This window comes from Hemicordylus capensis, chromosome 1, assembly GCF_027244095.1.
Source record: "Hemicordylus capensis ecotype Gifberg chromosome 1, rHemCap1.1.pri, whole genome shotgun sequence".
NCBI classification, from domain to species: domain Eukaryota; kingdom Metazoa; phylum Chordata; class Lepidosauria; order Squamata; family Cordylidae; genus Hemicordylus; species Hemicordylus capensis.
Genome location: NC_069657.1, coordinates 21294641 through 21557692, shown reverse-complemented (window position 1 = coordinate 21557692; position 263052 = coordinate 21294641). Strand labels below are relative to the sequence as shown.

Genomic DNA, 263052 nt, shown 5'->3' with positions numbered 1-263052 from the left:
AGTGAATATTTAGTAGTACAGTGGAAAGAAGCTTTAAAAAAAATCAAAGCACTTACTGCATATGTGACAATAGAATTCATCATTTGGGGCACCAGAAAGTGTCTCTCTTTAATAAGTAGAACATGTATTAAAATGTGATGTGAGCTGGACTTTGCTCTTTGATTTAGACTCTTAGCTTCTCCAAATTTCTTTAGCCAAAGGATGTCTGAAATCCCCAACAAGAATTCAGGAGCATCTCAGATGCTTCTCAGGTACCTGGCAGCTACTTTCTGGTTTTCTTTACCAGGTGCTCTGAGTAATTTTGCACTGACAAAAAAAGGGGCGGGGGGAGAAAACACCAGAATATCCCATCAGCAACCAAAGTGAACAAGGTGGGAAAGACTTCCTCACAAAGGAGGCCTGTTCTTATGAGCAAAAGCTAGGTAGGCACAGCAGCAAGCTCCATGCGTGCTCCCCAGAACTGATCATGTGTCAGCAAAAGTTGAAGCCAGAGGAGTGGGAAGTGATGGTGTGCTAGTCGAGATCTGGGTAGGACGGTGCAAGCCAATCAGCATCATTGACCTGGCATTGTATTGGGGGTGGAGGGAAAAGCATGTCCCGCATTGTCCTTCCCAGATTGCGACTAGCATATGATCACTTTCCCTTTCTCATATCGTGATTTTTGCCGACATGTGGCCAGCTCTCAGGAGTGTGCATGGGGCATGGAGCCTGGCTGGACTCCTGCTGCCCCTGTTTGGTTGTGATGACGGGCCTAGGGTGTTTTCCATTGGGAGATGCTCTTCCATGCCTATGCTGGAATATACCTCCTACATGGCTAAATGGCCATGGATGGCTAAAAGAAAAGCTCATGGTTATCCAGAAGTGGCTTCCTGGCCACTTCTAATAAAGAATGGGATATGAACTGGTATGCAGGCTCCTGTGCTTAAGGACGGGTAGGAGGCTGAGAGATCAGCTTCCTTAGGGTGTGTTGCTGGAACACCCATCTGGCCTTCTGAGATGACACCCAGCTTCTGACCTGACATATGATTCCCATGCTATCTGAACCCCTCTTTTTCAAAGGGCCATGTGGGTTGAGGAAGAGTAAGCCATCTAGAAATCTCAGAAGTGCCAGCTTTTGGAAGCTTTTGGCTTGGGAAGTGCTGACATTTACTGGGCATACACAAGTTCACTGACGAAAGAGTCTGGCTGTGCTTGTCAATAGGAATGCAGCTCACAGAGCCTCATGGTGTGTCCATGTGGGGAGGCATGGGGCTGCTTAGTTTTCTTCTTTCTCTTTTATCTGGCACTCTTGTCTCCAAAGCGCCAGAACCCGTCCCATGCTTCCCCTCTGCCACTCAGCTTTTGTCCCTTGTTGCTTATCCAATGAGGGCATCACCAATCTCCCAAGTCAAATACATATTTAAGAATACATTTGGTCCTGCTTTTGCCTCGCTTAGATCAACTTCAGAAGTAAAGAAAACCCACCTGGCTCAGATTGCATGATCAATTTGCTAGTAAGAGCTGGATCGGGACCTGTGTCACTGCTCAGCTCTGAATATGTGGACTTTGGTTAAAAGGATTGCATGAGTATAGGAATCATTTTTACATAGTTTTCTGCATTCAAGATGGTGTGGAAGATCCTCTATATATTTTACATGTCTAGCTCTCATAAGATACAAAAAGATGTTGGGCTTTATTGTTTTACAGCCTAGTTTTGCTTCATTTCAGTAGCAATAGCTTTGAGTTTGAGAATTGTCCTGCAAAATAGTTCCCTTTCCCCTCCCCAAAAATGAGGTCCTTTGAAAGAAAGTGAAGATGGAAAACTTTGAGAAACACAAACCTTTCATTCAATTTGCATATCTACATATGTCACATTATTTTATCTGTGTAAAGCAGTGTTGTCTTTCTGATAAACCTGAAGGTGGTTTCTATATTATTATTTTTCTGAATGAAAATGCTTGGAAGAAACTAAAAATGAGAAAATAAGAAGTTTGACCATATTTTTGTAGTATACTTGCTGTGTGGGGTGTATGGTGCGGAGTGGGTAAAGGTTTTATGGAATAATATATTGTTGGATTCTGCTCCTTTATAGTACTTTCAGCTTTTTGTAAATTACCACCTGTATATAACCTTCAACGACTGTGTGTCCTGTAGATGTATTTAGTCAATTACAAGCCTAAGATTTGATGAGCTGGTATATTAAAATTTTCTTTTAAAAAAATTAAGTGTTACTTGTTTTACACACAGAAACCATTATTTATGGGTATTTTTTTTAAAACAGTGTCCTTTTCTTCTTCTTAAAGAGCATCCAAAGATGTTTGTGACAGAAAATGCAATTCATACAGTAGGATATCTAAAGGTTCTGTTCAGATCAACAAGCTGCTGCACTGGAAAACAAAACATTGGACCCACATAATTGGAGATGAAGTTAAGGTTCTGCCGCATTCTGCGTAGCATAAGTAGGTCAGAACAGAGCAGTATGCCTACACAAATGCTGTTTCAGTGTTCAGCAACCACACCGCTGAGCAGCCAAACACAAGAGGAGGTTGGGAGGGCAGCGTTCACTGTGTAACCCTCAGGGACATACCTGTTAAGCCAAAAGGTACTTCTGGAGGGAGGAGAGAGCAGAGAAAAATTGCTTGCCCCTCCCCTTCCATGCACCTGTGGTAATTTAGCAACATGCTGGCCAGCGGTGTTGCTAGCTATTTAAAATACTGTTTGCCCAGAGGATAGAATGGGGAGACTCACTAAAATACTGGTGTTACCTTCTCAGTTTCTTTGGAGAAGTCAGTGACAACAGGAGTGGGGCCCCTTTGAGGACATGAAGCCTGCAAAATTTCAGATAAATAGATGCAAGGATCCCCCCCTTTAATGGTTTTGGAGGAGAAAAGTCATAATTTCATTATTCAACAGTAGAATGAGTATAAATCAAATAAATAATATAAGGAACTGGTAGCCCCTTCTGAGGGCATTATTCAGAGACACAGCAACTTGCAGGAGGCATTTTTGTTGAGTAAACAGAACTTGATATATTCTTTTGATGTCCCTCCCTATTGGAAAGGAACTGAGAGGCTGAGCAAAATCTGGCTAGCTTGAGGTGTCAATTTCAGAGGACTCTTTCTCCCCCTACACATATTTCATATAATACGGCTCTTCTCGTGATTACTAGTTGGAAAATCCTCCGACCCTAGTTCAGGAGCCGTGCGTGCTCACCATTGGCTACCATGAGTATTCTGCAATCAAGGGAGGAGGAGGAGGGGGAAATGCTCAGCTGCCAACGGAGTATGGAGGCAGGAGGCGTGGGGCGTGTTTTCTCTCCACCTTCACTCTGGAGCTAGGTACAAGTTCTGGGCTTGCCCCTGCTGCCCACTGCTGTAAGCAGCTCACAGATGAGCATCTCCGCCCACCCACCCCACTCCTATTTTGCCAGTAGAATTCTCAAGACGATCGATGGGCAGCATGCATGGCTCCCACACGAGGATAGGAGGCTTCTACTCTAGTCCTGTAATCCTCATGAGAACAGTCCTATGGAGGATCACCTCATTCCCTCCCATTTGTCGATTTCAACAAGTTCCAGTGTTTGCCATTTCAACAACAGTGGAAATGCCTCCAAATGACAGGATGTCGTTGAATTTCTCCAATTCAGAAATTGCTGGTTTGTTTCAGAGAGGTTTGGAGATCTAGCTATTTGATTCGGATTTAGCTATTCTATTTGGCCTGAATCTCAGCCAAATCAAATAGCAACTCAAAGCTTCACGCAGCTCTGCTGCCTAGTTTGGCCAGTTCACCTGTATCCCATTCCTATTCATGGGTGATAGTGTGAAAAGATACTGTGTAAATAACTAATGACTGGAGCAGAGGAAGAGGCAGAACAGTGTGTCATCAGTGGACTATGTCCAGTCTAGTTTTTCACTGATGTAATGCTGTTGTACTAGCAGGAGGATATGGCCCAAGAATGTAGTAGTGTGCATGGAACCAGCAACAGCCAGTTAGAAGGTGGGGGGTTACCTTGAAGGACCGGGGAGGGTGCTGTTCCCATCCCTCCGTCGCCGCATTTTCTCCACCAGCATTGTGATTTCAAATAGTCCTGCAGGTCGGCGGCGTACCGCCTTGCTGCCTCAGTGCATGTTCGACCAGAAGTTCCCCCTGAAGTACCCAGTGCACATTCACTTTGGGACTGAACTGTCAGGAGCATGACAACTATGGACCATTCCCAAGTGGTCTCAGGGCCAATACATGTTGCTAGTCACACACTCAATTTGGTATTTTGCTCTCATCACAGAGGTGTTCCGTGGGTGGGGACGCCAATGATTTCCCCATTGTCATAGATGGACAAACACCTGTTGAAGGTTCAGTTTGCAGCCACTAGTCACCTCTGCAGGGGGGAAAGGCGTATTAGGATGATCTGCCCAAGGAGGCTATTGGATCCAATAGGATTCCAATAAACCTTGAAGGGATTTATTGTTGGCTTTGCTGGTGATCTTGTTGATAACCTGGTGGAAAATTGGAATAATGAGCTAGCTTACTAGGATGATAGACTCGATTGCTCCCAAGCTCCTCACTGACCCGCTTCCAAATTAGCTCCATGGTATACAGAAGAACTACAGGAGCTGAAGAGACTAGGGAGATGACTAGAGTGCAAGTGGGGAAGGAAGTGGAGAAGGCAAGTGGAGAATCAAGAGTTTACTTAAAACCACAATACTAGAAGCCCAGTTAGATTGTATACCCAAAAGGAGGAAGGGTACCACTAAGCCCAGGAGGATGTAACGGGTAAAGTCAAGGAAGCCATAAAAGGGAAGATGACTTCCTTCTGAAATTGGAAGGCCTCTCTAAATGAATAGAACAGAAAGGAACACAAACTCTGGCAAAAGAAATGCAAGGTGACAATAAGGGAGGCAAAAAGAGAGTTTGAGGAACATTTAGCTAAAAGCATCAAGGGGGATAACAAAAACTTCTTTAAATACATCAGATGCAGGAAACCTGCCAGAAAGGCGGTTGGACCATTAGACAATGAGGGAGTGAAAGAGATTATTAAGGAGGATATGGAGGTTGCAGAGAAGCTCAGTGAGTTCTTTGCGTCCATCATCACGGTAGAGGATACTGAGCATATACCTGTTCCGAGCCAGGCCTTTCAGGGATGGAGGCTAAAGAACTGAGTCAGATAAAAGTGACAAGAGAAGATGTTCTAAACTGTCTGGAAAAACTGAAAACTAACAAATCCATCCAAGAGTCCTCAAAGAACTCAAATGAGAAATTGCCAACCTCCTTGCTAAAATATATAACTAATCCCTGCAATCAGGCTCTGTACTGGAGGACTGGAAAGTAGCTAATGTAACACCAGTTTTCAAAAAGGGATCCAGGGGTGATCCAGGAAATTGCAGGCCTTTTAGCTTAACATTCATTCCAGGCAAATTGATGGAAAGCATCCTCAAGGATAAAATTGTAAAGCATATAGAACAACAGGCCCTGCTGGGAGAGAATCAGCATGGCTTCTGAAAAGGTAAATCTTGCCTCATGAACCTTTTGGAGTTCTTTGAGAGTGTCAACAAGTGTGTGGATCAAGGTGATCCAGTTGACATAGTATACCTGGACTTCCAAAAAGCTTTTGAGAAAGTTCCTCATCAAAGACTCCTGAGAAAACCTAGTAGTCATGGGATAAGAAGACAAGTACATGTGTGGATTGCTAACTGGTTAAAAGACAAGAAATAGGGCAGGTATAAATGGAGAGTTTTCACAATGGAGAGAAGTAAGAAGTGGGGTCCCCCAGGGATCTGTACTGGGACTGGTGCTTTTTAATTTATTCATAAATGATCTAGAAGCAGGAATAAGCAGCAATGGGGGCACATTTGCAGATGATACCAAACTCTTTCGGGTAGTGAAATCCAAGATGGATTGTGAGGAGCTCCAAAAGGATCTCTCCAAACTGGGGGAGTGGGCAACAAAATGACAAATGAGGTTCAATGTTAGCCAGTGTAAAGTGATGCACATTGGGATGAAAAGCCCCAACTTCAAGTATATGCTGATGGAATCTGAGCTGTCGGTGACTGACCAGGAGAGGGATCTTGGGGTCGTGGTGGACAGCTTGTTGAAAGTGTTGACTCAATGTGCGGTAGTTGCGAAAAAGGCCAATTCCATACTAGGGATCATTAGGAAGGGGATTGAAAATAAAACTGCAAATATTATAATGCCCTTATACAAAACTATGGTGTGGCCACACCGGGAGTACTGCATACAATTCTGGTCACCACATCTAAAAAAGGACTTTGCAGAACTGGAAAAGGTGCAGAAGAGGGAATCCAAGATGATCAGGGGCCAGGAGCACCATTCTTATGAAGCAAGGCTACACCTGGGGCTATTTAGTTTAGAAGAAAAGATGACTGCGGGGAGACATGATAGAGGTCCATAAAATCATGCATGGCATGGAGAAAGTGGATAGAGAGAAATTCTTCTCCCTCTCCCACAACACTAGAACCAGGGGTCATCCCATGAAATTGATTGCCAGGACATTTAGGACCAACTAACGGAGGTACTTTTTCACACAATGCATAATCAACTTGTGGAATTCTCTGCCACAAGATGTGGTAACATCCAACAACCTGAATGGCTTTAAGAGGGGTTTGGATAACTTCATGGGGAAGAGGTCTATCAGTGGCTACTAGTTGGAGGGGTATAGGCTGCCTTCAGCCTCAAAGGCAGAATGCCTCTAAGTACCAGTTGCAGGGGAGTAACAGCAGGAGAGAGGGCATGCCCTCAACTCCTGCCTGTGGCTTCCAGCGGCATCTGGTGGGCCACTGTGCGAAACAGGATGCCGGACTAGATGGGCCTTGGGCCTGATCCTGCAGGGCTTTTCTTATATTCTTATAACTTGGCTCGAAGCCAATAGATTACATCACAGAGCACAATTAAAGACCTATGCTCTGGCAATCTGTGTAACAAAGAAGTGATTCTTTCCTGTGTGTATTGCATCTGCAGGTTCGCATCCAGTGGAATTGTCAAGGATGGTGAGGGAACTTATACAAGCCCCTTCCGCTCCGGCTTTGGGACCATCAGCCGATTGTTGGTGCAGAGTCTTTAGTGGGGGTATCCAGTAACTCCTCTTGTGCAGTTATATTGGATCAGTTTCGGTTTGTGACGCATGAGGACATGAACAAGCTGCTTGGAACTATGTGTGGAACTATGTGTGGAAATATGTGCTTGGAACTATGTGTCCTAACACCTGTTCTCTTGAACCTTGTCCAACATGGTTTATATTATCAAGCAGGGAGATTGTTGTAGAGGGCCTGATTTAGATCATAAATGCTTCTCTGAGGGAAGATAGGATGCCTCCTTGTTTAAAGGAGGCAATTATTAGAATAATAATTCTAAAGAGAATATTCTCTTTTACAGAAGCCTACACTGGATCCCTCAGAGTTGGGCAATTATAGGCCTGTCTCCAATCTCCCATGGTTGGCCAAGGTGATTGAGAAGGTGGTGGCCTCTCAACTACAGGCAGTCTTGGATGAAACAGATTAACTACACCCATTTCGAACTGGCTTTTGGGCAGGTTATGAGGTGGAGACTGCCTTGGTCGGCCTGATGGATGATCTCCAAAGGGGAATTGACAGAGGTAGGGATGTGTAAACTGGTTCAACCCCAAATCAGTCTGACATCGAACCGGTTTGGTTTGATGGTTCAGGGGCGAACCGAACCCCCACTGGTTTGGTCTGGACCTGAACCGACACCTGCCCCAAAGTTCGGGGGGTTCGCAATCTTTAATTTAAAAAATAAAATAAAATGTAAGGATCGCGAACCCCCCATACTGAACTGGAAGGGGAGATTCAAGGGGGTGCCAGACCGAACTGGCCCGGTGGGGTTCGAGGCCAGTCTGGCCTTGAGCCAAACTGGGCCAGCCAGTTCTGTGCACATCCCTAGACAGAGGGAGTGTGGCATTTATTTATTTATTTATTACATTACATTACATTACATTACACTTCTATACCGCCTCATCTAAAGGCTCTGGGTGGTGCACTTCAGCTTCAACTTTGCTACAACAAGCAGCATTTAAAACAAACAGGTTTAAAAAATATATAAACAAATCTAAAACAGTTCAGAGTCATTTAAAACCAATTAAAAATACTTTAAAACAATTTTAAAACCTTGGAAGGTCAGGCCAAACAAGAAAAGCTTTAGGACTCTCTTGAAGGCCAACAATGAGCCCAGATTATGAATATCTGCCAGGAGTGCATTCCATAGGCCAGAAGCAGCTACAGAGAAGGCCCGGCTCCAAGTTGCCACCAGACACGCAGGTGGTAACTGGAGATGGACCTCTTTGGATGACCTCAACATGCGATGGGGATCATACAGAAGAAGGCACTCTCTAAGGCAGGTCTGCTCAACTTAGGCCCCGCAGCTGTTTTTGAACCGCAACTCCCATAATCCCCAGCTACAGTAGCCCATAGCCAGGGATTATGGGAATTGTAGGCCAACATCTGCAGGAGGGCTGGAGTTGAGCAGCCCTGCTCTAAGGTAAACTGGACCTAAGCCGTTTAGGGCAGGGTTTCTCAACGTGTGGGTCCCCAGATGTTATTGGACTTCAACTCCCATAATCCCCAGCCCCAGTGGCCTTTGGTTGGGAATTATGGGAGTTGAAGTCCAATTACATCTGGGGACCCACACGTTGAGAAACCCTGGTTTAGGGCTTTAAAGGTAATAACCAGCACTTCGTATTTTGCCTGGAAACATATTGGCAACCAATGCAACTGTTTGAGAACTGGCATAATATGGTCTCTCAGGGTTATCCTAGAGACCAGTCTGGTAGCTGCATTTTGAACTAACTGAAGTTTCCGAACTACGTACAAAGGTAGCTCCACGTAGATTTTGATACCATTGACCATGGTATCCTTATGGATCACTTGCGGGGACGGGGTGTAGGGGCACTGCTTTGCAGTGGTTCCGCTCATACTTCTCAGGCAGATTTCAGAAGGTGTTATTTGGAGACTGCTGCTCTACAAAGTGAGATATTCTGTACAGGGCCCCTCAGGGCTCCATTTTGTCTCCAATGCTTTTTAACATCTACATGAAACTGCTGGGAGAGATCATCAGGAAATTAGGTGCAGGGTGTTATCAGTACACTGATGACACCCAAATCTACTTCTCCATGTCAGCTTCATCAGGCAATAGCATAGCTCCCCTAAATGTCTGCCTTGAGACAGTAATGGACTGGATGAGGCACAACAAACTGAGACTGAATCCAAACAAGTCGGAAGTGCTCACTGTAGGAAGCTGCAGTTTGGGAAATGGGATAGATCTGCCGGTTCTGGATCTCTCCCGGAAGGAACAGGTCCGCAGTTTGGGAGTACTTCTGGACCCAACCCTCTCCCTGATACCTCAGGTGGAGGCAGTGGCCAGGAGTGTTTTTTATCAGCTTCAACTGGTTCGCCAAGTGCACCCTTTCCTGGAAGTGAAAGACCTTAAGACAACCTCCAGGCTTGACTACTGCAATATACTCTACATAGGGCTGCCTTTGTATGTAGTCCAGAAGCTGTAATTGGTGCAGAATGCTGCTACTAGATTGGTCTCTGGGATGTCCTGTAGAGACCATGAACAGAGCTGCTTGTACGTGAGGTCTTCAAGAAAACAACTTTCAATGGCATTTAATGATGACTAATTTTAGCCAGATTAGCACCAAAAGACAGCTGACACATCTTTACAACTTGCAAGAATTGTGGATCGTGCCCACTTGAGACCCACAAGTGGATGGCCATCTGATGGAATCTCCATTAAAAATTAGGAGAGGCAAATTCTTAATCATTTTTGCAGACACATTGAGAGACTCTGCCCCTTTCATTATAAGTGACATGGGCCTATTTTTAAAACCTTTCTGAATTAGCACATTATGTGAGATTGTGGTGGAGTACAAGGAGGTCTATTAATTCTGACAGATAGGCTAGCATATGAAAGGAAGCCCAGTTTTAACCTTCTCTTTTTAAATAATGGATTGCAGCAGTCTAGTTTTTGTTCCTTAATGGATGATCTGGTAATTTAGTTTATGAATATGGAAAACATCAACCAGTTATTTTCCATATTTGAATACTATGCATGAATTTGTTAACCTTTAAATATAAATTGTAGTCATGGAGAGAGAGAAAACATGCTCAGCTAAATAAAGTTTATATATTTATTGTGAGGCTAAATGCTGTTTTGCTACTCCCCTGAATATCATCTTACAGGACCTAAGAGCAGGAGAAGCCAGAGGGATGTGGTTGCATATGAATGGGGGACTCCATGTGTGAGCACTGGAAGATATTCCCCTCAGGGGATGGAGCTGCTCTAGGAAGGGCAGAAGGTTCCAAGTTCCCTTCCTGGCATCTTCAAGATAGGGCTGAGAGAGACTCCTGCCTGCAACCTTGGAGAAGCTGCTGCCAGTCTGTGATGATGCTAGATACACCAATGGTCTGACTCAGTATATGGCAGTTTCCTATGTTCCTATGTGAGGAGCACACCCCATGCCCCTCCCAGAAAAGTAGTCTTATTTAAAAAAAATAAATATTGAATTTTACTTTGTTTTGTTTTGTTGTGAATTGCTTGCTCTGGTTTTAATTGCTTAATGTATGGGCATTTTATCTTAGTTGTGTACCACCTTGAGACACTGATTCCAGGCAGTGTAAAAATATTAAGGATGTGCAAATTGATTCAGACTCGAATCAATTTGACTCAAATCTGGCTGATTTGAATGTTTTGACTTTGATTCAAATCATGCCGAAAAGGGATTATTCGATTCAAAGTCAAATTGAATCAGCCAGATTTGGATCGAATCTGTCCAAATCGATTTGAGTTTTACTGTGGTGCCCAGAAATTACCTTTATTGTGCAGAGCCCACAGTGGGGGTGGGGGGTGGGCAGCGACCTGACACGCCATCTTCATGTGCCTGCTGGCCTCTTCTTTGACGAAGATGTGTGGAGGCACCTTTGAACTGCTCCTGGAAGGAGCTGTAACTACTGCACAGCTGACAGTGTCGGGGAGAGGTGGCAATCTGACCCACCATCCTTCCCCACGGCTGGCCTGGCATGCCACTCAGCTCACACTAACACCGAGCTAAGCCTCCTGCAAAGGGCTTCTGAGCAGGCATGGGGAGGCCGTTCAGAGGGATAGCCTGGTGTTCTTTTAGCTGTGTTTTCTGCAAAAACACTGGCGTTGTAGCTAAAAGAACAGCTAAAAGGCCGTCCCTTTAAATGTTCTCCCCACACCTGCATAGAGGCCATTTAAAGGAGGCTTAGCTTGGTATGAGTCAGTTTGAGCCGAGTGGCCAGCCAGGCCAGCCGCAGGGAGGGATGGCAGGTTGGATTACTGGCTCCCCCCAACACTGCCAGCTCTGCAGATTTTACCGCTCCCACTAGGAATGGTTCAAAGGTGCCTCTGTGGCTCTCCATCAAAAAAGCAGCTGGAAGCTGCAAAGGCAAGGTGGGTTGGGCGGCCACCTCCCCCGCCCCGCCCCCTGCTGTGGACTCTGCACAATAATTTCGGGGCACCCTGGCATCTCTTTGTGTTTTTTAAGGCTGAAATGAGAATCCCCTCCACCCCACAGTACAGGTCGAATCGATTCAGATTATATTCAAATCTAATCAAGTCCGAATCGAATTAACCAGTTTTCAGGCATACTAGATTCATGTTCAAATCAAAACAGCAGATTTGGATTCAAACTCAAAACGAATTGCAATTTTTGATTTGTGCACATCCCTAAAAAATAGGTTGGATAAATGAATGAATGAATGAATGAAGAGTGGTGAGGAAGGGACAGAATAGGGCAGGGATTAGTAACGTATGGCACGGGTGCCAAAAATGAGAGGTGAAATGATTTTGAGTGGCACTCACACAGATAGTACAATCGCCAGCCCACAGTTTTCATGGGCTGCATGTTGCAAGTTGGGTGCAGGGGGAAGAGGAGCAATCCTCCTCAGTGGGAGTGGGTTAGAATCTAAATGTTATCTATTACTTATTAATTAATTATTATTAATTATTATTAATCAAATTAATAATAATTAATAATATAAAATAACTATTACTGGCACATGAAACCTTAAATTGAAGGGGATAAATGAAGACTTGGCATACCAAGTTGCTGACCCCTGGATTGATGGGCAGTGATGGGCAGCAGGAGGATGAAAGGAGGTTGTCAGGACAGTGTTCTTGTTTGGTATAGTGGCTGACACACTGTGCAAAGGGTACATCAGCCCAGGAACACTGTGTGCAGGGAAGTAGCACTCCTGTGGAAACTGTGCAACTGACATCACAAAAGAGTAAGCCCATTATTTCTAATGGGCTTACCCTTGTGTAACATCACTTGCACAATCACCATGTTTTTGCAGTAGTGCTAATGCAATACCCCTGACATACTCTTTTATGTTGCCTCTATATTTTGTTGCTTTCACAACATATTTTTAAAGGTTTTTGTTTTTAGGAATCCTCTGTTTTTTGGTGTGGCATTTTCTCCCCCCTTTTAAATTTACATAGCCTGTGTCTGGTGTAACTGTTAACACCAACTGTCACTGACTGTCCTCCACTGCCAGTGGTTTTCCTTTCTCCCTTCTCTCCCTGCTTCTCTTCTTTCTCTCACCTTCCTCCCCCCAAACTTCTGTTATTATTGGCTGTGCCCTGCTGATTAATGGGGAGAAGAACATCCTTTCGGAAGCTTTGTTCAAGCATTCTGCAGTTGCAAAGCTTTTTCAAGGGAGGCTTTTGGTTCTGTGGTGAGGTCTAGAATCGTCTCAAAAGCTAACATTTTTGGGCATGCCTTGTGGTCCCCTCCAACACCCCAAATGCCTCCCATCTCTTAACGGGAGGTTGTGGAGGCTCTGTACCTATCCATATGCTCTGTTAGCAGTGAGCAATTACTACTAATATGAATATTTAGATATCGCTCTTCAACCAAAGTTCACAAAGCGGTTTACATAGAAAAATAAATAATATATAAATAAGATGGTTCCCTGTTCCCAAAGGGCTCACAATCTAAAAAGAAACATGGCAGATACCAGCAACAGCCACTGGAGGGATGCTGTGCTGGGTTTGGACAGGGCTAGTTGCTCTCCCCCTGCTAAATATAAGAGAATCACCACTTTAAAAGGTGCCTCTTTACTCAGTTAGCTGGGGTAAATATATTAATCCATAGATAACTGAACTAACATCCAGTTCATGACCAATACATCTGTCAAATGGGTGGCCAATGTAGGTGAAACCAGGCTTGAGTTGACATCTCTGAGCATGTGAAAAGTGCCTTTTACTCACTGTGGGTAATTGCAGCCTGTTTCCACAGAACTAAGGAGCAGGACTCCTGGGCATGAGCCCCTTACCACCTCACATTTAAGAGAAGGCCTGATGGATAAGGCCCAAGGCCCATCCAGTCCAGCATCCTGTTTCACACAGTGGCCCACCAGTGAATGCCTCTGAGAAGCCCACAGGCAAGAGGTGAGGGCATACCCTCTCTCCTGCTGTTGTCCCCCTGCAACAGGTATTCAAAACCTCTGAGGCTGGAAGTGGCCTATAGCCACCAGACTAGTAGTGATTGATACCTGTCCTGCATGAATTTGTCTGAGCCCCTTTTAAAGCCATCCAAGCTAGTGGCCATCACCACATCCCGTGGCAGAGAATTCCATAGTTTAATTATGCGCTGTGTGAAAAAGTACCTCCTTTTCTTGGTCCTAAATCTCTCTCTCTCTCTCTCTCTGCTTGTTTACACATTCATTTGAATCTAGGTTTAATGTGGGTTACTAACACTGAAGTGCAAGATTCCCACCTGGGCATGGGTTCACACAGTCACTTCAAAGTTGGCAATCCACATTAAACCTAGATTCAAATGATTGTGTGAACAAGGCGCCTCTCTCTGTCTCCCCCCTCTCCGACAGTGCTGGGAGAGCTTTTTTTTTTTAAACCTTAAAAACATAGCTTGTGGCTGTACACTTGTTGCACCACTAAATCTGAAGTTGGTACACCTATGATATTATTTTAGGCATGTCTTGGACAACACTCTGTACAGATTTTGCTGATCCACTAACAAATCTGAGGACTATGTATAGCTCTGTCAACTACAGCTTTTACCTAGTTTCCCCACTGACTGTGGTCATCTCCCATACACCAAATTTGTGCCTCCTCCGCTACTGGCAGTACAGCCAAATAACTTTTGTTGACTCAAGGATGAACTTCTGTCAACTTTGGAAACATGAAGTTCTCTGAATGGCACATTCTGTTCTTCAGGGCGATGGCACATCAAGCTGCCCAGCATTGGATTAACCACATTGCTGACTAAAATATGAAGTAGGATTCCAGTGCATAGTGGCATCCAATTTATGGCATACTATTCTGGGAGTGCCCCACTTCAAGGTTCGTGCCCTTGCACCCAACCCCCTTAAGAGTTTCTTGAAGCCCAGAACATGATAAGAGAGTCCTTTGTATATAACAAGCCAATGCTTGACTGCAGGAGACTTTAAAGCAGGGGTTCCAAACAGGCCCCGAGATGAATGGCTGGAGGCCATTGTGGCTGAGGATGGTGGGAGTTGTCCAATAACATCTGGGGACCTAAAGTTGAGAACCCATACTTTAAAATACTGGCAGGCTGCCAAGTCAAACCATGGTCTGTATAGCTCAGCATGGCCTACGCCGAATTGGTATGGCTTCTCCAAGATTTCAGGCAGGAGTCTCTCCCAGCCCTATCTGGAGATGCCAGGGATTGCATCTAGGCCCTTCTGCATGCAAAACAGATGCTCTACCCCTAGGATGCGGCTTGTGAGTTTCATTATGGGCTCCCCTGTCTTTCCCTTCTAGGAATGTGCACAGAACCACGGAGGCATGGTCCGGCACTGGGGGGAGTGTGTCTTTAGGGGGGAGGATAGTACTCCCCCCCCGCTCTTCCCCCTCCGGCGCTGGACTTTCTTAAAATGTTCTTGGGACGGCAGAGTTCCTCCCTGCCGCCCCTGCCGCCGTTGTTGTCTTTAAAGTTAGCAAGCCAAAAAAGCTGGAGCCACGCATGCGCCCTTCACGGCGTGAGCGCACTCGTTGTCACCGCTGGTGCGCGCACACACCACAAAGGACACATGCGTGGCTCCAGCTTTTTCGGCTTGCTAACTTTAAAGACAACGCCGGGGGCAGGGGTGGCAGGGAGGAACTCTGCAGCCCCAAGAACGTTTTAAGAAAGTCCAGAGCCAGAGGGGGAAGAGCAGCGGTGGTGGTGGGAGGTAAGTACTATCCCCCACCTTAAGGACACACTCCCCCCCCCCAGCCGAACCACCGGACCGTCCGGATTCCGGACCGGTCCAGAGGCCTTTTGTATGGCCCCGGACTGGTCCGTGCACAGTCCTATTCCCTTCTTAATGCAAGCATAGGCCAAACTCCCAGGAAGCACACATTTCTGGTTCTGCGTGGTCTATGCATGTATCAAAATGTCTTCTTTTATCTGGAAACACATGAGAGCTGTTTGGATCCATGCCAGTGATATTTTGATCATTTCCCCTCTTTCTATAAGTGAAACGTTATAATCATAGAAATTATAATTTCCAGCCCAAAAGCAGCTTGTGCTGCTGATGTAGCAAGTCACTTTTCAAGGCTTCCTTTTGAATCACTCTGAGAGGAAGACAGGGAGGCATTAGTTCTGTGTGCAGGATCGGAGAGGGAGGTAAGGCTGAGACACAACTCTCTTTGTCCTCTTTCGAATTCATCTTGAATCTCACCAGTGAATAAGCCACTTTATTTAACTCAGTCTGACTAAAAATAGACACCAGTTCCTTAGACTTTATTTGATCTGTAGGCTTCTCCTGACACATTTCCTCTGTTTTACTGCCTGGCTTTCTCATGCTAGCATTAATGTGAACTCCATTAATAAGGGTACAAAGAAAGAGCTCTTCTTTTGGCTTTACACAATCAGAATCGCCACCCGATTTGCTCATTCGAACAGTTTCCAAACTTTTCTTCTTCCAATGAACACTTTGCACATGGACTTGTCTGCTACAAAACACCTGGTTGTTGCAGAAGATTCTGGGGGATATGCATGAGTATCAGTTCATGCATGTGACAATTTATTTATTTATTTGTTTGTTTATTTATTTGATTTCTATACCACCCTTCCAAAAATAGCTCAGGGTGGTTTACACAGAGAAATAATAAATAAACAAGATGGATCCCTGCCCGCAAAGAGCTCACAATCTAAAATAAACATAAGATAGATGCCAGCAACAGTCACTGGAGGTACTGTGCTGGGGGTGGATAGGGCCAGTTACTCTCCCCCTGCTAAATAAAGAGAATCACCACGTTAAAAGGTTCCTCTTTGCCAAGTTAGCAGAGAGAGTGGACTAGTGCGTGAACTGGCACGTGAATCAGTTCATTAGCACATGGCTAGTGTTTCACAGTAGTTTTCAAAGAAAAATAAATAATAAGATGCTCCCTTGTCCCCAAAGGGATCATGACCCAAAATGAAACACAAGGTAACACCAGCATCAGTCACTGCGGGAATGTTGTGCTGGGGTTGGATAGGGCCAGTTGCTCTCCCCACAATAAATAGAAGAGATCTGCCACTTTAAAATGTGACTTTTTACTCAGTTAGCAGGGGTAACTGCTAAGTGAGTAAAGATAGCTAACTGCAACCTTCTCATTGCCGCCACCACCTCCACTAAATGAAGGAAGCAAGCTGTACAGAGGCATAATTAGGGAAAACAGCACCCAGGGCCAGCACTGAAATTGCGCCCCCCCAAGAGATTGCGCCCCCCCCCGGCGGTGAGCCCTGAACACTCCAGCCGCCACCGCTGCCGGCCTCCTCCCGCCCCGTCCCCCCTGCTGCCCTTCGCTGGTGGGCAGCAGGCAAGGGCCCCGGAGCAGCCCACAAGCCCAGCCCGCGCTCTTTACCTTCCATCTCTTTGGTCTCGCTGCAATTCATGGCCACACAGACAGACCGAGCAGCAGCCAACCGCACCAGCCGCCAAGCTCGCGTCTCCCTACGGGGGTCGCCCATGCCTGGCAGCCGCGAGTGTCTGCCTTCCCTCTCACCCGCCGCTCCGAGCCGGGCGCCCCGAGCAGCCGCTCATCCGCCGCCGCGACCAGGGGTCCTCCTTCCACCCCCCGGCAGTGGCGGGCAGCGGCTACGACTGGAGCGATGCCGAGGCCTGCCGTCCGGCCCGGCGTCACTTCTCAACTGCGCCGCATGCCTGAATTGAACTGCGCAGGCGTGCGGCGTGCGGCGCAGTTGAGAAGCGACACCGGGCCGGATGGCAGGCCTCGGTGTTGCTCCAGTCGTAGCTGCCGCCTGCCGCTGCCTGCCGCTGCCGGGGGGTGGAAGGAGGACCCCTGGTCGTGGCAGCAGATGAGCGGCTGCATGGGGCGCCTGGCTCGGAGTGGTGGGCGAGAGGGAAGGCAGACACTCGCAGCTGCCGGGCATGGACGACCCCCGTAGGGAGACGCGAGCTCGGCGGCTCATGCGGTTGGCTGCTGCTCAGTTGGTCTGTGTGGCGGCGGCAGCACAAAAAAAAATTCGGGAAAGTAAGGGGATTGGCGGGGGCACTTTTTGGCGCCCCCTACCAAGTGGCGCCCAGGGCACGTGCCCTGCCTGCCCCCCCATCGTTACACCCCTGCCTGCTGGGCCCACCTATCTGTGGTCTTGTATAACGTGGCTATGCAACCCGCCACTGAAGCAGAACCTCCTCTCTGGCTTCCCCACTGGATGGATGGTCAGCTGGATGCTGGCAGGGGAAGGAAAGAGAGGAAGAGAAGTTGCTCATGAGAGCAAAGTGTTCTGAGCAAACAAAATGTTTCAGCTTCTCCCCAGAACTTCAGAGACCACAACACATGCAAAAAGGTTGGTTTCCAAAATAGTCTCTGTTTCTCCTAATGCTAAATAATAATGAAGAAGAAGAAGAAGAAGAAGAAGAAGAAGAAGAAGAAGAAGAAGAAGAAGAAGAAGAAGAAGAAGAAGAAGAAGAAGAAGAAGAAGAAATTGAAAGGCTGTGGCAGAAGATCAAAATAATCCCAATAGTAATTGGCGTCCTAGGTGCAATTCCAAAACACTTTGAAGAGCACCGCAGCACCATAGGGGACACAGAAATCACCATCAGCCAATTACAAAAAGCAACTTCACTGGGAACAGCCTATATTTTACAATGATATCTATAATAATAACAACAATATTGATAATAAAATTCAGCCATCCCAGGTCCTTGGGAAGGACTCGATGTTTGGATAAAGCAAACCAGTCAATAACTCCTGTCTGACTGTGTAAACAATATATAATTTTTTTTAAAAAAAAATCATTTGGTCCCCCAAATAGTCACATGTCCTCTAGAAAAGTCCCTAGTTGGCAACCCTCCTCCCCAGGCACTCTATTGCCCTGGCTAAAGCTATGGAGATTTCCCCTTCAATATTATTCACAATATCAAAACATCAGCACCTCCATGTTGCTTTCAGTAGTCACCTGGAGATTGATGCTGGTTCCTGAAGACTCCCGGCCAATCCTGGAAGACTGCCAATTCTACCTTTCAAATATCTTATGAAACATAGCTTATAAAACTACTTTAAAAGTGCCAGGTTTTCTTCCAGGACAGCTATGCTACTGGGTGTGGGGATGAGGAAGCAATGGTTCCCGGTCAGACTGTCAAATCCAGCCTCGGGTCTTGAGTTCTATCAACCAAGTACTGCTTCTAAAAAAGAAAGATGGCACCCCATTTTGCCCCAAAGCAATTTTTCTTAACCGAGTAGTGTTTTTCAGCTGTTTCCTACCTTAGAGAGTCTATTTATGTTGGTAAAAAGTAGAAATATTCCCTCAGGCTCACAGGGCAATTCACATATAACCCTTTTGTAAGCATGTATTTATGTACTTGTTTGGATGTAAATACTTTGCCTCGGAGCAGGTCACTGCCTCCGCTTGTGTAACATTTGGTTCTGTGGAGTTTCTTTTTCTTTTTAAGGATTCTATTTTGGTTTTTTATTGTCATGAGTGTTTGGAAAAATCGAAACTTGAGTACTGAAATGAAGTAGGGCTCACGTAGGCTCAGCTGCTTAACAATGGACAGGTGGCTGCTTCTACCTGACAGTGACCTCTTCATTTTTCTTCATTTTACCTCAGAACTGCTAGGCCTCAGTATCCCTATTCAGCTTTTACCATCCTTGAACCTTGTACCTCATAAGGGGGAAGGGCTGCTGAGTTCCTTGGAAGGGCCAGAGGGCCCAGGACTTTGAGGAGTAGCACGGCAGGCAGACATTCAACAGGTGTAACCTTGCCCAGCATATGAAAGCAGCACCTGTTGATATTCTCATCTCATTTAGAAGTTATTTCCGTTCCTTTCCACACTGTTTCCTAGCAGTTTGCTCTATTTGCCATGTTTGTCAAATAAAGTTAATACTTGTTTTACACCGAAGTGCTCGTGTCTGTCTCTTTATCACGCCTAGCAATGAGTAATAAAGTATGCAGTATTTTCACTTTCCTTGAACTGAAACACTTATATTAAGTGTGGCGCATAATGTGGGGTCCTCCATTTTAAAAAAATGAGCAAATTTAATTAAAACAAAACCAAAAATTCTTCGGTTCACAGGGATAGTTATGGGTGTGGCAGCTCCAAACTCCAGAAAGCGAGGAAATTTGATGACCTATGAGGGTATGAGAATTGATGTCTAGCCTGAGATATTGTACTTCAAAATTATGACCATGGAAACATAATTTGGCTAAGTCCTCCATTCATTCTCTTTTATTAATTGTGCTGATTGTAGTTGTGGCCTGCTTGGGTCACAGCACTCACCATATGTTCAGAGGCACATGTTACCAAATTTTTCTAAAGCATTGCTGTAACACTAATCTCCTTAACTTTAGCTGTTTCTACCAGGGCTACTCAAATAATAGACTGAACCATGGAGGAGCTAGCCAAATTGTGTTTCTATGGTTACAATTTTGTAGGGCAGACTGGACATCAGGTCTCATGCCTACCGCAGTAACTACCACCATAAACCAAAGGTTTTTTGCTTTAATACACCTTTTGGGTTGCTGCTATTTCTCTGTATCCTGATCCCTGTGTTGGGGCAATACAGAACTCACATCTAGTCTACGAATGAAGGAAACTGAGTGATCGTGTAGGGGAGAATTTGAATCAACCCCTTATTTATCAGAGAAACCCAGTTTGCTGAGAACAGAGCTCAAGCAGGAGGTCTGGAGGCAATTGCTTTAGGTCTAAAATAGGGGTGTGCATTTTAGAATTTTCTTGTTTCGATTTGTATCCGAATCGAAATACCCCCGTTTTGTTTTGTACCCAAATTTTCTGAATCCAAATCAGCCCTGTTTTGTTTTGTAGCCGAATATTCCGAATCCGAATCCGAATCAATTTGGATTTTTAAAAAGGGTCCCAGGGCAAAAAGAGTGGGTGGTGGTGGTAGTGTCCAATGGGTAGAAGCTACCACCCAAATTTCAAAGGAATTAGGCAAAGGGCTGATATTTGGGAATTTTTAAAGTTTACACATCTTTAAGAATTTTCCCATAGGGAATAATGGGGATTCCAGCAAATGTATCGCTTCAAATCAAGGGGAAAGGGATGACCCAGAGCGGAGTGTGGTGGGTGGTAGTGCCCAATGTGGGCAAGGAAACTTCCAGAATTATCTCAAAAGAATTAGGAACATAGGAAACTGCCATATACTGAGTCAGACCATTGGTCTATCTAGCTCAGTATTGTCTTCACAGACTGGCAGCGGCTTCCCCAAGGTTGCAGGGAGGAATCTCTCTCAGCCCTATCTTGGAGAAGCCAGAGAGGGAACTTGAAACCTTCTGCTCTTTCTAGAGCGGCTTCATCCCCTGAGGGGAATATCTTGCAGTGCTAACACATCAAGTCTCCCATTCATATGCAACCAGGGCAGATCCTGCTTAGCTATGGGAGACAAGTCATGCTCATCCACAAGACCAGTTCTCCTCTCCATTGGGCAAAGGGCTGATCTTTTGTGAATTGTTGAAGTTTACATGTGTTTTAAGATTTCTCCCATAGGGAATAATGGAGGTTTCAGCAGCCCCATAATTCCACTTGGGGGGCACTGGGGTTTCCCAGAGGGAGGGGTTGTGTAGTGCACATAGGGTGCCAACCACCTCCATACCCACAAGCCCTTGGGGTACTGGGTTTTGTGTTTCTGAGGTGTTCATTGTAGATTCTCTGGTAGGATATGAGATTTTCAGTGAAAAACAAGAATCCACTCTCATATGCTACCAGAGAATCTACACTCAGAACACCACAGAAACAACAGAACCCAGCACCCCATGGGTTAGCAACCCTTCCCCTGGCCAATGTGGGGTCAGTAAAGAGTGGCAAGAAGCAAAAGAGCCAATGGGGAATAAGGAGGGAATTGTCAGCCGGTCAGCCCATGATTTAGGTCACTGATCAGAAGGCTAGAAGGGTGGGAAATTCAAAGAGATGTCCAACACAAAATGGAGACTGACTCAGAGATCACCACAAAATGGAGGTCCGAAACAACAAAACGTTTTGTAGCCGAAACAGGGACGTTTTGTTTTGTATACAAAACTGTTGGATCTGGAAAATGGGTGTTTTGTTTTGTCTACAAAACACCCAAAACAGGCTGTTTTGGGTACAAAACGTTTTGTATCCGAAACGTTTCGCACATCCCTAGTCTAAAACAAGTAAAGGTTTATTTGAAGAAGTTACAAACTTGGATAGAAAAGCTGGCATGCTGTGCTAGCTAGCTTAGGAAGAAATAACAGAAATAACAAAGATGGAGGGAGGGTCCCAAGAGTGGCAGTCTACCAATCAGAAGGAACTTAGAGCATTCATTCATTTATTCATTCAATCATTTTCAAATGTGTAGACCACCCCAAACTTCCATCTCTGGGTGCTTCACAACAACATAAAACAGATTAAATATGAAAACTTCAGGTTGCATACCTGTAACTGGGGTTCTTCTGGTGGTCATCAGTTCATGACGGTACACTCAGGGGCGTAGCCACTATTGGGCAACCAGTTTCAAGGAACCCGGGCTGACGCCCCTCAGGGGCCACGCCTCGTGGCCCCGACACACCCCCTGCATCTGATGTCAGATGTGCGGGGGGAGGGGCTGGTTTAACTTCTGAGCTGGACTGCATGGCCCCGTTTGGGAGTTAAATGGCCAGCGCTGGATTCGCAGTGCGGCCAGGAGGTCTTCCGTATACCAAGGGGCCAGTTTTGAAGCAGGTTGGAGAGGACGCTTAGGAGCAATCCTGTCTACTTCCCTGGTAAGTTTGCTGTTCTGATTCTCCATCAGGGAGTTATTCACACATGGCTTTATGCTGCGGGGTATCCAAGGAGGCAGTTTCATTCGGAGGATTAGATGGACCATCCACATAACCGTCAGCTCCTCCCTGCATTCCCTGCCATCTTTCTCCTGTGTGCGTTCCCACTGCTTGCTCCTGGTGTTCTGTCCAACTAATCACATCTCAGGAGGAGGCGAGAGACGCCTCCCTTCATTATTACATCATTACTTAGCATGCAGTGGGGTGTGGGGTGGGGTGGGGTGTGGACTTGATCCTGAAGGGATGGAGAGCAACAAGGCCGCCCCCCTCCCCAAGCAATTGATCCTCTGCAAAGGGGTCTTCCTTGGATGCATTTAGGAAACACACGCTCCCCATCCAACCTGGGAAACTGACACCAAATGTCAAGTCCCCTCTGTCCCCTGCCAAGTCAGTTACAAAACAATGCCCCCTCCTCCCTGTGTTGACTTTCTCTGCAAGAGAGAAGTTGGGAATGGCAATGGCCAAGAGTCTGCCGCTTGTTGCAAAGCCTGTCTGCTTGACTGGCCTCCCCCAAACTGCCTGCAGTTAGTGCCTGCTGCTGGGAAACCCACTGAGGACGTAGGGTGGCCGTGGCAGCAGCAGCTGAGATGGGTGCGGGTGAGGGCAGGAGGACCCTCATAGATCCAAGGGAGTGGGTGGGGGGAAGAAGGCTTCAGGAAGCATGCACCAGCCAGCTGAGAGGCAAAAGAGCTCTGAAGGGGAGTGCCTCCCTTGTCATTCTGACCACCCCCTCTTGCTCTTCGAAGCTCACTATAGTCTCCATTCTGCATATCTAAAGCCTATGTAAATAGCATAGGGACATTCGGGTTTTTTCCAAAAGCCGCTGAAACTAGGGGATCTTTTAAAGCCGGACATACTTTGGGGTAAGCCAGAATGAGCAGCCTTGATTTGGGGGGAAAACAGAGTCCTGTCTGTACTAGTCCCTGATAGTCCGCTGGGACTTGGGGGTAAATGCAGCTAATATGTGGACTGGCCCATTCACTTTCAGAGGAGGTTTGAACTAAAAGCCCTGTGTGTAAAGCCTCCTGGGCATTAAAAGGCTCACCAGCAGAGCCAACACTAAATCCTTCCACAGCTTCTTGGAATCCCATTGGATCCAATAACCCATTGGATCCAATAAGCTTCTCAGGCGACCAACAGGGGGGCAGTTCTATACAGTCCTTAACTCCTAATGGCCCTAGTGGACAATAGGAATTGAGGGTCCTGAGACTGATGCCTATGGAGTCACATCTCCAACAGACAGAATGGCCTGCACCACTTCCAACCACAGCAGATAGGAGATGCCAGTTATGAATGCTTTGCTACAATGTTCTGCTAAGTTTTTTTTTAAGAAAGGAGGAAAAAAACTAGGGATGTGCGAAACGTTTCGGATACAAAACGTTTTGTACCCAAAACAGCCTGTTTTGGGTGTTTTGTAGACAAAACAAACCACCCATTTTCCAGATCCAACAGTTTTGTATACAAAACAAAACGTCCCTGTTTCGGCTACAAAACATTTTGTTGTTCTGGACCTCCATTTTGTGGTGATCTCTGAGTCAGTCTCCATTTTGTGTTGGACATCTCTTTAAATTTCCCAGCCTTCGAGCCTTCTGATCAATGACCTAAATCATGGGCTGACCTGCTGACAATTCCCTCCTTGTTCTGCATTGGCTCTTTTGCTTCTTGCCACTCTTTACTGACCCCACATTGGCCAGGGGAAGGGTTGCTAACCTATGGGGTGCTGGGTTCTGTTGTTTCTGTGGTGTTCTGAGTGTAGATTCTCTGGTAGCATATGAGAGTGGATTCTTGTTTTTCACTGAAAATCTCATATGCTACCAGAGAATCTACAATGAACACCTCGGAAACAACAAAACCCAGTACCCCACAGGCTTGTGGGTGTGGGGGTGGTTGTCATCCTATGTGCACTACACAACCCCTCCCTCTGGGCAACCCCAGTGCCCCCCAAGTGGAATTATGGGGCTGCTGAAACCTCCATTATTCCCCATGGGAGAATCTTAAAGACATGTAAACTTCAACAAATCACAAAAGATCAGCCCTTTGCCCAATTCCTTTGAAATAATTCTGGAAGTTTCCTTGCCCCCATTGGGCACTACCACCCACCACACTCTGCTCTGGGTCATCCCTTTCCCCTTGATTTGAAGCGATACATTTGCTGGAATCCCCATTTTTCCCTATGGGAAAATTCTTAAAGATGTGTAAACTTAAAAAGAATTCACACAAAAAATCAACCCTTTGCCTAATTCCTTTGAAATTTGGGTGGTAGCATCTACCCATTGGACACTACCACCACCACCCACTCTTTTTGCCCTGGGACCTTTTTAAAAATCCAAATCAATTCGGATTCGGAAAATTTGGCTACAAAACAAAACAGGGCTGATTCGGATTCAGGAAATTTCGGTACAAAACAAAACGGGGATGTTTTGATTCGGCTACAAATCGAAACAAGAAAATTACAAAATGCACACCCCTTAAAAAAACCTCCATGAAAAAATCTCCACGAGGTTCCATCTCAGCTCTTTACTTGCTATGATGGTTTTCTGTTTGCAAGGAGTTTCTAACCTTGTGTGGGGTGGGGGGCGCTGTCTGCAGTCTAAAGTAGACCACTGTCTACCATTTTGCTCTGTGCGTTGACCAGACTTAAGTCCCGTTCAGTCTGTAACTGACACCACAGTGGTCTCCAGCAGCCACTAGAGATGACTGCTAGCAAATCTAGAAAGGCAGGAGCATACAGTGAGAACAAAGTAAAGTGCAAGAGATGGGTTTTTAAAAACCAGGTTCAGATCAGGAACGCTTGAGAGCTCAGATTCCGAGATTTTAAGTGCACGTCAATCAATTTGCAACGCCTTTAGGGCTGGTTCTACAATACAGGGAGAAGAGGCGGATGCCTGGGGCTTTATAGTTCAAGTGACATCACTATGCTAGATGCAGGGCATGAGTACTGTATCTTCTTGTGTTTCAGCCTGGCTGGTTCCCTTTGCCATCTGAGTGCACCCCTGGCATAACAGGAGTTTCCAGGGTACACGTGGAGTTTTGTCAGTATAACCTTTTCATTTTCCAGGATCAAATGAGGAGCTAATGGCAAAGCTGATTCAGAGGCAACAAAAATCACAAATGATCCATATGCAGAGTTAGATAAATAATAAGTCCTAGCTAAGCTTGCAGTACTAAATTCCCCATCCCCTGCAGGCAGATTGAGCAGAAATTCAGAGGCCAGTGAAGGAGTCTCCTTAGGAGACAAGGATGTCGCGGACGAGTGGTGGTGGCAACCCAGTGAGCAGGGGCATGGCGACCATTGAGCAAGGGGGGGACAATTGTCCCTAGGCTCCAAGGGTCTGGCCTCGCCCCAAGGCTCCCCCTCGGTCAGTGCATCCCCTTGCCCCCTCCAGTATTATAATACAACATGTATGGAAGTGGAAGCAGTGGAGAGCCAGGTGAGGCTAGGATCTCCCTCTCATGCTCTGAGTAGATCAGGGGTGTAGCTATAATCCAAAGAACCTGGGCCCCCAGCCCCCCCAGGTCCACCCCTCCCTATCTTCTCCATTATCTCCCTCATTCTAAGGGGCCGCCGGGGAGAGGGGCGAACACGAGCCCCCTCTCCCCTAGCTACGGCCCTGGACTGCAGGTGCTTTCACTGCTGCACTTCCTTTCTGGAAGAGGTCATGGAGGAGGGAGGTGGCTGGTGAGATTCGGGGCTCTGAGCAGTTCATTAGGGTCCTGGGCACCATGCCCCCTCCCCCGCCATGGCTTCCCTGCCACTACAACTGTCCTCATGCAAAAACTTGTTTTTAGACAGAGAGTTCCTACTATTGAGCACAAGCATCGCAGAAGAGAAAACTATTAAAATTGCATGGAGGAGGTGCTAAACAATGGAGCGTCTCAAACCATCCTGCAGCCATTTGACACAGCCATTTTCATTAACACACATGAGCAGGATGAGGTCCTCTGGGAGCCTGAGAGTGCACAGAACGTGCTTTGGCATTTCCTTTGCCAGCTGGATTCCGTGTGAACTTTGTAAACTATGTGAAGATGGTCATCAATGTTTCAAAAAGGTCTCATTAACTAGTGAGCAAGGAATGGGGTCTGGCCGCTGAAGTATAGGTCGGGATGTTTGCTGTCTTGTTTTTGCCAAATTTGAATCTCAGGTGGATACAATATTTCTTTAGCTTAATGACTGTAAAACAGTGTTCTTCTTTGTAAGCATGGCTCCCTGACTAATGTTAATTGGGCCAGGTTGTAGGAAGCTTCAGCTTCAAATGAATACTCTGCACAGCCCCCCTGGCATTACCATGCAGTGTTGTGCTTTGCCCAGCGCTGGGGTGTGTCTGCTCCTTTAAGAGGAGGCAGGGACTATGAGCCCCTACACATGTTGGGAATCCTCTCTGGATAGAGATACCCTTCTATTACAGCAGAGTTCATTGAGGCACAACACAGCGGAGTCTGCCCAGGCATGTGTGTCTGCTGAGAGCAAAAGAAACTTTGAGCCAGTTCATAGTTTCAAATCAATATGAGGAGTCTTTATTGGAGAACTCCATTCTAGATTCCATGGAGCCAGCCTGGTGTAGTGGTTAGAGTGCTGAACTAGGACAGGGGAGACCCGAGTTCAAATCCCCATTCAGCCTTGATACTTGCTGGGTGACTCTGGGCCAGTCACTTCTCTCTCAGCCTAACCTACTTCACATGGTTGTTGTGAGGAGAAACTTAAGTATGTCGTACACCGCTCTGGGCTCCTTGGAGGAAGAGTGGGATATAAAATATTATTATTATTATTATTATTATTATTATTATTATTATTATTATTAGATGGGAAAGTGGAGAGATATGATGTATGCGGAGGGATGGTTTCTGCATCTCTGCACACATGGTGCAGGGAGAGAGGAGCGTGTGTGTTGCAAAGGAGAAGAGAAGGGAAGAGGAAGAGGCAGGCAGGCAGGAAGTCCCTGAGAGTAGCAATCTACATATCAAAGGGATAGTATCAGAGCAGTAGAGAAGAGATGACCAATGTCTTGACCCCTCTAGCCCTCTGACTCACTAATCTGTCCCCCTCTGTCATTGAGACATAAGGCAGCACAGAGTCCTTCACTTCCAACAGCACCATCATGGAAGGTGTAGACAGAGTGCTAGTAGGTGTAGTCCTTGCCAGAACTTTCCCCATAGAGTTCTTAAGAGAGGACGCAGTTTATCTTAAAGGGCCCTCCCAGCACTGAGGAAAGGGCAGTACTGTGTGGAGTGACTCCCACACTGAAGGGCAGTGAAATCCCAAACAGATTGTGAGGAGCTCCAAAAGGATCTCTTCAAACTGGACGAGTGGGTGACAAAGAGGCAAATGCGGTTCAATGTAAGCAAGTATAAAGTGATGCATATTGGGTTTGGGAGTCGGAAACCCAGCTTCACCTATACACAGATGGGGCCTGAGCTATCAGTGACTGACCAGGAGAGGGATCTTGGGGTCATGGTGGACAGCTCGTTGAAAGTGTCGACTCAATGTGCGGCAGCTGTGAAAAAGGCCAATTCCATGCTAGGGATCATTAGGAAGGGGATTGAAAATAAAACTGCTAATATTCTAATGCCCTTATACAAAACTATGGTGCGACCACACTTGGAGTACTGCGTACAATTCTGATCACCACATCTAAAGGACATTGTAGAACTGGAAAAGGGGCAGAAGAGGGCAACCAAGATGATCAGGGCCCTAGAGCACCTTCCTTATGAGGCAAGACTACAACACCTGGGGCTTTTTAGTTTGGACAAGAGGCGACTAAAGGGTGACATGGCAGAAGTGTATAAAATTATGCACAAAGTAGAGAGAGTGGACAGAGGTAGATTTTTCTCCCTCTCTCATAACAATAGAACTAGGGGTCATCCTATGAAACTGAAGGCCGAGAAATGTTGGGCCAACAAAAGGAAGTACTTTTTCACAAAGAGCATAATTAATCTATGGAATTCTCTGCCATGGGATGTGGTGATGGCCACCAGCTTGGGTTGGGTGGCTTTAAAAGGGCCTTGGACAAATCCATGGAAAACAGGTCTATCAGTGGCTACTAGTCTGGTGGTTATAGGCCTCCTCCAGCCTGTGCTTCTCTCAGGGGCATTCTCTGTTCACTGGTGGGCCACTGTGTGAAACAAGATGCTGGACTAGATAGGCCTGGGCCTGAATCAGCAGGGCTGTTCTTATGTTCTTATGAAGGTTTCTTTTTTTCTTCTTTTTTTGCCAAAGTGGCTCCAGCTTGAAAAATAGTGAAGATCACTGCTCTAAAATATTTTTGGCCATGTACCCTTTTCTAAATAATCTCTAGGTCAGGGATTCTCAACGTGTGGGTCCCCAGATGTAATTGGTCTTCAACTCCCATAATTCCCAACCAAAGGCCACTGGGGCTGGGGATTATGGGAGTTGAAGCCCAATAACTTCTGGGGGCCCACACGTTGAGAAACCCTGCTCTAGGTAACTCATTCTGCTCTCAACCCAGTCAATAAAAATCTCCTTCTCTCTCAGCTGAGGTACCAGATCACTCCATTTCCCATTTATTACTCCTAGTTCAGCCCTATGCCTGTGTGATAGTGACTCACCCCCTTCTTTTTCATTTTAGCCTCTGTAGTTTTTTGAAACCAGTCCCTGTCTTCCATTCCGATGAAAGTATTCCCCACTCCTTCATCAAAACAGTTCTTAGAGATGTTCAATACCATTGATCCAGCACAGACGTTTGTTGCCACCCTGTCTCTGCCTATTCACTTAGGGTTTCGTGGCCCCACCTCCTTTTCCTTTAACAACAGCTTGATCCGCAGGTGATAATGCCTATCTGTCATGCTGTAATAAGCTTCATCTGCTGATTTTTAAAAATTGAACTGCTGTTATGGCAACCTCAGGATCACAATGCCTTATTAAACATTTTTCAATCAAATGTTGATATTTGCTGATATGATGCATAATGCTAACGGGGCCAGAAGGCAGCGGTGCTGCCACTGCTATGTTCACAGAACCATCAGCACTGCTGACCTGACCAGCTGCTGTGTAAGCTGCATCCCCGTGGTTTCTCCATTGTGGCTAATGGGAGAAGAAACCACATGGATACAGTTTGTGCCGCCACCAGTGACAGCAGCACGACTGCTTGTGGGCACACTGCAATGGCTATGTCAATGGCCACCTTTGGATGTAATGTGGAACTGTGGGTCCAAGGGACCCATGGTCCTGCACCCCCCTTTCCACTCTCCTCCATCTGCATTGGGACATACTGGAGAGTGTCCTCTTTGGCGGGGCTGTGTGGGCTTCCTTCTTTCATGAAGGACAGCCCGCACAGCCAATAGCAGCTGGAGCTTCCTCCTCCAATAGCAGCTGGAGCTTCCTCCTTGGGGAAAAGGCTAACTGCGGTGCCAGAGTTCGGACATAACGCTGGCACCACAATACTGGAGGTGGAGGGGATGGAATCTTATGCAAACTAAAGATACAATTCTCTGTTTGTAGAAGGAAACCGTGGGTTTTGCTTTAACTGTGATTGGTCACATTCGGATGTGCATTTTGCGAAACTGGAGGTGAAGGGATCTCTGGTTTTGTGTTACATGCGAACATAGCCCCTGTCTTCTGACTCTGTTCGGATTGAGCATCACATACGAGAGCTGCCACACATGGGATTAATGATGGGTACGTCTAAGAGAATCTTAATATATATATAACTCTTAGGCATACCCATTGCTAATCCCATGCATGGCAGCTCTCGCAAAAGTTGGAGCAGCTGTCAGATAGTGATGGGGATGGGCGGGTGGGAAGAAAATGGTGGCGGCAGTCAGCCAGCTGGCAGGAAAACAAAATGGTGGCTAACGGCGGTGGCGAATGGCCGCTGGCTGGCTGGCTGGCTGCCGGGGGAAGAGGGTGCTGAGAAGACAATGGCAGCAGTGGCAGCTGGCAGGTAGGGGAAGAAGTGGTTGGTTGGCTGGCAAGCAGGCAGGCAGGCAGGCAGGCAGGCAGGTGAGGGAAGCATGGGGGGACGGTGGCGGAGACTTTCTGGCTGGCTGGCTGGTGGGCGGGTGGGCAGGCGGGGGGGAAGTGGAGGCAGAAGACAACGGTGACGGGGGGCAGCGGCGGCAGTGAACTAGAGGTGCAGATGCTCTGCACCCAGTTCAGCTAGTTATATATATAGATACTAATCTTGATGGTGATGGGCTACCTCCAGATGCAGAGGCAGGATGCTGCTGAATACCAGTTGCAGGGGAGCAACAGCAGAAGATAGAGCAAGCCTTCAACTCTTCATGAAAGCATGCCCTCTCTCCTGCTGTTGCTCCCCTGCAACTGGTAGGTCTGTGGGCTTCCCAGGGGCATCTGGTGGGTCACCATGGGAAACAGGATGCTGGACTAGATAGACCTTGGACCTGGCCCAGGAGGGCTATTTTATTTATTTATTTTTCTATTTTTTTTAATATAACATATTTGTATACCGCCCAATACACAAGTCTCTGGGCGGTTTACAACAAAACTAAAAAAACAAGTAAAAAGGTAAAAGCATTACAATAATTTAAAATGTAAAACAACATTAAAACTATTAAAAATAATCAAACTATTAAAACAGTATCTAATTAAAAGCATCTAATTTTATGATTAGATTTAACAGTATCTAGTTTTATGTTCTTATGAACCCTTTACCCCTGAGCTGTACTCCAAAAAGAAAAAAGAAAGTGCACACACACAGACACACATGTGTGTGCATTGCTGCAATTTAGTTTTAAAACTGCAATTTTTTACACACTTTGAACACACACGGGCCAATAGTGTGATTAATCCCACATCTCATTTGGTCCAGAGGCCATCAAGTTTCAGAGCAGAGGTCAAAAGAGGATCAGGGATTTCCAGATCTGTGATTTTCTTCAGCCACTACTTATTTCCTTCCTTCCTTCCACATTAGAGTTTTTCCCTCTATGGCCCAAGAAAGGACATGAAAAGAATTTAGCATCGCCGTCAGCACAGAATCCAAATGTTTTAGCATTTTGCTTCACTGACACACCTTTCCCACCTCCACTTTTTCAAATCCAAACTAAGGAGCAGCAGTGTGTATGCCTGGCATTTGAGAAACGTTTAAAATTAATAAACTACAGAGCAGTCCTTGTAATGACTAGATAATGTGACATGGAACGTTGCCACTTTGCAAATTAGGGAGAGTCATTAAAGGTAGTGTAGGAATAAGGTTCACAATGGCAGTATTATTACCTGCAATTCTTGCAAAACAGTGCAGGGTTGAATAAGAGGTAGCTGGCAAATTAATATGAATGTATAATGCTTTCTAACGCTTACTAATGTGTAGGTTTCCAGTTCCAGTGCAAAATGGTTAACATAAAGGTGCTGGAATAAAATAACAAATTGATTACTTTTTTGTAATTCAGCTGCGGAAGTCGGGGGTGGCGGGAAGAACACTGAAATATTTCAAATGCTTCTCATTCAAATCAGTGCTGTCAGAATCAGGAATGATTTACATGTTATCTTGTTTTGAAAGTGCACAGCTAAGATGTTTTAGGTGTAGACCTGTGAGGAAAAAATAAGGTATGAAAAGACAAATTTAGGAACATAGAAAGCTGCCTTTTGACTGTTAGTCCATTGGTCCATCTGACTCAATATATTGGCCTGACAATCATTTGGATTTTGGTTTAATGTGGGTTACTGACACTAGCATGATTGTGTGAACCCACTCCAAGGCAAGAATCTCAGATTCCTCTTGGGTCATCAAATACATTGGCATGGGTTCACACAATCAGGATAATGTTAGTAACCCACATTAAACCTAGACTTGAATGATTGTGTGAACCAGACCATATTCTCACTGACTGGTAGTGGCTCTCCGAGGTTACAGGCAGGTGTTTCCCCCAGCCCTACCTGGAGATGCCAGGGACTGAATCTTGGACCTTGGGCAAGCTAAGCACATGCTTTACTGTTGAGCTATAGCCCCATGCCCAGCTTGTAACCACGTGTCTTATTACACAAATGTACTCATCCGAGAGTCAGGATTGGCTCTGCCTGCCTGTAAAGTTTGGCATTATTTGTGATTTATATGTGATTTGTGATGTGTGAGAAAAGACCCTAACGTTATTGATATTTATGTTCACATACCACTTTTCTCAAATAAGACCCTTTCCAATTCTGCATTCATTGTTATGAAGGCAGGAATGGTGTAGTTCACAACATTTTAATTGATATGACGAATACAATGGAGAAATTGTCCCGGAGAAGTTGCCTCCTGTTCCATTCAGTTTCACTAGTTACTCTGATAGATGGGGTGTTAGACCTTGTTGCTTCCTTTTCTATTAGGACAAGAATGGACTAACAACAAAATGTTGCAGTATATCCCTGGTGTGCTTGTGTTACCTGAGCTTGTGCATGAGCATGGTGAAAGTTTTAGCCATCTTTCCCCCTCAGAAGCAGAAGGGGTTGTGACTGGTTTGAGAGACTATTCTTCAAGCTGAGAAATTACTTTTTGTTCAAGTCTTCCTTCCCTACAGCTCACCGCTGAGTTCCATTGGTTCTGCCCACCTGGTTGTCTGTTAACTTCCCACTGAGTTCATGAACATTCTGCTCCATTAAGCGAAATTGGGACAATCGGGTGGGCGTTTTGTTCCCTTGGGGTTTTTTTGCCTTCAGATTCTTGTGAAATTGACATATCTGCAGATTACCCGAAGTCTGCCAGTACCTCTCTCTCACCCGAAAGTACCTCCGGTTATGGGTTCATAAGGAACATAACATTTCCAGCTCTTTTGGAAATATAAATATAAGGCTATGCCATGTCTTATGTTTCCCATTTCCTCATGTTAGGAAGCATAGGAACATAGGAAGCTGCCATATACTGAGTCAGACCATTGGCCTATCTAGCTCAGCATTGTCTACACAGACTGGCAGTGGCTTCTCCAAGGTTGCAGGCAGGAATCTCTCTCTGCCCTATCTTGGAGATGCTGCCAGGGAGGGAACTTGGAACCTTCTGCTCTTCCCAGAATGGCTCCACCCCTCTGAGGGGAATATCTTAGAGTGCTCACACATCAAGTCTCCCATTCATATGCAACTAGGGTGTACCCTGCTTAGCTAAGGGGACAAGTCATGCTTGTTACCACAAGACCAGCTCTCCTCCTCCATATAGAAATGTTACAGGGCATTTCTATATGGTAAGCTTGCTTATGAGAAAAAAGGACCCCACTTGCCTTTAGTGAGGGGCCACCTTTGGTGGAAGGTTCCAAGTTCAATCTCTGGCAACTACAGGTAAAGAAGAAAGTTCTGCAGACTTGTATTCTTGTAATATCTGCTTATGAAGAAAAATACAGTTCATGTTGAAAAATACAGCAGAAATGTAGGGGCTGCTGTTCAGTGGTTTCAGAAAGGAAGGAGCTATAGTTCAATGTGCATTTTGCTTTGTATGCAGAAGATTCTTGGTTTGATCCTTTACATCTCAAGGAGCATTTCCAGGCAGGGCTTTTAGCTTGGAATGGAGGGTGTGCGTTCACACACTGGCCGAAGTCTGTGTGAGATATTGGGGAGCACTTCACATCCGATTCGGGGTTTTTTTTGCTGCGCATTAGAGCCTAGCCTGATTTATGTCCAGGTTAAAAAAAAAATCCACTTTTTGCATTGGGTTTTTTTGGACAGATTTGAACTGGTGGTAAAGCCTCTCAATAAACCCGTGGTAGGTAGGACTGGGAAAAGTCTGTGTCTGAAACCCTGGATAATACAGACTTAGAGGCTGAGGCAGAGAGGCTCCACTGGTTACATAGGATAGGAAGCTGCCTTCTGCTGAGTCAAACCATTTGCCCATCAAGCTCAGTATGGTCTACACTGACTGGCAGCAGCTCTCCAGGGCTTCAGCTGGGTATTTTTCAGTCCTACCTGGAGATGCTAGGGATTGAATCTGGGATTTTCTGCAAGTGATATGGTCCAATTTCAGAGCAAATTACAATGATAAATAAAATAAGAAATCCACACCACATATGACATTGCATAATATTCATAGCGCCATCTGCTGGCAATCTGTGAATAAGCTGTTTATTTTCAAGCTCCTGTTATTCTAACTTGAAAAAGCGCAGCTTATTCACAGATCGACAGAATCAGTTCTGATGCTAAGAATATTACACCACAATCTTGTACACAGAGTGGACTTCTCATTTTATTTGTTGTCAAAATTTGCACTGAAGTTGGAATATATCACTGTCTAGAACAGGCCCTAGTATAGAAAGCAGTATCCGTTATCTTCTTTTCCCCAGTCCCACCAAACACATGCAACGATCACTAAATGAAACCTCCATATTCAGAAATATGATTTGATTACCTTTGATTACCAGAAATGGTGGACAGGGTTTCCAACCAATTTGAAGGACCCGTGTTTTTATGCCTTTAAAAGCAACATGGGGAGGAGGCATTAGCGGAGTGGGCATGCAGGAGGTTCCAGATTGAATGCCCAACATCTCCAGATAGGGCTGGGACCTTGCAGAGCCACTGCCAGTCTGTGTAGGTACTACTTCCTAGAAAACATCTGTTGCCTTGCCTGCCTATGTGCCCTCCTTGTCTAACTTTGAAAAACTGGGTCAGGGACTGGGACACTAAGAGGGGTGTAATCCTTCCCCCATAACATGAATTCATGTTAGACTGGCCCCGCCAAGCTGTTTTTACCAGCAGAAGGGAGAAAAAACCAATAGTTACTTCTATTGTTGGGGGATATGAAGGAAGGAAATGATTAACCCACCTGGTCAGTGGTAGAGTGTCTGTTGTGCATTCAAAGATCCCAGGTTCAATCCCTAGGATCGCCAGGTCTCCTGGGAAGGACTCCCGTGCATAACCCTTGAGAGATGCTACCTGTAGACAATACTGAACTAGATGGACCAATGGTCCAACTCAGTATAAAGCAGAGGAACAGAGGAAACTGCCTTACACCAAATGTGTAAGACCATTGGTCCATCTATTTAAGTGCTGTATACACAGAATGGCAGCAACTAGTCTCCAAGGTTTCAGGTAGGAGTCTTTCCCAGCTCTACCTGGAGATGCCAGGGATTGCATTTGGGGTCTTCTGCATGCAAGATGATGCTCTACCACTGAGCTACAGCTCCATCCCCTGAGGGAAATGTCTTATAGCACTCACATGTAGTCACCCATCCAAATGCAAACCACAGCAGACCCAGGTTAGCAAAGGAGACAACTGAGGGTCAACAAGAACAATTCTCTCCCCCCCCCCCTTTTCCTATGGTCCTGTTCCAAACTGGGCTTTTCTGGCTGCTTTTAGAGGAAGTAAAAGATGTTGCGAGATCCAATCACAGATCTTCTGCATCACATGCAATTTGGCCCTGATTTCCCAGGGACAGGGACCAGAAAATGACAGCTCCTAGGAAACAAGGACAGTTTTAACATAAATCAAACACCCTATTGATTTATGCCCATAAGGAGTCAGCAGATCAATAAAGTTCTTCCAGTTGTCTGAGCTCTAAGCAATAGATTTGCGAGCTCATGAATCCCATCTTTCAATCTGACTTCTTCCTAGATCTCTCTTGCCTAAACCGTTAAACCATCCACTTTGAAATATCTGCTTTTCCAAATGACGCTTAAAAATATCACCTTGCATTTTGTCGTGGGCATTTTCATAGGGGTTTCGGTATCAGTTTTTCCTTCTTTTTCACAGTTTGGATAATTATACACTGTGCTGAGCAAAGTCATCTGAGATGTGTTGATGGCACATAAATAGCTGTTTGTTTCTAAAGGGGTGTTTGCAAGAAAAAGAAAAGAGAGAATGAACGGATCACAAAGGAAAGTGGGGGAAGCCAATAATAGCTATAGGATGGCTGGACCTCAAGTGGTGCTGACCTTTCAATCAGACTCAGTGGAAATCTTTAGTACAGAGATGCTTCTGTGCAGGGTACAGGGCGCCTGCTGCAATTTCCCGGCGGTGGTCTATAAGCTGTCTCTGCAAATACATTGGAGACTCTTGTGATCTAAAAGTGAGTGGCATTTTTCAAACCTGTTGAGACTTCTTGCAATGCTCCACAATCTGCTGCTCATTAAATCAGTGAGTTTCAAACTTTTTACCCTTGGAGAATCCTTTCCACATGGACATGTCTGCCAACAAACCCTATCATGATTCAGAGAATTCTGTTTTAGGTTTATGAGGAGACACTGTCCAGTCCTGCTAGGTTTCCCCATGGCCTCTTGTAAACTAAGAGGGCACCGGAGAATGCACAGGACTCACCTGCAGCTTTGCATCACGGGGAACCTTGTCCTTCATTACTGAGGGATGTTCTCTCAGTGGCTGGAATCCAGAGCAACGACAGGCTTGCCAGGGGTGTCATTAGGGGTGGGTGACCAATGGGGCATGGCCCCCAATGAACTGCTCAGAGCCATGAAACTCATCAGCCACTTCCCTCCTCCATGACCTCTTCCAGAAAGGAAATGCAGCAGTGAAGGCAGGGGCATAACTAGAGGAAAGGAGGCCCATGTTCACTCCTCTCCCTGGCAGCCCCTCAGAGTGAGGGAGACAATTAAGAAAATAGGGAGGGGTGGAGCTGGGGGACCTTCAGGAGCTGGGGGGGGGGGGCTCAATTATAGCTACACCCCTGAGTGAAGGCACCTGCACAGAGCATGGGAGAGAGCTCCAGGCCTCACCTTTTTACCTTCACCTTTTTACGTGCTGCCTTCACCTTTTTTACGTGCTGCCTTCACCTTTTTACATGCTGTTTTGTAATGTGAGAGACTTTTAAAAACCTATGTAACCTATGTGATTATTCTTGGTGGGGGGTGGTATGATTGAGTTTAATTATTCAAAGCGAGGCTGAACCATCTTATTTATGTATTTTTCTATGTAAACCGCTTTGAGAACTTTGCTTGAAGAGCAGTATATAAATATCCGTAGTAGTAGTAGTGGTTGTGGTGTTGTAGGCCCATACCACGGATCTTTGAAGTACCTAGCAATGCCTCTGGAAGTTTTTCACATCCACCTTTTAGTTCACATCTCCTCCAAAACGGAGGGCATGTGTTCACAAACCGGCCAAATTTACCCCGAACTATCGGGGAGCACTTCACACACAATTTGGGGTTTTCATTGTGTGTTCATTGCATGAAACTGAAGGTCAGGAAATTTAGGACCAACAAGAAGAAGTACTTTTTCACACAGCACACAATTAATCTATGGAATTATCTGCCACGGGATGTGGTAATGGCCACCAGCTTGGATGGCTTTAAAAGGGGGCTTAGACAGATTCATGTCAGACAGGTCTATCAATGGCTACTAGTCTGGTAGCTGTGGGGCCACCTCCAGCCTCTGTGGTACGATGCCTCTCCATACCAGTTGCAAGGGAGCAACCGCAGGAGAGAGGGCATGCACATACCTCTTGCCTGTGGGCTCCCCAGAGGCATCTGGTGGGCCACTGTGCGAGACAGGATGCTGGACTAGATGGGCCTTGTGCCTGATCCAGCAGGGCTGTTATGTTCTTACGTTAGACTGTAGCCCAATTTATATCCGGGGTTAAAAAAAAATCCACTTTTTGTATCGGCTTTTTGGGGCAATTTTGAACTCACAGCCTAGCCTCTCAGTCAAGCCTGCTGTCTGGGAAAGCACCTGGTGTTCCACTGCTCTGGATGTCAGCCCAAGCGAGGGGCCAAGGCTGTCTGACAAAGCAGCTGGTTCTCTCCTTACGAAGGGCAAACAGACAAATGGGTCTAAGGATGAATGGTGGATGTTGTAAATAATCTTAGTCAGTTTATTCAGAGGGCCTCATCCTGGAAAACAGGAAGAAGAAGTAATAAGTAGCCATTTTAACAGAAATATCTAGGACCCAAGTTGTTTAGAATACCACTTCCAGGGAAGCAACAGCAGGAGGGGGGCATGCCTCCATTGGCTGCTGGTGGGCTTCCCAGAGGCATCCGGCGAGCCACTGTGAGAAACCAGATGCTTGGCTAGATAGGCCTTGGGCCTGATCCATCAAGGCTCTCCTAGTGTTCTAGGGCTTTAAAGGTCAAAACCAAGAGAACTTGAACTGGACCCAGAAACAACAGCACATGCAGTTCTTTTACACTGGGCTTGGGGTGAAATAATCCACCTGGGTGACCCCGGATATCCACCTGCCTATCAGATTTTGCCCTAGCTGCAATTTCCAAATACTTTGTAAGTACAACAAGTATATGACATTCCTCAATGTCAAACTGGCTCAGCCAGATGTGGAGCTTCTTACTCACCTTCCCTCCCTCCCTTCACTGCCTTCAGCAATTGAGAACATTGGCTAGGGACATAGGAACTGCCTTATACCAAGTCCAATCTCGTTCAGTAATGTACACTGACTAGTAGGGGTTCTCCAGGGTTTCAGGCAGGAGTCTCTCCGAGCCTTATCTGGGGATGCTGGGAATGAACCTGGGAACTTCTGCATGGCCTCATCCCCTCCTCTTACAGCGCTCACATGTATTCTCCTGTAGAATCCAAGGGAAAGAGTGGTGGTATGCAAGGACAAGGCAGTGGAGTAGAATCAGGAATATTAATCGTTTAATGAAATACATATTAGTAACTGGCCCAGGCACTGACCATCTGCGCCTCTAGTTCTCCCCCTCCTTCCCCCTCCCTCTCAGCTCTCCCCCTGTTCTCAGCTCCTTGGCTGCCACCGCTTTCTTTCCCCCGTGCTGCCACCACTGGTTTTCCCCCCGCCCCAGCCGCCACTGTTTTCTTCCACGCCAACTGCCATTTTCTCCCCCCACCGCTGCTTTCTTTCCCCTGCCGCCGCCATTTTCTTTATCTTCTGCTGCTTTCCTCTCCCCCTCCCGGCAGCTCACTCATGAATTCTCATGAGAGCTGCCACACATGTGATTAGCGATGGGTACATCTTAGAGAATTATACATATAGATGTACAGAGAGGCAAAGTGCAGACTGCTTTTCAGTGCTAATGCTGCTGGCTGTTTGTTAGCCCTGCCTCGACTCCAGGACTGGAATAGAAGCCCCATTCAAAAGCTGGCTTGGATCAAGGAATGGATTAACCAAAAACACCACATCTCCCATCTGAATGCAAATCAAAGCAGATTCTGCGTAGCAATCGGGACAGTTCATGCTCGCTACCATGAGGCCAGCTCCCCTGCCCTTTGGGTTCCTTTAAAAGAACCTCCAAGGCACTAAGAACTTGATAACCCATTACAAAAATATGTTTGTGTACTTAATTACCTAAATAAAGTAAATAAGTAACATTAGTATAAATAAGTAAATAAGTAACATTAGTATAAATAAGTGCAATTACATGAAGTAATTCTTAAAGTAGTATTTAAATCATACACAGAGGGGCAGTTCAGATGACCTTCCCCCATGCAATTAGGCAATGGTGCCCCAGTGCAACAGGGGAGGGGAGGGGATGTTTGAACTCATGTGCTCACGTCCCTTTTCCCCAGCGGTGTGGAACTGATCAGAAAGAACATAAGAACAGCCCTGCTGGATCAGGCCCAGGGTTCATTTGAACCAGCCCAGGGTTCTGCCACTATTATAACAACCTCTTATGATTACCAGGTTCGAATGCTGAGGGTGCATCATACCAAGGAGTAGCTAATCAAGAGCTATCTTGGCTATACCACTTCCCCCAACTTTATCTCTGCTACTCAGCTCTGCAAAAGTGCCTGGATTTCTGTGAAGCCGCAGAGATTTCAAAGAAAAGCATGGAATGGGAATATTTAATCAGTGGGAAAATATCTTATCTCATGAAGTTTTTCTTGTTTTGAGCTAGGCTAGCAGGATTATCACAGGTGGCCCAGCAGCTATGAATAGCTTTGGTTATTAGACAAATTGGTGGTGGAGGAACAGGAAGTACAAGTGACTCACGCTTCCAGATCACCACACTAATGGCCAAAGCTGAATCTTTGCATCTCTCCCTGTAGTCTGATCTGTAGGCTATTTGTACGGGGGCAGAGTTTTTAGGATCAGGCAGGTGTAAAAAATGCTTTTAAGTGCCCTTTCATCCCGCAACTCATTTCATGGCAATGACAGTAAAAATACTCTAACATTATTTCTCTTAGATTTTTTTCCTGCAAAAAATCTCAAGTTTTCTATCCAGAATTGCCATTGCTTCTCAATAGAGGGGGACAACCTGGAGGAGGGCAAAGAAATGTCTCCCCCAGCAAGCTGTGACCAATAGTGACATAGGCATCACAACACCCTGACCAACAGTTCTACAAGCTAGCACATGCGCGAGCAGTCAGATTGTTACCATTGGTAGTTTGGATAATGATAGACTGTGCTGAGCAGAGTCATCTGAGATGTGTTGATGGCACAGAAATAGCTGTTTGTTTCTAAAGTGGTGTTGGCAAGAAAAAGAAAGCGAATGAAAGGATCACGGTTAGCGACAGTTGAGAGTGACGGTTAGTGACAGTTGAGAGTGACGGTTAGTGACAGTTGAGAGTGATACTTGAAGGATAAAGGTTGACAGAGGCTGGTGAGGCTGATAAAAGAATGGTGCTGGTTATAGTATGGTTTATTAGTTAGAAAGGGCTATGCATTTATTTATTAACCAACTGCTTATTTCTGGTGTCAGGCATCCTGAATAAACCCTTTATTCATTTCAAGCACTTGTGTGTTCTGGTTGGGCTGTATTCTGAGCTTAGTGTATCCCACCCCATGTTCTTTCCTTGACAGATCCTTTCTAGGAAGGTCCTGCTGATCTCTGATTCTGTAGGTGGTGTGGTGGTGCCTATCGATTTTGGCGGGGTAGGTTTTGGGGTGTCTAGAGCCAGTGGCTAGGATGGGTTAGTGGATAAGGTCTTAATTTGGCTTACTAGTTGACTTCTACAGGTGAGCTTTGAGGTCTACAGGTGTATCAACAGGGCTACTAGTCTTGACATGATGGCTATAAGCTATCTCCCAATTCAGAGGCAGGATGCCTCTGAATACCAGTTGCAAGAGCAAGAGAGGGGACATGGCTTCTTCTCTTGCTTGTAAGCTTCCCAGAAGCATCTGGCGGGTCACTGTGGGAAGCAGAGTGCTGGACTAGATAGGCCTTGGGGCCTGATCCAACAAGGCTCTTCTTATGTTCTTATGATTTTATGTGTGGGACTCAAGGAGCTTTATTCCTTTCCCTCCTGGATTGCTTCCCCAAAAGCGGCTATTTCTCTCCCAAGGGCAATAACCATGGAGGCTCTGATCCAGATCAGAACTATAATGGGGTTAACTATAATGATCATGACTATAATAGTGTTATTTTTAATTAATTAATTAATATAGAAAACAATAAAATAAAGCCCCTTCTCCCATGCTGTGGTCCCAGTCCAGACTCCCTCCCCCGCCCCGCCCCGCCCCACCCCATGGCTGCTACTGTATTTCTCCATTTTTAACATAATAGGGCAGTTCACAGGGCCATAAATGAGGAGGAGTTGAGACCTACCTATTATCAGGATCGGGGCATGCTCCTGTTTTGCAATCATGTTAGATTTAAAAAGTAGGAAGCGGGGAGCTTGATCAACAATCAGGATGGTTTTTCTGCCAACCTTGTTCAAAAGCTGGGGATGGACTCTGGGAAGGGTGTGAATCCCCTGAAGAAGATCAAGGTTGTTTTTATTTAACACATGGTCACAAAATGGAAGTATGCCCAGCTTCTGAAACTCGGTGGGACTCATCTCCTACCTAATTTATGATTCTGTGAACTGTCTTACTGGGAAATTTGGTCCCAAGGTAGCCCTTGGCCTCATTATTTGATTATCATTAGTATTGGCCTTTTTTTAACACCACTTCAAGTAAGTGATGCCACAATCCTCATTGTGGCTGGAGATTATAGGAGTTGAAATCTAACACCAGCAGGAGGGGACCCAAGTTTGAGAACCCATGCCCTCCAATTTTTAGTTTCACAGGTGTACTAAGTTGTTTTATGAAACATATACTGATAAACACTCCAATCAAAAGGGTGTGTGTGTGTGTGTGTGGTGTGTGTGTGTGTGTGTGTGTGTATATATATATATATATATATATATATATATATATATATATATATATAATCATAGAGCTGAAGTTGGCTTCAAACAAGCCCTTTCAACATTTGCTAACCACTGGCATGACAGTAAACAATCATTTTGCCTTCCCAGATTATTGACACAGCTGCTGTCCTTTATGGTTCAGCCTTTGCAACTGCAATTTCAATATGAAAAGAGTGTCCTTTAGCTCTTTTTGTTCTAAATCCTCAGCAGTAGCTCCCACTTAGATCACAGGATCACAGTGCTGGGCGCTATACCAGGGGGCCATCCTGCTCAATCCTTAGTTTAGTTCAGTCTCTGAAGAAGACTGGGGGAGCAGAACTGGTCTTGAGGTAAAAGTAAAGTGTGCCGCCAAGCTGATTTTGACTCCTGGTGCTCACAGAGCCCTGTGGTTTTCTTTTGGAAGAATACAGGAGGGGTTTACCATTGCCTCCTCCCGCGCAGTATGAGATGACGCCTTTCAACATCTTCCTATATCGCTGCTGCCCTATATAGTATCAGCAGGTATTCGAACTGGCAACCTTCTGCTTGTTAGTCAAGCATTTCCGCACTGTGCCAGTTAAGGTGTCAGTCTGGTAGAAAGCATGCAGTGGCATGCAGTGGCAATGGTGCAGTTTGCCACCACTGGGCAAACGGTCAGTTTGGGAACAAAATTGACCCGTGCTGCGTTGGGCAGCGCGGGCTGGAGTGACTCTCCCTGTCTTTAAAGGCAGGGAGAGCCGCTCCTGGCCTCACTGCCAATGCAGCGGGGCCAATCTCCCTCCCAAATGGAGCCATGCAGCGCCTTTTGGGAGGGAGATCGGCCCGCGCTGCGTTGGCGGCATGGCCGGAACGGCTCTCCCTGCCTTTAAAGGCAGGGAGAGTCACTCCAGCCCACGCTGCCCAACGCAGCATGGGCTAATCTACCTTCCAAATGGGGCCGCATGCCCCTGTCTGAGAGGGAGACCACGCCCCCACGTCTGACGTCAGATGTGGGGGCGTGGCTAGCCAGGAGTGTCTGACATCAGACATGGGGCGGGGTCAAAGGTTGCGGCAGGCGAACACGGGCTGCCACCAGCCTCACTCCATGACTGCAAGCATGAATTGTCCCCTTTGCTAAGCAGGGTCCACCTTGGTTTGCATTTGGTTAGGTGGCAACATGTGAGTGCTGTAAGATATGCCCTTAGGGAATGGACCCATAGCTCAGTGGGAGAGCATCTGCATGCTTGAATTCAGAAGGCCTCCGTTTCACTCTCTGGCATCTCCAGATTCCTGCCTGCAACCTTGGAAAATCACTGACAGCCAGTGTAGACAATACTGAGCTAGATGGACCCATGGTCTGACTCACTATAAGGCAGCTTCCTATATTCCTAAACAAAAAAAAGAAAAAGTAGGTCACTCTGGCTGCATTCATACTTCCCTTCTTCTCCTCCACTTGGTTGTTGTGTATTTAGAAATGGGCAGTGCTTCTGCACAACCTATTCTAGATGGATTGTTAAATGGTTCAGAGCCCTTTCTTGAGGTCTCATTATTTATTTATTTATTTGATTTATATACTGCCCTTCCGAAATGGCTCAGGGCGGTTTACAATTAAAACAGAAAACATTAAAAACAATTAAAACAGAGATACAAATATAAATACCAATTTAAAACAACTTAAAAAACAATTAAACTTTCAAAACAATTAAAACCTGAAAACCAGGTATTAAAACAATTAAAACTGATTAAAAACCCTGAAAGGCCAGGCTCTCCTGAAGGACAGCAAAGAATCAAGATTACGAATTTCCGCTGGGAGTGCATTCCACAATCCAGGAGCAGCTACAGAAAAGGCCCGCCTCTGAGTCGTCATCAAACGAACCGGTGACAACTGGAGACGGACCTCCCCAGATGACCTTAACGTGCGGTGGGGATCATGTAAAAGAAGGCGCTCTCTAAGATATCTTGGACCCAAGCCGTTCAGGGCTTTAAAGGTAATAACCAGCACTTTGTATTTTGCCCGGAAACATATTGGCAGCCAGTGTAACTGTTTTAAAACAGGCATCATATGGTCTCTCCGGGTTGCCCCAGAGACCAATCTGGCTGCCGCATTCTGAACTAACTGAAGTTTCCGGACTACGTACAAAAGCAGCCCCACGTAGAGCACATTGCAATAGTCAAGCCGGGAGGTTACCAGCTGATGCACCACTGTTTTGAGGTCATCTTCTTCAAGGAATGGGCGCAGCTGTCGAATCAGCTGGAGCTGATAGAAAGCACTCCTGGCCATGGCCTCCACCTGAGACACCAGGGTGAGGCCTGGGTCCAGGAGTACTTCCAAGCTACGCACCTGCTCCTTCTGGGGGAGTGTAACCCCATCCAGCACAGGAAGATCTAACTCACCCCTCAGATTCTGAACCCCCACAATGAGCACCTCCGTCTTGCTTGGATTCAGCTTCAATTTGTTCTCCCTCATCCAGCCCATTACTGCCTGTAGGCAGGCATTTAGAGAATGAGTGCCATTTCCTGGGGATGAAAAGGAGAAGTAGATTTGGGTGTCATCAGCATACTGATAACACCCAGCACCAAACCTCCTGATGACCTCACCCAGCGGTTTCATGTAGATGTTAAAGAGCATTGGTGACAGAATGGAGCCCTGAGGGACTCCATATAACAGCTCCCGTTTTGAGGAGCAACTGTCACCAAGCTCCACCATCTGGAATCTGCCCGAGAGATAGGAACGGAACCACTGCAAAGCAGTGCCCCCTATCCCCAACTCCCCCAGGCGATCCAGAAGGATACCATCGTCAATGGTATCGAACGCTGCTGAGAGATCCAGAAGAACCAGCAGAGTCACACTCCCTCTGTCGATTCCCCAGTAAAGGTCATCCATCAGGCTGACCAAGGCTGTCTCAACTCCATAGCCCGTTCTAAAGCCAGTTTGAAATGGGTCTAGATAATCAGTTTCCTCCAAGACTGCCTGGAGCTGGTCAGCCACCACCCTCTCAATCACCTTGCCCAACCAAGGGAGATTGGAGATTGGCCTGTAGCTGTCCATCGCTAAGGGGTCCAGGGAAGGCTTCTTTAAGAGTGGTCTAACCATTGCCTCCTTCAGGCAGGGGGGAACCCTACCCTCCCTCAGCGATGCATTTATGATATTAATTAGGCCATCTCCAACAATCTCCCTGCTAGATAGAAGCAGCCAAGTCGGGCAAGGATCCAGAGAACAGGTGGTAGGCCGGACCGCACCAAGCAGCTTGTCCACATCCTCAGGAGTCACAGATTGAAACTGATCCAATCTAATACTGCAAGAAGAATTGCTGGACACCTCCTCCATAGACCTTGCAGAAATAGTGGAGTCCAAGTCAGCCCAAATACAGGAGATCTTATTTGCAAAGAACCCATTAAAGGCAACACAGCAGAGCAACCCCGGGGACTGATTGGAAGTAGAAGGAGGAGAAACCAAACTCCTCACAACCCGGGATAGCTCTGCTGAGCGTGAACCTGCAGCTGCAATGCGCGCAGACCAGAATCTCTTTTTCGCTGCGCACACTGCCACCGCATAAGCCTTCAAATGGGTCACATGCTGAATCCTGTCAGATTCGAACCGAGTTCTCCTCCACTTGCGCTCTAGTCGCCTACCCAACCGCTTCAGCCCCCGCAGCTCCTCAGTATACCAAGGGGCCCTTTTTGCAGCAGGTCGGAAGGGACGCTTAGGAGCAATCGTGTCTACTGCCCTGTTGAGTTCCCTGTTCCAGGTTCCCACCGGGGCATCAACAGAATCACCGGCCGCACCAACATCAAAATCCTCCAAGGCCTTTTGAAATCCCACTGGGTCCAGCAGCCTTTTCAGACGGACCATCCTAATATGTCCACCACCCCTGCAGGGGTGGATTGCAGCTGTGAGACCAACCTTAACCAGGTAGTGGTCTGTCCATGACAATGGGGAAACCACTGAAATCCCCACCCACGGAACACCCCCCTGATCCGAACAAAAGACCAAATCGAGTGCATGGCTGGCAACGTGAGTCGGTTCAGAAACTAGTTGAGATAGGCCCATAGTTGTCATGGCTGCTATGAACTCCTGAGCCGCACCAGACAAGCCAGCTCCAAAGTGGATATTGAAGTCCCCCAGCACCAAAAGTCTAGGAGACTCCAACACCAACTCCGCGACCAGCTCCATCAGCTCAATTAGGGAGTCAGTTGGGCAGCAGGGTGGACAGTACACCAACAGAATCCCCAATCTATCCCTAGTTCCCAGCCTCAAAAATATGCACTCAATATAAGTCAGCTGTCTCACAGGGGCCCTGGTAAGGGAAATGGTATTTTTATGGACCACAGCCACTCCACCACCACCCGCCCACTTCCCCTGGCCTGTTCCACGACAGAGTAACCTGGTGGGAGAAGCTGAGCCCACACTGGACCACTCGCCTCCCCCAACCCGGTCTCCATTATACATGCCAGGTCAGCTCCCTCATCCACGATCAGATCGTGGACAATTTCGGTCTTATTCTGAACTGACCTGGCATTGCAAAGGAGCAAGGCCAGATTCTGTGGGTCGTTGGAGCTGCTCCCCAAGGCCGAAGAGTTGACAGAACAGTTGGAAGTGGAAACAGTTATTAAATTACTGACTTCCCTTCCCCTGTAACGGCCAGCTGCTCTGCCAGCGCCAATTCTTCTATTCCCCACCACTACAGTAATAGCTGCCCCTGAACTGCTAGGCATACCCCCAGCACCATCCCCCCCAAGACAGCCCATGTCAGAGCACATGTCTGCAAGAGGCCTGGCCCAACCCAACCCCCCAGCCCTCAGTCCCACCCCCGAAGGCCCGGCCCCAAAGGCAGGCCCCCTTTGGCGGCCGGCTTTGGCGGCCGCCTACAGGCGGCCTGACGGCCACGCCAACAGCTACGCCTATGGCGAGCCTCCTTGCTTTTAAGCCTGCAAGCCCCAGAAGCCACTCCTCACACAAGCAGCTCCCAGGATAGGCGGCAGGTGGTAGAACTTAAGCAATCTTCAGCAAGCTGGGAGGCTGGCAACCAGCCAGCTGGAACTTGGCAGCCAACAAGCAGGCTACACTCCGTCTGAGCTGGAATGTCCACAGGAGGCAAAGGGGCTAGATAGTAGGTCCCAGCAAGGTAGATGGAATAGCCCTGCTCCCCTGTTACCTTCCCACTTGAAGGGGAAGGGTTCTGGGAAGCCTGAAGATAGAGGTGGCTAAGGTTAGCCTGTCCAGAGTCTTCAGAACAGTGAGCAGGGCGAACAGCTGGGGAGCAGGCAGAGAAGAAGGTGTCTGAACCTCCCTCCCTGCTTGCCAGAATTTCTATTCCCCAAAGTTCTGGGGCCGCAAGAGAGGCAGCCCTCCCATGAGGCAAGGTGAGGCACTCATCTCAGGCAGAGGTATAGGGAGGTGTTCAACGGGCAGCAAGTGGCACCACCCACCATCCTCTGCCACTGCCTTTCCTTGCCCCCCTAGGGGATGTTGCTCATTTCCCCCTCCTTGCCCAACTGGGGAGCATCTTTTCTTCCCCCTCTCCACCAACGTAAGCTAGGAATGTTCCTGCCACCACTGCTTGGCTTGATGGCTTCGTTTGTCATTGCTGCTGCCTCAGCAGCATGGACTGAAAATGCTGAGCACCAAGTGCAGCTGCGGGGCGGGGTGGTGTGTGTCATATCATTTTAATTTGATGTGATTAAGAATTTAATTAACTTTAATTGGTTTTTAAAATCATAATTGTTTGAATCATTTTTATCCTGTTTTTACATTTGTTGTATTTTAACTTGTGTACATCAGCTAGGGATGAATATGTCAGGTGGTAAAGAAATATGATAGATGGATAGATAGAATAATAAAATAGAAATACAATTTATTTATTTGTTTGTTTGTTATTTGTTATTTCTCTGTGTAAACTGCCCTGAGCCATTTTTGGAAGGGCAGTATAGAAATAAAATAAAATAAAATAAAATAAAATAAATTTTGTCCTTTGCTTCAGGCACAGGGGCATAACTATAATAGGGCAAGGGGAGACAGTTGTCTGGGGGCCCACTGCCTTGGGGTGCCCCCCAGAGGTAAGTCACATGACTGACTCCCCCAGCCACGCACCCGCCTGGGCTTCCTTCAGTGGTATTCATCCTCCAAAATTGATGTGAGTGTTAAGACCTGGAGCTACCAGAACAGCATGTCTTGTTATCTTCCCTGTATTTCAAGGGAGGGCCACGTTTGCCAAAAAGCCTTCAGTGTGAGTGCCATTTCCCACGATGATAACTTTCACGCAGTGCTGTGCTTTCACCCGCACGAGGGGGCAAGATCTGTATGAGAAATGGAGCCCTGTTCAGCCCCAGCAGCAGCATCGGCCTCCGGAAGTCCCTTGCACCCGACCTACAGCTGATCGTCAGGTCCCGGAAGGAGCAGCAGTCCGGCTTTCCTTGTGCTCTGGAGAGCCTCCCCATGGCTGCGGACTTGCGGGGAGAGTCCCTGCTAATGGAGCAAAGGCACCTTTATAAAGCAGTGATTCTCTTTATTTAGCAGGGGGAGAGCAACTGGCCCTATCCATTGCTAGCACAACATCCCTATTATCCCAAGACTTTTAGGCTGGCTACGGGCCTGAGGGTGAATGGTAGCCACCACTGGTTCACGAACCTTATATCATGAAAAACACTGTTATAAAACCTTCGAGGAACAAGACTTAGAAGGGTTACAACAGCAGTCAATAGAACACCTGAAGCTTGTGCGGGGTGTGTATATGTGTGACATTCTCCATTTCCCAGTCCTCCATCACTCTCCATAACTATTTTCTCTATAGTGATCTTTGTGTATTTAATTGTATCTTATTGCCAGCTGCCTTGGATGACTGTTTTTAAGCAGAAAATTAGACGCCTCGCTCAGCTTGCTACATTGGCTCAGATGATCCACGCAGGTAAGGATGAACACAGGTTCCTTCATTTTTATCGAGGGAAAAGATTGCCACTGAGAAGAATAAATCAGGCTGTTTCACGTGTGCTGTGATGTGTCTCCTCAGTTGATTACTCTCTTAGAACGGGGGCTTCAAGGGCTTATAACTCGAGACATGCTCAACAGATCCCCCCCCCTCAAAAACAACAGAAGTGCATACTGCTCTATATACCTGAATGTTTGGATAGATTTAAAAGGCCAATAATGATGATGATGATGATGATGATGATGATGATGATGATGTTTTGTTTTGAATTTAGGAGTGCTCCTGTACTCAGATTTGCTTGTAGGTGTTCAGCGAGTGGCTGCGGCCAATTTTTGGCTGACACATCAGCTGCGCCTTTTCTTGGAGAAGGTTGATTCAGCTACTGTCTAGGATCCAGCCTCCATAACTGGGGGTGTAAGGTCTTGGTCTCAGCTGGCCCTGAAGCTAAACACCTACTGCCACCAGTTTAGGATTTTTCATTTTTAGCCTACCTTCCAGTAGGCTTATGAGATCACCCAACATTCTGTTTATATGTCCGTCCGTGTGCGTGTACTCAACCATCAACTTGGCACTGCCCAGACCAGTGTTTCTCAACCGCCGGTCCGCTTGCCGGTCCGTGAGCTGTTGGGTACTGGTCCGTGAGCTGTTGGGTACATCACATGTAGAGGGGTGGGCTCTGGGATCCACAGAGCCCGGGCAAACTCTATGGAGCTCATTAGTAGTGTGCATGGTTTTGGTTCGGCGCAATGGAAAAGCCCTCCGAACCGGTCTGGAATTCCAGCGGTCCGGAGGTTCGGATGGGTGGGGGACTGTCACTTTAAGCGGGGGTGGGGTGGTGGTAGTACTTACCCCCCCCGCGCCGCTCTTCCCCCTCCAGCACTGGTGATTTTAAAAATCTTCTTGGGGTGGCAGAGTTCCTTCCTGCCGCCCCTGCCCCCGCCATTGTCCTGCTAAGCTTGGAACGAAAAAGAGCTATTGGCGCACATGTGCCCTTCACGGCACGCGTGCTTGTCCTTTCCACTGGCGCGCGCATCGCAAAGGACACATGCGTGCCGATAGCTCTTCTTCGTTCCAAGCTTAGCAGGACAACGATGGGGGCAGGGGCGACAGGGAGGAACTCTGCCGCCCCAAGAAGATTTTTAAAATCACCAGCGCCGGAGGAGGAAGAGCGACGGTGGGGGGGGAGTACTACCACCACCCCGCTTAAAGTGACAGTCCCCTCAGTGCCGGACCACGCTTCTGTGGTTCCGTGCACATCTCTAGAGCTCATTTCTAGGCAGGCAGCCCTCGCTGCTTGATAATGTTCATTTAGCTTCCTTGAATGAACATTATCCAGCAACGAGGGAGCCTGGAAATGAGCTCTGGAGAGTTCCTGGTGGTGATCCCTACTGGCCCAAAATTGTTTGGGGGGGTCTGGGGTTGGGGGGCCTGGGTTTGGGGTGGGTAGTTTCTCGGACCAACTGCTGGTCCAAGAAACACTGGCCTAGACCAATATGAACCAAACCAGGTACAGTTGTAGGGACACAAAGGGATACCTCAATGACATCGTTTGTGATTATGTCATCTACCCCAATCCAAGATGGCCAAAATGTGAACATTTGAGAACTGCCTAACCAATTTGAACCAAATTTGCTATAGGTGTAGGGACACATGGGGATGGCTCAATGATGTAGTTTGTAATGATGTCATCCACCCTGATTCAAGATGATGATGATGATGATGATTGATGATGAATAATTCGATTTCTATACTGCCCTTCCAAAAATGGCTCAGGGCGGTTTACACAGAGAAATAATAAATAAATAAGATGGCTCCCTGTCTCCAAAGGGCTCATATTCTAAAAAAAACCAAACACAAGATGCACACCAGCAACAGTCACTAGAGGTACTGTGCTGTGGGTGGATAGGGCCAGTTACTCTCCCCCTGCTAAATAAAGAGAATCACCACGGCAAAAGGTGCCTCTTTGCCCAGTTAGCAGGGTAAGATGGCGGATACATGAATGTTTGAGGCGGAAGTGGGAACCAATTTAGACCAAATTTGGTACAGTTGTGAGGACACATAGGCACACCTCAAATGCATAGTTTATGATGATGTCATGCACCCCAATACAAGATGGCAGATGCATGACTGTTTGAGTCACAAGTGGGCTAACTTGTGAACTGCCTAACCAATTTGGAACAAATTTAGTCCAGTTGCAGGGATAGTGAAAAGAAAGTAGGCGATTTAGTTCTTACTAAGACAACTTATTTTGAATGATTCCACTCCCAGTCTCTCTCAAAAAAACCCCACAAACTCACTAGTGTGGTAAATCAATAGGGCAAGCAGGTGTGGGGTGGGAGCAAAACAACCCACAGAGACTATTGTAGAATAGAAAAGGTTTATTGGAATAAAATAATTTAAAATCCAAAAAACAGTTCAGGAACAAATAGGGGGAAATTCAGTTAAGCAAGAGTACAATTTAAAACTATAGAACTATAGAAGCTTGCTAGCCTTTTAAACTAAGGCCTAGGAGGTTTGAATAGGCCCAGCTCCAGTGCTTGTCTGGGCGGGCAATCCATCCACCCAGGGAAGGCGGAATGATCATCTGTGGGTAGGTAAGCTCTTTAGGGCTTCCTCCCCACAAACCTGGTAGCCCTTTCTCACTGCTCATGAGAAAAGGCTCACTACCTATCTGTGTATTGTAACATTTCAGGTTTTTGACTTTATAGTACAATCCACTCTATGCATACCTACTTAGAAGTAAGTACCATTGGTTTCAATCAAATTTTCTCCCAAATATAGGATTGCAGCCTTAACTGAGAAGCTCAGTGTATTTTTTTTGTTCTATTGCTGCTATCAATATCTCAGACTTAAATGTAGTCTTCATTTATTTTCTATAGATATTTGTTTTGTTTTTAAATTTTGGTGGCTTTAAGTCAGCATGAATTCTCTCTGCCCCTTGCTCGTTTCCAGCCTATACTAGTATTCTAAATCAAAAGGAGTGATTTGGGAGTTACATTTTATGTTCTTATCTCAGGATGTAAATAGTGACTATGACAAGGCTCAACATGAAAGCCTTAATCGCTAGCGCTGGTTTTGTTGGGTCAACTGTAGGATTTAGTGGTGATGAAAATGCACTCAGCATGACCTTTAATTTGGTATCTTCACCAATCTTATCTGGTATCTTCACCTCCCCAATAAATAGCATATTTAAATTAGCATATTTAAACCAATAAATAGCAAATTTATTCACCAATAAATAGCATATTCAGGTACTGGAAAATGAAGTGGGGTGGTAGTCTGCAGTTGGTGTGGAATCCATGACAGCACTACGCACAGCTTATCAGACAAGGTTAAAAACTGAACTTTTATATTGGAATGTGCTGGATATAAAGTATTATTATTATTATTATTATTATTATTACATTTATATCCCGCTCTTCCTCCAAGGAGCCCAGAGTGGTATACTACATACTTGAGTTTCTCTTTCACAACAACCCTGTGAAGTAGGTTGGGCTGAGAGAGAAGTGACTGGCCCAGAGTCACCCAGCTAGTTTTATGGCTGAATGGGGATTTGAACTCGGGTCTCCCTGGTCCTAGTCCAGCACTCTAACCACTACACCACGCTGGGTGTTTAATGCTCAGGTAAATGGTCAGGTAAAGAAATCCTCCTCAACTATATGATATTGATTAGCTCGTTCTGGATGGGGTCACGGTCCCCCGGAAGGAACAGGTTCACAGGCTGGGGGTGCTTCTGGATCTGAACCTCTCCCTGGTATCCCAGGTTGAGGTGGTGGCCAGAAGTGCTTTTTATCAACTTCGGCTGATATGCCAGCTGCGTCCATTTCTTGAGATGAACAACCTCAAAACAGTGGTACATATTTTGGTAACCTCTAGGCTGGATCACTGCAATGTGCTCTATGTGGGACTGCCTTTGTACGTAGTCTGGAAACTGCAGTTGGTCCAGGATGCGGTGGCCAGGATGGTCTCTGGATCATCTAGGAGAGACCATATCACTCCTGTGTTGAAAGAATTACACTGGCTGCCGATACGTTTCCAGGCAAAATACAAGGAGCTGGTTATTACCTATAAAGCCCGAAACACCTTAGGCCCTGGATATTTAAGAGAACGGCTTCTTCACCATGAGTCCCACCGCTTGCTAAGATCATCTGGAGAGGTTCGCCTGCGGCTGCCGCCAACTCATCTGGCGGCTACTCATTAATGGGCCTTCTCCCTTGCAGCCCCTGGACTTTGGAATGCGCTCCCTGTTGAAACAAGAGCCTCCCCATCTCTGACAACTTTTTTAAAAGCACTGAAGATGCATTTATTCACCCAGGCTTTTAATTAGATTTATGGTTTTAAATTTTAATGCTGGTTTTAAATGATTTTAACGTTAATGTTTTTAATGTTTAAATGATTTTAATTGTTTAATTTAGTTTTGATTTTAACTTTTAATTGATTTTAATTGTTCTCATTTGTTGTAAACCGCCCTAAGCCATTTCTGGAGGGGTGGTAGATAAATCAAATAAATAAATAAAATAACAAAACTATTGTAGGGCAGTACTGTCTACACAGCAAATACAAGTTGTCTGGACAGTGCATCAGTTAATTTGCATAATTTGCATCACATGCAATTTTGCAAGCTAATTTGCATGACATACACATTAGGGTACCCAGCTTTGGACAGCTTGAATATGGCAACCCTACACCAGAGGGAACATAGAACAAATGAGGCATGGTGGGAAGAACCCAAGATGGGGAACCTGAGCCAGCACTTCTACCATGACCCAAGGATACAGCCCTGCCTTCAGCTAGGAAGAGTCCCCGAGGCCTAAACAGAGGCCACCCCTCAATGGGCCAGGCCCCTTTGATCCTTCCCTGGGAAGTGGGGGAGCCAAGTCACTCTGCCTGGACAGCGAGAAAAAGCCTTCTGTCTGTTTAAAAGCTGTCCATCTGTTTCCAGAAGCTGCTAAAACAACAACATGCCAAGGTCTTGGTCCATCACCGCCCCCATTTTTGTGCTTCTTAAGACTCTGCTCATCCTGTTAACGTTTGTTTTTAGTTGATTGCTTCTTTTTATTGAATTGATGGCATTTTAACAAATGTATTTTTATTCTTCTGTTGTATGCCAGCTTGCAGGCCCCTTTGTGGTTGGAAAGAGGGCCCATAATGTTAATATAAATACATTGCTAGATTAAACATAGATATCATTAATGCTAAATATCTGGATAGCACTGTGGTGATAGTATCACGACCCCCCTTCCCTCTGCTCCCCCAGTGTATGTCCCCTGTCCTCAGGGACATAGTTGGGGGCATTGGTGGGGGCAGTATCCTGATTGCAATGCTCTGTACCTTTATGCACAATCTGGGTTACCTTGGTGCAGAATTTGAATGTGTGTGTGTTGAGTAGGAGACACAAGGTAGGAGTAGCCTCCCATCTTAGTTCAGGAGCTGTGTGCATTCCCGACTTGCCATTGTGAGAATTCTATAAGCAAGATAGGAGTAAGGAAATATGCTCATCTGAGAGCTGAGCACCTTTTAAAAGTGGTGATTCTCTTTATTGAGCAGGGGGAGAGCAACTGGCCCTATCCATCCCCAGCACAGCATCCCTCCAGTGTCTGTTGCTGGTGTCAATCTTCTGTTTCTTTTTTAGACTGTGATCCCTTTGGGGACAGGGAACCATTTTATTTTATCTTATCTTATTTTATTTTATCTTATTTTATTTTATCTTATCTTATTTTATTTTAATTATATCTGTGTAAACCACTTTGGGAACTTTGGGGAAAGCAGTATATAAATATTTGGCATCTTCATCATAAGGCATGGGGAGTGCTTTCCTTCCACCCTCACCCTGGAGCTGGGTACGAGTGCTGGGCTTGCTGCTGCTTCCCACCTCCCTGCCCAGGTCACAGAAAACATTCTCCCCTCCTCCTACCCTGCTTATAGAATTCCCCTGATGGCCAATCTGGAGCATGCACAGCTCCTAAAGTAGGGTAGGAGGCTTCTCCTACCCTAGTAATCATCATGAGAACAGCCCTACAATCTTGGCTGTCATTTACATAAGTATAATAGTAGCAGAATTCAGCCCACACATTTCAGATAACACAATCCTTTTGCTCATCGGTTTGAGACTCAGAAACAAATTGAAAGTGACTTTGGATGTAACATGCTCCCCTGATCCCTTCTTTTATTGTGCTGAGCAAAGGGGCTGAAGTAGAGGAGTGTATAAATAGGACCGAAACACAATAGAACAGCAAACCTAAGATAAATAAAGGCTTAGCAACTGTGTAGAAAGATCTGGCCTGGTCCCATCAGAGGAACAGATGTGTTTTCTGCATCTGTGCAACTTGGATGACAGCTCAATACCCCCCCACCCAATTACCACGTTTCATTTCATTCCCTCTACTTCTCACAGAGGCACACAGGTGCTAAATTTAAAAAGTATTCCTGGGCAGAACCAGCAGTCTAGCAACAGCAAAGGATCAGACCAGATTAATATTAATTATTTGTAAAGGGCAAATGCGAAGACAAAAAACTGCAGAGCAATGTTTTCTAAACCACAGTGGTGCTGGATAGAGAACAGAGGTCATTGTGAGGACCAGGGATGCAGAAGATGTATGAGAGTGGGGGTGGGGTGGGGAGAAAACAGGTATTTGCTTAATAGTGTGGCAGCCCAAGAAACCTGTTGGAGAAATCTGAACCACCACCCTTCATGAGGTCTAAAGGCTATTCACACGACCGGGAGGCAGGGAGGTCAGGCGGGCGGGCAGGCAGGGAGAAGGCTAAGAACATAAGAACATAAGAACAGCCCTTCTGGATCAGGCCCAAGAAGGCCCATCTAGTCCAGCATCCTCTTTCACTCAGTGGCCCACCAGATGCCGCTGGAAGCCTACAGGCAGGAGTTGAGGGCATGCCCTCTCTCCTGCTTTTACTCCCCTTCAACTGGTACTCAGAGGCATCCTGCCTTTGAGGCTGAACAAAAAGCTGAACAAAATTTACCTCTCCATCCCACCTCCCCAGCTGCCAGATGATCCTGCATCAGTGGTGGGAAGCACAGACCACATTCCCATACGATCCACGCTGCTGCATGCAGGGCAGAACTTCAGAAGCTGAGACGATGGGTACTGTCCTCCATGTATCCCACTGTGCACTGTGCGATGAGCAGCCCGAGCACACACATACCCACAGTGCCAGGGTGCACCCTTAACCTTGGCTAACAGCCGGGGTTAAATGCTGGGTCAGGCGGGCGAGCAGCACTACGATTCATGTGGATCATGGCGCTTTACATGTGCAGTCTAACCCAGGCTGGTTGCCCTAGCTTGAGTTAGGTTGTGCTTGTGAATACCCTTCTAGTTTGGCCCACGCGGAATCATAGAATGTTAGAGCTGGAAGGGTCATCCCGCTTAGAGTTGGAGGTCATCTAGTCTAGTGCAAACCCCCTGCTCTGTGCAGGAAACTGCTATAGGATCCCTGGCAGATGGCTGTCTAGCCTCTATCTGAAAACCTCCTCCTCCGAAGAGCCCACAATTGGTACAGAATGCAGCAGCCAGACTGGTCCCTGGGACAACTTGCAGGGAATAACATCTACAGGTTGAATATCCCTTATCCGGACTGCTTGGGACCAGAAGTGTTCCGGATTTCAGATTTTCCCGGATTCCAGAAAGTTGTGGTTTCAGGGGCCGGAAGCCCAGTAAAAGAAAAGGGGGACTTTCCGCCATCACTGGGACTACAAGCCCCAGCATGTTTTGTGTAACCCGGGGCGGTAATGGCGGCCTCAGCGCCTGCGCATTGCGGTTTCTGTGCGGACCATGCAGAGTAAATAATAAAGCTCTCCTCTTCGATGGTAGTGGGCGGAGGAGGAGGGAGCGGAAGGCAGAAACATGTTGAAGGGCCCGGTAGTGACCAGGCCTCCCGCGACTGGGTCAGTGATACGTAGCGAGAACACTCGCAGCCACCACTTCCTGCTGCTCCTACCGCCACCGGGGTGGTGTCCGGATTTCGGAGGATTTCGGATGTCTGGATAAGGGGTATTCAACCTGTATTTTAAAAGAATTGCCCTGGCTGCCAATTTGTTTCCGAGTGAAATACAAAGTGCTGGTTATTACCTATAAAACCATGAATGCCTTGGATCCTGGGTACTTAAGAGAGTGCCTTCTTTGTCATGAACCCTGCTACCTATTAAGATCATCTGGAGAGGTCTGGTTACAGTTGCCACTCTGGGCCAGTCACTTCTCTCTCAGCCTAACCTACTTCACAGGGTTGTGAAGAGAAACTCAAGTATGTAGTACACCACTCTGGGCTCCTTAGAGGAAGAGCGGGATATAAATGTAATAATAATAATAATAATAATAATAATAATAATAATAATAATAATATAAAAATATGATAGATAAATAAATAAATTGCACAAGGCAGGCTCTTCCACTCATAAACATATAGGCTGTTCCCAGTAAAGCTGCTTTTTGTAATTGGCTGATGGTGATTTCTAGGGGTGTGTCCGAACCGGTCTGGAGGCCATTCTAAAGGCCTCTGAACTCTCCAGACCGGTTCGGACATGGCTGGTCCGGGTCCGGGTGGGGGGTCTTCCTTTAAGGGCGGGAGGGCTTGCTTACCCCTCCCGCCTCATTGCCCCCTCCAGCGCCCGTATTCTACTGCGTAATTGGGGCGCTGGAAACCAGCAGCCCCCGCCGCCCCCCCCCCGCGAGCGGATTAGGGACAAAAATTAGTAAGGTGCTGCCGCCGTCCCGCCCTCCCTCCCTCCCACCCGCCACCCCCCCGAGTGCTCACCACATTGTTTTTAAAAAAAGAGAGGAGCTCGCAAACAGAGCTCCTCTCTCGGCAAAGTCCCGGCCAAACTGGGGCCTTGGGCGCGCGCACGCGCGCGCGATAGAACTCCTGATAGAACTTCCGCTGGAGGCCCGGTCTACCCGCCGGGACGAGGCCGGGTAGACCGGGCCTCCGATCGCCAGAAGTCCGGTCTACCCGCCGGGGTAGCAACTTACTAATTTTTGCCCCAATCCGCTCGTGGGGGGGCGGCGGGGGCAGCTGGTTTCCAGCACCCCAATTACGCAGTAGAATACGGGTGCTGGAGGGGGCAAAGAGGCGGGAGGGGTAAGCAAGCCCTCCCCGCCCTAAAAGAAAGGCCCCCCTTCGGTGCTGGTCCGGACTGCTCCGGACCATGCACATCCCTAGTGATTTCTGTGGCCCCTATGGTGCTGAGGTGCTCTTCAAGGTCTTTTGGAACTGCACCCAGGGCACCAATTACCACTGGGATTATTTGAGTCTTTTTCTGCCACAGCCTTTCAATTTCAATTTGTAGATCTTTGTATTTGGTGATTTTTTTCTATTTCTTTTTCTTCTATTCTGCTATCCCCTGGTATTGCTATGTTGATTATTTTAACTTGTTTTTCTTTCTTCTCGACTACAGTTATATCTGGTGTATTGTGTGGCAGATGTTTGTCTGTTTGTAGTCGGAAGTCCCATAATATTTTTACATCTTCATTTTCTTCAACTTTTTCAATTTTATGGTCCCACCAATTTTTGGCTACAGGTAGCTTGTATTTTTTGCAGATGTTCCAGTGTATCATCCCTGCTACCTTGTCATGCCTTTGTTTGTAGTCAGTCTGTGCGATCTTCTTACAACAGCTGATGAGGTGGTCCACGGTTTCATCTGCTTCTTTACAAAGGCGGCACTTGCTGTTTGTTGTGGATTTTTCGACTTTGGCTCTTATTGCATTTGTTCTTAGTGCCTGTTCTTGTGCAGCCAGTATTAAACCCTCTGTTTCTTTCTTCAAGTTGCCATTCTTAAGCCATTGCCAGGTCTTGGTGATGTCTGATTTTCCACTTATATTGTGCAAATATTGACCATGCAGGGGCTTATTTTTCTATTTTTCTGCTCGGTTCTTGACTTGTTCTTTCTTGTAGGCCTGTTTTGTTTCATTGGTGTTGAATAGTTTCATGTCCTTGACCATTTGAAGTGCATCTTCTTCACTATATATTCTTCTAGGCCTCTTTTCTCCTCCTCTACTGTTTGATGGACTTGCAGCATTCCTTTTCCACCTGAGCTGCGAGGTAGGTAGAGCCTATCTACATCACTGCGGGGGTGCAGAGCATGATTGATGGTCATGATTTTCCTGGTCTTACGATCTAGCGTCTCTAGCTCTGCCTGGGTCCAGTCTATTATTCCTGCAGTGTATCTGATAATAGGTATAGCCCAGGTGTTTATGGCTTGTATGGTGTTCCCGCCATTGAGTTTAGACTTGAGGATTTTTCTAACTCTCCTGATGTATTCACTTACAATTTTTCTTTTAACTTCACTGTGTGCGATGTTATCAACCTGGAGAATGCCCAAGTATTTGTAATGTTCTTTCTCTTCCAGGTTCTTGATGTTGCTTCCATTGGGCAGTTCTATTCCTTCTGTTTTTCTTATTTTTCCTCTGTTCATTATTAATACAGTACACTTGTCTAGTCCAAACTCCATTGCTATATCGCTACTGAATATACGGACAGTGTTTAGCAGTGATTTAATTTCTGACTGGGACTTTCCATACAACTTCAGATCGTCCATGTACAACAGATGGTTGATTTTACTTGATGTTTTAGATGTTTGGTATCCGAGGCCTGTTTTGTTTAGTATTTGTGAAAGTGGGATCATGGCGATTACAAACAACAGAGGGGATAGTGAGTCCCCTTGGAAAATACCTCTTCTAATGCTAACCTGTCCAAGTGTCTCGCCATTGATTGTTAACTGTGTACTCCACATGCTCATTGCTTTTTTTACAAATATCTGAATGTTTTTGCTGACACCAGTTGTTTCTAAACATTTTAGTATCCATGTGTGAGGCAATGAATCGAAGGCTTTCTTGTAGTCAATCCATGCAACACTTAGATTTGTTTTTCTTCTCTTGCCATTTTCTAAAATCATTTTGTCAATCAGCAGCTGGTCTTTTGTGCCTCTGGTGTTCGGGCAATTTCCTTTCTGTTCAATTGGAAGCTGTTTGTTAGTTAATAAGTGTTGCATTACTTCATCTGCTATTATTCCAGTTAATAATTTGAACATGGTTGGCAGGCAGGTTATCAGTCTATAATTACTTGGAACTGCACCTTTTGCTGGGTTTCTCATTATGAGATTAGTTTTGCCAGTTGTTAGCCATTGTTCAACATCACCGCCTTGCAAAATGTGATTGAACTGTTTTGATAGTTGCTTATGAAGGCTTGTTAGGTGTTTAAGCCAAAAGCCATGCAGTTCATCGTCGCCTGGCACAGTCCAATTTTTAATTTTCTTTGCTCTTTCACTTATTAATTCTGGTGTTATTAGTAGATCTTGCATTTGTTGGTTACATTTTTTGACCTCTTTCATCCAGCATGCTTTTTTATTATAATCTATTGGATTGTCCCATAATTTCCCCCAGAATTGCACTGTTTCTTCTTTATTTGGCGTTTCTACATTTCTTGCAGTTTCTCCTTCTATACTTTGATAGAAACATCTCTGATTCGACTGGAATTGGAGATTCTGCCTGTGTTGTGTAATTCTGGCTTCATATCTGCTAATCTTCTTTGACACTGCTGTTATTTGCTGCTTTATTATTTCCAGGACTTCTCTAATTTTCCTTGAATCTAGGTGGTATTTTTGGATCAGATACTGTTTGGTGTTTTCATTCTTCAGCTTCTTGTCTTTCATATCTTTCAATTTACTAGCATCTGATCTAAGCCTGGAGATTTTATTTTCTAATCTAATCTTCCATTTAGGTGATGTACTGCTTTCTTTTTTACAGGTCCACTGATCTTATATCCGAGCTCTTGTGTTGTTATTGTTGCTGCACTGTACATTAGTTGGTTTGTTTCTTGTAAATTATTGGTTGTTATTTCTGCAAGTGCAGCATTGACATCTTTTAATGCCTGAGCAAGTTGTTTTTTGGCAACTGTTTTTAGAGCTGGAAGTCGAACTCTGGTGGTTGTTTGGTTCATGTGCTCAGTTATTTTTTGCTTTAGTTCTTGTTGCTTTTCTGTTAAATGGCATTTGGGTTTTTGAGGTGAAGACAAAGGGGCGGTTGCCTGGTTTTGATTTTGAAACAGTTCAGCAACAGAGGCATCCTCTATTTCCTCCACCTCCTCCACCTGCGCCTGAGCAACTTCTTCAGTTAGTGGTAATTCTTCTTCCATATCTTGAGCCTGTGTTGCTCTTTGCAGTTCTTCCAGCTCAACTCCTGTGAATACTTTATTTCTTATTATGAATCTTCTCTGGTCTGCTAGCATTTGTTCTGTTATTTATGTATCTGGATGCTTCTCTTTCCAAATTTGGTACATTCTTTTTAAATAACCTCTTCTAGTTGGACTAGACTTGTAATAGCAGATCATTATTTCCTTGTTGGCATTTTTCGTATTTTTTTCCGGTTAAGCGACGTTTCTTCCAGTAACTTTGCTGTCTTCAGCCCTGGTTGCTCAACTGAAGATCCTGTTGCCCACTTGCCACCAGATGTCCAGGGACTCCAGCACCTGGCGTGGTCCTTGTTGACCCGGGCGACGACCGATCCGGTATAGATTTATTAAAGTAACGTCTCACCATATTGTTGATGGGAGTGGCACTCTTGGTCTGGCTCCTCTGGTGAGACCTGTCCAGTATGGTTGGACCTCTAGCATAGCTCTCACCTTCCTCAGAGCACACAAGCCCCACAACCACGCCAAGGTAGTGCCTCACTGGGGGTTAAAAATATGATAGATAAATAAATAAATTGCACAAGGCAGGCTCTTCCACTCATAAACAGCTCATACAGTTAAAAAAACATCTTCCTAATATCTAGCCCAGACCTACTTCCTTGTAATTTCATCCTATTGGTTCTAGTCCTCTCCTCAGGAGTGACAGAGAACAAGTCCATTCCTTCTTCTATATGACAACCCTTCTGATATTTGAAGACAGCTCTCAGGTCTTCAGACTAAACATAACTCTGCTCCTTCAACTGTTCCTCGTAGGATTTGGTTTCCCGACCCCTCCCCATCTTGGTTGCCCTCTTCTGAACCTGTTTCAGTTCATCAAGGTCTTTCTTAAAACGTAGGGCCTTATGCTGGTCTCTGACCATAATATAGGCTTATGCATGTGTGTAAACATAGGGCCCAGAACTGAACACAGTATTCCAAGAGAGATCTAATCAGAGTAGAATAGACTGGAGCTATTAATTCTCATGATCCGGATGCTAGGTTTCGGTTAATGCAGCCTAAGATTGAATTTGTTCTTTTAGAAGCTGCATTCTGCTAACTGATAAGCAAAATTTTATTACCATGCATCTTTTTGTGAATTGACGTGAAATGGATAATACCACCCTTGCCCTCATGATTAGGAAGCGGATGCGCTGAGGGCGTGCCTAGCAGGATATCCTCTGCAGATGTCCAATTGCCCTCCTGGATCATCCCTTGACTGCATGGAGTGCTACTCATACAAATGATCCCTCTTTGTGTAGTCAGCCTAAAAGGTTGTGTTGGGGGGTTGTTGGTGGGGCAGGTTTTATCACCTTTGTTGCTCCCCATTATCTTACAAACAATACAGCAGTTTAAACATCATTAAAACACTGGGGGAGCAGAGAAACATTTAGTGGGATGGGTCTACCACCTCAGCCCCCATTGACTTTGGGTCTGCCTCATACATGTGTTGCAAATATTTCTTCTGACCTCTCCTGGGAGTCATTCGCACTTGGCTTCAGGCTTCAGGATAAATGTTGAACAAAGCCACTTCAAAGTACAGTCGCGGCATTGAGGGAAGCAGCCCCTCCCTTTCTGCTCTTGATTTTCTTTTGAAACAAGTCCACATGGCATTCTCCGGGTTTTCCTTCTAGCCAATGGAGGGAGGGGGAGAGCTTCTGAAGAGATAGATAGAGCTGCATTTCTGAAGAGAGCATGCCTCTTATCATGCTAATAATTCTATGTCAGTGCCTCTCCCATTTGCTCCAGCGTTTTCAGAAAAAGCAGCTTAAAACCATTATTTAAAAAACCCGGAGATACGTCGAGAAAAGCTAGAATTCACATCACAAAGCCTGGTTTGTGTGTGAAGTGGGTCCAAAAATCTTGAAGGGACTTCGAGGTAAATTTGGCTGGTGTGTGAATGCACATACTCTCTTCTGGGGGAGATCGGGGCAGAAGCCCTGTGTGTAAAGCCTCCTGATGACCTTCATGAGTGGTGGGCATTTTGCAGAAAAACGGCATTCTCTCAGGTAACCGGGACCTAAGCTGTTCAGGGTTTTAAAGGTGATTAACAGGACTTTGAATGTTGCCATGCAGCTCTTCAGCTTAAGAATTTTGTCCAGTGTTATTCACCCTTGGAACTTAAAAATCAAATCAAATCCCAAGACTCCTCACTCTTTAGTAACAAAGGAGCAAACACCTCCTTTGACTGTGTGCAATGTGCATTTCCCAGTCACCACAAAGAAATCCTACCCAGTTTCCCCACACACCTAGGATTATGAGACAGACTCCTTTCTCCGTGAGGGTGACATTCAGGCCAAGCCGAGCCATGGTGCTTCTCTTCCTACAAATTAAGTACTGCTTCTTATACAATTTCAAATGCCTCATGGACTTGGCAGTACAAAAGCTGGGCACATACCTGGCTTAAGGGAATAAAAGGGCGAGCAGGTGAATGTTCCTGAGGACTCCAACAGAGATATCTTCTGTATGATCCAAGGTTAAATATCAATTTTTGACACTTTGCTAAATGTCACCCTCATCAGTACCCTATTAAACCAGCTTAGTAGAGCACAGCATTATTTTTTAATGTATCCAATTACTCAGGGCCTGATTCTGCCAAATCTTACGCCTGTGGCCTTTCATTTTACTTAACAGTTCTTCTTTTCAGTAGTCACCATTTTCTTCTTCAATGGATGCTGTAGGGATCTACATGGATATTAATTGCCAAGTATATTTTCATTTACTGTCTACGTGCTCCAAGGTGCAAATCTTGATAGAGCTGTTATTCATTCAGCAACATTTGCTTTGTGGTAGGTTTCTTTTTTTTTAAGCCTAAAGGATATTCTAGGTAATATTTTAAAAGTTCACTAGAAAATATGTTTCTATTTTTTCGATAGGGAGAGATGCACTGAAAGCAAACCTCCTTCATCCTGTCCTCATTTTGCTGGGAGCACATAGCATATGCCACAGTCTTGACGTCCTAAATAGATCTTTGATTTCCCTTTCTTCCCCTAACTGTGGAAGCAATTTTCTTGTCTTGAACTGTGAGTCTGGCCTCGTTTTTTCCCCTTCAACACCTCTTGAAAATTAGCTGTTCCTTGTCTTTAAAAATGCCTTTGTCTGGGACCTGGATTTCAGAAGGACTTTACTGTTACTGTCAATAGGAAAATAAAAGATAAAAGACAGCAGCAAATACATGGCAGCCATCAGCATCTATGGGATTACTTCTGCAGAAATGATCTCACTAAATTCTCAAAATCCGTTTAAAATTATCCGGCTTCAGAGCACCCAGTGGCAGCTTTTTAAGAATCATAACTTGGTTCTTGAAAAGTTTGTTGGTACAGATTACTGTTTATATTATTATGCTATTTACACACAGTCTACCAGATGTTATGGACTGGATTTGGGACTTTAATTAGCGGGCCCTTTCCAATTATTTATTACTATCATCATCATCATCATCATTAATTGTTAATATGAATGTTGATATATTGCATTTAAACAAAAAATGGTCAGAGCAGTCTACATTGAAAAAGGAAAAAGATGGTTCCTTGTCCCAAAGGACTCACATTCTGAACTCTCCACCACCAGAAATTAGACACCAGCAACAACCACTGGAAAGATAATGTGCTGGGGTTGGACAGAGACAGTTACTCTCCCCCTGTTAAAATAAGAGACTACCACTTTAAAAGGTACCTCTTTGCCTGGTTAGCAGCAGGGATCAGGGCGGTTCCCCCATGAGGTGAACTGAGGTGCCTCAGAGGACCCTCTGGGTGGCTTTTTGGAATGCAGCAGAATGCGCCCCTGCCACCCCTGTCCTCCTGCCCTGTAAGCTGACATGAGGCCATCCGCATGTTATGTCCAACACTTGTACAAGGAGTGTATAGTATGCACAGGTACTGATCTCTACACAGGTACCATCATTCACATGTTATGCTGAACACTGGTACAGAAGTACACTTTCAATCTGTGCCATGCATTTGAAGGGCCTATATCCAGGTTCATAGGGACATAGGGAGCTGCCATATACTGAGTCAGACCATTGGTCTATTTAGCTTAGTATTGTCTTCAGAGACTGGCAGTGGCTTCTGCAAGTTTGCAGGCAGGAATCTCTCTCAGCCCTATCTTGGAGCAGCCAGGGAGGGAACTTTGAACCTAGATGCTCTTCCCAGAGTGGCTTTATCCCCTGAGGGGAATATCTTGCAGTGCTCACACTTCTAGTCTCCCATTCAGATGCAACCAGGGCAGACCCTGCTTAGCTATGGGGACAAGTCATGCTTGCTACCACAAGACCAGATCTCCTCTCCATAGACCAGCTCTCCTCTCCTCACTTATAACATGAACACAGGTTCAGTCATTCACACAAACACAAGTATGAGTGAACAGGTATCTGTACACCCGTACAACATAATGTCCAAATTGGGCTATAATTTTGTACAGGCATTTATTTGAAAAGTGATCCGGTGTATAGTAGGTCTTCTTAAATGCAGTGCCCTGGGCTGGGCTGGAGCTGACATAACCCTGCCCCATCACTAGCCCCACCCCACCCCCACTTCCCAAGCCAGGGAGCCATTCTTTGCAGAGTGCATTGCTGCTGCCTAGGAACATAGAAAACTGCCATATACTGAGTCAGACCATTGGTCTATCTAGCTCAGTATTGTCTTCACAGACTGGCAGCAGCTGCTCCAAGGTTGGAGGCAGGAGACTGTCTCAGGCCTATCTTGGAGATGCTGCCAGGGAGGGAACTTGGAACCTAGATGCTCTTCCCAGAGTGGCGGCTCCATCCCCTAAGGGGAATAGCTTATGGTACTCACACACCAAGTCTCTCATTCATATGCAACCAGGGCAGACCCTGCTTAGCTAAGGGGACAAGTCATGCTTGCTACCACAAGACCAGCTCTCCTCTCCTGCCCAGTGGGAGGCTTCCTGGGCTTCTCAACAGGAGGAAGTCCCTCCTCCCAAGCTTCTGTTGTGTCTGCTTCCCTCCAAGCATGGGGAGGTGACCAAGGGGAAAGAGAGGCCTCTTGCTGCCGCTTCTTTAATTTCAAGAGCTCTCACAGCTGCTCCAGACTTCTCCCTGATGGACGAGCCAATGATCCAGAGGTCAGGTCTCCTGATGCTGTTGTGCCTGCCTGCCCCCAGCCAAGTCAATCTATATTCCCTATTTTCCCTTTCAGGTGACATGTTGGCAGATATGGAGAGAGAAAGTGAAATTTCCTCGATCAGCCTCAGGTGAAAGCAAGTATTGGTCTAGAGCTGGCAGGGATCCCTGCTTCAGGGAGGCCTGATTTAGACGAGGCCTGTGGCAGGGGAGGGTGGCTTTAACCCTCCGCGCCTCCTGCCACAGCTCTGATCTGGATTGGACCCCTCATGGCTGTTCTTTGGCCAGGCAGACAATGATGTGGTGCAGATGTCAAAAACTAATGTTTTTCCTTGTCAGATAGCAGCTCTGAGGGCCCAATCCAGACTGGGACTGTGGCACAGATAAAGCTTCCTCCCTGATCCTGTTCAGTCCCGATCTTGTTCAGGCCTGTCCAGCCTTTTCATTTATTTTTAAGCTAAGCCCATCAGTGCTAACAACCTAACATGCAGATTGGCCCTGAGTCTGTGGAATTGGGGGGTGGTGGGTGGGATCCTGCTCCTCCTTCGCTTGAGAATTCTTCCTTGATTCGGAAGGTGTGAGCAGGGTTGAAAAGACAACCTGTCATATCCTCCAAGTCCTATGAAGAATTGTTGAAGGGACTGGATATATTTAGCTTGGAGAAGCGTAGAGTAAGGGAAGAGATGATAACCATCTTCACATATCTGAAGAGCTGACAGATAAACGGACCAGTATGGTGCTGTGTGGGGGTGCACAACTCAAGTGGGCCTGAACCAATCATGACTTGGTGCGTGGGGGACGAGATCAATTTTCAGTACATTAATTAGCCTACTTTCCAGTTGGCTTATGACATCACCCGGCATTCCGTGTGTGTGTGTTGGTGTGTTGGTGTCCGTGTGTCTGTGTCTCCGCCATCAACTTCGCAATGCCTGGACCAATATGAACCAAATCGGGTACAGTCGAAGGGACACATAGGGACACCTCAACAACATAGTTTGTGATGATGTTATCTAGCCCGATTCAAGCTGGCGGACACATGAACATTTGAGGTGCAAGTGGGCTAACTTTTGGATTGTCTAAACAATTTGAACCAAATTTGGTACAGTTGTCGTGAGTGACACACAGGGACACTTCAACGGCATAGTTTGTGATGATGCCACCCACCCCAGTTTAGGATGGTGGATGTGTAAACCTTTGAGGCACGAGTGGGCTAACTTGTGAACCGCCTAACTGATTTGAACCAAATTTGCTACAGCTGTGGGGATACATAGGGACACCTCAATGGCGTAGTTTGTAATGACATCATCCACCCCAATTCAAGATGGTAGATGCATAAATGTTTGAGGTGCACGAGGGCTAATGTGAACTGTCTAACCAATTTTGATCAAATTTAGTCCAGTTGTAGGGATAATGAAAGGAAAGTGGGCAGATTAGTTAACACTTGAACAACTCGTATTACCTTAAAATTAATAATATGAATGAAAGCAGTTATTAGCTACTAGGGAGTAGTATCAAGGGACCCACCATTTTAACCAAGAATAGGGGCCAGAAATTAGGCCTTGTCCCTGCTGAGTTGGTGGGGCAGCTGGAGTGCATGTGCATGCCAGCCCCAAACAAATGCCAACTCCTCTCCTCTCCCTATATTGCTGCTGTTCTCAGGCTGAAATCCTAGGCATGCTTACTTGGGAGTAAGCCACTGGGTACACCATGGGATGCATTTCTGAGTAAACATGCATAGGCTGGAATGCTAAGGCGGTTTCCAGAGAGGACAGAGGATGCCCCTCCTCAGAGAAGGGAGAACTTACCCAAAAAATGACCCGCTGCCTTTCTGGGATGTACTAAGTCTGCCTGTGCCTACCTGCTGCTGATGCTGCTGCCACCACAGTTCCACTCCATTCAGGTGTGGAGCCTGACCACCAGCAGCCCGTGTGTGGTGGCGGCCCCGCTCACCCCCACACACACCCCACCCCCGCGTCTGACGTCGGACACAGGGGGCATGGTCTGGCTCCCGAAAAGAGCCCTGCAGCTCCATTTGGGAGTTGGAGTCTGGCCGGCATTGCATTCACAGTGCAGGCCTTAAGGCAGGGAAGAGCCACTCCTGGCCGCGCCGCGAACACAGAAGCCATTTAACTCCTGACCGGGGGCTGCGCGGCCCCTGCTCAGGAGCTAAACCAGCAACCCCGCATCTGACGTCAGATGCGGGGGCGGGTAGGGTGTTGGGGCTGCAAGGCGCCGCCCCTGATTGGGCACGGCCCGGGTTCTTTGAACCCGTTTGCCCAATGGTGGCTCCGCCCCTGACTCCATTCATCACTGCTGTTGCCATAGCTGCTCCAGTAGCAGCAACTGGCTCACTCATTGGTCCATCTCTGCTACATGCATCTCATCTGGTCTCAAGCAACCAATTGGATTCAGACACAGCTGCTCGTCATGGAACAGTCCAAGAGCTTTTCATGGCTCCTGCCATGGCTCCTGCTGTTGCTGCAGGATATTCTTACCTGGGGACCAGCAAAAAAAGTCTCCGAATCCGGCCCTTGGGCCTTATGTTGTCCAGGCCTGGTGTCGTATTCACAGCAGGGAGACCTAACCTGAGTTCAAATCCCCATTCAGCCATGAAATTTATGGGGTGACTCTAGATCAGTTACCTAACCTACCTCACAGGGTTGTTGTGAGGATAAACATGTACACTGCTCTGGACTCCGTGGAGGAAGAGCAAGATATAAATGCAAAAATAAAATAAAAACCTTAAAAATAGTAGGACTCCTGAGGGGAGGGCAGGAACTAGTCCTTTTCTCTGTTGCATTTTTACTGTGTTATTGGTTGCTTTTATTTTTGAATTGATTGTATTGTTTTGTATTTTGTTGTGAACTGCCTTGGGATTTTTTAAATGAAAGTTACTAAATACATTTAACAAGTAAATAAAACTAACTAACAAATAGTTGGACATTTACAAGGATGTAAATTCAGGCAATACATTAGGAGGAATTTCCTAGCTGTAAGGGTTGCTCAAAGGTGAGAAAGTTTAACTTGTGCAATGGTGGACTTTCTGTAGCTGGAGGTTTCCAAAGAGGCTGGAAAACAAAAACCATCTCTCATGAGTGCTGTAGCGCATGGCTGCACAACTTCAGCCCTCCTCCAGATGTTGGTCTATTGCTCCTGCCATCCCTAACAATTGACCATCATGGCTGTTGATGTTGGGAGTTGTAGTCCAACAACAGCTGGAGGATGAAAATTGTACAGCCTTGCAGCAGAAGTTTGCTGCAGTGAGCAGGGGGTTCAGTTAGAGGACCTTCAAGATACCGTCCAACTCTAAAATTCTATGATTTCAACCATTAAAGTTGGCATACTCCTGTGGGTGACCCTGTTTTCACACTCAGGATCACTACCTTAGCATCCCTGTCTTTCACTCTTACACAATGCTGAACATCCTTCTTTAAAACATCTTAAAATGCAGCTCTTTAGCTTTTTATACTTTTCAGTTTTTAGCTTTTAAAATAACCTTTCATTTGAACCTAATAATGATTGTGGTTTTTAATCTGACAACCTTTTTGTTTGTTTGTTTAATTTAGTTAATTTGATTACTTTTATTGTATCTTGTGTCTATCTTATTGTTGTGAGCCACCCCAAGCAGTAGTGCACTGGAGGGGTGGGGTATAAATATTCTAAATAAATAAATAAATAAATAAATAAATAAATAAATAAATAAATAAATAAATAAATGGCTAGGGTGTTGGACAAAAACTGGAGAGATCTGGGTTCAAGTATGCCTTTCACTAGCAGTCTTGCAACAGAGACTGGACAGACCTCTTTTGGGGTTCTTTAGCTCAGGATTCCCTCCACTAAGTAGGGAATTAAACTAGATGGCCTATGTCATAAGAAGATAAGAACAGACCTGCTGGGTCATGCCGAAGGCCTACCTAGTCCACATAGTGGCCCACCAGATGCCCCTGAGAAATCTACAGGCAAGAGGTATGTGCATGCCCACTCTCTTGCTGTTGCTCCTCTACAACTGGTATTTAAAGGCAGCTTTCCTCTGAGGCTGGAGGTAACCCATAGCCACCAGAGTAGTAGCCAATGATAGGCCTGTGCTCCATGAATTTGTCTAAGCCCCTTTTAAAGCCATCCAAGCTGGTGGCCATCACCACATCCCATGGCAGAGAATTCCATAGATTAATTATGCCAGGGGCATAGCTAGGGAAAAGGGGGCCCGTGTTCATCCCTCTCTCTGGTGGCCCCCCAGAGTGAGGGAGATAATGAAGAAAATAGAGAGGGGTGGATCTGGAGGGCCCTCAGGAACTGGGGCCCCCGGGTTCTTTGAACCCTTTTGCTCAATTATAGCTACGCCCCTGAATTATGCACTGTATGAAAAATTACTTCTGCTTGTCAGTTCTAAATTTCTTGGCCTTCCGTTTCATGGGATGACCCTTGGTTCTAGTGTTGTGAGAGAGGGAAGAAAAAACCTCTCTGTCCACTCTCTCTACTCCATGCATAATTTTATACACCTCTATCATGCCTCCCCATAGTTGCCTCTTTTCCAAACTAAAGAGCCCCAGATGCTGTAGCCTTGTCTCATAAGGAAGGTGCTGCAGGCCCCTGATCATCTTGGTTGCCCTCTTCTTAGCGTATGACCTTTCTTGACTATTGAGATTTAGGCTAGACATTAGGAAATATTTCCTAACTGTAGGAGCTGTTTGAGAGTGAAGCAGTCTGCCTTGTGCAGTAAGGTGGTTTCCTTAGCTGGAGGTTTTCAGCAGACTGGACAGACATCTGTAAGGCATGCTGTCGCAGTTTCATGCCCTGAGCAAGGGTCAGACTAGAAGTCCTCCAAGGTCCTTCCAACACTATTCTTCTATGGTGCACATGATCTTCAGCATTATGGAGCCATAACTCTGGACCCCAGGACTTCTGCGGACTTCAAAGGCAAAGCCAACACTGTTTTGAAGCTGCAACTGTGGAAGCAGCATTTCGGGAGGTTTCCCCATTCAAAACAGGAGAAACTGCCAACATCAGGACTGAGCGGGGAGGAGTCGCTTTTTCCTCCTGCCTTTAACACTTTCCTCCTGCCAAAGTCCCAGTTCAGATCAGTCCCCTCCATGGTGAAGCTGTTCACACAACCAAACAATGGATAGGACAAGTGCCCAATCCAGGTTTGGGAGCTGTGCATGCTTCTTCCAATTTTCAGTTGCGTGGGAGCAAACAATTACGTAGGAGTAAGGAGAAGTGGTTGTGTGGAAGACAGAAGCTGGGTAGGACAGCATCGTCCTATTCATTTTTTATACTCAGCACGCATTGGACCACAGTAGGAGGAAAAGCTGTCCTATTCAGCTCCCGTCACCCACACAATCACTTCTGCCTCTTCCTACCTAGTTGTTTGCCCCTACACAACCAAAAACTGGGAGTGTGCACAGCCAGTTTTGAGTTATGTGAACAGCCTTGGTGAGTATTTATCAAGGCAAAAAATGTTGCAGTTTCTTCATCTTCTTTTGAGGGGTAGAAGTGATTAGAAATATGGCAGGGGGTACAGTTAAAGCTCCCTTTGCCTGCAGTGGTCCCAATCCATGGGGGCCCTGATCCAGCTTAGGGATGTGCACAGAACTGTGGAGGTGCAGTCTGGTGCTGGCGCACCAGACAAAATAGCCTCCAAACCGGTTTGGGCACATCTCTAATCCAGCTGCTGTTGTGTTCCCAGCCTTGCTCAGACACATATCTTACATGTGTGTGCACCCTTGATTGTGTGTCCATGTCTTGGGACACCAATATATTTGGTTGTGTCACCCTAACCGTAACCCTAACTCAAGGGCAATTACTTGAGATTAGAGTTCCTATGCCCCGCAAAATTCCAGGTTCATCTGGATTTTAAGCATCTCATCCAGATTGCTTAGTCCACCCACATTCGTCTAGATTTCAGCTTTCATTTAAAAAACAACAGCAACAAAGCTAAATTCTAGCACTTGTAGAAGCAGAGTTATGGAGCAAAATGTGCAGTCACTCATCTGCTCAAAAATTATTTTCAAGCCAATTTACATAATTTGCAAATTAGGAAACCGGATTTGGAAAGCCAAGATATGGCAACCCTACTTGAGATGCTAAGGCAAATCCTTCTCCGCACTGCAGCTAACGCTATGTGTCATTGAGTGAAGCAGGTAACTATCAGCCTGGTAGAGTGCGCTAAGAATTACTAGCACTAATCTGCAAGCTCAGTTGGTTATTTTGGATCATGTCCAGATAGTGAAGCATCACCTCAGGGTATCCGATAGAGGCAAGCAAGGACTTTGTAAAAAAGAGTATAGTGTATTTTCTACTGGCACAATACAAAACCCAAGTATTTGGCAGTAATTGTGATGAAGGAGCCAGGAGGGTGATGAGAGAAGATGGGGAGCAGCTTCGGGAGCATCAGCAATGAAATCTTGCTGCCTCTTGGCCAACAGCCAGCCTAAAGAATCTTCTTGTGGAAGGACATCTGCAGATCCTGGCGAGACAGGATTGCAGGAAACTTGAATTCTTTCCTGGAGTTTGGGGTGAGTTCAAAGGGGAAGGAAGCCCGGGCTTTTTGGCTTCAGAAAGGCTTAGCCAGGGAACCATGTGTTAGCCTGAGTTAGATTACTTAATTTTGTTGCTATGTAAATCCTTACAACTGGTCTGTTGTGTTTTATTTTGTAACGTAACCTGCTAAAACTCTAGCCTGAGCCCTTTTTATCCAACCAGGGGGCTGTAGAAGTCTCTGTAACCTGTAAAGGTGCTTTTAAAGGTTCCTTGCAACTGGGGGTGCTTTTTGAATTATCCTAGCAACTGAGTAACCACAATTTTTAAAGCATGCCACTTCATAGGAACATAGAAAGCTGCCATATACTGAGTCAGACCATTGGTCTATCTAGCTCAGTATTGTCTTCACAGACTGGCAGTGGCTTCTCCAAGGTTGCAGACATGAGTCTCTCTCAGCCCTATCTTGGAGAAGCCAGGGAGGGAACTTGAAACCTTCTGCTCTTCCCAGAGCAGCTCCATCCCCTGAGGGGAATATCTTCCATTGCTCACACTTCTAGTCTCCCTTTCATATGCAACCAGGGCAGACCCTGCTTAGCTAAGGGGACATGTCATGCTTGCTACCACAAGACCAGGTCTCCTCTCCTTGGTATACTTCAAATACCAGCTTGGGTGTCCTTTGGAAGTAATCTTGTAAAGTACTGAGTATTTCTTTTTACCTGGAACTCAAAGCTGAGAAAGCCTCAGACTGAAGCAGTCTGTAGTATTTTGAATAAAAGTTTTTCTCTCTCTTTTCTTTATATTTCACCTTCCTCTGAGTGGATTTTTAACTCAGGAAAAAGGGGTTTTACTCTGGTGAAAACATGCCTCAATGTTAATTGTTCAGCAATCTACTAAGTTTGCTCTTCACGTGTAGACTGCATGTGGAAGGTTTTCTGTATTTTTCCATTGGTAAACGAAGGAGAGTTTCCCTGGAATTTCATCCACGCCAGGGAGGGATTAAATTCTGTTAAGAGTGGGTGTGGTGGCAGCAATGACCAAGAAATGGTTACATTTTAAAGGAATCGCCTTTGTTGAGCAAATATGGAAGGAATGAATTAGCATTTGCCTTTCCCTCACATGGATTTCCCTTTAGACAAAGGCTGGGCTTAAATTCGCTATTCCCTACAAGGACAAAGAGTAGTTTATACACTTAAATATACATATATTAGAAAATTAAAAAATATGGGTTCAAGTGTTCATGTCAGTGGCAGTGTCATATAGGAACATAGGAACATAGGAAACTGCCATATACTGAGTCAGACCATTGGTCTATCTAGCTCAGTATTGTCTTCACAGACTGGCAGCGGCTTCTGCAAGGTTGCAGGCAGGAATCTCTCTCTGCCCTATCTTGGAGAAGCCAGGGAGGGAACTTGAAACCTTCTGCTCTTCCTGGAGCAGCTCCATCCCCTGAGGGGAATATCTTGCAGTGCTCACACATCCAGTCTCCCATTTATATGAAACCAGGGCAGACCCTGCTTAGCTATGGAGACAAGTCATGCTTGCTACCACAAGACCAGCTCTCCTCTCCACATGTTTCTGTTTACCTTTGCCTTCACTTTCCTCTGCTTCCTCTCTTGAGTTCCCTCAGTCAGATTTCAGATTGGAAACTCCTCAGGGCAGGAACCTGTTTTACTGTGCTGTGTAAAGCACCATTCCCATAGCTCCAACCAGAGCCAGAGGAAGATGGGGGCGTTCACTGGGCTGACTCCTTCACAGTAGCTTGCCACCATCCACTTTATTTTGATGTGGGGAAACCCACTCTCTATATGAGATTTCAGGGGTGGGGGTAAAGTGACAAAATCCTTCCTAGAAGGGGCTGAGCATTCCTTGGGTGAAGACAGCAATTGTCTCTTCATAAAGCAAATTGTAGGAGAGAGAATTTTTATTAACAAGGCAATTCGGATTCAAGCAATACTGTACAATAAAAGAAAATAACTTCCCTCACATGTCTAACTGAACTGGTCCCTATCTTATTTCTCATAGGTAGGGACCTTCCTGCTCTCTCCAGCCTCCTAGGCTGCGGCCTCCCATTTCCCCAGCGACTTCTCATCCAGCTGTTACCTCCGGGCACTCTTGGGACAGAACAAGCAAAAGAAAAAGCTTTCTCTTCTTTTGCTGGTGGCTATGAGTGTAGATCCCACCCAGTCCTCAGGACTGATCCTTCTGTAAAATTAATCCTTTAATTTTCTCAGGCTTTCCCCCTTATTAGGAAAGGCCGACCCTCCCAGCATTTGATCTAAGTGAAGCCTAGTCCTCCCTCAAAACCTGCCCTCACTACAACTGTGCACATTGATGGTGCTATATTAATAATAAATAGCAACAATAATAAAATAATTGCAGCCTTGAGGACTGGAAATAGACTTTTCAAAGGATCCAAGCTGAGATCCCCATGATCACAGATTTTACATCTAGTATTAATTTATTTCCTTGCCCAGGGGAGTCAAGCAGCATATGCATAGTCTGGTTATAGGAAGCAGCTTCTTTAGCACCCATTAACACTTGTATCATATTTGTATTGTACTTCTATATAACACCTGTATTGTACCTATATTGTATTCCAGGATCCAATATGATATTGTATCTGAATCATACCTTTATAATACGTGTATACTCCAGCAGCCATTAACACAGTGTGATATCGTACCCCGGTACCCATTAACACTTGTACGGTATTCAAGCAGTTCCCACTGTCCTGATATTGTCATTCTGAGTATTTGTTACACAAAAATTTGATTTGCAAGTATACTGTATGCCAGCCACCATGATGACCTGAGCTGTAAATAAAGTATTTCAAAGGAAAATAGTAAGAACAACAAAGTAGTAACAAAAACAAAAACAAAAAAAACACCATTAGGGAAGTTCTGACATGGTTTCATAAAAATAGACCACTGCCATCTGCTAATGCTATTTCAAGGACTGTGAAAGAACAATGCCTGTCTTATTTGCAAATATTGGGCCAACACCATCAGTTTTATTACATCTCTTTTGTATGTAATATATACAGTCTGTATGTGTTTGCATGGAAAGATCTGGAAGGCACACAGCTGTTCAAAGCTTACTCAGCACATATCTGTGTGACACACTTAAATTGGTTCAATAGTAATGCCCTCTCCCCTAGGGAACCATGGGAACTGTACAGAAGGATCTCAATGTTTGAATGGGATCTGTTCCCTGCTGCAACTGTGGATGCGGAGGAAACTGTGAATATCGAGTCATTGGGGCTATGGGATCGCAGAGGTTAGGGTCCCGGTCATCAGGAAAATGATGGAAAATGATAGAAAATTGGCCAAATTGGGGGTGGGAATGTGGGGAGAAGCTCCCTACCATGCTTTGCTGGACCCCTGAGTTACGCTGTGCCCCCCCAATTGCTGAAAATCACCTCCAAATTGGCCGAACACCATCAGGTTTTTTCTATTTTTTTAAAAAATGGAGCCATTTTGAGGCTCTGAAACAAAAAAAGGCAGCTGGAAATGACCTCCGTGGTCATTTCTGGCCACCCCCCCCCACACCCCCCCCCCCATGAATATGCAAGGTCGGTGTGTTCCCTGCTTTTTTCCATGCATGCCAAGGTCAGGTGTCTTTTACCTGACCATGGATACGTGAATCTACGGATAATGAATCCACGGATATCAAGGTCATCCTGTAGTTATGTGAGGGCACTGGGATCTTAACTCTCAGCACCTTCACAAAATAATAGTTCCCAGGATTCTTTGGCAGTAGCCATGAGGTTAAAATTGGCAAAAAAGTGGAATAGATTTTTACTGTATGTGTATCTACCGTATCTGCCTATCTGGTCTCAGTGAGAATAGGTTGGTGCAGTTTAGAAAATGGATTCATTTTATGTATTAATGGGGTTTTTTTAACCTGTCTGTCCAAAATATTGGACATCCAATGCAACTAAATAACAATGAATAATAATGATAACAGTATGCCTGTTGCACTGGCTGCCGATATGTTTCTGGGCAAAGTACAAGGTGTTGGTTATTACTTTAGCAACTTCAGGAAGGGAGTATATCAACTGAATAAAACAAACAAATAAAATAACAACAATAGAAGTAAAACCATGTTCAACTAAAATGGACAAGAAACAGCAGACCCAGAACATTTAGGGGAGGCAGAGCAAAAAACAGTTCTTCAGACTTCAAGGCTGGACGTGCAACAGAAAAGCAAAAGAGGAGACAGGGAGAGAAGGAGGGATTTGCGCCTATAGGTTGGGCTAGAGAGGGGTGCCACCCATAGAGTTGGGCTGGCTAGAGTGGTGCTGCTGCTGGCTCTGTTGTGCTGCCAACCACAGCAGAGGTAAGCAAATCGCTCCAAATCTGCCACTCCCACCGATTAACCACCTGAGCTGATTCACGCCATGCTGCATGGTAGGGCTGCTCTGAGTATTATGCTATCCAGATGATAATCAAAGGCCAGTCCTGCATTGTCTGTCTTTCTCTTGATAGCTTGACAAGTTTTCCTTGGTGATTGCTCTGCATCCAGGGTCATGGGCAGTGGAGAAACAATGTTGATGAAAGTCCATGCTTAGATTTTTTGGTGGCCCGCCATCAACACTCACATGCCATAGCCTGCTGCAGCCCCCACCACCACCACTGGCCTCTGCAACCCCTGCTCACCACCACCTCCCATTATACTGCCATGATGCAGTATAATGGTGTCTTCAGCCTGGCGTGAGCCCATCCCAGTGAGAACAGGTACCAGGTGATGATGTCATTATAATGGAAGGCAACTGGCCACAATGGCAGTGGTGAGCAGAGGTTGCAGGGGCCAATGGCAAGTGAGCACTGCAGCTCCCCCCACCCCCTTCGGCCCATGTGCACAGCACATGGTATCTCAATTACTACTACGACTATGGATATTTATATACTGCTCTTCAACCAAATTTCTCCAAGCAGTTTACATAGAAAAAGAAACAACACATCAATAAGATGGTCCCCTGTCCCCAAAGGGCTCACCATCTAAAAAGAAACATAAGGTAAATACCAGCAACAGCCACTGGAGGGATGCTGTGCTGGGGTTGGATAGGGCCCCAGCCCTATGTTTTTACCCCTGGTCATGTGGCTTTATTTGTCTCATGCCTGGTGCTGCCATGTGAGAACATGCTGTATTTTTTCAAATGCTATCTCCTGTTTAGTGGGGAGCAAACCCTTACTACCAGCCCTGGTTTCACCACTAAAGCATGGGGTGGCAGAGAGTACCCAGTGAATGCACTGCAGGTTGCCAGGTGCTGGTGCTAATCACCAGCATGTGTCATGCCCTTGAGGTGACATACAAATAAACAGCAGTTTCCTAAACAAGGATTTACCTGGGTGTGGTCAAGGGGGAAAGGGGTGGCTGGGGTGGGTTGGGAAAGGGTTTGCTGTGTGAACGTGGCTGCTACATGTGAAAGAAGGGAATAGACAGAAGGCAATTGCAAGAGAGGAATCTTGGATCTTCTAGAGCAGGGATTCTCAACGTTGGGTCCCCAGATGTTATTGGACTTCAGCTCCCAGAATCCCCAACCAAAGGCCAATGGGGCTGGGGATTATGGGAGCTGAAGTCCAAAAACATCTGGGGACACAACGTTGAGGATCCCTGTTCTAGAGTATCTTAGCTGTTGATGTCCCTGCTGTACAGATTTTCAGTATACTCCTTCTATCTCTGTTTGAGCTTCTCTGAATCAGTCACTATCTGTTTTTTGGCATACCTTAACATACCAATTTGAGGCTGGAACTTCCTTCTGAGTTCAGAGATCTTTTGGAAAACTTGTCTTGTTTTTCCGTGTCTATTTCCATCCTCAAGGTCTTTACAGATGTCATTGCAGTATTGCTCCTTGTCTCTTCTAACAGCTTTCTGAAATTCCCTATTAAGTTCCTTTCTGAGGTCTTTATCTTTCTTGACTTTGGCTTCACTCCTCTTCTTGGCAATTTCCACTGTCTGTTCTGACATCCATTTTGCTTTCTTTTGTTTCTTGGTCTTTGGCAGTCTCTTTTCACATTCATCCTTAACAACATCTTTGATTTCATTCCACAGTTCCTCTGGTTCCCTATCAATGAGGTTCAGAACTTCAAAATGGTTCCCGATGTTCTTCTTGAAAATGGTGGGTACATTTTCAAGATCATATCGTGGAAGCTGGATAGCTTTGTTTTTCCACTTTAGCTTGACTTGGAACTTGCACATGCTCATGTTAACCGCCCAGAGATGAAAGTTTGGGGCGGTGTACAAATGTAATAAACCAACCAACCAACCAACCAACCAATAAATAAATAAGCAGTTTGTGATTGATTCCACAATCGGCCCCATGCCATGTCTTTGCTGTTATAACTGAGCTCTTCCACCTTGTTGCACCAATAATGTAATCAATTTGATTCCTGTGTACTCCATCTGGTGATGTCCATGTGTATAGGCGCCGCTTTGGTTGTTAGCAATGAAGAGATCATTGGCTTGGCAGAAACTAATAATAAGTCATTCTCCTGCTTTGTTTCTGTTTCCTAGGTATATAGACTGACTGCTGCCACGATGAGGCAGCATAGCAGGATTTGAGGGGGTGGGCATTGGAAGGTGCTGGTACCCGAAGGCCTCTGTAAAGCCCTAGTGAGGCTGCCACAGGCTGAGAGATCTTCCAGAATGAGGAGTGTGGATTTTCCTTGAAAATCCTAACTGGATGCTCAAAATCTTGCACAAAGTTCAGGTCCTGCCAGAATGAGGCATAAGCTCCAATGTATTTTTGACCAAGCACGACCCATTTAGACCATTTCTCCAGAGAAATCTTTCTATTCAGCACCGCTCCTTAAATAGAAGCCGAGTTGTCAAATTGTGATAGATAAGCACCGGGCAGGCAGAGCAAACAGCAACCCATTCAGTTTTCTGCCCTTCAGTCAAATTAATGCCATCCGAGCCACACAGCACTGGAAAAATTGGGCTTTTATTTGAAACGTGTTCTCTCATTCTGCGCAGAGAACTCCTGAGACAACTTGGGATTTCAACTCCAAAATATCCCCTTGGCAACCAGAGGAGACCACAAAAGAGCGGAGGCAGGATATGAAAATTGTGCCTGAAGTGAAAGGTAGGTGGAAACCATTCAATTTAGTGGATGCTAACTACACAGCCCCTCATCATTTCCCTATCAAATGCAAAAGGAAACAGCGTCCCTTACAAAAGGCTGCCCAATTTGCTCTGTTTGGTGTTTTGTCGGACAGCTGGGCGGGAGGTGGGAGGGCCAGGCTGGGACCCTGCTGCCATCTGCTGCACATGAGTGGCAAACCAGATCTTCACTGAAGGTCCTTGCTTAGCCACTGAGCAACAGTGAGTATGAAGTATCACTGCTACACTGTGCTGTTGCCATTCTGATGAGAACCAGTGTGGTCTCGTGTCCAAGCCTGGGAGACTTGAGCAGAGGCGCTCTTACCCCTGGACTTTGGGGCCAAAGTCCAGGGCCTCCACAGCCCCGAAACACAGGAACATAGGAAGCTGCATTCTACCGAGTCAGACGATTGGTCTATCTAGCTCAGTATTGTCTTCACAGACTGGCAGCAGCTTCTCCAAGGTTGCAGGCAGGAATCTCTCTCAGCCCTATCTGGAGATTCCAGGGAAGGAACTTGGAACCTAGATGCTCTTCCCACTGTAACACTATCTTCCAGTGCTCACATGTAGTCTCCCATTCATATGCAACCAGGGCAGACCGTGCTTAGCTAAGGGGACAAGTCATGCTTGCTACCACAAGACCATCTCTACTCTCATATCCTTTTTAGTCTGTCCCAGATAGTGTGGTTGCCTGGTGGAGTATAATGATACTTAATTTGCCGGGGGGGGGGGCACTCCAAAGGCCTTTAGGTCCAGGTTCCAAATTTACCTAGATGCACCTCTGGACCTGAGTCCCAGGATGTAAGTACAGGATTCACACGAAGTGTCCAGACAGAAGGAGCCTCCTAACTTTAGATGATCTTTGTAGGTAATGATGAATATATGATGGAGCTTGTATAGCAGGGCTTCCTAACCTCGGGTCCCCAAATACTGTTGGACTACAACTCTCATCATCCCCAGCCACAACATTGTGGCTGGGGGTGATGGGAGCTGCAATCCAGCAATATTTGAGGACCCAAGGTTGGGAACTGCTGTTCTGTAATTAATGGCTGACATGTCCTGCAGCATACCCCGTAGAGTGATTGGGCAGAGGGGTGAATTATGGTGAATAGAAAAGGTGTGAATTCTCATTCTATCATAGCAAATGAGATATTTTTCAATTAAACAACTCTCATGACCCCACTTTCACTTTTTCACACTTTCCTTTACTATGAATAATATGAGGAAGTAATCAATTTAGCACACTTCACCTTATGAAGACAAACCTCATACAAATAAATTCACCATAATTCACCCCTCTGCCCAATCACTCTTAAATTGGGGATGGGTGGTAGCCTCCACCCATTAGGCACTATCTACCAGCCCACCCCACTCCTTTGGGGCAGATCCACTTTCTGCCCCCAATCTGCCCCAAAGACACCCAAACTTCAAAAATTCTCAAAAAATCAGCCCTCTGCCCAATCCCCCTGAAATTGGGGTGGTAGCCTCCACCCATTAGGCACTACCACCCCACCCCACTATTTTGGGGCAGATCCACTTTCTGCCCCCAAACTGCCCCAAAGTCACTAAAACTTCAAAAATTCTCAAAAAATCACCCCTTTGTCCAAACCCCCTGAAATTGGGGTGGTAGCCTCCACCCATTAGGCACTACCATCACACCCCACTATTCTGCCCCAGGCCCCACTTTCTGCCCCAATATGCCCCAATATGCCCCAAAGATATGAAATTTTCAGAAATTTACCAAAAATCAGCCCTTTGCCCAATCCCCCTGAAATTGGGTGGTAGCCTGCACCCATTAGGCACTACCACCCCACCCCACTCCTTTTGCCCAGATCCCATGCTATGCCCCTGAACTGCCTCAAAGTCACTAAAACTTTAAAAATTCACCAAAAATCAGCCCTTTGCCCAATCCCCCTGAAATTGGGGTGGTAGACTCTACCCATTGGGCACTACCACCCCACCCCAAAATTTTGCCCCTGGGCCCCTTTTTACCCTTCCCGAATCGATTCGGATTCGGATTCGGATTAAATCCGAATCCGAACCAAATCAAGGGTGATTCGGGTGACCCAGATTCGGGCACAAAACAGAACAGGGGTGATTCAGTTCGGGTCCGAGCCAAATCACCCGAAATCCCAAATTGCACACCCCTACTAAGCACACACACAGAGAAGAAGCAGGAGGCGGAGTGTGGATTCTATGATAGCATATTAGAGTGGATTGATGGTGTCTCATTGAAAATCTCATTTGCTATCATAGAATCCACACTCAATACCTCAGAAACAAGAGAACCCTGTACCCATGGGGGTGCCCCTACCAGAGATCCCTGTACCCCATGGGTTAGAAACCCATGGGGGTGGTTGGCACCCTATGTGCACTACACCACCACTTGCTCTGGGCCACCCCAGCACCCCCATGTGCACTTATAGGGCTGCTGAAAGCTCCATTATAACTTATTATGAGGAAAAACCTTAAAGACGCGTAAACTTCAAAAATCACTTAAAAATCACCTCTTTGCCCAATTCCTTTCAAATAATTCTGATAGCTTCCTTGCCCACCCTAGGAACTACCACCCACCACACTGCACTCTACGACACCCCTTTCCCCCCGACGTGAAGCTATACATTTGCTGCAATCCTAATTATTCTCTATGAGGAATTCAAAAACACTTAACAATTCACCAATAATCAGAGGAGTGTCCAATTGCCTTGAGATTTTTTGGGTGGTAGGCACCCATGCCTGTCTACCACCCACCCTGCTTTTGTGCTCCTAGGTCCTCCACAACAGGGGATATGGACTGGTTCGGGTCCCATTATACTCAATGAGAAAAATAATTAAAAATATTTCAAATATTCATAAAAAATCATAGGGGTGTCTGATTGCTTCAGGGTTTGCATGGTTGTTGGCACCCATGAGTGCTCCACAATAAGAAATAATGGCCTGGTTCGGGTCCCATTATATCCTATGAGAGAAAAATAAAAATATTTTTCAAAAATTCATAAAAAATCGTACGAGTGTCTGATTGCTTTGGGGTTTGGGTGACAGGTACCCCTGGGTGCCAGCTACCATCTGACCAATTTTCAGCTTTCTGAACCGATCCTAACCAGTCCAAACCGGTTCGAAACGAACCACCCCCAGTTCGGTTCGGATTCGAACCGAACCAGGGGTGGTTCGGTTCGATCCGAACCTCCGAACCGGAACCGGTTCGGACCGGAACCGGTTCGGATCCGAACCGGTTCGCACATCCCTAATACCCCGGGTGGTGCAGATCTGCCCACATTGCTGCAGGGCTCTAACACACAAGGAGTCGGCTCTATGCAAGAGAGCTGATCTGGTACAACTTACCTTTGCATGATCTCTGGTCACATGCCATTCATATTGGGAATAATGCAAGTAGTGTGTGGCCTGTGATCGCACAAGGGTAAGCTGTACCAGGTCAGCCCTCTTGTACAGCACAGTCTCTGTGTGTGTTAGAGCCCTGCAGCAGTATGCAACTAGGGTAGCCATATTCAAGCTCCCAAAATCCGGGCAGCCTAATTTGCCTAGTATGCAAATTATGTGGCAGCTAATTTGCATTTTTATTTATTTATTTGACAGACTTGTATACTTTCCCCTCCTCCTCTGCCCTCCCATGTGATCAGATCCAGAGTAAAATCCGGGCAATCCAGGCAGCACATTTGAAATCTGTGTAAATCCGGGTGGAATTTAGCAGCCGGGTGGAGGAGCCAAAATCCAGGGTCTACCCTAAATTCGGGGGGGGCACCCTTTTGCAACACACAATTGCCAAATGTAAGCACACCCAGCTGCTGAAACTGGGTAGGATTTGTCTCTTACCCAGTTTATGACAGTATAAATTGCCCTTATGACTCTATCATCTGATACTTTGCTGTAAAATCCCAGTCCGGTGGATGGAGGAGTGAAAGCAGGGTGGGAAATACCTTGTGAGGGGCACCCACTACCCCTTGGAGTCACCCCTGTTAAAAGCATGTGCATGTTCTCCAGGACCCCTAACTGATTCTGATGACAGAATTCAGATTTGTGAGCATGCTGAAGACCCCCACAGTCATACGGGTAATCCAGAATCCAAATGCACTGGGACACACCTGTTGAAAAGACTCTGAAGCCATCATTTCTTCTTTCCATGTCCTCCCCCAACCTTTCCTGCTTGAATGGGTGTTAATGAGAATCATTTGGCTGTATCATCTCCCTTCCATACTGTTCTCGTCTTTGGCGATGCAGCCAGTATCTCTGCCAGCTAAGCAGGTCCCTGCACAACCGGCACCACAAGCCACACCACGGAGCCCTTGAAATCTTGCCGCTCCAGCACGATGGTGCTGTGGGAGGGTGGCCTTGCCTAAGTTCCTCGCAGTCTGGTCCCTGGCGCTCTGAAATGGAATAATCATTAAGTGGAGAGAAAGGAAAGCAGGGTATTGTTTGCCTCCCACACGATCGCTTTGAATCACCATCTGGTTGGCACATCGTGCCTTTTAGGCCTCTAATGACACACCAAGTCCTGGGAGTTAAATAGGGTTAAATACGCACCATTCAGAACTGGCAGGAGGAGGCACCATTAATCAGAGGAATCAAGGAAAAATTAAGCGTTCTCCCTGCATTATGCAACGAGGCTTTTGCGAAAAAAGAACCGACGGGCCTTTTTTATTTTATTTGTTTAAAGAAAACTTACAGGGGGGGAAACATCTATAGTATTTTCTCCAAGGAGACTAAGCTTACACAAGCTGCAAGTTGTACACCTCTTTCTTCCCCCCCATTCCCATCGCTGTGTAGAATGAACTGGAGAAACGGAAATTGGGGGGGGGGGGTGCTTGGGTACCATTCCTCTACCCAGTGGACTGCATACACAGTGATGTTCATCTGCAATTGAGGGCAACACTTCTCCTGACTCTTGTGCTATGTAGACATTCAAAGAAGCATACTTCATAGGCGGCGGCAGCAGCAGCAGCAGCTCTCAAAGGGCTGAACGCGTTAATGCAGCAGCTGGAGAGAGACTGTAAGCTTACCAAATAAATACTTGCTGAAAAAGATATCTGACAGCTCTCATCTCTAATAAGCTTGCTTAGAAACCATTAAGCAAGACTGTGTGTGCACTACAGACACATTAAAATTCTGTGCCAAGCTAAGCCAAGCATACAGATATGTGGCTTTCAGGCACCTGTGGCCACAATTGATCCAGAACACCCTCCAGAAGATGTTTTGGAGCAGACAAGCAGTCACTAGGCTAATGCTACATGCCAGTATAGTATAATGTGTAGTTTGACCAGCCGCAGAGCGAGGCTGGTGGCGGCCTGTGTTTGGCCACTGCCGCGGCCCCTGGCCCCGCCCTCACATCTGACATCAGATGCAGGGGCCCGGATAGCCACACCCCCGCATCTGGCATCAGACGCGGGAGGCGTGGCCTCCCTCCCAAATGGGACCTTCCATTTGGAAGGCAGAAAGGCCCATGCTGCATTGGGCAATGAGGGCAGGAATGACTCTCCCTGCCTTTAAAGGCAGGGAGAGTCGCTCCAGCCCATACTGGCAATGCATCAAGGACCAATTTGGTCCCCAAACAGGGCTGTGCGGCCCCTTTTGGGAGTGAAATAATGCCCCCCCCATCTGACATAAGATGCAGGGGTGTGGGTCAGAGCTGCGAGGCGCGGCCACTGATTGGCAGCGGTCCGGGTTCTTTGAACCCGTTCACCCAATGGTGGCTCCACCACCCCTGAGTTCTCTATCCCTCAGTGAGGTTCCAAAGAAGTTCAAGGTGTGTATTCAGGCACAGTGAGTCAAATGTACACGGTCCCTTCAGGTGCAAGCCAATTTCCAGATTTTCTTCTCCTTGTCATAAGAACAGCCCTGCTGGATCAGGTCCAAGGCCTATCAAGTCCAGCATCCTGTTTCACACAGTGACCCACCAGATGCCTCTGAGAAGCCCCACAGGCAAGAGATGAGGGCATGCCCTCTCCTCTGCTGTTGCTCTCCTGCAACTGGTATTTAGAGGCATCTAGCCTTTTAGGCTGGAGGTGGGCCCTAGAGCCAGCAGACTAGTATCCATTCAGACCTATCCTCCATGAATTTGTCTTTTAAAACCATCCAAGCCAGTGGCCATCACCACGTCCCATGGCAGAGAATTGAAAAGATTAATTCAGTTCTGAGTGAAAAAGTACTTCCTTTTGTCAGTCCTAGATTTCCTGGCATTCAGTTTCATGGGGCGACCCCTGGTTCTAGTGTTGTGAGAGAGGGACAAAGATTTCCCTCTGCCCACTTTCTCCACACCATGCATGATTTTATAGACCTCTATCATGTCTCCTTGTAGTCCCCTTTTTTCCAAACTAAAAAGCCCCAGATGCTGTAGCCTTGCCTCAAAAGGAAGGTGCTCCAGACCCCTGGTCATCTTGGTTGCCCTCTTCTGCACCTTTCCCATTTCTGCAATGTCCTTCTTAAGATACAGTGACCAGAACTTTACGCAGTACTCCAGGTGTGGCCGCGCCATAGATTTGTATAAGGGCATTATAATATTAGCAGTTTTCTTTTCAGTCCTCTTCCTAATGATCCCTAGAATGGAATTTGCCTTTTTCACAGCTGCCACGCATAGAGTCGACCCTTTCAATGAGCTCTCCACCAGGCCCCCAAGATCTCTCTCCTGGTCAGTCACTGACAGCTCAAACCCCACCAGTGCATATGTGAATCTGGGGGGGGGGACGGGTTGGCCCCAATATGCATCACTTCACACTTGCTTACATTGAACCACATCTGCCATTTTGTCACCCTCTCTCCCAGTTTGGTGCGATCACAGTACTGCGAATCCGTCTACTGTCCACACTGACTGGCAGCAATTCTTCCGGCTGCCTCTGCATCTAGAACCATATTGTTTACACTGACTGGCAGTAACTCTTCAGGGTGTCAGGCAGGGCACAGTCTTTACAGTCCAAAGGACTGAACTGGGGATCTTAAATTTTTTTTTTTACATTTTCTATCCCGCTCTTCCCCTGTGAAGTAGGTTAGGCTGAGAGAGAAGTGACTGGCCCAGAGTCACCCAGCAAGTATCGTGGCTGAATGGGGATTTGAACTCAGGTCTCCCCGGTCCTAGTCCAGCACACTAGCCACTACACCACACTGGCACTGAGCTACCTGTCCCTCTGCAGTGAACGTGTTCCTTGCCTTGGGCATAAGTGCTTCACCCACATTCACAAAAAAAGACCCTTTTTAAGGAGGGCGGGTGGTGCTCGTCACCTCATGGAAGAAGACCCATCCCTACCTCCTCCACTAAAGAGATTAAGAAACTTAAATTGCAGAACGCAAGAGCACATATTCCTGGGGACTTTTGACATTATAATTGCTGATCAGGACCCATATTGTACACGCTAGTAACTTAGCAAGATGAAGTTACCATGCCAACTCACAGGCTACCTTTCCTCCCCCACAGGAGTAGGCAGCATTCCCTCAAGAGCAGAGAGGAGGTGAAGGGGGGGGAGTAGCACCCCCATCAAATCCCCTTTGTTGGCATTAAACAGGCTACCAGGGGCATAAAGCAAGTGCAAAGTGCAGAAGAGGGTAGCATTAAACAGGCCACCAGGGGCAGATAGGTTCATTTTTAGTGGGCAAACCATACACCAGCTTTGCCTCAGGGGGGCGTAACGACTTGGATAAACAGCATCGGATAAACAGCAAATGTGCAAACACAAATTTCAGCCAGCACTAATACAATTCAAATTCAAATTCAAATTGCAATGCAATAAATGTGTCATAACAAAATGCATCAAAAGGTAGCTGAAACAGAGAGCACCATACGCATCAGAGAGGGTCAAGAGCCTTCCCAAAGAGTCAGATTGTGATTTATTTAGTATTTTATTGATTGATTGATTGATTGATTGATTGGATTTCTATACCGCCCTTCCAAGAATGGCTCAGGGCGGTTTACACAGAGAAATAACAAATAAATAAGATGGATCCCTGTCCCCAAAGGGCTCACAATCTAAAAAGAAACACAAGATAGACACCAGCAACAGTCACTGGAGGTCCTGTGCTGGGGGTGGATATGGCCAGTTACTCTCCCCCTGCTAAATAAAGAGAACCACCACGTTAAAAGGTGCCTCTCTGCCAAGTTAGTGGGGCCCTAATTTGGCCCCCAAAGGACCATGGTGTTTGATTTCAATAGGTCTCCCTGGGGAGGGCATTCCAGAAGGTTGAGACCAGCATGGGAAAGGCCCTGCTACACAAGTGTCAAAAGTTCAGCTGCCCCCGACCTCTTCTGTTGGTGGTTGCCTTGCTTACATATGAACTTAGGAAGCTGCCTTATACTGAGTCAGTCCATCTAGCTCAGTACTGTCTACACTGACTGGCAGCGGCGCTCTAAGGTTTCAGGCTGGAGTCTCTCGCAGCCCTACCTGGGAACCTGTGACCTTCTGGATGCAAAGCAGGTGCTCTATCCCTGAGGGATATGGCCACATCCCCAAAGGTGGAATACATGGGTCTCCCATTCAGGCACTGGCCACACCAAAACGTATTTAGCTTCAGCAAGGTAGCTGTACTGTGTGCCCTTAGACCATGCGCCTTCCCTTGAGGAGTTCAGGAAGACACACATTGCATATCTCATGTTTCTTCGCAACAACCCTTTGAGATAGATCAACATGCCCAAGGCCATTTTGAGTGCTTCGGAGCTAAAGAAGGATTTGCACCCCAGTCTTGCGACTCCCCCTTCCACAGGAAGCCCTCTGTTCCATCTGAAAATAGGTCCCTGAGGGTTGTGCAGCCCTCAGGGACTTATATACGTGTGCGGGGGGGAGGGCTCCCTGGGGAATGAGAAGGTAGCAAAAATCGTCCCTTCTTTACTGCACCGGTACAGTTAGTTGGGAAGTTAGAGTGCTGGACTACGACCAGGGAGACCCGAGTTCAAATCCCCATTCAGCCATAATACTTGCTGGGTGACTCTGGGCCAGTCACCTCTCTCTCAGCCTAACCTACTTCACAGGGTTGTTGTGAGGAGAAACTTAAATATGTAGTACACCGCGCTGGGCTCCTTGGAGGAAGAGCGAGATATAAAATGTGAATAATAATAATAATAATAATAATAATAATAATAATAATAATATTCTGTTAGACTGCTTTCTCCCTCTGCACCAGTGCCTCATTGCTTTGTGTGTCAGCCACTGCCTTTCTCTTTCGACCCTTTATCCCAGAATGAAGGGTTTCAGAACTCCTACCATCTCGCCATATAGCATAGCATAAGGGGGGGGGAGTTTATTTCAGGGTGAAGTTAGAGACTCTTCACGCCTATAAATAACATATAAAGTGGTGGATGCCTGTCTCCAGCTAATCTGGGTCCTTTCCCCACCAGAGCCTCAGTTCTTCCTGTGTGCTGAGCTCATCTTTTCATATAGCTGGCTGTTAACCGAGTGCAAAATAGAAGGACTATTCAATTAAGTGCTGGCATGGCCTCATAGTTGGCAGTGATCTTTATGTTCCTGGCACTGCATGGAGCCTGAGCACAGCAGAAGGGGCTTGTGCCTCTGCATTGGGCTATAAATGGTGTCAATATTGCTGTTTATTTATAAGGTGTACAGGGCAGCGGTGTGGCAGTGGAACAGCGAATTCTGCTCAGATCAACTACGATAAAACAAAAGTGGTAGTTTTTGGTACCAGAAGAATCAAACAGAGATGGGCAATTAACATTCAGCAAATAGAGCAATGCCCCTCCTTTAAATATTTGGGTGTCTCCTTTCAGAAATCTTTCAGATTTTCAGATTTAAACCTTTCAGAAATGGTTTAGTCTGTCTTAATGCAGCGCTATTAACTGCACGACATACAGCAGGGATCATTTAAAAATTCTTCTTCTCTGGCAGGGGTGTGTGTGTCAGTTAATCTCTCTTGCACTCAAAATATTTCAGGGCAAAGCAATTCCGCAGCTTTTGTCTGGGGCAGAGATTTGAGTGTGAAATGTGAAAGTGAGTGAGAAATCAGAAACAGTCCAGAATAATTTCCTAAAACAATTAAACAAAACATTTAAAATGGTTTAATTTATTTAAGCCTTGCTGAATAGGTGAGAGTTCTTGCAAAAGTTGCCAGAGATAATGAGATTGGCAAGGACTAGAGACAGGGCCTTTTTGATTGTAGCCCCCTCGGCTTTGGAATGCTCTCTCTGTTGAACTTCAATATGATGAAGAAGAAGATTTATAGACCGTATTTCCACAAAAGTTCCCCAAGTGGTTTACATACATACATACATACATATAAATAAATAAATAAATAAATAAATAAATAAATAAAATGAATGGCTCCCTGTCCCCAAAGGGCTCACAATCTAAAAAAAGAAACATAAGATACGTACCAGCAACAGCCACTGGAGGGATGCTGTGCTGGGGATGGATAGTGCCAGTTTCTCTCCCCCTGCTAAATAAAGTTAATCACCACTTTTAAAAGGTGCCTCTTTGCTCAGCTAGCAGGCGTAGAGAGGCTCTTTATTTTTTATTCTTTGTTCCAATCAGTTCTTAATGTGTAAATCTGATTTCAAGTGGGTCTAGTTTTTAACTGAATTTTTATTAATTTATATTATTCTATCTGTTTAATTATTTTGTCTTTGTGAGCTGCCCTAGGCTGTATATTACTGGAGAGATGGGATATAAATATTTTAAATAAATGAATATTCCCACAGGGAGTGTGTTCCAAAGCCTCAGGGAGACCATAGAGAAGAACTGGCCCTGAGTAGGGATGTGCACAGAACCAGTTCGGAGGCCCTTATACGGACATCCAAACCGGTTTGAATGTCCAACTTGCGCATGTGCAGCGGACACTTCCGGCCACTTCCAGTCCGTGACGTACCGGGACAGCAAAGAGGTATGCTGCCGCTCCATGGGACCAATTTTAATGTGTGTGTGTTGGGGGGGGGTAAGAGCACCCTCCTCAGTCCTTAAAGTATCCCCCCTACCTTCGAACTGGCAGTTGCCAGTTCTGGGCACACCACTAGCCCTGAGCCGCCACCAGATGAGCCAGAGGCAACTGTAGATGGACCTCCCCAGACAATCTCAATAGGCAGAAGGGCGCATTTATTTATTTATTATTTATTTATTACATTTATATCCCACTCTTCCTTTAAGGAGCCCAGAGCAGTGTACTACATACTTAAGTTTCTCCTCACAACAACCCTGTGAAGTAGGTTAGGCTGAGAGAGAAATGACTGGCCCAGAGTCACCCAGCAAGTACCATGGCTGAATGGGGGTTTGAACTCCTTCTCCTTTGGAGAGGAGAGCTGGTCTTGTGGTAGCAGGCATGACTTGTCCCCTTAGCTAAGCAGGGTCTACCCTGGTTGCATATGAATGGGAGACTTGATGTGTGAGCACTGCAAGATATTCCCCTCAGGGGATGGAGCCGCTCTGGGAAGAGCAGAAGGTTCCAAGTTCCCTCCCTGGCAGCATCTCCAAGATAGGGCTGAGAGAGATTCCTGCCTGCAACCTTGGAGAAGCCGCTGCCAGTCTGTGAAGACAATACTGAGCTAGATAGACTAATGGTCTGACTCAGTCTATGGCAGTTTCCTATGTTCCTAACTCGGGTCTCCCCAGTCCTAGTCTAGCACTCTAACCACTACACCATGCTGGCTCCCCCTGGCTCATAACAAAGAAGGGAGACAGGAAGTATACTGCTGTACATGTGTTGAACATGACATGCAAATAACTGTAGAGCTATGTGCATATACCATGATTCTGAGTCAAGTGCAGGAAAGGCATGTCATTTGGTGCTGGAGCAGCAACTCCACCAATCAGAGAGTTTTATTTGTTTGTTTAATATGCTGGCTTTACCTGGCACTGGGAAGCATAACATGTAGCTGTGAGATATATGGACATAGGGAAGGTGTTCTCCCAGGTGCCACCACAGAAAGGGCCTCCAGCTGAAGGAATGAAAAAAGGGAAACTTCTGTGGTGCACAATGTATCCACTTATCCTGCCCCAATGCATTTCAGTGCCCCCGATGATGTTTTTCCCTCATGGAAATGCTTTGGGAAGAATACATCGGCATTTTGTGCATTTCTTCATCCCTGCCTGGAAACATGCACACATTTGTTGCACTCCAGAGTAAAGCAGCATGGGCTGCATGACCCTCAGAACATATTTTCGGGGGTCACAGAGTGCTTCAGTCTGGTGGCTATGGGCCACCTCCAGCCTCAGAGGCATGATGCCTCTCAATACCAGCTGCAGGCCAGCAACAGCATGAGTGAGGGCATGCCTTCAGCTCCTGCCTGTGGGATTCCCAGTGGCATCTGGTGGGCCACTGTGTGGCACAGGATGCTGGACTAGATAGGCCTTGCCCCTGATCCAGCAGGGCTGGTCTTATGTTCTTATGTTGTTCTTCAGAGGGAAGGGGAGATCAGCAAAAAATCACCCCTACATGTGAGCACCCACATTGGTTTACTCTGAAATGCAGCAAATGCACATGTGCTTTCTTTGCTGCATGTGTGCTTCATAAGATTGGATGTTGGACACTGTTTCTTTCAACATTTTTGTCCTCCATGAAAAACTCCAGCTTCAGTTGATTGCTTTGCAAAAGAACAGATCTGCTGGATCAGGCCCAAGGGCTCTCTCGCCCAACCAGCAGCCTGTTTCCCACAGTGTCCCACCAGATGCCTTTGAGAAGCCCTCAAGGAGGAGGTGAGGGATCTGCCCTTTATCCTGGGCCCTTTCCACACAGGGCTTTGACCTCAAATCACCGCCAGAAGGGAGTGTGCGCGTTTGCGCATTGACCAGATTTACCCCAAAGTCCATAAGAGATCTTTGAGAGGACTTCACACAGAATTTGGGCTTTTCCTTTTGATTTCCACCTCATCCGGATTTATAGCCAGGTTTTTAGAATCCTGTATTTTAGTGAGTTCTCTGGATAAACTGGAGGGGCTGCAGTGAGGCACTGATGTAAAGGCTTCACATTCACATGATAAGAGCAAGTCAAGCTTCTGAAATGAAAATAAGAACCTGCCTTGCATTCGACCCAGAGGCAAAGAGTGAAAAAATCAGTTTTTAGGCAGCATAGCTAACTTTTTGCTCTTTGAAGTCTTTTGAAAGGGGGAGATCCATGGAGGAGAGAGGGTTTTCAGAGGGCTTTCCTTGCAGAAAATGAGCATGCAATCCAAGCTGGGAAGGGGGCTGCAAAAGCAGAGGTGATGCTGCTGGACCGCAGCATGGAGACAGGTGGCTTGCCCTTCCTCGCTCCCCCGGGATGGTGTCGGAAGTCAGCCAGCATGGAGGGCTGACACATGCTTGGGACTTGTGTGTTTGTGTGTTTGGGGTCATGGCGGGGCAGGGTGGGGTTAAATAGAAAGCCAAGGCAAGCTCGCAGGGCACAGGGTTAGCATTTGGCTCATGTCTGCTTTCGACGACGACTATGAATATTTATATACCGCTTTTCAACAAAAAGTTCCCAAAGTGGTTTACATGGAAATAAATAAATAAATAAAGAAAGAAAGAAAGAAAGAAAGAAAGTGACTCCCTGTCCCCAAAGGGCTCCCAATCTAAAAAAGAAACATAAGATAGACACCAGCAACAGCCACTGGAGGGGTGCTGTGCTGGGGACGGATAGGGCCAGTTGCTCTTCCCCTGCTAAATAAAGAGAATCACCACTTTTTAAAGGTGCCTCTTTGCTCAGTTCGCAGGGGCCAACTGTATTTCCATGCAATCCAGTCATCCCTTACCAACTGCGAGGGCTCCGTTCCAACAAAACTTTGCTGTTGGCAAATTTGTAGTTGGCGAGCAATTGAAATCAATGGGAAACAGAGGGTTAGGGGAACTGCAATCCCAAAAAGAGAGGAAAATCAAATAAAAAATACCAAAAAATTTCCCAACATTACCCATAATCCCTTCAAATCACCAAGAATAAGCAAGAGGAATGAAGAAAACTGAACCTCTAGAAATTTTGAACCAAAAACCCCCCACTCAAAGTCACTTTAAATCATGATGAGTTGGCAGGGTTAGCAAGAGGAATGAGTGGACTGAACCTCTAAATCCCTCAAAATCACTAAGATATCTTATCAAACTGCGGATGCTTGGGTTGCGGTTGCCGAGACTGGTCACAATTTCCCGGTCGCGGATACACAAAAACGTATTTGGGAAGACAAACGGATTGTGCAAGGGATGACTCTATGGTTGGTAGATTTCAACACCACCACTACCCCCAACCAAGTAAAGGCTGATGGCCAACAGGAAGTCCGATCCACAAACCAAATTAAGCAGAAGCATGTGGGCCACTGTGTGAAACAGGACGCTGGACTAGATAGGTCTTGGGCCTGACACAGCAGGGCTGTTCTATGTGTGTGTGGACTTCAACAGAGCCAGATCACAGAGGGTGTTTTAATTACAAAACCCTTGAGGGAAAGGGAGGAAAGGGAGGTGTGGCATTTCTCCTTCTCTAGGAAGCCATTGGCCACAAGGAAAACCTGGAAGCAAGCCATGTGGACATACACAAAAGAAAACTTGGAGAAGAGAGGGAAGGGGCTGCTTCCCAAATGCTGCGAGTCTCATTCGTAGTGGCTTCGCTTGTTGGATACTCCTAGAGCTGAAAGCCCTGTGTGAAAAAGCTCCTGCTGTTGCTGCCTTGCAAGTGGTATTCAGAGACATCATGCCTCTGAGACTGGAGGTGGCCTATAGCCCTCAGACTAGTAGGCATTGATAAACCTGTCCTCCATGAATTTGTTAAAGCCATCCAAGCCAGTGGCCATCACCACATCCCATGGCAGAGAATTCCCTAGATTAATTATGTGAAGCAGTACTTCTTTTGTTGGTCCTACATTTCCTGGCCTTTGGGAAAGTTCCCTCCCTGGCATCTCCAAGATAGGGCTGAGAGAGACTCATGTCTGCAACCTTGGAGAAGCCACCGCCAGTCTGTGTAGACAATACCGAGCTAGATGGACCCACAGTCTGACCCGGTATAAGGCAGCTCCCTATGTTCCTGTGTTCATGGGATGACCCCTGGTTCTAGTGTTGTGGGAGAGGGAGAAAATTTCTCTCTTTCCACTCTGTCTACTCCATGCACAATTGTATACACTTCTATTATGTCAGATATGCCCATTTAATTGCCTCTTTCCCAACTTCATGCTTTGAAGGGCATGAACAGAGATGAAAATATTTGCCCCCGTTCAAGTGGCAAGGGCCACTTTTTAAAGGTGGCAGTCTCCACTGGGCCCCACAACCCTCTTCCTCTCCCAGCAAGGATCTTAATAAGAAAGAAGGCGGGATGCTGATTCCTCAGCTGATTGGCTGTTGCCACTTCAAGGAGCCACTTTGCATTGCAATGCACAGTTCAGTCCCTTGCCCCCTTCCCCTTGACAAAGTGCCCGCGGAGGAGGAGAGATTGCACTGTGCAATATTCAGCACACAAAGTAATTTCTTATGAGGGGCATTTGTCGTCTTCTGGGAGCTTTGCCTCCAGCTTCTTTCTCCCTGAAAACTGAACCCCACGAAAACTTGGCACAGCACGAACACCCCCCTCCCCCCAGTTTGGTTTCCAGGTCCCGCACCTTTGACAAAGCGATTACTTGAATGGAACACAGTGCTGTGGGAGTTCTGTTCTCATTCCTTACATGGCTCTGATCATGTTGTGATGTACAATATGATATGTACTGTGTAATAATTCTGAAGCTGTGTACCCAACAACCAAGAGCCTTTAATCACAGCTTTAGAAAAACCTGAACAGCTTGTTAGAAAGATGTGACAAGTGAGATCTTGTGTTTGTTTTACCCCTAAAATAAAAATAGGCTCCTTGATGTGAAAAACGGCTGCCTCTTCTCAGGTTTTGATGCAGACTGAAACCGATTCAACCATTTATTTAAAAGAATGACTTTAGTGGGTCAGATAAAGTGGACATGATTGACACTTCTGTGTGCTGTGGTGGAAGGGTAATTCCCCCTCGCACTGAGCATTTCTTTCAATGTCAGTTTAGCAAGTCAAGCTGAAAGGAAAGCCAAATGCCAGAGAGAGAGAGAGAGCAATGTCTGTCTCTGAGAGCAAAATGAAGTTCGAAGGAAGCCAGGGGAGGAGAGCTGGTCTTGTGGTAACAAGCATTAATTGCTTGTTCCACAAGGCTTGTTCCACTGTCTCCAATGCTCTTTAACATCTACATGAAACTGATGGAGAAATCAACGGGAGGTTTGGAGTAGGGTGTTATGCAGGTGACACCCAATTCTATTTCTCTGTATCAACCTTATCAGGAAATGGTATAACTTCCCCAAATGCCTGCCTAGAGGTGGTAATGGGCTGGATGAGGGATAACAAACTGAAGTTGAATCCAGATAAAACAAAGTACTGACTGTGATAGTCAAGACCCAAGAGATAGACCTTCCTGTTCTGGATGGAGATACACTCCCCCTGAATGATCAGGCACATAGCTCGAGAATGCTCCTGAATCCAAAACTCTCTCTGGTTTCTCTGGTTGAGGCACTGGCCAGGAGCACTTTTTATCAGCTTCAGCTGATAAGTCAGATACGTTCATTTCTGGAGGTAAATGACCTTAAAACAGTGGTGCATATGTTGGCAACCTCCAGGCTCAGCTACTGTAATGCACTCTATGTGGGGCTGCATTTGTACATACAGAAGGACCTTGATATTTGCAGAGGTTCATTTCCTGGCTGCAACTGTGGATACGGAAACCATTAATATTGAGTCATAGGGGGCTATGGGATCGCAGGGGTCAGGTTCCCAGTCGTCTGGAAAATAACAGAAAATTATTGCTGAAATTGCTGAAAATCAGCAAAATTTTGGTGGGAAATGCAGGAGGAAGCTCCCTACCATGCTTTGCTGCTCCCCCTAAGTTGCACTGTGCCCCAGAATGCACCCAAATTGTCTGGAAATTGCCATTTTTTCCTTTCTTTTTTTAAAATGGGGTCATTTTGATGCTCTGAAACACAAAACAGTGACCAGAAATTAATTAATCAATTAATTAAATTATATTATATTACAGTTGGGGGGTGGCCGGAAATGACTGTGGAGGTCATTTATATTTGACACCCAAATCTATTTCTCTTTATCATCCTCATCATCATCACCACCATCAGGAAATGGAATTCACTCGCTAAATGTCTGCCTACGGGCAATTAATGGGCTGGATGAGGGATAATCAATTGAATCCAAGCAAGACAGAGGTGCTCATTGTGGGGGATCGGAATTTGAGGGATAAGTTAGATCTTCCTGTGCTGGATGGGGTTACACTCCCCCAGAAGGAACAGGTACACAGCTTGGGAGTGCTCTTGGATCCAGGCCTCACTCTGGTATCTCAGGTGGAGGCTATGGCCAGGAGCACTTTCCATCAACTTTAGCTGATTCGACTGCTTTGTCCATTCCTTGACGAGAACGATCTTAAAACAGTGGTGTATCAGCTGGTAACCTCCGGGCTTGACTATTGCAATGTGCTTTATGTGGGGCTGCCTTTGTATGTAGTTTGGAAACTTCAGTTAGCTCAAAATGCAGCAGCCAGACTGGTCTGGGGTAACCTGCAGAGACCATATTTTTCCGGGCAAAATACAAAGTGCTGGTTATTACCTTTAAAGCCTTGAGTGGCTTGGGTCTGGGCTACCTTAGAGAGCGCCTTCTTCTGTATGATTCCCATCACACATTGTGGTCATCTGGAGAGGTTCATTTCCAGTTACTACCTGTACGTCTGGTGGCGACTTGGAACCGGGCCTTCTCTGTAGCTGCTCCTGGCCTATGGAATGCACTCCTGGCAGATATCCGCAGTTTAGGTTCACTGTTGGCCTTTAAGAGAGCTATGAAAACCTACTTGTTTGGCCTGGCCTTCCAGGGTTTTAAAAATTGTTTTGGGGTATTTTAATTGGTCTTACATGGTTTTGAATTGTTTTAAAATTGTTTTAATATTGTTTTAAGCAGTGTGTTTTAGATGGTGTTTGTTTTATGTCTTTTTAAACTTGTTGTGCACTGTTGGGCCATAGGAACAGAGGAAGCTGCCATATACTGAGTCAGACCATTGGTCTATCTAGCTCAGAATTGTCTTCACAGACTGGCAGCAGCTTCTCCAAGGTTGCAGGCAGGAATCTCTCTCAGCCCTATCTTGGAGAAGCCAGGGATGGAACCTGGAACCTCAAATGCTCTTCGCAGAGAGGCTCCATCCCCTGAGGGGAATATCTTACAGTGCTCACACTTCTAAGGTAAAGTGTGCCGTCAAATCGATTTCAACTCCTGGCGCCTACAGAGCCCTGTGGTTTTCTTTGGTAGAATATAGGAGGGGTTTACCATTGCCTCCTCCCACGCAGTGTGAGATGATGCCTTTCAGCATCTTCCTATATCGCTGCTGCCCGATATAGGACCAGCGGGGATTCGAACCGGCAACCTTCTGCTTGTTAGTCAAGCATTTCCCCGCTGCACCACTCACACTTTAAGTCTCCCATTTTTATATAGCTAACCCCCTCCCCACCACTCTGAGGGCCATATACCCTTGGACAGCAGACAAGCAATGGGGGAGGCTGCCCACACCACAATGCCACTTTTCAGCACTTAAAAATTCTCAGAAGCTGCTTACATGGCAAAAGCAAAGAGAATGAGAAGATGCTTCTCTGTCCGTGTACAATTGCTGCCAGTTTGCCCAGCCACCACTCAGAGTCAGGCCTTTTCCATAGCTGCCCCTGGACTCTGGAATGGATTCCTCCCACCCCCACGCGCCAAGATGTAGGGTAGAACTTCTTTGCCAACCTTTAAGGCGGCCTTCAACATGCACTTTCCTCAGGCATTTGGCTGTATATAATTGTCCATCTTATTTGTTTATTATTTCTCTGCGTAAACCACCCTGAGCCATTTTTGGAAGGGCGGTATAGAAATCAAATAGATAGATAGATAGATAGATAGATAGATAGATAGATAGATAGATAGATAGATAGATAGATCGATCTACCTTTTACTTGTCATTGTTTTTTAACCCAAGGCTGCACAACTTTGGCCCTCCTGCAGATGTTGGCCTACAATTCCTATAATCCCTGTCTATTGGCCACTGTGGTTGGGGTCTGGGGATTATGGGAGTTGCAGTCCAAAAACTACTGGAGGGCCAAAGTTGTGCAGCTTTGTAAACTGTTGTATACCACCTGAGACCCATGAATGGAGCAGCATAAGATTTTAACAAATAAGCAAATAAAGGGGTTCCCAGTCTAAAACACAAGGGAAGACACAGCAAGTGCCTCTGCTGGGATGAATACGGGCACTTGCTCTTCCCCTGCTAAATGCAAGAAAGCCACTCTTTGCTCAGTTAACAGGGATGCTCAGCAGGAATGCTTCAGTTGGAACCAAAAGGAAAAGAGAGAGATTCAAGTGCCATATGAACAGCACCTTCTCAGCCCACATGCCAACACACTGTTCAGACTCTTCAGTGTTAATTACACAGCCCACAACAGCTTTGCACTGAGGCCTTTGCTGATTTCCCTTGGAGTCTGCACCATCTGCATATTGTCAGGTTTCATTTTGCCCCCTAACAAACCTGCAGCATGATTAACTTGACTAGCAGGAGGTAGAGAGACTAAGTGTGTTGCTGGGGGAGAAGTCCTCTCCAGTGGGTTAAAAAAAAAAAAAAAAACATGATTGGCTTTCTTGGAGATGAAGGTTTATTTCCCCAAAATATAGCCAAAGGTGCTCTTACCCTTGGATGTCTGGGCAGAAGTCTAGTGTTGCCACACACCCCTTGGGGATCCCCACATCCTCTGTCCTGGGTGGTGTGGTACCACACCTCTGGCCTGCTTGCGCTGGGAGGCCAAGTGTGGCTGTGAGGTGCGCCTGGAACCAAGCGTGACCTCTGCTTTAGAGTCAGAGGCAGGAGTGGGGAAAGAAATATGTGGGGTGGGAATATGTTAAGTTGCATGTTGAAATGTTTTTGCTAATGCATATTTGCATAAATATAAAGGTAAAGTGTGCCATCAAGTCGGTGTCAACTCCTGGCGACCAGAGCGCTCTGGGGTTGTCTTTGTTAGAATACAGGAGGGGTTTACCATTTCCATCTCCTGCACAGTATGAGATGATGCCTTTCAGCATCTTCCTATATCACTGCTGCCCGATGTAGGTGTTTCCCATAGTCTGGGAAAAATTCCAGCGGGGATTTGAACTGGCAACCTTTGGCTTGCTATTCAAGTCAATTCCTGCTGTGCCATTAGGTGGCTTTTGCTGGCACAGCAGGAAATGACTTGCCTAGAAAGCATGAGGTTGCCGGTTCAAATCCCCACTGGTATGTTCCCCAGATTCCGTAGCCCCCACAAACTGCAATGCTCCACCTGCCTTTATCTCTCTGCTGGCTGGCCAACATGATATAATGACATATAAAGGCACAATTGGTGGTGATATCATGGTTGGTCTCTGGGCCATTTGGAGAGACCGTATTACTCCTGTGTTGAAAGAGCTACACTGGCTGCCGAATGCCGATATGTTTCCGGGCAAAATACAAGGTGCTGCTTATAACCTATAAAGCCCTAAACATCTTAGACCCTGGGTATTTAAGAGAACATCTTCTTCGCCATGAGCACCATCGCCCATTGAGATCATCTGGAGAGGTTCATCTATGGTTGCCACCAGCTCGTCTGGTGGCTACTCAGGGATCGGCCTTCTCCATTGCTGCCCCTGGACTTTGCAATGCACTCCTTGTTGAAATAAGAGCCTTCCCATCTCTGGCAACTTTAAAAAGGCACAGAAGACACATTTGTTTATCTAGGCTTTTAATTAGATTAACAGTTTTACTAGTTTTTAATTGGGGGTTTTAAAAAAGATTTTAATGTTTTAATCATTTTTAATTTTGTTTAATTTGTGGTGTTGTTGTTTTTGTTGTACACCACCCAGAGACACAGGTTTTGGGTGGTATAGAAATATAATAAATACATAAATAAATAAATTATTATCATGGGGAGTAGGTCACAACTGCGATGAAGGATGCAACAGTGGCACAGAGTATCGGTATCTCTAGCAGCACTGACCATGGCTTAGGACAAAGGAAGTTGCCTTAGTCAGGCCATTGATCCATCTAGCTCAGGATTGTCTACAACAGGCCTGCTCAACTTCGGCCCTCCTGCAGATGTAGGCCTACAACTCCCATAATCCCTGGCTATTGACTACAATGGCTGGGGATTATGGGAGTTGTAGTCCAAAAACAGCTGGGGGACCTAAGTTGAGCAGGCCTGGTCTACAATGACTGGCAGCGGCTGCCCCAAGGCGGCAGGCAGGAGCCTTTCTCAGCCCTCCCTTGGAGATGCCGCCAGGGAGGGAACTTGGAACCTTCTGCTCTTCCTAGCGCGGCTCCATCCCCTAAGGGAATATTGTAGTCTCCCATTCAAATGGATCTGCGGCTCACACCTCAGTATGGCAGTGGGATTTCTGACTCACCCTCCCTTTGAACTGCAGACCCCCATGCAATGCCACAAGCTGCATTTGAAAGTCCCCAACATTTCAAGAGGAATTTGCTTTGTTACACAACTGGAAGAACTTCTGTTTGAGAGGCAAAAGCCTTGGGATCCTGGCCACTGTGCTCTGTGCACCTATTAATAGTAACATGTATAATACCCACTTTTCAAGAAAAAGCTCTGAGTGATTACACAGTGTAGGAATAATTGCCTTTCCTGTGCCAAAGGCACTCACAATCTAAAGAGGAACTTATGGAAGGCAGTCACCAGCAATGGCCACTGGAGGCATGCTATGCTGAATTGAATAGGGATTGTTGCTCTTCCCATGATAGATATAAGACTTTTCCAGATGACAATAAACTGGGGAATCTGCGAAGCTTTTGTATAAGGTCAAAGCATGATCTTACTCCTTGTACACTCCTTGCAGAAAGCTTCCATGCTACTTCCTAGCACAATCTTATTGTCTGTGTACACGCTGAGCTGGCACCTTGCATCATTTTTGCAGTGCCACCTGCCAGCCAGTTCTTGCATAAAGAACCCATCCTTTTCCCTAATCACCCAGAAAGTAGTAATGAAATTCTTGGAATGCAAGAGCTGGCCAGCAGGTGGCACTGTGAAAATCGCATGAGGTTCCTGATCAGTATGTGAACAGAGAATAAGATCAGAGCCTAGGAGGTAGTGTGGAAGCTTGCTGAAGCATGTTTTTATGGAGAGTAAGATCATGCTTGGAACTTGCGCAATGACTTTGCAGAACCCAGTTTATTGTCATTTGGAAGAGTCCTTATACACACCACTTTAAAAGGTGTCTCTTTGCTCAGTTAGCCGGGGTGCGAGATCAGAGGCACAATAGACTGTATTGTGAGAGAGAAGGGTGTGTGTGTGTGTGTGTGTGTGTGTGTGTATGTGTATATATGTGTGTGTGTGTGTATATATATATATATCCTTATTATTAATTCTCATAGACGTGCCTAGGTGGGGATGTGTCCCGGTACCCAGCGGATTGGCTGGGCGTCAGAGGCTCTCCTGATTGGCTGGGCAGCAGAGGCTTGCAGGAGGCTGTTGGCTGCTGCTGGGGGAAATGGTGGCAGTGGTGAGGAGGCGGAGGCGGGCCCGGCCACACCAAGGAGTCAGGTGGCAGCAGTGGGCCCTGCTGTGGAGGCCAGGCAGCGACGGGCCCAACCGGAGGCAAGGTGCCCGTTGGAGGCCGGGGCAGGAGGGAAACAGGCGGTGGGACTTCCCTGTTCGCTGCCCGGGAGGAAGAATGGCGGCGGCGGGGCCCTTTTCATTCACCCGTCACCTGGTAAGAAGGGCCTGTGGTGGCGGTGAGGTCTGGCCGAAAATGGCTGCCCACCGCTGTAAAATGCTCGGTGCAGGTGGAGGGGGAGGAAGGGCAAGAGAGAGTGGGACAGGAGGGGGGGCAGGAGGGGGAGGGCAACAGAGAGTGGGGGAGGGGGAGGGGGCAGGAGTGGGGGGAACAGCCAGCCCCAAAGAGTGCACAGATGCCCTGTGTGGGCTAGCTAGTTTTATTTTATTCATAGTGATATCAACATTTATATGCCTTTTTTCAACAAAATGGTTTTTAAAGCAGGTTCCTTTTCAAAAGCAAAAGAAGCTGGTTCCATGTCCCAAAGGGGCTCAGAACCTAAAAGAGAAAAAGGAAGGCACCAGATAAACCTGACTGGGGAGGATCTTCTCCAGCAACCCCATTGGTTTGGCAGCATATTCTGAAAGAACTGATTGGATGCATTTACTGTGACAAGAGCTGTTGCCTTCATGTTCTGTTTCTGGGTTTCTTGAAAGCATCCAGCTAACCCTCTTGGAACCAGGATATTGGATGAGACAGACCTTAATCTGAGCCCAACTTGTCTCTTTTTATATTCGAACTATTCTATGCATGTTTGCTCAGAAGCACTGTGGGAGTGTCAATGTTAAGCCTATTGCTTCATTCCCTCAGAGGTTGGAGATTCTATCCCAGCTAAAGGGGTTTGGTTCTTTCATGGCCATATTTTTTGGGGGAAGAATTGTACCTCAGTGAAAAGAGCATTTGCTTAGCATGCTGAGAAGGACCTCGGCTTGAATTCTTCCTATGTTCTTGAGTGGCTGACATCCAAACTAACACTGTGCAGATGCACCGGCGTTTTCTGTTGGGCATTTGGGTGATTTTTGGAGGGGGGATTTTTGACTCTCTTCCCTTCCTTCTTCAGCTGCCTGTGTCTCCTGAAATTATATCTCAGAGGGTTGCACAGCCCTCAGGGACATAAATCTCCCCTTCCCCACTTTGTGACAGGAAATGCTGGTTCATTGGCACAATCAGCCATTGTTTTCAGTAAAACCTACTTCTAGATAATAATAATAAGAATTGCAGCCTAAATTTCCTGGGTGTAAGGCCCACTGAATATTGTGCATGTATGCATGCATGCATGCACTGGGTATTTTAAGCATGCACACAATTGAATTGCATATCAATTAACAAACTACATTTAAATAAGTTGTTAAAACTCTCAACAAGATACCTTGTTGAGGATATTGAAGGAGTATTCTTCCATATTCTAACCAGTGACCAGAGGAATGAAGGGTGTTCTTAAGACTCTGAGACAGAAGGGTGCCCCTGACTGCGCATCCGCACTCCTCTCTGTCCTCTCTCACTACACTTGTGTCAATGTATCCGCCCCACCCCCCACTCTTTGTAAATGTAGCTGTGGTCTCCTCCATGGGTGAGGTCTATGGCAACTGCCCCCTTCCCACCCTCTAGAAATGGACTTGGCTCGGCCATTATACAGTGCTTAGCTTTTATTAGATGCTTAATAAATAATAAAAATGTTGGAAAGCATCGTTATTCTTATGAGTGAGGTAGCTTACAAAAAAGGCATCAAGATAAATCACTTTAATTTTACTGGGATAGTGAATTGATTAAATATTTTTGCTTGATACATAATCTGAATGAATGAATGAATGAATGAATCAGTGACATGTAAATAACATCCCTCAACATAGGTGCCAGATACAGAAGGAAAGGCATTGTGAGGTAATTTATCGTGTACAAAAATGACCACATATTGCTGAAAGGAAATAGACCCGTTTAATATTTTCTTTCCCATCCATTCAGGAAACTGGAATATAAAATATTCCCTATTATAGTAAAACAGCCAAAATGGTTTCCAAAAAAATAAAAATAAAATAAACACCCATCACAGGTGCTGAAAACCTATATTTAAAGACATATTGACATTGATTTCAGTTGAATACTGTCTGCTTCAATTGCCTGTGGTGGTTATTGCTAGGAAGAAATCTGCAGTGAATTCAGACTGAATTACAAAATTTCCATTAAGCTGGGACACAGCCTGGGAAGAGCAGCCATTTTCTTCTTCAAATTTGCCCCAAATTAAGGCATAACAGGAAACCAGTTTCACCTCTGGTTTCCTTGGACTCACGTCCAAATTCCAGAAGCCAGAGCTGAAGGCAAGAAGGGACCAGCAGTTTTCCTTCCCAAACTCCGGTTCTGTGGTACCACCGTTACATCCTAACACTGGCACAGCAGTTTTGGCCCCACACAGCAGGAGTTGAGGGAGGAAGCACCTCTCTCACTCTGGCCTGATTGGCTGTGCAGGCTGTCCTTCTGTCAAGAAGGAAGCCCGCACAGCCAGCTCTTCCAACTCTCTGCAGTCTCACTGACTGCAGAGAGGCTGTTCTCCTGTATGTCCGAAAGTAGACAGGAGAGTAGAGGGAGGGGTGTGTGGACCCGCGGTTCCGCATTACTTCTGAAGGAGGCCTATGCCTTCATTCTCAACCTGCCAATTAAATGGAGAGTAGATTGCACTTCCTAATTAAACCAATAATGGATTAATCTCCCAATTAAGTGGATTAAAGCTTGCAGCCCTAATTTATTTTAAGCATGGATAGAATAGTCAGAAACAAAGAACTGTGTGTAACCTGCAGGAGCTTTGTGAGGTATTTTGGCCAAGATTTGCCTAATAAGAATGTCTTGCAGATGCCCCAAACACAGTTCCACAATATACCTAGCGACATCGGTATGAAGAGATGTGAAGAACACAAGAACAACCATGCCTTCCATACCCTCACAGATAACGGTGGTGATGATGATTGATTTGTATACCACTTTTCAACAGAAAAATTCTCAAAGTGGGTTACATAGAAAAATTAGTATTAGGGGGAAATAGCTCCCTGCCCCAAAGAACTCACAATCAGGGGTGTAGCTACAATTGTACCAGGGAGGGGGGGACACATGAATGTCCCCAGGTCTATGGAGGTAGGGCAGTGGCTGGGTGAAAACTCCCTCTTTGCTCAGTCCGCACCTCACGCCTCTCTGAAGAAGGTAAGGAGACAAGGTCCTATATTCACCTTTTGTCCCAGGGCTCAATCTTGCTATGCCCCTGTTCACAATCTAAAAAGAAACACAAGAGGAGACACCAGCAACAGACACTGGATGGATGCTGTGCTGGGGTTGAACAAATGAAGGTTGGGGAGAACGGTTTCTCCCCCTTCTAGATGCATTCAGGGGGCTGAAGCCTGAAGGATGGACAATTATAGATTCACTCCTGGAGGAAACAGTACAGTGGTAGGAAGCACGCACAGCTTCCCTCTGATCGATAGCTTGCTGGTGTGCTAAAGATGCATGTAAAGAGGTTTGATGCAGACAGGAAGGGGATTTGAGAGTACAGTATTCCCTTGGCAACCACGGTTTTCCAATTGCGTTTTTGAGTATCCGCGACTGGGAAATTATGGCTGATCTCGCCAACTGCGACCCGAGTGATTTTGGAGGGTTCGGGGGTTCAATCCGCTCATTCCTCTTGCTGACCCTGCTGACTACTCACAATTTAAAGTGCCTTATAGCTATTTTGCGGGGGTTGAAAGTACCTTTTAGCCATTTGAGGGGGTTCAAAAATGTCCAGAGGTTCAATCTGCTCACTCCTCTTGCTAGCTCTTAGCAATTTGGGGGGATTTTTTGGGTGCTTTGGGGGGATTTTTTCCCTTTAATTTTTAGCTGCTTCCGCGATCGTGGTTCCCCTAATCCCTTGTTTCCCATTGTTTTCCGTTGCTCGTCAACCGTGAATTTGCCAATCATGGGGTTTTCCTGGAACTGAACCCTCACGACTGGCGAGGGATAACTGCACAGAAAAGCGGAATATTCCGGATGCAGTAGATGGGGCAGCAAAGAGGCCAGACAGGCTGCTTGCAACATGAATCTGTGGCCCACAAACTGTGCAGTGAGATGTGCACCCAGGAGAGATGCGGGCTTGCTGCTTGTGTAGCACTTACCAACACTTTGCTGCTCCTAGTGCAGGCAAGTGAGGCTCTGTGCCCATGAAGCTGTGCCCATGTGTCAGAACATCTGTGCCCGACTCCCAGCATTCCTACTCTGGTGCACAGCTTTGCTGACACGGAGTCTCCCCTGCCACAAAGTCTCTCCAATGTAGGAGTGCCAAAAGGCTGGTAAGTGCCTTACAAGCAGCGAGCCTGAATCCCTCTTGAGGATGCCCCACTGTGCAAAACGTGGGCCACAGATGCTTACGTTTTGCAGGACAGCTAGCTCACTGTGGTGACCATCACTTCTGATGGATTATCTCCATCTTCTCTTGCAACAATTGTTGTAAAGCCTCAGACTCACCAAGGGCCTCTGTGGGGAAGGAGGAAGTATGGAGGGTTGCTGTGTCACCGGGTGTGGCATCTTGGAGTTGGCTGCAGCATGGCCAAAGCAGACCAAGTGACAATATTGACAAGGAATCATAGAGTTGGAGGTGGCTAGTTGGCCATGTAGTTCAACCTCTTGCTCAGTGCAGGAACTCCAGAGCTAGAGCATCCTCAGCTCCATGATAGAGCCAAGGCTCAGGTGCAGTCGCTGGCAGCATCACCAGGTAGGGCTGAGAGAGACTCCTGCCTGAAACTTTGGAGGGCTGCTCCCAATCAGTACCGACTGGAAACTGGAAATGACAGTTAGACTGATTCTTGTTTAAGAAATGGGGCACCAGCATTAATGGTGCGGAGGCTGATGAAGCTCTATGGGCGAAACGGTATATCTGGAAGAGCCATTCCACCTTTCTTCATGAATCATTTTTGATTCGTGCAGAGTGTTTTTCTTTCCTGGACTTGCAGTGGGCGTTTATCACTGATTCAGCATTGAACATCCTGCCATTGAGGAATTTCACACTTCTTCGGACACTACGTCTTATGCAGTGTTTTGGCCATTTGCCATTTGCCATTTCCATCTGGATTTTGAACTTGTTATGGGACTTTGCCCACTCCATCCTGCAGTCCATTTTGCCTACCTCACCCTCCTTCCTTAATGCATATGCTTCTGTTTATATATTTCATATTGTGAGAAGGTTTTTTGTACATTGTTTATTATGTTCATGTCATGGATCATTAATCATTGATTGTACACTTTTTCACTATTTTTGAATATATTTATTTCTTGTTTTGAATATACATATTTCTTACATTGTTATTGTTTGATAATCTACATTCATATCCTGTAGTCACAGTGGGAATCCTCTTTCCCTTTTCCACTGGTTTTGTCATTCTGTGACTGCCCCTTTCCCCTTGCAGGGGCGTAACAAGGCTGGAGTGGGCCCAGAGACAAAATTTTAAAATGGGCCCCTTGCTGATACAAACACACACACTTCACAATATATAGTCATGTGACTTGCCTCATGTGACTTGCCTCTGGGGGGCCCCTCGAGGTGTGGGGGCCCCCAGGCAGCCGCCTCCCCTTGCCTAATAGTAGTTACACCCCTGCCTCTGCCTGAAGACCCCCAGTAATGTAAAACTGCTTCTACCATTAAGAATTTTCTCCCAATATTTAGCCAAAATGTCCCTTCTTTTAAGCCACCTAATGGCACAGCAGAGAAATGGCTTGACTACCAAGCCGGTTCGAATCCCCGCTGGTATGTTTCCCAGAATATGGGAAACACCTATATCAGGCAGCAGCGATATAGGAAGATGCTGAAAGGCATCATCTCATACAGTGTGGGAGGAGGCAATGGTAAACCCCTCCTGTATTCTACCAAAGACAACCACAGGGCTTTTTGGCGCCAGGAGTCAATACCAACTCGACAGCACAATTAACTTTTACCTTACCTTCTTCTAACTTCGGCCCATTAGATTTAGTCCTGAGAACAACTCTTTGCCCTCTTCGCTATGGTAGCCCTTTAGGTGCCATCATGTCTGCATGCCCACTCCCTTCCACCTTTCCTGATAGGGCTTGTTTTCCAGATCCCTGACCAATTCCATTTTGTTTCCACCCTCCTGAAAGTGCAACACCCAGAACAGGATGGTAGAGACTTTTATTGAGTGAGCAGATTGGCAAATGCCAGCCCAAGCTAGACATTTATGACAATTTCCTCCCATCCTTCCTCCAAGGAACTCAAGGGAACATGGCAAGGCTTCCGCCTCCAATGTTAACCCCACAACAACCTTGTGAAGCAAGTTAGGGTTGGAGATAGCAAATACAGATTTGAAACCAGGTCTCTCCAGCCCTAGCCCAACACTCTAACCACGATACCATGCTGGATTTTGACTTAGAGAGGGCAGCTGTGTGAATTTCTAAGATTTATATACTGTAGTTGGTGAATTAATTTCCTTTGTGGAAGAACACAGGAGTTTGAAGCACTGGGAATTCTGCACATTTTTAAAAAAACCATTTCTCAATATACTTTGAGGGGGTTCACTGATTGGCTTTGCCCTTTCATCGTCTTTCGGAGGAGCGGGAATGATTCAGATTGCAATGAATCATGTGGCGGAGAGTGTCTATGCTTCTTGCAGGAGGAGGACTCATAGTGCAGAGAGCGAGAGACTAGTGGGCTGAATTTTTAACTAACGTCTTGGCAAAAAAAATAAAAAGTCTAAGAAAAAGTGTTTTAACCACGCAGAGGGCTCGGAAAGTACTTCATTCCTGAGCTCCCCCTGAAAGAACCAATATGCTGCCATCCTGTGGCCTGAAAGACACCAACTTAAGACATGTTCAGTATTCAGAAGAACTATCATTCACAGTCATTGCAAGTTAGTCATTGTCTAACATCTGCAAATGTTAAGAACAGTAACATTGTCCAACAGTAGCAAATCCTGTACCAAGCCCTGTGGAAAGCAACTACATGCTTCTTTCAAACCTAATTTCTTAGTTTAGAAAAAATACAACTGTGGGGAGACATGCTAACTTGGCAAAGAGGCACCTTTTAACGTGGTGATTCTCTTTATTTAGCAGGGGGAGAGTAACTGGCCCTATCCACCCTCAGCACAGCATCCCTCCAGTGACTGTTGCTGGTGTCTATCTGATGTTGCTTTTTAGATTGTGAGCCCTTTGGGGGACAGGGAGCCGTCTTATTTATTTATTATTTCGCTGTGTAAACCTCCCTGAGCCATTTTTGGAATGGAGGTATAGAAATCGCATCAATAACAACAACAACAACAACAATAATAATAATCAACATAGCAATACCAGGGGATAGCAGAATAGAAGAAAAAGAAATAGAAAAAAATAACAAAATATAAAGATCTACAAAGTGAAATTGAAAGGCTGTGGCAGAAAAAGACCAAAATAATCCCAGTAGTAATTGGCGCCCTAGGTGCAATTCCAAAAGACCTTGAAGAGCACCTCAACACCATAGGGGCCACAGAAATCACCATCAGCCAATTACAAAAAGCAACTTTACTGGGAACAGCCTATATTCTGCGACGATATCTATAATAATAACAGCAAGAACATTGATAATAAAATTCAGCCATAAAACAAACCAGTCAATAACACCTGTCTGACTGTGTAAACAACAATAATAATGATAGAGGTCTATAAAATCATGCATGGTATGGAGACAGAGGCATATCTAGGGAAAATAGCACCTAGGGCAAGCACTGAAATTGTGCCCCCTGTCCAAACATCCCACATCCATCTTTCAGATAACTTTACCATAATATCAGCTGAAAAATACAAGTCAAGCTCATTAATCTTTTAATATTTCAAAAACTATTTAGCAGTGGACACAGCCAGACCAAAAAAATGCTGGAAAACTACAAATTTCAGTATGTTGGGGCTCATGAAATACCCAAATACTATGTGGAGCTGTACTTGGGAAACTAAAATAGCCTATCTAATTCTCTACTATGCATTGTAGCTTCACCATTACATAAGTTTTAAAAATCAATGGAGAATTTGACTTTTCCCAGATACTCTGAAAATAATTAAAGGATATGCAGAGTAAACTGTGTCACTGCTTGGAATATATTCTAGTATTTCAGAAAGACAGTTAAAATGAGAGAAAGAGAGCAAGAAACTTCCACCAGGCCTTAATACTAAGGATTTCACACTGATTCAAAGACAAATTCACCATTAATAGCCATATTATTAAGACATCACATTTAACTCAATTATCAAAGAAGCAAAGTAAGAACAAATGAATACAATCCTAGCTCATAAGCTTCAGCTCAGTATTCACAAGCCCTGATTCTCTGTACATAGTGCCAGTCTGAATATGTGTACAGTGTCTTATATTATATTAATTTTTTTAAAAAAATTTAACCTGTAGCCCCTTTGGAGGGCTTCCTAAAGGCCATGGGGGCGGGTCTGCAAAGGTTCTCCCTTCCCCCGCTGGCCTCTAGGGCCTTGCAGGGACCATTTGAGCATGTGCAGTGGCCATTTTTTAAAATAATCTTTTTTTAAAAAAATGGCTGCTGAAAACAAAATGGCCACCACACATGCTCAAATGGCCTCTGCAAAGCTTGGCATGGCCTAGGGCTTGACAGAGGCCATTTGAGCATGCGCGGTGGCCATTTTGTTTTCAGCAGCCATTTAAAAAAAAATTAATTTTACAAAACGGCGCCCCCCTTCAAGTGGTGCCCGGGGCACGTGCCCTGCCTGCCCCACCCTAGATACGCCCCTGTATGGAGAAAGTGAATAGAGAGAAATTCTTCTCCCTCTCACATAACACTAGAACCAGGGGTCTATGAAATTGATTTCCGGGAAACTTAGGACCAGCAAGCGGAAGTATTATTTCACACAACGCATAATCAACTCGTGGAATTCTCTGCCACAAGATGTGGTGACAGCCAACAACCTGGATGGCTTGAAGAGGGGCTTGGATAACTTCATGGAGGAGAGATCTATCATCAGCTACTATTCGGAGGGCTATAGGCCACCTCCAGCCTCAAAGGCAGGATGCCTCTGAGTACAGTTGCAGGGGAGTAACATCAGGAGAGAGGGCATGCCCTCAACTCTAGCCTGTGGCTTCCAGCGGCATCTGGTGGGCCACTGTGCGAAACAGGATGCTGATGGGCCTTGGGGCTGATCCAGCAGGGCTGTTCTTATGTTCTTGTATTCTTCAGTCTATTAATAATCCCTTATGAACTCAAGCATGGACGGTTTTTATCCACCCACCATTTATCTGGCTCCTGGTCATTTAGAGCCAGTGTGGTATAGTGGTTAGAGTGCTGGACTAGGACCAGGGAGTCCCGAGTTCAAATCCCCATTCAGCCATGAAACTAGCTGGGTGACTCTGGGCCAGTCATGTCTCTCTCAGCCTAACCTACTTCACCGGGTTGTTGTGAAAGAGAAACTCAAGTATGGGCTCCTGGGCTCCTTGGAGGAAGAGTGGGATATAAATGTAAAATAATAATAATAATAATTTCTTCAAGTATCCTGAGAGTGCTGAATTCCAATGGTACCATAGGAGTTGGCAACTAGCTACTACTCTCATATCAAATTTGGCTCCCTGGTGCAGCTGCCCTCCCACTCCCCTAGCTATCCCTTCCTCTCACTCCAGTATCCTGAAGAAACCGGGGGCCAGTTTCTTGGCACACCTTTTGATGAAAGGGCGCTCCAAGGGTACGCCCATCGCGATGTCCTCTGTGGATGTCCCCATGTCCTGCCAGCATGTCCCTTTATTGTTTGAAAGTGCATGTTGTAAACAAGTATCTTAAGCATGTGTGAAGGGATTGTCAAAGCCCTCAGGGACATATTTGTAGGGCTAGGAGAGCATGGCCCAATTTCTGCTGCTCCTGTAAACCACCGGGCTTGTAGGCGAGCGCAGTGGCTTACAAGAGGCTAGCCTGCTATTGTAGCCCTCACCTAAGCCCGGGTTTGAGGAGCGAGTGCTCCGCAAACCCGGGCTTCCCGATCGTGAGTAGCTGCAGCGCAGATCCACGGCATGGCTACTTATGAGTAGACCCCCGGAGGGGAGACGAGAGGCTGCCTCCCGGCTCTGGGGGTTTCCCCAGTATTCACTGCGTGTTCGCGCAGGGCATATTGGAGTGTGGCCCCCGAACTCCCCAGGCCCAGCCTGCTCCGTCACGGAGCCGGCAATCATGATCCGGACGCCCAGGGCTCCTGCTCTGATCGTGAGTGGAAAGAGTGGACTTAGCCACTTAGGTTTCTGCTCTGCTGCAGAAACCAGGTCTCACTGATCGTGAGACGTGTGTGTGTGTGTGTGTGTGTGTGTGTGTGTGTGTGTAGGGGGATTTTGCTTAGCTTGCAGGGGGGAGCTCCAGCAAGCGGAGGGGTGGGTGTTCAAAGCTTGGTCCAAGCTCCAAAATGACCTAGGTGCACCTCTGCCTATAGCCACTAGACTAGTAGCAACTGATAGATCTGTCCTCCATGAATTTGTCTCAAGCCCCTTTTAAAGCCATCAAACCTAGTGGCCATCACCACATCCCATGGCAAATAATTCAATTGATTAATTATGCACTGTGTGTGTGGGGGGGAAGCTTTTGGAGGGAGGGCAGGAGAGTGAAAATTGCTCCCCCTCCCACTCTGCACCTGGTCCACTGCACAAATGACCTTAAGCATAAGAGAGCTGGAAACTTCTTGTGGCCCTGCAGTCCCTTTTTTGTCTCCACAAACCTGTGCTGGATGTCAGCTAATATAACTTTGGTTTCTTTTGTCCTCTTTTGTTCTCCGCCTGATTGGCTGGGCACTGGTTGGCCTCTTTGAAGTTGATTGGCTGGGCGCCGGTTGGCCTCTTTGAAGCTAATGGCGACGAGGAGAGGCAGGCGAGGCAGTGGCGGCCGCGTTGGGGCGGCGGTGGCGGGAAGGGAGGCAAAGCGGCGGCCCCAGCAAGGAGGTGGCAGGCCCGGCCGTGGCAGAGAGGTGGCAGCGGGCCTGGCCATGGCGGAGAGGCAGCAGCAGCCCAGCCACAGGCCCGGCTGCGGCGAGGAGAAGCATGCACGACGGTGGCAGGCCCGGCCGCTGCAAGGAGAGGCAAGCGAGGTGGCAGCGGCAGGGCCGGCCATGGCCAGGAGGCGGCCAGGCAGCGGGATGGCAGCAGCAGCGAGGAGATGGCGGCGGGTCCAGCCACCAGGGTGAGGAGGCAGCTGGGCTGCCAGGCCAAAAACCGCTATGTCGGGGAGAACCGGACTGCGTGGGGTCGAGGTGGGAGGCAGCGGGATGGACTGGCAGCGGCTCTGTGCAGGTGGTGGTGGGGGGGAGAGGAGAGACCAGGCAGAAAGGAGAGGAAGGGGAAACAGCCAGCCCCAAGGAGAGCACAGATGCTCTGTGCAGGGTCAGCTAGTATTATACATAATACATAAATTTCCTTCTGAGCATTTGCATGCTTGGGATCGCACTGTTTTATCTGATATCTTTCTGGGTGTAGAGATGAAAACAAAAAGTCTGCTTTTCAAGTACCTTATTTCATTACAGAAGTTCAGAGTTCTAATGGCTCACCTGAACAAAAAATGCAGAGCAGCTGAGATGCTACCTTTATTGAGCTACTGAAATTTTAAAATGCTAGAGATGAACCTTTGAGTTACACAAAGCTCTTCTTCAAGCACAGGTACTCAAAGAACAGCGTGGTGTAGTGGTTAGAGTGCTGGACTAGGACCGGGGAGACCCGAGTTCAAATCCCCATTCAGCCATGAGACTAGCTGGGTGACTCTGGGCCAGTCACTTCTCTCTCAGCCTAACCTACTTCACAGGGTTGTTGTGAGGAGAAAATCAAGTATGTAGTACACCGCTCTGGGCTCCTTGGAGGAAGAGTGGGATATAAATGTTTTTTAAAAAAACATATTTAAAAGGTACACACTGATGCCAAACTAACAGTTGGGCGCTCTGCTTTGTAGATTTTTAAACCGCAATCCATGAAATAACCTTAAACAAGGTAAAAATGTATTGAACATACATATGAAAATGTATAAATATACACCATGACGCAACAGATCTCAAACAATGGAAAAACTCAGCAAGTAACAACACATGTACAAATGCGTGAATGAGCAAAAAGTTAAAGATGGAATCTTCACAGTTGGAGAGCAAAACACTATAAAGCCAAATCAGCTAAACATGTCATAATTATCCACAACTCTTCAACAAGTGGAAACGTGCAAATTGTTCAAGATGGACTCTTCACAGCTGGAATGCAAAACATGCAGAATGCTACAAAGATGCTAGATGTATCTTCATTCTTCCCAGTCGCTTTTTAACAGGCGTCCTAGGTAATCTCGCCAGTTTCAAAATAATCTTCTTCAGAAGTGCATCATATCTTATATCCGGAACAGCCTTGCTTTATCAAGCGGCACATAACAAATGCCTGCTTGGGGTGGATGACATCATCACCAACTATGCCTTTGGAGTGTCCCTATAACTGTACCAAATTTTGTCCAAACTGGTTCCCACTTGCACCTCAAACAGTCACGTGTCCTCCATCTTCAATTTGGGTGGACGATATCATCACAAACTACTCCGTTGAAGTGTCCCTATGTGTACCTACAGCTGTAGCAAATTTGGTTTAAATCGATTAGGCGGTTCACAAGCTAGCCCACTTGTGCCTCAACCGTTTGTGTCCGCCATCTTGAATTGGGTTGGATTACATCATCACAAACCAGGCCATTTTGTCACTAACTACAACTGTACCAACTCTAGTTCAAATTGATTAGACCGGAGTGTCAAAGTCAATTGACACCCCAAATCAGACAGGCTCTAGATTCCATGTCAGAGGTGGGATCTGGGGAGTTTGGCTTAAAAGGACTGGGTCAAGCCAGAGGCAGCAAGGAAGACTGTGAAGAAAACTGCATAGGCTAGCTGAGAGGCCATGGACTCTTTTCCCACCTGAATCTCCCTGGCCTGAGCCAAGAGATTTGCTGGGCCGGCACGGCTTCCTCCTTTTGAACTTGACCACAGAGATGACCTGCTGCTGGAATTTCTTCTGCCAGCTTGAGCCACTGTCCCGATTGTTGCCAAAGCAGCTCTATTTCAGGGTACCAAAAGCACCTCTCTATGCAATTGGAACTGTGGGCTCACAGTCTCCAATTTGGATACCTCAGTTCATGGAATCGTGAACTTTTCACCTGCCCATATTTGGCAAAGACTTACAGCTGGTCACTTGGCATGAGCAAAGCATGGGGCAAGCACCCCAAGGTCACAACAGCTACGACTGCAAGGGGCCATCCCCAGCCCCTCTCATTATCTCAAGAGAGGGCAGCCAGCCAGCAAGCAAAGGTACACCTCAAGGGAAAATAATACTCCCTTTTCGCAAGACAGAGAGCATGACCAGCACTCTCTGCAGCAACTCAGATAAGAGCGAGCATTTCCCAACCCATCATCAATAGACTAATTGGCTGTCAACGACCAGAGCAGAGGCAGTCCATTAAAATTTAAAATATATATCTTGAGGTGCTCTTCAAGGTCTTTTGGAACTGCACCCAGGGCGCCAATTACCACTGGGATTATTTTGGTCTTTTTCTGCCACAGCCTTTCAATTTCAATTTGTAGATCTTTGTATTTGGTGATTTTTTCTATTTCTTTTTCTTCTATTCTGCTATCCCCTGGTATTGCTATGTCGATTATGCTGACTTGTTTTTCTTTCTTCTCGACTACAGTAATATCTGGTGTATTGTGTGGCAGATGTTTATCTGTTTGTAGTCGGAAGTCCCATAATATTTTTACATCTTCATTTTCTTCAACTTTTTCAATTTTATGGTCCCACCAATTCTTGGCTACAGGTAGCTTGTATTTTTTGCAGATGTCCCAGTGTATCATCCCTGCTACCTTGTCATGCCTTTGTTTGTAGTCAGTCTGTGCGATCTTTTTACAACAGCTGATTTATTATTATTATTATTATTATTATTATTATTATTATTATTATTATTTCCAACCTCTTCCCTATTTAACTGTGGGTTTGCATTATGTGCGAATTCGGCCACTGTCTGACATCCTGACTAAATTACGGAACAGAAATCCTACTGAAATTAGGTAGCACTTTAGAGTAGTTCCTAAGTAGTACTGTTGAGTTATTTAGCCATGTCAGCTAGTATTTTTTGATGAGGAAGAACCATAGATCGGTGGAAGAGCATTGGCTTTGCATGCAGAAGTTCTCAGGTTCAATCCCTGACATCTCCAGCTAGCTTGGGAAATACTGATCTGAAACCCTGGAGAGCTGCTGCCAATCAGTGTAGGCCAGGGGTACTCAACTTTGGAAGTGCTGTGGACCATTATGATACTACAGCACATGTCAAGGGGCCACAACTTAGTGTGGTTGCATATGCATGCAATTATATATGCAAATAGTAGTTATTTGCTCACTGATAGGCATTAACATGTTTACACACAGAACCAGAGTTGTGCATTTATAATACCTATTAGTGGTGGCATCACACATTTGGAAAGACAGTAGACACCTAAAATGTGAACATACTTTCCCCATAGATTAGCTGGGCTACTCAACACACAGGCCTCATTTATATGAGGCACTCTTTTCTAGATGCCTCCATGGCTGCTACTGTGCCTTGGGGCCCTGGGGAGGAGGTTAAGCCACCCTATTCCTCTTCTAGGTTAAGGTCAGTACTCCTGACCCAACTCCTCACTGGGAGTCCTGAGTGCCTTTTCTTCCACGTCTGTACCATCGACTCCCTCATCAGTGGCAGCAAAGCGATCCCTTTAAATAGCCAGGTGCGGTCGTCACAGCCCTGAATCCTCCCCCCCCCCCCAGCAGCCTCTCAATCCCAGTTGCAGGGGAGCAACAGCAGGAGAGAGGAAATGCACATACCTCTTGCCTGTGGGCTCCCTAGAGGCATCTGGTGGGCCACTGTGTGAAAGAGGATGCTGGACTGGATGCGCCTTGGGCCTGATCCAGCAGGGCTGGTCTTATGTTCTTATGAGGGTTGTCCGATCATCCTCAGTAGTCGGTAGCATTGTGTTCTGCCCCCCAACAGCCTCCCAATCCCTGGTGACTAGTGGCACCCTAGTCTGCCCACCTCCCACCACCCTAGAGCTACTCAGTAGCAGTGTCCCTTGTAAGAGGGATTTCCAGATGTTGTTGACTACAGCTCCCAGAATCCCCAGCTGCAATGGCCTTTGGCTGAGGATTCTGTGGACTGTAGTCAACACCATCTGGAAATCCCTCTTACAGGGAACAGTGCTCAGTAGCTCACTCATTCAGCCAGCTGCTTCTCACCAGCTCTACTCTGTGAGCTGCCAGCATAGCGCCCTAAACCTAAATGGGCATCTTCATGCTACTTGATATTGTGGGCAGGGGAAGTCCTCTTACTGCCAGCTTCCCCATCACCCATGAAGCCATGGCAGGCGGCCTTGAAGGTTCATCTAGAATGTGGTGAGTGGACTCCAGACTCGAGGGGTGGGGGGGCTGCAAACAAATGGGCCGTGAGCCACATGCAGCCCGTGGGCTGCATCTTAAGTAACCCTAACGTAAACAATACTGAGCTAGATAGACAAACTGTCTGACTTGGTATTGTTATTTTACTATTATTTTATTATTTACATTTCTATATTGCTCTTCATCCTAAGACCCCAGGGCAATGCACAAGTTAAAAATAATAAAATAGCATTCAAAACATCCTGAAAATAAAACAAACACATCTATGACCACTAGAGAGTATGGGGTAACTCACAATCCAAAAGCCTGGAATAAAAGTGTATTCTTCAATCTCCTCCAAAAGACTGGGAGAGAGGAAACCATGCAGATCTCAATTGAAGCAAGTTCCCTAACTGTGGGGCAATCACTGTCCCACATGCTTGACAAATGAGCTTCAGCTGGTGATGGCACACAGAGCAGAACATATTAGCTGACCTAGGTGGGTAGATGCAGCTGGGAGCAGGAGGTCCCTAAGGTATCCAGAGATAATAGGGCATTGTAAGGAACAGACCCAATGAGCTCATGTGAGAGGAATTATTGCTGAGTTACCCCTCTGTTATTTGGCAAGCTGATTAGGTTTATTATTTAATTAAACAGGGAATCTCCCATAGATTGTCTCGCTGCCACCAAGCATTCCTTTATTAACTGATATTACAGCGGACTGGAATTGGAATGCTAAAAATTCCAGTATTCTCTCTTCACTTTGCTAGCAGGCAATTTTTTTTTTAATGTGATCCCTCTTATATATGTTTAAGTGAGGAAGTAGCAGGCTTTACAGTTTTGCAGCTGTGTGCACTAGAGGCTTCCCCTCCCCCATCCCAGTCAAACACTCTGAGAGGGCTTGTAAAACGAAGAAAAACAATTTATTAATTTTAGTCCATCTTGGGCTTCAGCATATCGGTTGCAAATCGAATTAGCTTAATGGTTACATGAGCTTTTCAAAATGCCCAGATGTTCTCAGGCGGCACTTAAAGTAATCAGTTACTAGGTTAGAGTTGAAGGTAGTTAGTTATCTGAAGCAGGTACTTGAGTATACAAAGCGACAAACACCAAGAAAAATAACTTCTAATGTAAGTCTTACTAAAACACTTTCTCCTAAGCTAAACTTCCAAAGCCATATGCCTTGGCTTCCTTCCCTTGGTCCTCACCAGGACTTAGGTGAGACCAGCTCCTTGCAATTCCTAACCCCCAGGGACTTGCAAAACTCACCCTGCGAGGACTTGGCAATCCTCACCCTGGCACCCCTTCTTCCCAGAAGGCAGCCCTTTAGTTCCGCCAAACCGGTTATCCGATTGGGTCATGACCTAGGGTCTCCAGTCTGTCAGTCAAAGTCAACTGCTTTTTCCAGTCAACTCTTTCAGTGCTGGCTGGCTGCCCACTACAGGTATAGGGTAAGTTCCTAAGTAATCCTATTATTACTGTTAAAACCAGGCACATCGGGATAATTGAGCATGGGGACAAATCTCCAGGGGCCACAAGGGTCCAGGGGCCTACCAAGGCAGTGCCTCATCCACTCACTCCATTTTCCCTTCCCCACTCCACCACTGAGGCCACTGCATGCTACGCCAGGCTGGCTACCCCACTTCCCCTGCATTGGCCTGCAGAGCCAGCAGGGGAAGAGGTGGCCCTCTTCCAGCAGTGGGGCAAGGAGCCACACATGGCCAGCATGGGAAATGAATGTGTGGCCCCTTGCCCCCTCCAGTCAGTGAAGTGCTTTCTTCACTGGCTAGGTGTTTCCTTTTCCTCCCTTGCTCGTGAGGGAGAAAAAGGAAGCGCCCAGATGGCTAATAAAGCACTTGCTGGCTGGAGGGGTCAAGCGGCTGGTGTGAGTTTGTACCCAGTGCTGGCCATGTGCCCTGCATCAGCATGCTGACGGAAGGGGAATGGACATGGCTGGTGCCAGGTAGCAGACTTGGTGGCCAGTCCTGGGGCTACCAGCCATTTTAGGAACATAGGAAGCTGCTTTATACTGAGCGAGACCCTTGGTCCATCTAGCTCAGTCTTGCCTACACAGATTGGCAGCGACTTCTCCGAGGCTTTAGGCAGGAGACTTTCCCAGGCCCACCTGGAGATGCTGCCAGGGATTGAATCTGGGACCTTCTGCATGCTAAGCAGATGCTCCACCTCTGAGCTGGGCTCCCTCGGTTAACAACCCTACAGGAGAAGCCGTAGAGGTATAGAAATGGTTGCTGGAAATTCTGACACCTACATTCATCAGATGTATCAGATATCAGCAGATGGGAGGAGGAATACTGTCTGCTTTCAGTTCCTGATGGATAGGACTCCATTCAATCAGCTGTCACATGTATTTTCCCCTGAAAAGACACCAGAGGGATGGGCAACATCCACCCATGTGTGGGTGATTCTTTGTGTCCCTGTCACTTTTTAAAATCAAGCTAAACTGCAGGAGCAGGGATGCTTGTATCATTAAAATGGCATTTGCTATTGCTCCTGTAATTAAGGCGACATTATAGCCCCTACACTTGCAGCAGAGTTTGAAAACGGAACTGAATATTCTCTTGGAGCACAGCTTTAAGCATGCTCACATGGAAGTTATGTTCTGCAGAGGCCTAACTAGGGAAAACGGCACCCGGGGCAAGCACTGAATTGGTGCCCCCCCCCCCGCGCCCCAAACATACTACATTATACTTAGGTTTTTCTTCACAAGCGCCCGCCGCCACCAAGCCAGGCCACTGACTGGCCGCCAGGTGACAGCAAAGCAATGGGGGGGGCGCGGGCGGCGCGGAAGGGACTGCTCGTGGGGGAGGGGGCGCCGACGCGATCCCTTGACTGCTGCAGTGCTGCTGCACTGAGCAGGAAACGTGTATTAACAAAAAATTGAAAACAACAAAAAAATTTTGTCATGGCGGCGCCCGCCACGTGACCAGAAAAGATGGCGCCCGGGGCACGTGCCCCCCTGCCCCCCCCATAGTTACGCCTCTGATGTTCTGTGGTTTTTAGTGGGGTTTGCTCCCAGATACGCTTGCAGAGAACTACAGCCTTAGACTGGGATTTTGGCACAGGGCTTATCCAGTTTGGAAAAAGCTGCAAAATGGTGGTGATGGGAGTCATGTCCAACTCTCTGGCAGGAGGATTTGAGTACAATACACAGAATAATGGCTATAGTAATAAGAGCATATTTTTTAAAAAGAATATAGATGCTGTTTCTACACAGAACAAATTAATTAACCCAATTTGAGAATTAAAAGTATGTGCAAGATTCATAGGAACAACACAGGAACATAGGAAGCTGCCATACACTGAGTCAGACCCTTGGTCTATCTAGCTCAGTATTGTCTTCACAGACTAGCAGTGGCTTCTCCAAGGTTGCAGGCAGGAATCTCTCTCAGCCCTATCTTGGAGAAGCCAGGGAGAGAACTTGAAATGTTCTGCTCTTCCCAGAGCGGCTCCAGCCCCTGAGAGGAATATCTTCCAGTGCTCACACTTCTAGTCTCCTTTCATATGTAGCCAGGACAGACCCTGCTTAGCTAAGGGGACGAGTCATTCTTGCTACCACAAGACCAGCTCTCCTCTCCAATGCATTCCTTACAATGCTGACTCCCAATGTCATAGGATCTCAGCAGAGATGATCCTTTGGCAATAACCAGCAATTGAAGACCAGAAAGTCCAGAGGCAGGCAACAAAATCCAAGGCAGGCAGAAGGTTAAGTTCTGAAGGCAGAAAGGTGTATTCCTACTACCTGAGGAGTGTTAGTTAGCGTCTCTTAGATTTAGCAGGGGGAGAGAGCAACTGGCCCTATCCAACCCCAGCACAGAATCCCTCCTGTGGCTGTTGCTGGTGTTTACCTTATGTTGTTTTTTAGAATGAGAGCTCTTTGGGGACGGAACCATTTATTTATTTGTCATCCTTATCTATAAAACGCTTGGTGTCCGTGCCTCCCTGGCCTCTTCTGGGCATGCGCGAAGCGCATGGCCAGAAGAGGCCAGGGAGCCAGGACCGCCAGCACCCGGCGGCCATCTTGGGCGGCCAGAAGCGGCTGCCCCGAAGAAGCCGGGTAAGCGGCGGCGGGGGACACTGGCCGAGGCGGCGGCAAAGCCGGCGCCTCGGCCAGAGGAGACGGCGCGGCCAGGGAGGCGGCAGAGCCATGGCCGAGGCCTGGCCGTGCTGCCGCTTACCCGGCTTCGGGGCGGCCGCTTCTGGCCGCCCAGGATGGCCGCCGGACGAGGCGGCGGAGAATAATGCGGCGGTGGGCCCGGGCAGCGGTGGACCAGGCCGGAGCCGCGGGCGGCGGTGGGTGGCGGGCCCGGCCGGAGCCGCGGGCGGCGGTGAGTGGCAGACCCGGCCAGAGCCGCGGGCGGGAGGGGTAATGGCGGCGGTGGTCTGGAGCGCAGAGCTCCCCTAGCGCCCGTTATCCAACGGGCTACAAAACCACTAGTTATTTTATAAATTAAGATATATAAAATATCAGTCTAAAAAGAACACCAACCACCACCACTGGAGGGATGCTGTGCTGGGGCTGGACAGGGCCAGTTGCTTCCCCCCTGCTAAATAGAAAAGAATCACCACTTTGAAAGGTGCCTCTTCTCTCAGTTAGTAGGAGTATCTGGTTTGGAGTCACTACTGAAGGAGGGAGCGGTGACAGACTGGCCTATGAAGCCAAGACCCCGAATTCAAGGCCTTTCCTCTTCCCCTCACAGCACACCCTAACCCTACTGTAACCTAATCATGCATTCTCAGTATGCCAGAGACCAAGAATCTTCCGTGATAAGAATCCATGCAGGTGGATGATAAAGAGATGCCACGCATGTCCTTTTCCTCTCACTGGAAAGTTCCATCAGTTTTGCACAAAGTACTTAATTTTTGCCCTTGAGGTGGCTGACATGAAACACCAGGCAGACCGTCTTGCCGAGTGCTGAAATACACGGCAGGGGGTCTGGCTTTGCTTTTGAAGCTTTGATGGAAGGTGGCTTCATTTAAATGAGAGTGGAAGAGCGGTGCCAACGTTGCTAGACAGTCACTATGTGCTCTCCTTCCAGAACACAGACATCTGCTTGCTTCAAAAGAATCCTCTACGACAGGGATGGTTTTAAAAAGAAGGGCAGAATCTATCTATCTATCTATCTATCTATCTATCTATCTATCTATCTATCTATCTATCTGAAACATTTAATATACCACTCCCTCCGAAGACGCTGGGCAGTGTACAAAAACTTACAGAGCAAGACAGCATTAAAATTACATTCTAAATTAAAAACTAAGGTAACTAACAAGAAGAAGAAAAACAAATAGGTAAACTACAGGGTAAAAGCCTGGCCAAAAAGAAAAGTCTTCAATAGAGATTTTTAAATCAGTAAGGAAGGAGCTAAACTAATCTGAAGGGGAAGGGAGTTCCAGAGAAGTGGGGCAGCAACCGAAAAGGCCCTTTCACGGGTCCTAGCACCCCGAACCTCTTGGAAATCAGGGACCGACTGAAGGGCCAGTTGAGATCTGACTGCCCCCCCCCCCGGGGGAATAGAGGTGCTAAATATTTAGCTTCCCTACACTTTTCAAAGTTTAGGATAGCTTTTACTAGGGCCCGTATGAATGTGTTGCCTTCAGCCCTTTTGGAAAAAAGATTTAACAAGGGATCGTCAGATTTTGGCCTATGCCCTTGTGGTGCAGGCCTCCCTGAAACAGTTTCGCATGTGCTGCTATATTGCTCCCTATACTCTGATACCAGGAAAGAACTCATATTCCCTCTATTAGAGCATTTTCCAGGAAGAGCTGGCCCCTTTTATTTGAATTTTTGTCTTGAGGATCAAGATAACGAGATTACTAAGGTGGTGGCGAAATTCTTCTATATTGCTATTAGATTAAGATCCTGTTTAAGATCTAATTTTTAGGAGCTATTGTTTATTATTATGTACCATACTACTGTTGGTATATTTTGCTTTTAATCTTGTTTTAATTTTTGTATGTTTTCTGTATGGTGTACGGCTGTAATAAAAATTGATTGATTGAGAAGATCTGACCAGATGGGATGTAACTGGATGGGAGAGGCGGGTCTGTAGGTAGGCAGGCGCCAAACCCCGCAAGGCTTTGAAGGTCAAAACCAGGACCTTAAATTGAACTCTGTAGCGAATAGGCAACCAGCAATGACTGCAGGAGAGGTGTTACCCTGTTCAAATCCCCATTCAGCCATGACAGTATCTGGGTGACTCTGGGCCAGTCACTTCTCTCTCAGCCTAACCTACTTCACAGGGTTGTTATGAAAGAGAAACTCAAGTATGTAGTACACCACTCTGGGCTCCTTGGAGGAAGAGTGGGATATAAATGTAAAAATAATAAAAATAAAAATAAAAATATTTTCTGGCACCCATGAGTAGGTGAGCCACTGCATTCTGGACCCATTGGAGCTTTTCGATCATTCTCAGAGGTAACCCTAGATAGTGTTACAATAATCAAAGCGGGAGATAACAAGGGCATGGGTCACTGTCATTAATGCTTGCCGATCAAGGTTAGGGCTTAATTGGCGAATCAGATGAAGCTGGGCAAAAGCACTTCTGGCCGCAGCCTCCACCTGCTGTTCAAGCAGGAGGCGCGAGTCCAAAAGGACCCCCAAATCACAAACAAGCTCCTTTGGGGGTAAGAATCTCTTATGCAAACTGCTTGGGGTAGTGCAGCCTGTTGCAGACCCACTGAAAATGCATTGGACACTCAGGCCTGCCAACCCTGAATTCAGGATTTGTGGGGGTGGGGGTGGGGCAGGCATCAATTAAATCTTTGCATACTACTAGTAATTGATTTGAGGTCATACATAGGTACAGAAGGTACAAAGGTAGTTACTTCACCACCATACTACACATACAGAGAATACACATATATACACCTATACACATTGCAATACACTCCAATACAGTGCTACCAAACCAGAAGATCACATAGTTAGAGGGAAAACCATACACTCTTTGCAAAGACATCAAGTTATATCCCTGTTAGAGTGTCGGACCATATCAAATGTGTGTACTTAAGTCTGGGGACCAAGGATAGACTGGGACTTCTGTTGGTGTACCGATCGCCCCGCTGCTCAACAGAGTCCCTAACCGAGCTGATGGACTTGGTCTCAGACTTGGTGTTGGAGTCCCCCAGGCTTGTGGTTCTGGGGGACTTCAGTGTTCACTTTGGGACCAATTTGTCTGGGGCATATACCCACTGTGATATGTTTAATGAATTATTTGTGGGGGAAATCTCTCGTATTCGGGCCAACTTAGACTCCGTCTCCACAATTACCTCAGTGTCTGATGTGGAGGTGTCCAGAGACTCCTCTTGTGTGATTAGGTTGGATCAGTTCCAGTTTGTGACTCCTGAGGATGTGGACAAGCTGATTGCAATGGTGCGGCCCACCACCTGTCCTCTTGACGGTTGTCCGACATGGCTTATATTATCTGGCATGGGGTTGTTGTAGAAGGCCTGATAGAGATTATAAATGCGTCTCTGAGGGAAGGTAGGATGCTTCCTTGTCTTAAGGAGGCAATTATTAGACCACTTCTGAAGAAGCCTACCCTGGATACCTCGGACATGAACAACTACAGGCCTGTCTCCAACCTTCCGTGTCTGGGCAAGGTAATTGACAGGGTGGTGGCCTCCCAGCTTCCGACAGTCTTGGATGAAACTGATTATCTTGATCCATTTCAAACTGGCTTTCAGGCTGGCTATGGGGTGGAGACTGCCTTGGTCAGCCTGATGGATGATCTCCAATTGGCAACTGACAGAGGAAGTGTGACTCTGTTGGTCCTTCTAGACCTCTTGGTGGCTTTCGATACTATCAACCATAGTATCCTTCTGAAGCGTCTGAGGGGGTTGGGAGTTGGAGGCATTGCTTTGCAGTGGTTCTGCTCCTACCTCTCGGGCAGATTCCAGATAGTGTCTCTTGGAGAGTGTTGTTCTTCAAAATCTGAACTTTTGTATGGTGTTCCCCAGGGCACCATATTGTCTCCAATGTTGTTTAACATCTACATGAAACCACTGGGAGAGATCATCAGGAGATTTGGTGCAGGGTGCTACCAGTATGCTGATGACACCCAAATCTATTTCTCCATGTCAGCATCATCGGGAGAGGGCATAACCTCCCTAAATGCCTGCCTGGAGTCGGTGATGGGCTGGATGAGGGATAACAAACTGAGACTGAATCCGGCTAAGACGGAGGTACTCATTGTGCGAGGTCAGAACTTGAGAGATGATTTTGATCTGCCTGTTCTGGATGGGGTCACGCTTCCCCAGAAGGAACAGGTATGCAGTCTAGGGGTGCTTCTAGATCCGAGCCTCTCCCTGATGTCTCAGGTTGAGGTGGTGGCCAGAAGTGCCTTCTATCAGCTTTGGCTGATACGCCAGCTGTGTCTGTTTCTTGAGGTGAACGACCTCAAAACAGTGGTACATCAGCTGGTAACCTCCAGACTGGATTACTGTAATGCACTCTATGTGGGGCTGCCCTTGTACGTAGTCTGGAAACTACAGCTGGTCCAGAATGCGGCAGCCAGGTTGGTCTCTGGGTCATCTCGGAGAGACCATATAACTCCTGTATTGAAGGAGCTACACTGGCTACCGATATGTTTCCGGGCAAAATACAAGGTGCTGGTTATAACCTATAAAGCCCTAAACAGTTTTGGCCCTGGGTATTTAAGGGAACACCTTCTTCAGCATGAACCCCACCACACACTGAGATCTCCTGGAGAGGTCCATCTGCAGCTGCCACCGGCTCGTCTGATGGCCACTCAGGGATGGGCCTTCTCTGCTGCTGCCCCGAGGCTTTGGAATGCACTCCCTAGTGAAATTAGAGCCTCCCCATCTCTGACAGCTTTTTAAAAGTCTTTAAAGACACATCTCTTCACCCAGGCTTTTAATTAATGTTGTTTTAATGGTTTTAATGCTGTTTTAGAATATTATTTTAAAAACTTAAATTGTTGTAATGTGTGTGTCCCCCACCCCCAATTTTTTTCTTAACAAATGTTTTACTTTGTTTTTATTCTGTTGTAAACTACCAAGAGACGTAAGTTTTTGGCGGTATAAAATGTTTTAATAAAATAAATAAATAAGTGGTGTGGTGTCCGGAAATCACTTCCACCACCCTGGTAGAGGATCTGCTTTGCATGCAGAAGGCCCAAAGTTCAATCCTTGGGAGCATCGCCAGGTATTATTTATTATTATTATTATTATTATTATTATTACTACTACATTTATATCCCGCTCTTCCTCCAAGGAGCCCAGAGCAGTGTACTACATACTTGAGTTTCTCTTTCACAACAACCCTGTGAAGTAGGTTAGGCTGAGAGAGAAGTGACTGGCCCAGAGTCACCCAGCTAGTTTCATGGCTGAATGGGGATTTGAACTCGGGTCTCCCCAGTCCTAGTCCAGCACTCTAACCACTACACCACGCTGGCTCAGGAAACCACTAACCACTACACCATGCTGGGCTAGGAAAGACTCCTGCCTGAAACCTTGGAGAGCTGCTGCCAGTCAAGGTAGACCAAGGGTGTCAAACTGCTGCCCTCCAGCTGTTGTTAGCCTACAACTCCCATCATCCCCAGTCAGTGGCCAATAGCCTGCGGTGATGGGAGTTGTAGGCCAACAAAAGGTGGAGGGTCACAGTTTGGCACCCTGGTTTAGATCATCTTGGTCTATACCAATGGTCTGACTCAGTATAAGGCAGCTTGCTATGTTCTTCTTTAGATGATAAGGCTACTGATAGTATTAGAGATGCCTGAAGTGTCCTTCCTTTATATAAAATAATCATATCCCATTTTTAGTCAACTTTCCAGTAGGCTTATGAGATCACCCAGCATTCCATGTCTGTGTCTGTCCATGTGACTGTGTGTCCCCCGCTATCAACTTTGCAATGTCTGGACCAATATGAATCAATAGGGGGACCTATTGTCGGGACACTCAACGGCGTAGTTTGTGTTGATGTCATCCACCTTGATTCGATGGCGGACACATGAATGTTTGAGGTGCAAGGGGGAACTGATTTGGACCAAATTTGGTACAGTTGTGGTGACACCTAGGGACACATCAAATGCATAGTTTGTGATGATGTCATCCACCCCAATTCAAGATGGCGGATGGATGAACATTTGAGGCACAAGTGGGCTAACTTGAGAACTGCCTAACTGATCTGAACCAAATTTAGTCCAGTTGTAGGGATAGTGAAAAAAAAGTAGGCAGATTACTTTTTAATAGAACAACTTGTTACATTGAGAAACAAATTCCCAAAGTGGCTCACAGCAAATTTCAATTAAAACAAAGACACATTAAAACAGAAAAAGAAACAAAGTAAATCTACGTTGTGGAAAGCAAAAACAATAGCATCAGCAAAATTATTAATATAAGTGTTGTTCAGGCCTTTCTTTTCTTTTCTTTTTACAAAGCTGGACTGTGGAAGCTCACACTGAAAAAGGGAACAATGGACTATGTACTGAACCAAATAGAAAAATATAACATTTGAGTTGTGTACTATGAAAAGACTCTAGCAGAGAGGCCAAATGGAGGCTAACTTTGCTTGAAGAAATGGGCCTCCAGCAAAGAGAGTTAGGCACAGCTTGGCACCATATAGCCAAAGAGAGTTTGTGGAGATAAGGCAGCAGATCTTATAGGTCTTCAAATGTATGTGGAGACTGGGAAATCCCTTTAATCGGCGCCTTGTCAAAAATAGTATATGGTTCTTGGTACTGTATTGAGATGTATATGGTTCTTGGTACTGTATTGAGATGAAGATGAGGAATTATATCCTCATAGGACAGGGAGGAAAGTCTTGGAGGTGGAGTAGCTCTGTATGTTAAAGAAGGGATAGAATCTAACAAGCTAGAAAACCTAGGTGGACTGGAGTCCTCCACAGAAACCCTGTGGGTGACAATACAAGGCCTGAAAGGGAATGTGCTACTGGGGACATGCTATCGCCCTCCGGATCAAAACGCTGACAATGACTGCTGTCAGTGTCATCGACCCTTTAGGGAACAGTGACCATAGTGTGATCAAATTCAGCATACATGCAGGGAGATAATCACCAAGGAAGTCTAACACAGACATTTTGAATTTCAGAAGAGGAAACTTCTCCCAAATGAGGAGTATGGTGAAAATAAAGCTGAAAGGGGAAATCAGGAGAGTCACTTCGCTCCAGAGTGCATGGAGTTTACTCAAAACCACAATACTAGAAGCCCAGTTAGATTGTATACCCCAAAGGAGGAAAGGTACCATTAAGTCCAGGAGGATGCCAGCATGGCTAACGGGTACCGTCAAGAAAGCCATAAAAGGGAAGAAGACTTCCTTCCGAAACTGGAAGGCCTGTCCAAATGAGGAGAACAGAAAGGAACACAAACTCTGGCAAAAGAAATGCAAGGTGACAATAAAGGAGGCAAAAAGAGAGTTTGAAGAACATTTAGCTAAAAGCATCAAGGGGGATAACAAAAACAACTTTAAATACACCAGAAGCAGGAAACCTGCCAGGGAGGCGGTTGGACCATTAGACAACGAGGGAGTGAAAAGTATTGTTAAGGAGGATATGGAGGTTGCAGAGAAGCTAAATGAATTCTCTGCATCCATCTTCACGGCAGAGGATACTGAGCATATACCTATTCCTGAACTAGGCTTTTGGGGGATGGAGGCTAAAGAACTGAGTCAGATAGAAGTGACAAGAGATAATGTTCTAAACTGTCTGGAAAAACTGAAAAGTAACAAATCACCAGGGCCAGATGGCATCCATCCAAGAGTCCTCAAAGAACTCAGATGTGAAATTGCCAACCTCCTTGCTAAAATATCTATCTTATCCCTGAAATTGGGCTCTGTACCAGAGGACTGGAGAGTAGCAAATGTAACACCGATTTTCAAAAAGGGATCCAGGGGCAATCCGGGAAATTATAGGCCGCTTAGCTTAACATCTGTTCCAGGAAAATGGATGGAAAGCATCCTCAAGGATAAAATTGTAAAGCACCTAGAAGAACAGGCCCTGCTGGGAGTGAGCCAGCATGGCTTCCGCAAAGGAAAATCTTGCCTGAACAACCTTTTAGAGTTCTTTGAGAGTGTCAACAAGTGTGTGGATCAAGGTGATCCAGTTGACATAGTATACCTGGACTTCCAAAAAGCTTTTGACAAAGTTCCTCATCAAAGACACCTGAGGAAACTTAGTGGTCATGGGATAAGGGGACAAGTACATGTGTGGATTGCTAACTGGTTGAAAGACAGGAAACAGAGGGTAGGTATAAAAGGAGAGCTTTCATGATGGAGGGAAGTAAGAAGTGGGGTCCCCCAGGGATCTGTACTGGGACTGGTGCTTTTTAATTTATTCATAAATGATCTAGAAGTAGGGGTAAACAGCAAGGTGGTCAAATTTGCAGATGAAACCAAACTCTTTTGGGTAGTGAAATCCAAAATGGATTATGAGGAGCTCCAAAAGGATCTCTCCAAACTGGGGGAGAGGGCGACAAATTGGCAAATGCGGTACAGTGTTGGCAAGTGTAAAGTGATGCACATTGGGACGAAAAACCCCAACTTCAAATATCCGTTGATGGGATCTGAGCTGTCGGTGACTGACCAGGAGAGGGATCTTGGGGTCGTGGTGGACAGCTCGTTGAAAATGTCGACTCAATGTGTGGCAGCTCTGAAAAAGTCTAATTCCATGCTAGGGATCATTAGGACGGGGATTGAAAATAAAACTGCTAATATTCTAATGGCCTTATACAAAACTATGGTGTGACCACACCTGGAGTACTGTGTACAATTCTGGTCACCACATCTTAAAAAGGACATTGTTGAACTGGATTTTGTGCTGTAGTGGTTAGAGTGCTGGACTAGGACCGGGGAGACCCAAGTTCAAATCCCCATTCAGCCATGATACTTGCTGGCTAACTCTGGGCCGGTCACTTCTCTCTCAGCCTAACCTACCTCACAGGGTTGTTGTGAAGAGAAACCTAAGTATGTAGAACACCGCTCTAGGCTCGTTGGATGTAATAATAAGTAGCGATATAGCAGTGGAGTTTGGACTAGACAAGTGTGCTGCATTAATAATGAACAGAGGGAAAATAAGAAAAACAGAAGGAATAGAACTGCCCAATAGAAGCAAGATCAAGAACCTGGAAGAGAAAGAACATTACAAATACTTGGGCATTCTCCAGGCTGATAACATTGCACACACTGAAGTTAAAAGAAAAATGGGAAGTGAATACATCAGGAGAGTCAGAAAAATCCTCAAGTCCAAACTCAATGGCGGGAACACCATACAAGCCATAAACACCTGGGCTATACCTGTTATCAGATACACTGCAGGAATAATAGACTGGACCCAGGCAGAGCTAGAGACGCTAGATCGTAAGACCTGGAAAATAATGACCATCAATCATGCTCTGCACCCCCGCAGTGATGTAGATAGGCTATACCTCCCTCGCAGCTCAGGTGGAAGAGGAATGCTGCAAGTCCATCAAACAGTAGAGGAGGAGAAAAGAGGCCTTGAAGAAATGGTGGGAACAACATACAAGCCATAAACACCTGGGCTATACCTGTTATCAGATACACTTCAGGAATAATAGACTGGACCCAGGCAGAGCTAAAGATGCTAGATCGTAAGTCCAGGGAAATAATGATCATCAATCATGCCCTGCACCCCCACAGTGATGTAGCTAGGCTATACCTCCCTCGCAGCTCAGGTGGAAGAGGAATGCTGCAAGTCCATCAAACAGTAGAGGAGGAGAAAAGAAGCCTTGAAGAATATATCAAGGACAGTGAAGAAGATGCACTTCAAATGGTCAATAATGCGAAACTATTCAACACCAATGAAACAAAGCAGGCCTACAAGAAAGAACAAGTCAAGAACTGAGTAGAAAAATGGAAAAAGACCCCCCTGCATGGTCAATATTTGCACAATATAAGTGGAAAATCAGACATCACCAAGACCTGGCAATAGCTTAAGAATGGCAACTTGAAGAAAGAAACAGAGGGTTTAATACTGGCTGCACAAGAACAGACACTAAGAACAAATGCAATAAGAGCAAAAGTTGAAAAATCCACAACAAACAGCAAGTGCCGCCTTTGTAAAGAAGCAGATGAAACCGTGGACCACCTGATCAGCTGTTGTAAAAAGATTGCACAGACTGACTACAAACAAAGGCATGACAAGGTAGCAGGGATGATACACTGGAACATCTGCAAAAAATACAAGCTACCTGTAGCCAAAAATTGGTGGGACCATAAAATTGAAAAAGTTGAAGAAAATGAAGATGTAAAAATATTATGGGACTTCTGACTACAAACAGACAAACATCTGCCACACAATACACCAGATATAACTGTAGTTGAGAAGAAAGAAAAACAAGTTAGAATAATCGAAATAGCAATACCAGGGGATAGCAGAATAGAAGAAAAAGAAATAGAAAAAATCACCAAATACAAAGATCTACAAATTGAAATTGAAAGGCTGTGGCAGAAAAAGACCAAAATAATCCCAGTGGTCATTGGCGCCCTGGGTGCAGTTTCAAAAGACCTTGAAGAGCACCTCAACACCATAGGGGCCACAGAAATCACCATCAGCCAATTACAAAAAGCAGCTTTACTGGGAACAGCCTATATTCTGCGACGACCAGACTGGCCCACCAGCCTCCCCCAACCAAGTCTCTGTAATACATACCAGGTCTGCCCCTTCATTCAGAATGAGATCATGGATTATTTCAGGTTTATTCTGGACTGACCAGGCATTACAAAGGAGCAAAGTGAGGCTCTGTGGGTAGTTAGCACTGCTTTCAAAGGTCAAAGAGCTGGCAGGACAGCCAGAAGGGGAAACAGGGATTAAATTTCTGATTTCCCTTCCCCTGCAATGGTCTGCTGACCTGTCAACGTTACTTCTTCTATTCCCTATCACCATTTGAATAGCTGCCCAATAATCTGTGGATACACCCCCTGTCTCCCCATCTCCAGACAGACCCAGGCACATGAAAACTAAACTCACCCAGGATTTAAAACAGATGCTCAATTAAAATACCCACCCACCTTTACACAACCATGAAGAATCAGGATCCTGTGCTGGGGATGGATAGGGCCAGTTGCTCTCCCCCTCCTAAATAAAGAGAATCACCACTTTTAAAAGGTATCTCTTTGCTCAGTTAACAGTGGAAGGAGGAGGTGGTAAGGTGTGTGTGTGGGGAAATTAACACACACTAGGAACCATTTACTTACTAGAGCACCTCTGAATGCAGAGGGACTTACTTCTGAGTTAAGATGCGTAGAATTACACCACGAATTGAGTATCTGTTTTACTCATTCACTGTCAGCGATTCCCATTACCGGTCTGTTGCTCTTTTCAGTTTTGCATGAAATTAGATGTGTTTGCTTTATTTTATTGTGGCAATTTAAAAAGTTAAATATATATATAGAGAGAGAGAGCGCGCGCTTTTAACTTGTTGAAAGCTGCCTTAGGGGTCACATGATGAAAGGCACCCTAAAGACTGGGTGGGTGGAAAATTGTAAACTAACCTGAGAGTTGGTCTCTGAACTGAAGGGTGGAATATCACTTTTTACTGTATGTCTGGTAAGGGCCAAGTCCTTTCCTGCCTGGATTAAGGACTCCTAAGGAGTCCTTTTGTTGCATCTTACTCCTGGTCCTGAGGAGTCCTACTGTGAGGTGTGAAGAAAAGCTCTAGTTAGAATAATCCAGTAAAGAATTAATTTTTGTTTCCCTCCAAAACATTCTGTTGCACAAAGTGATAGCTGGTGCAGCAAGCTCCTCTGTCTGGGTAAAAAGGCTAGCAAGCACTTGAGGCTGATCTATTAAGAAACCTGCATTTCACATTGGTTAAGCTGAGAGTCCTGATCCTGGAGGGAAAGAAAACAATCTCCTATACAGTAATCCCTCGCCAACCGCGAGGGCTCTGTTCCGGCAAAAACCTGCGGCTGGCAAATTCGCAGTTGGCGAGGCATTGAAATGAATGGAAGACAGGAGGTTAGGGGAACCGTAATCATGACACCACCTAAAAATAAAGGAAACAATGGTTTAAAATCGGCAAAAATAACCAAAAATCCTTTAATATCGCCAAGAGTCACCAAGAGGAATAAGTAGATTTAAGGTCTGGAAATTGTTTGAACCCTCCAAAATCGCTAAATAATGCACTTTAAATTGGTAAGGGTCACCAAGAGGAAGATAGATAGATAGATAGATAGATAGATAGATAGATAGATAGATATACACATATTTTTATAATGCCCAAAACTTACGTCTCCGGGTGCTTTACAACAAAATAAAAACAGAAAGTAAAATATTAGTTAAAACAAAAACAAAAAGTTTAAAACATTACAACAATTTAAAACGTTTAAAATGATATTGTAAAACAGCATTAAAACCATTAAAACAATATTAATTGAATGAGCAAACTGAACCTCCAGATCCTCCAAAATCACTAACCCCCCCCCCAAAAAAAACCACTAAAATATCTCGCCAACCAAGGATACACGGGCCGTGGTTGGCCAGACTGGCCACAATATTTCATTCATGGATACTTAGAACTATGGTTGGTAAAACTATGGTTGGTGACGGATGACTGTAGGACTGTTCCGAAGGCTGAAGCTGTGAAGAACGCAGCCTTACTAGAGTATAGTCCAGAAGTGCAGTGCTAGGAGTTAGCTGAAACAGTTTTGTTTTATTTTTCATGCCTGTAACTTCCCTCTCAGCCCTTAATTCCCGCTCCTGCTTTTTCAATAAAAAGGTTCTGAGTGATAAGTTGCAGTTAGCTGTTAGCGTTTGAGCACTCTGAGTTAATTCTCTCTCACACACGCCTGCCACTCTGGCATGTTATTCTCTAGACACCCAAGGGTGGGAAAGACTAGAAGGGCTTAATTCTCAAGGTCCTCCTAATTGTGTTCATGGAAAAGGGGAAGGTTCAAAGAGGGGGTGGCAGCATGCAAGGTTGGAAGGAGTAAATGGCAAATGGGGGTGTGGTGGCTTTAAGGAGCTGAAGCTTGCACTCCTCATTTCTCCCTGACAGCCAGGCACACACTCCTCCACATATTTTGTATCTCTCCTCTAGCTCAGCAGCATTTTCATTCTTAGGGTGTCAGAAGGTCAGGGGTCATTCTTGGGGAGACCCTGGACTGGTGTCACAATAGGAGTCGCATCATCAAGGGTTACTCTATCCTGGAACCATGGAGGTGGAGGGCTCTGGTAAGCTTGGGGTTTCTGGTGAGTTCTTGTCATAAATCTGTTATCTCAGCTCACCCAACAGGATTTACAACCCCCTTCAGCACTCCCCCTGTGAGTTAACAGAAAGTAGCAGCAAAGCTACATGAAGGAAAATAAAAGGCTCACAAAGAAAATAGTAAATGAATTGTCCCCCTGAATTGAACTAGGCACCCCCCTCTAACAATAACTGAGTGATAACCGGGGGGAAAAACACAGAGTGAAGAATGAAAGAGCAAAGGACACCAGAAACAAGGAATTAACGGAACAAAGCAGGAAAGCATAAACAAGGGCAAACTGGAATTTGGAAAAGTTAGGAATTCAGAATAGCACACGGACTGCGGTCAGCAACATTGCTAACAGCATCTGAGCAATTGACAGACTGCTATATATATATGGTTCGAGAGAACCAGCAGCCAATCAGGCTTCCCTGAGTCAGCACTTCTGCTTCCTCTCTCGTTGTTATCTCCTGCACCTGTGTGACTCCCACCGAACTTGCCTCTTGAGATGTCTTCTCAAGACAGGTGAAATCCCAGGCTCCTCCTCATCAGAAATCATGTCTGGTAGCTGTTCCAAATCCTCAGCTCCAGAGTATGTTCTCCCTGCCAAATCCTGTTGCTGTGCCTTCGAGCCCTCACTAGCAGGCGAATCCTCCTGTTCTGACTCTTCTGAGTCAGAAGTCTAAGCCATGACAGGTCTGTAGGTCCTGTGAGGATGCAGGGCCCCCAAGGAACACAGGGTCCACAAGTAAGGTGAGTGCCCTTGGCAGTTTCTAGAGCAGCGGCTCTGTAGAGCTCTTTGTTCTGAAGATTATGGGTTGAGTATTAGAGGTTCCTCAGTTAGGCTTTCATCCTTTGAGGAACTGCTAGCCTCTTCTGCCTGGGAGTCACTAGCCTCAGCCTCACTGAAACTGGGGTGGATTCTGACAGTTTTTCAGGATATTTATTTGGTGCATTTGTATACTGCCCCAAACTGATGACTCTGGGCAGTCAATATCTCATTGTTTTTAAAGAAAATAAATAAATTGTATAACAGAGGAAATAGTAGATATTTCTATTAAAGACATTTGCCAAAGAATCTGAGGGATAATGGTCAGGGTACTGGAGAGTAACTAGCTTGGCAAACCTAGATAAAAGTAGGGTTCAGGCTTCTTCCCATGGCTTGGCTTGCTGAGCTGCCATCAGTACATGTGAATCTCCCTGCTGTTCAAAGCACTGTTAACTCTCCTTTGATGTGAAGTCATGCTGTTGTAACCAAAGTGATGGAAATCTTTCTATTGCTAGTGCACTTATGGAGCACCAGAAGCTTGGGCTTAAGCACCATTATTTCAATGCACTCCCTGTATTGTGTTTCTGCATGAAGAAGATGAGTGCCTGAAAGCTTACACTTCATTTCATCCACAAAAAGTTGATCCTGTCAATAATATTGCTTTTCTGTTTCTGGATGCTTATATTTAATATCACCAATGAGAAAAGCTAATGGTGTTTAGAGCTGATGTGATGCTGCAACAACAGGATCTTTGCATTTATTGCTTTCTATCCTCAGATCTCAATGAGTCTTCAGAGGAAACTACCAAGATGATCTGCTTTTGGACTGGTTGAAGGGCAGGCTTGTAGTGAGACATTTTGAGTGAAATTACTTATATTTACACCAGTGGGGTTGAGTAGGCTGATTTAATTAAAGTTATTTCAATAAAATTTATGAAATACACTTGAGTAAATAAATGCTAGTTTATTATATAAACTGATTGCATAAATTATTTCAATACAATGTATGAACTATATTGAGTAAATACCAATATTATATTACATAAAATCAATTAAATAAATGGTATAGTTTATTAAGATCCAGTCAGATTATCTATGTATGTTTACAGAGAAGGGATAGTTAGTGTTGAAAATCCTATGCACAGGTTATATACTTAGCTACCTTTTCCCAAGTCAGACCATTGGTCCATCTAGCTCATATTGTCTACCCTGATTGGCAATTGCTCTCCAAGATGTCAGGCATTAGGCTCTCCCAGCCCTACCTGGAGATGCCAGAGATTAAACCTGGGACCTTCTGCATGCAAAGTAGATACTCTTCCATGACTGAACTGCAGTCCTTCCCACGTAGATATGTGGAGTGGCGTGACCTGGAGCAAGAAAGGAAGGTTGTAGCCAGAGACTGGGCAGACCCCTAAGCAATGCTAGTGAAAGTGCCACGTATTTATCATTGTGCTTGGTTGGTTGTTGTGCCATCGAGTCGGTGTCAACTTGTCAACTCCTGGTGACCACAGAGCCATGTGGTTTTCTTGGCAGAATACAGGAGTGGTTTCCCATTGCCTTCCTCCCACGCAGTATGAGATTATGCCTTTCAGCAGCTTCCTATATCGCTACTGCCTGATATTCTAGGAAACACACCAGCGGAGATTCGAAGCAACAGCCTCCTGCTCTCTAGGCAGGTTGCTTCCCCACTGCACCATTAGGTGGCTCTTATCTTTTGCTAGTGCCTTTATAAAAATAAATCTGTTTTTCTATTAAAATTCTATTTTGCATTTTAAAAAATGTGTGTGTGTGGACAAACTGATACACACACACACACACACACACACACACACACACACACGAGTCAAGCAAGGGTGGTCTTTTCATGAGGTGAGGCGAGGCAAGGTGAGGCAGTTGCCTCAAGCAGCAGATTATTGAGCACAGCAATGGGTTGTCAAAATGCCCCCTGACATCTCATCTGCCTCCTTCCACTGTTGTTTGAAAAATGGGTTGGGGGCAGTCTTGTCAGACCAAAAGATGTCTTGGGCTGCCACTGTAGTCAGAGCATGTCATGATGTAATGTCAGCCCTCAGTTCAGACCTATTTGCACGCCTGAAAACTTTGCTGGGCTTCAGACTTGCCTGCAAGAATCAATACTGGTAAACAAAGCTGAGCAAAACCCAGCACCCATCCACCAATCCAGCCACAGCTAATTTTGAGGACCACACCATTCTATCCATATTCCTGTCACTTGGTGGACATTTCTCTAACAAAATGCAACAGAGACCCAGCACTGACCATGGCATTTCCTTTGCAGAAAAGAAGAGAAAACTCCTCTAGGAATGAGTATTAGTTTTAGCAAGAGTACCAGCACCTTCTAACTCCAACAATAGTTTAAATGAAGCGTTTATATTTGCAGTTTCTTAGCTGCAGGGTCTGGCCCTCCTGTGAAGCAGGGTGACGCAGGCTGCTTCAGGTGGCAAATTGTGGGCCAGTTCCCAGGGGTGGTGGCACAGCAGAGCACCCAGCATCCCCATCCCCTTACATGGCCTGCAGAGAAAGACAGGCAAAATGGCACCACACTGCTTTTCCAATTTCCTACCTACTAGAAAAGGAAGGAAAGGAGAGAGACCGGACAGAAGGAAGGTATTAGGGACTAGTTAATTTTGGCCCGTTGAACAACGGGCCCTAGTAACGGCTCTCCTGTCCCCCCGCTGCCATTCCCCCTCCCTCCCTCATTAAGGGCCAAATCGGCCCAGCCACTTGCCCCCGCAGCTTCCGCCGCCGACCAACCGCCCGCCCACCCAGCTGCCGATACCTCCTTGCCCCCGGAACACGTCTTCCGCTTGATCCGCTGCTCAATTAACAGAAGGAGAGAGGTGCTCGCATGCAGAGCTCCACTCTCTTTAAAGTCTCTTCCCGAACTGGCGGTTTGGGCGGCAAGGACGCAAAGCGCCAGTTCGGGAAGAGACTTTAAAGAGAGTGGAGCTCTGCATGCGAGCACCTCTCTCCTTCTGTCAATTGAGCAGCGGATCAAGCGGAGGACGTGTTCCGGGGGCAAGGAGGTATCGGCAGCTGGGTGGGTGGGCGGGCGGTTGGTCGGCGGCGGAAGCTGCGGGGGCAAGTGGCTGGGCCGATTTGGCCCTTAATGGGGGGGGTCAGCTGGGAGGGAGGGTCGGCGGCGTCGGCTGCGGGTGCCTTTTAAAAAATATTTAAGTGGCCTCCGCTCCACCCCCGGCCTCCGTCTCTTTTGGCTGAGGCAGCGGCTCCCCCGCTGCCTCGCCCAGTTTACCCCGGCGCCGGTTTTCCGGCTTCTTCGGGGAGGCCGCTTCTGGCCGCCCAAGATGGCTGCCGGGTACCGGTGAGCGTGTCTCCCTTGCCCTGTTCTGCGCCTGCGCTTCGCGCAGGCGCAGAACAGGGCAGGGAGGCACGGACACCAAGCGTTTTATTAGAGAGGATGGGATTTTAATGGGGAGGGGGGGGGAGAAAGGAGAGGGGAGGAAGAGGGCCCCATCTGATGCTCCAATTCAGGTAGCAAAATGTCATGGACTGATAATACGAAGCTGGAGTTTTAGTTTCCACATGAGAAACCATCTAGAGCAGGGGTTCTTGAACTTGGGTCTCTAGTTGTTGTTGGACTATGGCCGAAGGCTAGGGGTGATGGGGGTTGTGGTCTAATGACATCTGGGGACTCAAGTTGGAGACCCCTGATCGGTGCATTAGAATGCACACTTACTGAAATAATGCTAGCTCCTAATACAGTCCCATCCTGACAGCCCTTTCTGATTAACTTTGTCAAGCCATCTGAGCAGCCACTGAACTTTGGGATTAATTACACCAGAGGAGGGAGAGCTGCAAAATTAAGAGCTCTGTGCTCTATTAAGTTGTGGACATCTTTGTTGGTAGCACCTGTCTCTGCCATCTGCCACATTGTGTAACAGCGAGTGACTTTGAAATATGAACTGAGATAACAAGAATCCTTTGAAAACTCTGTATTGATTTTGTACAGGCTGCATATCAGGAAAAAAAGTAGTAGTATGTGTCCAGAAAATAAAATCTAACCATTTTTAAGGCCAGAATACAAGAGCCCTATTCATACAACCAGTGAATTCAAGGAGAGCGGAGGAATTCCACCCTCTGCCTGGAGATGTGAAGGCCAGAAGCTGTGGGATGGGGGGGCCTGGATCCCCCCCAGAAAAAAATCAGGAAAAATCCCCCCTCCCTCTCTCATTTTTTCTTCCCCCCCCCCCAATTTTCAGGGTTTGGGGTGAAGGGAAAAAATGGAATAAGACAATTTCCCCAAATTTTTATGGTTCCCCCACCCAAGGCCTTCACAACTCTACCTCTCCCCACACCCCCGCTCCTAATTTCCATATTCAGCTGATCTTTGTGTAGTTTTCAGACAGAAGATCAGCTCAATTCACAGTGTGGGGATAAGCACAATCCGGATTCCTTCTTTCAACCCTTTGCTGGTCATGTGAATTGGACAATAATCCTATTCAGAACAGAAGCCCTGTAGCAACCCACATTCTGAATGTGACAGTGGGCTCCCCCAGCACCAGCCCCCCACTGCTTCACTACCTCCCCCCGCCCCCCATACATTTGCTGGTCACCTCCAGACTTGATTACTGCAATGTGCTCTCTGCAGGGCTGCCTTTGTACATAGTCTGGAAACTGCAGTTGGTCCAGAATGTGGCAGCTCGGTTGGCCTCTGGGTCATCTCGGAAAGATCATATCACTCCTATCTTAAAAGATCTACCCCTGCTAACTTGGCAAAGAGGCACCTTTTAATGTGGTGGTTCTCTTCATTTAGCAGGGGGAGAGTAACTGGCCCTATCCACCCCAAGCACAGGACCTCCAGTGACTGTTGCTGGTGTCTATCTCGTGTTTCTTTTTAGATTGTGAACTTCTTGTCCCTCCTGCAGTCATCCCCTCAGAGGAGCCCAGGGATGTAGCTATAATTGAGCAGATGGGTTCAAAGAACCTGGGCCCCCAGCTCCTGGGGGACCCACAGCTCCACCCCTCCCTATTTTCTTCACTCTCTCCCTCACTCAGAGGGGCCTTGGGGAGAGGGGCAAACATGGGCCCCCTCTCCCCTAGCTATGCCTCTCCAAATGTCATTGCACTGCAACGCCTATCATTCCCAGCCACAATAAATTGTGGCTGAGGATGATGAGAGCTGTGGTTCAACAGCTGGAGGGTCAAAATTGCCCATCCCTGCCCTAGGACAAACACCTACGCTCAGCTTAACCCATCTCATGGGACCCTTCTGAGAAAAATATGGGGCAATCCCATGCATACTAACCTAAGCACCTTGGAGGGAGAGTGGCATACAAGTATAATAAATAATCTCAGTTAATAAAGTCAATCCCCTTACAGAACTAAAGGAAAACTCCAGAAGATGTGAAGAACAGGCAAGTCTTTTTTAAAAAAAAACACACATTTTGCCCAAACATATTTGTATTCACAAGAAGTATATTAATAAAACCAATAGAGGATAAAACAGGAAAGGTACAAGTTTTTATTGAAAGCGGGATTTCCTGAAGGTTGGTGTGGATTTATCTCTTCAGATTTCAGAAGCACCGAGGAGCGGGGAAATCGTTATTTCTCTTTTCAGTTGCTGTGGCTACGTGTTCAAGGAACCAAGCAAATTACAGATCATCACAATAGCATCCATGGAGTGGACGGCCACTTAACAGGGTTGATTTCTTGGGACCAGTCAACATATTGTCTCTTATAAATGGATGTGTCAGAGGCCTGCAGGGCACCTCTCTGCTAATCAGCTGTCAACAGCTATGGAGCATGAAAGATAAGACACCAACACACTGGATAAAAAGGTGTTAGATATTGGCCTCTTTTTTAAACAAGTGCTTCAGCTAGTGGAAATCAAGGTTGCTGGATGTGGAAATTTGAGTCTAACAGCTACAGTGTATTGTTTTCTTCTAACTTGATGATCTCAGGGTCAAGCCTGCTTGAGCCAGCGTGGTGTAGGGGTTAGAGTGCTGGACTAGGACCGGGTGCAAATCCCCATTCAGCCATGAGACTTGCTGGGTGACTCTGGGCCAGTCACTTCTCTCTCAGCCTAACCTACTTCACAGGGTTGTTGTGAGGAGAAACTTAAGTATGGAGTACACCACTCTGGGCAACTTGGAGGAAGAGCGGGATATAAAATGCAAAAAAATAAAAATAAAAATAAAATAAAACAAATAAGATGGCACCGTGGAGACAGTGTGGTTGTGGGAGGAACTGAATCACAGGCCCTTTAGTCAGGACTGGCCTTGGGGGTGGGTGAGCTGGGCTGTCACCCAGGCACCCACCTGAAGGGGTTGCCAAGCTGTGTTTGGTGTTTCGCTGTTGGGTGCACTGTCTGAAGTGAAGCTGCAGAAGGCCTGTGAATCCCAGAATTGGGGGAGGTGGGGGCAGAAAGCCTTGGCAGCAAGGCAGAAAATTACTGAGAGAGAGAGCGCGCTCTGGGCCCTGTTTGTAGGCATTGTTGGGAAAGCCTGGGCTCAGTAGCAGGGCCTCTTACACTATTATTATTATTATTATTATTATTACATTTATATCCCGCTCTTTCTCCAAGGAGCCCAGAGCGGTGTACTACATACTTAAGTTTCTCTTTCACAACAACCCTGTGAAGTAGGTTAGGCTGAGACAGGAGTGACTACTACAGTGATCTTCACTATTTTTCAAGCAGGGGCCAGTTGGGCAAAAAAATAATATTTTTTTTTTAAAAAAATACAAAACTTTAAAGCTCAACTTCACCCCTCCTGCAGATGTTGGCCTACAACTCTCATAATCCTTTGCACTGTGGCTGGGGATTATTTATTTATTTATTTATTTATTGTTATCTATTTAACGTACTTTTAATGGGATTATGTAGTCCAAAAACAACTGGGGGGGGGGCAAAGTTGAGCTGTCCTGCTTTAAAGTGAGAGCCATTTCCCACTGTGCTGACCCCGAGTGGTGCTGCACTTTTCTCAGTGCCGGGAGGGGGCCCATCAGAGAGATGGAACCCTCTCGTAAGAGTTCTGTGGGGAAAGCGATGGGAAGGAACACACTTCCCAGACCCTGTGCACACCTTCCAAGATGCCACAAGGCCGTGAAAGGGCTCTGTTTCCCTTAAAGGAGCCCCCCGCCGCCCCCCGGGCACTGGGCAAAGCGCAGCACTGCATGGTGAGAATGCATTTGGTTCACCATGATTTGGTCACCATGATTTGGTTCACATTGGTTCACATTTGGTTCACATTGGAGAATGGCAATCTCCACTTGGTGCCAGGCCTGTTGCCAGATTTGGCTTCTTTTAAGCCCAATTTTGGGTTACGGCCCATTTGACCCACGAGTATACCCCTTAGGTTCTGGCTGTCAAAGCTTCATGCAGGCGGAATAAACAATCAGTTAGAGGGCTGCATTTAGGGTAGATGGGGGCCACCCGTGGCCCTTGGGACTTACAATGAAGAACACTGCACTACTAGGTTTTGCACCCACCACACAACCTGGAGCCAGCGTGGTGTGGTGGTTAGAGTGCTGGGCTAGGACCGAGGAGACCCAAGTTCAAATCCCCATTCAGCCATGAAACTTGCTGGGTGACTCTGGGCCAGTCACATCTCAGGGTTGTTGAGAAGAGAAACTTAAGTATGTAGTACACCACGCTGGGCTCCTTGGAGGAAGAGCAGCAGGATATAAAATGTGAATAATAACATTGATACACTAACCATGGCAGTGAGGGGAGTGCCAAGGCACTCCCCAGCGTCCCCGCCCAGGACATTATTGATCTTAGGGCTGGCCCTGCCTTCAGTTTGTTAAAGCCAAGGATTCCCCTGTAGTTCATTTTCTTGGCTAGGTATTTTCTTAACCGGACACCAGTATCAAGAGTTTCAAACAAAAGCTTTATTTTATTTGCTAGCAACAAAGCTCTTGGGTGCAACCGTTCACTCTAGCAATTTCTACCTACCTTTTAATACTCAAAGAACAACACATTCCACACTTGTGCATTGTATACAAGCCAAGACATCCCTTTTTAACTCCAAAGGTCCCAGATGCTTCCAAGTGTGATTTCTCTCACCCATACTGCTCAAGAGATGGGCTTGTGGGCCCCAATTTCTACCCTCCCCACACGGACATTCAAGTAGTGTAAATCAAAAACCTTCAAGGCAAGGCACAGAATGTACCAGACACACAAAAGGCACCATCTATCTTAGCTAGCTAGATACTATTCAAACTAATTATGCAGTTTCTTTTTCACTGCTCAAGCAAGTTGCGACAAGTTCATCAGGGATTACACTCTCTTTGTGCTAAAGCAGTAATCTGAATAATTTGCTACCAGCACAAATCAAAAATTGATATCCTAGTGTCCATTGCAAGGACTCTAGAGCAGTAGTTAAGAATCAATAACAACAATGAAGGCCTCTTCGAGACAATGATATATTGATTCCAATCTGAGCACAAATTATGGCAAAAATAAAATAAAATGGGAAATCCTCACGACGTGCAAGGATTCTTAGTGCCATCTCCTGGCAATCTGCAGCAATCTGTGGAACAACTGTGTTGTTTCACACCACAGAAGAGATTTTGAAAATGCATTTAGGTGATTATGTTGTTCAGCTATCACTCTCAGAACTTCTCCAAGCCCAGCACGGCATTAGTAAGATCAGCCATTTTGAAAGGCAAGCAATAAGCAATAAATGAGAGTGGTCAATCCAGGAATATAGACCAAGCTCCTAACCCTTTGCCCTTGTCTGGTAGAGAGGCCAAGCAAGGGCCAGTTTACTGCTGTTTTGGTCCCTATTGTTTGAACAAGTCCCAGCTCCTCATTTTTTTTTCTAGCAAAGAAAAGTTGCATTGCATGAAGGAATTCAGCAGGTGTGGCTTTTATCTGCCATGGAGTTACAGTGATGTTGCCCCTGTAGGGTTTCTACCTGTTGCACTGTTTAGCATCTCTGGCAGGAAAACAATGGCAAATTTATTCCCTTTGGGCTTTGCCACACTTTCCACACAAACCAGTTGTAGGGGAGTAACAGCAGGAGAGAGGGCATGCCCTCAGCTCCTGCCTGTGGGCTTCCCAGTGGCATATGGTGGGCCACTGTGTGAAACAAGATGCTGGACTCGATGGGTCTTGGGTCTGATCCAGCAGGGCTACTCTTATGTTCTTAACCTTAATGCATGGAGCAAAGATCTGCCAAAATTATAGGCCAAACAAATGTCTCCTACTTCTAGTCTACTTCAGTTAGATTTGTATCCATGACAACCCTTTTATCAGAACTAACTAAATTATGTTTTACTGTAAATGATGAGTGCAAATTTTTGACACAGATTTCTATCTTGGGGGGGCAGGCAGGAAACAGCAGAGATAATAGATCTTGTTGTGCTAGGTCATTTGCATTTTACCCAGTTATTTATTTGTTGAAAATACTTATAGTTGGCCTTTAAAAAAAACTTGTGGCAATTTGCAACATTCAATTACAACACAATCAATTAAAAACATTGAAATACAAAAGCATCCCCAGGCTTCCCAGTCCTAGGATTGCGTGAGGTGAAGCAGATACTTGATCATCAAACAAGCCAGCAAACTTGTCTCCTCTTCCCACAACCCACCCCACTTGCATTGCCTATTTTGGTCCCAATATTATTATTATTTTCTAGTGCTGTCAGAAGGTTGAACTGCTAATGAACAAGGGGGGGGGGGGGAGACGTACCATTGCAGAGTATGCAAAACTGTCCTTTTTGCCTAACACAGTTGCATGCACTGGAGTGTTTCTGAATCCAAAATAAGGCTCCCCCCATCACAGCCGTGACAAATGGACCTTTAGCACTGGGGTGGTCCAGGTCATTTTGCTGCCAAAGGCGAAGTACAATTTGATGCCCACCCCCCCACCCCCAATCTGTGGGTGGGTGCTCAGCAGGCCATGCTGCTGAAGCAGTGGTGACATCATGTGAGCACTCCAAGACTACACTGCCAAGCCAGACAAAAGTGGCAGGAGTGTTCCTAGCTCAAATGTGTGGGAGGGAGGGTGGGGGGAGAGGTGCACCTCATTGGGTGGGGGAAATTAACATCATGGCCCAATGGGACAAGAAAGGATGGTGGAGTGGCACCTGCGGTGAAATGGGGGGTTTGCCTTGTTCTAGAATTTCAATCAGAAACATATTTGTTTGTATTTTTGCTTGTGGTAAGGTATAAAGTTATACCGGAGCTTTTGAGCTGAATGTAGTTGAGGCAGCCAAAGCACTATGGTGATTGGGCAGTGTGGATTCCATATGCAGACTGGGAGAAGGAATTTGTGACAGTCACAAATTCCAAGAGGAAAAAGCTCCCACTGGTGGCCTTGTATATGGGTATATGGTGCAACTATACCCACCCACCCCCGCCGCCACCGCATTCCCCCCCCCCTCGCCCATGGACAGCCATGGTCACAGTTAAGGTCAGTTGGAATGAAATGGTTACTGGTTGAAACAGGTGTTTTATGTAGCTTGGTATAAAGGAGAGAAGTGTACATTTATTTCAAACAAGAATAAACCCTTGTTTTATTCTGTTTGTCCTGTGTGGCAACTTTTACTGTCAGTTCCCATGTGAAGACAGAAGGATTCCTGTGCCAAAACAACACATCTCAGCTACTCTGAGATGCTTGAGGAATCAGGATGAGTGCAGAAAGTTTCCTCAAGTGGTGGCAGTGGGCTGATGATCCAGATACAAACATCCCCAAACCCCGTGGTGAGGTGTCACAGCACCTGTGATTTTGGGGGGGCCCACACTTACAGCCCCATATGTTCCTCTTTGCATCCACGTCTGACGCAGCCACTTCACCCTGCCTTATGGAAGGGATGCCCGTTAGGCACATATGTAGTTACAGCCTTACGAGAGAGAGAGAGAGAGAGAGAGAGAGAGAATGAGAATTAAGTGGGTGGCACAATTTACTTTGAGAACTGGTTATCTAAAACACTTGCTTACTGAATTTCAATAAAGGTCCTATCCATAGAAGCCCCGCTGACAGCACAGAGAGATCGCCAAGAGGATAATGGCGAGCCAGTGGCAATGCAGAGAGATAATGGAAGGGAACGTTTGGTTTGTAAAGCCTTTCCTGCAGTGATGATAATGAGAGCTAGAAAGAACACATATTGCTGCCGAGGGTGAATCCGAATCCAGGAGGGATAGATGTGTGTATATATCCTCTTTAAAAATGAATGCATTTGATCTGGATTCAGGCACAATCACTATGGAAACCCACAAGGCCATTTGTGCAGAGTGGTGTTTCTGGATGAGAGGAACTCCTTACCGGCAGCAGAAGCAGGGATGGGTGTGGGTGGGAGATGAAAGACCCCGACGAGAAATACAAATGACAGAAGAACTGTAGGTTAAGATGCCCTAATAATGGGGAAATATGAAATATACAGCGAGTCATCCCATCCGGCTCAGTGACGTCCTTTGCCAACTTCTCCCACCTACACAAGTGCACAATGAAATGGGCTTGCGGATAAAGGGCATTCTCTTCCTTTGCAAGGAGCACATGGAACCTCTCATCTCTCCTCCCACAGCACCCGTCGTCCCTTTCTGATGCTCGTCAGCACTTCTATTGTGCCAGGAGCACACTGCGTGTTTCTCACACCTCATGCAGAGGGCAGATGCTCAAGGCCTCTGTGCACCCGAGGCAGGGCGCCAACTGCAGCTGCCTCCATGTGCACTCTCCTCCTCCTCCTCCTCTTCTTCGTCCCCCAACCCCTTTTAAAAAGAGGGGGCCGTAGAGCATCTTGCCACCTTGCTGGCGCCTCACTAATCTGACTGCCTCCCCTTGCCTCATGGAAGGGCTGCCTCCAGGCAGAAGGAGTTTGCCCAGTGAGAACTGGCATGCCCTACCCAGGTATTTAGTGCAAGCTTTCTCAACATTTGTCAGTGTGGGCCTTTCTCAATGAGAAAGGAGCCTGGCTGGGCTTCTACAAAGGAACTTCAGGGCACATCTTCATGAAAGTTATGACAGAGGTAAGATGCATATTTTGATCATTCAGTGCTTTACAAACTATAAGAGAGGAAGGACTGTATCTCAGAGCACCTGCTTGCGTGCAGAAGTTCCCAGATTGTTGTTTTTCCCCATCCCTGGCATCTCCACGTAGGGCTAGGAAAGACCCATCTCCGCCTTAAACCCTGGTGAGCTGCTGCTAGTCAGTGCAGACAGTCCTGAGCTAGATAGGAACATAGGGAGCTGCCATATACTGAGTCAGGCCACTGGTCCATCTAGCTCAGCATTGTCTACCCAGACTGGCAGCGGCTTCTCCAAGGTTGCAGGCAGGAGTCTCTCCCAGCCCTATCTTGGAGATGCCAGAGAGGGAACTTGGGACCTTCTGCATGCAAGCAGAAGAGATTATACTGCCTAGAGATTTCAATACTAGGCAGTATATAAATGCAATCAATCGATCAATCAATCAACCAATCAATAAATGCAGATGCTGTTCCTAGAGTGGCCCAGGGAATATCACACATGTAGTCTCCCATTCAAATGCAAACCAGGGCAGGCCCTGCTTAGCAAAGGGGACAATTCATGCTTGCTCCCACAAGAACCACTCTCCTCCCATCCATCCCATCCAAAGGCTGAGAGGGGCCGTAGATTGTACTTGAGGCAGCTTCATATAATGGAATCAGAGAATTTCAGAGTTGGAAGGAACCTCAGACGTCCAACCCCTGCTCAGTTCAGGAAGCTCCTAAGGTAGTCCTGACGGATGCCTGACTAGTGAAAGAGAGCCAGAGGTAGACTCTTCCACTCCCAAACAGCTCTCACAATGAGGAAATTCTTCCTAATGTCTAGCCCAAATCTGCTTCCTTGTAACATCAATCCATCGGTTCTAGTCCTGTCCTCAGGGGGCACAGAGAACAGGTCTGCTCTTTCTCTTTCTGTATTTGAAGATGGCTATAATATCATGCTTTCGTCTGCTCTTCTCCAGGCTAAACATACCCAGATGCTCCACTTGTTGCTCACAGAAGTTGGTTCCCTGACCTCCTCTGAACCATTCCAGTTTATCAACTTCCTTTTTAAAAGGTGGGACTGAGAATTGGACACAGCATTCTAACGGAGGTCTGACAAGCGCAGTACTGAGTGAAATGATTGCTTCTGGTGATCAACCCTACACTTCTATTCATGCACTTTGATGAAGATTGCATGCACTTTTTTAGCAGCTGAATCACAGTGCTGACTGATGTTCAACTTGTTCTCCGCTAAGACACCACCTAGTCCCCTTTCATATGGACTGCTGCTCCATAAAGAGGTAAGTCCCTGCTCTGAGGTGCCCAGGATCTGAAATTTGATATGGGAAAACAAAAGGAGAGAAGAGAAGAATATCGTGTGTTGGGACGGTTTTCAAATTGTGTTCTGGGAAATCTGGGGGAAAAATTTGAGGGCCTTGAGTTCCTTAATATAATAGGATAGTAATGAAGAACAGCTTGAAAGACGGTCACAAGACGAGAAATGGGATAACACAGTCCCAGTCAAAAGATGCTTTGATCTATTTCAGTGTGAAATCCTCCCTAATCAGAACTTTCAGAGCAAAAGATTTAAAGTGGGCAAATTCACCTATGACAGGGGGTAGTTTGCTGTGACTGGGGCATGATTTCAACCTTTGATAAGTTTTCATTGTGGGGTTGCTGCCCTCCAAACACAATCCATACCTCCCCACCTCCAAGAGGCATGCACTGAAAAAACTGAAAAACATCTTCCTTCCCTGTTGCTTACCACTTTCAATCAGGGTGGCTATTTAAAAGACATGTAAAAGCACAGTGAAACATAGGAAACTGCTTTCTAGTCAGACCTTCGGTTCATCTAGTTCAGTATTGTCTACACAAACTGGCCGCAGTTTCTCTAAGGTTGCAGGCAAGAGTTTCTCTCAGGCCTATCTTGGAAATGTTAGGGAGGGAACTTGGCACCTTATGCATACAGGTGTTCTTCCCAGAGTGGCCCCATCCCCTAAGTGGAATATCTTACAGTGCTCACATGTAGTCTCCTACTCAAATGCAAACCAGGGTGTACCCTACTTAGCAAAGGGGACAATTCATGCTTGCTACCACAAGACCAGCTCTCCTCCCTCTGTGCACATGCAGTACAAAGGGCCTTTTGCTGAATGTAACAAAGTCTCACACACACACACACACACACACACACACACACACACACACATCAAAAGGTTAAATCCACTGTGCCTCCAGGCAAATCACTAAGATTCAAACAGAAGATGGGGAAAAGATGGAATAAACATGTAATAAATGAATAAATTAAAAGACCCTTAACACTCATATTAATCAGTCTGCCATGTATTAAAGTGTTGCAAATGGAGTGCATTGTTCAGAGATGTGTTATTTGCATATATGCTGGGGGAAAGTTGCATAATTCATTGTAGGAACAATGAAACTCCGTTTCTACCAAAGAGAGTTTTATGCTCACAATATTTTATCCGATCCCCTTCTGCATGTCCACAGAGGCACTGTGGCTTTAAATTTCTTCTCAGTAACAACTCTAACTGAGAGTGGTGGTAACTGGGAGTAACTGAATGGGTGCACGCTTCTTGGATATGGGGTTGGTGATCATCAGACTTGCTAAAGGCTAGAATCCAGTCATGGCAAACTATTCCAGTTGTAGATCTTGGTCAATTTGTGGCTCACTATCAGCTAATTCAGACATCACAGAGAATCTTGGTTAGAGCCAGGCTCTGTGTGACATCCCTGATTTTTGGAAAGAGACACTCCCTTCTCCTATCCCCATGGGAGCATCTACTTCCTATTTAGGTTAAGCTGAGATTGATTATGTCATCTGAATTTACCAAACTCTGCTTATTCCAGGGGTTCTCAAACTTGGGACCCCAGATTTTGCTGGACTACAACTCCCATCGTCCCCAGCTACAATGGTCAAAGGAGTTGTAGTCCCACAACATTTGGGAATTCAAGCTTGAGAACCACTAACTTATTCTGACCTTCCTGCTTCAAATAACCCGAGATCTGTACATAAGGTGTGAAGTGAGTTACAGATCTCAGATTATTTGAACCAGGTAGGTTAGAATATGCGAAGATATTGAGATGAGATTGGTTGAGATATTGATATTGAGATGAGATTGGTTGAGATGACACAACCAATCTCAGCTTATATAAATCTAGATAGGAAGTAGATGTAGCAATGGAACTATAATTGAGCTGTTGTGGGAGGAGAGCAGGTCTTGTGGTAGCAAGCATGACTTGTCTCCTTAGCTAAGCAGGATCTGCCCTGGTTGCATATGAATGGGAGACTAGAAGTGTGAGCACTGTAAGGTATTCCCCTTAGGGGATGGAGCCGCTCTGGGAAGAGCAGAAGGTTCCAAGTGTCCTCCCTGGCAGCATCTCCAAGATAGGGCTGAGAGAGACTCCTGTCTGCAACGTTGGAGAAGCCGCTGACAGTCTGTGAAGACAATACTGAGCTAGATAGACCAAGGGTCTGACTCAATATGGCACTGGGCTGCAACATCTTTTAATTGCAATAGCACTTACATTTATATACCGCTCTATAGCCGGAGCTCTCTAAGCGGTTTACAATGATTTAGCATATTGCCCCCAACATTCTGGGTACTCATTTTACCGACCTCGGAAAGGATGGAAGGCTGAGTCAACCTTGAGCCTATCAACCTATCTTTTAATTGTGCAGTGGGTGGACAAAACTTAGCAAGCCACCACGGCTCCTGGAGGCTAAGGAGCTGCTTCAGAGATGAAGGCAGAGGAGGCAGAGGCTGAGAAGTAGTGGGGGGAAGAGGGAAGGGAGGCAGCAAGTGAGTCCCCACAGAGGTGGCTGGTGAAGAGGCAGCCACAGGACCTGGGTGGGGAGAGAAAGGCGGCCGGTGAGATGGGAGTGTGGCTGCAGTGGCCACCACCAAATTTTGAGCATGGGCCTCTGCCAACATCATTATGCCACTGAATAGACACTCACACGGAGATGAAACGAAGATTCGCATGCCCATGATGCAGGGCATCACACAGAGCCCAGCTCTAACTGAGGTTCTGTGTGTGACTTCTGAATTCATCCTCCCTCACCCCCCCCCCCCCCCGCTTTTTAACAATTTTTTTGGCTCTAAAGGAAATTTCCCTTTTAAAGCAGTGGAAGTCAGAGCCTTTTTTGCCTTGGAGGCCCCTGATGGAAAGGCTTAGGTTTTGGTACCCTTCTAATTAATTAATTAATTGATTGATTGATATACCACCTGACCCCAGAGGCTCCAGGCGGTTCACAAAAACAAAGACAAAGAAGACCAGCTATTAAAACAAGAATTTTAAAAAACCGAATGCATTCAGAAATTACAGCAATTAAAAAATCTAAGCAGCAATTAAAAATTTAAAACTCAGAAATTACTAAATGCCTGGCTAAAAAAATGAAGGCTGGTAAAGATGTTAAACCACTAATGTCTATAGGGAGCGCATTCCACAGCCTAGGAGAAACTACAGAGAAAGCCTGCTCCTGAGTTACCGCTAGACCATACGGCGGTATATGGAGACGGACCTTTCTCGGTGATCTTAATGTGCGGTGGGGATCATGCAGAAGGAGGTGCTCTCCCAGGTAATCTGGTCCTTAGCCATTTAGGGCTTTAAAGGTAACTACCAGCACTTTGTATTTTGCCCAGAAACCTATTGGCAGCCAATGAAATTGCTTTAAAACAGAAGTAATATGGTCTCTCCAAGACACCTCGGAGACCAGTCTAGCCACTGCATTTTGAACCAACTGAAGTTTCCGAACTACATACAAAGGCAGGCCCATGTATTACGCATTGTAGTCAAGCCTAGCAGTCAAGCCTAGCAGTTACAAGAGTGTGCATCAGAGTTCTGAGATTATTATCCTCAAGGAATGGACGCTGCTGTCCAAAGTTGATAAAAAAGAGCTCCTGGCCATAGCCTCAACCTGATAAATCAGAGTGAGTCCTGGGTCCAGGCTTGGACTAGCCCACAGGGCAACAGGGCAACAGGGCATATTCCTGGTGCGCCCTACCCGCGCGGCTCCCCTGTGCCCCAAATCCTACCATTAATTACCTATTCTGCTCAAAACCCGGCGCCCTCCCCACATACATTCCACCGCCCTCTCAGTGCCCCCAGTCTGGCCCTGCCTGGGTCCAGAAGCACTCCCAAGCTACGTACCTATTCCTTCGTCGGGAGTGCAGCCTCATCCAGAACAGGAAGATCTATCATGTCCCTTTAAGTATGACCCCTCACCATGAGTACCTCCATCTTGTTACAGATATGAATGGAAATGCCTGGCTATGTGTGCATTTGGGATTTTCTTCTGTCTGTATGATCTAGCACACTACATAATAGTACCCCAGGCCCCAAGAACTGGTGGTTCCTGGGAAATGTTGTTTCCCCAAGGACTACCAATATGGGTAGGGTTGCCATGTCCCCTGGAATGTAGGGTATACCCCGGATTTTGGCTCCTCTACCTGGCTGCTAAATTCAACCTGAATTGACACGGATTCAAATGCGCTGCCCAGATCTCCCAGATTTTCCTCTGGATCCGATCACATGGGAGGGCAGAGAAGGAGGGGAAAGTATACAGATCTGCCAAATAAATAAATAAATAAAATGCAAATGAGTTGTGGCATAATTTGCACAATATGCAAATTTGGCCACCCGTATTTGGGGAGCTTGAATATGGCAACCCTAAATGTCGGTAGCCAAGGCTCAACAAACAACACAGAAAGGGGTTTCCTGCAGGTAGAAAGTTTGGAAAGATTTAGAAAACACTAGTCAAGAATCATTCTGCAAGCAACGTTTGTTGTTTTATTCAGCATAGGTTGCTACAACAAATTCAAATCAGGTTTAAATGACCATTGACTCTCCGCTATTGGAACTTGCAGTTGAAGAAAAGGACTATGAATCTTTCATAAAAGCATTCTTAGCACCTTCAGGGGAAGGGGAGACACACACACACGGCCATTGTACCTGGGATTCATTAGGGAAACCAGGCAGTGTTGGCACCAGGGGAAAAACCCGGAGGGTAGGCACAGACGGGGCAAAGTGCACATGAGTGGGCGAACTGGGTTTTTTTCTAGAATTAATAGATTTCTGAAACAGAAATGGCGGGGGAGGGACTACAGATGCCCATCAGCAGCATCTGGTGGGCCACTGTATGAAACAGGGTGCTGGACTAGATGAGCATTCTTGGGCCTGATCGAGCAGGGCTGTTCTTATATTCTTACTTGTCTGAGGGGGTACTTGCCCCCTTGCCCACCCCCCCCAGCTGCCTTTGAAACCAGGACAATTAAACCAATTCAAATTTGCAGGGTAAACATGCTCTCATGTATCTTTCTGATTCCTGACTGCGAGAACAGCCTTTGTAGAGTGCAGAATATGCGTGTCTGCTCTGAACGCACAAGTAAGTGAACTGAACGCTTACTTCACATAAAGAACTAAGCGAACAGACTTCAGTTGGGGTTGAGCGAGTGATGATGCTCTCTGCTGAGAATGGCTAACTTTTCCATGCTGATCTTAACAAACCTTCCTTATGGTGTACCTTAATGCGAAGGATCAGAAGTACTTTTCCTCTATATTCTATCAATCATTAAGCATAAAGTTGGAATTTCCCTATGACCTTTGTACTCGTTCCCTCAAACGCTCTGTTTTCTTTTGCAGCAACAGAAGAGAAAGTGAAATTGGAATAGGGTTCTTTTTAATCCTTCAACAACCTGCAAATGCAGAAAGAAACCCCAATGCAAAACACGTCCCACCTTTCTTCTTTGTTGCACTACTCAGAAACTTCAGTCCCCTTTGGAATTCTCAAGAAGATGGGATCATATCTGGCTTCTGCAGAGAAGGCATATTGATCATTTTTTGTCTACAGAGAGTTAGAGGACTCACAGGTTAAGCTCAGGTGAGTGTCAAGGAGAACCTTCCTCCATCTTTGAACCACCTGCACAGGGAGGCAGGGCTGTCTCTAACTCGGGGGCAGGGATGCCCAGGGCAAAAATGGTTTGCAGCCCTCACCCCCGATGAACCAATTTCTGGGTGGGTGAGCGGTGTCCCACACATGTTAGGCTTCTGAATCAGAAATGAGGGGCAGCTGGTAGGGCTACTTCTCTGAGGGGGGTGCTTGCTTGCCTGGTCCCTGCTCTGGGGCCACCCTTGTCCCTACACCCCCTTCAGACAGTCCTGAAATGAGGTATCTGTGAGATCCCCCGGTCTCTTTTGACTGCTCTAGGTGGATATGAGTCATCCTACTACCTTTCCCTGCCCTTAAAGATATGCAAGATTAAATTAGAAGTAAGGGGAGTGTATTTTAATAGAGTTCTTGTCATGATTTTTATTCCTCATAACAACAACACCAGTATTGAAGAGGCCTCCCCTCTTATTTGGAACATTCTCCCCCCCCCGCCCGATTCATTCAGCCCCCTCCCTGGCTGCTTTTAAGGCACTTCTTAAGACCAGAGGTGCTCTTACCCCAGGACTCTGGGGCCGAAGTCTAGGGCCTCCACTGCCCCTGGGGGGCCCCCAAATCCTCTTTAGTCTTTCCCAGGTGGTGTGGTCACCCAGACAAGCATGATGATGCATAATTTGCAGGGGACGGGGGGCCTCCAAAGGCTTTTAGGTCCAGGCTCCCAAATTACCTAGGTGCACCCCTGCTTAAGACCCAACTGTTTCGCCTGGTATTTGCCTGTTTGTTTGTTTGTTTATTATTTTAATTAATTGTTATTGGTATTGTTGTTCACCGCCTAGAGTCTTTGGAGGAGGCGGTATATAAGAAAATGTCAATAAATAAATAAATAAATAAATATTGTTGCAGTATGGTTCTGAACAAACTCATAGTTAAATCTATATAATAGTGAGGGAAGCAGCTATAAAACAGTGATCATGGTTAAGGCAGTGGCATAGACAACCATGGCGAATGCCAGCCAGAGTTTGCTTTAAAATCTTCAAAATAAAGATGTTTGCTTAAAGCATGCAAGGTTTGGTGAGGGTTCACAGTTCACCCGTAGAGCACATTTTTTGTATGCAAAAGGTCCCAGATTAAATCCCTGGTATCTCCAGATGAGCTGAGAAAGACCCCTGTTGAGCTCAGCCACCCATCAATTTAAGGTAACTTCATACGTGTGCCTTTTAGCATGCATACTTGCTATATAGACTCATTTAATTGTGTTAAAATATTCACTCCATCTGTAGAACCAGTATGTTGGTCAGACTATAGGCACTTCTAAGGAGTAATCACATATGGTCTAAGTACAGGCTGGCAGTCTGTGACAGGCTCTCCTTCCCTAATGCTGCTTTTATTATATGGAAAATGACAATGTCCCACCCTGCTTTGTCATTCCTTCTACCCCCAGTCAAGAAGATCCTTCCAAATGTTTCTTGCAACTAGGGGAACTAAAATCTGCAGTTTGCTCTGCTGTCTCCTCTGGATACTAGGGTTGCCAGCTTCTTTATGGCATGGCATCTGGGTTTTTACAGCGGTTTGCCAGCCAGAAATCTAGAGGTGGAGCTTTCCCTGGCATTGACAGATGTCAGAAGTGAGTGGAAGTGTTGCCTGTTGGATTTCTGCCTGTCGTGCAACTGTTAAAGCCACAGGAAACCACAGGAAATCTGGAGGGAAGGGGAAAGCCTACGAACCCTACTGTGATGTATCCTTGGGGATAGGATGACCAGATGCAGTAGAAAATAGAGCTCCTTTAATAGGGAGTTTTAGTGGGTTCAGCTTTCCTTGTTTCTGAATTACCTGCTTAAATTCTTTCTTCTGCACAAGGGATGGACAGGCATCAGGCATATAATAACATAATAATAATAAATTTTATTTGTTAGCCACCCTATAACAAATTGATCTCTGGGCAGCTCACAAGACAGCATTAAAATATTAAGTAAAAACACATAACACATGAAATCACAACAAACAAACACAAATACAAAATATAAAACACAGTACAAAACAATTTTAAAACTTTTTAAAGTCAGTTTTAATATGGGATCTAATTTGCTTTTTAGTAGACCTCTACCAACTGGATCCAGGTACAAAATGGTGGCTTGGGAATAGAGTCAATTGTCTAGCACACTCCACAAGCCATCTACTCGGATAATCTATATACAGCAGTACGAATCTGCAGTTGAGCCCTTACAGCTCAGGATTCTAACACAAAACTCTGCAACTGGCCAGCAGAGTTGCATAAAGACCTGATCAAAAGCAGTTAATTAAAACTCTTATTTTACATGTGACACACATTGATGTGGTGGGAGAAGCAACTACCACAAAGCTGGGCATAGCAGAGTTTAATTTTATTTTTAACTTGCCATTTTACTTACTATTGTTGAATGACTGGGAGTTGGAAACCCTTGGCGATCTATTGCAGATAACCAAAATCTACGAGTAGATCCCATCTCTCATCTGCTTATGTGTATCTACACAACTCTTAGTGGCACAGGAGCCTCATCCTCCTTTGCATTTGGCCAGCTTAGCACACGCTGCATTACGAGGACCTATAGCAATGTATGTCCTGTGTCTACAGAGTGGTAACCATGGCAATCCAAGCATTTCTGTTTTCAGAAACGTAAGCCACTGAGTGACACCTGTGGACCCTTTGTAACCAAGGCAGAGCGTGCAGATGAGAATTCACATTATGGGTCAGGCACAAGTACTGGCTTCACTCCAGAGATGAGGGTAATAAGCAGCATGGCAAAAATAAAACCTGGACTTGCCTTGACCCCTTTGATGCCCTTAAAGATTTTCCATCATAAACTTCACTCAACACATTGACAAAAGAGGAAGGGAGTGAAATCACCTGTACCTTGCAGTGGAGAGAGTGAATTTCATTCATTTTCATCAGGTCAGGGACATGCCAAGCAGTAGCACAGAGTATGTTTGGCTCAGGACTGACTCTCAGAGAGGAGAGCTGGTCTTGTGGTAGCAAATATGAATTGTACCCTTTGCTAAGCTGGGGCCACCCTGGTTTCCATGTGAATGGGATATTACATCTGTGAGCACTGTAAGATATTCCCCATAGGGGATGGGCTGCTCTAGAAAGAGCATCTGCATGCAGATCTGTATGCATCTGCAGATCAGCATGCATCTGCACCTGCATGCTAAGATCCCAGGTTCCTTCCCTGGCAGCATCTCCAAGATAGTGCTGAGAGAAACTCCTGCCTGCAACCGTGAAGAAGCTGCTGCCAGTCTGTATAGACAAAACGGAGCTAGATGGACCAATGGTCTGACTCGGTAGAAGGCAGCTTCTTATGTCGCTATGTTCTATGTTTCTCCCATCACAACAGAATTCCTTGTTTTATTGAAACACAAGTTACTGGGAAGCCCTTTCATGAGGCAGGGAGAAGCAGTCAGCTCAGGGGCAGGCATGAGGAGAGATGCCGTGGGTGACAAGCACCCACCCTTTGCCACCTCATGTGGGTGAGCTTAAAGATGGAGGGGGGGCATCATATCTTGGATTGCAAAAATGTTTTGGATTGTCCCTGTTGAGTTAGAGCAGGGATGGGCAGCTTCTGCATTATGGGTGCTGGAGCAACCGGACTTGTCAGGATCTATAATAAAGTGGACATTGCCTAGCATCAGGGGGAGAAGAGCTGGTCTTGTGGTAGCAGGCATGAATTGTCCCCTTTGCTAAGCAGGGTCCACCTTGGTTTGCATTTGGATGGGGGACTATATATAAGTGCTGTAAGATATTCCCCTTAGGGGTTGGAGCCATAGCTCAATGGAAGAGCAGATGGTCCCAGGTTCAACAGAGGATAGGAAGAGCATCAAGCAAGGTTGTCTAGTTGTTCAGACCAGAAAGCAAGCTTGCCCAAGGATCCCAACCTTGGAGAGCCACTGCCAGTCAGTGTTGACAATACCAAGCTAGATGGGCCAATTGTCTCACTTGTTGTAAGGCAGTTTCCTATGTCCCTGTTGTTCAGAACAAACATACTGTTGTTCCTATGTAAAGATTAGATAAATGAGCCGAGGGCAGAAGCCAGTGGCTTTTCACTACTACTACTGCAATGCATATTTATATACCACATCTCAACAAAAGTGCTCAGAGTGGTATATATGGAAAAAGAAATAATAAACCTGTTACATTACAAGCATCTGAATAAAGCCTGAATTAGGTAAAGTGTGCCATCAAGTTGATTTTGACTCCTGGCGCCCACAGTGCCCTTTGGTTTTCTTTGGTAGAATACAGGAGGGGTTTACTATTGCCATCTCCCACTCAGTATGAGATTATGCCTTTCAGCATCTTCCTATATCGCTGCTGCCCGATATAGTACCAGCAGGGATTCAAACCGGCAACCTTTTGCTTGTTAGTCAAGCATTTCCCCACTGCACCGCTACTACTGCAATGCATATTTATGTACCACTTCCCAACAAAAGTGCTTGAAGCCCTTTATATGGAAAAAGAACTAATAAACCTGTTACATTACGAGCACCTGAGCAAAGCCTGAATTAGTAGTCAATAAAAGATAGGAAAAGCATCAAGCAAGGTTGTCTAGCTGTTCCAGGGGCGTAGCCACTATTGGGCGACCAGGTTCAAAGAACCCGGGCCACCGCCCCTCAGGGGCCATACCTCACGTCCCCAACACACACACACCCGCGTCTGACGTCAGATGAGCGGGGGTGCTGGTTATTCTCCAGAGCGAGGCCACGGTGCCACATCCAGGAGTTAAATGGCCAGTGCTGCATTTGCAGCGTGGTCAGGAGCAGCTCTTCCCTGCCTTAAAGGCAGGGAGAGCCACTTCTGGCCACGCTGCAAATACAGCGCTGGCCCTGAACTAGCTCCTGATCTAGCGCTGCGTTTGCAGTGTGGCCAGAAGCGGCTCTCCCTGCGTTTAAGGCAGGGAAGAGCTGCTCCTGGCCGAGCTGCAAACGCAGCGCTGACCTGGATTTAACTCCCAAATGGGGCTGCATGGCCCCATTTGGGAGCCAGACCACGCCCCCCGCATCTTACATCAGACATGGGAGCGTGGCTAACCCCTCGTCTGACGTCAGGTGCAGGGTGATGTTGGGGCCGTGAGGCATGGCCCCTGAGGGGCGGCAGGGTGAGCGGTGCCTCAGCAGCGGCCGGACACGGGCCACCCTTGGTCCTGCTCTGCTAGTGAGTAGGGGTGTGCATGGAACCCCCAAACTGCGGTCCGGCACTGGGGTGGGGGGTTGCTTTAAGAGCGGGGGAAGGTTTACTTACCCCTTCCGCCACTTTCCCGCTCTGGTGCCCGTAATTTTAGTAGTAATTGGGATGGCAGGAGACCTCCCTGCTGCCCCTTCCCTGCTTTCACTATGAAAAGCTCCCAGGAGTCCTCTGCGCGTGCTCACATTGTGCGCGTGCTTCATGTCTCTGTATGTGCGTGAGCACACACACAGAGGACTCTGGGAGCTTTTCATAGCGAATGTGGGGAAGGGGCAGCAGGAAGGTATCCTGCCGCCCCAATTACTACTAAAATTATGGGCGGCAGAGCAGGAAAGCGGCGGGAGGGGTAAGTAAACCCTCACCTATTCTTAAAGCAACCCCCCATCCGAACCGAACCACCCAGGTCCAGACCAGTCCGGAGGCCTTTAGAATGGCCTCCAGACCAGTCTGGGCTCATCCCTACTAGTGAGGTGTTCAGACCAGAAAACAAGCTTGACCGAGAAGGAAGCCTTATTATATGACTTCGTGTGACCCAATTCAGCCTTGGGGATGTGACCGTAGTTTAGTGGTTGAGCATCTGCTTTGCATATGGAAGGTCCCAGGGTTACTGCCTGGCATCTTCAGGTAGGGGTGGAAAAGACTCCTGCCTGAGTCTTTGGAGAGCTGCTGCCAGTCAGTGTAGACGATTATGAGCTAGATGGACCATTGGCCTGACTCAGGATAAGGCAGCTTCGTAGGTTCCTTTGCAATGCTGTTCAAGAAGTGTATTTGCTGACTACCTCACGTTGCCACTTTGTCCCCCACCCCAGTAATTGCAGTTGCTATATCTGCGTCATTTGCTACACAACAAAAATGAATGACAACAAACCAGGAATCAGTGAGGCCAATGGGGTAATGGAGTCTTCATCAGAGCCCGAGAACCTGGCGAAATGCATGGAGAGCGAAGACGGTGATAGATTTTCTGACTCCAATTCTCCACCCTTGAAGAATCAAGAAGAAATTGAGCCCAAAAACTTCTTCAGGAGTATAACAGCAAGACTAAGTAGCAGGAAAGGCAGGACAATGGAAGAGTCAGGCAATGTCAGAAACAGCATACGTCTTTCACTGAGAAGACTGAGACTGATAGAAGACGGCGACCACACCAAAGAAGAAAAAAGCAACATTGCAGAGGAGGAGGAGTCCGGGGGAGGAAGAGAACTTGTTGAGAAGGAACCACTGTCTGGTAAGAAGTTGTTTGGCTTTAAACTTTTGCTGGGCTGCTCCTTGGCTATGGCAAGGGTAAGCAAAAGGGTAGAGGTACCCACCAAGGAGACGGAAATGAGAGGGGACCTTCACTATTGTCTTTAATAGACCCAATGTGTTTTGGATAAAATCCTGATCAAGGGCACTGGAACAGGGGTGGAGAGACCATTGAGTGAGGGAGGATGCCTGTCCCCCGGCTGCCAGGGTCTGGGGGAGGTCACCAAGGCACCCCCTTGCCCGTAGTCAAGGCACTCCCTTACTCAGCTGGTGAATGCAGAGCTTGCCGGCTGGGAGCACGAGTCACTCGCTCCTCCCCAGACGGTGTTTCACTGGCTGGCTGGGCTGGGGGTGGAAAGCTGACTGGGGAGGATGGGACCCTTTCCAAGGGAAGTGGCCACACCCCCTGCCTCTGACATCAGAGGCAGGGGGTGTGGCTTGGTGCACACACTTGACAGTCACAAGGGGTGGGGGAGCTGCCGTCAGGACCACGTCCTCCAGCTGCCTGTGCCCCGCCCTACAACTACAACAACAAACAGTTGTGCACAGGTGAATACAGCAATACATTCCCTATACAAGGAACAACACATAAAACACTCTAAAATCACAGGCATATATAAGAAACTTTATAAACATGAATTAAACTCCTGCTGACTGGGCTAACAGACACCTTTCAAGTGGTGACTCTTGTTTTTAGCAGAGGGAGTGTGCCGCTTCCATGGCTGCCACTCATGAAGATCAGCCAGGTGAGCGGTAGGGCAGGCTCTGGGGTGGGCACAGACTCCACACAGAGCTGGAAAATGACATGGGGCAGCATGGTGTAGTGGTGTAGTGATGGGAAGGATTTGCAGGAGGACTAGGCCTCATTTAGAGTAACTGCTGCGGTGGGGAGACTTTCCTAATAAGGGGGAGACCCCAGGGAAATCAAAACAAAAGGACCAATCCTGAGGACTGGGTGGGAACTACACACACAGCCACCAGCAGAAGAAGAGAAAGCTTTTCCTTCTGCTTGTTCTGTTCCAAGAGTGCCCTGAGGAAACAGCTGGCTGAGAGGTTGCTGGGGAAATGAGAGGCCACAGCCTAGGAAGCTGGAGAGAGCAGGAAGGTCCCTCCCTGTGGGTAATAAGGTAGGCAGCACCAGACAGTTCAGACAGACCTGTGAGGGAAGTTATTTTCCTTTATTAATTGCTTGACTCTGAGCTGCCTGGTTAATGAAAACTCTCTCACACAATCTGCTTTATGAAGAGACCATTGTTCTTATTGCATGTGCTTAGTTTTTCTTTTAATGTAATAATTGACCCTTGTATGTGAAACGCTTCATTTTGGGTCTGCCATAGTCACACGCCTTTGGAGGTCTAGGACTGCACAGCCTTTCCAGGGAGGGTTTTGCCACTTTAACCACCCCCAGGAATCTTATATGGAGAGCGTGGTTTGTCCCATATTAAAATAAAGTGGATGGTAGCAGCTTAATGTTAATCCCTTAAAATCAAGGAATCCCCCAGTGGACCTACCCACGCACCCATCTCCACCCACTCTGCGGCTCTGGTAGGAGCTATGACAAGCGGTCTTACAGATTTTTAAATCTCTTTCCTCACCTCCCGCACCTGCCCCAGCCAGCACCGGCTGCCAAGTATGACTTTGGTGCTCACCCCACTATAATACAGAATGGGGGGGGGACCTCCAAAGTCATACTTTGCATAGGGTACCCCCAAACCCTATGGACAACCCTGGCTGTGCTTATGCAATCAACAAAGTTGCACTAGTGCAACAAGGTGGTGCATGGGGCACCTTTTTAAAGGTGGTGATTCTTTTCTGTTTAGCAGGGGAGAGCTTTTGGCCCTATCCATCCCCAGCACAGCATCCCTCCAGTGGCTGTTGCTGGTGTCTATCTTATATTTCTTTTTAGATTATGAGCCCTTTGTGGACACGGAGCCTCCTTCCTTCCTTATTCTATGTAAAATCCTTTGAAAACTTTTTTTTTTAAAGTGGTATTAAATATTTGTAGTAGTAGTTCCAGCAGCAGCAGCCACCTAATGGCACAGTAGGGAAATGCTTGATTAACAATCAGAAGGTTGCCAGTTCGAATCCCCACTGGAATGTTTCTCAGACTATGGGAAACACCTATATCAGGCAGCAGTGATATAGGAAGATGCTGAAAGGCTGTGCGGGAGGAGGCAATGGTAAACCCCTCCTGTATTCTACCAAAGAAAACCACAGGGTTCTGTGGGTGCCAGGAGTTGAAATCGACTTGACGGCACATTTTACCTTAGTAGTAGAAGCAGCAGCACAATCTCTTTCCTTACTGCCCCAGATGCCTCTGCAGCAGTTACCATGCAGAGGGTGTCTATTCATGGTGGTGGCAGCACCTGTGCCTGACCCACACATCCTAAGAACTAGTGTTCTAGGTGACCACTTAGGTCCATCGAGTTGATGGGCTGGCCCTGAGCATAGCATTAGTCGGGGTGTTGGCCACTGTGCCCAGCGGTGGTGACTTGCTTCTAAATTGAGTCAACGTTGATTATAAAAAAGCATTAAGATAGAGGCTTGCAGGTGCTGTAAAGATCACCAAGATCATATTTAGGAAGCTCTTGGACATAGCTTTTGTATTTATGAGTGCAATGTCAAGCCGCTGTGCATGGTAGATTCCAAGTGGGGTCTAGGCCGGGGCAATTAATTATTAATTATTCGCATATAACAAATTATGCATATTCAGCTCATATCTTCAAGATGCTACTTGGATCATGACTGTAAGTCTTGTGTTCTCCCTTAACACAAGGGAGATGCTCGCTTCACATGGGCAGTGCATGATTAGGAAGTTGTACAGCTTTGTTTTGTTTTTTAAGAGCCAGTGTGGTATAGTGGTTAGAGCATTGGACTAGGACCAGGGAGATCTGAGTTAAAATCCCTGTTCAGCCATGAAACTCACTGGATGACCCTGGGCCGGTCACTTATTTCTCAGACTAACCTTCCTCACAGGGTTGTTGTGGAAAAAAACATAACCATGGAGAAGAGAGCTGGTCTTATGGTGGCAAGCATGAATTTGCTAAGCAGGGACAAACAGTGGTTTGCATTTGAATGGGAGACTACATGTGAGTCCTGTAAAATATGGGAATGGGGCCGTTCTGGAAGAGCAGAAGGTTCCCAGTTCCTTCCCCGGCATCTCCAAGACAGGGCTGAGAAAGACTCCTGCCTGTGAGTATTGTCTACAGCTGCTGCCAATCTGTAGACAATACTGAGCTAGATTGACCAATGGTCTGACTCAGAAGGTAGTTTCCTCTGTTCCTATTTGTTTTGTTTATATTTCCTGCTCTTCCTTCAAAAAGTTCAGGTTGACATACATTTCCAGCTCCCCTCTTTTATCTGCACAACACCCCTGTGAGGTAGGATAGACTAAGAGAGGGTAACTGACCAAAGCCTGTCCAGTGAACTTCATGTCTGAGTGGGGATTGGAACCCAGGTCTCCTTGGTTATGATTCGTGGTAGCTTAGGATAAGATGACTTGCAGTATCACTACAGCAAGGCTGCACAACTTTGGCTCTCTTGCAGATATTGGACTCCAACTCCCATCATCCCTGACTATTTGCCACTGTAGCTAGGGATGATGGAAGTTGTAATCCAAAAACCTCTGGAGGGCCGAACTTGTCCAGCCCTGCTCATAGCTATCTCTAGAAAATTCCAGTTTAACTTGCATTAAAATGTTGTATTAAAATGAGATTATCTGCTGAAATGTTCTTAGCACTTGTTTTAACTGTGCCCAGGCTCGGACTGGCACACAGGGCAAAAGGGCATATTCCCAGTGCGCCCCATCTGCAGGGCACCCCTATGCCCCGCCATACTCGGCAGCAGTGAATACTCCCACCCTTAAGCACCCATTCTGCTCAAAACCTGGCACCCTTCCCACATACATTCCACTGCCCTCTCTGTGCACCCAGTCCGGCCTTGACTGCGCCTTGAAAGGACAATGGGGAAATTAATTGGGGTCAACCATTCTTGGGGAATCTGCTATTTGGTGCCTGCCATAATCAAAACTCTGTGTATTTAGCATAAGTTGCTACTAGAAGGCTGTCTCCCTCACACAAGTCATACAAAGAGGCACAAGGAAAGTTTCTGGGCTGCTTTTTCTGCATACCAACTACGGAAATACTAAGTGCAGAACAGGAATTTACTGGCAGGGGCAAGAAGAGGGTAATCTTGAGAAAGCTTATTCTTCCTCCTCCAGGAAACAGAAGTACTAGTGCAGACATGCCCTAAGGCAGATTCAGAGAGAGAGAACACAAGATACACAAAGACTGCCTGCAAACAGAAGAAGAAAAGAGGGGCGCAGAAGCACCACTGGGAAAACAAAAAGAACCCAAGTGGTTCATAAAATGGTTTATTGAGCCCAATGTGTTTTGGATAAATATTATCCTTTTCAAGAGCACTTATAGGACTTCAAACATTATATAAGAGACTCAAAGCAGAAAACCTCTCATGGAATCTCTGCTGCTATTGAAAGGTGTGTGTAAACAGAACAATGGGTGAGCAGTGGGGCCATATTCTACTCAGATTGAACAAGTAATGTGAAAGCCCTTCCCCAGCATTGTACGTACCCAGAATCCAGTTTTCAAAGGTATACTGTCTCTGGACATGTACGCTCCATTTTGTTGTAGTGGCTGGCTTCTGTTACTAGACTCATTCTTCTCCGTGAATCTGTCTAATCCTTAAAAAAAGAGGAAAAGTCATGTAAAACTAGACATTCCTGTAAATTCATTTATTCTATTTCTATACCGCCCTTCCAAAAATGGCTCAGGGCGGTTTACACAAAGAAATCAAACCTGTGCTTGAGATTCTCCCACATCTTTTTTAAAAGTCAAAAGCAGGGGGCCTAATCTGGATTGGGACCATGGTTTGGGAGAGAGGGGTCCAGTTGCAGGGGAGCAATGGCAGGAGAGAGTGCATGCCCTCACCTGTTGCCTGTGGGCTTCTCAAAGGCATCTGGTGGGTCATTGTGGGAAAGAGGATGCTGGACTGTTAACTCTTAACTCTTTCATCCTGCACTGTTTTCCTGCTCGAATTTACCCCCAAGCTATTTCATTGAGATGATGATGATGGGTACCCATCATCCACACTAAATTGCTCACAAGTAGACCCATTGAAATTGATGGGATAATTAGATGATGTCTAGCTTGTCCCATTCATTTCAGTGGGGCTACTCATGAGTAATTTAGTCTGGTTGATAGCTAATAATAATAAACTAGCTTAACCCATGCAGAGCATCTGCACGCTAGTACCCGATTGCTCCCCTCACCCCCTGCCACAGCCCCCCTCACCTCAGAGATCTCTCCACCCTCACCTGAGCTGTATTCCTGCTCCGTCTTGCTGCTTCCATCCCCCTCACCCCTCTCGGTCACTCCTCTACCCTTTACTCCATCCCCCTCACCCCATTACCCAGTCACCAACCAACGCCCCCCCCCGTTTTATTCTTATAGGTTGGTTAGAGTTGCAGACCTCCCCTTAATCAAACTATTCCTTTGTAATGGAAATATTTTGGAATGATTCCCAGAAAGGAATATCAAAATGGAAGAGCAGGGGGTGGGGGGGAGGGGAGAGAAAGACACTTTGAACTTTTCATTCCAGTACAAGATGATGGCCAATGTTCCTCAAAGGAACAGTTCCAGATAACTTCTTTAGAGGAAAAATGTACAGTAGACATGGCCTCCTCTCATGCTCCATTTCCCCTCTTTTCTTTAGTAATGCAGATAAATGAACTTATTCAGAAGAGGCAGCTTCTGGAAGCCTTTGAAAACATCAGGATGTTGGAAATGGAGGTTTTGGCTGAAAGAGATGCCAAGAAATATGAAGAGAACCCCAAAGAATACATCATGAGGGCCAAGGACATTGACTTGCTTTATGATTTGGTTTACAAGACAATTCAGTGCACTGTGGAAGAAACACTGGATCTTCCTGAGGTAGATGCAAAGGCACTGACATCGCTGGTGACTTTAATTGAAAAGGAAGAAAAAGCTCATGCCAAGGCTGCAAAAATTGTTGTCCCTTCTGAGCCTGTGGACCGCCTTGGCTCTGCCAGAAATTGGAGAGGGCTTTGGAAAGAAAGTGTCAAAGAAAGTGTAGAAAGAAGAGTCAACAAAGTCGAAATGCCACTGAAAGACTGCAATGCATCTTGGCTTTCTGTACACTTAGGATACCTCAAAAATGTCATAAGAGGAGATCTGAAGAGAATAAAGCATTTGGTGCAGAAATGCTATCCGCAGGACTATAGTGTGTGTGAGACATACTTGAAGGCTTTCCATCTGGCTCTTTCTTTTCACTTGCAAAGCATCCTGGAAAACAGTCACTTGGAATATAATGAACTCCATGCAGTCCTCCTTTGGGTCACTCAAGTATACCACAGGTAAGTGCTATTTGAGCAGAACTTTGTGTATGCCATGATTCCATACATATCTTTTCCTCAGAAAAGTTGCAGAAATATGACTGAACAAGTATCAAAGTTGCCTTGTGGAGGAATAGCTCTCTATCCCACCTGTGTGATACCTCGTGTGGAGGAACCACAGATCCCACCTGCCCTTTGATATCTATGTTTTACTGCTGCCACCAAGTAGACTTTTCTTTTATAGGGCTGGGTCTACTAAAACAGCCCTACACTCACCTTTGCCAAAAAACAACTACTCAGTAGGGTGGAAAGGCTTTAGGCACAGGGTGCAGACAATCAAACAGCTTCACATTTTTAAATACAACAAAAAAAGTTTACTTTGGAAAAAATTGGTCAATTTTAAAACATTAGCTTTAGTTTCTTACAAAACAGTTACCGTAAGAGCAGGGGTGGAGGGAGACCAGCAGTGGCCCAGGTTCAGCCCGCCGCCGTGGCCCTAGCCCCACCCCCTGCTTCAGCTGTAAGTGTCTGACATCAGAGGCAGGGCATGTGGTTAAGTCACACCTCCTGCATCTGATGTCAAGTGTGGGAGGCATAACTTAGCTTGCAAATGGGGCCACATGGCCCTGTTTGCGAGCGAAGTCTAGCCAATGCCGTGTTCACTGCGTAGCCAGGAGTGGCTCTCCCTGCCTTAAAAGGCAGGGAGAGCCGCTCCGGTCACGCTGCAAACATGGCGCTGGCTAGATTTTGCTCATAAATGGGGCCATGCATCAGTCGCAGGGGCATGGCTGAGGCACGAGGTGCACACAACCCCTGAAGTGCGGTGGCCCAGGTTCTTTGAACCCGATTGCACAGTGGTGGCTCCACCCCTGCATAAGAGCATAATGGAAGAAATAAAAGGGTTGGGGAAAACATATCCACTAACCTAACTTAACTGGTCCCTAACCCAGAGTCCTCTGCAGTTACCTGTTCCTTCTGCAGTTTCAGGTCTTAGTCACTTCTACCAGCCTGGAGTTAAATCCAGACTGGTAGTTCTGTGATTAGCAGCCTTCAGAGAGTCTCCCCTCTTTGTAGTGATTTTCAGCTATTGCTTGTGACTTCAGACTCTGAACCACACTGATTCATCTTCTACTGAATCACAGCTCTGTGCAGCACTCAGCACCAACTCTGCCTCCTTGACTGCTTGATTCTGCCTCTGACTTCTTCCAGGACTCTCCAACTCTGGCTAAGTCTCTGCTAAGCAGCCTCCTACACATACACAAATTGTTCCAACAGTTGACTAGCCAATCCTCACCACACAAGCTTGCCTCCATTTTTCAAAGTTTCCCTTCCCTCCAAAATTAAACTGTCAAACAGTTCTTTCTCAATGTGAAACTTTAAAAAAAATAAAATAGGCATGAACTTCTGACCCCACCAGTTTTTTTTCATGCAGAGGGATTTGCAAGCATATTAACACATACCATTTGCAATAATGCAGAGGCTGGTGCCTCATCCCTTCACATGCCTTATATCAGGCCTGCACAACATAAGATCTTGAGGCCAGATCTGGCTCATGGGGGCTTTCTTTTCTTTTCTTTTCTTTTCTTTTTTGCTTGCCCTCAGGTATGAATATCCTATAACAAGAGCAGGAGTTATAAAGAGCTCTTGGTCTGTCCTGCTGACAAGCAGCTGCAGCTCATAAGAACAGCTTTGCTGGAATAGGCCCAAGGCCTATTTAATCCAGTATCCTGTTTCCCACAGTGGCCCAGCAGATGCCTCTAGGAAGCCCTCAGACAAGAAATTGACCCAGGACAGGCACAGACGTATTCGTCTATATGTATTCTTTATTGCTCAAATAGTTTTGCCGCCTCTTTGGAGAGGTGCTGAAATGAATCAGCCTCCTGCAGCTGAAACATTTGGATGAGGGATTCCTATAAAAGGAGGCAGGCAGGTTGTACCTGCTCCTCCAGTGAGCCACTGCCACCCCATTGCAGCGCTGTCATTCTTTGAATCCAAATTGAAAGCAGCAGCTGCACTGCTGTCCACTTTAAACTGTTGGAAGTGAAGGACTCTGCGCTGCCTCATCCGGCCTCAATGGCAGAGGGGGACAGACTGGTGAGTCAGAGGGCTAGAGGGGTCAAGACTTTGGTCATTCCTTCTCTCTACTGCTCGGACACTATCCCTTTGAGATGTAGATTGCTACTCTCAGGGACTTCCTTCCTTCCTTCCTCTCTTCTCTCTTACACACATGCTCACCTCTCTTTCTGTACCATGTGTGCAGAGATGCAGATAGCATCTCTCTACATCCAGCTAGCTAGCTAGATTAAAGATTCTATCTCTCCACTTGCCTATCTAGAATGGAGTTCTCCAATAAAGACTCCTTATATTGATTTGAAACTATGAACTGGCTCTGAGTTTCTTTTCCTCTCAGCAAACACGCATGCCTGGGCAGACTCCACTGTGTTTTTCCTCTGTGAACTCTGCCGTAATAGAAGGGTATCTCTTACCAGAGAGAATTCCCAACATAAACTGCTGTGCCGATGGAATGCCGCTCCCAGCAGCCCTTGCTGCATCAGCACGCAAATGGCATTGATGCCATTACTGTGCTGATGCCACACGAGGTCTGCTGGGAGCAGCATCCCAGCGGTGCAGTTCAAAGGGGACAGTAGCACAGCTGCTGCTTTCAAGTTAGATTTAAAGAATAATAGTGCCATTATGGGATGGGGCAGTGGCGGATCACCAGAGGAGCATGTACTACCTGCATCCCTTTAAAGGAACCCCACCCCCTGGGATATGTACTAAGCATTTCATGCATAGTCCTATTATTTATATTTCTAGAAATCACTCTTCATCAACAATTGATCACATCGTTTTGAAAATGGAATATACTTTTTCACTCTGTAAATTGAAGTCCACAATCTAAAATAAAAATCAAGAAACTTTTTACATGAATTAAAATGACTTTATTATAGCCAAAGCATTGAAGAAGAGTAGCTAACTACAGAGAGCATCAATGAGAAGAAATGCATCAGTCTATGCACTACTAGAATTCTTCTACACTGGAATTATTTTTTCTGATTAGTGCTGCCTGGATGAACTCATTAGCTATAATGTTAAGATTCATCTCTCAAACTACCTCTTTATGTCCATGTAAAACAGCCATGTGATTGAGCCCGGCTTGCCCCATGCTTGACCGCAGAAAGGTCAGTGATGGCTGGTAATCTGGTTTTTTTGTAGAGACACACACTGTTGGATAATGGTTTCATGCCAAAAATAAGCCTTTAAACTAAAGAATCAAAGGGTGTATAGCATCCTTATAGTACTTTTATCATAGTTAATGAGATCATATCTAAGAAGTATTTTCAATACTGAAAAACATAATATAAATACTATTATTCACCATATGGATCACCAGTTATATTTCACAAAGGTAAAAGCCCAATCCAGATAGTAATTTAAAGGCAATCTACTTGTGTAGGGCTATAGCCTCTCCTACAGACTATACAGGCATCAGCAATACAGCCTCATGCTCCATTCAAGCAAAACTCCAAAGAAATTAATAATAAAAATAACAACAACAACAACATCTGGTGGCAAGTGGGCTACAGGACTCAGGATCTTCAGTAGAGCAACCAGGGCTGAAGACTGCAAGGTTACTGGAAGAAACGTCGCTTAACTGGAAAAAATTTACAAAAAATGCCAACAAGGAAATAATGATCTGCTATTACAAAACTAGTCCAACGAGAAGAGGTTATTTAAAAAGAATGTACCAAATTTGGAAAGAGAAGCATCCAGATACAGAAATAACAGACCAAGGCTAGCAGACCAGAAAAGATTCATAATAAGAAATAAAGTATTCACAGATGTTGAGCTGGAAGAACTGCAAAGAGCAACACAGGCTCAAGATATGGAAGAAGCATTACCACCAACTGAAGAAGTTGCTCAGGCGCAGGTCAAGGAGGTGTTGGAAATAGAGGATGCCACTGTTGCTGAACTGTTCCAAAATCAAAACCAGGCAACTTCCCCTTTGCCTTCACCTCAAAAACCCAAATGCCATTTAACAAAAAAGCAACAAGAACTAAAGCAAAAAATAACTGAGCACATGAACCAAACAACCACCAGGGTTCGACTTCCAGCTCTGAAAACAGTTGCCAAAAAACAACTTGCTCCGGCATTAAAAGATGTCAGTGCTGCACTTGCAGAAATAACAACCAATAATTTACAAGAAACAAACCAACTAATGTACAGTGCAGCAACAATAACAACACAAGAGCTCGGATATAAGATCAGGGGACCTGTAAAAAAAGAAAGTAGTACATCATCTAAATGGAAGATTAGATTAGAAAGTAAAATCTCCAGGCTTAGATCAGATGCTAGTAAATTGAAAGATATGAAAGACAAGAAGCTGAAGAATGAAAACACCAAACAGTATCTGAACCAAAAATACCACCTAGATTCAAGGAAAATTAGAGAAGTCCTGGAAATAATAAAGCAGCAAATAACAGCAGTGTCAAAGAAGATTAGCAGATATGAAGCCAGAATTACACAACACAGGCAGAATCTCCAATTCCAGTCGAATCAGAGACGTTTCTACCAAAGCATAGAAAGAGAAACTACAAGAAACCTAGAAACACCAAATAAAGAAGAAACAGTGCAATTCTGGGGGAAATTATGGGACAATCCAATAGATTATAATAAAAAAGCAGGCTGGATGAAAGAGGTCAAAAAATGTAACCAACAAATGCAAGATCTAATAATAACACCAGAATTAATAAGTGAAAGAGCAAAGAAAATAAAAAATTGGACTGCACTAGGTAATGATGAACTGCATGGCTTTTGGCTTAAACACCTAACAAGCCTTCATAAACAACTATCAAAACAGTTCAATCACATTTTGCAAGGAGGTGATATTGAACAATGGCTAACAACTGGGAAAACTCATCTCATCATGAAAGACCCAGCAAAAGGTGCAGTTCCAAGTAATTATAGACCGACAACCTGCCTGCCAACCATGTTCAAATTATTAAGTGGAATAATAGCAGATGAAGTAATGCAACACTTATTAACTAACAAACAGCATCCAGTTGAACAGAAAGGAAATTGCCCGAACACCAGAGGCACAAAAGACCAGCTGCTGATTGACAAAATGATTTTAGAAAATGGCAAGAGAAGAAAAATAAATCTAAGTGTTGCATGGATTTACTACAAGAAAACGTTCGACTCATTGCCTCACACATGGATACTAAAATGTTTAGAAACAACTGGAGTCAGCAAAAACATTCAGATATTTATTTTAAAAAAGCAATGAGTATGTGGAGTACACAGTTAACAATCAATGGCGAGACACTTGGACAGGTTAGCATTAGAAGAGGTATTTTCCAAGGGGACTCACTATCTCCTCTATTGTTTGTAATCGCCATGACTCCACTTTCACAAATACTAAACAAAACAGGCCTTGGATACCAAACATCTAAAACATCAAGTAAAACAAACCATCTGCTGTACATGGACGATCTAAAGTTGTATGGAAAGTCCCAGTCAGTAATCGAATCACTGATAAACACTGTCTGTATATTCAGTAGCGATATAGCAATGGAGTTTGGACTAGACAAGTGTGCTGCATTAATAATGAACAGAGGAAAAATAAGAAAAACAGAAGGAATAGAATTGCCCAATGGAAGCAAGATCAAGAAACTGGAAGAGAAAGAACATTACAAATACTTGGGCATACTCCAGGCTGATAACATTTCACACACTGAAGTTAAAAGAAAAGTGGGAAGTGAATACATCAGGAGAGTTAGAAAAATCGTCAAGTCCAAACTCAATGGCGGGAACACCATACAAGCCATAAACACCTGGGCTATACCTGTTATCAGATACACTTCAGGAATAATAGACTGGACCCAGACAGAGCTAGAGACGCTAGATCGTAAGACCAGGGAAATAATGACCATCAATCATGCCCTGCACCCCCACAGTGATGTAGCTAGGCTATACCTCCCTTGCAGGTCAGGTGGAAGAGGAATGCTGCAAGTCCATCAAACAGTAGAGGAGGAGAAAAGAGGCCTTGAAGAAATGGTGGGAACACCATACAAGCCATAAACACCTGGGCTATACCTGTTATCAGATACACTTCAGGAATAATAGACTGGACCCAGACAGAGCTAGAGACGCTAGATCGTAAGACCAGGGAAATAATGACCATCAATCATGCCCTGCACCCTCACAGTGATGTAGCTAGGCTATACCTCCCTCGCAGCTCAGGTGGAAGAGGAATGCTGCAAGTCCATCAAACAGTAGAGGAGGAGAAAAGAGGCCTTGAAGAATATATCAAGGACAGTGAAAAGATGCACTTAAAATGGTCAATAACGAAAAACTATTAAACACCAGTGAAACAAAGCAGGCCTACAAGAAAGAACAAGTCAAGAACTGAGCAGAAAAATGGAAAAAGAAGCCACTGCATGGTCAATATTTGCACAATATAAGTGGAAAATCAGACATCACCAAGACCTGGCAATGGCTTAAGAATGGCAACTTGAAGAAAGAAACAGAGGGTTTAATACTGGCTGCACAGGAACAGGCACTAAGAACAAATGCAGTAAGAGCAACAGTAAAAAAATCAACAACAAACAGCAAGTGCCGCCATTGTAAAGAAGCAGATGAAGCAGTGGACCACCTAATCAGCCGTTGTAAAAAGATCGCACAGACTGACTACAAACAAAGGCATGACAAGGTAGCAGGGATGATACACTGGAACATCTGCAAAAAATACAAGCTACCTGTAGCCAAAAATTGGTGGGACCATAACATTGAAAAAGTTGTAGAAAATGAAGATGCAAAAATATTATGGGACTTCCGACTACAAACAGACTAACATCTGTCACACAATACACCTAAATTTCCTGGCAATCAATTTCATGGAATGACTCCTGGTTCTAGTGTTATGGGAGAGTGTGGCCTCACCATAGATTTGTATAAAGGGGATTATAATATTAGCAGTTTTATTTTCAATCCCCCTCCTAATGATCCCTAGCATGGAATTGGCCTTTTTCACAGCTGCCACACATTGAATCGACACTTTCAACAAGCTGTCCACCACAACCCCAAGATCTCTCTCCTGGTCAGTTCAGACCCCATCAGCATATACTTGAAGTTGGGGTTTTTCGTCCCAATGTGCATCACTTTACACTTGCCAACATTGAACTGCATTTGCCATTTTGTTGCCCACTCCACTAAGGTCTCTTCTGTGGGATGCTTGAATGGAAGGGGCGAAGTCATAAGGACATAAGACCAGCCCTATGGAATAAGGCCCGAGGCCTATCTAGTCCTGCATCCTGTTTCCCTTAGAGGCCCACCCGATGTCCCTATAAATTCGACAGGCAATAGACGAGGGCTTGCCCCCTCTCCTGTTGTTGTTCCCATGCAACTGGTGTTTAGAGGCATCTTGCCTCTGAGGCTTGAGGTGGCCTATAGGCACTAAACTAGTAGCCATTGATAGATCTGTCCTCCATGAATTTGTCCAAGCCTTTTTAAAGACATTCAGGCTAGTGGCCATCACTACATCTGATGGCAGAGAATTCCATAGATTGATTATGTGCTGTGTGAAACAGTATTTATTTATTTATTTACTTACTTACTTACTTACTTAAACTTGTATACCGCTCAAACTTTCGTCTCTGAGCAGTTGACAATGACATAAAAACAATTAAAACAAATATTAAGGGTTAAAACAGATTAACAATTTAAAAACAGTATAAAATTAAAACCTACAAATTTAAAAAGCTGAAAAAGCTTGGGAGAAGAGATGGGTCTTCAGATGTTTTTTAAAAATAGTCAGAGATGGGGAGGATCGCATCTCAGCAGGGAGCGCATTCCACAATCTTGGGGCAGCAATCGAGAAGGCCCGTCTCCGTGTGGCCACCAGATGAGCTGGCGGTAACTGGACACGGACCTCCTCAAGTGACCTCAATGGGCGGTGGGGCACATAACAAAGTGTTTTGGTCCATTTGTTGGTCCTAAATTTCCTGGCCATCATTTAAGTACGCTGCTGGGGAGGCAGCAATGGCAGCAACAACAGAGTGGAGGTTAAAATTTTTGGTTACTTGATGGGGGATGGGGGAAGATCCACAAGTAACTAATAATCGCTTTCATTAATTTTTTTTAAAAAATAATTTTACGTTAACAATGCACTCAAAATTGACCTCAGCCCTTGCACTCCACGTCATGGTTGGTTCTGGCTTACCAGGGCATTTGTGTTGTGCACCCCTGCATTATATTGGGTAAGATTGTTGGTCCATCTAGCTGAGTACTGACTATTCTAACCAGCAGCAGTCTTTCAAACTTTCCAGCAGGGATCTTGACCAGTCCTGTTATCTGAAGGGTGGCACGCAGAAGTAAGAGTGGACTTTTTCTCTCTTGCTCTTAGAGCAGGATAGAACCAATGCCTTAAAATTGAAATGCCTTCAAATTCTTAAACCAGAATTTGGAATCATCAGTTACCTGCTGTGAGGTGTTTAAAGAATTTTTCGCAGATAAAATCTCTCACATTCGGGCCGACTTAGATGGAAACTCCACAATTAATTTGATGTCTGAACTGGAGGTGTCCAACTATTCCGCTTATGTGATTCGACTGGATCAGTTTCAGGTTGTGACTCCTGAGGATGTGGACAAGCTGCTTGGGGCGATAAGACCTACCACTTGTTCTCTTGTCTAACATGGCTTGTTCAATCTAGCAGGGAGGCTGTTGTAGGCGGCCTGGTGGAAATCATAAATGCTTCTCTGAGGGAGGGCAGGATGCCTCCTTGTCTTAAGGAGACCTCTTCTAAAGAAGCCTGCATTAGATCCCTCAGAGTTGAGCAATTATAGGCCTGTTTCCAATCTCCCATGGTTGGGCAAGGTAATTGAGAAGGTGGTGGCCTCTCAGTTCCAGTCGGTCTTAGATGAAACTGATTATCTGGACCCATTTCAAACTGGTTCTCAGGCAGGCTACGGGGTGGAGACTGCCTTGGTCGGCCTGATGGATGATCTCCAATTGGCAGTGGACAGAGGAAGTGTGACTCTGTTGGTCCTTTTGGATCTCTCGGCGGCTTTCGATACTATCAACTGTAGTATCCTTCTGGAACGTCTGAGAGTGTTGGGGGTGGGAGGCACTGTTTTACAGTGGTTCCACTCCTACCTCTCAGACAGATTCCAGATGGTGTTGATTGGAGATTGTTGCTCTTCAAAATCTGAGCTTAAGTATGGTGTCCCTCAAGGCTCTGTACTTTCTCCTATGCTTTTTAACATCTACATGAAACCGCTGGGAGAGATCATCAGGAGATTTGGAGCTGGATGTTACCAGTACGCTGATGACACCCAGATCTACTTCTCCATGGCAACCTCTTCAGGAGTTGGCATATCCCCCCTAAATGCCTGCCTGGAAGCAGTAATGGGCTGGATGAGGGAGAATAAACTGAAGCTGAATCCAGAGAAGACGGAGGTACTTATTGTGCGGGTCAGAACTCTACAGACGATTTTGATCTCCCTGTTCTACATGGGGTCACACTTCCCCAAAAGGAACAGGTTCGCAGTCTGGGAGTACTTCTGGATCAACGTCTCTCCTTGGTTTCTCAGGTTGAAGCGGTGGCCAGGGGTGCCTTCTTTCAGCTTCGGCTGATATGCCAGCTGCGCCCGTTTCTTGAGATCAATGACCTCAAAACAGTGGTACATTTGTTGGTAACCTCCAGACTGGACTTCTGTAATGCGCTCTACGTGGAGCTGCCTTTGTACATAGTCCGGAAACTTCAGTTGGTTCAGAATGTGGCAGCCAGGTTGAGTCTCTTGGTCATCTCGGAAAGACCACGCTACTCCTCTATTGATGGAGCTACACTGGCTGCCAATAGGTTTCCGGGCAAAATACCAAGTGCTAGTAAACAGCTTAGGCCCTGGGTATTTAAAAGAATGTCTTCTTCGCTATATGCCCCACCGCCCATTAAGGTCACTTGAGGAGGTCCGTCTCCAGCTGCCACCAACTCATTTGGTGGCTACACAGAGACGGGCCTTCTCAGCTGCTGCCCCAAGATTGTGGAATGCGCTCCCTACTAAGATACGAGCCTCCCCATCTCTGGCAATTTTTAAGGAACTTCTGAAAACACATCTCTTCAACCAAGCTTTCTCAGCTTTTTAAAACTTGTTTTTAAATTGTTTAGCTATTTAATTGGTGTTTTATGATGTTTTAATTGTTAATTATTTTATGCAGTTTTACAATTTCTGTTTTAATTGTTAATTGATTTTAATGGTGTTTTAATGTGAACCGCCCTGAGCCTTTTGGAAGGGAGGTATAAAAATTTTAATAATCAATAATAATAAATAAATTAATGGCAAGGAAGCAGAGTTAGGCCAGACATCAAGAAGAATTTCTGAATTGTAAGATCTGTTCAACAGTGAAACCATCTGCCTCGTGCCATGGTGGGCTCACTTTTGCTGGAGCTTTTCAAAGAGAGGCTGGGTGGCTGGCTATCTGTCAGGGATGCTGTCGCAGTTTCCTACATTGAACAAAGGGTTGGACTAGATTCTGTCCAGGCTCCCTTTCGACTCTAACATTCTATAATTCTATGAATATGCTTTTAAAAAGAAAAACTGCATCACTTCCAAATAATTATTTGGCATTTGTTAGCAGCCAGAAGAAAGTTTGGATATAGCTGAGTTATCTTTGATTTCCTGTGTGAAACGAGGCATTTAAAACCTCCAGGGTGTCAGCAGAATGCACCATTCCAAGAAAGGGCAAAAGGCAAAAATGCTAAGATAAGAAAGCCAGAGCCACATAATTCTCCTATACAGTTCAGAGGCCTCATTTCCGCCTTACTCATCGCCTTGCTGTGCTGATAGGTTATTAAGCAGCATTTCCAAGATTCAGTTCCAACCAAACCTTATCCTGCACCCTACACCCTGCATGACACAAAGACATTTTGCAAAGCGCAGCATCTGTTAGGAAACATTTCCAGTCCAAGTGAGAAGCATGCCGCGAAGAAGCTTCATGCTTTGCTTCTGTTTCAAGTTGTGACGTGGGTTGAGAAAGCAGCCAGGCTCCCACCCATCCTGATCAGGTGTCCTCTTAATATGGATAGGAAATGGGAACAGAAGAGAAGCACGGTCACATTCTCAAGCCGATGAGGCAGCTAAAGATTGTGAACTGCACAGAGATTTGCATTTAGGGCAGTATAAAATTTGCCAAATAAATAAAGCTTTCCTAGATTTTACTACTTGTGAATGCAAAGGGGGTGTGGGGAGAGAAGAGGAATTGTATGTTTGATTGCCTCCCTGTCGAGACAAATATCTTACACAGAGAAAAACAACAAAGAATATTATATTTAAACGACTTTTGAAAACACACTTGTTTTATCAGGCCTTTGGTTTATTATTATTTATTTACACAGTCAAATAAATAAGGTTTATTATAGAGCCAGCATGGTGTAGTGGTTAGAGTGCGGGACTAGGACCGGGGAGACCCGAGTTCAAATCCCCATTCAGCCATGAAACTAGCTGGGTGACTCTGGGCCAGTCACTTCTCTCTCAGCCTAACCTACTTCACAGGGTTGTTGTGAAAGAGAAACTCAAGTATGTAGTACACCGCTCTGGGCTCCTTGGAGGAAGAGCAGGATATAAATGTAATAATAAAAATAATAATAATAATAATTATTATTATTATCTATATATATAATTCTCCTGGGTGTGCCTTTCGAACGTGCGTCCCGGCAGCCCAGCTGATTGGCTGGGCTGCGGGGGCGCCTGATTGGGTAAGGCACACCCAGAAGAACAGCGGCGGCAGCCATGGCCAGGGAGCCCGGCGGGCCCGGCCACCGAGGAGAGCGGCAGCACCGGCGGGCCGCCCGCAGGAGGAGACCAGCGGCAGTGGCCACGCAGAGGAGAGCGGCAGCAACGGCGGGCCGCCCACCGGAGGAGACCAGCAGCGGTGGCCACGCAGAGGAGAGCGGCAGCAACGGCGGGCCGCCCACCGGAGGAGACCAGCCGGCGGCGGCGGGCCCGGGCGGCTGAGGCGAGGCCGGCAGCCTGGGCAAGAGGGTGGGGGAGAGGAGGCCGGCCGCAGAGGCCAGCAAGCAGCGGCAACGGGCCTGGCAGGCCCGGCCGCAAAGGATCAAGGCCATGCGGCAGCGGATCCAGTGGGGGGGCGGGGGGAAGAGGTAGCCGGCCCCAAAGAGCGAACAGATGCTCTGTGCAGGGTCAGCTTGTTTATTCTATTTCTATACCGCTCAGGGGGGTTTACACAGAGAAATAAATAAATAAATAAATAAGAAAGATGGATCTCTGTCCCCAAAGGGCTCACAATTTAAAAAGAAACATAAGATAGATACTAGCAATACTCACTGGAGATACTGTGCTGGGGGTGGATAGGGCCAGTTACTCTCCCCCTGCTAAATAAAGAGCATTGCCATGTCAAAGGTGCCTCTTTGCCAAGTTTATGATGTTTTAAGGTTTTATCTATGGTAATTTTAATCTGTTTTAGATGATTTTTAGTGGCTGTTTGCTGTTTGTTTAAATTGTAAACCACCCTGAGATTTTATATAGGGCGGTAAGTAAATTTGATAGATAGATAGATAGAACTAGTGTATCGGGGAAAAGATTCATGTCTGGGTGGGATTCACCACACACACCTCCTAGAGAAGGAGGTGAACTTGACATTGATCCTGGCTGGTGACATTATACAACAGGGTGAGCAGAGAGCAGTTGCCACGACAACAAAGATGGCCTGCTGCATCACAGACCCCAGAAGCACAGAGGTGGGCAGGGCAGGGTGGGCCCAAACAATGATGGACGACTGCATGTCAGGTGGGCGGGGCTGGCACAATGCACAGCTGGATAGCTGCAGAAAGGAAAGAGGCACTCTGCCCCAAACACCACCCAAGCAAGGCTGGACTGGGTGGGTCTTTGCTGTGGGCCACCAGGGAGACTGAGGAAGCAAGCAGGTCTCCCCCACTGGTCAGTAGCAGCAGGTCAGTGGAGGGTGCCTGCAGCAGGGAGTGGTGCTTTTACTTGCTGCCCTATGGCTCACTGGCTGCCTGAAGCCATCAGCTCTCATTGCCTCAAGGGGAAGCCGCCCCTGCTACTGAGCTTCAGTGTCTGCTATTGCCCCTTAATTTAAAGAAGGGGAAGGGCCCTGCCAAGGCCAGGTGACAGCCTTCCATAAACCAGAGTATTCTCACAGGCAGTGCCAGATTTAGGCACAAACTAAGGAAGCTACAGCTTAGGGCCTCACAATATGAGGGGGCTCTGAATGAAGGGGGGGAGCACAACTGTATTGAAGAACATAAGCTGGATCAGGAGCAACACCTTCCTAGTCCAGCATCCTATTTCACACAGTAGCCTACCAGATGCCTCTGAGAAGCCCACAGGCAAGAGGTGAGGGTATGCCCTCTCTCCTGCTGTTGCTCCCTTGCAACTGGTATTGAGAGGCATCTTGCTTCCGAGGATGAAGGTGGCTTATAGCCACCAGACAAGTAGCCATTGATTGATCTGACCCTCATGAATTTATCTAAGCCCCTTTTAAAGCCATCCAAGCTAGTAGCCATCACCACATCCTGTGGCAGAGAATTCCATAGATTAATTATGTGCTGTGTGAAAAAGTACTTCCTTTTGTTGGTCCTAAATTTCCCAGCATTCAGTTTAATGATATAACTCCTGGTTCTAGTGTTGTGAGAGAAGGAGAAATATTTACCTCTGTCCACTCTCTGTACTCCATGCATAATTTTATGCACCTCTATCAAGTCTCCCCTTAATTGCCTCTTTTCCAAATTAAAAAGCCTCAGATGCTGTTGCCTTGCCTCATAAGAAAGATGCTCTAGGCCCCTGATCATCTTGCTCTCTTCTGCACCTTTTGCAGTTCTGCAATGTCCTTCTTAAGATACGGTGACCAGAACTGAACACAGTACTCCAAATGTGGCTGCACCATACATTTGTATAAGGACATGATAATATTAGCATTTTTGTTTTCAATCCCCTTCCTAATGATCCCTAGCATGGAATTTGCCTTTTTCACAACTGCCGCGTACTGGGTCAACACAGAGGCATAACCAGGGAAAATAGCACCTAGGGCAAGCACTGAAATTGCGCCCCTGTCCAAACAGGAATAATGGGACTTGTAGTCAACAATATCTGGAAATCCTTGTTAAAAGGAACACTGTACCATCTAGACATGGTTGTTGATCAAAACCTGAAAACATGAGCCATCTCTGTAAAAGACTTAGAACAACAATCAGGAGTTATGCGAGGATTCCAAGTGTCATTTTCTCTGTCTCATCTCATTCTTTTTAAAAAACGTGACTTTGTCCTAGAGGATCACCTGCCCAAATAGCCACTAGCAAAATAGGGGAAGAAGAAGGTGTGTGGGGGGGGGTGTCTATAAACCAATGTGAATGATTCCTGCCAGCCTTTGTCTTATGATGACTGTTGGCTCATGATGGGGTATATATGTGCATTCACCACACCAGTGCTTGCTTTGACACCAAGAGGGAGGAGGATACATTAGTTTGCCACACTAGACAGAGGCATTTGCAACAGGAGCAGACAGCCAAGTTCTGCCAGGGCCAAAACCAGCCCCTGCCAGACATCATTGTAATTTGCCCCTTCCTGTCACAAGCAGTGTGCTGTTCTTTTATTATTGACTCTAACTCTCAAATATCCCAGTCATGGATGGAAAATTCACGGTCAATTTACAAGAGACACATTTTCTACATGGAAGTTTCTTCTGTGCAGGTGTTGTGCAGAAACCCATGTGTAGTGACCGCCAGGGGCATAGCAACGTTGGAATGGGCCAAGATGAGATTTTAAAATGGGCCCCCAGCCCCTCAAAGTCCAGGGCCTCCACACATCCCAGGCCCCCAAGGATTTAAGTCTGATATTTCAAAATAAGTATGCTGCCTGGAAATACATTTCACTGAATACACACATGCACACTTCACAGTATATAGTGATATACATTGAGTACTATATATTTGTGCTACTTTTAATGCCTAGAACACACTAGCAATGCTAACTATTAAAATGGCCCCCTCGCTGCAGATTAGCAAAGGAGACTTTCAATAATTATTTCTATTTTCATTGTCCGTTTTGCTAGAATAATAATAATTTTGGTAATGCCATGACATAGCTTGACATAGCATAAGGCCTCAGCATACCATAATCCTGCTCTGCCTACAGGCCACCAATTGCAAATCTCTAACACAGTGGTTCTTAACATGGGGTCTGCCAGATGTTGCTGAACTACAACTCCCAGCATCCCCAGCCACAATAAATTATGGCTAGAGATGCTGGGAGTTGTAGTTCGGCAACATCTGGTGGACTGTAGGTTAAAAACGACTGCTCTAACGTGTATACATCAAGGAACATTTCATATTTAACCCCTGCTAACTTGGAAAAAAGGCATCTTTTAACGTGGTGATTCTCTTTTATTTAGCAGGGGAAGAGTAACTGGCCCTATCCACCCCCAAGATAGTACCTCCAGTGACTGTTACTGGTGCCTATCTTGTGTTTCTTTTAAGATTGTGAGCCCTTTGGGGACAGGGATCCATCTTATTTCTTTATTATTTCTCTGTGTAAACCGCCCTGAGCCATTTTGGAAGGGCAGTACAGAAATTGAATAAATAAATAAATATGTATTTGTTTCTTTTAAGCGAAGATTTCTTAGGACATCCAGATCTTCAACCAGATATGAAACTTGAAGACTTGTCCGACTTGTTAACTTCGGAAACTTTGGAAAAACTGAAAAAGGACTACGTTCATTCTGTAAAGGTAAAATATTTCCATGTCTCTTTTTTCAGCCTTATATAAATCCAGGGAGGAGGTGTGGAACACTGCACCATTTATCCTAACCTTTAAAAAAGAACACAATTATTCCTCTTTGGGAGCCTAAATGCTGTGAGGAGTTGAATGGCTCGACTCCCTTTCAAATGAAGTTAGCGCCTTAGAAAATATATGTAGATGTTCAGGTCAGGGTTAGGGGTTACTGTTACTTATATGACAGGGTAGAGATGTGAAGACTTGGGGGGAAAGGGGGGTACAGATTTTTTTTTCATTTTTTGTGTAGGAAAATGTGGTTTTTTCCCCCAGCCCCAAGTTTTAACATCTCTATAACAGGGGTTCTCAAACTTGGGTCCCCAGATATTGTTTAACTACAACTCCCAGCATCCCCAGCCTGGCCATTGTGACTCGAGATGTTGGGAGTTGTAGTCCAGCAACATCTGAGAACCCAAGTTTGAGAACCTCTGCCGTATGGGCAATGTATAGCTTTTATTTCTGAAAGCTAGGGTGTTGTGATAGTCCCGGAGAATCAAATCCCTGTGGCCCAAGCCAGAGTGAGGGGCAGGGTTTACTGGATAACAGCCTATAGAGGAGCAGGGGAGGGGTGTATTAGAGTTCAGTTCTTCCCTGGAGGCCTCTGAGCGAGGTCTGATCAGCAGGGAAAGGGGAGAGTAACAGCCTTGGGATGGGAATTAACTGAGAGTTCCTTTCTTAGAATTAAGTAAGATTGAGATCAGTTTAGCTAGATGTGTCAGGGAATTTATTTTTGTTTAAGTGCTTAGATCTGACTACATGGTTCTTGTAGTCCCTGGGGGAAGGGTTTTACTTGAATGGAAGCAGTGACTGTTGATGCCTCTATAGTTTTCTTTATCATCCAGTTGTTAATAAATGCTTGCTGTTGTTAAAGTGTCTGTCACTCATTGCGTCCTGCCCTAGTCACACACTCCTCAAGGCTTCAGACTGCTCAAGTCTGTCTTGTAGGGAGGGGTTTTCCACTTTACTCTCCCAGACTCCTCCCTTGGAAGTGTGAATCTGCTCATATTAAAAGTGGGTGGTGGCAGCCTACCCGGGACTCCTCACAGCTAGAGGAGGGATTTTGTGTCCCCCTTCTCTTTTGATAGTTAGATAGGGATTGATAGTCTGCTTCCTGTTTGCATATCTGCATAAGCCCCCTTACCCATTTAACCTGAATAGTTTTCATAAAAGCCCTGCTGGATCAGGCTCAAGGCCTATCTAGTCCAGCATCCTGTTTCCCAAAGTGCCCCACCAGATGCCTTGCGAGAGCACGTGATGGGGGGCGGGAGGGGTGGGCCTTGCTGGGGTAAAAAAAAATTAGTAGAGGAGAGCTGGTCAGTAGAGGAGAGCTGGTTTTGTGCAAGCATGACTTGTCCCCCCAGCTAAGCAGGGTCTGCCCTGGTTGCATTTGAATGGGAGACCACATGTGAGCACTGTAAGATATTCCCCTCAGGGAATGGAGCTGCTCTGGGAAGAGCAGAAGGTTCCAAGCTCCCTCCCTGGCATCTCCAAGATAGGGCTGAGAGAGATCCTGCCTGCAACCTTGGAGAAGCTGCTGCCTGTCTGTGTATGTAGACAATACTGAGCTAGATGGACCAAGGGTCTGACTCAGTATATGGCAGCTTCCTATGTTCCTATGTTCCTCTAGGCATCTCCACAAGCAGGAGATGTAGGCATACCCGCTACATCTCCAACTATGGAATTCTCTGCCACATCATGTGGTGACTGCCAAGAGCCTGGTTAGCTTTAAGAGATGTTTAGATACATTCATGAATGACAAGTCTGTTAATGGCTACTAGTCTGAGGCCAACAATCTAGGACCAACAATCGGAAGTACTTTTTCACACAACGCATAATCAACTTGTGGAATTCTCTGCCACAAGATGTGGTGACAGCCGACAACCTGGATGGCTTTAAGAGGGGTTTGGATAACTTCATGGAGGAGAGGTCTATCATCGGCTACTAGTCGGAGGGCTGTGGGCCGCCTCTGAGTACCAGTTGCAGGGGAGTAACAGCAGGAGAGAGGGAACTCCTGCCTGTGGCTTCCAGAGGCATCTGGTGGACCATTGTGTGAAACAGGATGCTGGACTGGATGGGCCTTGGGTCTGATCCGGCAGGGCTTTTCTTATGTTCTTATGTAAACCCCAGCTGGTTAGGATGAGCGCACCCAAGCTAGATTCTGTCCTCAGCTTCTAAATAAGGTAGGCTGAAGAAACATCCTATATAGCTGGGGCTTGACAGACGATCAAGTTCCCTGCCTCATACCTTGTTTTTATGCAGCACGCGATCACAAAAACGGAGCGCACCCAATTCTAGAAACTGGATAGGGCTAATTTCCTACCCAGTTTATGGTTGTGTGAATTGCCCTACTGATAGACCTGTCTTCCATGAATCTGTCAAATCCCCTTTTAAAACCATCTAAGCTAGCGGCCACCAATCACAACTTTTGGCAGAGAATTCCACAGATGTGAATTTCACTGTGTGAAGAAGTACTTCCTTTTGTGCAACCTAACTCCTGCCAATCAGTCATTAGATAAAGCTGCCTTCTGCTGAGTCAGGTCATTGGTCCATTTAGCGAAGGCTTGTCTACACCAGGCCTGCTCAACTTTGCCCCCCCCCCGCCCCCCAGCTGTTTTTGGACTAAAGGTAAAGTGTGCCGTCAAGTCGATGTCGATTCCTGGCGACCACAGAGCTCTGTGGTTGTCTTTGGTAGAATACAGGAGGGGTTTAACAGTGCCATCTCCCGTGCAGTATGAGATGATGCCTTTCAGCATCTCCCTATATTGCTGCTGCCCAATATAGGTGTTTCCCATAGTTTGGGAAACATACCAGCGGGGATTCGAACTGGCAGCCTCTGGCTTGCTAATCAAGTCATTTCCCCACTACGACTCCCATTAATCCCCAGCCACAGTGGCCAGGGATTATGAGAGCTGTAGGCCAACATCTGCAGGAGGGCTGAAGTTGAGCAGCCCTGGCCTACAGTGACTGACAGCGACTCTCTAGAGTTTCAGATGGGGACCCCCTTCCCCAGCCCAGAGACTGAAGCTGGGAGCTTTTACTACATGTAAAGCAGGAACTCGGCTACTGAGCTGCAGCCCTACTCTGACATAGGAAGCTGCCTTCTACTGAGTTGGACCATTGGTCCATCTAGCTCTGTATTGTCTACACTGAGCGGCAGTGGCTCTCCAGAGTTTCAGGTGGGTGTTTTAACTTTAGTCATAGTAAATGGAAGATTACAAGTTTGCACTTTGTTCTACAGGTCAGGATATTGCCACCTTCCCATTATTATTAACCAGGTGAGGTCCTGCAAAACAGTTAAAGAAACACTAACGTTTGTGGGATTCTGGTTAAATATAAACTTGACCACAGAGAGCAGCAGTCACAAGAATCCTTCACCATATTTATATAACTATTTATTTACTAATGTTCATGTTCAGAATCCAGGTTTCAACTTTATAGAGTTCTGAAGGCAATGGTGGTTCTCAGGCCGTTGTTAAAATCTTGGTAAGTGACACCTAAAAAAAGAAAAGAAATCTAATACTTGTATTTGAATAAATAAGTCTGAAAATGAAATATCAAAATATCTCCAAAAAGCTGAAGTTTTAGAGAGAGGAGAAAGAAGCCCAACTTCATTGTTCTTTCCTCTTTTTCTGATTTCTTCCCCTCACCTTTTATTATAAACATAGCAAAATACATCAAACTTATATAAACACTTCACACACTGACACAATTTCTTTACCAAATACAATATATTACACAATATACTTTCATTTCAGTGAAAATAAATTATAAGGATATACACAATCCTGTACCTTACCATTCTAGTATTAGCCTTATTCACACAACACATTCAACACTCATAGAATAAGTGTACAGTGCAGTGTATACAGGTAACAGATCTATACACAGGTACATTTTTTTATATTATGTTGGGCAGAAGTACAGCACTACCCTGCCTATGGCTGGCCCCCAGGCTCACTTTTAAAATAAAATAAACGCAGGTACAGTCATTCACACAAAGATAGGTACTCGTGCACAGACATCTAAATGCAGGTATTACAAAAGGTCTGAATAGGGCAGAGGGCTCTTTTATATACCTGTCTTTAGCGGTTTTAGTTGTTTAAGTTTATAAGCTGCCTTGAGATTGCTGATTTAGGTGGTATAGAACAGTGAGAAAGGAAGGAAGGAAGGAAGCAAGGAAGGTTTCCCAAAAGAAAAAAAGATTCCAGCAAACTGTGTGCAGATACACACTCCCTTTTGCCCCCCATGTAACTGTCAAAAGTGGGGGGATACAAAATCCCTCCTCTAGCTGTGTGGCGTTCCAGGGTAGGCTGCCCCTCTCCACTTCTTTAATATGAACAGATTCCCCTTCCAAAGGAATATTCTGGGAGAGTAAAGTGAAAAACCCCTCCTTACAAAAAGGCTTGAGCAGTCTTAAGCCTTCGGTAGTGTGTGACTAGAGCAGGACACAATAAGGAGTGACACTCTGTAACAACAAGGATTTATTAATAATTGAATAAGGAAAACCATAGAGGCATCAACAATCACTGCTTCCATAAAAGTCAAAACCCTTACCAGGAACTACAAGAACCATGCAGTCAGATCCAAGCACTTAAACAAAAATAAATTCCCTGACGGGTCAAGCTAAACTGGTCCCTTTCCTTCCTACTGACTTCCAGGTAAGTAACTTCCAGTTGATTTCCAGCCCAAGGTTCTTAGTCTCTCCTTTCCTTAGAGTAGTTGCTGATCAGATCTCCTTCAGAAGTCTCCAGGGAAGACCTGAACTGTAACACACACCTCCCTGCTTCTCTATAGGCTGTTATCCAGTAAACTCTGCCTCTCACTCTGGATTGGGCCACAGGGATTTGATTCTCCCAGGCTCTCTTCCTGATTTGGAAAAGCCCACTCTCCAAGCAGTTACTCTGACTGAGGCTCAGTCCTCCCTCAAGCTTCCCTATCACTTCACCCCCCTGCTTAAAACAAGGCCCAGGGAGTGAGTGGTGTTCACAACCTGCATCAAATCAGGGTTTCAAATTTCCACAGGCTTACCTGATGCCTTTACCTGGAGATAACCTAGCCTAGTTACTCCATGTAGGTGCAATCTAAGGAAAAAATGGTTAAGGACAATAACATGTCATAGGAAAGTTAAGCTGGCTGGATTGTCTTTAGCATAAAAAACAGTAATTATTTTTAGCATAAGGTACAATTTTGCTGTCCCTTAGTTTCCATCTTCAAAATCAAACTCTTGAAGCATCACACTCCAGCACACACACGAATGTCTTCTTTTTGTGTTGGGCTTCTTGCAGCCAGTGAGGTCCAGCATGGTCTGCACATAGCATGAACTCCTGCCCCCATAAGTGATGGTGTAGCATCCAGGTTGTTGGCTCCCTGGACTATCTCTCCTTGCACAGGGACATTGGAAGTCTGTGGTCAGTGGACATATGGCTGGTGCATCTAGTAAGGAAGGTACCAGCTCCCGCAGTAAGGGTGGTGCTGCTGGGACTGGTCCATGGGCGGAGCCACCACTGGCTGAACGGGTTCAAAGAACCTGGACTACCACCAATCAGGGGCTGCATGCGCGGCCCCAGTTGTGGGGGGCATTATTTTGGTCCCAAACGGCGCCCTGTTTGGAGCCGAAATGGGCCCGCGCTGCGTTGGCAGCACGGCTGGAGTGACTCTCTCTGCCTTAAAGGTCTCACTGTCAACACAGCGGGGCCGATCAATCTCCCTCCCAAACAGGGCTGCGCGGACCCGTTTAGGAGACAGATCGGCCTGCGCTGTATTGGCAGCACGGCCGGAACAGCTCTCCCTGCCTTTAAGGCAGGGAGAGTCACTCCAGCCCATGCTGCCCAACGCAGCGCAGGCCGCTCTCCCTTCTAAACAGGGCCTCGCAGAGAGGGAGACCACCTCCCCCGCGTCTGACATCAGACAGGGGGGCGTGGCTAACCAGCCCCTGCATCTTACGTCATAAGTGGGGTGGGGCCAGGGGGCTGTGGCAGCAGCCTCATACAGGCCACCGCCAGCCTCCCTACACTGTTGGACTAGTCTTCCGTCAAGCTCTCTGAACCCCCATTCATTTCCCCGCTCTCATTGCTTAGGTAGTTTTATAGGAGGCTTCTGCACTATGGATATCATTTGTACCTAGAGTTGCCATGCCCTCCTGGAATTCTGGGTTTCACCCAGATTTTCAGCATCTCACCCAGATTGCTTAGCCCACCCAGCTTCACCCGGATATCAGCTTTCATTTAGAAAAAGAAAAAAGAAAAAAAGCTAAGCTCTAGCCCATTTAGAAACGGAGTTATGGAGCAAAACATGCAGTCACTATTCTGCTCAAAAATGATTTTAAAGCCAATTTACATAATATGCAAATTAGGCACCCAGATTTGGAAAGCCAGATCTGTACCAGTTACGGTCTGCTGTATATTTACTGCTTTTTTCTTTTCTTTTCTTTTCTTTTTGGCAGTGGCAAAGCTGCTGCACAATTTTTATCTATTCATGTTTTTGTTATGTACCAGGAGGATACATGGGTCCTTCCCAGTACATGATGGGGCACGTTGCCTCATATTAGTAGTAGTCTTTGTAGTATTACTGTTTTTCTTCTTGTTGTACGTTGTATTATTTTGAATGCTAAATTATGGAAATCTATGTTTACTAAATTGTTATTTTGATGTAGCAGCTACTTTGAATGTGGGGGGAGGGGATTTAAATCAGGGAGTCAGTGTACGGGTAAAGGGTAAGCCCCCCCACACACACCGCAATACAGCACAGCCCTGATTTAAATTGGACCACCACTCCACTCATGGCACCCCAGTAGAGTTGCCATGCCCCCTGAAATTCTGGATTTCACGCAGATTTTAAGCATCTCACCCAGATTGCTTAGCCCACCCAGATTTGCCCGGATTTCAGCTTTCATTTTAAAAAAGAAAGCTACGTTCTAGCCCTTGTAGAAGTGGAGTTATGGAGCAAAATGTGCAGTCACTATTCTGCTCAAAAGTTATTTTCAAGCCAATTTACATTATATGCAAATTAGGCACCCAGATTTGGAAAGCCAGAATAGGGCAACCCTACACAGAAGTTTAGACCTACACAGCCTCCTGATCACAGAAGTGCTGCCCGCTATCACGGATATGGCATTCAGGTCTTCAGACAATTTGTTCATATAAAAAGTGGATGACAGTGCATCCGTGAGCGGCGCCGAGGATGCGGTGAATGAAGGGCCTCAGCTGGTCTCCTGGCCCCATTTTTGTCTGCTGTACGCAAGTCCAGCATTTTTAAAAGACCATCTGCCTAGGACTCCAGTGTTCCAGGAAACGCTGCTACGAAACAGGTCAACTTGTACATCAACCTCATCTGACTTAAGTAGATTCATAAGAGCATGTGCCTGGAACCACATCTGTGCATCTCAGTGGAATGGGGATTTTTGAAACTAAATTGCCTTCAGTGGGACCACTCATAGCAAGGCACGCTTCATTGTGAGGAATGAGCTTCTGAATCTATCTCTCAGCTTCAAGAGGCTGCTAATGAGAGGCTGGTTTAATTCCACATTTAGGATCAGATTTTGCTTGCAGCCACACTGGTGTTCACCTTAAATAACACATCTTCAGAGCAATTTGAAGTTCTGGCTTTGCACAATGGGCATTTTGACATGTGAGACTTGAAAGCGGATCTTGTCTACATCTGCAATGCAAATGTAATGCCTGTCTTGGTCAGAATGCACATTTGCATTATAAATGCCTCTTTCTTCCTTTGTCTTCTGTATGAACAACAATCAGACATAAAGGACTGCTGTATTTGTGCCCTACTTTAAAGCTTCCAGAAAACACCTGGCTAGCCATTGTTGGATACACAGTTTGGGGCCTTTGGTCAATATATCAATACAATTATGCACTCCCAACAAAATGTTGCAGTATATCCCTGATGTGCATGTGTTACTTGCCCCATGACTGAGCATGATGGGAAACCCACCCACCCTCCAGTTAGCAATTAAAACAAGAGTCCCTGCTGTAACTTGAGTCTTACTTCATTTGCAGTTTTTAATCCCCCCCCCCCCCCCGTTTCTCCTCTGAAACACAAAGCTGTGAAATGGCTGGTGGAACATAGGAAGCTGCCATATACTGAGTCGGACCATTGGTTCATCTAGCTCAGTATTGTCTACACAGACTGGCAGTGGTTTCTCCAAGGTTACAGCCAGCCAGTAGTCTCTGAGCCCTCTCTTGGAGATGCCAAGGTGGGAACTTGGAATCTGCTGCATGCAAGCATGCAGATGCTCTTCCAAAGTGGTCCCATCCCCTAAGGGAAATGTCTCACAGTCAGGCGGAATTCAGGGGGCTGTGTTTCAGGTGGGCTCACTGCTGGACCAGCAATTGTCAGTCTCAGGGGTGTAGTAGCTATAATTGAGCAGATGGGTTCAAAGAACCTGGGGGCCCCAACTCCCGAGGGCCCCCAGTTCCACCCCTCCCTATTATCTTCGTTATCTCCCTCACTCCGAGGCGAACACAGGCCCCTTCTCCCCTAGCTACGCCCCTGGTCAGTCTGGATCTCTGACTGCTCTGCCTAGTAAAGCTCCACTCCTGAGGAAGCCTTTGTTTGCTTCCCCCTCCTCCCTAGGTAGGGTTGCCATTGCCAACACTGCGTTGGCTGAAATCATGGTGGGGACTCTTAGAGGGGGCCGGGGCGAGGCCACCTAAGGGTGAGGCTTGTCTTGTCTTGTCTTGTCCTGTTTTGTTTTTGGTTTTTTTAACTTTTAAAGCTGACACTGAGTGGCGATGGAGCAAGGACTGCGGTGAGAGCTATCCCGCCTCCCAAACCATGTGAATGGCTCTGGATGGGGCAGGGTTCACTTGGGGCGGGCACGCTGGCGACAGGCATGCTGCAGCTGAATTGAAAACACTCACTGTCTGCCACTGACTGCAGGAGGGATGGAGAGGGCGGAGAAAGCATCCCTTACTCGGCCCTGCCTTCCTTCCAAATGAGGCAGACGGGCCGAGTTCAGGCTTCTGCGCATGCCTAGTTTTCTCACCTAAGAGAGAAAAGGAGAGGTAGTCTTGTGGTTGCAAGCAGGGTAAAACAAAAACAAAAAGATTTTTTAAAAGGTCAAAACGAGGGAGAAACTGAGTCCCGAATGGGACGAGCAGGAAGTAGGGACTTCCCACGCAGTGCGGGACAGTTGGCAACCCTATCCCAAGGAGACCCATCATGGGGAAAGCGTCAGAGCAGCCAGCCGTGCCATGTGCTCTGCCTCCACAGCTGAACTCAGCCCAGGCTTGGAGCTCTGACCTCCTCTCCTGGGGATTCATTCAAGGGTGAGGAGGAGAATGGCTCCAGGACAGGGGCTGTCTGCTCACTAAGGGGCACTGAAGATCTTTTGGGATCTGTACTTTTTATTAGGGGGGGGGGAACTCTTACAGGTACAAACTTTGATAAAAACAATTCAAAACAACAAGTTCATTCATTCATTCATTCATTCAATTTATATACTGCCCTTCCTAAAGCGGCTCAGGACAGTTTACATGAAAAGTTGATCAAAACTGAGCCATACAAAGCTACAAAAGTACAAAAAGACCAAGATACATCAATATAATTAAATATAATGAAAGACATAGACATAGATCCCATCCAGATAATACTCAAACTTTGCCTCATTATTCTCCATACTAGAGATCCTTTGGGCCCTGCGAAACCTCCGTGAGAGTGGTGGGCTCTTGGAGCTCTGAAGCTTCCATGGGAATGGCAGGTCCTGGTGGCTCTGGCATCTACTCAGTTTCGTAGGCAGGGCATAGACGGCCTGTGTTCACAGTGCTGGTGGTGATGGCCAATGTTCCCTGTAACATAGGCCTGCTCAACTTAGGCCCCCCAGCTGTTTTTGAACTACAACTCCCATAATCCCCAGCCACAGTGGCCAATAGCCAGGGATTATGGGAATTGTAGGCCAACATCTGCAGGAGGGCCGAAGTTGAGCAGCCCTGCTGTAACAGGACAGGAGTTCCCAGATGTTGTTGTTGACTACAACTCCCAGAATCCCCAGCCAAAGGCCATTGTATTTGGGATTCTGGGAGTTGTAATCAATAACACCTGAGAATCACTGTTACAAGGAACACTAGTGGTGGTGGGCTGCAGGGATGTGCCACAGGGAGGAGAATGAGCGAGCAAGGCAACCCCAGAGATGAGTGAGATTTATGAATTCTTATTATTTAGCATATTTCTTTACTGCCCAAAACACAAGTTCTCTGGCTCAGAGGCAGGGCAGCACAAGTTCTTGAGACCCGTGTGCCCTGTTATACCTCTGCCCCCTGGTGTCGGTGGTTGCGGGGGTTCGCTGTTGGGGGTGGACCTCTCTGCTGGGTCTGGATCCACCCAGTGGCAGATTTAGGCACAAACTAAGCAAGCTGCAGCTATGGGCCTCATTTATGAGAGGCTCTGGATACCCCCCAAAAAGGGGTCTAAATTTCAAGTTTTACTTAACTGGTTGAAAAACAAAGGAGAAAGAAGATCTTTTAAATTTTATGTGATACGCAGACAGACAACGTGCCGGTTGTATTGCTTCTTCAGCTTAGTGGTGCCGAACTGGGTAACTGCTTTTGTGTTTCTGTACATTAAAGGCTCTCACAAATGCTAAGTAAGAAATCATGATGTATTTTCATTTGAAGGGATATCTAATACAGAGCAGCTTATTGCAAGATAACGGGCTTTGTTAGATTATTAGTTTTTCGTTGTATCATTGTCAAGAATATATGTAAAAATAAAGCCTGTCCAGGTCAATGTTTGGGCTGACCCTCACTAACACAGCACCCATGTTCGTGGTGGGTTATTTTGATGACCTTCCATTCCCACGAAAGTCCTCTGTGCCACCTGTCAATATGTCCCTGAGGGCTGTGTGATCCTCAGGGATATTTTTTGGGCGCCACAGAATGCTTCAAGAGAAAGAGAAGAATGTCGAAATCTGTTCCCCTACTTTGCACGAGTGCTGGTGCTTTGTTAGTCTAACTCAGTGGTTCCAAACCTGCAGGCCTCCAGATGTTGCTGAACTACAACTCACATCAGCTCCAGCTACAATTTATTGTGTCTGGAGATGCTGGAAGTTGTCGTTCAGCAACATCTGGAGCCCCCCAAGTTGGGAACCACTGGTCTAGCCCATCAGCAGCCCCAGCACCTCTCACATAGCCTCGGCACTTCCTTGGTCATGCTGTCAATGCATGAGAAGGGTTGGCCTTAGGGATGGGTGAGCCAGGTGGTTGCCCAGGTTGCCTACCTGATGGGGCATTGAGCTTGTGCGAGCCACACAACTTGGCAACACTGATAAACTAACCATGAGGGGTTATCAAAGGTACTCCTTGCTCAGGGTATTATTTAGCTTGGAACTGTGAGTCCTACCACCTGTGTTCTCTTGAACCTTGTCTAATATGGCTTATATTATCAAGCAGGGAGACTGTTGAAGAGGGCCAATGCTACTCTGAGGGAAAGTAGGTTGCCTCCTTGTTTAAAGGAGGCAATTATTAGACTTCTTTTGAAAAACCCTACACTGGATCCTTCAGAGTTGGGCAATTATAGGCCTGTCTCCAATCTCCCATGGTTGGTCAAAGTGATTGAGAAGGTGATGGCCTCTCAACTCCAGGCAGTCTTGGAGGAAACAGATTATCAAGACCAGGGCTGGTCAACTTCGGCCTTCCTGCAGATGTTGGCCTACAATTTCCATAATCCCTTGCTATTGGCCACTGTGGCTGGGTATTATGGTAGTTGTAGTCCAAAAACAGCTGGGGGGGGGGTTAAGTTGAGCAGGCCTGATCTAGACCCATTTCAAACTGGCTTTCAGGCAGGTTATGGAGTGGAGACTGCTTTGGTTGTCCTGATGGATGATCTCTAAAGGGGAATTGACTGAGGGAGTGTGACTGTTGATCCTTTTGGAACTCTTGGTGACTTTCGATACCATCAACTATGGTATTCTTTTTGATCGCATGTGAGTACTGGGTGTAGGGTGCACTGCTTTGCCACAGTTCTGCTCATACCCCAGGCAGATTTCAGAAGGTGTTACTTGGAGACTGCTGTTCTACGAAGCAAGAGCTTTTGTATGGTGTCTCTCAGGGCTCCATTTTGTCTCCAACGCTTTTTTACATCTACATGAAACCACTGGGAGAGATCATCAGGGGATTTGGTGCAGGGTGTTATCAGTATGATGATGACACCCAAATCTATTTCTCCATGTCAGCTTCATCAGGCAATGGCATAACTTTCCTAAATGCCTGCCTTGAGTCACGTAGGTTCTTGAAGGCACAAACCACACCACCCAGGAGAGACTAAAGAGTATTTGCGGGGGCCCAGGGGGTGTGAATGCCCTGGACTTCGAGTGCCTCTACTTACACTCCCCCAGAAGGAACAGGTTTGCAGTTTGGGAGTACTTGTCTGGACCCAACTCTCTCTCTGATACTTCAGCTTTGGCTGCTTCACCAACTGTGCTCTTTCCCGGAAGTGAGTGAGTGAACTTATGACAATGGCACACGTGCTAGTAACCTCCAGGCTTGACTACTTCAATGCACTCTACATGGGGCTGCCTTTGTATGTAGTCTGGAAGCTGCAATTGGTGCAGAATGCTGCTGCCAGATTGGTCTCTGGGACATCTAGTAGAGACCAAATATTTCCGATTCTAAAAGTTCTACATTGGCTACAAAATACAAAGGCAAAAATAGAAAGTGCCTGTTATTACCTATAACGCCCTTAACGGCGACTCAAAGGCGTACCTTCTCTATAGTTGCCCCAGAACTCAGGAATGCACTTCCTACTGAGATTAGAGCTGCTTCATCTCTGTTGGCTTTTAGGAAACAACTTAAGACACATCTCTTTGGCCAAGCTTTTTAGTTAGTTGGTGTTTTTATGGATATTGTAATCTGTTTTTATGTTTTAACTGTTACATTCTTGGTTTGTTTTGTTTTATGCTGTAAACCGCCTAGAGACTTCAGTAGTGAGTGGTATACACATTTATTAAATAAATAAATAATTTTAAAAACCTAAGGCTGGGCCTGAGCTAGATTGCAACAAAGAGACAGAATCAGGAATTGATTGGGGGTGGAGAGTAGGGATGTGCACAAAACCAGTTTCCCGGGTTCGGGTTCGAGTCCAAACTGGACTTGAACTAGACCGGGCATGTTCAGTTTTGGCACCCCTGAATGGGGGCCCAGTTTGGTTTGAATTTGAACCAGTTCAGGCCCGATTCGGGGGTGCCATGAACATTAAATTTTGTAATAATAATAATTTTTAAAAAACGGAGGTACCACTCCCGAGGGCTTCAGCAGCCTCAGGGGTGCTGCTGTGGCCATGGGGTGGTATCTGGTGGTTTCCCCTTCCCCTGCCAGCCTAACCCCCGGTCTCCTATGGGCCATTTTGGGGCTGTTTTGGCCCTCTTTGAGCATCCAGTGGCCATTCTTGAGGCCGCTGCACATGTGCGGGCCATTTCCATGGCCGGGTCATACCATGAAATACCCAGGTTAAACCTAAACGGCCTTAAAAAATGACTGCCACGTCCTCACAGAAGGCCAAAATGGTCTCCTACAGGCTGGTTTGGCCCATTTGGGGGGCATTTCAGTCCTCTGTGAATACACAGTGGCCATTTTTTAGGCTGCTGCGCATGCAAACAGGCTATTTGCGTGGTCAGATCATGACCTGGCCATGCAGATGGCCTGCACGCAGTTTCCTGCCTGAAACTTTGGAGAAGCTGCTGCCAGTCCGTGTAAACAGGACTGAGCTAGATGGACCAACAGTCTTTGACTCGATATACGGCAGCTTCCTATCGGCTAAGTTGTTCTGTATGTACATGAATATGTTGAAGTGCAACTACCTTCTTTTGTCTTAAAACATTTAGCAGAAAACCAAGACCCACTTGGACGCGATTCTGATGCTGTGCAAGGAAAGATGGGTTTCAGAAGAACTGCCAGAAACCTCGCCAAGCTCATTCCACTCATCGTTGTCCTTTGATATTCAAACGGTATTTGCTTAGATTGTGCATAGTACATGCCTTTTCTTTGATTCCAAGGAAACTGAAATATTACCTTCTGGTATGTAGGTGTCGCCTACTGTGCTAATTCATGTTAGTCACGTACTCGTGGAATGTATTAGCAAAATGTAGTTTATTACAACTTTTAACACTGCCACCACTTGCTTCCTAGCTACAAATTAAACCTGCTGTCAATTGTGTCACTGACATAATAGGCAACGGATTTTTAGAGTTCTTTTAAAGTGAAGTGGGGGAGGGGAGAGAATGGTTTTATTTTAAAAGGGCATTTCTTGGGGGCGGGGGGGGGAAGCTTCCCGCTTCCAGCCCTCTTGCACCCTCCAAAAGAGAGGAGGGAGGGAGGGAGAGGGAGGGAGACTGCAGCCAGAATGACGCCCACCCACATTTAAACAGTAAAAAAGAAACAAAAGTCCCCACTCGCTTCAGGGATTGCAAAATAATAAAAGTCAGGAGGGGTTTCATTTTCACAATTTTCAATGGGCTGATTCATTGCAATTATTTCAATTAAATAATGCCAAAAAAGAGTCTTGGAGGAAAAGGAAAATTAAGGTCGGATGCAGGTGTGTGTTGCGTGTGTGTGTTTCATGGCAGGATTTATGCGGGATTATATTATGTTTTCAATAACCGGAAGGGCAGATATCAGTTGATTAGCAGATATGTGGGGAATTTTATATAGCAAAAGTGTATCTTAACCTCTGGGAGCAATTGGGTTTGTATGAGAAGCAACATGCAGAAGAGCCAACAAATAAAAATCTCCACCAAATTAGTCTTTTAAAAATGGAAGAGTGAAACAAGGCCTGAATCCAAACTGCATTAAACAGCAAGGACTTCAGCCCTGAAGTCCCGGGTAAAAACATGTCTGCTTAAATCCCCCTCCCTCTTCATCAATTTGTTGTTGTTGTTGTTACTAACAATTTATTAGACATATATTCCCATAATTCAGAAGTTAAAATAATGCAATGTAGCAAAAACCAACAGTAATTATTATACTGTCTGACATACCATTCAAGGATACATCAGCCCAGTGTGCAAATGTTACATTACACAGGAGAAAACCCATTATTTCCAATGGGCTTTCTCTTATTCTTACTCAATGGGCTTTAACATTATTTGCATAACTTGCATGCACACGTTACTGGGCTGACATCCCCTTTTCACATGTCAGCCAATTATAATAGATGGATTTAATCTCACCCCCGTCATAACTATTCACACAAATTATACCTCCAATTTACACCTATAACTAATATACAAATAAATAACCCCTATATCAATGCCCCAAACAAAGTAATACAAATAAATAGAGAGAGAGAAATGAGAGAAAAACTCTAATGCAGCACCAGAGAATGCCAGTGTCCACATGAGACAACCATTACTATGCACATAACTCTAAGAAATTCTTAGACGTTTAGGTAATTTAGGTAACCTTTGCTGGGAGGAGAGCTGGTCTTGTGGTAGAGGAAGGAAAGGTTCTGCCGTCGAGTTGGTGTCAACTCCTGGCAACCACAGAGCCATGTGGTTTTCTTGGTAGAATACAGGAGTGGTTTACCATTGCCTCCCCCCACGCAGTCTGAGATGATGCCTTTCAGCACATTCCTATATCGCTGCTGCCCAATATAGGTGTTTCTCATATTCTGGGAAACACACCAGCGGGGATTCGAATCAACAGCCTCCTGCTCTCTAGGCAGGTTGCTTCCCCGCTGCACCATTAGGTGGCTTGGTCTTGTGGTAGCAAGTAGCAAGCATGAATTGCCCCCTTTGCTATGCAGGGTCCACCCTGGTTTGCATTTGAATGGGAGACTACATGTGTGAGCACTGTAAGATATTCCCCTCAGGGTTTGGGGCCCCTCTGGGAAGGGCACCTTCATGCTTGCATCAGTGGCGGAGCGTGACCGCCAGCGGCCCGTGGGCAGCGGCGGCCCCGCTCATCCCACCCCCCACATCTGACGTCAGATGCGGGGCTAGCCATGGCCCCACGTTTGACGTGAGATGCGGGGGTGTGGTCTGGCTGCGCAGCCCCTTTGGGAGCTAAACGAAGTCTAGCACTATGTCCCTGGGAAGAGCCACTCCTGGCCGCGCTGCCAACGCAGCGCCAACCTTCGTTTAACTCGCAAAGGGGCCGCGGGGCCCCTTCAGGAGCTGCTTAGGTTGGCACTGCATTCGCAGCGCAGCCAGGAGCAACTCTTCCCTGCCTTAAAGTTAGGGAAGAGCCACTCCTGGCTGCGCCGCGAATGCAGCAGCCATTTAACTCCCGAACGGGGGCCGCGCAGCCCTGCTCAGGAGCTAAACCAGCACCCCCGGGTCTGATGTCAGACGCGGGGGGGTGTCAGGGCTGCGAGGTGCGGCCCCTGGTTGGGCATGGCTCAGGTTCTTTGAATATATATATATATATATATATATATATATATATATATATATATTAGCTTGATGTTTTATTTCCTTTTTATTGTATGTTTTAACTTTTGTAAACCACCTTGGGGTTGTCTTTTAACGAAAGGCGGTATATAAATGTAATAAATAAATAAATAAATAAATAAATAAATAAAAACCCATTCACCCAATGGTAGCTCCGTCCCTGGCTTGCATGCAGAAGGTTCCTCCCTGGCATCTCCAAGATAGGGCTGAGAGAGACTCCGGCCTGTAACCTTGGAGAAGCTGCTGCCAGTCTGTGAAGACAATACTGAGCTAGCTGGACCAGTGGTCTGACTCTGTATAAGGACGCTTCCTATGTTCCTGTGTTACAATAAAAATAACAAATATCTGTTTCTAAATAAGGCTGGCATATTTGTGCAGCTAGGAACTTTAAGCACAAAAGGGCACCCAGAATGAACCAAGTCAGTCTAGCAGCCTGTTTCCCATATATGCCAATCTGATGTTTCTGGAAAGGCCTCCTCAATCCCCATTATGATAGGGGGAGAGCCAGCATGGTGTAGTGGTTAGAGTGTCAGACTAGGACTGGAGGACCCAGGTTCAAATCCCTGCACTCAGCCTTGAAACTAAATGAGTGTCTGGAAGCTCAGCTGAGCCTAGGGTGTGTATGGAACCAGTTTGGCTGGTTCAGTTCAAATCCGATCTGGATTCAAACTGGGCTGGTCCAGTTCTGTGTCTGCCCGAACTGGATCTTGTCCAATGTGACCATTGCAGTGGTTTGGAGGATATATACTTGTAAAGGGGAATCCTCACCAGATTCCTCACAAGTACAAAGTTTCATTGAGTGACTTTAAGTTCTAACATTACAAGAAAGGGAGAAAAACGTTCTGCACCTCATGCATCATTTGATCAACCTCTATCATGCCTGTAGCTTTTGTACAGTAACCATCTATTTCTAAATTAAGTCCCAAACTATTTAGGTTTTTGGGCAGGGCTTCTCAAACTAAGGTTTTGAACCGAACAACATCTGGGTACCCAAGTTATTTGAGAACTCCTGTCATAAGGGAAAGTGCTCCAAGTCCTTGATTGCTACAAGGAGGTGTCTAACATCTCACACAGTATGCTGCTGTTCATGTTGTAATGTAGACGTAGCTTGTTCCATGACAATGCACCCAGAAAGAGAAGTGATTGGGCTGTCCATTCATTGTATTCATGTCATGCAATCCTATATTAACCCACTGAACAAAACCATTGTTTCAGCTTTTGCTAAACAGCCTGTCCCCTTTCTTTAGATGATTGGAGAACACATGAAGGCATCCAGCAGCATCTGCAAACACCTAGAAAAGGAAGTTATCGGAGTCAGCTTAAAAGAAGTAAACGAATTCATCCCACGGTAACTGGTTTTTGAATATCAAAAATCCAGATCTAGACTTAAAAGGGGATTCCTTTATGTTTCCACTGTGATCTATTCCCTGCCCAGAGATGAAGTAATGGAGAGGCTCTAGCGCAGTGGGGTAGAGCACATTCCTTGTATTATTTCTTGTTTACACAGTCAGTCAGGTGTTGTGTAAACAAGAAATAATACAAAGAACGTGCTCTACCACTGAGCTAATGCCTCTCCATTACCTCATCTCTGGGCAGAGAACAGATCACAGCGGAAACACAAAGGAATCATAAAGGAATTATTATCTATTTACACACAGTTTACCAGATGTTATTGACTGGATTTGGTACTTTAATTAATTAACTAAAGAAAAATTAAAGATAGCGTCGAAGTATTCGTGCTGTCCCGAGTAGTGTGGCCTTCTGTAGCTGATGTGTTGGAATTTTATCGATGCCCAAGGTGTCAAGATGGGGTTCAAGTTCTTTTGGTACTCCACCAAGGGCACCAACAACTATTGGCACCACTACTGTTTTCTTCTTCCAGAGCTGCTCAATTTCAGTCTGAAGGTCCTCCTTGTATTTAGTTATTTTCTCCAGTTGCTTTTCGCCAACTCGTCTATTCCCTGGGATTGCAATATCAATTATCAGAACCCAATTCTTCTTGATGACTGTCAGATCTTCCATATTGTGCGCTAAATGCCTATCAGTTTGTATTCTAAAATCCGAAAGGATTTTTGCCTCCTATTAATTATTATTATTATTGTTTACACAGTCAGACAGGTGTTATTGACTGGTTTGTTTTATCCAGACACCGAGTCCTTCCCAAGGACCTGGGATGGCTGAATTTTATTATCAATGTTGTTGTTGCTGTTATTATTATAGATATTGTCACAGATTATATTATTATTTATTTATGTATTTATTGATTGATTTGATTTGTATACCGCCCTTCCAAAAATGGCTCAGGGTGGTTTACACAGAGAAATAATAAATAAATAAGATGGATCCCTGCCCTCAAAGGTCTCACATTCTAAAAAGAAACACAAGATAGACACCAGCAACAGTCACTGGAGGTCCTGTGCTGGGGGTGGAGAGGGCCAGTTACTCTCCCCCTGCTTAATAAAGGTGCCTCTTTGCCCAGTTAGCAGGGGATACCATCCCTGAGTAGCCACCAGACGAGCCGGTGGCAACTGCAGATGAACCTCTCTAATGATAGTGAACAGCTCCTAGGCAGGTGCAGGGACCTCTCTGATTTCATGATGCCCACAGTAACATAGAGAAGCCACCTAATGACACGGCAGGGAAATGACTTGCCTAGCAAGCATGAGGTTGCCAGTTCAAATCCCCACGGGTATGTTTCACAGACTATGGGAAACATCTATATCGGGCAGCAGCGATATAGGAAGGTGCTGAAAGGCATCATCTCATACTGCACGGGAGATGGCAAAGGCAAACCCCTCCTGTAGTCTACCAAAGACAACCACAGGGCTCTGTGGTCGCCAGGAGTCAACACTGACTCGACGGCACATCTTTACAGCAACATAGTTGGGAAACAAAGTACATGTGTTTATAATATGACTGTGTTATTCTTCCCTTTACACAAGGCATTGAGGTTTTTTTGCAATGAAATGAAATCACAGATACCAGTGTCTTCAACATGCTTAAGAACAAAGTAGGAGCTTTCAGTCTTAATCAGCTCCTAATGAGACTAAAAATAATTTTACATTAACCTTTGAAATTTCACCTCAGCTCAGCAAGAGTGGAGTGGGTAGTTTGCTGCAAAATTCTTCACATGATCAGACATGGCAGAGTGGAAGGAAAATTACTTGTCTAGATTGTGAACTTGTACCATTTCTGAAATGTGACTGGAGTTGCAAATGCATAATTAACTTAACTGATCAGACTGAATTTCCAGGTCTTGGATTTTACTTTCAGTTTGGATTTAGATGTGATTAACCCTGAAGCATTCAATGAGGCTCAGAGTATCAACATTCCTAAATGTACACGGAGAGACAATCATAGAATTTTATAGTTAGAAGGGATCTTGGTGGTCTTCTTGTCCAACCCCCTTCTCAGTGCAGGAAATCGCTACAAGCGTTTCCTTATAGATGGCCAACCAGGCTCTCTAAAATTCCAGCAAAGGAGGGTTCACAACAATGTAAGGCAGACTGTTCCACTGTCTCCCATCCCTGCAGAGCCATCAGACTAGCCAATGGTAAGAACTCTTATAGTTAGGAAATTGCCACTGGCTTGTCTGGAAGCTCTGCAGAGACAGGCCTTCTCCCGGAGACTATGGAATGCACACCCTGCTGAAATAAGAGCCCCCCATTTCTGACAATTTAAGTCTCTAAAGACTTATTTTATCACCCAAGCATTTTAACTGGACTGTGGTTTTAAATTGTTTTAAGGTTTTCATTTTCAGTCTGTTTTATGTTGCTGTGAACCAACCACAGACAGAAATTTGGGGCGGTCTACAAATTTGAAAAATAAAATAAAAATAATAAATTCCCTGTAATGTCTAGCCTAAATCTGCTTTCTTTACATTTCAACCCATTGGTTTTGTCTTGCCCTCAGGAGCAACAGAAAACTTAAAATAATAGTGAATATATAATAAATATAATATCCTATCCTATCCTATCCACCCCCAGCACAGTACCTCCAGTGACTGTTGCTGGTATCTATCTTGTGTTTCTTTTTAGATTGTGAGCCCTTTGGAGACAGGGATCCATCTTATGTGTTTATTATTTCTCTGTGTAAACCGCCCTGAGCCATTTTTGGAAGGGTGGTATAGAAATTGAATAAATGATATGATATGATATGATATGATATGATATGATATGATAAAACTGAAACAAGAATAAAACTAAGGGCAGCTTCACGTGACTGCCGGCAATCCGTAAGTGGGGGAAATGTCGGAGATAAGTTGAGAACTGACAGCTCATGCTCTCAGCGGTTAAAGCAATATCTAGTGTGCCAAATTCCATCTATCCAGCACTCTGTCTCTGACACTGAAGAGCCAGATCATTGAAATATTAGGGCGTTTCCAGATGGCGAAATACTTTGAAAACAGAAGTTCTTATAACTTCTCCTTGGGACTTTTAGATGATATCATTGACCATCATGTAATTTTGCAGCCCCATCTGCTGGACATTTGTTGCCAATCCATGATGAGAATCAAGTCTTTTGAGACTTCTAAGGTAGTTTCAGAATACTCGGTTCTCATTGCTGATTGGCAGCAAATGGCCGGTAAATCAATGGCACTGCAAAATTGCACAATGGCCAACAATGCCATCTAAATATTGATAGTTTACATCCTTACAAGTATGATGGTAATTTAACACTTGACAGTTTGTCTCCTGGAGGCTTTACACATGAGGCGTCTGCCCCGAATCTCCTTTGGGAGAGAGTGTGTGAGTTCACACACCAGCCAAGCTTACCCCAAACTCTGGACGAGATCCTTGGACCCACTGCACACACAAGTTAGGCTTTGTGATGCAAATTCTAGCTTATCTCGAGGTATTTCCGGATTTTTAAAATGCTGGTTTTATGCTACTTTTTCTGAAAATGCCGAAGCAAACAGGGAGAGGCACTGATGTAGAATCATTAGCGTGATAAGAGGCACGGTCTCCTCAGAAATGCAGATCTGTCTCTGCAGGGAACACTCTCTCTCTCTCTCTCTCCCCTCCCATTGGCTAGGAAGGAAAACACTGATGCAAAAATGAAACCTGAGAGCAGAGGGGAGGGGCTGCTTCCCTCAGTGCTGCGAGCGTACTTCAAAGTGGCTTCGCTCAACATTTAACCCAAAGCCTGAAGCCTAGTGGGAATAACCTCCAGGATCTGATATCCAAATCTATATTGCCACTGAGCATAGAAGCCCAATTCTAGATGTCATAGCTAATAAACATTGGTGGCTGTAATTTCCATAAATTTGTCTAGTCTTTTTGTTAATATAAGCTAGTGAGTTTTTAATACACTACCAGTACTACTCTGTTCTAAGCTTATGGCCTATAGTAGGTTCTTCCTTACTCTTGGAATGGGCAAATAGGATCCCCCTCCCCTGAATTCAGTATCAATGCTAGGAATCATAGGAAAATTGGAAACTGCCTTATACCGAGTCAAACAATTGGTCCATCTAGCTCAGTATTGTCTACACAGACTGGCAGCAGTTCTCCAGGGTTTTGGGCAGGAGTCTTTCCCAGCCCTACCTGGAGATGCTGCCAGGGAGTGAACCTGGGACCTGCTGCGTGTAAAGCAGATGTTCTGCCACTGAGTTAGGGCCCCATGCTAGACTGAAGGGTGCTGTGTTGTTTATGTTTGTTCTGTTCATGGCTGGTTGAAAGCAATTTTTAATAAACATTTATATTACAGCTTTGGAAACAAATTTCTGGAGTGCAGCAAAGCAAGAGATTCACCCCAGTTTGTGCCATTTATGGTGGCTTACATTAACAGCTTCCATGACCTGAAGTAAGTTTGCTTTCCGAATTCCCTAATTAAAGGAGAGAGGTGGAACAAATCTTGGGGTTTAGCTAAGAATTGATGGTGTCCTTTTGGAGTGTGGAATGTGAAGCAGGTGATATGGAATTATTTAATCCAATCTTATAAAAGTGTATCAAATAAGTGTATAAAAGTAAGTTTGGTTCATGTCCCTAACAGAATATTGAGCCACTAGGAATGTGGGGCCCCTCTCAGGAGTGTGAGATAGGAGGCCAGAAATAACAAATGCCAGAACCTGTTGGGAGATAGATAACATAGATATGCAACTAGTCCATTAGCCAAATCCCTCACTCAAGCAAAAATAGACATCTCTGGCACCAGATACTGATAGGGAATAAGGTGATCAGAAAGACCAAGTAGTAACTCTTCCCAGGCTCTAAATAGCACCTCTGGAATGTGTATGTTTAATTACCAGTGACATGTATTAATTGCTCTACTGATATGTTTGTTTGCTGAAACCTAAAGAAACTGGTCAACTGCACAGTTTCAATGCGCAGTATCAGCGAGACTCTCTGGCTTGTACTTCGTCTTTCATGATCATGAAATAAAAGTTTATTTGAGCACAGCACCCTTGTTGTTTGAACTCCATTTAGTCAGGCAACGAGTATAATTGCAGGAACTCTGTCTAATCCTCTTTGGTTCTGGCAGGACACCCCATTCTTTATCCATGTGATAGAAGGATGAACGCAAGTGGCTGAATCAAACAGGAAGGCAAGGTTCCAGAGGACTTTTTCCCGCAACACAGACATCATTGCAAGGATATTGCCTTTGCTTTTTGAGACTGTTAGCAGCCAGCAGAAGGAGACTGAGACTGACCACCTGCGTCCTGGAGAAAGTGGCCGGTCACCTTAACATAACATGTTGAGAAAGTTGTAGGGAAAGGAAGGGCTGCCCAGAGGGAGGGACAGTAGGGGCAATCTGCCCCAGGCCCCCACAAAGCAAGCCCCCCTTCCCCCGGTTCAGCTTCTATGTATACCATTAATCTATGCACCAGCTCTCCCGCATTGTTCAACAGAATTCTTGTTATTTTGCATCGTTTCCTTTAAAAAAAAAAAAAGAGGGAATACTTTATCACAGTATAAGATGGCATTGGACTGCAAAATGTAGACCCTGACCAGACCATGATAAATTGGGCAAGGAGAGCTACATGTGAGAATTCTTACATGTGGACCATTCATGCAAGAATTCTTACATATGCCCCCCAACTCTGTAAACACATGCACGAGTCCTTTCAGAGGGGCCCCCAACATCCCACCTGCCCCAGACCCCATAAATCCTCTTGGCAGCCCTGCGGAAGGGATTTTCAATGATCCCAGTTATACAGAGCAAGTGTGTGTGAGAAGATCCAAGTCCATTAAGGGTCTCTGGAGACATACATTTAAGGTCCAACTACTTGTAAAGTTTTATTGAAGAAGTTACATACTTGGATAGAAAGCCTTTGTCTCTGAGCTTTATGTCTTCATAGTGTGGGTCCAAATGCCGTGAGGAGGAGGAGATCTGAGAGTACCAATCAGAGGAAGCCAGAGCATTCATCAGAGGCCATCATCTAGACGGCCTGAAAGTGAAAGGAGGAGGAGGAGGAGGAGGAGATCTGAGAATACCAATCAGAGGAAGCCAGAGCATTCATCAGAGGCCATCATCTAGATGGCCTGAAAGTGGTTGAATCTAGATGGTTGAAGGTGTCGACTCAATGTGTAGCAGTTGTGAAAAAGGTCAATTCCATGCTAGGGATCATTAGGAAGGGGATTGAAAATAAAACGGCAAATATTATAATGCCCTTATACAAAACTATGGTGCGACCACACTTGGAGTACTGCATACAGTTCTGGTCACCACATCTAAAAAAGGACATTGTAGAACTGGAAAAGGTGCAGAAGAGGTCGATCAAGATGATCAGGGGCCTAGAGCACCTTTCTTATGAGGCAAGATTACAACACCTGGGGCTTTTTAGTTTAGAATAAAGACAACTGCAGGGAGACATGTTAGAGGTCTATAAAATCATGCATGGAGTGGAGAAAGAGGATAGAGAGAAATTCTTCTCCCTCTCACATAACACTAGAACCAGGGCTCATCCCATGATATTGATTGCCAGTAAATCTAGGACCAAGAAACTAAAGTATTTTTTCACACAATGCATAATCAACTTGTGGAATTCTCTGCCACAAGATGTGGCGACAGCCAACAATGTGGATAGTTTTAAGAGGGGTTTGGATAACTTCATGGAGGAGAAGACTACCAACGACTACTAGTTGGAGGGCTATAGGCCACCTCCAGCCTCATAGGCAGGATGCCTCTGAGTACCAGTTGCAAGGGAGTAACAGCAGTAGGGAGGGCATGCTCTCAACTCCTGCCTGTAGGTTTCCAGCGGCATCTGGTGGGCCACTGTATGAAACAGGATGCTGGACTAGATGAGCCTTGAGCCTGATTCAACAGGGATGTTCTTATGTTCTTATGTAGATGTCTCCACCTTATGAAACCAGGTAGATATTCACTGGGGAAAGGGACTCTCTCCCCACCATCCCTTCAGCCCCAGTTCATTCTCCCCCAACAGCCGGCTTAGCCGCCTCTTCCTCTCACTGCCCAGCAGCCGGCCTGGCTGTTGCTTGCTCTCGCTGGCTGCTCACCTTCCTCTCCCCCTCCCCTCACTCACAAAATCTTGCGAGAGCTGCCGCGCATGGAATTAACAACGGGTACGCCTTAGAGAAATAGATAGATAGATAGATAGATAGATAGATAGATAGATAGATAGATAGATAGATAGATAGATAGATGGTTTGATACTTGCTTTTATTGTTTTCATGTAAAATCTTACAATAAATTAATAATATAAAATATTGCATCCCACCCCCTCACCCCCCATTTAAGCCAGGCTTAAAACATGCACATGACCATTTTCTGCAGGTGGGGAGGGAGCAGGGGGAAGGCAAGACTGAGCTTATCTTCCCCCCAGAAAATTCTGTTTGACGTGAGGGATGTGCTGCTCACATACCCACATGATCCATCCTGCTCCTGGGATGGAGGAGCCACTGATAGACTTGTCCTCCACTTTTTGTGTCTTGGGGGCAACTATGAACTTGCAGTAAAGCTTCACAGTAAACCTGCAGTAAAGCCTGCTGTCTGGAAATGCTCCTGGTATATGACACAAATAAATCAGTGAAGATTTATGACATATAACTCAGTGAAGATTTTTTAGCCCTAGGGAAATGCAACACCCTACTCCCCAACACAGCTTTGGCCTCCAGCGGGCTGCTGAGTCCTCTCTGGAATGTGGTTATCCAAGTGTGATGGGAACCTAATGGACTGAGGTGATGAGCGACTCATGCTCTCTTTGCATGTCTTTGGCCTCTTATGATTTATTGCTCTAATGTATTTTTATTATGGCTGCATACTAGCTTTCCTGGAATGCTCAAGCACAACATCTACTTGCAAGGAAATTTGCTGAGCTTCCTGAAGGGAGTGCCCCGCTGTGTGATTTCCTTCCTAGTAGCTGTGTTGGTAGGCAAAGTGCCAGATGGGTCATGATGAATTGATTCCGGGCTTTTGTGGCTTCCTTGCCAGTGGACTCCTTTCCATGCGGCTCCACCTTCGTCGGCTGCATCCTGTCCAGTCAGAAATTCAGGATCTGTATGTTCTTCGGGCTTTTCTTTGAGTTTTTCCATAGTTACCTAAACATAGTTGCCCAAACAGCTCATCCAAACTCTGGACACGGTTTGTGAATTATGTATATGCAAGGGTATATACACCTGAACACTGTATGTGCGTGCACCTTATGTATATACAAATGTACACACTCACTGGACACAGTTTGCACATTATGCATATACAAAATGTTTCAGTGTTTCTGCAGGCCTGGACAGATCTGCTCCTGTTTAGGCCTCCAGCCAACTCCAGCTCCAATAGGAGCCTTATACAGTAGCATAGGGAGGCCAGCGGCGGCCCCAGTTCAGCCCGCCGGCGGCGGCCACGCAGCCACACCCCCTGCTTCTAATGTCATGCACAGGGGGTGTGGTTTTGCTTGCAAATGGGGCCATGCACCCTGTTTGCATGCAAATTCCAACCAGCGCCGCATTTGCACACAAATCCCAGACAGTGCTGCCTTCGCAGTGTGGCCGGGAGCGTCTCTTGCTGCTTGAAAGGGCAGAGAGACATGTTCCCGGCCAGGCTGGGAAGCTGGTGCTGGCTAAGCTTCACAAAAATGGCTGCCACAAAGTCACAGCCTCTGAGTGTGGTGGCCCGGGTTCTTTGAACCCGTTTGCACAACGGTGGCTCCACCGCTGGTCTTGTAGGGTGTTTGTTTGTTTGTTTGTTTGTTTTTTGGAGCTCATAAAGGACCTTGGCTCATCTGGAATCATATGCAATACAGACATTGTATAATTATTATTTTGTTATTTAAAATATTTATATCCTGCGCTTCCAGTTCAATACTGCTCTGGGTGGATCACAACAGTGAAATCAATAGAAGTAATATAAAATTTAACACAATAAAACAAATGAAGCAGAATGTAGAATAAAAACAAATCCAATTAAAATCAAAATCCCACCATGCTTGTCATCAGAACATGCCTCCCAGGTTGCTGGGAGATGCCCCTGCACACTTGACACCACACCTCCAGGGTTACTTAGCAACATGCCCTACTACACTTTGCCTACCAAGTTGTTTGGCCACACACCCCTACCCCTTCTACACCACACCTCCCAGGTTGCTTGGCCACAACCGCTACACATTCGAAGGCTAGGCTACTTTAAACTGTCAGGGGATTAAGCAGGTGAAGTCCCTACCTCTATCACTTCCACTGACCTTTTTATACTAGACTCTTTTGACATTCTGTGGCTCAGCTCACCCCCAACCGTAGACTTAACAGACAGAAAATGCCACAATCCAAAGCAGGGTAATGCATTTATCAGGACCAAGCAAAAACTCACCAAGGATCAAAGGGCAAGCTTCAAAGTCTTTCTTTGTCAGGTTTGATGGCAAGTAAAAGGACGGGAGTGAGGACAAGTTGTCGAACAGTGTTCTTCGCTGTGAGGCCTGGAGGCCAGTGGCAGCCCCCATCGACCAGAAGTGCGGCCTCCTGACTAACTGTTTATTGAGCCTGTGCGAAGCTTCAGCACTCTGCACAGTCCTCCTGGCCGCATAGGGAGGCAACTATTTCCAGTGCGCAGCGCTTTGCCCAGGGCCAGGGGGCTTCTTTAAGGGAAAGAGAGTCCTCTTGACCAGTGTTGACTCACAACTCCCATCATCCCCAGCCAAAGACCACTGCAGCTGGGGATGATGGGAGTTGTAGTCGACAGCATCTGGGGATCCCTGTTACAGGGAACACTGCCCTTGACTCCTCGCGCCACCTTGGGGAGGTGTGCACAGAGTGCTGGGAAGTGCAGCTCTTCCCACTACTTTCCTCTTAAAGCGCTGAAGAGAGGGCTCCACCTCTCTCTCCAAGGGCCCTTCCTGCACTGAGAGAAGTGCAGTACTGGGTGGAGGTTGGCTCAGTAGGAAACGGCTCTTGCATTGAAGGCCCCCACACATGAAAAAAACCAACAACAGTGAAGACCATTGTTGTGTAGACGCTCCAGCAGTCTTCCTGGGTCTCAGGAAGGACCACCGGAGAGGGATACAGAGGAAGAAAGAGGTGGTAAGCAAGTGACCAAAGAGGATTTCCACCCCCAGCGTGGCAGTGCAAGCAGCTTGAAGCGGGAGGAGAACCAGGGCGAATAACAAGCCTCTGTGCTACCTGCTGAGGCTGTGGGGTGGCCCTGATCTCTGACTTCTGGGAGGAAAATGCTTGCCTTTTATAAAGGTCTTCACACTTTCTAGATCCATCTTCTGGTGTGGTAGGAGAGCTGGTCTTGTGGTAGCAAGCACGAGTTGTCCCCTTTGCTAAGCAGGGTCCACCCTGGTTTGCATTTGAATGGGAGACCAGACCACACGTGTGAGCACTGTAAGATATTCCCTTCAGGGGAAGGGGCTGCTCTTCGAAGAGTCCGTGCATGCTTGCATGCAGAAGGTCCTAAGTTCCCTCCCTGGCATCTCCAGATGGGCCCAAGAGAGACTCCTGCATATAGCCTTAGAGAAGCTGCTGCTGCTGCCAGTCTGTGTAGACAATACTGAGCTAGATGGACCAAGGGTCTAACTGGCTCAGTATAAGGCAGCTTCCTATGTTCCTGCGACATGCTTTTATCCTGTTGAGAATCCATATCCCCCCCGCCTACAAACACAGTACGTGCCGTGCATACAACAACCACCCCTGCCCCACTGTCCAACTCTGATGCAGTATACAGGATTTATGTTGAGGCCTCATGCAGTTGTAGCCGTATTCCACTCTTTTGGTTGTGCATTTGAAATCCATATTAAACACTGACATTGTAGCACCTCTAGATGGCATAGTACCTCCAGGAATTAGCAAGAAGGCAAAGGGAGCAGAAGAACATTCAGTCCTTACTGGCACACTTTTTTCTGAAAAGAAGCTCAAGCAGTCAATGCTTTTCAGTTCTCTGTTTTGGAAATATATTTACAGATCTCTTTAAATTAAAGACTGGCACTGATAATTGTCCAATGGGTACTCTTTATTATTATTATTACACACATAGTGACTGTACCAGTTGTTCTCCCATTTTGATTTCGGAACAAAAGTAATGCTGGAAAGCAAAAATATTTGCCTCCAGACCCTTAATTGTGGGAGTAGTCACATTTCCCCCCAGTCTTGTTCTTTGCCATTGTTTCCATCAGCAGCAGGTGGTTCAGCAACATTGTTTTTCTTTTAATTCAGGGATGCACAACTTTGGCCCTCCAACTGTTTTTAAATTACAATTACCCAGTACCCAGAATGTTGGGGGCAATATGCTAAAATCATTGTAAACCGCTTAGAGAGCTCCGGCTATAGAGCGGTATATAAATGTAAGTGCTATTGCTATTGCTACAATTCCCATCATCCACAGGCATAGTGGTATTTGGGGATTATGGGAATTGTAGACAAAAATGTGCAGGAGGGCTGAAATTGTGCAGCCCCATTCTAGTTAATTATTGCCACTGTTTTTCCCTGGATTTATCACATAGGCAATCCCAGCCAACCAGGGGTCACGTAGTGACAGGCAAGATGTTGTGGCACAATCACTCTTGGCTACATGACCTTACTGAGGGCAACAGAGAGTGAGGAAACTGCTTCTTGGATCAGTCACATGGGTGGTCCCAGCAAATGGGGATCATTTAGTGAAATGGATGCCATCATGAAGCTACATACCAATCTGTAGCGGATTAAAGCCTTTGTCTCAGAGCAAGCTCATGTGAGGGAAAGAAAATGCTGAATCATCCCTGCTGAGCTGCCTGGCTAGGTTTCTCCTTAAACTATTTTGTATTATTGGTAGGTTCAAATAATCCCCTTCTTATCAACAGAGCTTGAACCTCCCTGGGCTTGGGGTGGAATTCCAGGGGAAAATATCTTTATATTTATTATTATTATTATTATTATCATTATTACTATTATTATTATTATTATTATTATTACATTTTATATCCCATTCTTCCTCCAAGGAGCCCAGAGCGGTGTACTACATACTTAGGTTTCTCCTCACAACAACCCTGTGAAGTAGGTTAGGCTGAGAGAGAAGTGACTGGCCCAGAGTCACCCAGCTAGTTTCATGGCTGAATGGGGATTTGAACTCAGGTCTCCTCAGTCCTAGTCCAGCACTCTAGCCACTACACCACGCTGGCTCCCGTGGTGTGCTATTGGATAAGTACAAAACCGTTCCACATGCAAGCCTACACGTGCTGAGAAACTGATAGCTGCTGAACGTTTGAGGATGTGTTTGCACCAGAGAAACCCTCTTCGGGGGCCCCTTTCCTGAGTTAAAAACCAACTCGGAGAAGTTTGTAAAACGGAAACTTTAAAAAACCCAGTTTTATTCAATTATTACAGACTGCTTCCATCTGAGGCTTTCTAGCTTTCTTAGATACAATTAAGAATACTTAGCAGATTACAAAAACAGGTTGTCTTAGGCACGTTTAAATGTGTATAGAGTCTTTTGCAACTCCCTAGGTAGGATGGGTGTAGGCTAGTGTTTCTTATTTCAGCTACGTTACAGGTAAACAATAATAGAAAAGTATCAAGAATATGCAAAAGCACACACACAAAAGAAATATAACTTCCCTGATGCAAAATCTGACTAAACAAACTTTCCCCTAAATTAATCTTCCTGAAGCCAAAGCCCAGGCTTCCTTTCCTTGAACTCACGAAACTCCTGATGAGAATTCAAGCTTCCTGCCCTCCTGTCTTTCAAGGATCTGCAGAGTTATTCTCCTGCAGCCAACCTCCATGGCCGCATGTCCTCTTGAGCACCTCCAGCCTAGCTCTTCTAACTCTCTTCTTCCGGGCAACAGTTCTCTAGGTCCCACCCACCTGGTGTGCTGATTGGCTGAGCCCTGGAGTTCACCAGCCTGTCAGTAAAGATGGGGCTCACTTCCGGTTAACTCTTTAGAGGGAGGGAAGGCTGATCACTACAAAATCAGAATTGTTTTTTTCATAGTGGTTATTTTGGATTATTATTTATGCAAGTATTTAATTTTTTGACTGTGTCTGTATTGTTTTGAGTTCACATGTTATTTTTTATGTTTACATGAATACATCAGTATAAGTTGTTCCTGCATAGAATTAATATTACTGGAGTATTTATTTTTTAATAGAGATTAGTAATTAGTATTGGTGTTTGGGTGGTGAAGGGGCCCTTATATTGTCCACCCTACATTGGTGGGTTTGGATGACAAAGAAAGTGGCAGAAGCACTGGTGAGTGCCGAGAGCACACACTTGCCAGGAATGGTGGTTCCCTCTGATTTAGTTGTTGTTATTTTACATTTATATCCCGCTCTTCCTCCAAGGAGCCCAGAGCGGTGTACTACATACTTGAGTTTCACTTTCACAACAACCCTGTGAAGTAGGTTAGGCTGAGAGAGAAGTGACTTGCCCAGAGTCACCCATCTAGTTTCATGGCTGAATGGGGATTTGAACTCGGGTCTCCTGGGTCCTGGTCCAGCACTCTAACCACTACACCACTCTGGCTCAGTTGCCACCATTATGTGTGAAGCCACCCACTGAAAAATTGGGGCAGAGAGGGGCTTTTTGGTGCTGCCACCAATGTACATAAAAACCAGTAAGTGCTTTGGGCTCAGCCCTAGTTATAAGTCATATGGCACTTCCGGACAGGCTTCCTGTAGCACTATCTATTTGTTGCTTTCCCACTTGCAGTCCCATGCAGAATTACAATGTTCTTTTCACGCCACAGTAACTATCGCATGCTTTGAGGACATGGTAGACTGACCTTCACCTTTTTACCCTTCCTGTTCTATCTGGAAAGGATTTTGAATGTGCAACCAGACACAGCAGGTGCAATTTTTTAAAAAGCAATTCTAAAAGAACATTTGTGCCGCTCTAAAATTCAAGTCATGCAAAAGTTGTATTATGTTAGCTTGAGGGGAAAGTGACTGATAATTTGAGAAGTAATGCAAGGAGTCCGGGCTCACCTAAAACCCAGACCCTGATCAAGCATACCTATTTCTCCTTCTGCTGCCATTTATGCTTCCCAAGACTCCACTGCTAGTCTGCACAGTACTCTCCCCATCAATGCTCTTCTGCAATAGTGCTGTCAGATTTCCAGGTCTGAAGCTTTTCTCCACCCCATGTAGGTTTCTAAATGTCATGCAAGGTGACTCTAGACAACAGAGTAAGTGTGCACAGACAAGGATCATGCAGAGGTGTGTGTTGTAGCGACACATGGTATGTGCACAAATTAGACCTGTGTATCATTGTTCAATTCTGAATTTCCCTTTTTAAAAGGCCTTATATCTGGACATGCACCTGAAAGAGAGAGGAGGGGAAAAACATTTGCACTAATAATAGTCAAACACATGGACATTATGTTGCTGTACTTCTATGCTGAAACAAGTCAGATTGTATCAGTTAATAAATGCAGTTATTTAAGCACAGAGAACAGTGTGCCTGTACAGTAATCCTTGGTATGAGAATTGGTTGTTACAAGTGTATGCTCATTTTCATATGCGAAATCTTGGTGGGCATGCTGCACTGGGTCTTAGAACCATTTTATTTTGTTTTATTGGTCTTAGGTGTTGACTTTTAGCGACCACATAGATAGATTCTTTCCAGGATGATTTGTCTTCAACTTGGCCTTTAAGTTCTCTCAGTGGTGCATTCATTGCTGATGCAATCGAGTCCATCCTCCTTGCTGCTGGTCGTCCTCTTCTTCTCTTTCCTGCAACTTTTCCCAGCATTATGGACTTCTCAAGGGAGCTGGGTTTTCACATAATGTGTCCAAAGTATGATAGTTTGAGCTACCATTTTATTATATTTGTACACCACCCCAAACTCACATCTCTGGGTGGTTTACAAAAAGTCATATTTGCAATTGTGCATCAGTAGGATTATAAAGAGGAATTTACTTTGCCACAAAGTCTGTATCTGTTTCCTTCAAGGTCTCCCATAATTATAAAATTTTCCATGCTCACCACGTGGTCTGAAAATTTTTCTTATCTTGTACAGGGTCTACTCTCCATTCCACTTCCTTGTTCAAGTGATGCACATGATCTTGCCCATGAGTGAACTCTTTCTTATTTCCCTTGATGACTGTTCTATTTCTGGTTTTGTTTTGTTCTCTTTTTCAAGATCATGGGATCTTCTAGATTGGTAAGGAAATACCTTTCTGCAAGGTTCTCACTATTTGGGACCCCAAATAGTGCGGGACTACAGCTGCCATCATCCCCAGCCACAATGGCCTTTGGCCCAGCCCATAGCCAGGGGACCTAGGGTGGGCCTACCACCCTAATTTTTTCTCCTTCTCCTTCTTCAACAAATACATAATATTTAACTAACTGAATGTTGCTTGAATGTTGTCTTTCAAAGGCCAGATAAGGCCTGTTTCAGTCATTATAGGTGGGGATAATGGAAGTTATAGTCCCAAAACATCTGGGGACCCAAGACTGAGAACCTTTGGTTTAGGATAAAACAGAGGCCATGTTCACACATAGTGCAACACCTTTGGTTCACATGACATACTGCAACCCGAGGAGGTTCTAATATGCCAAAACCAGTTGTGTTGGCCTAACCCACCAATCTTAGCATGTCCTGCCCTACTTGCTGCAGGGAACACAACATCCGTAGCTTAGATTTCAAATAAATTATAGATGTTGGGTTCTCTTCCGCAAGTAGGGCAGGATATACTGAGACTGATGGGACTGCACAACCTGACCAGTCTCGGCATATCAGAGCCGACACCGGAAGTAGGGGCAGCGTGTGCTCCTAGGGCTGTGGCACCTCGCGTGAACATGAGGTGCCATGTCAGTAGTGTCCCGAACTGACAAGCTGTGAGAATGGAAAACATGTCTCAGCTTCTTTCAGGTACTGGCAGCTGCATTCTCTCTCTCTCTCTCTCTCTCTCTCTCCCTCCCTTCTGGCTCTGCCTCAGTTGTAATTGAGCTGTGCAAGCTGGCCATTCATCCGGTAGGGGAGGAAAATTCCCAACCAGGTGAATGACCAAGGTTTGGGATTTCCCTCCCCTACTGGACGGATGACCAGCCCTGCAGGGCTTAATTACAGCCAGGGTGGGGCCAGAAGACAGTGAGAGAGCAGCTGTTGGGGCTCATTTTCGTCCCCTCCAGCTTGTTAGTACAGGCTGCTACTGTGCCATATTATGAGGAAACTCTGCTACAGAAAGGGAAGTTATATGCATCAAAACATTGCTGCCTCTGGGCCCTGCCACACAATGCGGCTGCTTCATGTTGTCTCCTAGATAGGCTGGTTCTTGGCCTTTCTAGACTTCCTCTAGTCTATGGTTAGCTGTGGGCTGTGGCACTAAACTGGAGAAAGTACCACAAGACACCTTACCAAGGTGTGTGCAACACATCCTGTCGTGTTTTGCAGCTGTCACACCTCGCATCTGACAAACCTTCAGTCTGGTACTGCCTTAAGCTATTAATGTAGGGTTGTGGCAAAGCCATTGGAGAACATTCTCTGATGTTTCTTCTGGGGAAGAACTCAGGAATTATTCTTGAAAGCTCAGGTTCTCCTCGGAAGAACCCTAGGAGTGACTTGAGTGGGTGGGAAAGGGGGCGGTAAATGAGCTGGAGGTGTAGCTTTCCTCCCCGCTTTCCTCTCCTCACCCTGGCTGACTCACTCTGCCTCATTTCACCCATCGCTGTCTTAACCCCAGGAGCGCAGGTTGGTTAATCACGCAGTTCCCCAACTGCACAAATAACCAGACCATGCGCCTAGGGTTAACGTGGCGGCAGATGAAATAAGGAAGAGCAAGGTGGGGTGGGAAGAGGAAAGTGGGAATGAGCTGCATCTGAAGCTCACCCCCCCCCCCACACACACACCGCCACCCCACCTGTATGGGTCACTTCTGAAGAACCCTGAAATTCTCTCTCAAATTTCACTTTGGAGAAATTTGGTTTCTGTATTTTTCTCGTCATCTCTGCGAGTTACTGAAGTCTAGCTTTAACTCTGCTCTGAAGTCGAGCTTTAACTGGTACATTAATCAGCAAAACTGAGGTCTTGATGCAGGAAATTTTTGAACAATGAGGCTGTCAAGATTGCACTTAACTGTATTCAGTTCTAGCAGGATATTATGAAAAATATGGAGCTGAGCCTTTCCATGGCTCTCCTTGCCAATGCCCAGCCTTCATTGTAATGTCTAGTTGAACACAATGTGTAATGCAGGGCTGCACAACCTCAGCCCCCCAGCCGTGTTTGGACTACAACTCCCACAGTGCCCAGCCACAGAGGCCAGTAGTCAGGTATGATGGGAGTTGTAGTCCAACATCTGCAGAAGGGGCCAAGTTCTGCAGCCCTGGTGTAATCTAATGTCATTGCATTGTGCATTACCCTGCCCTTACTTCATGGCAGGGATTCCCAACCTTGCATCCCCAGATGTTGTTGGGCTACAGCGCCTATTATTTTATTATTTATTTATTATTTATTTATTCAATTGATATACTGCCCTCCCAAAATGGCTCAGGGCAGTTTGAACCATTGTGTCTGGGGACGATGGGAGTTACATAGGAACAGCCCTGGGCGCTTTCCAGATTACAGGCTACAACCGGCGTAAAGTGCTTTGGCTTGGCAGGACTGAATTGACAACGTAATTAAAGGGTGCTGCACAGATCCACCAGCAGGGGGAGACGTCTTTTCTAGTTTGCCCAAAACTCCCTAAAACAGGAAAAATACAGCTATTTTTTAAAACAACGTTGTAGGACTAAAATGCAAGGATAATATCCAAAACAAGGCATCGGAGATGTGAACGGCACCTTGCTGGCAGCACAAAGACTTCACTATCGATACACAGACAATACGATAGCACACTTTAGAGATCCATAGCGACACTGTGGTTAATCTGGAAAGTGCCCTGCTGGATCAGGCTCAAGGCCTATCTAGTCCAGCATCCTGTTTCAGACAATGGCCCACCAGATTCCTCTGGGAAGCCTGCAGGCAAGAGGTGAGGGCATGCCCTCTCTCCTGCTGCTGCTCCCCTCTAATTATATTTAAAGGCATGTTGCCTCTGAGGCTGGAGGTGGCCTATAGCCCTCAGACTAGTAGCCATTGATAGACTTGTCCTCCATGAATTTATCTAAACCCCTCTGAAAGCCAGGTTGCTGGCAGCCACCACATCTTGTGGCAGAGAATTCCACAAGTCGATTATGTGTTGTGTGAAAAAGTCCTTCCTTTTCTTGATCCTATATTTCTTGGCAATCAATTTCATTGGATGACCCCTGGTTCTAGTGTTATGAAAAGTGGAGAAAAACTTCTCTCTCTCCACTCTCTCCACACCATGCATGATTTCATAGACCTCTAACATGTCTCCCCGCAGTCATCTTTTTAGCCTACTTTCCAGTAGGCTTATGAGATCACCCAGCATTCTGCGTATGTGTCTGTGTGTGTGTCCTTGTGTCCCCCCGCACCCCATCAACTTTGCAACATCTGGACCAATATGAACCAAATTGGGTACAGTTGTAGGGACACATAGTGACACCTCAATGGTGTCATTTGTGATGATGTCATCCACCCCAATCCAAGATGGTGGATGTGTAAACTTTTGAGGCACAAGTGGGCTCACTTCTGAACCATGAGAATTTGAGATGCAAGAGATCTAACTTGTGGACCTTGATTTGAATGAAATTTCATCCAGTTGTAGAGGCAGTAGGCTGATTAGTTCATACTAGAACAACTTTTGTCTAAAAGCCCCAAGTGTTGTAGTCTTACCTTGTAAGGAAGGTGCTCTAGGCACCTTGTTGTTTGCTGATCATCTTGGTTGCCCTCTTCTGCACCTTCTCCTGTTCCATAATGTCCTTTCTGAGTTGTTGTTGTTGTTACTACAAATATTTATATACCAACTTCCAACCAAAAATCATCAAAGCAGTTTAAACTGAAAAATAGATGTTTCCCCATCCCCAAAGGGCTCACCATCTAAAAAAGAAACATTAGACATCAGCAATAGGCACTGGAGAGATCCTGCTCTGGAGTTGGATAGGGACAGTTGCTCTCTGTGTGATAAACAGAAGAGAATCGCCACTTTAAAAGGTGAATCTTTGCTCAGTTACCAGGGAATTGTGGTCCAACAACATCTGGAGGTCTTTGGAACTCCTGCTTCATATCAGTGGCTGATGATGCCTGCGGTGGAGCAGTGTCCAGCATGATGGGTCATGATCCACTAGATGTTGCTAGGAAGGTGGGAGCCAGGACCCACCTGAGCTTCTCAGAGGAGGAGGAGCACAACCCAGCCAAAACCCCTGCCCCCAACAAAAGCTCCCTAAATCTGTCAGAACTTGAACAGCCATGGCCTGTTGCCTACTCCTTGTATCCTGGCTAGGCCTGGGGGACCTATATATTAGCAAGGTCTCCTGTCCCTTCCCTAGAATCCCTAGAAAAAGTTGAAAGTCTCCCAGTAGCTCCCACTTACTCCCCCACTTGTGCCCATTATTTAGGCAGTGGGGGGTTGGCAGCCTTACTCCTGGTTGCTGTATTTCAATTCAACACTAACCTTTGGTAGATCAACACCTTCTGAATGGAGCTGCTGTCTTTCTGAACCTGGGCCTGGACCACAGAGGAAGTTGCACGGACTAGCAGCAGCCTAGTCATATCTCTTGAACCCTCTAGCTGGATCTTCCCATATAAGAGAATCAAATAGAAAGTTTGTAACATGGCTTTCCCCTCTAATATCAGCTCCCTTGTTAGTATCTTAACCTATGTTGAAGTTTGGGGATGATGCAGATTTATTCAAATATAATCAGTGCAATCAATCAATCAATTGGTTAAAAGCCAAATAATTAATCAAGTAAAATTCTTTAATTGGTGAACAGCTTTATTTTCAATGTCTCTTTTTGCCTTCCTGAAGATTAGAAAGACATATTTATGTCCTTTAGTTTGTGTGCTAATTACGACTGGTATGCAGTAATTAGTTCAGCAGCTTGCTAACTGCTAAGGGAGTATACAATTTAATTTAAAGTTTTAAATTTCACAGTCACCCTCAGCGGCACACCAGGTCCCCTAATTAAGGCAGAAATGACACAATCTGTTTGGCTATTTAGGGAATGCCATTTATTTAGAAATTGTTGTTTTTCAAATAGTGCATTTGGTCAGGAAAATCCAGCAACCAGTGAAACAATAAAAAGCAGCCCAGACCCAAAAGGGGAAGGGGGGGATGAAGAATTTGATTGTATTCATATTATGAATGTTTGGTCTGCACTAGCAGTTAGAATAGAATTACTGAGCTCTAGATTCCTAGTGATGTTCTGCATTAAAAAACAATACACTTTATGATGGATGGAGCTTAAGGATAAAAAGAGCATTGGCTGAAGTTCTCCTCAGCCCTCCAATGATGGAAGGAGGTCTGGAGTTCTGTAAGGAGCCTTCAGTGTCTATGCACTAAAGGCTTTTTTTCTCAGCAGACCAGGAGAAGGGGGAGTGATTTTTGCATCTCTTTCTCCCCTCCCTCCCAAAACCCTTTCTGCTTGTGTAAATAAGTTCCTGAGGCACTTATTCACGCAGCCCTATGCAGCAGGGGTGTTCAAGTGGAAAAAGTTGGAGATGGACGCTCCAGAAGGTATTGACTCTCTGCACATGCAATCCTATTGACTACTAGGGGCATTGGGAGTTGAGATCACAAGCTAGGGGACCCTTTCTATTCCTCTCTGTGGCTGGATCCAGACATAATGGGAAACTGGAGGCAGAGCAGCCAGAGGGCCCCAAACCTGAACATCCAAATGCAGGAAACCGTCGTTTGGACCCTAACTCAAACTGAGGGTTCACTCACCAAATTCTATATTGAACCCTCGATTTAATGTGACGCTCACTGCTCAGGCCTCAAGTTTGCGGCTGCCTCCCATACGTCCCAATTCAGTAATGGAGGCATCCTTCCCTGGGACTGGAGTTGAAGGACAGAAGCTCCTCCCTCTCTCCACACTGATTGGCTGCCATGGCTGTCCATCAGTCAAAGGAGGAGCTTTGCAAAGAGGAGGATAGCACTTGCATCCGAATTCTGACATGTAAGATCATGGGGGGTGGGAGCGGAACCGCAAGTACATTGGACCCTCGGTTCTGTGTGATGCTGAACTTTGTCTCTGCTCTGAGTCCCCCATTGTTAGACTGATATTCTCAGGTTCCATTCTATCACCAGTGTCATGCGGTAGCTAGCTGCAGTGATGCCGTCTCTCTCCATCTAAATATGTTTTTCCCCAAATAGGAACATAGGAAACTGCCATATACTGAGTCAGACCATAGGTCCATCTAGCTCAGTGTTGTCTTCACAGACTGGCAGCGGCTTCTCCAAGGTTGCAGGCAGGAATCTCTCTCAGCCCTATCTTGGAGAAGCCAGGGAGGGAACCTGAAACCTTCTGCTCTTCCCAGAGCGGCTTCATCCCCTGAGGGGAATATCTTACAGTGCTCACACATCAAGTCTCCCATTCAGATGCAACCACAACCAGGGCAAACCCTGCTTAGCTATGGGGACAAGTCATGCTTGCTACCACAAGACCAGCTCTCTTTACTTTGAATCTTAAGCACATGTCTCCAGATACTCTTAATGAGCTGTGCGTTCTCTTCACCTGAGCATGCTACTGCAGTCAGGGACAGTTAGATAAACTCTCCCTCCAACAGAAAGAGCTTTTGGAGGGAGGGGGGAAATGCAAAAACCGTGCCCCCTCCCGCTCCATGCCTGGCCTGCTGTGTTAGAAGCCTTCAGCACAGAGATACTGAAGGCTCCTTGCAGTCTCGCAGCCTTCCTTCCATGGCCAGAGGGCTGCGGAGAGTGTCAGCTGCTCTCCATAAGTAGAGAATTCCTTTGGGATATTTGCTTTGGCCATTATCCGTATGGGATGGGCAACTCCTGGGACACGTGCTAACCGTGGCACACAAGGTGATGCTGTGCAGCGTTCCAACTGGCTGTTGGCGGGTGCGGAGACTGATATGGAGAGAGGCTGAGGAAGCATAGAGGGAGAAGGTGGGGCAGCCCCACTCCAGACATCAGCATGAGGGGGGCTGCTCCGCCTCCTTCCCATATGCTTGCTCAGCCTCTCCTGGCCAGAGGAGAACTGGTCTTGTGGTAGAGAGCAAGAATTGTCCCCTTTGCTAAGCAGGGCCTGCCTTGGTTTGCATTTGGATGGATGACTACATGCAAGCACTGTAAGATATTCCCCTTATGGGATGGGGCTAAGCTCAGTGGAAGAGCGTCTGCATGCATGCACACAAAAGGTCCCAGGTTCACTCCTTGGCAGCTCCAGCTAGGGCTGGGAAAATCTCCTGCCTGAAACCTTGGGGAGCTGCTCTCAGTCAGTGCAGACCAAGGGTTCCCAACCGCTGATAGTCCAGATGCTGCTGAACTACAACTCCCATCATCCCCAGCTACTAGCTGAGGAGATGGGAGTTGTAGTTCAGCAACATCTGGAGTACCACCAGTTGGGGATCCCTAGTACAGACAACACTGAGCTTGATGGATCAAGGGTCTGACTTGGTGTAAGGCATTTCCCTGTGTTCTTATGACTTGAAGTCAGTTTGCTAGCTGGGAGGCTTGCTTTTTGTCCTGCAAAAGAGCAAGAGCAGGCCTCACAGCTAGCAAACTGGCTGAAAGCCAACTGGGAGAGGTTGAGGTTGAGGAAGTGCGCAGGGAGGAGGCAGACTGGCCCAGCCCTTGACGTTGACTCGAAGGGCATGGCCAACAGCGCCTGGGTGCCACCTCTGGACGTGACACACCACCTCAAAATGTTTGCCGACCTCTGGTCTATACTATGACTACCAAATTGACATTAAGCTGTTGGCTTCTTTACTACAGGATGGGATTGCAAACCCATTTTAACAGCAACTGTGAAGAACTGGAGAAGATCGTGACTGATCTGACACTGAAATACATGGGACGTTTTCTAAGCAAATTAAGGCTGGCAACACAGGTAAGGGGTATTTGCAGAATCAAGGTGCTGGGACTGAGCAGCAGAGGTTCATGCTGCTATTATTCCAGATAATTAATAATTAATTCACATTTGTAGAATGCCCCAAACATCTCCCTCTGGGTGGTTTACAACAACATAAAACAGATTAAAATGAAAATCTTAAATCAGTTCAAAACCACAGTACAGTTAAAAAGACTAGGTGCAAAAAACGAGTCTTTACAGATTTTTTTAAAAGTTATCAGAGATGCGGAGGTGCTTATTTCAGCAGGGAGCACATTCCAGAGTCTCGAGGCGGTAACAGAGAGGCGAGTCCCTGTATAGCCACCCAGACAAGCCGGTGGCAACTGCGAATGAACCTCTTTGCATGATTTCAGTGGGCGATGGGGCTATCCTATTTTACCAGCCACTGGGATGCATGAAAGCCTCTATGGTTGCTGATCCAGGACTATTAGGAAGAGCCTTCTTGATACTTTGCAAAATCTGCTACGTCACTACTGTATATAGGCACCCGACGGGAGAGGTTGTAACTCAGTGGTAGAGCACATGCTTTGGGTTTAGAAAGGACTAGGCTCAATCCCCAGATTCCTCAATAAAGGAATCACGTATCAGGTGATGGGAATGACCTCTGCCTGCCACCCAGGAGATCTTCTATTGCCCCCATCAGAGAAGCGGATTGTGGGCTGGATGGACGAATGGTCTGATGCCTCAGAAGTTGGCATCACACTTTTGTATCCTCATAGTAGGCCTGTGCATGGCCCCCCAAGTCAAATTCTGACACGATAAGACCTTGTGCAACAGTGGCATTGAAGGGAGGGGCCATGAGGGCAGCCTCAGATAAAACTACCAATCCCAGAAGCTCCTGTGCCACTCATAGGACCCAGAAGGGGATTTTTTTAAAAGAGGAAAACATGCCTTTGTTTTTACCTGAAGCCATCAAAGGCAGTTCCCTGTGGGTGTGTGGGTGTGCACTCCCTCCAGGGTGATAATCAAGAAAAGTGCAGCCGATCCTCAGCCATTACCCAGTCAAAAGTGAAGGAGGAGAGGGTAGCAAGGGGTACAAGTTGGATCTCCGGGGGAATTCTGCAACAACAGCAGAGAGCCTTTTCGCACCCGGCTTTTCGTTCTCATCTCCTCTGGAATGGAAGGGGTGCGTTCACATATTGGCCAGATTTACCCCCAAGTCCATGAGAGGTATCGAGGAGCACTTCGCACACAATTCACGTTTTTCATTGTGTGTTGAGTGTAGCCCAGTTTATACCTGGGGTTAAAAAATCCACTTTTTGCATTGGTGTTTTGGAGCAGCTTCACAGCAAAGCCTTGCAGAAAGCCTGCTGTCTGGGAAAGTTCGGGGATTCTCCTGAGAGTTCCAACTGATGATGTGCTGGTATTCTTCCAGCAAACGCCCAACAGAGGGCATGCTGGTGCCAGACACAATGCATAGCCCTGCCTCATGGGCCTATAGTGGCCTGTATCACTGAAATTTAGTACTGCCTGAGGAAGAGTCTTTAGCTCAGTGGAGAAGAGTACACAATTTGCATGTCTCACGTTCAGTGCCTGGAATCACCAGGGCTGGGGTTTCGGAGAGCAGCTGCTGCTGCCAGTCAGTGTAGACACTACTGAGCTAGATGGAGCAATGATATGACTCAGTTTAGGGCAGCATTCATATGCAAACATTAGCACAAGAAACCATGTCACTCAGTGATGCCACACCTGAATTGCATACAGATGGTCTCAGTTTCAGTCCCTGGGATCTTAAGCAGCGCTGGAAAATATCTGTTTGAAATATTGGAGAGCTGCTGCCAATCAGTGTTGACAGTACTGATTTAGATAGATCATTGGTCTGATTCAGTATAGTAGTAGTAGTAGTAGTAGTAGTAGTAGTGGTGGTGCTATCGAGTCGGTGTCAACTCCTGGCGTAGTATAATTCCATTTATCAGCACAGACAGCTGGTTGCACAAGAGCTATGGGGGCTGCTATTTGACATCTTATCATGGCCTCAAGGTATATATGTTACAAACCGGAGATTTAGAATGTGAAAATTCTTCATCCATTCTTCATCCATACGTCCTGGAATAAGCCAATTTGTTTTTGGACTATGGGTCTACATCAAAGCTGTATTGGCAGCCATCAGATTTATTTCCTGTAAAGCTGAAAGGGAAAAAAGCCCAATGTAATCTGGTGATAGAAATTCTTCATCCGTTTATACCCACTTCCTCGACTTCATCTGCACACCTGATCTCTTGTATAAGCAGATGTGGAGCATCAACCACAGCATCAACATGTTTTGAAGCAGCTCTGCACACTTCCACAGAGTAACAACCCCAAACCACATCTTCCTTTCAGGCAGTGGAAACTTTTTCTAAGAACTCATGTGACATAAAGAAAATCCCTGAGAATCTCCAACCTCCACTTTGAGTAAAAGAAAGATCACATAATAATGCATTTGCTGTGCAGCTGCAAAGTCCCTAAAATGGCCAAAATGTTTGCTGTAGGCACCACAGTGACATCATCAGCAAGTGCCAGCTCCTCTGTAGACTCCTCTGCAAGGATGGTATGGAAGTAAGCTTAACAGTCAGCAGTAGCCAGTCAGTAAATACATGAGCATTCTCAGCTCTTCAGCCCCTGCTTGGAGATGCAAGCCAGGAACCGTAACTGATCTTAAAGATGGAAGTAAGGGGAAATGGCTGACATGATGCTCAGCAGTGCAGAGCCACTGCGCACCATGTTAGGGTTGCTGTGGACTCACAAGGCAGGCCTAATGCTGTGGAGAATGAGCGGTTGCACAAGCCGTGTGATGTTTTTGGTTAATCCATTCCTTGATCCAGGCCAGCCTTTCAATGGGGTTGTACTGTATTCCAGTCCAGGAGTAGAGGCAGGGCTAACAAACAGAACCAACCAGAAAAGGAGGCAGTTATTGTGAGATATTGCGCAAAAAATGACATTACCTGACACTGCTATGGGAATGCAAATAATACAATTAATATAGTCTATATTGTTTCATTGTTAGAACGTCTTTCCATTTGGCAAAAGATGCTTCAACACATAATAGAACAAAATGATCGTGCTGATCAAACAATGTACAACTTTATGGATTGATTGATTGATTGATTGACTGACTGATTGTAGGGATGTGCACAAATCGATTTTTTGATTCGATTTGTGCCCAAATCAAATCACTCTTGATTTTTGTGTCCAAATCTACCCCCCACAAATCACCCCAGATTCGATTTGTATTTGATTTGGAATTAGCTCGATTTGGGCCACTTAACAAGGTCCTAGGGATACCAGATTTGGGTGGTGGGTAGGTTCCCAAGGGTGCCACCTATCACCCAAATTTCAAGGCTGTGGGGCACTTGGTTGATTTTCAGTGATTTTATTTTAGTTATTATTGATTTTGTATATTTCTGCAATAGGAAATAATAGGGATTCAAAGTTGCCCAAAATGTGTGGTCATTATTTTTCAAGTGTTTGGATTCTTTGGTGTCTAATAACGTTTCATCATAATGAATCCCTATGAGGATTCATTGCACACCTTCATTTCTTCTGTTCATTCTTACTGTCATTGGACAGTTCCAACTGTCAACTGCCATGTGTCAACCACCCCTCCCCCCCACACACACACACTGGGGTACTCAGTTTATTTTAAAGGAATTTTTGAAGTGTTTAGATTCTTTTGTGTCTTCATTGCACACCTTAATTTCTTCTGTTCATTTTTACCCTACTGCTTTGCAGGTGGGGATGGGGAATTAGTGGCATCCCATGTTCCAATTACCCCCCAACCCACAAGCTACTGGGTACTCAGTTTATATTTTAGGAATTTTTGAGGTGTTAGACTCTTTGGTGTGTAATGAATCTTCATAGCAATTCATTATGAGAAAAGGTTATTAGACAACAAATAGCCTAAACACTTGGAAAAAATTCTTAGAACATAAACTGAGTAGTACTCCACTGCCTTGTGGGTGGGAGTGGGGTGTAGCTGGCACATGACAGTTGACAGTTCGCACTGTCCAAAAGACAGTTAAAATGAATAGACGAAATGAAGGTGTGTAATGAATCCTCATAGGGATACATTGAGGAAAAGTTATTATACACCGAAGAATCCAAACACTTGAAAAATAGTGACCACACATTTTGCTCCATAACTCCACTTCTATAAGGGCTAGAGCTTAACTTTTATTTTAAATGAAAGCTGGGAATCTGGGGAAAATAATAGGAGGGAACTGAATCTTGAATTGATTCGAATCGAATCAGGCATGATTCAATTTGGACCCGAATCTAGCCAATGGACGGCAGAGGTGATTTGTTCTGTCTCCAAATCACCCAAATCAGCTAGATTTTTGTACAAATCTATTTGTACTTGAATCGATTTGCACATCCATAATTGATTTGTTAAATCTATATACCACCTTTCATTAAAAAAAAACAAAAACTCAAGGCAGTCCACACAGAAATTGTAGATCTTAAACAAATGTTCTTAAACAAAGATAAGATCTCTGGCAAAAGATCTCTGGCAAACTCTGGCAAAAGAAATGCAAGGTGACAATAAGGGAGGCAAAAAGAGAGTTTGAGGAATATTTAGCTAAAAGCATAAAAGGGAATAACAAAAACTTCTTTAAATACATCAGAAGCAGGAAACCTGCCAGGGAGGTGGTTGGACCGTTGGATAATGAGGGAGTGAAAGGGATTATTAAGGAGAATATGGAAGTTGCAGAGAAGCTAATGTGTTCTTTGCATCTGTCTTCACAGCAGAGGATATTGAGCATATACCTATTCCTGAACTAGGCTTTTGGGGGATGGAGGCTAAAGGACTGAGTCAGATAGCAGTGACAAGAGATGATGTTCTAAACTGTCTGGAAAAACTGGAAACTAACAAATCACCAGGGCCGGACAGCATCCATCCAAGAGTCCTCAAAGAACTCAAATGTGAAATTGCCAACCTCCTTGCTAAAATATATAACTTATCCCTGCAATCAGGCTTTGTACCAGAGGACTGCAAAGTAGCAAATGTAACACTGATTTTCAAAAAGGGATCCAGGGGTGATCCAGGAAATTACAGGCTGGCTAGCTTAACGTCTGTTCCAGGCAAATTGATGGAGAGCATCCTCAAGGATAAAATTGTAAAGCACGTAGAACAACAGACCCTGTTGGGAGAGAACCAGCATGGCTTCTGCAAAGGTAAATCTTGCCTCACGAACCTTTTGGAGTTCTTTGAGAGTGTCAACAAGGGTGTGGATAAGGGTGAGCCAGTTGAGATAGTATACCTGGACTTCCAAAAAGTTTCAATAAAGTTCCTCATCAAAGACTCCTGAGGAAACATAGCAGTCATGGGATAAGGGGACAAATACATGTGTGGATTGCTAACTGGTTGAAAGATAGGAAACAGAGGGTGGGTATAAATTGAGAATTTTCACAACAGAGGGAGGTAAGAAGTGGAGTCCCCCAGGGATCTGTACTGGGACCAGTGCTTTTTAATTTATTCATAAATGATCTGGAAGTAGGGGTCAGCAGTGAGGTGGCCAAATTTGCAGATGATACCAAACTCTTTCGGGTAGTGAAATCCAAAACGGATTATGAGGAGCTCTAAAAGGATCTCTCCAAATTCGGTGAGTGGGCGACAAAATGGCAAATGCGGTTCATTGTTGGCAAGTGTAAAATGATGCACATTGGGACGAAAAACCCCAACTTCAAGTATATGTTGAAGGGATCTGAGCTGTCAGTGACTGACCAGGAGAGGGATCTCGGGGTCGTGGTGGACAGCTCGTTGAAAGTGTTGATTCAATGTGTGGCAGCTGTGAAAAAGGCCCATTCCATGCTAGGGATCATTAGGAAGGGGATTGAAAATAAAACTGCTAATATTATAATGCCCTTAAACAAAACTATGGTGCAGCCACACCTGGAGTACTGTGTACAATTCTGGTCACCACATCTAATGAAGGACATTCTAGAACTGGAAAAGGTGCAGAAGAGGGCAACCAAGATGATCGGGGGCCTAGAGTACCTTTCTTATGAGGCAAGACTACAACACCTGGGGCTTTTTAGTTTAGAAAAAAGATGACTGTGGGGAGACATGATAGAGGTCTATAAAATCATGCATGGAGTGGAGAAAGTGGATAGAGAGAAATTCTTCTCCCTCTCACATAACACTAGGACCAGGTGTCATCCCATGAAATTGATTGCTGGGAAATTTAGGACCAACAAACAGAAGTATTTCTTCACACAATGCATAATCAACTTATGGAATTCTCTGCCACAGGATGTGGTGACAGCCAACAACCTGGAAGGCTTTAATTGGGGTTTGGATAACTTCATGGAGGAGATGTCTATCAATGGTTACTAGTTGGAGTGCTATAGGCCACCTCCAGCCTCAAAGGCAGGATGCCTCTGAATACCAGTTGCAGGAGAGTAACAGCAGGAGAGAGGGCATGCCCCCAACTCCTGCCTGTAGGCTTCCAGCGGCATCTGGTGGGCCACTGTGTGAAACAGGATGCTGGACTAGATGGGCCTTGTGCCTGATCCAGCAGGGCTGTTCTTATGTTCTTAAATTAATTATTATTAAATTAATATCTCCCACTCTCTCCCGCCACCACAACCCTACCAAAAAATACCACCCAGGATAGAACATCCCCTCCCCACAATACCTAATAACTAGGCCAGTTGCTGGCTGGAAATCAGACTTTGATTTCTGATTAATTTAAGAACATAACAGCCCCGCTGGATCAGGCCCAAAGGCTAATCTAGTCCAGCATCCTGTTTCGCACAGTGGCCGATGAAGAGAGATTAAAGGAAGGTTCAGAAATCACACAGAACCACAGTTCATTTTAGCGAATGTTTATATAACAAACTTGGATCTGCACCACAGATTATTGTTTTTTACCATACCATGGTTTGTTTTAAGGTTGTGCGTTGTTTCCCCCCCCCTTTTTTTGGCTCGAATCCGAAACACCCCCGTTTTGTTCTTTGTTCGAAATCAGCCAATCCGAAACACCCCAATTTTGTTTTTTGTTTGAAATTGCAAAATCTGAATCTGAAATGTTTTGGATTTTGAAAAATGGCCCTGGGGAAAAACTAGTGGGTGGGGGTGCTAGTGCCCAATGGGTGGAAACTACCACCCAAATTTCAGAGGAATTGGGCAAAGGGCTGATTTTTGGTGAATTTTTGAAGTATAGGATTTTTCGCATAGGGAAGAATGGAGGTTTCAGCAAAAGTATAGCTTCATGTTGGGGGGAAAGGGGTGGCCCAGAGCAGAGTAGGGTGGGTGGTAGTGCCCAGTGGGGGCAAGGAAGCTGCCAGAATTATTTCAAAGGAATTGGGCAGAGGGCTGATTTTTAAAGATGTAATGGAGTTTGTGTGTCTGTAAAGTTCTTCCCCATAGGGAATGATGGACCTCCATAATTCCTGCCCCATAACTGCACTTGGGGGGCACCAGGGTGGCCCAGAGCGAGTGGTGGTGTAGAGCACATAGGGTGCCAATCACCCACCATGGGTTGCTAACCCATGGGGTACTGGGTTCTGTTGTTTCTGAGATGTTTGAGTGTAGATTCAGATTCTCTGGTAGCAAATGAGAGTGGATTCATGGTTTGTCATTGAAAATCTCATATGCTACCAGAGAATCTATACTGAGCACCTCAGAAACAACAGAACCCAGCACCCCATGGGGGCGGTTGTCACCCTGTGTGCACTACACCACGACTCACTCCTGGCCACCCCAGTGCCCCCCTGGTGGAGTTATGGGCCTTCTGAAACCTCCTTTATTCCGGGGGGGGGGACCTTAAAGAAGCGTAAACTTCAACAATTCCTAAGAAATCAGCCCTTTGCCCTATTCCTTTGGAATAGGGCAAGTGGCAGGTACCCCTTGGGGCACTGCTACCCAACCCACTGTTTTGCCCCTCAGGTCCCCTTTCTGCCCCGAATCTGCCCCAAAGACATGTCAACTTCAGAAATTCTTTAAAACTCAGCCCTTTTCCCAATTCCTTTGGAATCTGGGTGGCAGCAGGCACCCATTGGGGCACTACCACCTGAACCACTCTTCTGCCCCCAAAGCCCCCTTTCTGCCCTGAATCCACCCCCAATAGCATCAACATCACACATTAACAACAGCAGAGCTTTGGAAAAAATCAGGCAGATTTCCAAAGGTCATGCACATCCACATCCCCCCCCCGCCCAAAGTGCAATTGATCTACACACAACAGTGTGAAACAACAACAATGAAATGCACACTGCCCCACTGGCCAATGAGGGTAAATGCACACTGCCCCACTGGACAATGAGGGTAAATGCACACTGCCCCACTGGACAATGAGGGTAAAATTTACCCTTAAATTTGCTTAAAAGGAATAAGGAAGCAATTGCCCGCAGATCAGCCCATGCTTTCGCTGGCCAATCTGTGGGCTGGAAGGGCTGGAAATTCAAACAGATGTCAAAACTAAAATTGGAGACTGAAGGAGAAAGACTTTCTGTGATTGCAAAATGGAGTTCCAAAACAGCCGAAACAACAAAACATTTTGTATCCAAAACAGGGACGTTTTGTTTTGGCTACAAAATTTTCTGTTTTGAGCATTGTGTGTTTTGTTTTGGCTACAAAACAGCCAAAACGGCCTGTTTTGTGCACAAAACGTTTTGTATCCGAAATGAAATGCACATCCCTAGTTTGTTTCAGTCCCACCCTTCTTCTTATATCCCATGATCTAGGCTTTCTTCTTGCTATACAAGACCCCTGTGAGCTACTGAAACAAACCAAGATTAAACCGCAATTGCAGGTTCGGACATAACACATGATCATGGTTAGGACAAACAAACCCATTTAAAACTTTAGGTTCAGGTAGTGGTTTGGCTGCCCAAAATAAACCATGGTTTGTTGACTGGTACAAGTTCAGACATACGAACTAGTCACAGTTAGGGAAGATAGGCATAGTTCTGGTGGAGGCTATTTACATGCGTGTGCAAAACGGGGCTATGGGAGCCCAGCCTGTTTTTGCACACATGTGTGAACCTCTGGAATCGCACCCGATCCCGCCGGTACCACGGCTTTACTGCTTGCAGCTGTGGCTCGCAGACCCGGGGAGGGGGGATCCCTATAATGCACCGCACACTTGTGTGGTACATTATTGGAGCTCCAGGGGACGGGGCAACGCATCCCGGCACCCTAACCCTCGGAGCTGCTGGCAGGAGCTGGTGCTCATGTGGGTGGTCGAACCACCCACCCAGGGACATCGCAAGGATCATCTGTGGGGAGGCTTTCAGGCTTCCTCCCCGCAAAACGGGTAGGCCTTTTTCACTGTACATGAGAAAGGGCTCGGGATGTCAGAACTTGCCCAGTGTTCAAATCTCAGAAAATTAAAGAGAGCCTGAGAAAACAGATGTACATATTGATTGCATACAGGTGAAACTCGAAAAATTAGAATATCGTGCAAAAGTTCATTAATTTGAGTAATGCAAATTAAAAGGTGAAACTGATATATGAGATAGACGCATTACATGCAAAGCGAGATAAGTCAAGCCTTAATTTGTTATAATTGTGATGATCATGGCGTACAGCTCATGAGAACCCCAAATCCACAATCCCAGAAAATTAGAATATTACATGAAACCAATAAAACAAGGATTGTAAATAGAACAATATCGGACCTCTGAAAAGTATAAGCATGCATATGTATTCAGTACTTGGTTTGGGCCCCTTTTGCAGCAATTACTGCCTCAATGCGGCGTGGCATGGATGCCATCAGCCTGTGGCACTGCTGAGGTGTTATGGAAGACCAGGATGCTTCAATAGCGGCCTTCAGCTCTTCTGCATTGTTTGGTCTCATGTCTCTCATCCTTCTCTTGGCAATGCCCCATAGATTCTCTATGGGGTCAGGTCAGGCGAGTTTGCTGGCCAATCAAGCACAGTAATCCCATGGTCATTGAACCAGGTTTTGGTACTTTTGGCAGTGTGGGCAGGTGCCAAGTCCTGCTGGAAAATGAAGTCAGCACCCCATACAGCTCGTCTGCGGAAGGAAGCATGAAGTGCTCCAAAATCTCCTGATAGACGGCTGCATTGACCCTGGACTTAATGAAGCACAGTGGACCAACACCAGCAGATGACATGGCTCCCCAAATCAACACAGACTGTGGAAAATTCACACTGGACTTCAAGCATCTTGCATTGTGTGCCTCTCCATTCTTCCTCCAGACTCTGGGTCCTTGGTTTCCAAATGAGATGCAAAAGTTGCTCTCATCAGAAAAGAGGACTTTAGACCACTGAGCAACAGACCAGTTCTTTTTTTCTTGAGCCCAGGTAAGACGCTTCTGACGTTGTTTGTTGTTCAGGAGCGGCTTGACAAGAGGACTACGACATTTGAAGCCCATGTCCAGGATCCGTCTGTGTGTGGTGGCTCTTGATGCACTAACTCCAGCCTCAGTCCACTCCTTGTGAAAGTCCCCAACACTTTTGAATGGCCTTTTCCTGACAATCCTCTCCAGGCTGCAGTCATCCCTGCTGCTTGTGCACCTTTTTCTTCCACACTATTCCCTTCCACATAACTTTTTATTGCTGTGCTTTGATACAGCACTTTGGGAACATCCAACTTCTTTTGCAATTACCTTTTGAGGCTTTCCCTCCTTATGGAGGGTGTCAGTGATGGTTTTCTGCACAACTGTCAAGTCAGCAGTCTTTCCCATGATTGTGATTCCTAATGAACCAGACTGAGAGACCATTTAAAGGCTCAGGAACCCTTTGCAGGTGTTATGGATTGATTAGCTGATTGGAGTGGGACACCTGGAGCCTAGACTGTTGAACCTTTTCACAATATTCTAATTTTCTGGGATTGTGGATTTGGGGTTCTCATGAGCTGTATGCCATGATCATCACAATTATAACAAATTAAGGCTTGACTTATCTCACTTTGCATGTAATGCGTCTATCTCATATATCAGTTTCACCTTTTAATTTGCATTACTGAAATTAATGAACTTTTGCACAATATTCTAATTTTTCGAGTTTCACCTGTATATTAAGGCCTCCTGGGGGGCTGCTCACCCCCCTGGGACCTTGAAATATTCCCCACTTAGGAACTGCTAGATATCCTCTGCAGACTGATAATGATGATGATGATGATGATGACGACAATAAAATTCAGCCATCCCAGCTGCTTGGGAAGGACTCGATGTCTAGATAAAACAAACCAGTCAATACTACCTGTCTGACTGTGTAAATAAATAAGTAAATAAATAAGTAATAATAATAATTCGATTTCTATACCGCCCTTCCAAAAATGGCTCAGGGCGGTTTACATAGAGAAATAATAAATAAATAAGATGGACCCCTGTCCCCAAAGGGCTCACAATCTAAAAGAAACATAAGATAGACACCAGCAACAGTCACTGGAAGTACTGTGCTGGGGGTCGATAGGGCCAGTTACTCTCCCCCTGCTAAATAAAGAGAATCACCACGGTAAAAGGTGCCTCTTTGCCAAGTTAGCAGGGGGTTAGCTTTGATAGCATGCAAAGATTGAGTCGTCCGTCTGGTATTTGATAGATCTTTTGGATGAGAGAGGACAAAGAAACAGGGCCAGGAAAACCTCATAAGAGAAAATGGCTTAAAGCAAAGGCCCTGGTATCTTATTGTGCGCAACTGCTTATGTCATTGGGGCTTTCCTGTATATTAGGCTGCTATATACACCATTTATCCTCCATGCGTCTTTTGGATGATCTTCCGTGCTGGCACTTCCACACATCTGTAAAGGGAGAAAATATAAGAGAGCAGGGCTCCTTAATGCCAAGTTCAATAAATGTTTCACCACCACAAAGCCAGAATCATCCTCACAAGTTTCAGGACACAGATCTGGAGATAAAACAGCTAGAATTATAGGTTTTTTCTCCTGCAATGTGGTTTCTCCAGATAACAGGCTAGCCGCAAACATTTGTTATCAACATGCTGAGCTTAGCTGAGATCTGCAAAGGGGAAATAATGAAGCTAAAATGTAATATATTCAGTGGCACCTGGGTTATCGTAGGAGTACAGCAGCACAAAGTTTTCAGTTGCAAAGGTCATGCCATCACTATTGGCACCTGCAAGTCTTCCAAGAAGCTTTTCACACGGGGCTTTTATAGCCCTTTAACTTGCATCTCCTCTGGAACGGAGGGGGTGCGTTCACATATCGGAAAGATTCACCCCTAAGTCCCTGTGAGTTATCAGGGAGCAGTCTTTAAAGGGGGATTAGACACATTCATTGAGGAGGTGAGGATTATCAATGGCCATTGATCAAGATGGTCATGTGAAACCTCACCCCATCTGTGTCACCTCTAAATTTTTCAGGAGTTGGTTCTGAAAGGGGGCTGGCCCCCACCAGGGGCATGGGGTAAGGCAACTCTCATCTCAAGCACTGCAATACTTCAGGCCACCCTGGCTAGATGTACAGTACTATCCACCTGAGAACTGGAGTGGCACCAGTTGGGGATGGGACCATAGCTCAGTGGCAGAGCATCTGCTTTGCATGCAGAAGGTCCCAGGTTCAATCCCTGGCATTTCCAAGTAGGGCTGATTTTAAAAAATCCTGCCTGAAACCTTGGAGAGCCAAAATAATCAAATAAAATAAATCAAAATCAAACAAATAAAATACTGGGCAAGATGGGCCAATGGTCTGATTTGGTATAAGGCAGCTTCCTTTGTTTATATGCACCATCTCAAATCATCGCATGAGTTGTGACTCATCATCATTGAGTATAAGCAGCACCGATGGTCATCCGGAATTCGGCCCTCTGGGAGGATTTTGCATGAATGCATCTTGATTCCTTTCTTGTGAAATGTGGGCTAATGGTAAATATTAATTTGGGGCCTGCTTTTCTACACTGATACGTTTCTGTATCATGAGCTTGGTGATACTCAGGTAGTAGCAAGCAGCACCTCCCTATCATCACAGTGGGAAAAGGCTTATGCTGCTGGTTTTCTGCCACAAGTTATTGTGACTTAGTGGGGCACTTAAGAACATATGTAGAGCCCTGCTGGATCAGGCACAAGGCCCATCTAGTCCAGCTTCCTGTTTCACACAGTGGCCCACCAGATGCCTCTAGGGAGTCCACAGGCAAGAGGTATGTGCATGCCCTCTCTCCTGCTGTTGCTCCCCTGCAACTGGTATTGAGAGGCATCATGCCTCTGAGGCTGGAAGTGGCCCTCAGCCACCAGACTGGTAACCATTGATAGATCTGTCCACCATGAATCTGTCTAAGCCCCCTTTTAAAGCCATCCAAGCTGGTGGCCATCACCACATTCCATGGCAAAGAATTCTATAGATTTATTATGTGCTGTGTGAAAAAGTACTTCCTCTTGTCGGTCCTAAATTTCCCAACCTTCAGTTTCATGGGGTGACCCCTAGTTCTAGTGTTGTGAGAGAGGTAGAAAAATTTCTCTCTGTCCACCCTCTGCACAGCATGCATAATTTTATACACCTCGAATATGTCTCCCTTTAGTCACCTCTTTTCCAATGTAAGGAGCCCCAGATGCTGTAGCCTAGCCTCATAAGGAAGGTGCTCCAGGCCCCTGATCATTTTGGTTGCCCTCTTCTGCACCTGTTCCAGTTCTGCAATATCCTTAAGATATGGTGACCAAACTGTACTCCAGATGTGGCTACATCATAGATTTGTATAAGGGAATTATGATACTAGCATTTTTATTTTCAATTCCCTTCCGAATGATTCCTAACATGGAATTGGCCTTTTTCACAGCAGCCACGCACTGAGTCAACACTTTCAATGAGCTGCCCACTACGACCCAAAGATCTCTCTCCTGGTCAGTCACTGACAGCTCATATCCCATCGGTGTATATGTGAAGTTGGGTTTTTTTGCCCCAATGTGCATCACTTTACACTTTCTTACAATGAACCACATTTGCCATTTTGTCGCTCACTCCCCCAGTTTGGAGATATCTTTTTGGAGCTCCTCACCATCTATTGTGGATTTCACTACCCTAAATAGTTTAGTGTCATCTGCAAAAAAAATTGTGCTCACCCCAACTTCTAGATCATTTATGAACAAGTTAAAGAGCAATGGTCCCTACAGCAGAACTTGGGCAGAGTATTGAGAGTCCCAAAGGGATTTATCGCCATTCCTTGACCTGCTCTCCTCTTTCTACTTAGTTTCCTTCTGATTTGCATGTTAATTTGTTACTGCCTCCTTAATACATTTGCCAGCCGGGGCAGAGAGCTTATATTTATCTAGGGAAAACACAGTTGCACAGCGGAGTTAGAAGAAGCCAGCATACAGGAATGCATATCACCTGTGTATAAGCCCTTCATGAAGTGAAGCATGTGCCATAAATATGTACACATAATCCCTGACAATTAGCAGAGAGATCTGCAGTTCTTCCAACCAAAGCCTCTCCTCCTACAGCCCTGATCTGCCTCCATGATCTTGCATTCCTTGCACACCCCAGATTTGCAGTCTCCATATGACATGCAAATGTATATAATAGAACCCCAAAGGCTTTTTTCAAAAAGAAAAAACAGCTTTGGGAGGTAGATCTTTGGAGCTGAGCAGCAGCAGTGGGGAGAGATGCTTAGAGTAACTCTTTCCTGCCCACCATGTATTCACTTTAAATATTGCTCTCCCCAAGGGATTTCTACCTGCAGTGTTCCAAATTTGTTTAAAATATTTCTACTCCACAGCAATACTGCTTGGGGCAGCTCACAGAATTAGTAAAACAAGCAAAACAATATAAAATTAATAAAACTTTACAGGAGTAGAGCAGGCAGAAACACATGACAGCTGGTCAAAAAGGTCAAATAAAAGTAAAGGAGAGAGCACATGCCAATGCCAGGTAAGAGACTCAGTGCATAGGTGTTTATATACCAATGACAGAAGCCTCTGAGCCCTGATGGGTGAGCTGGAGTGCTTGGTTGCTAATGAAAACAGATATAGGGGATGTAACAGAAACCTGGTGTGAGAACCAGTGGGACACTGTTATTCCTAGATACAAACTCTACAGAAAGGACAGGGAGGGGAGGGTTAGTGGTGGAGTAAAGTTAAATAAAGTGTGACATCGAGTCGATGATGACTCCTGGTGACCACAGAGCCCTGTGGTTTTTCTTTGGTAGAATACAGGAGGGGTTTACCATTGCCATCTCCTGTGCAGTATGAGATGATGCCTTCCAGCATCTTTCCTATATCACTGCTGCCCGATATAGGTGTTTCCCATAGTCTGGGGAACATACCAGCGGGGATTCGAACTGGCAACCTCTGGCTTGCTATTCAAGTCATTTCCCTGGTGCACCATAAGGTGGCTTGGTGGTGGAGTAGCACTTTATATTAAAGAAGGGATAGAATCTAACAAGCTAGAAAAATTAGGAGGAGTGGCATCCTCAACAGAATCATTAGGGGTGAGAATACAAAGACTGAAAGGAAATGTTTTACAAGGGACATGCTATCGCCCTCCAGATCAAAACTGTGAGAGTGACCTTGAGTTGGAGAAGCAAATCAGAGAGGCATCAAAGAGAGACAGAGCTTTAATAATGGGTTACTTCAATTACTCACTTAAATTTATATTCAGGTAATGACAGGCCAAATTTCTGGACATACGAAATGACTGTGTCTCAGAACTGTTGGTCGCTTAATCAACTAAAGAGAAGGCAAACTTGGACTTTATTTTATTTATTTATTTATTTTTGCATTTATATACCACCTTTCGTTAAAAAGATAACCCCAAGGCGGTTAAAGATAACCCCAAGACTTAATCCTGAGTGGTACCCAGGACCTGGTACAAGATGTCAGAGTTGTAGAACTATTGGGGAATAGTGACCATAGTGTGATCCAATTCAGCTTATATGCAAGTGGAGTATTGCCAAGGAAATCCAACACGGATATGTTGAACTTCAGAAGAGGAAACTTCTAAAAAATGAGGGGACTGGTAAAAAGGAAGCTGTAAGGGAAAGTCAGGAGGGTCAAATCACTCCAGAAAGCATGGGAAAGTATTTAAAACCAAAATAATAGAAGCTCAGTTGGAATGTATACCAAAAAGGAAGAAAGGTGCCACCAGGTTCAGGAAGACAGCATAGCTAACAAGTAAGATCAGGGAAGCTATAAAAGGGAAGAAGACTTCCTTCAGTCCTGCCCAAATGAAGAGGACAGGAAGGAACATAAACTCAGGCAAAAGAAATGCAAAAGAGACAATAAGGGATGCAAAAATAGGATTTGGGGGTGAGACTTTGAGATATAACTAGAAGTATCAAGGGAAATAACAAAAACTTCTTTAAATTTATCAGCAGCAGAAAACCTGTCAGGTTGGACCCTTAGATGATGAGGGCGTGAAAGGGATTATAAAGGAAGATAAGGAGATTGCATAGAAGCTGAATGAGTTCTGAGCAGAAAATACTGACAATATACTCTCTCCGGAAGAACTGAACTTCTCAGGCTCTGAGGCTGATGAACTGGGACAATTTGAGATGATGAGGGGAAATGTTCTAAACTGTCTTCAAAAACTCAAAGTTAACAAATTGCCAGGGCCAGATGGCATCACCCAAGAGTTCTGAAGCAACTCAAATGTGAAATTGCTGATCTCCTAGAAAAATATGTAACTTGTCCCTACAATCAGGATCTGTACCAGAGGACTGGAAAGTAGCTAATGTAACTCCGATTTTCAAAAAGGGATCCGGGAAACTACAGGCCAGTTCGCTTAATTTCTGTGCTGAATACATTGGAAAGCATACTTAAGAACAAAATTGTTAAACACATAGAAGAACAGGCCTTACTGATGGAGAACAAGCATGGCTTCTGCAAGGGCAAGTCTTGCCTCATTAACCTTTTTGAGAGTGTCAACAGGCGATCTGGTTGACATAGTATATGTGGACTTCCAGAAAGCTTTTGACAAAGTTCTGCACCAAAGGCTCTTGTGTAAACATAGCAGTCATGGAATAAGGGGACAGGTTCATGTGTGGATCAGTGGTAATTGGTTGAAGGAAAGGAAAAAGAGGGTGGGAATAAATGGACAGTGGGGTTCCCCCAAGGATCTGCACTGGGACCAGCACTCTTTTTGTACATAAATATCTAGAAGTTGGCGTGAATAGTGAAGTGGCCAAATTTGCAGACAGCACTAAACTATTTAGGGTAGTAAAATCCAAAGCAGATTGTGAGGCACTCCAAAAATATTTCTCCAAACTGGGGGAGCTGGCGATAAAATAGCAAATGCAGTGTGAGCAAGTGTAAAGTGATGCATATTGGGGCAAAAAACCCCAACCTCATATATACGCTGATGGGATCTGAGCTGTCAGTGACTGACCAGAAGAGAGATCTTGGGGTCGTGGTGCACAGCTCATTGAAAGTACATGGCAGCTATGAAAAAGGCCAATTCCATGCTAGGGATTATTAGGAAGGGGATGGAAAATAAAACTGCTAGGATTATAATGCCCTTATACAAATCTTTATACAAATCCTAGGGTGGATCCTAGGATTCCAAGCCATGTTGAGTCAGGTCGGACATGTTATTATCGAAGGGGTGCTTTAGTAGTATTGTTGATTGACCTGTCTTTGTGTCTGCTTTCTTTTTCCAGCAACAGTTTAAGAAAATTCTAAGCAGAGCATGGATTGTAAGTGGTGGAACTCCTGAACCATTCATCATGAAAATACTTTTAGTCATTGAGGATTTTTCTAAACACCTAATTCATCTGAATGAGCCCATTCAAGAGGTAACAACAACAAATTGTATGCTAAAGTTTTATTCCTACAGAGCAAGGAGTCCTTTCTCTACAGAAGGTATTCCCAACCTTAGATCCCCAGATATTGTTGGACTTCAACTCTCATCATCCCCGGCTACAGTGGCCCCAGCTACAGTGGTCTCCCCTACACCCTTTGTGCCCTCTTTATAGGTTTCTTAGAAGCATCCAACTAGTCACTGTTGAAAACAGGACCCTGGACAGACTCAAGATTTGTCTGGTCTAGAAGAGATCTCACTATATTCTTAGTGGCTCTAAATTTAAATTAGGCACCATCCAAAGCTGTCATTCAACAGGACCACAGACCTTTATTTGCTGTGCATACATATAATCATAGATCTTTTGGGACAGAGAAAGCTAGTAATTACAAGTATCTTTGTCCATTGCCATAGCTACTTGTTTAGATAGAAGGGGAATGGAAGAGAACTAAACTCTTGTGGAATATTCTCAAGATAAACTTTTCACAAGAATGTTTTTATCCCAAAGACAAAGACAGATAAGTTGAGATGGGCACGAACAGAGATTCATGCACTTATTCAGTGCCAAACCAGTTCGGACAAGGTCCGGACCAGTTTAGTGCAGCAGGGAGGGGAGCAGGATATCTTTTTACCTGCTCTCTGCCTCCAAATTGTGCCTGTGCACCACAGATTCTATGTGCATGCTAGTGCTGCACATGGGTTCTTGGGACAAGCATCACCACAGCAGGAAGCTGCATGTGGCAGCAGAGAACAGGTAAGGACTTGCTCTTAAAAAAAAAAAATCCTACTCCCTGCTCTCCCCACGGTGCTGAACCAGTGCACGAACCTCAGTTTGTGCACATCCCTATAGATAAGAGATCCATATTAGTTCAGGTTATGGAACCAGTAGTTGGTAGATGGTAGAATAAACTTGTGGATAGGGCAGACTCAGCAAAACTTTTTTTGAGGAAAGTGAAGACAAAGACTGAGAGCTAAGAAGAACAGAGGGCATTTTCAGACAGTGTTTAGTCTAGGATTATCACACTTGGTTGTTCTTTATGGGGGAGTCCACAGGATGTTGTCAGCCATCCATTCTCCTCCTTGCTTAAATTGTCACATTGGTTAACACAGACAATCCAGCTTTTTTGAGACAGCAGCACAAGGCCCACTGGAGCAGTTCCGTCTTTTTTGAGCGGGACATGCCCAGAAAGAGTAAACCATAGCAGAAATGGGGAGAGTAAACAAGTATGCATCTCACGGTGTGGGTGTATATGATGTTCCACAAGAACACCAAGCAAACATTACCGCAAAAACAAAACAAAAAAAGTGAGGCTTTAAGAAAAGCTTACTTATGTTATTATGTTAACCATAAAGTACCACTGGGAGTAAAGTACATAAAGTACATAAAGTAGCACCACTACTCTGGGAGTAGTACACCCTACACGGACTTGAATGTGCACAGTATGAACAGTGCATGGAAAAAATTTGGAAGGATCCAACAGGAACCCTGTGAATGGCCCCCAGGATTCTTCAAATTATCTTTATTGCATTTATATGCAGCTAATATATTACCTCATAACTCACTTTACTTTCCCCCCACTTAATTCTATGGTTAAGCCCGCCATCTGGGAAAGGCCCAGGTTACCAGGCCAATTACTCAACTGCTCTTCCCCTTATGCACTCATTGACTACCAGGGTTGTGGGTTCTTTTGTTTTGTTTTTGCACACAGGATTTTCTAAACAAAGTTCACAAGTATGTCATCCAGGAATACGTTACACAAACCCTCAAACCAAGAGGCAGAATGAAGAGATCAAAACGGGAAGAGGTCAGCATAATAATGACTCAAGAAGCCACGATGATACATAATACTATGAACGAACTGGTGGGTAAATTCTACCGTTTTTAACTCTGGTGTATAAGTGCATTGATGTGTAACTAGTCAGAGTTATTAAGGAATCCAGCAAAGGAAAAAGCTTCAAGAACTGGGACCATTAAGAGCATTGCATTCAATGTTTGTACAATCTCTATACACACAGACAGATCTGTATACAGTTATCAACACATTAAGTTCAATGCATGTACAGTAGTACATTTCCTATCTGAGTCCTGCATTCGAGGGGGCCTTTAGGCAGATTCACTTTTTAAATGAGCGCAGATACAGTCATTCACACAAAAACATGTACATGAATACATACACCTGTACACACACAGAGTATAATGTCTGGATACGGCTACGACTGAATCCATTCCAGATGCGTGGGTTATTTTGTTTTATTCATATAATGGATGCTAGGGTCAAATTTCTCTAGTGCAAATGGGAACATAGGAAAGTAGGAAGCTGCCTCATCGTGAGTCAGACTTCTGGTCCATCAGTATTGTCTACACTGACTGGCAGCAGCTCTCCAAGGTTTCAGGCAGGAATCTCTCACCTTACCTGGAGATGCCAGAGATTGAACCGGGGACCTTCTGCATGCAAAGCAGATGCTACGGCCCCATCCCCTAACACGTACCCCGGGACAACTTTATGCTACCTTTTGGAACAACAGCAGATTACTTCTCAAATTAACATCAGTAGTAAAGTGTTTCATCCTCTCTGGTGGTGAATACCACGGTGTCTCTTTGCTTCGCCACTAACCTTCTGGCTTTGATATGAGCAGGGAGGCTGGCCTGGGGGCAGGGAGTGAGAAAGCCCAGGGGATGGGCAGGATTTGAAATGTTTTGGGAGAGAGCACATCAGAATTCATAACAAATCTTGTGGTAGCAAGCGTGACTTGTCCCCTTAGCTAAGCAGGGTCCACCCTGGTTGCATATGAATGGGAGACTAGAAGTGTGAGCACTGGAAGATATTCCCCTCAGGGGGAGGTTCCAAGTTCCCTCCCTGGCTTCTCCAAGATAGGACTGAGAGAGATTCCTGCCTGCAAACTTGGAGAAGATGCTGCCGGTCTGTGAAGACAATACTGAGCTAGACAGACCAATGGTCTGACTCAGTATATGGCAGGTTCCTATGTTCCTATGACCAACTGCACCATTTTTCAACAATAAAAAAAGATTCTCAAAACAATTAACAGAAAAAGAATAAGGAGAAGATGGTTTCCTGTCCCAGTCTAAGTGGACTGATTAATTAAAATCAGTCTAAGAAGAAACCAGACGCGTAGCAAGCTGCCCGGCAGCCCAGGGACAAAGCTGCCCAGCTCCCCCCCCCCCGCCCAAGTGCACATGCTTTGCACATGCACTCCACCACCCAATCCATGCTGATTGGGGGGGGGAGTTATTCACCCTGCCCTCCGCACTGCCGCTGTCCTGCACTGCCTGTCACAGCCCTGCCGCTCATACTGCCCATAATCTTCACCACCGGGCCACTCCCTGTGGTGGCTGCACCAGCGGGCAGGCTTCTCCCGACTCCCAGGCAGTGCACGGCTTCTCTTGGGCCTGTGCGCCTGTGCACTCTGATTATGGATAGTGTCACATGTTGTGATGTCACGACACACAACGGCATCCATAATCGGAGTGCACAGGAGCTCAGACCTGAGATAAGCCCCGTGCCGTCTTATGGGCAGTATGAGTGTGGGAGTGCAGCGGGACAGCGGCAGGCGCAGAGGGCAGCAGCGGGCAACCGGGCACCAGTGGGGGCCCTTGTGGGCCCCCTAACCAGTCCGGGCCCAGGGACATTCTCACCCCCTTGTCCAATGGACACTATACCCCTGGAAGAAACACAAGGTGACACAAACAACACATGCTAAGATTGGATAGGGCCAGTTGCCCTCCCGCTGCTAAATATAAGAGAATCCCCACGTTGAAAAGTAATTCTTTTCTGGATGACATAGTGGCAGTTAAGAAAATTAAAGAGGATATGGGCCTTGTGTTAAATATGCCACGGGCAGGTTACAGTGCTGTTGTTGTTTTAAAGTACACAGAGATATAGAGTCTGCTGGGTCTCTCAGCTTTCCTGCTTCTATTGTCTTTTTTATGGTGGTGGTGGTGGTGGTGGGGTGTGTGTGTGTTTTATGGCTTTTACTGCTTAACTGATTTTAAGGTTTCAAATGTGATTTTTATGGCGTTTTATTGTATTTTATTGTAATTTAAGTTTTTGTGAACCACTTTGGGATGTCTTATGAAAGGTGGAATAAAAATTGAACAATGAAGTAAATAAATAAAGTTGCATTTTTGAGACCTGAAGGCTTCCAGCCAGACTATAATAGTTGACCATGTTTTCCCCATGTTTCTAGGGTTCCAGTTCTGATTGGCTCTCTCATGCCATTCCATATATTGCTAAGATCATTGGTGAGAAGAAAAGACACAACATCAAAGGTTATATTGAAGACTTGTTTCAGAAGTACCCAGACATCAGGTATGCTTTGCTGCTATAAATTGATATAACCGTGGTACAGATACACTCTTTCTTTCTTTCTGTGTTGGTGTGTATTTTGCCTGTCCCCAAAGGGCTCACAATCTAAAAAAGAAACATAAAATAGATTATCAACAACAGCCACTGGTGGGATGCTGTGCTGGGGCTGCAGTCCTTTGGAGGGGTCCCCATGAAATCTCAACCACCTGTTAGTCCTTATGATGTAGAACTTTTCCCTTGGGGAGAATGATGATATTACAGGTGGGTAGAGAGCAGTGGAACTCTCTGCCACTCCATGCCCCCTTCCTCAAAGTTTTGCAGAAGGAAACACCAGTATGACATTAACATGATTTATTTTACAGTTTATACCAGATGGTTCTTACAGAAATGTCCAACAGCTTATAACCCATAAAACCACAATTCTAGATGCACTAATGATGACCTCAGCCGTCCTGGAACAAATGTTTCAGTGAAAAAAATATTATGAGAAAGGTGTGACTCAAACCACATCCCTAATGGGTAGAAAGTTCCCTGGTGGCTCTGCTCTGCAGAGTCTGTTTACTTGTGGTGACTGAAGACATATGTGATCTTTATAGGCTGTTTCATTACCAATATGGGGCAGTTTGGGTGATATATATCCATGCTCATGTGCTAAGCAGCAGCTGGGGCGGGGGATTTTTCCTCGTCCCTCATTAAGCACCTGAGGACATCTCCTGGGTAGGATGGCGCCCTCTGACTCAGCTGCTTGCTGAACACATGATCACAGACGACACCTCCGACCTTGTTTTTAACTGGTAGATGGGAACATGCACAGTTCCCAAAGCAGGGTAGGAGGTTTCTATCTTAATTATGATCATAGAGCTTTGGCTCTAATATATGGCAGGCCTAGGGTTTTTGAGGACTTATTTGGAAAACCTAGTAGCCAAACCAGTGCCCAGAATCTAACAACCAGCCAGCGTGACTCCTCTAGAGCAGATGGCATGCATTTTGCTTCTCCAGGAGAGAAGCCGCTACATTCTGCAGCTTCCAAATACTTTTGAAGGAAATCCCATGGCCGAGGGTTGCTCAGTCCCTGACATCTAGGAAGAGCCACGGGGAAGGCAGCCAGTCTTGTGTAAGACTCTCACGAGAAAGGAAAAACATCAGTGACCCAGTAGTGGCACTTTTTTCTCTACAGTTGCTTAGATTACAGAACATTGAACCGCAGCATTTCCCACACTGTTTACTTTTGGTGCATGAGAATTTGGGGTGGATGTTTGCCAGGGAATGTTGGAAGAAGATTGCATTTTTGGTTTACATGCATTTCTTCCTTCCTTTTAATCCATGGAAAATTCATTTTCCGTGCATATTACAGGAAGAAACATATCGTAGCTGTCCTTGCCCTCCGAAGATTACGGCGAAACACAAGGAAATTCATACCTGACGACATGGACAGATCACTAGAGGAGTTACCATTTGGTTCCGACAGAAGACTCTTTGCTGATATTGACCTTCCAATTACCATCCGGTGTTTCTAATATATATATATATATATATATATATATATATATATATATATATATATATATAAAAAAGATCAGCAGGAACGAAACTTAGAGCCATGCGTCACATATTTATGAACCTGTGGCACAGCCTCATTTAGAGTCCTGCCATTTATCTATTTAGTTCTGTATAAGCTATTCTATCAGATATTCTTTTAATAGAAGTTGCCTGGGAAGATCCTGGTGTCAAGAATTCCCTGAGGCAGAGACTCTGCCTACCACAGCCTCTTGTGGCGGGTTGCTGCACTGCAGCAGCTACAGCAAGGCCTTATGCTGACTCCGCCAAATGAGGCCTGTGATTGGCTTCCCTGCAGACAGGAAGCGTATAAGAGACTCCTTGTCTGAAGCAGACTTTGTCTTGCAGTTCTGAGATCTCCTTGCTGTTGGTGTGTTTCTTTTTGCTTGCTATGTCAGCTCACCTTACCTCAGGCACATTCCTGATCTCCAGCTACTGGTTTGTCTCCTGGCTCCTGAGTGTCTGCTCAGCTTGACCTCTTGCAAGTTCCTGACCTTCAGCTACTGATTTTGATTCCTGAGCCCTGACTGGTTGCCCGGCTCCCCTGGTCCTGGCTTCTAGCCTTGTGGCTACTGCCCATGGCCTTAGCCTCTGACACCTGGACTTTACGCATGTGCTGCCCCTCTGCTGCGGCCTATCCTCAATTTAATAATTTAAAAGCTTTCTCTGTTTGTTGTACTGCTGGATTTGTTTCCCTTTCTTACATCTGGAAATGACAGACTTGCAAAGGCAGAAACAAAACTGGACCTAAACCACAAATGGGGTAACTTCTGATATCTTCTGCCACTGCTCTAGGGGTGCTCGATTTGTCCCCGTGCAATTTTTTAAAAAAATTCCGCCCGGGTTTGAGCACCGCTCCTATATGGAGCTCAACTCGGCATGCATCCTAACTTCTCTAAAGTAGAATCCATGCAGTCTAAGTTCTTGAACGTTTTCCAAGAACCCCAGTGTGTGGCTAGTGCTGTCCATCGTCTGGAAGCAGGATTGCTTTGAGTGGAGGCCAGAGTATGGATCAGCGTATTTGAGTTCTAGCTAAGGCTGGCTTTCTATCCCATAGGTTTAGTTCCATCTGTGCTCTTTTCCGCCCCCCTCGGGATGGAAAAGAGAGTTAGAGGACAGGCTTCACTATTATGATTTCTCTCCTCCTGTACTAATATCTATGGGGGATGAAAATGCCAGAACAAACCTTAAACAATGAATATATGATATGGAGTGACAAATTGACCAGGTCTCCTTTAGTAATGAGAAGGCTTTGAGGGAGGACTAGGCTTCACGTAGAGCTACTGCTGGGAGGGTGGGCCTTCCCTAAGGGGAAAGCCCAGGAAATTCAAAGCAGAAGGACCAGTCCAGAGAGCTGGGTGGGAACTACACACTCAGCCACCTACTGGAGAGGAGAAAGCTTTGGTCTGTTTGGTCTACCCCAGGAGGTCCCCGAGGAAGCCGCAGGCTAAGCGCTGCTAGGGAAATGGGAAGGCCTGTAAGTAAATAGTTAGTACCAAGTCAGTTAGACCCGTGAGGGAAGTATTTTTCTTTACTGATTGCTTGGAATCTGCGTTGCCGGGTTCATGAAAACTCTCTCTTACAATCTGTTTTAGGAAAAGACGATTGTTCTTGTTGCATATCTTTTTCTTTTAATCTAATATTAAATCCTAGTTGCTGAAGTGTGATACTCTTCATTTTGGGTCTGCCTTTGTCACATGCCTTTGGAGGACCAGTATTGCTCAGTCCTTCTAGGGAGGGTTTTGCCACTTTAACCTCCCACAGGAATCTTATGTGGAAAGAGTGGTTTGTCCCACATTAAAATAATGTGGATGGTGGCAGCTTACTGTGAATCCCTTACAGACAAGGATTAAACCCCAGTGAACTCCCCCCTCCTCCTCTGGTTCTGGGGTATGAAAATGCCAAGGGCAATCCTTAGACAATGAATATATGATATGGTGCAACAAATTGAAAAGGGCTCCATTCCTGCTGGGCACTTTCCAGATAGCCACTCAACAGCAGCAAAATGTTTCCATTCAGGCAAATCGTATTCAAAACATAAACATCAGAGGGAGCAGTCTCATGAAAACTAACAACTAGGGATATGCACAAATCGATTTTTTAAAAATTGGATTTGTACCCAAATTGAATCACCCCTGATTTGTTTTGGGTCGAAATCTGACATACACACCGCTGAATCACCCCAGATTCTATTTGTATCCAAATTTTCTGAATCTGAATTGATTCAGATTAAAAAAAAATTGTCCCAGGGCCAAAAGAGTGGGGTGGGTGGTAGTGCCCAATGGGTGGAAGCTACCACCCAAATTTCAAAGAAATTGGGCAAAGGGATGAATTTTAAAGAATTTTCAGAGTCTGTGTGTCCTTAAGATTTTCCCCATAGGGAATAATGGGGATTTCAGCAACATTTTAACTCCACTTGAGGGGGGCACCAGGGTGGCTCAGAGTGGGTTGTGGTGTAGTGCACATATGGTGCCAGCCACCCCCAGAACGACAAGCTCTTGGGGCCCTGAGTTTTGTTGTTTCTGAGGTGTTCTTCTGAGAGTAGATTCAAAAGAACACCTCAGAAACAATAAAAAAACAGTGCCCCATGGGCTTGTCATTTGTGGGGTGGTTGGCACCCTATGTGCACTACACCACAACCCGTTCTGGTCCACCGTACACATGGAGTTATGGGGCTGCTAAAATCCCCATTATTCCCTAAGGGAGGAAAGCTTAAAGACACACAAACTTCAAAAATTATTTAAAAATCACCCCTTTGCCCAATTTATTTGAAATCTGGGTAGTAGCAGGCACCCATTGGAGCACCACCATCCAACCCACTCTTTCGCCCCCCCAGAACTCCTCTTGTGCCCTAAATCTATCCCAAAGACATGCCAACTTAAAAAATCTGTTAAAAATCAGCCCTTTGCCCAATCACTGAACATTTTTTGGTAGCTGCCACCCATTGAGGCACTACCACTCAACCCACTGTATCATTCCTAGGAGGCACCCACCACAGGCAGAAATGGGCACTGCCTGCCCCACTGTCCCATAGGGTGAATGCAGCAAACATTGACAACAGCAACAGAGCTTTGCAAAGAGCAAGGTTTCCAAAGGTCACAAACACATACACCACATCCGCTGTGTCACCACACCCACTGTTTCCCACCACCACCCCCAACACAAATGCAGATCAACACAACAGTGCGAAACAAAAATGAAATGCACTGCCCCAGGCACACACACACCCAATGTAGGATGACAGCAGCAGCCAGCAACAAGCAAGTGTTGCTTCTCTCCTTAGGGAGGAGAGCTGGTCTTGTGATAGCAAGCATGAGTTGTCCCATTTGCTAAGCAGGGTCCACCCTGGTTGCATATGAACGGGAGACTAGAAATGTGATCACTGTAAGATATTCCCCTCAGGGGATGAAGGTTCCCATTTCCCTCCCTGGCACCATCTCCAAGATAGGGCTGAGAGAGATTCCTGCCTGCAACCTTGGAGAAGCCGCTGCCAGTCTGTGAAGACAATACTGAGCTAGATAGTCCCATGGTCTGACTCAGTATATGGCAGCCTCCTATGTTCCTAAGTGAGTGTGATTTCGCAGATGCAGACTAGGGCCAACAACAGCATCAAATGCCACCCCACCCACCCCCCGCAAGCGTTTCATCAACAACAAGCAGCTGACACAGCTACATCTGTGGCACCTGGTTACATACAGAGAACCTGTCCTGTGCCCATTCATGAAGTCACCAAAATACAGGAACTGGCACAGCAACAAAAAACCAAGGTATTTGAATTGCATAATATATACTGCTAGACTAGCGATTGTGTGGCGGGGGGGACACAGACCTGTGCGTGTGTGCTCTGCAAAAGGGTTGGGGTTGGGTTCAGTCACAGTCCTTCCATGGGTGGAAAAAGCAAAGCAAAGTCTCATACAGCATTAAAGAAACAAGTGCAATCCACATTACAAAACGGAGAGGAGAGCTGTTCTTGTGGTAACAAGCATGACTTGTCCCCATAACTGAGCAGGGTCTGCCCTGGTTGCATCTGAATGGGAGACTTGATGTGTGAGCACTGCAAGATATTCCCCTCAGGGGATGAAGCCGCTCTGTGACAGTGTGCTCCTCACACAGCAGCATAAGACACCAGAGCCTCTGATGGATGGGTGCTGCTGGGCATTTCCCTCTGTACAAGCAAGAAACTTGCACAATTTCTGCAGCTCCACCTGCTGGCCAGCTCTTGCATTCCAAGAAGAACCCATCCCCTTTCGTTACTACTTTTGTGGTGATTGAGGAGATAGATGGGTTCTTCCAACCCCATGATTACATTTAGAACCACTTGTAGCAACCCAATCCCAATGGACTTGAACAATCAAGACAACTTAATGCTTCACAGCAAAAAGGGCTCTACGAATTTGTAGATGAGCAATGAAATACCAGTGCAACAAGAGAAATACCAATGTAGCTCCAGTGCTTCTAAGAACAGGTCTCCAGAGGAGAGCTGGTCTTGTGGTAGCAAGCATGACTCATCCCATTTGTTAAGCAGGGTCCACCCTGGTTACATTTGAATGGGAGACTAGAAGTGTGAGCACTGTAAGATATTCCTCTTAGGAGATGGAGCCGCTCTGAGAAGAGCAGAAGGTCTCAAGTTCCCTCCCTGGAATCTCCCGATAGGGCTGAGAGAGACTCCTGCCTGCAACCTTAAAGAAGCCACTGCCATTCTGTGAAGACAATACTGAGCTAGATAGACGAATGGTCTGACTCAGTATATGGCAGCTTCCTATGTTCCTATGTTGAGTTCCAGGCTAATGCTACACCAGGGCTAACGTGTGTGTGGTGGGGGTTCATTTACCTCTCACCTCCCTTTCCCCAGTAACTGCTCTGTGCCACCCAGTAATATGTCCCTGAGAGATGCACAACCCTCAGGGACATATTTTTGGGGTAACACAGAGTACTTCCTGGGGAAGAGGAGGTTGTTGGGATTTGCCTCCACCACTGAGCCAGCGGTGGAGTTCAGTTGGTTGAAATTTTCAGAAGCACCCGTGCTTCTCCGTTTGTGCTGGTGTTTTGTTAATCAGGATGTCAGTCAATGAACAAAGGTTTACAAATCCAAAACACAGAATATGATGGTACACGGCATGTGAGAAGGCTAGGATGAAATCTTATGTGTTAAAAAACCCAGGCTAAGAGTGCAACCCCATGCCCCAACTACACCAGTCTAGGCAGCATAGGATTTGGCAGAAGCCCTCTTCCACTATCACATCTTCAGACATGCCTCCACTGTCACTGTGACACTGGAACAACTGCATGGATGTGCCATCAAAGCGTAATGCTGATATAACGACAATGTTGGTACAGCTGCACCCAGGGGCATAGGGAGCTTGCCAGTGGCTGGAGGACAAGTTCCTGCCAGCGGCCCCTTCCCCAACTGCTGCCACACGTACACTAGCATGTGCCAACCATGCACTCTGCACTGTCAGATGCAGGGGGCATGGCCACTATTGGGAAGAAGGGCTGTGCAGCCTCTCTCCCACTCCCAGCTGGTTATTCAAGTGCCAGCCAGCTGGGTGCTTTATTTCTCTGCCTCGCTCTGAGAGAGGAAGAGAAAGGAGCACCCAGTCGGCACTTGAATGAAGCACCAATTGGAAAGGTGGGGGGGCCAGGAATTTCAACAACCTCCTCTTCCCCAGGAAGTGCTCTGTGTCACCCAAAAATATGACCCTGAGGGTTGTGCATCCCTCAGGGACATATTTTTGAGCGGCATAAGAGCACTTCCTGGGGAAGGGGAGGTGGGAGGTAACTGGAGTTTTCCCCACATGCACACTAACACTGGTGGTGCAGCATTAGCCTGGAACACTTTAGGTGCTACACTGGTACACTGCTCAGTGCCTCCTGCACTTCTTTCTGGCTGGCGCTTCATTCGGAGTGAGGCAGAGAAAGAAAGCATCCAGTTGATACTTGAATGAAGCACCAGCTGGGAAGGAGAGGAGCGACACTTTGTGCTCCCAGCTGGGGAGCGCTTCATTTGCTGTCTGGGTGTGGGAGGAGGTCGAGGGGTGCCCTAGGGGAGATACAAGGGGTGCCATGGCAGGTCCCCCACCCTGGCCAGCCAGGGACATTTGTTGCCTCCCCCTTGTCCAATCATGTCTGCATCCGTGATTGCGCCATAGGATTGCTCTCTTCATTTCACATTCAAAAGAATGAAATCAAAGGAAACAGCTAGAGAGACTAAGGAAAAACACTTATTGTATAGGAGGTAGCATAATATGAAAAAACAAAACAAAATATGGAAGAGGTTCTTGTCTGACCAGCTCCTGGAAAAGCCAAATTTGATGGGTAAGTTTTTCCATAGTCATCTGGCCCAACATTTATAAGATCTTAAGCAGCAATGGTTGGATGTTTTTCAGCTTTCTGGTACTGTGTCAGTAATGTTCAGAGTCTTAATGCTCTTAATGCAATTTCCTGTGAAAGCCTTGTAATTGAACCCACAGGACATTTTTATGAAGCTGATTAGATGCATTAAAAAAGCAAACAAATTAGGTTAAACTGGTGGTGCACTTATTGTTCACCAGGAAGGGGCAGGTCAAAGGTACCCGAATCCTTGCTCTCTCTTGCAAAAGGAGAAGTTAACAAGAAACCATCAGGCTATCTCTGATCTTTTCATTTCTCATGCTCTTGGGTAAGGAGGCACTTCCTCCTCGCGGTTGCAAGCAAATGCTCATTTTGTCCATTTTGATAATGCTTTGATTGAAGAACATGATCCTTTCCATGAACATGATCCTTTTGATGGAAGTGAGGCCTGGAAGAGTGTGTGTTTGTGTGTGTGTGTGTGTGTGTGTGTGTGTAAAGCTTTTATTTAAGAACCAGCTCAATGTTTGTGAAATTTTAGAAGCAAACTATGTTGCAGGTAAGGAGGGGGAACTCTAACAAAGGAACAAAGAACATAGGAAGCTGCCTTTTATTGAGTCAGACTATTGGTCCATTTAGCTAAGTTCAGTATCATCTACCCAGACAGGCAGCAGCTTCTCCAATTTTACAGGCAGGGATCTCCCCTAGCCCTATCTGGATATGCCAGAGAAGGAGCAAGTATGCAGATGCTCTTCCCAGAGCAACCCCTTCCCCCTAAGGGGAATATCTTACAGTGCTCATATGTAGTCTCCCATTCAAATACAAATGAGGGAGGACCCTGCTTAGCAAAGGGGACAATTCATGCTTGCTGCCTCAAGACCAGCTCTCCTCCCCAGACCAGCTCTTCTCCCTTTCCCCCTTCCCATTACTAGTGTTGCCAGGAGACCAGAAAAACCAGGCATTTTTGCTTTCTTCTCCTCTCATTTTTTTCCCCTTTCAGGATAGTAGCTCGTAAATCAGGAGCCAAATCAGGGCCTTTGGGCCAGTTCTTTTTCTTTTAGTTTCTCTTGTTAGGTTGACAGCTTTTGCACTGGTCTTCATGCTCTCCAGACCAAATACCAAACCCTCAATTGCATGGTAAAGGGCCAAGGGTTTGGAAACAATGGCTTGGATATTAGACAGCCCCCTACGTGCACTAGAGCCATGAATGTAGAGAGCCATTGATACTCCTCGCAAATGCACAGAGCCTCCATGGCTCTTAAGAATAGCATCATTGCTGTAGGATGTTTTTCCCACTGGCAATGATGGGAGAGGAGTGAATACGAATACTTATATACCGCTTTTCAACAAAAGTTCCCAAAGATTGTGTGTGTTGTGTATGTGTGTATATGTATATATGTGTGTATACAAACTTAATACAATAACTGTGTAGCTCTATAAGTATATTTTTGCCTTTTCTGTACAATGTCTGTTTTAGAGTCTTTTTCCCCCCCTTTCTGCATTTTTCAGCCAATTATGTGAAATGTAGTCCCTTTTTTGGTATTCAGAGGCCTTCATAATGTGAAGCCCTAAGCTGTTGTTTACTTGGCTTGTCCTTAAATCTGGCACTGCATGCAGGGCTAGATGTAGTGGCCTAGGGTGAGGAGCTGGACATCTGAAGGACACGATCCAGAGTAGGTGGAACTGGGTGAAAACAAACCTCCACCCCACCAACTCAGAGGGTGAAGGACAATTGTAGGCTGGGGGGAAATCCACTACAAGTTGAATTTTATTTATTTATTTATTTATTTATTTATTTATTTATTTATTTATTTACACAAACAGACAGGTGTTATTGACTGGTTTGTTTTATCCAGACATCGAGTCCTTCCCAAGGACCTGGGATGCCAGAATTTTATTGTCAATGGTTATAGATATTGTCGCAGAATATAGGCTGTTCCCATTAAAGCTGCTTTTTGTAATTGGCTGATGGTGATTTCTGTGGCCCCTATGGTGTTGAGGTGCTCTTCAAGGTCTTTGGGGAACTGCACCCAGGGCACCAATTACCACTGGGATTATTTGGGTCTTTTTCTGCCACAGCCTTTCAATTTCAGTTTGTAGATCTTTGTATTTTGTGATTTTTTCTATTTCTTTTTCTTCTATTCTGCTATCCCCTGGTACTGCTGTCAATTATTTTGACTTGTTTTTCTTTCTTCTTGACTACAGTTATATCTGGTGTATTGTGTGGCAGATGTTTATCTGTTTGTAGTCAGAAGTCCCATAATGTTTTTGCATCTTCATTTTCTACAACTTTTTCAATTTTATGGTCCCACCAGTTTTTGGCTACAGGTAGCTTGTATTTTTTGCAGATGTTCCAGTGTATCATCCCTGCTACCTTGTCATGCCTTTGTTTGTAGTCAGTCTGTGCGATCTTTTTACAACAGCTGATTAGGTGGTCCACTGTTTCATCTGCTTCTTTACAAAGGCGGCACTTGCTGTTTGTTGTGGATTTTTCTACTTTTGCTCTATTTATTTATTTATTTATTAGATTTATATACCACCCTTCCAAAATGGCTCAGGGCAGTTCACAACATGATAAAAACAATTAAAACAAATTAACAATTAAAATCAAACTATTAAAACACAATAAAACCAATAAAACAGCTAAAAGCTCTGAAAATCAGGGGAACAGTTTAAAACAGTTTAAAACAGTTTAAAACAATTTAAAACAATTAATCATTTAAAACTCTGGAAGGCCAGGCCAAATAAGTACGTTTTAAGGGCTCTCTTGAAGGACAGCAATGATCTCAAATTACGAATTTCTGCTGGGAGTGCATTCCACAGCCCAGGAGCAGCTACAGAGAAGGCCCGCCTCTGCGTCGCCACCAGACGAACTGGTGGCAACTGGAGACATACCTCCTCAGATGACTTTAACATGCAGTGGGTATCATGTAAAAGAAGGCGCTGTCTTAGATAACTCGGACCTAAGCCGTTCAAGGCTTTAAAGGTAATAACCAGCACTTTGTATTTTGCCCGGAAACATATCAGCAGCCAGTGTAGCTGTTTCAAAACAGGCATAATATGGTCTCTCCAGGTTGCCCCAGAGACCAAGCTGGCTGCCACATTCTGAACTAACTGAAGTTTGCAGACTACATACAATGGCAGCCCCACATAGAGCGCATTGCAGTAGTCAAGCCGGGAGGTTACCAGCTGATGCACCACTGTTTTGAGGTCATCCTCTCCGAGGAATGGACGCAGCTGTCCAATCAGCCGGAGCTGATAGAAAGCACTCCTGGCCATGGCCTCCACCTGAGATACCAGGGTGAGGCCTGGGTCCAGGAGTACGCCCACGCTGCACACCTGCTCCTTCTGGGGGAGTGTAACTCCATCCAGCACAGTGAGATCTAACTCATCCCTCAGATTCAAAATTAATTGTTAGTGGTAGTTAGTGGTATATTAAACAAACAAACAAACAAACAAACAAACAAATGGACTAAATGCCTGTCTTAAAAAAAAAAAAGAAAGAAGTCCTGAACAAACTATGAAAAGTAAAATACCAAAAGAGGGAGAAAGATGCATCTCCCTGGACAGGGAGTTCCATAGGTTAGAAATTGCTGCCTGGAAGAGTCCATATTTCATCCTCACCAGTTTAACTTTAGCTGGCAGATGCTCAAAATTAGTTTGTGGCCAAAGCTGTAAGACACCTGAGGTGCTGGCATCTCTTTTGCATTTCTTCTTTTGCAATGCACCATGTACACTGGTGGTGGTAATGGCGATAAGGTCGCTGACATGTTGCACAGTGTTATGTCTCCCTAATACTCTGCCCCAGGGTTGGATTCTTAAGCGGCCCTGATGCAGCTGATTAGTGAGCTGGGCAGTGGCCCAAGGACAAGTGCCACTATGTTCCCCGCCCCATGGCACTGTGGCATCCCCTCCCCCCTACAATCCCGCCATGTTTCTCCTCTGTTCACCACTGCCACGCCAGCCACACTCTTTGTCCTGCATCATCACACTGATGCAGGGGGCGTGGCTCCGGGGAGGAAGTGTGGTTTGGGAAGCACAGTGTGGGGAGGGAGCACGCTTGGTGGCCCCACCATCCTGCGACATTTGATTCCCCCTTGCTCCATTATCCCTACTGAAGTAGTGCTACTTGTCCAACTGTTGGTTCAGAAAAGTTTTGGGGCTGCTTACAAGTCCACACAAGCCCCAGGGCAGAACATTATGCCAATGTAACACTGTGCATCATGTTGGCCACTAAAAAGAATGGTTCACCTACGGCTCCTGCTAACTCATGTGCAATCTCACACTGCAATGATATTCCTATTATTCTTGATAGAAGTATTTTCACAGTGTGTGGTTGTGCAGGAATTTGTTGGAGTGGAACAGATCTGCCTCCACAGCAACATGCTTGTGTTTTTTTAAATCCTCACAGTAGCACAAGCAGATCTGTTCCCGATCCCTTCTCTCTGTGCCGTATGTCAGCCATTACTAGTAATCAGTTAAAAACTAAAGCATCAATTGATTAAAACAGCAGTTGGTTGAGATCCCTACTTTATGGGACCATCCATAACAGCAGCATCTGGGAGATAATATTATATTTCCTGCTATACACATTTGGGGGACCTATAAAGGAGAGGTGAGGTGGTCTTAAAGTAGTGAGCCCTTCTCTTGAAAATATAACAAATCCGTATAAGTACTCCATTCAGATTGCATATTTATCTCTTTACATACCAAAGCCTCCATTGGGGATATACCCATAGCGGAGTTTTACACTCCAGCCATTTTTTATATTTTGCCCATTCTCCCATCAGACTTCTTTACATAGCGATTAAGAAAATCTTTATGCACTTTGCTTTTATCATACCACAAATATGAGTGCCAGCCAAACTTTCTATCAAATCTTTCCAAATCAAGTATTCTGGGATTTCTTAATGTTATCCATTCCTTCAACCACGTCAAACAAACAGCATCAAATCAGGCAGAGTAAGACCACCTCTTTCTTTAGCATCTGTTAAATTTTTTAAATTTAGTTCTTGGTCTTTTCCCTTGCCAAACAAATTTAGTTATATACCTTTGCCATTGCTTAAAACAGGTTAACATATTAATTATAGGAATATTCTGTTCATTCTAGTCCATCTTTGCAAATCAATTCTTACTGTATTCCATATTTTAATATAATTATATGAAAACAACAAAGAATTTTTATTTGTCAACCAGACACCCAAATATTTGATTTTCTTCTCTACTTTCAACTACAAGTGCTAACTGTTCTTAGCCTTAACTTGTGCTTGGTGAACAGGGACAGTAGACAATGTTTAGCGATTCATGCTTTTATTAGCAGACCTCAACAACTTGTGAATTTCCCCATGGCTCAACAGAATGATTGTTCAAGAATAATTACCACAAGATGTATATTCTGAGTAGTCCTTTAAGAAGTACAAGGAAGCAGCAAATTGTTCTATTGATTTCAAGGAAACTGACCACCCATAGAATCCCGAAATCCTCTGTAAAATCCCCAGGAAACAGCCAAAAAGGCCATTGTGTTGCAATTTCCACTTTCTAGACATGGCACAAAGATTAACTAACCTTTAAATTGAGAAATCAACCAAAGTCCTCTGGACAGAGGAGGAAGTAGAACCATCAGGGGAACTTTTAAAGGTAGGGAGAGCCGCTCTGGCCACGCTGCAAACTTAGCACTGGGTGAGCTAACTCCCAAACGGGGCCGCACAGACCCATTTGGGAGCAAAATTGGCCAGGGAGAGTCACTCTGGCTGCGCTGTGAATGTAGCACAGGCCAATTTCGCTCCCAAACGGTGCCGCGCAGCCCTGTTTGGGGGAGTGAAATCATGCTCCCCACATCTGCCGTCAGATGCGGGGGGCATGTCTGGAGAGCAAGGCTCAGCCCCTGATTGGTGGTGGCCCGGGTTGTTTGAACCTGTTCCCCCAATGGTGGCTCTGCCCCTGCTGATGAACCCTTTACAGTTGATGGTCGATCCTAAAAGGCAGGAGTCATTCACCACTTCAATGACCTCATTATCAGTTCAGAGGCTGGTTGCTGTACCCGTTGTCATTAGTTTAGTCGTCTTTATATTTAGTCGTAGTTCCAATTTTTGTACTGTGCTCCTTGACTTTCCTTACTAGAGCTTCCAGATCATCCACATTCTCAGCTATCAGAGTAATGTCATCAGCATAGTGCAGGTTATTGATGTTTCTTCCTCCAACTTGCTGATCTCAAATTGTGAAATTGCTGATCTCCTAGCAAAAATATGTAACTTGCCCCTACAATCAGGCTCTGTACCAGAGGACTGGAAAGTAGTCAATGTGACTCCAATTTTCAAAAAGGGATCTAGGAGGGATCCAGGAAATTATAGGCCAGTTAATATCCAATTATAGGATATTAACTTAAGGATAAGAATGAGTATGTGATATGTCACCACCATTTTGTGAGGTTCTTCACCCATCAACTGCATGTGTTAGGTGAAGCCGTGATTCTTATTACATAATAAAGTGCTTTGAATCTGACGGAATTGGTGTTGGCCTCTACCTAGAAAGAACCTAGAGTGGAGTATTTCCGTTACAGTAGCCACACCTGCATCTCATGCTTTATCTCAGGGGTTTCTCCATATGGGTCCACAAAAAAGCCAGAGTATCGCACACAACCATCATGAAAAAAGCTGAATGATGGCACTGGCTGTATGAACAGCACCTTGCTGTTCCCTTACTGAAGTCACTGTAAATCCCCTCCTTGTCTGAACTGCCTCCAACACTAATTGTAGTGAAGCAGGGAGGAATTGCCAATTGAGAAACCTCCTGGAGATGCCAGGGATTGAACCTGGGACCTTTTGCATACAAAGCAGATGCTCTACCACTGAGCTACAGCTGCTCCCCTAAACCCATTTGCCATTTTAGACAGAGACAGTAGCAGAGAGCTGAAGGGATTCCATGAGGTGCAGGGAGCCTCTTCCAAGAAATCTGACATCAGGTCGATCTGTTGCCTGGTAGGAGTGCATACATTTTGCCACCGCTTACATTCTACCTCTACCCTCTGTAAATAAAGTGTAGCATCCACACTTTGTTTCTACTTCTACACTTTGTAAATAAGAACACCTGCAGTCTCCAAAGAAAACCAACATGCAGGTGGTGCTTCCCCTCAGTGTTGGGGAATTGGGGAGCTTGCAACCACTTTATCATCACTGAAGGGCTTTGGCAACAGTGTAGTTGCTTCATTTAAATTAAGCTGTAAAATGTAATTAGGAGTTTTGAGTAATGGGTTCAACTGCCTGTTCATATTTTAATATAAGTAATGGGGTTCCCCCCCCCTCAAGTCCTGCTAGGCTGCCTCATCGTGGTGTGTGTGTGTGTGTGTGTGTGTGTGTGTGTGTGTGTGTGTGTGTTCCTGGGCGGGATGAATGAAGTTTGCCGGAAGGTATACTTCCAGTAGGGTCACCCAAGGCGTGAAAGTCATCCCAGCAGCCCTGCTAAAGCAAGCAGGCACCTATATTGGGCCGCAGCGATATAGGAAGGTCAGTTTAGTGAGAACGACAAAGGCATCATTTCATACTGCGTAGGAGAAGGCAATGGTAAGCCACTCCTGTATTTTACCAAGAAAACCACATGGATAGACAAGATAGAATGATTGTCGATGTAGTGCCGGATGATGGTTGGATGATACTCAGGTTGGATGATACTCAACTTGGATGATACCCTCAGGTTGGATGATACTCAGCATGCTACTGAGGAAGAGCTGAGGATCTCTGAGAGTATCAATGGTGTTTATGACGCATCAGCAAATTAAAATTGGACACTTTCAGTCAGAAAATCATACTGTACATGAAAAACAAAGGAACGGTGTTGCTTTCATAATCAGAAAGGATCTAGCAATGACAGTACTTGGGTACAATGTGACTGAGTAATATCAATTCGGTTTCAGGGACAACCCTTTAATATGACAGTTTTTAAAGTCTATGCCCCAATGACTGATGAAGTTGTTGGTGAAGACTGATGAAGAGGACATTGATGTTTTATGCTCAAGTTCAGTCTGAAATTGACAGAACATGCAAGCAAGACGTGCTGGTGGTGGTTGGATACTGGAATGCCAAAGTTGAAAATGGTAAGGAGGAAAACACAGTCGGACTGTATGGCTTAGGAAACAGAAATGAAGCAGGAGAACAACTTATTAGTTTCTGCCAATCCAATGATCTCTTCATTGCTAACACATTCTTCAAACAACCAAAGCAGTGCCTATACTCATGGACATCACTAGATGGAATAGTTGTAATCAAACAGATTACATTATTGGTGCAAGGAGGTGGAAGAACTCAGTTATAACAGCAAAGATGTTGCCGGGGGCTGGTTGTGGAACAGATCACGAACTGCTCATATGCAAGTTCCAAGTCAAGCCAAAGCGGAAAAACAAAGCTGTCCAGCTCCCACAATATGATCTTGAGAATGTATCCACCATTTTCAAGGAGAATACCACTTTGAAGTTCTGAACCTCATTGATAGTGAACCAGAGGAACTGTGGAATGAAATCAAAGTTGTTAAAGACGAAGGTGAAAAGAGACTGCCAAAGACCAAGAAACAGAAGAAGGCAAAATGGATGTCAGAACAGACAGTGGAAATTGCCCAGAAGAGGAGAAAAGCCAAAGTCAAGAAAGGGGAAGACCTCAGGAAGGAACTTAATAGGGAATTTCAGAAAGCTGTTAGAAGAGACAAGGAGCAATACTACAATGACATCTGTAAAGACCTTGAGGATGGAAATAGACACAGAAAAACAAGGAAAGTTTTCCAAAAGATCTCTGAACTCAGAAGGAAGTTCCAACCTCAAATTGGTATGTTGAGGGATGCCAAAGGACAGATAGTAACTGATTCAGAGAAGATCAAACAGAGATGGAAGGAGTATACTGAAAATCTGTACAGCAGGGATGTCAACATCCAAGATACTCTAGAAGATATTCCCTACTTGCAAGAACCTCTAGTATGGGAAGATGAAGTTAGATCAGCACTCCAGACAGATCATCCTGGAGAGAATCTACCTATGCGCTCGCAAATAGTGATGTGCGGTTCGGTCCGGATCCAGCGGTTTGATCCCGGACCGAATCGGGCCCTTCTGGGACCGAGCCGGACCGAATCCGAGCCGGTTCGGTACCGAACCGGCTCGGGTTTCCCGAACCGGTCCGGGAGTGCAATTGAGTCTCTGGAGTGTCTCTTTAACGTTTCAAGTGTGTCCTCCATTTTGTGTCTCCTTCCCGAAACTTTTGCTCCTCCTTGCATCCATTTTGTGATGCTATTTCCAGGCATTGTATTGGCTGCGCTATTGATCCTTGATTGGCCAGAATGAGTCCTTTGGTCTGGTAGGCTGCTTGGCTGTTGC

The 263052-nt window shown here is 45.7% G+C and overlaps 1 protein-coding gene, 2 long non-coding RNA genes and 1 other non-coding gene across 8 annotated transcripts; 1 reads left to right on the top strand and 3 right to left on the bottom strand.

Annotated features, from left to right (window-relative positions):
- Positions 1 to 30585: 30585 nt before the first annotated feature.
- Positions 30586 to 40548, bottom strand: LOC128339836 (uncharacterized). 2 transcript variants are annotated; one of them, XR_008313249.1, is made up of 5 exons: positions 40404 to 40548; positions 38406 to 38633; positions 36042 to 36141; positions 35796 to 35932; positions 30586 to 31739 (listed from the first exon to the last, which is right to left on the bottom strand). It is a non-coding gene; the product is annotated as an uncharacterized LOC128339836 (long non-coding RNA). The 2 variants fall into 2 exon arrangements; XR_008313248.1 differs by lacking the exon at positions 38406 to 38633.
- Positions 40549 to 48943: 8395 nt separating this feature from the next.
- Positions 48944 to 247357, top strand: EXOC3L4 (exocyst complex component 3 like 4). Of its 4 annotated transcripts, XM_053284296.1 has the most exons (15): positions 48944 to 49022; positions 66371 to 66425; positions 79753 to 79861; positions 154307 to 154544; positions 160572 to 160984; positions 166732 to 167392; positions 183016 to 183133; positions 197007 to 197129; positions 200819 to 200919; positions 205278 to 205373; positions 223723 to 223837; positions 241352 to 241486; positions 243201 to 243353; positions 245698 to 245819; positions 247171 to 247357. In XM_053284296.1, the coding sequence occupies exons 5-15, from the start codon at positions 160615 to 160617 to the stop codon at positions 247331 to 247333; spliced, it is 2157 nt and encodes a 718-aa protein (XP_053140271.1). In that variant the 5' UTR covers positions 48944 to 49022; positions 66371 to 66425; positions 79753 to 79861; positions 154307 to 154544; positions 160572 to 160614; the 3' UTR covers positions 247334 to 247357. The 4 variants fall into 4 exon arrangements, with proteins under 4 accessions (XP_053140271.1, XP_053140272.1, XP_053140273.1 ...); XM_053284297.1 differs by lacking the exon at positions 66371 to 66425; XM_053284298.1 differs by lacking the exons at positions 48944 to 49022; positions 66371 to 66425; positions 79753 to 79861 and adding an exon at positions 148753 to 148947.
- LOC128339837 (uncharacterized) lies at positions 160598 to 180026 on the bottom strand. The gene is made up of 5 exons (XR_008313250.1): positions 180001 to 180026; positions 174996 to 175026; positions 168338 to 168619; positions 165591 to 165700; positions 160598 to 160742 (listed from the first exon to the last, which is right to left on the bottom strand). It is a non-coding gene; the product is annotated as an uncharacterized LOC128339837 (long non-coding RNA).
- Positions 247358 to 260490: 13133 nt separating the features above from the next.
- Positions 260491 to 260559, bottom strand: TRNAT-UGU (transfer RNA threonine (anticodon UGU)). Its single transcript has one exon. It is a non-coding gene; the product is annotated as a tRNA-Thr (tRNA).
- Between the last annotated feature and the right edge of the window lie 2493 nt (positions 260560 to 263052).

Excerpts from the sequence above, each read along its gene's own strand:
- EXOC3L4 (XM_053284297.1), top strand. The coding sequence starts at position 160,615 with ATGAATGACAACAAACCAGGAATCAGTGAGGCCAATGGGGTAATGGAG. Across the intron at positions 197,130-200,818 it reads TGTCCTTTGATATTCAAACG|ATGATTGGAGAACACATGAA; the intron begins GTATTTGCTTAG and ends CCCTTTCTTTAG. Across the intron at positions 241,487-243,200 it reads TGAATGAGCCCATTCAAGAG|GATTTTCTAAACAAAGTTCA; the intron begins GTAACAACAACA and ends TTTTGCACACAG.